At 48.8% G+C, this 288,358-nt stretch overlaps 1 protein-coding gene and 1 long non-coding RNA gene across 2 annotated transcripts; one reads left to right on the forward strand and one right to left on the reverse strand.

The window, feature by feature from the left end:
• The first annotated feature begins 3,716 nt into the window (after window positions 1-3,716).
• On the forward strand, window positions 3,717-5,613 carry LOC148775418 (uncharacterized). Its single transcript, XR_016039165.1, has 3 exons — window positions 3,717-3,755; window positions 4,035-4,062; window positions 5,509-5,613. It is a non-coding gene; the product is annotated as an uncharacterized LOC148775418 (long non-coding RNA).
• Window positions 5,614-8,842: 3,229 nt separating this feature from the next.
• Window positions 8,843-241,196, reverse strand: ADARB2 (adenosine deaminase RNA specific B2 (inactive)). Its single transcript, XM_055431566.2, has 10 exons — window positions 240,614-241,196; window positions 68,324-68,410; window positions 65,809-66,680; window positions 24,716-24,830; window positions 17,720-17,888; window positions 16,339-16,490; window positions 14,842-15,010; window positions 11,991-12,172; window positions 9,816-9,994; window positions 8,843-9,403 (listed from the first exon to the last, which is right to left on the reverse strand). The coding sequence occupies exons 1-10, from the start codon at window positions 240,711-240,713 to the stop codon at window positions 9,227-9,229; spliced, it is 2,202 nt and encodes a 733-aa protein (XP_055287541.2). The 5' UTR covers window positions 240,714-241,196; the 3' UTR covers window positions 8,843-9,226.
• Window positions 241,197-288,358: the final 47,162 nt, after the last annotated feature.

Consider the following 288,358-nt stretch of genomic DNA (forward strand, 5'->3'; position numbering starts at 1 on the left):
AAATCATTTTCTACAATGCATGTGTATTACTAATGTCTTCTAGCTCTGAATTTATTCTCAACAAATAATATAAAAATGTCCTGCTGGTGAACTTTTTCTGCTTTTTCAGTGATAAAATTATTTGTGTATGTTCTGTAACTAGTTCTCTCTACTGTAAATAGGAACCTGATTTTTTTTTTTTTAGACACAGTTTTATTGGGGTCTAATTGAACGTGTGAAATACACTGATCATATATGAAGTGTAAAATAGCTGTGGATGGGGCAGAGGTGCCGGAGCCAGGGTTTCAAAACTACTCTGGTTAACATGCTAAGGGCTTTAGTGGAAATGGTGGACAGCGTGCGAGAGCTGATGGGAGTGATGTGAAAACCATTGGAAAGAATCAAAACCCTGGGGCAGACATGAAGAATGCCTCTGAGGAGCCGTTCAGTAGACTGAACTGAGTGTCTAAATATGGGTCAATAGAAACGTCCCAAAAAGGAATCCAAGGAGGAAAAAACAAAAAAATCAGAATAGCTTATCCAGGGACAATTACAGAAAGGTGTGATGTCCACATTTGGGAACTGGAGGAGAGGACGGAGCAAGGAGATTTGAAATAATAATAGCTGAGAATTTCCCAAAAGTAATGAGATAAACATGACCACAAATCAGAGATGCTGGGGGATGCCAAGTGCAGAAATGCCAGAAAATCAACACTTGGGCACGTCACATTCAAACTGCAGAACAGCAAAAACAAAATCTGGAAAGCACGGAGAATATACCACAGCTCCAGGCAAGAGGGATGAGAGGAACATGGGACGTTTCATCAGAAACCACGCTGGCGAGAGGAGAGGAGTCAGACAGTATGTGTGCGTGTGTGTACAAAGCAGTCATCGTGCTCAGGGATTCTGTGGTCGAGTTCAGAAAGGGTGTGTCCGAGATGACTTTTTTCTCCTCCAAGATGTCTGGGAGGATTGCATGCTGGGAGCAGTGCAGTCACGGCTCTGGAGTCATCTGTAGGTGTCTTCACGTGCGTCTGGCCTCTGAGCTGGCTCTACGTGGAAGGCTGGCTCAGCTCAAGCTGCCTCTCGTGTGGACTGGGCTCATGGCATGAAGGCCTCAGGGAAATCCTTCCTCAGCAGGGGCCCGGATGTCAACAGTGAGCATCCCGTCTGTGGGGCAGAAGCGGGGGCTCATGGCATCCCTGCCTGCCTGGGCACTGTCTTGGGTGCTTGTGTGTTAGCTGCTCAGTGAGCCTCACGGCCACAGTTTACGGGTGGGTGGTCCCTTCAGGGTGTGTCTGCATGGACCGGAGAGGGACGCGGGGGTTCTGGCCGAGGCAGTCCAGTTCTGGGGTTGGTGCTGACGGTGCTGAAAAGCTGACCCTGGTGTCAGGTCTCTGCCCATCCTGCCCATGGGGCTCCCAGGCTGTGGCTGTGCTTCCAGCTGCCCTGTCCCAACACCCACCCACTGGGCACCTGCTCGGACCACGTCCACATGTGTCACCCCCAGGGGACAGGATGGTGGGTGTCTTCTCTGAGCTGTGGGGTGTCCAGGGGCAGAGGAGCCCCCTTCTGGGAGGGGGGGGTCCAGCAACAGGCAAAAAGGGCAGTGAATGTGTCGGGTCTAGTCCCTCTGCAGTGACCCTGACTTATCTCTGAATCTCTGCACACTTCCCAGTGGCTGCCTCTTGAAATAGTCCCTATGAGCATTTATAAATTAGGGCTTCTGATGTCTCTCCTGGAGGCAAGGCAGCTTGCATTTCTCTTTTCTCATCTCTGGACTCTAACTGCGGATGACCCTGCCCAGGGAGGTCTTGGCCTCTGTCTTCACGCCCCCACCAGGTGCCCTTGCTTCCCTCTGATGATTCCAGCACCCCCACCCCTGGCACCGGACTTGCCTGGTCACTTGGCCTGTGGCCTCCTTGCTTCATTGGAAAGCAGTGCTGTCCACTGCTAATTAGTCCGGCCTATGTTGTGGACACCGTTTAATTTCTTTTTAAATTGCTTTGTGTTCATTGCCACGAACTAGTCTATGAGCTCTTTGGGACTAGAGAGCACATGTATTTTATTATCTCTAAGGATGGAGGATGATGGGTTGTTCATAGCAAGTCTCAATAAACTTCAGTTTATTTATTGAAGAACCTGGAGAGTGGTCACTTTGACCCTTCCTGTTAGTGGATGGTTGGAGTCTTGTGATGGCGAGAAGGGTGGAAAAACCTCCAGACTTGAGTAGTAACTTGTCATTGACTATTTATTACCAAAAGCAAACACATTCTCCTTCACATACTTAATGAATCCTTGTCACAACCCTTTGCTGCAGGTATGATTCTGTTGTTAAAATACGAGGGGTTGGGGTCAAAGGCAGGAGCCACCTTGCTGAGAGCTGTGGGTGAATGCAGTGTTCCTGATGTCAAAGTGAAAGTCGCCCAGTTGTGTCCGACTCTGTGACTGCATGGACCATACTGTCCATGGAATTCTCCAGGTCAGAATCCTGGAGTGGGTACCCTTTCCCTCCTCCAGGGGATCTTCCCAACCCAGGGATCGAACCCAGGACTCCTCACATTGCAGGCGGATTCTTTCCCAGCTGAGCCACCAGGGAAGCCCCAAGTCACCGTGCAAACAGCCTCCACCCACTGAGGAAACCAACCAACCAGGTGCCGGATAGGCTGAGGTCAGTGCAAAGAGATTCACGGGCCCTCGGCGCCCAGTTTGGGTGGCAGCTGAGTCCCTGCTGGACGGGGTGGGTGGTCCACGGAGCGCTCCTCGTCCCCGTGAGCTCTTGGTGTGGAGAACAGGTTTTTCTTGAAAATTTGAAGCAGCCCTCATTGAGGGGGGCCTCAGTTCTGGTGTTTAGTGAAGCTCAGCAGCCTCTCTCCTTGCACCGGGCACCTGAGGCACAGCCTTGCAGAGCAGAGCGGGCTCTCAGGTGGGATGTCCGCAGGAGGGAGGCAGAGACTGGCCATCACAGTCACAGCCACAGCCAAGGGGGCGAGGCCGCTGCCTTCGGGTGTGAGCTGCAGTTCTGCGCTCCCAGCTGGGCCTCTCCTGTCTGTGGCCACACGCCTCCACAAGAGCTGCTTTCCTGAGGGCGTGAAGGCTGCCCGCCCGGATGATGGGCCCCTCGGCCTGGCTAGGCAGTGAGTGTCCCTGTCCCAGGCTCGCTCATCTGCGTGCCTCAGCCCGGGGAGGGGACGACGGATTTTAGTCCCCCCTCTTCCTCCTACATGAGCTCCCCGGGCTGGAGGTGAGGGTCAGAAGTCACTCTGGACACTGACCCTTCGCGGAACAGAGCTCGGGGCGGAGAGCCCCCCACTGGCCTCTTGCAGATGCCCTGGGTGCTGTCCCGGCTGAGGTTGTCACCGCCTGTGACGCTGCCCCGCCGGGTCGGGATGGAGAAGGAATCCCACGTGCAGGGAGGAAGGTTCCCTTCTCTCGTCATTAGACGCGGCCTGACTCACCCATGGGGGACCACAAGTGCAGTGGACACTTTTCCTTCTGGCTACCGGCTTTCTGAACCCGCTTCTCTATGCAGGGACCCCAACCCTGGCAGAAGCAGAGCCTGAGGCCCGGAGACTGGGTCTGGGGGGAGTGTAGCCAAGGGGGACTGACGTCCCTGATGGTGTGTCCGGCTTAGCCCCAGCCCAGGGCACTCAAGGCCAGAGGTCAGCCTTGGTCTGCCCCTGTGTCCTTGGCCTCCGGTGGGGCTAACCCAGCCTCATGCAGTCCCCGCTCCCTGCAGGTGGAAGCCCCTGGGGACCGGAAGCAGCCGCTGCTTGGTGAGAGGGGTTCTCCGAGTGTGCAAGGGAATTGTGGAGGCTCCTCCTCCCCTTGTGTCCAGGACTTGTCTCCCTGAGGGTTCACAGTGCTTGCTTGTCCTGAGCGACCCTCCCGCCCGGGTGCCCTGCTCCCCGTGGGGCAACTGGCCGGTCACGTGGTCACTGTCCTGTCCCTTGAACTTGGGTGAAGTTGGATCTGAGGAGGCCCCACATGGAGTCCAGGTGGCCCGTGTCCAGACCACAGGCTAATTCTCACCAGGCCACTTTCCTGGGAGGAAGGACCCTGAGCTGACCTGCTGGCCACCAGGTGCTGTGCTTCTCCCGCGGGCGGTGTGGCCCCCCTCTCCCGCCTCGCCGCTCCAGCTCCAGCTGGAGTGGTCCTGGGGGGGAGGGTGACTCCCGGTGGACTTTGTGAGGCCCGGGGGACAGCCTGAGTCACCTGCCTATGCGGACACTCTCGTGGCCCCACCTGTGAGCAGGATGGTCACATGCTGCCTGCACTCAGCCCATTCACCTTACTCAGCCCTGTCCCCTGAGTCCCTATCCCCCGAGTCCCTGTCCCCTGGAATCCCTGTCCCCGGAGCCCCTGTCCCCCGAGTCCCTGTGCCCCGGAATCCCTGTCCCCCGAGTCCCTGTCCCTGGAATCCCTGTCCCCCGGAGCCCCTGTCCCCTGGAGTCCCTGTCCCCGGAGCCCCTGTCCCCAGAATCCCTGTCACCCCGAGTCCCTGTCCCCTGAGTCCCTATCCCCCGAGTCCCTGTCCCCTGGAATCCCTGTCCCCGGAGCCCCTGTCCCCCGAGTCCCTGTGCCCCGGAATCCCTGTCCCCCGAGTCCCTGTCCCCCGAGTCCCTGTCCCTGGAATCCCTGTCCCCCGGAGCCCCTGTCCCCTGGAGTCCCTGTCCCCGGAGCCCCTGTCCCCAGAATCCCTGTCACCCCGAGTCCCTGTCCCCTGGAGTCCCTGTCCCCCGAGTCCCTGTCCCTGGTATCCCTGTCCCCGGTATCCCTGTCCCCCCGGAATCCCTGTCCCCTGAGTCCCTGTCCCCTTGGAGTCTCTGTCCCTGGAGTCCCTGTCCGGCGGAGTCCCTACCCCTGGCCTCTGGCCACCAGGGGGCATCTGTTGTCCTTTTCACCTTGGGCTCATTTCCCTCCAGACTGGGGGGCTCAGACCCTCTGCCTGAGGCCTGATCTCAGATGCACTCCTGTAAGAAGATGAAAGTTTGGAAACTGACCTTGCCGTTTCTTTGTGGGGGCAGACCTTCTGTGGACTCTGAGCCCCTAGAACTCTGCTTTATGAGAAAGGCGCAACACCCCAGGAAAGCACAATTGTGCTTAATGTTTTTATTCACTTAACAGAAACATTCACTTATCAGATTTCACTGAAGTGCAATTTACAGAACTCAGAGGCAAATTAACATATGTAAATTCATATTTTAAGGTTTTGGATTTTTTTTACAAATATTACAAATGTACATCGATCGTTACAATATTGCCATTCAGTCATGCTTTTCATGTACATACTTTCACATAAGAATTACTATTTATTAAGTTCATTTTGCTTAAAAAATGCTGAAAATTAACTGGGCACTGCTGGGAAAGTGTTTTTCCTTTTTTACTGATGCATGTACTGCGGAGTGGTAGAAACCTAGTGCCTGTGTGACACGAGGCCCTAGAGTCCAGGTTGTTTGTCTTTGGAGGGTATTTCTCCCCTGGCTTCCTTTCTCACATGAGTTGGGAACCAGGTGTTTCTTTCTCCAGGGCCGGTGCTGCCCGCACATCCCTTCAGCAGTGATACGATTTGGTCTGCATGTTCAGAGCTGTGGTGTCAGTGTCCCTTTTGGTGAACAGGCTCCAGGGGTCTGAAGAGACTGAACACGAAATCACGGGAACACGCCAGGGGCCGCCCAGTCCTGAGCAAAGACCTGAAACAGTCAACGACGTGGGGCTCAGGGCAGACACGCACCTGAGACCTGATGCTCAGTGGTACCAGGATTGGGGGGTCAGGCAAGAGAAAGGGGGGAGGTCGAGGCGGGAGAGAGCGTGAGAAAGAAGAGGCAGCCGGAGGCAGCAGCTGCCTCTGTCTCCCCCCACCCGCCACCTGTACCCTTCATTTGATCTGATTCAGTTTGTGGGGGGATCTTAGCAGGAGCTGGAACATCCCGCATTCCCAGAACCCATAGTGCTGCAGCTGGTGGTGAGTCAGGAGGGGGCAGGGGCCCCCAGGGGCCCTCCCAAGTCAGAGCTTCCTCCCCTCCGCCCACCCCCTGCAGGGATCCCATGCGGGGCCAGGGAGTATGTGGGATGATGGGGAGGTGCTCAGGCTCACCTGGCCGCTGAGGGGTGGTCCATAAACAGGCTTTCCTGACTTCCCTTTGGTCTCATCAGAAAGTGCTATTTGTTGTATTTTGGGGCCAATTAGACAATTTCATTGGAATGGCTTCTTAAAAAATGGGTATAGAAGTTTCTCTAAATTAAAAATGTCTAAGTTTCAAATGTCTTTTTAATTTCTTTAAACAAGATACTATAGACACATCTTGAAATTTTTAATCTAAAAATAGGATTTCATCAAAATACTCTAACTATTCTATTCTGGGCATTGATATACCTTGTATTTACTATTTATGGCTCTCCAGACATGATAAACATTATATTGAAAAAAAACAAAACAGAAAGAAAAAACGCATTTAACTTTACCGGTAAGAACAGAATACTGTGAAAAAGGAATCACGTGGGAAAATATGAGCTGCACCTGCTTGAAAAGCTCGTCAATGGTTCTGAGGAACAGTGGACGTTAAGACACCGTAGCCTCCAGACATGAACAGACTCAGAGAGGAGCGAAAGGCAGCAGCAGTCATAGACCTGCACATCCTTTGCTTGGTAAAAACAAAACACAAATCTCAAATCAAGCAACACGCTGTCACAGGTGTGACCCGCTGCCCCCTCCCGACTCTGCAGGTGGGTCCGCCAAGATGCTCTGCACATGGAGCCCTGTGGCTGGGGAGGGAGGTGGATGCCATGGGGTGGGTGGATTTAATACAGCAGGGCAGGTGTGAGTGCAGAGGCACAGATGGTGCTCCGGCAGGTTCTGCGGGCGGTGGACAGAGGGCCCTTTCGTTGACTCTGTCCTGCTTTCAGGGGAACTCAAGATTTCTTCTCACAGAGACCACAGGTGGGATCCAGGAGGTATCAGGCTCTGCCTGACTCAAATTCCCCAGGTTTTTCCAATTAAAATGTGCAGGTGGATCCGCCTAAGCAGGGCCAGGCTTCTGGGGCCTGGAATGGAGGGAGAGGCACCTCTGGGCTCCGGGATGACCTGAGCTGGGCCCTCCTACCACCCCAGACCCCTCCTCGAGCTTCCAGTCATCCCAGCTCCTGCCCCCGCTTGCGCTCCTGTGCCAGGAACCCCGGGGCCCTTCCTCTTTTCCTGCTCACTTGTGGCAAAGCACCAGGACCTGAGCCTGGTCCTGCTGCCCTTGGACCCTTGTCTTGCTGCAGGCGGGTCCTGCAGATTCCTTGTCCACCTCTCCTGCCTAGAGGCACCCTCCTGACACGACAGATTAGTTCCAGGCTGGTGCTCACGGGCACTGGGTGTCAGACGCCAGCCTCCTCCAGGAGCAGCTGTTTACATGTCAGTTGGAGTGGTTTGTGGAGAACCAGTGCCTCGACGATCGTGAACATGCAGTCCTGACCCAGGCCCTGGGGGAGGCTCGTGATGGGTGGGTGGGCGCCTTCTGAGCCCCTAAGCAGGTACTTTGGGTGGCGCCCCGGCCTCGTTTGTGAGTCGCCCCCTGCATCATCCCTGTCATCTGCTGCCTGTGCTGGGAGCTCCTTTGTATGAAGTGTGGATGGCGTCCCCGAGGATCAGCTCAGGGCACTGTGAGCTGGGGTTCTGCTCGAAGCCAGGGGCTGTGCCTCCAGCCTTGAGAGCAGGACTCCGACTCAGGCTCCAGAGTTAGAGTCACAACCGGCCCAAGGCCTCTGGCTGTCTGAGCTTCGTTCGGTGAGACATCGGAGGATCAGAGACTTACATCAACTGGCCTTGACCCTGACTGTGTAAGAATTAAGATTTTACTGTCTTTCTTCAGTTCTTATGAAAGATCACTACGAGTCATCTGTTTGCAAGAACGTTTTCATCTCTCTTGAAACTTTATCTTGGAAAAGTTGTCCACTGCCTTGCCAGTCTTCTCTTGTCAAAGAACTTGAGTGCTGAGTTTGGCTTTATATTAAATCCTAGGAGAAGCGTCTCCTTTCAGACTTGTGACAAATACCGGCAGCTCGCTTTGCTTCGCTTTTGCCCCATTGTGGTGGGATCTGTGAGTGCAATGCTGTGCCTGTATTTCTCAGGTTAAGTGAGGAGCCTGGGCTGCTACGGAGCTTTGCTGTTTCTATTTTGCACCATGAATGCCAGATCTTCTAACTGGAGGAACGAGGGGCCAGTTGACCAGCATGATGGAGCCAGACATGAATCCTCAGTGGTGAGAGGCATATGATGGGCTGAGGGTATCCTGGGTGTCTCCCCACTGCATGGAGTGGGCTCAGGTTCCTGCCCTCTCGATCCCGGGCACCCTGGGTGCGCGGGGTGGGGGACCGAGAAGTGGCAGAACCCTGCCTGCTGTGCTGCTGCAGCTGCTTGAGTGAAGGTTTTGTCATTCAGGACGGAGATCAGAGAGCCAAGATCGGGGACCAAGATCCAGTAGTTCCGTGTGCTCTGGGCTTGATTTCTAATAAAGCTCAGTCACAAGGGCAGGACTCTGTCTGGGACGAGATGACCCCAAGTGGCTCACACCTTGTCTGCACTGTTGAGTCGTCGTCCGCCAGGGACGTAGCCATGGGAGCGATGGTGTAGGGCCCTCGTCACCGGATGTCCGCAGGTGGGTTCCTCAGGCCCTGGTGCTTTGGGAACTGACCCTTTGCTCTGTGAGAATGGTTCACTCTCTGGTCCTGTTTTGGGGCTCCTTAATATCATGCACCTCGAGTCCTTTTGAAAGGAAGTGGAATAAAAACTGAAACCGATGAACGTGACAGCTCGTGATTTCTGGCTTCTTTGGGGAGGAGCCCATGGCTTTTCTCTTCGCTCGTGGCTTACCCTGAAGTCCCACATGCTGTGCTTGTGGGAGCCCCTTGGTCGGGAGGTGTGTGGCAGGGCGGGGGCACTGGGTGGGCTTGGCTGCTTCTCACCAGCTGCACCTCGGCACTTCTCAAGGCAGCACTTGGCACCTCCAGCCTGAATGGAAGCTCCCCTTGGACACACAGGGGAGGGAGACAGGGCCATCTGTGCTGGAAGCGGGGTGTGGTGGGCAACCTCGGTCCTGGCCTCCTGGGAGCGGCCATCAGAGAAGCACCACGCCCCTAACTCAAGGCAAGTTGCTCACCCGAGCTTGGGCACGCGTGTTTCTGGAACACCAGAGGAATGCGAACGCTTGGTGCGGGTCAGCACCGTGGGGGCGCCCGCCGCACGCATTGTGCGCCGCTGGCCTCACAGCGCTAGCAGGAACTGGTCTTGCTCGGGAGGCTTCCTCACCCATGTGCCCAGCCCGGCCTTCTGGAACGCTTTACACAGCTGCTGTTTGACGGCCTGGTAGGTGCGCGCCCCCAGCTTGGCCTCACAGTACATGGACGGCGTGTCCCCGTGCCGTGGGATCCGGGTGCTCAGCTGTGGAACAGAGCGAGAGGGGCCGTGAGCCCACCGGGAGCGGCCTTGCCAGCGGGGGCCATGGTGGGGGCTCCAGCTGCTCGCCGGCCGGTCCGCGGCCCTGATACTCATTGCCGTGTAACTGGGGGGACCTAACCTTGGAGCATCTGTCTCCTGTCTGAACTGGAACCACATGGACTCTGAAGTCCCCGTAGACTTTTCACAGGCTGGGCCGGTCACAGCTGTTCACCACTGAGCCCCTTTCCATCTGTTTCTGGGGCCACAGGGCCAGCCTGCTGCGGGTGTGGGACCTGCTTGGAGGGGCCACGTCCGGGATCCCCAGGGGACCAGTTGGCATGTCCACGGTCACCTGGACCCACCTGTGCCCCCCGCCATCCCCCGCCCTCAGACCCTGGGAGGGAGTGGCCCTCACCTTGCCGTAGAGCCGCACCCACCGCGCCGAGAGCCTGTGCTTGCAAAGCCGGGAGGAGCGGCCACAGCTTCGCCTCCCCGTGGTGGCATCGATGACCTCCACGTCCGCCGTGCCCACCACCCAGTTCACACTGAAGTGGGGCGCCTTCCCGGGCTGTCGCGCTTCCGCCTGACTCACTCCTGCCAAGAGAGACCAGGTGCTGGGTGTGAGTGCTGCCTGCCCAGCGGGGACTGGGGCTGAGGGAGGGGCGGACGGCTGCTGTCACTGGGCTCGGGCACACTCAGGGCGTTGAAGGCAAGGCTGTGCAATGAGGACAGAGCCCACGCATCCCCTCTCTGGATGTTTGTCCTATGGACTGGGGAACGGATGAGTCATGGGAAGGCCTCCTGAGAACACGTGTTCATGGGGTGGATGCCAAGGTCACGGACACAAGATGGAGTGAAAAGAAGTGAGGCCTGAGGGTGCAGGGCCGCCGGCATGGCGAGGTGACTAGGGCCCAGTGTGGACTGGAAACCGGCCCGTGTTTGCATTTCAGGACAGCAGAGCATTAAACCGGTTCCTTTTAAGCCCAAGGGCTGCTCCAGATTCTAAACCACGGAGGACAGTGGCCTCAAGGAGGGGCGTGACCCTGGGCCCTCGGCCATGTGCCCTCCATGCCCTTCCACTCTGTGTGCAGCCAACACAGCCAGTCTCCGGGTCCTGCCGGGGTCACACAGGAGTGCGCAGAGGATGCTCTGGGCCTCGTGTTCATGGTCCTGACGCTGCAGGGTGTTCAGCCCAGCCCCTCCCCACCCCTGTCCCCTTGGCCCTCCCAACACCCGGATCCAGTCGCGGGGCACCCCTCCTGTCCACACACTGCTCCTCCACAGCCTCCTGCTCCCGAGCGGACGGCTGGATGGCTGGACAGTGGACGGGATCACTTAGTTCCCAGGGCAGCAGTGCCTGGTGCTGGAAGTCACTGCACTGCAGACCCAGCCCCTGTGGGCGCCAACTCCCCAGGAGAGCCACCCCCAGGCTGTTGGTGGCCATCACCTGCCTGGGCTCAGGCCTGGGGACCCCTAGGCACAGCTTCAGGTCAGACTTGCAGGCACCGTTCATGGTGGGGAGGCGTGTGAGGGGATCCCATCCGCCATAGGTCAGCCCAAGGTCACAGCGAGGAAAGCTGGGCCGTGGTCCTAGATGGCCCCTGCGACCCCTGTCCCATGGCCTCCCTGCAGTTTGCCGAGGCCCCTCTCTGGCCCTGGGTACCCCTGGCATCTGAGGGGGTCCCTGATTCTGGCAGAGGGTTGCAGGTCTTAGGAATAGGGTCTCATGCGTAAGAAGCCTGGGTCTCTGAGCACCAGGCAGTCCCAGCCCCGATGTTCTCCTGCCCTGCCTGAGCTCTGGGGTCCAAGATGCTGTCCTTGGCTGGGGACCACTGTGGGTGCGGGGGTACCGGGGAGGGAGGTGCCTCCTCTGGGGAGCTGGCCTGGCCTGTGGGCGCCCTCACAGCTTAGCGCCTTTGTTTTCACTGCCACCCCGTGGGCACCACCAGTGCCTCTCAGCTCCTAAGTGAACAATTTCAGGGTCCCAGGCGCTCCTAGGCTGACTCTTACCACCGCCCTCCACCATCTCTGTCTCCTCTTTCTGAGGATCTCGTCCAAGCCCAAGCCCTGGACCAGCTGGTCCCTGTGGGTCTACATGCGTCCGCCTGGCCCCCCTGCAAGGGAGGAGCACAGGGAGCACAGAAACGCCTCTCTTCTACCTTCCCCGGGGCTGTCAGTCAAGACAGGCTCCTCGGGATGGAGGGTCACCCCCACTGAGCCCAGAGCTAGGCGGCTGCCAGGGCACGGCCATGTGACTTCTCGTCCTCAGGACCCCAGGCTGTGCCCCCTCCCAGGGTGGGGGTGCCAGGAACTCACTCCTGGATCAGGTCGGGGTGGCCCGCGGCCCTGGGTCCCCTTCCCCGTTGGACACGTGTGCTCATTGCCTGTACTTCTGTGGCCCCACAGACATGGCAGTAATACTGCGCATGTGGGGAGTCCGCCCTGGACCGTCACCAATGCCTTCATCTGACCATCTGGTCTTCCAAGTACCGGGCGCTGGGTCTTAAGCGGCTGTGGGCCTGACCCGGAAAGCCTGCCCTGGGGCCTGGAGCTGGATACAGGGGTGTGCATCTGAGGATGGCCTCCTTACCGCTGAGCAGGGGCCGGTTGTGCCGGTAGGAGGCAGGCAGCTGGCCGACATCCTGGGTCCGGTGGCTCATGACACGGGAGAGGTGGCCGGTGTGGCGCAGGCTGCCCACCACAATGCTGTGCAGGTACACAGGCTCGATGAAGTGGCAGAGTAGCGCGCCCTGCAGGCCCAGCACGTTCCACCTGGGGGGAGATGGAGGTCAGGCCCTGGATGCTCGGCCCGGGGGGCCCTGGCAGTGGGCAGGGCCTGCTCCGGTGACCCAGTGAGTTCGCTGGGCTCTGGGCTGCTTTGACTTCAGGGGCCCTGAGCAGAGCATGGGGCTCCGAAATGAAAGCTGCTCTGGGTGCGTGTTGGCTTCTGCCAGCAAAGGTGATAGGGCCTTTGTCAGACTTTCCCCCAAATTTGGGTGGAACAAGGTTCCTCATATGTGTTATTTAAGGCAGGATTCTGCGGTTTCCATTCTAAATAATGTGCTTAAAATCCAGCCTCCATCCGCCGCACAAGCATCACGCAGTTGATTTCTTACATCATTGTTCTTTTCATTAATTAACATTTCTCTATGGTTAGAGCGATTATTGTGGGGCCTCCACGCCGCACATTTCCTTTCATGATTAATAAGGAGTCATTATATTTCCCTTTCCCGAAGCAGTCAATTAACACGGAATTCTTTCCATTAATTACTGAACACTCAAACCAGCAGGCCTACCTGGAGAGCAGTCTGTTCTGGGAACCTGTGACACCAATTGCCTTAAAAAGTTCTCCTTAAATTTTATTCCAAAACACAAGCAATTTAGCTGGCTATATTAATTTGCCTCAGAAGCATCGAGGTGAATGAGAAACATCTTTTAATCTCATGCAAGAAAAGGCAGCCATCTGGCTGGCGAGGATGGAGGCGCATCCCCCCCTCCATAAGTGTGGGTCATTAAAGTAATGTGCTCACCCACATAAAACTCAAGTGGAATATAAAAGGTAATATTTACACACAAACAGTTTAGTCCCACAATTTAAACAGTCATTGGTTTTATGAAACGTTTACTTTAGCCTATCAGATTTGCATAACTTCACTTAAAAAAATGATTGTGGTCATTTCTGTGAGTCACATCCTATCTCCCTGAAAGGAGTGGAGGGCTGTCCTTGGGGTTTGGTGGGCGATTTTCCCAGAGAGAAGGTGTACAAAAGGTATGAAGGAGAGGACATTGTTGGAGGCATGAGAAGCCAGGAAGTGGACATCCCCATGGATAACAAAGCCCTTTCTCAAACGATAAGGTTGGCATTCCAGAGGCCGTCGGTGGAATGGCTTGGAACAAAACGGTGTCTGAATGGTTCTGGCTGTGGCATTGTCTAAAGACAAACAAATTCTGTATCTGGCTTCCTCCTAATCACCTTCACAGCAGAGATGATCAGCCTTCTCCTGGCCTGGCTGTAGGAGTTTAACTTGTCCAGCCAACACTGTCGATAAAGCCAAAGTCACCCTGAACACAAACTGGAGAGTTTTCAGTTTTCTGGAGGGAATGGGAGAATGCCTTTCCTCTAGTTCAAACAGTGATATCACCGCAGTGTTGACAGAGAAGAAAGTTCCAGATCTGGTTTCATTGTAGATAATCCTAAAGAAATATATTTGTGTCTGTCGGTCACTGAAACACCAACGATACCTGAGGGGACGATCCTGGGAAGAAGCTGGCCTCTTTAATGAGGGATGCACTCTCTGTGCCTGGAGCACCCATGGGACTGCCCAGGCGGCCCCAGTCCAGACTGCCCTGCTCACACTCAGAGGGAGGGACCCCCGCAGCCCCAGATCTCAGCGCAGAAGTCCCTGGATAGCAGCTGTAACTACTTGCAGTTCATTTTTATGGAGAAAGTTTTAATCTGTTCATTTAAAGACACATTGCAATTGATAATCAAGTTCAGGTGCTTAAAATTAGAAACCATATCTAGAGGAACATTAGTTCCAGAAGATTTAGACTTTTATAAGCCTCTGGACTCTGAGAGACAAGAGATAAAGACCCCTAAAACCCGTTCCCCATCCTTTCAAGAGGTGGCGTTTCGGCATTCGCTTGTGACGGAGGGTTTGGATCACTTCTCACAGCCAGGCCAGAAAGACCGGCCATGTCCATGGGAACTGTCGATGCCCCACACCATGCTGGCCTCGTAGCGAGTTTCACTCTCTGTCCCCTGATGTTTGAGGTCCTAGAGACGGTGAATCTTCAATGCTGCATCACATCAATTCTGTCCACTTCACTTTCTAGGGGTCAGTCAGAGGCCCAGTGCTCTGGGGGTAGAAGGAGGACTCCCTCATGCTGGAAACAGCTGCTTTTCCCTCTTGATGAGGGGTGAGAACATCACAGGGGAGGGTGCGTTTTCTTCTGACAGAGGAGGCATCTGATGCTATGGGCGCTTCTCTTTGCTGCAGAAATCAGTGCTTTGGTTTTATGCGGTTGGGCCAGGGTGGTCGGTCCCTCCAGGGCAGTAAGCAGCTCTGTTTCTCCTGCAGCCTGTTGGTCATTTCCCTAAGATTCCAGATCCCTGTTTACAGGGGCTCAGGTTTTATCTGTTGTGTAGCCCAGGAAGCCACAGGGGCACCGAGTGTACCTGGGCCACCTCTGTGTGCAGGGTCAGGGTCAGGGCCTGGGGTCCCCGCTGCCCAGCTCCTGAAGTCTGTGGGTGTCTGCCTCTCTGAGCCCTGTCTGCCCCTCTGACAGCTCTGCCTGACTCTCCAGGGAGGTGGGGGATGTGGGCAGAGTCCAGGACTGCAGGGTGTACGTCAGTACCAGACTAGGCCCCCTCCGGGACCACAGTCCTCGTCCCCTTCCCCACACCAGGGCGGCTCTCGCGTGAGGAGAGGGGCTGTTACCTGGCGATCTTGTCTGTGCAGGACATGGTGACCAGCTGCTCACCCAGCAGGACGCCATCCCAGGTCTGCACCGCGCCCGGGCCGCGCACAGGCACTGTTCCCTCCCCTGACTCGATCTTCGTGCGCAGGTGCCCCCGGAACTTCCTGGCCAGGTGCTTGCTGCTGCTCACTAGGAGATGAGAGCCGAGTAAGATTGAGTGGGGGGAAGGGGGCCTCACTAGGAGACAAGAGCCGCATAAGACAGGGGTGCGGGGGTACGGGGCAGCACCTCTGGGCGGGACGGGCTCATGTAGACGCGGAGGAGCTGGGACACAACTCTGCCCTGGTCCAGCTCGGCCAGAGTCACACCACAGTTTGGACACTGACCATCAGAGGCTCTGCAGCCATCTGGTCTCTGAACACTGAGCATAGGTGGGCCAGGGGAGGAGCCGCGTGTACAGCGTCGACGTCTGGGCTCCTTCTCACCTCTTGAGAGGTTCTTTTCACCTTTGTGGCCATTCAGAAACCACACTTAGTTCCCAGGCAGCGGGATGCAGACCCAGTCTAAATCCGAGTCCTGGCTGTATGGTCTCCCAGCTGTGTAGCCTTGGAAAAGCTACTTAAGACACTGTGATAGTTACTGCATCTAAAAATGGGGACAGTGGGGTTACCTGTCTCCTAGGTTGAGGGACTGAGATGGGACCTCGGAGCCCAGAGCTGCTCCCAAGGGTTCGATGGGGGGGCATCTCTACGCCCAGAAGTGACGCCAGCAGGTGGGGTACTGCCTTGTCACTGTTCCCCGTCTTTCCTCTCCAGAGCCCCCAAACCTACACACACCACAGTTACATGAAGCACTAGCTTGAACAAGACAGATTAACTTTACTACTTTGTCTTTTTAAAAAATTTTTGTACTTAGTCTGCGTTATATTGTATTATAGAAACGCTTAACTGCTTTGCATGCAAATTATATGTGAAATATCATAGTAATATCACCACTGATATACACACGATGACATGGATGGATAGTAGATGCCTTCTTTACAAGGTTTCTATGTAAGTTTTAGAATTAGTGAAAATGCATTACTCTTTTGCATACCTCACTGAAGGTACCGAACAATAGATGACATCTGAATTTACATGGGTACCTTCTCTTACAGATCTCAGATAATTCTTGGCATATGTTCTCATGGTTTCTAAGAACTGAAGTTCCTTTCCTATGTATTAATAGCACCCAGAGGCCATCTCTGGGGAAGAAAGTCACTGCACAACTCGGGTTGTGACTGATCGTGCTACCAACCAGGTCCTTGGCAATGTGAGGTCCAGTTTGGACTGGCCTCTAAGTCTTCTCTGGAAGGGAGAAACAAGCTGAGAGGCTGAGCCTGGGGGTGGCACAGCCAAGGGATGCCCGGCTCGCCTCTGGGTAGAGCCTGAATCTCTTCTTTGCTGTTTTACATGGCACTAGGACTCGGGTGACAGTGATGATGCTGGTGATGCTGGTGATGGAGCCCGCTTACTCACGCTCGGCCGCGCGCTCGTGGGGTGAGTGCAGGCGCGCGTCTCCGCAGGGCGAGGCGCTCAGGTACAGGTGAAACAGGACTCCGTCTCGCAGCCGGAAGCCGCCCTCCTTCAGCCGCTCAAAGATGGAGCGCTCGCTGTCTTCGCGCCGCTTGCTGTAGATGGGTGGGCGCTCAGCCCCGGCCCAGGGCTGGGCCCCCCAGGCTTGACTCACAGCTTCCCCTGCAACCTGCATGTGTCTCTCCCCGCGTGGAGCCCCCTGAGTCTGGCCCCCACGGTCCTCCCCGCCCTGCGTCCTCGGGGCCGTGACCCCGATTGCTTGTCTGTGCCAGGGGTCATGGGGTCCCGCGTTCCTGAGGGGACCACGTCTACACTGCACCGGGTTCTGAGTCCGATGGCGAATGGGGATAGAGGGGCGCGGTTGGAGGGGTGTGGCCCCCCAGGAACTCAGCACGTGGACCCCCCTGCACAGAGGAACCCCCATCAGCACGGAGGAGTCCCTCTTGAATGGAGGACTCCCCTGCCTCCACGCACTGAAGAGCTCCACTGCACGAAGGAGCCCCCCTTTGCACAGAGGAGCCCGGCTGCAGCCTGCCAGTGGCCTCACCCACCACCCCGTCCTGCTGGTCACCGCTCCTTTCCTCTGGGTCCAGCTGTTTCACACGTCCTGCCCCATTGCTGATGGATTCCTCACACAGGCGGAGCCTGGGAACCCCTGAGGTGTCCCACCAGCCTCTCTGCCTCCTGACTCTGCACCAGACCCCCAGACAGAGATCCCCAGAACCTCGGGGCAAACGTGTGGCCCTGGCTTTCTGCAGCAGTTGCTGGTCCCCTCCCCATAACCCCCCAGGGCAGGGGCCCGGTGTCCGTTCCCCCTGCCCCCAGCCAGGCCCAGGCTATGGTGACACACCCAGAGTCAGGGGTGTTTGGAAACATTTCTGACATGGGCACTCAGGACAGAAATCCTTCCCCATGTTAGGCGAGATTCTCCAGCTCTCTTCCCCACATTCAGCCCTGGCCAACCCGCCGCAGGCCTGGAACTGAGGAGAAGCTGCAGATCAGGTGCTCGGATAAAACTTCCCAGAGTGTGTGAAGGCCTTGCTCCCTGTGCATCTGCTCAACACCCCCGGGCCTGTCCCTGCTCTGTGTGACTGCTGGGACCCTGTGTTAGAGGGTGTGGGGAACAGCAGACCTGGCTGAGATGCCCGCTGTGCTCGGGGCCACCGAGAGTCTGCCCCTGCCTAGGGGGTCCCAGGGAGACGCCCCTGGGACGGCCCAGTGAAGAGCCGTGTGCTTTCGGGGCATGGCCGCTGGCAGGTGCAGGGCCAGCCAGGACAGAGGGGATGCCAGGGTGGAGGGACACAGGCGCAGGCCTCGTGCTCACCTCAGGTGCAGCTCCAGCTGTGCGTACAGGAAGTGGACCAGCGCCCGCCTGGCCAGGATCTCCGCGTGGCAGTCGTTGACCACCAGCCCCTGGTCGTTGATGTGCTCGCCGCTGATGCACTTCGTCCCCGAGGACAGGACGACCACCTGGGCTTGCCGGGCGTCCAGGCCTGGGGAACAGAGGAGGCGTCAGAGCCTGCGGCCGCCCCTCCCTGCGGGCACTGAGTCTGCTCTCCCCCTCTGTCCCCACCCCTCCCCCCAGCCTGAGCCTCAAGTTTATCTATAAATAGGCAGCCAACCGGCCAGTGGAAGGTGCTGGGGAGCCCAGGAACTCTGCCGCCACCCGGCCCGTGGCCGAGGATCACCCCTCAACTGGAAGACTCCTCTGGTCCTATCCAGGGCTATGCAAGCTGCTTCCTAGCCAAGCTTGCGGGTCCATGGGGAGCTCTGAGGGATATTGTTATGTAAGTAAGGAAAGCAGCTCCTGCTGCTGGGGGTCCAGAGCCCTAAACCCCAGGGAGTGGGGGTGGGGTCACAAAGCCCCGTGGAACAGAAGACAGGACTGTGAGACCACCTTGAGCCAACCCGATCTGCGGTGAAGCCGAGACCCTGATTTCCAGGTTAAATCCTGAGTCCAGGCTTTCCTGAGAGCCACACCTCCACTCAGAGGGTACCAAGGGCTCCTCCCGGAGTGACCCCCCTCCCCCAGTATGCATATCTGAAAATCAAAAGCTCTTCAAAGGTACAGCTTTACCCAGCTTCTCCTTGGCACCTTAATTAGTCCCAACCCCTCAGAACATCCTTGGACCTGCAGCCGCCTTGGTGGGTGTGGAAGGCAATCGGAGCTGATGAACTCCGTGGCTTTCCTGACACTTCTTCCTTTCTTCTATCCTTTTCTTTCTCTCCTCCCTCCCTCCAGCCACCTCTTTCACAGGTAGCTGTGCCCAGCATGGACAACTGATCGTCATCATTAGGGAGAACGTGGAAAGTTTTGTTGAATAAGGTAACATGACTTAAACACTCTAAAGCCACCCCCAGCACGTAGATAAACACTGGGTGTTAGTGTTTTCCTGTTATTCGTTCACTAACAAGCTTAGTGCTATGTTTCCACTAAATTCAGAGACTGGAAAAAAGACAGGGATAGTTTTATTGCCACCAGAGAAAATAGGGAGTTGGTTTTTTTCCCCATGAAATCTTTGGGGCAATTAAATGCTGGGCTACGACTTGATGACCATCGACATGTGGCATCTGAACGGCTTTGATGGGAGTGCCTGATTTCAGAAGAACACGGCCCAGGTTTAGTCATCTTCCCGTCTTCCTGTACTCCTGACACGTGCCGCCTTCCCAATGCAGGTGGACACAGGCATTTCTGGGATGTAGCAACAGTCAGGGCTGCTGCCCATCACCTGGTTGAGCTCTGACCTGGTAGGACCTGGTGAATTCTTCTAGACTAAACTCCTGTTCATCTGCGTGTGAAATGGGAGTGGGCTAGGTGGTCCTCATGTTCTTTCTTGCTCCATTTTAAGGGGAGACATTTACCATAAACAAGTCAGCACGCATGCTATGTGGGGCCAGGGGTAAATCTATCCTGCATTTTGTGGTTTAAACTAACAGTTTAAACCTTAGATTTAAAATCAATTGTCCGTCACACTCCTTGTTGTGAGGTGTCTACCCCCTGGAATCTCAATGTGTCCTGTGTCTCCACCGAGATGTTTCATCAACTGAACAGTTATTATGACCGACTCTTTGGAATCCAGTTCATCATTTACCATCTTTCACCACAGCACGGAGCTTCTGTCCAGTTCATTTGCTCCTACTCATCTCCCCTGTGTCCTCCTGGGTATAAATAAAATATCCCACTTTTAATTTTACTATCAAAGCAACTGTCCGTCATTCAGAGAAAAGAGGAAAAGAAAGCATTTGAGAATATGGGGACAAGGTCCTTGAATCCTGCCTCTGTGAGGCCTCTGTGAAGCCTCTGTGAAGGTGGACGTTCCCTTGTGCTCCTGGCGACAGAAAGAAGTCTCAACTGTATTTGATCTGTCAGGATCTATTGAGTGCCAATGGGAAAGCAATGTTTAAGTGCCAGTTTTTCTCGAGCCAGAGTGCAGCCCAACTCTCCACCTCCTTGCTCACCTGAGCAAAATGCACGCAACAAAGCACCTCTTATATCTCTTAACATCTCACGACTCTGAAAGGTTGGCTGACGTTCCAATGCTGAGCTCATCAGCACTTCCAATTTTCCCAGAGAAGACAGGCCTTGGCTGCTGCCCAGAGAGCCTGACATTCTGGGTGGGGCTGTCCTGGGCTGTGCTCTCCACTGCCCAACTTCAAGGAGGTGTGTTTTTTCAGGGTGGGTATAAATCCCAGGCATTCATGTATGTTTAAAGCTGCATGTTAACTTAAATGGAAAAGAGTGAAGCCAAAGTTTCTAAATTTTGCAGGCCAGGTTGGCAAAAGACAGGTTTAAATGTACACTTCTAAAAACATACACTAGGGAACCCCTTTTTTGGCTCTTTCATAACCTTAGACCTAAGAAGTTGCATGGACAGATCTTCAGCACTGTGTCTTGAGTTGTGTCTGGGGCCACGTGGACGAAGGACAGCATCTTAGCTCTGTGGCTGCATCTTAGCTCTGCACACCCCTCCCCCCATCAGATGCGAGGGTCACCTGGCCCCTAGGTCTTGGTGTCTGTACTTCTTCAAATCGATAATAAAGATTCCCACCGTTCCCACTTCTCGGGGTTGGAGCAATCAACTGAGTGGCGTATGCTATCAAAATTACAATTTTCACATCAGCTGAGACTCATGACAAACAGCTGCTCAGAAATTGCTTCTTCATGGGAGCGTGGGCGCCGTCAGAGCAGAGCTTGACCCGGGCTCCACTGAAACACGGTCCAGATTTGGGTCCAGAGGCTCTGATTCTCCTCCATTTCCAGCCCTGTGGGAAGGAGGGGTTCCAGGCGAAGCGTGGCTGGGGGCGGGGCTTGATTGCCAGGACCTACGAGTGGAGGGCATGGGAATGGACCTGCCTTCTATCACTGACCAAAGGGAAAGCATGATGCCAAGTCGGGCTGAGGGCAGGTGGAGCCTGTGTCCCACTTTAATTCAGGGGCTGCCCCCCTGGAGAGGACGTGTGGGGTCGAGGGACACCTGGCAGGAGGTCTATCTCCTCACTTTGGCCTCGGGTGGTTCCTTGTGGATGACCAACTCCTGCCCACTCCGCTCAAGGAGTCGCCTGTAGGGGGAAACAGGGCGGTTGGGGCGGGCAGCATTTCTGTTCAGGTGGGAAATCTGCGCGGTGCCTACGATGACTGGACAAATATTTTACTCACAAATGTGGATGTTCAGACACAAATCATAACCAGGATAAAAGGGAAAAACTGAAACTAAAAAAAGACGCCACCGATCACAGAGGTATCACTGTGATTAGGGACCAGAGACAGGCTCGGTAATGTGCTGGTGAGTCAGAGAAACCTGAAGAGACTGGCTGGCAGTGAAACATGAAGAGCATCCTCTGAAGAAACAGGGACCAGAGGACAAGACAGGAGACGAAGAGCATCCTCTGAAGAAACAGGAACCAGAGGACAAGACAGGAGACGAAGAGCATCCTCTGAAGAAACAGGAACCAGAGGACAAAACAGGAACCAGAGGACAAGACAGGAACCAGAGGACAAGACAATAGCTTGCAAAAATTAGAACACGGGGCAGCTGAAGAGCTGTCACATACACAGGGAATTTCCAGGAACACAGAGTAAAACATAGATTAACATCTGGTGGCTCAGATGTTTAAGAATCTGCCTGGAATATAGGAAACCCAGGTTCAATTCCCTGGGTCAGGAAAATCCCCTGGAGAAGGGAAGGGCAACCCAGTCCAGTTTTCTTGCCCGGAAAATTCTAGGAACACAGGGTAAAAGGTAGATTAATAGGAAGGTGAAAGACGGGGAGTTAGCTGAGAATGTTGAAAATTTGACAAAAATGTGAATGAAGGAAGGAATTTATCAAATAAATGATACAGGAAAAATTGCTGAACAAATGACTTAAATATGTCAGGGAAGGTGACTGGCTCACACCTACACAGCGTTATGAAGTTATGTAGCGTTCAAGTGAAAAAGACCCTGCCCTCCCGTGTCAGGGGTGGGGCAACCACTGCAAACAGATGTCAGTTAGGACATCCCTAGTCAGAGATACTGGATGAGAGAGCAGAGAAAAGCCCTGGAAAATACCCAGGGCAAGCAAGCGTGAGCTCAGATACCCCAGCTCACCCTCCCAGGAGCAAGAGACCCGGGTCAGGAAGCTCCTGGAGACGTGGAGATTCAGTTTCTGTCCTATGCATTTTAAAGATGTTTCTAGAGACAGAAGGAGGACGGCATGGACGCTGAGACAGTGGTCCAGGCGGGTGGTATGGGACCCCTGGTCCGGCGGGCAGAGACTCCAGCACCGGTGCACCCTTCAGGTGTGAGAGCTTGAAGGTCATGTGACCACCCCTCCCCCCCTCCACACACAAAGTGGTTTAAGGAGGTCTAGCTGCTTGGACCAACCTTCAGTGTCACATGGTCTGAGAGGTGGGGAGCCTTGAGGATAGATGTGACCCGACAGGGGGACAGGCTCTTTCCTCAGAGATGTACCCCCCTGCACTGAGAACTGTGAGCTTCCCGCAAGTCACCTGACTTTGCCATTCAATTTATAGCATCCTGATAGATGCTGCTTAGCGGTTTCAGTCTTAAACTCATGGCAGAGGCGAGGTAGAGGAGACAGCCAAGGCACAGACCACAGAAGAGAGTATGAACGTCATCGGTGATGACATAAAAATCCGTCCACATGCAGAGACATCACTGGGGGAAGACAGGGTTGACACTGCCAGCCCCAATTTACAAAATGGAAAGTGAAGACGCCCCATTCAATCTAACAGGGTGAAAAGCAAAGGGTTAAGTGTATATTATAGATACAGAAATGGAAAGTAAAATAGTATCCATTTTTAATAGTGTGAATCAATTGATAAGATTTAGAATGGAAAATCTTGAAACATAGAACCAGCACAGTATTTAGAGTCACAAGAGCAAAATTAAGAATGATTAAAATGTCTGCTTCCGAGTTTGCTTGGGGCCAAGGATGGAAACTTCCATTTGTGAGTTCTCTTCTCTTAGTGCTTTTCCCAGTGAATGCAGTGTTTTCAAAAAGGTAAAAACTGTGCTGTTTATAAGTATATATTTTTGCCACTGTATTTCTCAGAATGGCTACAAAACAGCATCAGTCTCACTCGTGAGCTAATTGATATGGGTGAACTGGCTTTCTGCTTAAAAATGGAGGGGATGACTTGTCAGGTTTTATTTCAAAATAAACTTAATTTATAACATTGTAATATATGTTATAAAAGCTAGAAAAAGACACATCACCGCCTTTTAGAGTTTCTTAGGCATTTGCTTGGATAACTGAATTAGAATTATGATTACATTGCCCATCACCTTTAAGTAAGTGAATATTTGAAAATATTTCAATTAGTTATTTTGCAAAATATTTCCTAATCTCTTTTTAATCAACATGTTTATTAAACGTTCTCTTTGTAACAGGAAAGTAAATTTCAGTAATTTATTCTCCCATGTTCATAAGTTACTAATCAGTGTAGGTTTACCATGTAAAATTTCACATTCATGGAATATTGCACGCATGTGTGCTCAGTCATTTCAGTCCTGTCCAACTCTTTGCAACCTTATGTAGCTTGCCAGACTCCTCTGTCCATGGGATTCTCCAGGTAGGAACACTGGAGTGGGTTGCCATACCCTCCTCCAGGGGAATCTTCCCAACCCAGGGCTTGAACCTGTGGCTCCTGTGTTTATGCACTGGCAGATGGATTCTTTACCACTGAGCCACTGGGGAAGCCCATGTTATATTGGGTTGGCCAAAAAATTTGTTTGCGGTTTTCCATAACATTTTATGGAAAGCCCCAAACGAACATTTTGGTCAACCAATGCATTTAGTTTCTTTACGTGGATTGCCTGCTGTGGCTGCGTGGATGGAGGGCTGCCTCCAGTGGCAGTGGCCTGGACTGGGGAGGGGGCTCTTAGCCCTTAGTTTGGGACATTTTTTATTCTATCAAGGCAGAGTGGCAGGGTTACCAAACGCTGGTGGCTCCCATGGGGCACGTGCCCCAAATTCAACAGTGTCACTGATGGAAGAGACTTGCCTTTGACTTAGAACATTACCCTTATAAAGTGATTCTTACATTCCAGAGCTCTTCATGTCCTTCGTCCTAGTCACCAGCTTACCCTGGGAGGAGGCATTTTCATTTCCATTTTCCCAATGTGGAAAGACTGAGTGAGTGTCCTTGTGCTACTGCCCGACCCCAGTGGCCTTGCGCTCAGTGGCCCTGGAGGAGCCTCTGGTGTCTAGAATGAGAGGGAAGCGGGCCAGTTGTCTGGCTTCTAACACCCAGGCTTTTGGACAGTAATCGTTCTCTGGTAGGTAATTACCAGCTCACCCCAAACTCTGCAGCTAGAAACAGTTGAATTCAAATAACCAGATGGCTAGTTACTATTAGTAGATTATTTAGTAATGAGATGTTTTCACCCAAATTGATGGTTTAAAACTAAGCATCACTTTCTTGAACCTGGCTGATAAGAGCAGCCTTGATGGGCTGTTTGTCACCTGTTCTGTCACCGTCTGTGAGCGGTTAGGGGTGGGGGCTGGAGAAGGCCTGCCTTCTGTCTCCTGCAATGGGCTTGTTCAGGGTGGTATGCGCCCTGAGAGGGGGACTGAAGAATCTCAGGGTAAGGAGTTCCCTGTGGGGCCTGACTCTGGCTGAGCTCCTGCAGACAGGAGGCTGCGGTCTCCCCGACCATGGGGTGTGGGGACATGTCTGACAAAAAGGGACTGCTGTGCCCTCTGGTCGCCCTTCTTCGGGGCTCTGAGGGGTGGACAGTCTGCTCTGTTCCATGTCTTCATGGGGAGGGGGGTCCTATTTCCAGGCTGGCCCCCCCTTCCCCGCAGGGAGGCGTTACCTCGGGTCATGACGATCCCGGCCAGCGCCTTGTGGCGGGCGTGCGCCGAGGCCAGGCCCGTGGCCAGCTCTCGGAACTTCTGCGTGACCAGCTGGGACACGGCGTCTGCGAACTCCTGGAAAACACAAGCAGCGGCCTTGTGACCATGGCCCCTCCTCCACTCTGCCCCTGGCCCGCCTCCCACTCTGTGACCCCCCGGGCCTCAAGGTGGCAAGCCAGCCACTGCGATTCTGGTCCAGCGTGGCCCCCGGGCATGAGCCTCCAAGTAGGACCCTGGGAGGGGGGACTGTCCCTGCCTCCCTCCTGCCACGCAGAGGCTTCCTCCAGTTGGGAGGGGGCTGGTGCTAACACCACTGACAACTGGTTCCCACTTTCTTCCCTGTGTCACAGAACCAATCACCCCAACACCCAGGAATCACCCCAACATCTGGGAACCGCCCTTTCTCTTCAGTGACTTTCCAGGTGCTTCCTGGATGGCGGGGTCCAGAGCCCTCCACCCCCGCTTCTGAGCGCCCCCTCCCACCCCGTCCCCATCCGGTCTCTGAACCACCCACCCTCCATCAAGACCTTCCTTTAAACATCTCCCCTACAAGCCTTTTTTCTTTATCCTTTTAAGGGGTCCTTGACATTTATGTTAAGCGTATTTCTCAATTAACATTTTATAAAGGTGAATGTAGAAAGAAAAAAGCAAAGATTTCTTTAACTTTTCTTACTCTGGGTGGAGGACAGTCTAATTAAGATGTACAGGGGTATTTAGCCGGTTAAAATTTATCTCTTTGGTATTTAACCAGTATTACTTCCTAGGGCAGCTTTGGGACATCTCGCTTCTTTGGTATTTAACCAGCATTACTTTCTAGGGTGGCTTTGAAAAGTCTCACTTATAGTTTTGCCAGGGGGAGTTTTATGGAATGTTTATATATTGAACTATGACCCTTAGTTTTTCTGGGTTTAAAAGTCAGAAGAAGAGAATTGTGAATAAGCATCTGCATTGGAAAAGTGCATGTCCTCTGTTAAGGCACTGAGCTGTCTCCTCAGACCTTCTGGGAAATGAACAGACTGGGCTTCATAAGGAACTCAGCCTTGAGCTTTCTGTGCTCAGGCCTCCTTCCCTCATGAACCCACTCCACCCCCACCCCCAGCCCCCCATCTCCCCAGCCCCCATCCCCTCATCCCCAGCACTGCAACTATTTTCAGTGATTGGCTTTAATTAAATCGCATACATGCTTGCAGCTGCATGTAGTTCTTCATAGTTGGATTTGTATGTGTAAATGTTGTTGTTGTTGATTATGTGGTGTGTTAGAAGCCAGGCAGAAACTTAGAATTCACGTTGGGAGATGCAGACTTACTATCTAATTTAACACTACGAATTTTTAATGTTTTAATCACTTGAGATTTAATACATACAGTCAACTCTGGTTACTGCAAACCCAACTAATCAGACTCTGAGATAATTTGATTTTTCTCCATTTGGTTTATGGTAGAAGCAGCTAATGGAGAAGGCAATGGCAAGCCACTCCAGTACTCTTGCCTGGAAAATCCCATGGATGGAGGAGCCTGGTAGGCTGCAGTCCGTGGGGTCGCTAAGGGTCAGACACGACTGAGCGACTTCACTTTCACTTTTCACTTTCACACATTGGAGAAGGAAATGGCAACCCACTCCAGTGTTCTTGCCTGGAGAATCCCAGGGACGGGGGTGCCTGGTGGGCTTCCGTCTATGGGGTCACACAGAGTTGGACACGACTGAAGTGACTTAGCAGCAGCAGCAGCAGCAGAAGCAGCTAAATGCTCAAAAGCAAGCTTGGTCTTGAATTATTTTTGTAAGTTCAGATTCCAGGGTGCCTCTGTGGGCTCCATGGAGCTCCTTCAGTCTCCTAAGGTGGAGGCAAGTACCCTAACCAACAGCAAACTTTGAGGGGGTCTTTCCAGCCCACAGGGTACACAGTGCAGCATCAATGCTTTCTGGTCTAGTGTGTCCCTGATGGGGAGGGGAAGGGTCCTACATAGATCCCCGAGTCTGGTCTAGTCCCTCCTTGGGGGAGAGGAGAGGTCCTACAGAGACCCCCGAGTCTGGTCTAGTCCATCCTGGGAGGAGGGGAGGGGTCCTACAGAGACCCCTGAGTCTGGTCTGGTTCAGCCCCTGGGCACAAGCCCATTGAGAGTGGTGTTGAAGCTCCTCCTGGCACCCTCAGGGTGGTGGTCTGCGCATCAGGACAGTGGACAGAGAAGAGTCTGGTGGGGTCTGGGTGGGGCAGTAGAGGCTGGATGTGGGGATGGGTGAGAAGACAGCTTTGCAATATCAAAAGCCCTGTGCAGAGAAGCTCTAAAGACACACTGCAAAAATTCTGAATAATGAGCTGAAGTATCATTTGCAACATAAATTTCTCGTTAAATATGAAAAAGAGGATGTCCGGCGGCTGGTAATTTAGCCTCCGAAGGTCCCTGGTAGCAGGAGAGGGTTGCTGTGTCTTCCCCAAGTGGGTCACGGACTCTCTTGGGGCTTACAGTGGGAGGAAATATTATGCCCAGTGGCCTGCTGCCTCCCCCTGCCCCCTTCTCTTCTGCAGGAGCAGACGGAATGACTGGGGTGGGGGCTGCAGAGTCTGCAGAGCTGCCCAGCCCCTTCAGGGCCTGACGAGCTCCGTCTGGGGTCCGCTGATGCTGTTCGTGCAGAACTTGGCACAGGCTGGACACTTGGAACAGAAGCGAACAGAGGAGAGCGGACTGGCTTCTGGTTAAACGACGGTGATCGTCAGGTGACTCCGCTTCCAGAGGTTAAGTGGGGAAGTTGGCTCGGCATTTAATGAGCTGCACGTTCCCAACGAAAACAGGAATGCGATGCTACTTGTGTGTATGTGGTCGGCATGCTGCCCGCCGGCCCCAATTACTGAGGCAAATTACCAGCATTATTCAAATAGGAAAAATAAACTTTAAATAGGAACACCAAAAGACTCAAACTCCACTTATTTCCAACACTAATATTTTGAAAGGCCTAAGTAAATAAAATGTGTTGCAGGAGCAGCCCTCAGGGTAAAATTGACATTCAGCCAAAGTGGGGAGGATATTAAAATCGATAGATTATGAGGGAGAGAGCCGTGGGTAAATATTTTCCTGCTGAAATCCCGCCTTCGGGTTTATGCTGCTGGAATATCAGAAAGGTTAGATTTGCATATGGGCAGGGCAGGATGGGGCACCCTTGCCCTCCTGTCCACCTTGTCCACAGCACACGAGGTGAGTGGGCACCCGGAGGCGGAGGCAGGCTGCCAGCGGTCGAGGGAGTGGAGCTGACTTGTGTCTGCTCTTGGCCGTCCATGCGGCTAGAACTGGGAAGGCCGGAGAAAAGCTGCGGGGATGGTCATCAGGCCGCCAGAGGGCAGGCACGGCTCAGAGGGGTCCCCATGAATACGAACAGGCGAGGATCTTCCCCAGCCTCCCTCTCAATATTCCTCTGGGTCCGAGGAAAAGCTGTGCTCCGGGCCTTGGTCGTGGCTCCTGTTTACTGACAATGGCAATATAGCCTCTTACATTTCAAAGTCAGGGACTGGTGAATATGTGTGCAGTGATTCAATTATTCTATATCTTGAATTACTTGAATTACTGAATGCCTATAACTAATCTGAAGGAAGGCATGAAAGATCGAAGGCCTTTGTCACCCTTCCCCGGCACCGTAGAAAAGCTCTGAACTTGGCACAGAGCTTGGACAGTGATGGTCGAGATGGCCATTCCAGTAACGGCTTCTCTGGTGTCCATGACTCCCCTGGGCCGTCCCTCCCTGCTCCCTGGATGACCCTGACCCCGAGGTGTGCCATCTACTGGGTGCGCTTTCAAAGAACCTGGACGATGGGTGAACATCGAGGGTCCAGGAAAGCTGTGTATTGACCTACACCCCTGGGCACGGATATGCACTGTGAATGCATCGGTTGTAAGGAGAAATCACACACACATCAAAGCTTCATGCAGCTGAGTTTAGTGAAAATTTGGCAATTGGGGGTGAGAAGATGCTCACCAGTTAGGCCATTTGCTGATCTTTTATCACCTTTACATTTGTTGTTATTTTTCAGTTTGGAAGACATTTGAACATCACATGAAGGTTTGGAGTCAGGCTGACTGCACTGCTGGCTGCCTGGCTGGTCTACACTCGTCCTTCTGACTCGTCCATCCTGCTGTCAGCCTCAGGCCAGGTGTTCTGGGGTCACCAGTGAACATCGTGCTCATCAGCCCGGTGCCCGGGTGGCCCCTTCCTGATCATCTTGGCAACAGCAGTGTCCACACCACCCTCCACACACATAGACATCCACACACCCACACACACACTCACACACCCCTCCCACACACCCACACATACACCCCCACACCCCCACATACATACACATCCCCCGACACACACAAACACCCCCCCCACACACCTCCCCACACCCACCCTCCACACACACCCACACCCCTCACACCCCCACCCCACACTCATCCCCATACCACACACACACCCACCCCACACACACCCCAACTCCACACACACACCCAACCCCCACATACGCACCCTCTACACACCCCCTCATATACCACCACCCTGCACACACCCACACCCCACACATCCCCACCCTCTACACACCCCCCTCACACCACACACACCCCCACACCACCCCATCCCCATACCACACACACCCACCCTCCATACACACCCACCCTCCACACACACCCACACCCCTCACACCCCGACCCCACACTAATCCCCATACCACACACACACCCACCCCACACACACCCCAACTCCACACACACACCCAACCCCCACATACGCACCCTCTACACACCCCCTCATATACCACCACCCTGCACACACCCACACCCCACACATCCCCACCCTCTACACACCCCCCTCACACCACACACACCCCCACACCACCCCATCCCCATACCACACACACCCACCCTCCATACACACCCACCCTCCACACACACCCACACCCCTCACACCCCCACCCCACACTAATCCCCATACCACACACACCCCAACTCCACACACATCCACCCTCCAGACACACACCTACTCCACACACACCCACACCACACATACCCCCACTCCACACTCATCCCCATACCACACACACCCCCACCCCAACACCCCCACTCTCCACACACCCCCTCACCCCACACACACTCACCCCAACATCCCCACCCTCCACAGCCCCCCCACCCCAAGACCCCCATCCCACACACACACCACTCCCCCACCCCCACAAACCCCAGTCAAAGTGTATGTTGCCTTTGGGGCCTCTGCAGCGCCCTTAAACCCCCACTCCAGGGCAGAGAAATTAATCAGAATTTATTGAGCAAGACACTAGTGGGTTTCAAGTCTGATTTCAAGCTTCTGAAATCCAGAGATGAGTCAGATGGGGTCCTCTGTCTGAAGGAGCCCCTGACTCAATATCCCCCCAGGGCTGGGGGCCAGCCTGGAGCTGAGTGCCCAGGGCAGCCTACCGCCTTCACCTACACAAAGTCCCAGAGGCGGCTGCTGTGGTCACCTGTCCACAGACCAACAAGCTGAGGAGAAGTAAGGAGACCCCACGTTTGTTATCTTGAATAATTGAGAGTTGAGGTTGTGTGCACAGATGCCAGCATATCCACCTATCGATCAGGTAAATTGTAGTTACTCACAATTATCTGAATGGTTAGATATAGACACATTCGTTTAAACATGTTAACAGCAGTTACTGCTTTAACAATTAACTTCAATACAATAGACATGTAGAAGGAAACTAAAACCACGTTGGAAAATGTGATATTTCTGCTCTTTTTGCACTGGTGCTTTCTCAGGGAGATATTTTGCATCTGGGTCTAATTAGAATCTTTAAATTCTCATTAGTGTGAGAACATGAAGACGTGCACAGATGAGGGCCTCTGTTTGCGGCTGATTCACGGCTGTTTGAGCGCGTCTGGATCGAAGACGCCACAAACAAGAAGAATCACTGCTGCGCGTCGAGAGGGAAGGGCTCTCTGTGGGGGGCGCAGCCCCTCAGAGGAAGCGGTGTTTACTTTCTTAGCTTTTGTTAAATTTGGGCGCAGTTGTTTAGCTATTGCCTGAATAGCAAGGGAGCCTCACACCTGTTCTGAAAAATTACCAGGACGTCAACGCCGTTCTCCGAATGCTGAGCTCTCAGACTCTTCGTCTCGGGACTTGGACCTTAATCTCATCTCTTTACCCTGAGAATCAGTTCCCAAAGGAGAAATAAAGTAGCTTAAAATTGCTAACTGGCTTTGAACAGCACACCTGTAGTGCTGACTGAAGCTGGGACTGGGCGATTCTTCAAGTTCATGGAGGCCTGAGACCAGGGATCCACCGCCACGTGCTTCCTGTATGAGCCACGTGGGAGAGGCCGCTGGACATCCATGCTGGGGAAGGTTGTTGTCCCCGCGCCTTGGATGCAGCACCGCAGGACACACACCCGGGCCCTTGATCTGGTGCTTCCCACTCCGGGAACCAGCGCCACCCCCGGGTCACCATGCATACCACCAGCTGGTGCCCGGCACCACAGCAAGTGAAGGGCTTTCCTGTTGAAGCCAGTCCTTCAAGTCTGGAAAGGGCGACCGTCCCTTTAACTCACAGACACCAAGGCAAGATGTGACTACCAGGAGCGTGAAGGACATGGAGCCATGACACCAAAACACGTTTCCAGTAAACAGCCCTGGGAAAACCGGAGATTTACAAATTTCCTGACAAAGGATTCAAAACACCTGTTTTAATAGAAGCTCACTGAGCTACGAGAGAACGCAGATAGACAGCTCAACAAAACCAGGAAAGCAATTCGTGCACAAAACGAGGAGCTTAATGGAGGCAGAAATCATTAAACAGAACCAAACAGAAATTCGGGAGCTGGAGAATACAATGACTGTGATGAAAAAACAGGGAGCTTCACCAGCAGACCTGGTTGAGCAGGAATTCCTCTCTCTAGAGAAATCTGTGAATTCAAAGACAAGTCACTTGGAACTATCCAGGGGAGAAGAAAGGAAAAAATGATGGACAGGAGAGGGATATATGGGACATGGTTAAAGGACCAGTGGACACATTACGGGACCCCAGAAGAGCAGAGGCAGAACAGGAGGCAGAAAGCTTAAAGAAACAGCGATAAAAAAGCCTCCTGAACCTGGAGAAGGAAACAGACACAGACTCAGGAAGCAAAGGATTTGAAGCTGTTTGAGCAGGACGAGGTCTATGCCAGGACATGCCGTGATTCCATGGCAGAAGTCGAAGACAGACAGAGGCTTCTGAACGCAGCAAGAGGCAAGGGACTCATCCTGCGTAAGGGATGCCCATGAGGTCCCCACTGGGTTTTTCAGCAGAAACCTTGCAGGCCACAGAGGTGCATTCAAAGCACCAAGGAAAGAAAAAGGCCACTCTTTGAAAATGAAGGTGAGAGGGTGTTACGCAGGCAGACAAAGCTGAGGGATCACATACTCTGGACCAGCCTCGCAATGCATGTACACACACACCATGGAGTCGTGTTCACCTTTATGAAAAAGGGGATCCTGCATCTGCGACAACGTAGATGGGCCTGGAGGACACAGAAACCCGGCGTACTTGTGGAGCGCTGGGTGATGCTGCAAATTCCTGAAAACAAATGGGCCATGGAGACGATGCCCCCGGGTGTGTCGGAAGCATGGCAGATCCTCTGGGGTGACAGCGGGTTCTTACTAGATTCACATCCGGCGGTGCTCGGCCAGAGGCACCTGCACTCTGAAAGGATTCGGCGTCGCCCCACTGAGCGCCTTTATCTCAGTGAAAGGGACTGTGTCTTCACGTCCTGCCCCCGCGGGTGGATGAAGGGCCCTCAGAGGCGGCGGAGGGACAAAGAGCCCTTGTTGCAGGCGCGGTCCACGTCCCCAGGCGTCCTCTGGGCAGAGTGGATACTTGGGACCTGCCCTGGGGACCACAGGCCCAGGGTCCCCAAAGCCTGGCAGCTGTCTCAAGGGTGGGGGGATTCTGCATGGCGGTTAGTGTCTGCCCCAGGCTGGCCTGGCCACCGAGCTGCTTGGCCACCAATTTGGTGTCCAGGCTCCACAGGGCATCCAGCTCTGCCTGGGACTGGCGGCCTTCCTGACTCCACGTGTGGACACTGAGCCCGGCCTTTGCCTCACTCATCAGGCATTGACTGGACCCTGGCACCCCAGGGTCGGAAGCTGCTCCACGTGGGGCCTCGGGCCTCACCCACACGTACCTTCCGCTGAAGACATGGGGTGCGGGGTGGATCCTTGCCTGGGATGGTAAGCTGACACGCGGAGGCCTGAGGGTCGCTCCCCTCACCAGTGCCCCCGCCACACTCAGCAAGAATCAGGACCCACAGCAGGAAGTCAGTCCCGTGTGGTTCCAGGCAGGTCAACGAATGCCCCACCCCTTTAGCCTTGCCTGGACGCAGCATCCCTGGGTCCTGCCCTCGGCCTCCTTGTCAAGGTCACTGTCCCCAGGATACTCTTCTGGGCTGGGCGTTGAGCTCAGAGCATGGGGTCCACGCTTACCCTGACCCTTAACCATGCTCCGCTTCCCCATCCACACCACACCACACCTGTCCGTCCGTCCTTCTGTCCTGAGAGTCCCAGACTGTCCCACTGGGAATCTCAACTAAACCAAGATAACCTAGAGCAGCAGGGCTTGCACTTGTGGGAACAGAGCAGACAAAACAGACGTCTGTCCAGAGAGAAACAGAAAACAATTTGTAAGTTACATTTCCAACAACCATCACTTTACTGCGAAGCCTACTTATCCCCTGGTTAGACAGAGTGATGGGCTCTGAGGCCAGGCTGGGTCCTTCCTTTCTCTGAGGACATCTGGGATCATGACACACAGACCGAGCTGGCAGTTTTCTCTTTTTCTTGATACAACGAAGCGGGTGTTTGCAGGGGCCCTGTTGCACCCGGGGCGGGGGAGGGGCCTGTGCCCCTCATGGGGTGGTGGCTGCATTGCAGGGTGAAACTCCATCCCTCTGCTGGACATTGTGCGTCTTGTGGAGGTGACTCCAGTCCTCCACCTGAGGTCTTGGCCCACTCCTGGCAAGTCTGCGACCCGGGGGCCCAGGTCAAGGACTGAGAGGTGGAGGTGTGTGTGTACCATGGCTGCAGCCCGTTCTCCATGTGCGGGTCCTTGTTAGGACCTTGTTAGGATGATGCTGGCATGAGAAACTTCCAGGATTTTCCTCAATAACTTGGGGGGAGAAAAAACCCACAAGCTTCGGGAGCAGGTATGTTGCTAAGAAACCAACATTTTTTGACTGAAAAGTTGAACCTTTTTAGAAGAGTCTGTGTCTCATCCACAGAGAGAGAGAGACAGAGAACAAGGAGAGATTTCTAAGCGGCCTGACTTTTCCTGGGATCGGTTTTCCTTCCTTCCTCTCTGTCTTTCTTCTTCTGCACATTTAAAGACCTGCTGATAGGTTTTGGAGAGCAATCTGCCTTTGTTGTGAGCGTCTCGGATTTTCCCTTTGCGTTCTAAGGGCACTCCCTGGGAAGGCTTGGAGATGCCACAGAGACTATTATGCCAGTGGAGGTCTGTCCAGTTTCTGATAAAACCAGAACTAATTTATTTTTTGTTTATCCTCCGCTGCCTTTGACAAAGCTTCCTCTGGAGATGCGTATCTTCATTCTCAGCTCCTTGGGTTTGTCATCTTTTCGCGCTTTGTTTTGCAACTGACAAGGGGAAAAAAGTCTGACACCAATCTTGGAAGATGGTAATGCATTCAAGACTTTGTTTTCCTCACGGATCTGATAAAAATCTTGCCTAAAACCATGTCCAACCTTTTCAGCAGGAAGTCCAGATGGCCTTGCAGCCTGGATAACAGACTGCAGTCGCTGACGCTTCGCGGATTGTTGGTGGGGCAATGTCTTTCTTGAAACATAAATGCAAACCAGAAGACAGCATCTGGGGTCCAGGTAGGGCTGGTTGGAGGGGCTGGTGGTCATCGGGGAAGGGAGAACAAAGGAGAGATGTGAGATCCCATGGAAGACGGGCTTCTGCGAAGAAGGCTCCCTCAGGTGGGACAGGTTGGGGAGGTGGCTGAAGTCAGCTGCACAAAGGCTGGGTGATTGACATGAGGGAGAACCGAACTTCCCTTCTGCTGCAGGTGAGCTGATAAGATTGGCCGGTGTGTCAGTGCTGTGTGCTGTGGGAAGTCTCATTTCTGAGGCCACTGGAGGCCACTGTGTGGACATGTATTGTCCGCTGAATGTAGGGCTGGAGGCCCAGGGAGAATGGAGTTGCCCTTTCCTTCTCAGGATGAGTGACAATCCCCCTGAACTTGGTGGCTGCAGCTGGCAGATCCTGGATGGATGACGTGTTTATGGTCCCCCTGAAAAGGACTTTGGCTCTGGAAACGTGTGTGTGGGCCTGACTTCCAATCGGCAGCTGCAGAAACGGACCCAGAGCAGGTGGCAGACTCCTCAGTGACCCCCTCGATGCTGCCAGGCCCAGGGAAGCTTTCCTATAGCCGTTGCCCCTTTACACTGAAGTCACACCACCCTGTCTGGTGGTGACACCATGGGATCAAGCTTCCCGGCTTTCTCTTCCTCTTCCATCTCCAGAGCTGTGTGGACGCTCGGACGCATCCAGCCAGCCTGCCTGTTCCCTCTGTGGGGAGTCTCCTCCACCACACGCCACAGTTAACCAGCTCCATCCCACCACTGCTGTGTGCGCCCCGGAGTGAAGTGGTGGGTCACCACCTCACCGCCTGCTCGCTTCTCCTGGGAGATTTACCAGCACCAGGGCAAGGATGCCCAGGGTGAGGACAGATTTAACAGCACCCAGGGCAGGTCCCAGGGCAGGTCCCAGCTGCACCAGCAGGACGCCTGTGGTGGGTGTGAGCTCACGTTCTCCTGCAGTGGGAACATCGCCAGTGTCTTTGTCGTGTGTGTTCATCTCCTGTCAGCTGTTCACGGAGAACGGTCCACTTCCAGTGTCCTGGGAAGGCCCAACATAAGGCCCTTCTGTTTTGGGTCATATTGAACATTCAGGATGGAACCTGGCACTGCCACACTCACTGGTGAATGACTGGGGGCCAAGGACCCGATGTGACCCAGGAAGGAGAAATGTCAGAAGAGTGAAAACCCGAGATGTTGCACAGTCTTGGAAAGCCCACGAGAGGGTTTGGAGCAGGAAGCTTGGCGGGGATGGCGTGCCATTTGGACACCAGTCAAGGGCGAGGAAATGCATTGGTTTGTACATTTTGGCCTCTTAAAGCAACTTAGGAAAAGCTAAGATAAGGCTCTATAATTTCATGAGAAAAAGTCTCGAGGTCACGATGCAGATAGAGAGGAAGGGGACACTGAGTAGGGTGGACACAGTGGTCTGGTCATCGGAATGCCGTGTACCTTTGCTTCTACACCTGCTAATGATGGGACTGCTTCTGTGCCTAGAATTCTGATTTATTCAGAGACCACAAAAGACATGAAGGGTCTCATTAAGAATTTTTGATCTTTAGAGTTACCTAACTAAACTGTGGAATGGTGATAAATGGTTTTCTCTTATTTCAAAATATTCTTCAGAGAAATAATGTCTACTGTCATCTAATATGGGAGAACTACAGCATCTTTAAAACGTGAGTATTTACATGTGGAAGCAACCCCAGTGTCCATTGACAGGAATGGATGAAGAGGCCGTTGTACATATACATGACGGAATATTACTCAGCCATAAAAAGAATGGAATCATGCCATTTGTAAAAACATGGATGGATTTGGAGGGAGAAGGGGAAGACAGAGGATGAGATGGCTGGATGGCATCACCAACTCGATGGACATGAGTTTGAGTGAACTCTGGGAGTTGGTGATGGACAGGGAGGCCTGGCGTGCTGTGATTCGTGGGGTTGCAAAGAGTCGGACACGACTGAGCGACTGAACTGAACTGATGCTCAGTGAAATAAGTCAGAGAAAGACGAATACTGTATATCACTTATATGTGGAATAATCCAAAAAATATAGCAAACTAGTGAATAAAGCAAAAAAAGGCAGACTCACAGACACAGGGAAAACACTAGTGATGACCATGGGGAGAGGGAAGCAGGGAAAACGTTTATGACGGGATTATATGAAATCCAATATGTGGAACTTCTATAAAATTGTAAAGCATTACAGAATTAAAAAAAGACCCTGGTCCTGGTATCCAAAGCGCACAGGACAGACAGCACTGGCGGCCGAGCCCATGTCCAGTGGAGACGGTGTGAGGGCTCTTGGGCACTTCCCCTGCAGGACGGGGCCTCTCCAAGTGCACAGACCACAGACCCCGAGTCGTGTCACATACACAAGGCCAAGGTGTGGGGCTCTTTATCTACTTGTGTTAAAATCAAACCCCAGAGCTATTCAACCTCTGAATGTCACAGACACGGATGACACCGAGCGGCCAAGCGATGCTGTCAGCTCCGGCCACTGACAGAGGGGGACAGCTCTCCACATGGGGCGAGTCACAGGTCAGCGGACCCGTGACAGAGGAAGCTTACATGTGTCATTAAGGCTGCAACTCTAGACAGTAGGATACCCATGTCTAACATGGACTCATCAGGACAGAGGCCTAACGCGGATGTGGATGGACCCAGCTTTCCTCACTGTCTCTCTGTCTCTCTTTTTCCTCAGGGTTCATTAGTTTGGCTTATTAAAGAGTAGGTGACTAATTAGAATCTACAGTGAATATCAGGCAGTGCTAAGGAATCATAGAATTCCTTGTAGTTTATTTCCTGTCGTTGAATTTTGTGCTGATGGCTCTGGTCTAATCCTGTCAGGTAATTCACTTTTTGGAAAAACAGACCTTAATTTTCAGAGCAGTTTTGGGTTCACAGCAAAATTGAGGGGAAGGTACAGAGATTTCTTGTGTACTTGCCACCCCCCGCTATGCACAGCCTCCCCTACCGTCAACATCCCCCCAAAATGGTGCATTTGTCATTTTCTTTTTTTGACTGACTTGTGTGGCTTGAGGGATCTCAGCTCCCCAAGCAAGGGTTGAACTCCCACTCGCTGCAGTGGAAGCTTGGAGTCTTAATGATTGGACCCTCAGGGAAGTCCCACAGTACCTGCCTTTAAGCCCTGCAAAGACCAGGGAAAGTGTGGACATGGCCCCCCCCGCCACAAGTCATGCAGTTGGGCTTCCCACACTGGTGGACATCGCAGGGGTCCCCACATCAGAGTGTGATGGACACCCTCACCTTTGGGATCCTGGCATCTCCCCTGCCAGGTTATCACATTTGTGATAACTCATGGACCTACACAGACACGTCATTGTCACCAGAGTACACAGTTTACATCAGACTTCTCTCTTGGTCTGTAACTTCAACAAATGTGTAACGAGAAGGGTCCTTCATTCCTGTGTTGTGCAGAGTAGTTTCACTGCCCTAAAATCCAGTTTGCTCCCCCACCTCACCCATCACCCGCTTCCTGGTAACCATGGCAACACTCATCTTTTACTGTCCCCATAGTTCTGCCTCTTCCAGGTGTCATAGCGCTGGAGTCATACAGTCTGCAGCCTCTCCCGTTCAGCTCATCTCACTTAGTGACATGCATTTAAGTTTTCTTCCTGCCTTCGCATGGCTGATGGCTCGTTTCTCTTTGCTCAGGGTGATGTTCCGTTGTCCAGATGTAGCAGTTTATTCATCTACCACCTACTGAAGGGTGTCTTGTTTGTTCCCCGGTTTCAACAGTTGTGAATAAACTGCTATAAACAGGTTTTTTTTTGTGTGTGTGGATATAAGTTTTCAACTCCTTTATGTAAATACCAAAGGAGTTGGGTCATATGGTAACAGTGTGTTTAGTTTGTAAGAAACCACCAAGCTGTTTTCCATGGTGACTGCTCACATCTTGCCCCCTACCAGCAAGTCCACGTCCTTGCCTGCATTGGTTTTGTCAGCGTCCCGGTTTTGGCCTTGCTAATAGGTGTGCAGTGCTATCTCACTGTCTTAATTTGCATTTCTAGGTAACTAATTTTTGAGCATACCATTTATTCTTGTGGGTCATCAGCAAGTTGGGGAATGCTTTAAGCTTGGGTCATGTCTTTTAACTTTCTCTTTGGGAAAACAGGATGGAGAGAAAGCATGGGAGGTCTAGTACTCTCCTAATTTAATTTTCTGAGTTGCAAAAGCTATGAAAATGGTTTTAAATAGATGTGGTTTATTACAAGTTGGTTTTGGCAAGGATCAAACACTCTCAGGCCCATGACTGAGAAGTCCTCTGGGAAAAACAACACAGGCAGTAATTCTTTTATAAAATTAGGCTCTCTCTCGGATTTCTACTACTCCCCACTCCCCCCAGCAGTAAACTCCACAGGGTTTTAGTGATTGTAGGGGTCTGACTGAGGGAGATGTTTGGGGAAGTCTCCCAGGCTGCCTGTAGGAAGTCCTGGGTGATAATAAACATGGTCTCTTTGCAGATGTTGAGCAATGAACTTAGGAAACAAAACAAAACAAAAAACAGTGCCATGGGGTTGATTTCAACTGGGCCCCCAACTGTTCAGTCTTATTTTTGCTCATGGAGCACCAGTGTCTGTCCCAGTCGCTTTCAGCTGGGTGTGTGTGGTGGTCCCTGAGCCCCCTCGGCACATGTAGTGAACCTGGGTCTGCTCCTGGTTCAGGGGATCTGCAGGCTGTGGCCGTTTGTGCTGGGGTTCAGAGGCACTTGTTGTTCAGTCGCTTAGTTGTGTCCAACTCTCTGCAACCCCATGGACTGCAGCACGCCAGGACTCCCTGTCCTCCACCGCCTCCCAGAGTTTGCTCAGATTCGTGTCCATTGAATCAGGGATGCCATCCAACCGTCTCATCCTCTGTCATCACCTTCTCCTCTTGCCTTCAATCTTTCCCAGCATCAGGGTCTTTTGCAATGAGTTGACTCTTCGTATCAGGTGGTCAAAGTATTGGATCTTCAGCTTCAGCATCAGTCCTTCTCATGAATTCAGTTCAGTTCAGTCCAGTCGCTCAGTCGTGTCCGACTCTTAGTGACCACATGAACCACAGCACGCCAGGCCTCCCTGTCCATCACCAACTCCCGGAGTTCACTCAAACTCATGTCCGTCGAGTCGGTGATGCCATTCAGCCATCTCATTCTCTGTCGTCCCAGTCTCCTCCTACCCCCAGTCGCTCCCAGCATCAGAGTCTTTTCCAGTGAGTCAACTTGTCGCATGAGGTGGCCAAAGTATTGGAGTTTCAGCTTTAGCATCAGTCCTTCCAATGAACACCCAGGATTGATCTCCTTTAGAATGGACTGGTTGGATCTCCTTGCAGTCCAAGGGACTCTCAAGAGTCTTCTCCAACACCACAGTTCAAAAGCATCAATTCTTCGGGGATCAGCTTTCTTCACAGTCCAACTCTCACATCCATACATGACCACGGGAAAAACCATAGCCTTGACTAGACGGACCTTGGTTGGCAAAGTAATGTCTCCGCTTTTTAATATGCTATCTAGGCTGGTCATAACTTTCCTTCCAAGGAGTAAGCGTCTTTTAATTTCATGGCTGCAATCAGCATCCACAGTGATTTTGGAGCCCCAAAAAATAAAGTCTGACACGGTTTCCACTGTTTCCCCATCTATTTCCCGAGAAGTGACGGGACCAGATGCCATGATCTTCGTTTTCTGAATGTTGGGCTTCAAGCCAAACTTTTCACTCTCTTCTTTCACTTTCATCAAGAGGCCTTTGAGTTCCTCTTCACTTTCTGCCATAAGGGTAGTGTCATCTGCATATCTGAGGTTATTGATATTTCTCCCAGCAATCTTGATTCCAGCTTGTGCTTCTTCCAACCCAGCGTTCCTCATGATGTACTCTGCATAGACGTTAAATAAGCAGGGTGACAATATACAACCTTGATGAGCTCCTTTTCCTATTTGGAACCAGTCTGTTGTTTCATGTCCAGTTCTAACTGTTGCTTCCTGACCTGCATACAGGTTTCTCAAGAGGCAGGTCAGGTGGTCTGGTATTCCCATCTCTTTCAGAATGTTCCACAGTTTATTGTGATCCACACAGTCAAAGGCCTTGGCATAATCAATGAAGCAGAAATAGATGTTTTTCTGGAACTCTCTTGCTTTCTCCATAATCCAGCGGATGTTGGCAATTTGATCTCTGGTTCCTCTGCCTTTTCTAAAACCTGCTTGAACATCTGGAAGTTCACGATTCACACATTGCTGAAGCCTAGCTTGGAGAACTTTGAGCATGACTTTACTAGCGTGTGAGATGAGTGCAATTGTGCGGTAGTTTGAGCATTCTTTGGCATTCCCTTTCTTTGGGAGTGGAATGAAGACTGACCTTTTCCAGTCCTGTGGCTATTGCTGAGTTTTCCAAATTTGCTGACATATTGAGTGCAGCACTTTCACAGCATCATCTTTCAGGATTTGAAATAGCTCAATTGGAATTCCATCACCTCCACTAGCTTTGTTCGTCGTGATGCTCTCTAAGGCCCACTTGACTTCACATTCCAAAATGTCTGGTTCCAGGTGAGTGATCACACCATCTTGATTATCTTCGTCATGAAGATCTTTTTTGTACAGTTCTTCTGTGTATTCTTGCCACCTCTTCTTAATATCTTCTGCTTCTGTTAGGTCCATACCATTTCTGTCCTTTATCGAGCCCATCTTTGCATGAAATGTTCCCTTGATATCTCTAATTTTCTTGAAAAGATCTCTTGTTTTTCCTATTCTGTTGTTTTCCTCTATTTCTTTGCATTGATCGCTGAGGAAGGCTTTCTTATCTCTCCTTGCTATTCTTTGGAACTCTGAATTCAGATGGTTATATCTTTCCTTTCCTCCTTTACTTTTCGCTTCTTTTCTTTTCACAGCTATTTGTAAGGCCTCTTCAGACAGCCATTTTGCTTTTTTACATTTCTTTTCCATGGGGATGGTCTTGGTCCCTGTCTCCTGTACAATGTCACGAACCTCCGTCCAGAGTTCATCAGGCACTCTATCTATCAGATCTAGACCCTTAAATCTATTTCTTACTTCCACTGTATAATCATAAGGGATTTGATTTAGGTCATATCTGAATGGTCTAGTGGTTTTCCCTACTTTCTTCAATTTAAGTCTGAATTTGGCAATAAGGAGTTCATGATCTGAGCCACAGTCAGCTCCTGGTCTTGTTTTCCTGCAGCGCAGATGCGAGAGACGCCGGCTCCGGCAGCGCAGGTGCAACTGACCATGTGCAGAAGCGTGGCCGAGAAGAACTACCCTATGCCCAAGGTTAGGGCGGTGGCCGAGAGGAGCTGTCCCACGTCCAAGAGGCGGTGGCTGCTTGAGCACAAGAGGGCCAAGAGGAGCTATTCCACATTATCATGAATATTCAGGACTAATTTCCTTTAGGAATGACTGGTTGGATCTCCTTGCTGTCCAAGGGACTCTCAAGAGTCTTCTCCAACACCACAGTTCAAAAGCATCAATTCTTTGGTTGCTCAGCCTTCTTTATGGTCCAACTCTCACATCCTTACATGACTACTGGAAAAACCATAGCTTTGAATATGTGGACCTTTGTCGGCAAAGTGAAGTCTCTGCTTTTTAATACACTGTTCAAGTTTGTCATAGCTTTCCTTCCAAGGAACAAGTGTCTTTTAATTTCATGGATTCAATCACCATCCACAGTGATTGTGGTGCCCAAGAAAATAAAATCTGTCACTGTTTCCACTTTCTCTCCAACTATTTGCCATGGCCTGATGGGACTGGAAGCCAAGATCTTAGTTTTTTGAATTGAGTTTTAATGTAGCTTTTTCACTCTTCTCTTTCACCCTCATCAGTGGCACAAAGCTGTAATTAGCAGTGATTCTTTTTTATTTTTTGATTTGTTTCTGGCTTAGATCTAAAATTTGAGAAGTTTTTTGAAATGTCCCAGGACTGTCGTCCCAGCAACAGAGACTTTGGTAAAATGACTCATGATGGTTTTTGCCCTGAGCACATGGATTCGCAGTTCAGGGTGTGGCAGGCGTGCTGAGCCATGTGGGCCGTGGCTTCCAGGTCCAGAGCCCCTTCTGAGGTCAGCCGAGGTGGTGGCTGCACAGTCAGGGATGCTCTGTCTGAGGCGAATCTGCCTCCCTCTCGCCTCCCGCCCTCCGCATTTCTCACATCTTATTTCAGGTCTGTTTCCTCCTACCTGCCTGCTCTCCACATCCTGGCTTTACTGTGGTCCTGCCTGCTCGCATCTGAGCCCTGTGTGTCTCTTCATTCACCTCCCTGGTACCCCTAGGCTTGAGTTCAGGACCCCCTGCCACCCTCCCCTGTAATTTCCCGCGGCTCCATCATGCTCTCATTTGATCAGCAGGTGTTAATGGGCCTGTTGTGGACCAAGTGCTGGGCCAAGTACTGGGAATAAGCAAAGAGGGTGAGGTTGGTGGTCAGACTGGGTGAGAGTCTGATGGCGATCTCCACGGCACCTGGTGATGGAAATGCTCCAGGTGACCGTGTTTACAATTCTTGAACTGAGCCTTAGGTAGGGTGTTGTCTGCATTGGAAGATAAGCTATAAGGTCCCATGAGCAAACGTCCCTGGGAGAGTGGCCGTCATGGCCACTGGTGTCGGTACAGCCCAGGGTGGGCCCTCTTCAGTCAGGGGTCAGCTGAAGCTCCCCCCGCCCCCTATGTGAGGAGGAGGAGGGGAACTTGGAGGCTATCCTGCCCTTTGCAGTCACATCAGGGACTTGTCAGCATTCCCCATTGCCCCCCACCAGCCTACCCTGCTCCCTGAGGCCCCTAAAACTTGACCTGCATCCTCTACCCCCGGGACCTTGTCCCCAGACCTGGGCCCTGCTCCCCAGACGGTGGAAGGTGGTTAAATGAAGTTCTTCTGGAACTGGTGGGCCGGATCTTAAGCCTTCCTGAGAAGTGAAGTGTAATTTAAGAAACTGGAAGAAACGATTGCTCTTGGTCCTAATCCCAGAGTCTGCACTCACTCTAGCGAGCAGCTAATCCCTGCGGCTCTGCGACCCGCGGGTCCTTAATTACCAGCGTCTCCGGCTCCTCTGCAGGTGCTGCCTGAGCAGCGTCTGTCGCTCAAATAGACTCATGTGAAAATAAAGCACTGAGATCAATAATTCAACTTGGAGGTGAAATGGAACAGAAAAACAACTCTCCCCTTTGCCTGCTCCCGGAATCCCAGGCGCTGCTTTTTCATGGATGCGCTGACCTCCACTTTCCATCCAGAGCTCTCAGACCTGGGTGGCAAGTGTGTGGCTTCGAGGTGACCCGGACGCAGGGGCGAGGGTGCCTCTCTCCAGATGTGGGCTCCACGCTGTCACGTCTGCATTTTGTGGAAACAAAGGTGATGCGGTGCATCTTCTGGGAGCCGAGGGCCAGCCCCTAGGGGTGCACTGGCCATCTCAGCTCCAGGCAGGGGCCACTGTAGGAGGGGCTGTGATAGGAGGGGCTGTGACTGTGTCCATGGCAGGGTCACGGCAGGAGGAGGCCATGGCAGGCGTGGGCTACACTGCTGCCTTTATCTTAACCGCTTCACACTTGTTTCCACCCTGATCAGATGTCTAAGGTTGGCTGACCCTTGATAAGTTGCACTGAAGGGCCCAGTGAAGGCCATGTGTTCCCCACAGCCTTTGTCACTGCTTTCTGGGAAGACAGAAGAAAGCCAAACAGATGACAGACAGGCACCGGCCTGGGTGCAGGGCCTCCTTCTGGCCCCAGTCCAGGGAGGTGTGGGCACAGAGGCCTTGGCACAGGGGCCTCAGAGTAGAGACCACAGGGAGACTCCACCGGGGTTTTTGGCCACACTCCTGTTCATGCAAAGCTTTCACAAATGTGCTTCCGTCTATTTGCTCTTGGAGTAAGATTTCCAAACATGCCTCTTCAGACAGCTGGCAGCACTGAGGACCCTCGTGCAACCTTGGCTGGTGACACCTTTGAGGTGGAGTTCTGGGAACTAACTGTCTGGAAAGTTCTGTGGGGCGGCTTCCAGTGTCAGCTCACAATGAGGAAAGAATGGATGGTGAGTGTGGGGAGCCCAGGGGAGCTCAGATGAGGAGGGCTGCCGACTCAGGGCCACTGCAGAGGGTCCAGGTCCCCGCTACACTCCCTACAGAGTCTCACAAGTGTCCACAGATGGGGGACGACTGTCCAAAGATAGGGGACGTGTGTCCACAGACGGGGGATGTGTGTCCACAGACAGGGGACGAGTGTCCACAGACGGGGGACGTGTGTCCACAGACGGGGGACGAGTGTCCACAGACGGGGGATGAGTGTCCACAGATGGGGGACGTGTGTCCACAGACGGGGGACGAGTGTCCACAGATGGGGGACGTGTGTCCACAGATGGGGGACGTGTGTCCACAGACGGGGGAAGAGTGTCCACAGTTGGGGGATGTGTGTCCACAGACAGGTTGCAGTCTGTCAGCAACACCAAGAAGCAGTGCTTCCTCTGACACCTGTCCCCTATTCCTGCAGCGTGGGTTCCCCTAAGAAGCCAGTGCCCACCCTGCCTGCAGCCTGCTCATTCCCACATTGGAGGCCACGGCTGCCCCCCAGGAAGCTGGGAGGAAGTCTTAAAAACTGGGGACAGCAGTTGACCAGAGGTGTCCACCCCAGCACCGTCCCTCCCGTCCTGACCCCCTTCCTCCTGGGACAATCACCCCAGGCCCTGTCCAGCTGCCCCTCACCGGCCCTGAGTGGCGAGGCCCCGGGAGGGGCTGCAGACCCCAAGGGCAGACGTGCTGGGTGCAGGCCGCTCCTCGCCTGACCTGAGCTTCCCTGGACGTGTGGATGACCCACCTCACAAGGATGAGAGAGGCCCGGCCACAAACAAGTCATACAGCAGCCATGGAAGTTCTCTCAGATCCCTGGAAGGTGCAGAGGCTCTCCAGGGAAGCAAACAGATCCAGTGGGTGCCATGCCTGGGCAGTCCCCCCGAGGGCCTCTCTGCTCTCTCGACTTTTGCTGTTAGTGTAGAACTTTCTAGAACACTCTTCTGACTCGTGATGAGAGGAAGATGGTGGTGGGGAGGCTGCAGGACATCAGCTCTTTAGACAGCCTCCCTCTCTTCCCCGACTGGACAAGTGCAGGTCAGCCGCCCCACCGCGTGGACATGCTTCAGAGCCCCTCACCTCCATCGCCTACTCCTTGGAGGGTCCCCTGTGTAGTCCTGTGGGTCATGTCCCCACAGGGTCTCTGCGCACATCTGCTGCTGTCAGGATGGCCTGAGTCCAAGGTCCCCTGGTTTACCTCAGCTTGCTGACCGCTGCCCCAGGCACGGTGCCCTGAATGCCAGTGCTGGTCTGGCCTGCGTTCCCTTGGTGCCCAGCACGCCAGATGTCGTGAGATATTGATATGGTTCCATCAGACTTCCTCCTGACATTTGATTTATAGCTCTAGGTGCTCTTTTTCACCTCTCAGCAGTCGATAAGGGATCAGAGGAAATGTCACATTCTCAGTGCTGAGCCCAGAGGGGCCTGTCTCAGCCGGCAGGGGCACCCAGGTGGCTCCCCACCTTTGGTGGGGTTCCCAGTGGCCGGGGGTCAGGCCTGAGCTCCTCCCCGGTGCCCCCAACATTTCAAATATTTATCACATTAAATATCAACCTCCAGAATATTGCCTTCGTTTAAGCTTTTCACGTCCCAATGATTTTTTATTATTTCCATCGACCAAAATAAATGAAGAAAATGTTTTAGACTACACTTGAAAGCATGTAAAAATCAATAACTGGATTTTAAAAGATTTAAAATGTCTTGAATACATTCATTTTTCAAACATTTCCTTCTGATCTTTAAATAGCTTTTCTTGGAGCATAACAATTTTTTGAAAAGTCAAATATGGAGCATTAAAGGTATAATTACCATTTTAATTATAACTCAATCATCCTATCTGCTCTGCATAGAAATTAAAGTTTTTATGGCAGAATTTTAGGCACTCACAAATGTTCAGGAGCAATTAATGTTACAAGTTTAATTTTTTTTTAAGCTGAGTGTGAACTCTGCAGTTCTTAATTTCATCTTTGCTCAGACTGAGAAGTGCAGACGCTCCCATTTGTTATTTCATTTCTAAAGTGACTCCATTTCCACTTACGAGTCTGTTCCTGCATCCCTCCCAGCTGCAGGACCGCGATAGCTAAAGGGCCCTGGAGCCTGGCCTCCCCTGGGGCCATGGGACCGCAGCTCACCTTATGCCAGGCCTGCCATGTGGAGCATTGTCAGACAACCCACCCTGTACTGTTTAAAGTCGGTGGTGCCGTTAGATTCTTTGTACTTGGGAAGCAAAGAACAAGACAAACCCTGAGGAACCTCACGGAGAGGGGCCCCCGAGAGCCTGGCCTGGACTTAAAGAAAGTGACTGGGGGGAAGCTTCTGAAGTCTCCATTGCTGCATTAATGAAAACATCGTTTAGCTATAACTCAGCTAGATTTTCAATGCATTTAGCCCCGGAAATGAAATGCTGAAGTGGCAGCTTTCGGGTGGTTTTGCTGTGAATGCGTGCGGTGCTGGCTCCGTGTCTGAAGCCCAGGCTGCAGGGCTGGGCATGTGTGTGGTGTGTGCACTGCCGTGCAGAGTGCAACCTCACCATTTTTCTCCTGGTTAAAGCCCCATCTAAGATCCGGTCCATTTCCTCGCAGGCTGCCGAGCTCAGGCTGGAAGGAAAATCATTTTTATGGGCATTGCTTCACGAAATAAAGTAATTCCGTTTTTAGCAAGTCTGAGATGGGTGCCTTCCGCCAGCATCTTGCGCTGGGTCCCTGCTTTGCTTGTCCCTGGAGTCAGTTTCTATGGTTTGCATTTTTCTTCCTTGTGCTTGCATCTTACTTTTCTGCTTTTATTAAGAAAAATGATGTTGGAAACAGGCAGACGAGATTTAAAAATGGCGACCACACCAGTCCTCTGCACCTGGGGTGAAACCTCACCCCTGACTGTGCCCACCCACCCTCTGACGCGGTCTTGACAGTCATGCTGGCACCAGCAGCCCAGAGCCAGCGGCATGGAGGAGCATCTGGGGGGTACACGATCTCCAGAGGGGATTCACGATATTACTGTTTCCAGGGAAGGAAGAGCCATAAAACCCTGAGTGAACATGACTTAGATCTATGGGCTCTGAGAGACCCTTTGTGTCAGTCAGCTCACTCTCCAGGAGATGCCCCTTTCTTGGGTGCCCTTTTCAGATCTGGCTTCTCTAGGAGTCCTCAGTGCCCTCTGGGTGGGTAACCTGAGTACCTGAGCATCGGGGCAGGGGGGCTCCCATGGACCTCCCGTGTGGTTTGGGGGCCCTGACAGCGGGGATGGGCAGAACTGGGGGCCAGAGGTGGAGCTGGCCAGTTCCTCCTGGCTCCAGCCCCCATGGGTGGGGAGCACCCCTCACTGCAGCACCCCTATACTCCCAGCCCTCATGGGATGTGGCTTCCTCAGCCTGGGCCACACCATAGTCTGGGGGTGTGTGGAGCGGTCACTCTGAAACCCTCCACAGCCCTAGAACCACGAGGACTTCCTGCTGACCCCCATCCATGGACACGTGAGTACCAGGAGGTGGCTGCACTCTGTCCGAACTGGTTTGAAATGTTTCCTGCTCACATGCCTAGGTTCTGCCCATCTGAGAGGTGCATTCGGTGAAGAATATACCATGACTCTGTTAGACAAAGGAACATACATATCACCTTCCAGTGTTCATTGCTGTGGGAGTTTTCTGGGTGCAGGAAGACCTGACACAAACCTGCCCCCAGAGAAGGTGGAGCTGCTGCCGCCAGGATGTGAAGCTGGAGGACGAGGCAGGACCAGGGGCCCGTCTGGGCTCATCCTCGCAGCTTGGAGGATGAGGTGGACAGAACCCAGAACCTGTCGCTGTCCTTGTCACCACTGTGAGGCTCTGCTGGGCTGGGACCTCCGGGGCTGTGGGTGGGACACCTTGTCACCCTCTGCCCCTCCTGGACTGGGCTCAGCAAACGCCTGCCCAGGCCTGCAGGGTATCAGCACCTGGGGTGCAGGGGGGCCTCTCCTGGCACTGGTTCCCCATCGGCAGGGCAGGGGGGGGGGTCCCTCACTCTGCACAGGTTGGCCCCTTTGTGGGAGACGTCTGTGAATTCTGAAGTGTTGCCACATGTCAGAACGAGTGACCAAGCGTAGGGGTCCTCTTGTCACCGTGAGCAGAGGAGGACCAACGGGTCCCGCCCTGACCACGGAGGTGTCTCCCCATCACCCTTGCCGAACCCAGCAGGCCCACAGACACTGCTGAGATGGAAAGTCGCCCAGAGTGGACATGGCCAGCTCCAGCAGCTGAGAAACGTGGCCTTGATTTCTGATGTTGGCCAGATGGTGCCTTCCTAAGTCCTGGCTGAAGAACAGGAGGAAAATCCTAGAAACTGCCAGCAGAGGGTCAGAGGTTGCCACACCCCAGAGAGAAACAGCAAGTACACCTTGGGAAACCAGCTCAAGAGCAAGCCCGGACCTATATGCCCGGGACAGACTTCATCACGTGTATAAAGGCGTGGGAGGGAAGAACGTCAGAGGCAGGGGGAAAAGTCCTCATGAAGGTTTCCAGGATGACGGTAAGCAAGCAGTATCCTGCCTTTGGCTAACACCTCAAAATATGTGGCTGGGATAAAGCATAAAAATAGCTGAGGTAAACCACAGTGAGTGTTTACCAGGCTCCCCAGGGTGGGTGGAAAAGATCTTTCCAAGCAGAGAAGCAGACAGTAAATCATATATCCGACAAATTGACTTCATCATTTCAGTTCAGTCGCTCAGTCATGTCCGACTCTTTGTGACCCTATGGACTGCAGCACGCCAGACTTCCCTGCCCATCACCAACTCCCAGAGTTAAACTCATGTCCATCGAATCAGTGATGCCATACAACCATATCATTCTCTGTCATACCCTTCTCTTCCCACCTTCAATCTTTCCCAGCATCAGGGTTTTCTCCAGTGAGTCAGTTATTTGTATCTGGTGGCCAAAGTATTGGAGTTTCAGCTTCAACATCAGTCCTTCCAGTGAATATTCAGGACTGATTTCCTTTAGGATGGACTGGTTGGATCTCCTTGCAGTCCAAGGGACTCTCAAGAGTCTTCTCCAACACTGCAGTTCAAAAGCACCAATTGTTCACTGCTTAGCTTTCTTTTTAGCCCAACTCTCACATCCATACATGACTACTGGAAAAACCATAGCTTTGACTATATGGACCTTTGTTGGCAAAGTAGCATCTCTGCTTTTTAATATGTTTTCTAGGTTGGTCATAACTCCTTCAAAAGAGCAAGTGTCTTTTAATTTCATGGCTGCAGTCACCATCTGCAGTGATTTTGGAGCCCATAAAAATAAAGTCTCTCACTTTTTCCACTGTTTCCCCATCTATTTGCCAAGAAGTGATGGGACTAGATACCATGATCTTAGTTTTCTGAATGTTGAGTTTTAAGCCAACTTTTTCACTCTCCTCTTTCACCTTCATCAAGAGGCTCTTTAGTTCTTCTTCACTTTCTGCCATAAGTGTGGTGTCATTCTGCATATCTGCTGCTGCTGCTGCTAAGTCTCTTCAGTCGTGTCTGACTCTGTGTGACCCCATAGATGGCAGCCCACCAGGCTCTGCTGTCCTGAGATTCTCCAGGCAAGAACACTGGAGTGGGTTGCCATTTCCTTCTCCAATGCATGAAACTGAAGAGTGAAGGTGAAGTTGCTCTGTCATGTCCAACTCTTCGCGACCCCATGATCTGCAGCCTACCAGGCTCCTCTGTCCATGGGATTTTCCAGGCAAGAGTACTGGAGTGGGTTGCCATTGCCTTCTCCTCTGCATATCTGAGGTTATTGATATTTCTTCCAGCAGTCTTGATTCCAGCTTGTGCTTCATCCAGCCCAGCATTTCTCATGATGTGCTCTGCATATTAGTTAAATAAGTAGAGTGACAATATACAGCCTTGACATACTCCTTTCCCAATTTGGAATCAGTCTGTTGTTCCATGACCAGTTCTAACTGTATAGAAATTAAAATTTTCTCTGCTTCAAAATCTTTCATCTTAATAATAAAAAAAAGGGACAAAATATGTATGCAGCCAATGACGATGGATTAGCACCATCTCCAACGAAATGATCATGAACCTAGTAGCTCCATTGATAAGAACTCACTGCAAAAGTGCCTCTTGCGTCTGATGGGCTGACAGCTGGTGTTTTCCCTTTTATGGGGCCTGGCGATTGTGCACCTGCTTCCCCTCTGTCCCGAGCCTGTCTTCAACTTGTGTCATTGGTTCCTGTTACACCTTGCCCCTTGGGGACTAGAGGATAAATACCACCAGTTGATGTGGTTCAATTCCTGGCTGATAGACAGAACCATCTTGTCTTATCCTTCACCAATGCAAATTATTTCCTTTGGATATATTCCCAAGGTGGAATCCCCACATGGATGTGCGTGAATGTCTCTGAGATTACTGACCATGGGCATCTCGTCCTTGGTGGGCACCAGGCCCATGTAGGCTCCCTGCCCACCCCCACTCCACAGAGAACAGAGCAGGTCTCTGTTAATAAGTAAATGTCAAAATGGGGCTCCCTGGAGAGCTGAATTTAAGAGAGAGAAGGTGTGATTTATCTGAGTAAATAGATCTGCCAGATGGAAGGGCCAGCACCTGCGTGTCCCCATGACATCACACAGGTGTCACTTTGATGTGAGCTGGCCTTTCCATGAGGCCAGTCTTGGAACCCTGGCCTGGGCTGACCTTAGTGAAGGCAGAATGCCCTCCCTCAAGTGGAGAAGAATGACCGGTCCAGGTTCAGCTGGTAGTTCTTATTTAAGAACTGTACCAACTCAGACACCATCAGGATTCTAGGTGCAGGTTAATGTGTCTTGGGGGCAGGTGGTGTGGCTGTAACTGAGTCTGAGAACTGTGGGGAGCTCCTCCCAGAGTCCCAAGAACCATGCAAAGTGGACACCACTTGTGCGGACGTGGGTGTAAGCCCTCGGGGTTGTAAGTTTGCTTTCATAGAGTGGGGTTGGGGACCCTGGGGGTCTGTGGGGTTCACGGTGGATGCCAGCAACCCCAATGAGAAAGGACTCGTCAGCCTCGGAGGATGGTTCCAGGCCGTGGTCTGTTAGGAAATCCGTGGACCCCCGGCTCTCTCTGTGCCCTTTCAGTAGCTGGGGCATCACGAGAGAGAGGCCTGCGCTCCACACGCATGGAACAAACCATGCCAGGCTCGGTCCCTCACCCCCACACCAGCCAGTGCTCTCCCTGTTTTGTTGTTGAACAGTTCAAACCATGTCATGGGTTTCAGCGTTGCAATTATCATGCTTTTTTGTAGATCTTCCCAGAGCAGGGCCCAACCCCCTGATGGTCTGTAAAATGGGGAGATATCCTGCCACCTCCCAGCAGTGTGTGTGTCAAACCCACCCCAGGAGCTCCACACTGAAACTCTGCCTTCACTTTGTTCATCAAGAGACAGTCCCAGGGCAGGGGCTGCAGAGGGCCGTCTTTGCTAATTCATGACCGATAGGTCTCAGCCGGTTCTCAGATTCTGCACAAAGTTCACACTCATAGGCGTGCAGCCGCTGGCAGCTTTGTAGAGAAAGGGTTTAGCAAAACACCACAATATTGCATTTCAGCATGACAGAGAGCCCTTGGCAGCCACCTCGTATTCTGAGCCTGCTGCCAGTTGAGATGTAAAAGCTGTCAGACTATTTCTAAATGGAAATCCAGGCGTTCACAACAATGAAAGTGGGAATAAAATAATAAGAAAAACTTCTGCTATTAAATCTGCTCCAGTGATCCTTAAAAGTGTAAATAATTAAATCTATTAAAATGTATCATGTGTTCAAAATATTTCAGACTGGAAACTGAACGCACTGACATTTCCAGTGTTGGAGCTACTGTCTACCTAGTGAGGGGGCTTGGCTCCAGGCAGCAGGATTGTCTGCAAAGGTCCGTATGCTGACCGCACTGCCCTCTGTCCATGTCTCAGCCACAGTCCTTCCAGCCATGGCTCCTGCCCCATAAGCTCCTGCCCGACTCCCTGCTCCGCACACTCGTGGGGATGCACAATTCCCGTGCACGGCACCCTGGCACTGCAGTGACTGCCCCAGAGCGCTGCCTTTTGACCCCTTTGAGACCCACACGTGGCAGCTTGAGGCAGAGAGCCTCCCAGCCACAAGCTGGCCCTGATGCTGGCTGTCCCAGGCCAGCCAAACACGGGGAGTGGGGCATGACCGGGTTCAGAAGACCCAGGACGGCGACCTGTGACTGGGGCCTTGGGACTCATCCTAGGGAGTGCTTTCCAGGACTGAAGGGGCAGCGTCGGTGTCCAGTGTCCCCCTCTAAGGGCACTTCCTTACATGGTATTTCCGGACAAGTAGGGGCTGACTGGATGGTCACTGAGCCTCGTTCTGGTTTTCTTGTGTCTGCAGCCAGGAGGGACACAGGCGGGTCCACTCGGCCACAAGCTTACCCGGTTTCCGGTCAGCTATGAGCTCCCCTGGTTTCTGGTCAGGTGTGGACAGACGTTGACAGACTGGAGCACGTGTGTGGGGATGGCCTCCCCAGGGCGGGCGGTCCACCAGCATGGCCTTGCAGATGTTGTGTTGGAACCCAGGGATGTCCAGACTTTCTGATTATAATGAGGACGCCTGAAGTTGTTTTGGACATTCATTCCCTATATGCATTTTAATTCATTTCCAGATGACATAAACCATTCTATTCACGGTTCCGTTCCGTTCAGTCGCTCAGTCGTGTCCGACTCTTTGCGACCTTGTGGACTGTAGCCTACCAGGCTTCTCCGTCCATGGGATTCTCCAGGCAAGAATACTGGAGTGGGTTACCATTTCCTTCTCCAGGGGATCTTCCCGACCCAGGGATCGAACCCGGGTCTCCTGCATTGGAGGCAGACGCTTTAACCTCTGAGCCACCAGGGAAGCCTGACAAGGAGCCTCTACCAAACCCACAGTTCGTGTCAGACCCACTTGCTTTCAGAGGCACATCTCATAACTCAGCAAGAAAGACCCAAGGGAAACAGTTCAAGGGTCTGGATAGGTATGTCTCCAGAGAAGATGCACCGGCACGCAGCACATTGAAAGGCACTCAGTATCCTCAATCATCAGAGCAATGCAAGTCCACACTCCTGTGAGACGCGATTTCCACCTACTGAGGTGGCTGAAACAAAGATGACACGCTTGTGGAGACATCAGAGCCTCATATGCTGCCAGTGGGATTGCAAGACAATGCAGTCAGTTTGAAAAGAGTTTGGGAGTTTCTCAAAATGTTAAATACATTTCGAAACAGCAGTTCCACAGTGAAGTATCTACCCAAGAGGAATGAAAAATGTGTCCACACAGACGTGTGCGCCAGAATGTGCACGGTAGCATTATTCATAGTAGCCAAAGTGGGACAACCCAAATGCTGAATGGACTAACACATGGCTAGAAGTGAAAGTTGCTCAGTCATGTCCGACTCTTTGCTACTCCATGGACTATGCAGCCTGTGGAATTCTCCAGGTCAGAATACTAGAGTGGGTAGCCATTCTCTTCTCCAGGGGATTTCCCAATCCAGAGATCAAACCCAGGTCTCCCGCACTGCAGGCGGATTCTTTACCAGCTGAGCCACAAGGGAAGCCCAAGAATACTGGAGTGGGTAGCTTATCCCTTCTCCAGAGAATATTCCTGACCCAGGAATCGAACCGGGGTCTCCTGCATTGCAGGTGGGTTCTTTACCAACTGAGCTATCAGGGAAGCCCACATAGATAAGTGTTATCTTACATAGATAAATAAAACTAGGTAAATCCATAAAAATGGAGTATCATTTGGTGCAAAAATAAATGAAATACATCATATGTGATGGACCTGAAAAACATTATGCTCCATGAAAGAAGCCGGACAATGTCACGTATTATATGATTCCATTTACATGAAACACCCAGAATAGGCGAATCCTAAGAGAGAGAAAGTGGGTGAGTGGTGGCCTGACCTGGGGGAGAGGAAGTACTGATGGGCTTTAAGGGTGAAATGTCCTAAGATTAGACACAATGGTGGCTGCAGAACTCTGGGAATATGCCACAAGCCACTGTAAAAGGAAGAATTTTATGCTACCTGATTTATAATCTCAATGAAATTGTTATAAACTACTGAGATTAAAATACAAAGTTTTGAAACATCTAGGTTCTCAACTGTCTACACCTTCCACAGTTTGGGACTTTAGCACACTGTGCTAATCAATATGGACCCACAGACTCATCCACTCAGAATTCCTTAGAAAGCTTCTAGGGGTTTTTCTGGAATCTCCTTTCCAGGAGACATGGTGGTTGCCATTTGGGCTGTTTGCTTCCAGAAAAACTGATCTCGTCAACATCAAGACGCTGTATAAGATGTGGATCCATTAGACTCAGAATGTCGTTTACCTATTTCTCCACTTAAACACGTGTAAACATGAAAATAAGGGACCCTGAGAATTAAAATCCCAAATCTGCAGAGGGAAGCCTGGAAATGCTTTTAACCATTGGCATTATTTTGGTGTCTAAAACATGTCAAATATTCCAACAGAGAATGGTGTATTTTTGATGGTTTGACATAGAATTCAAAGGACCCTAGGACAGTGCAGGTGCTTGCCCGTTGAATGCGGGGGATTCGTGCAATTGAGGACCACAGGCTTCCACCCACCGCACCCCAGCTTTATACGTCTTTGTGATTTTGGTTCTGTGATGTTACCTGTTCAATACAGAAACAACTAACTGGTTACTTTAGTGAATTTGGACAGGATGAATCAGTTTATTTGAGAAAGAATCCCATATTTTCAAACAATTTGTTTTGCTAACTTATGGACTAAAAGTCATTGATCTGATTCATAGTTACCATTTCCCTCTCCTAGATTCCAGGTTTTCCACCCTGTTCCCTGTCTCCTGCCTGTCCTTAGAAGAAGGTAAGAAACTGCCCGCATAGCCAACCCTCAGACACTTCTGCTGGTGGCAGCATGGGTCCCTCATCCTGGCCAGAAGCGAGCATCTCGGAGCTCAGGCCCACGCTCTGAGGGAAGTGCTGCATCTCTCACTCACCACCACCTCACCCAACGTGCCTGGCCCAGCCGAGCATGCTCAGTTTCTGTTCTCGCTCCATGGTTTTGGTGACTTTGGTGCTGTAATTGTTCCTTTTTACACGACACTCCACCAACCAGACTTTGCCTTGCATTGTCAGAGGGACTGTGCCCCCGTGTGCACCAGATGCCTGGATTTGCCCCCACTGAGCCCCGTGTCTTGGGGCCCTGACCTTCCCAGACTCCAAGGGCAGTGGGAGTGGGCAGGGGGCCCGCAGGCATGCAGGTGGCATCGCGGGTGCACGAGAGTCAGGCCTGGACACTGGGTTCTGGGTCCACGTCCTGGCCACCATGTCGACTCCACCGCTGTTCGCAGTGGACTAGCTCGGAGTCATGAGAGTGATTGTGGTATCAGGAGGTGACTGTCTTCACATCTCTTGCATTCTCTCATCCTGCCACCACTTAACACTTGTAAACAGGCAGAGCATTTGTGTTGAACAGAGAAAACTTCACAGGAAAACAAAGACAAAGCACAGAGGAAGGAGGCTGGGGCCGGGGTCACTGTGTGTTGGCGGGGAAGGCCCCCCTGAGACAAGGGGGCAGGGATGGCTGTCTGCCCTGGATGGTGGAGATGAGAGACAGCGGTCAGAGGCCAGCTGTCCCCACTGTCTGTCCCTCTGTGAGTCCACTGTCTGTCCCTTTGTGTGTCTACTGCCTGTTCCCCTGTCTGTCCTCCTGTCTGTCTCCACTGTCTGTCCCCTGTCTGTCCTCCTGTCTGTCTCCACTGTCTGTCCCCTGTCTGTCCTCCTGTCTGCCTCCACTCTCTGTCCCCCATCTGTCTCCCCTGTCTGTCCCGTGCCTGTCCCTTTGTCTGCACCGCTGCTCTATCACGTTTGAGCTGCAGTGACCAGCCATTGGAAGGGGCATAAAGGCAGCCGAACTGAACCCCAAATCCACCCCCTCCTGCCTCTGCTGCCCGCCTGGTGAAACAGGAAACTGGACCCAAGCAGCCCAGTGGTCCTTCTGTAAGTGCAGATAACCCTCGTAACAGATGTGCTTGTCACTCAGGTTCTGGGACAAGAGGTAACATGTAGACAGAATGTAGCAGGAGTTACCTCTGCACCGGCTTCATCTCTGAACGTTTTGTATCTTGTTCTCATTTACACCCTTCCCCAATGTTAATTCCAAAGTTTTAGCAGGACTAAGAATTATTTGGCGTACTTGTTAAAAATGCAGCCCAAGATATTCTGATTTGGTGATTTCAGAGTAAGGGCCAGGTTCTGCTCTTAAACATGGTGCCCAGGCAAACTTTACACAGAAGACATTGGGCCACAACTTGGAAAACACTCCAGGGCCAGAGCTTCCTCTTATACACTTCTGTGTGTTCCCAGCACCAGGCACATTGCCTGGGGCAGAGTGCTGCCCCTTAAATATGTGTAGGATGACTGATGGATGGATGGATGGAAACATGGAAACCAATGTCTTTGCCAGTGGGCTTGCTATTGGCAAGCCATCGGTGGGACTATGAACAAACCTTGGCAGTCGACTATTTATGCCTTTTCTAAACCTTAGGAAATATTTTGATATGTCTTAAATAAGAATAAATCAGTTCCTGCCTTAACAGGAAGAACTCTGTCACTTTTCTCGGATTTCAGAAGTCATTAAGGCAAAATTTGCAGCCCCCAGTTTTCTCACTGTTTTTGCAACTAGCTCTTTGCCCGGCTCATCCTATTTAGCACAAGCAACTCAGACATGTTTGCATCACAATAAACTGCCTGCCACGTGGGTCTTAACTTTTGGCTGCTGTGGTTAATATGACCATTCATAGCATGTTTCCACATATCTTCATTACAAATGAAAACATAGTTAACTCTTATTCAAAAAGAATTTGGTTGCGAAATCCAGTGATTTCTAGATGTGTCCCCCATTTTCAGAAGCTCCAACACGCAGTCATTCAAATTCATGGTATGCATAAATGCAGCACCAGTTCATTTCAGAACTACTCTCTGCGCTCCTGTAAGATACCCCGAGGAGGCTCCCAGACCATGGGACTCTGTGACACATTTAAAATGTCACTTCCTTTAGTAATCAGACATACCCCAACGGAGTGCTGCAGCATCTCCATTAAGGCGATTACCTCGTTATCGTGATGATTTTCCTGTCCATCTCTCATGCTCACTGTGACTTAATGCATTTTATCATGTTTATCTTTGTTTGTTCAGGTTTTCTGTACTTGGTGCCTATTTAATGCTCTGAGCAGTTGAAGAACATTAAGGACATTAAGCAGTTGAAGGATATTAAGCAGTGTCTCTCACTGGACCCCTTCAGATTTCTCAAACATCACGTGAACCCCCAAATGTTCATAAAGTCAGAGTCCTTCCTTTAGAAAGGCAGATAATTCTGTATTATGATGCATGGGCACCGCATGGCTGTGGGAGGAAAATGAAGGGCTTGAGGGTCCCTGGAATATTTCTTCTTGTTATAAAGTAAGAAAGACCTTTGCAACTCCGTTTAGGCTCAGCTGCTCATGAATTACGAGGTGTTCCTCTCGGAGAGACACTTGCTGCAGCCCACTCGCCCTCAGAAGACCACAGAAGTTCTCTGCAGAAAAAATTACCCTTTCTTAGTCCTCTGAGGGAAGCCCATGTCAGGCAGAGTTTTATTATTGTCCTTAGTCTGGGGAAGAATTACTTTCGGGAAGTTTCGGCTCATTACTTCTGGTCTTCATCAGCTGTTCTCGGGGGCCGTGGCCTTTACTGTACACGGCAGCCCCTCCCCACTCTGCTGGGCTCCCCCTGACCACAGAGACAGAGCAGGTGGCAAAACAGCAGAGCCAGACTCAAGAGAACCCAGAGCTGGGCCATTTTAGAATGAATTCCAAGAGATTTATCCCTTTTTATTTAAAGACCTATTTTGTGAGTTTTATATGTAACCAAAAGTTATATGTAACTTTTTTTGAATCAGGCCCAACTGCTCAGTTGAATCAGGCCCAACAGGCCATCCGAAGTGTTGTCTAGAATGATGTGGAATTTTTTCATTGTGTGAATTTCCCATTTTGGGTGGCTCCCCCCTGGGCCACAGCTTCTTTGACGAGAGCTGGCAATAGTCCAGGCCTCTGGGAGGCTCCCTCATGTTTCTCAGAGTGGATGGAGCGGTGGGGCCAACGGTTTTTAGGCTAGAAGGAGACAACTTTCCTTGCTCTCTTGTCCCAGCCATTTGGCCTGGGGAGTGGTAGGCAGAGGCTGTCTGTAAGGGCTTGGAGGCTGGGATCTGCCAGCTGTCCACCTGGACATTCACGTCAGTCTGGATTCATCTCCAGTCACCAGCAGGTTCTGTGGTTCCATAGTCTGAATTCAAAGCATCGTTTCCTCCTGAGACTCTTCAATTCTTGGTTAGATGGCTCATGACTTTGCTGTCTGTCGGAGTCTCTTTCCTGGCTGACCACTCCCTGCCCCGCCCCGCCCCCTTATAGCCTGTCTGCAGGGTCACATGCAGCCCACAGCAGCTTTTCCCTGAAGCCAATTCTCTGCCTGGAGAAAAGGGGATGAGATCCGGTCTGCAGCAGGGTTGATGCTGGCACAGCCACACCTCCGCTGAGCTGACTCAGGGAAGCAGGTAGGGGCCTTGTTGTTGGGCCCCCTTCCTCCAGGAGCTGTCAGAGCCTCTGTCCATCCCTGTCCTCGTTTGTGTAATTGCCCACACGACCCCTGGGCTGTATTCCTGCTTGCCTCCCGACTACTTTGATTATGAAAGACAAACACCACCAAACACGGCCCAAATACCAACCAGCCCCGGGTAGAGGGGGTTTGTGCCAAACTTTGACAATTGTCCAGTCAACACGTCCATTTAGAAGGAGGGTTTTCTACGGGCACAGGTGTCCTGGTCACTCAGAAGAGGGATGGAGTGTCCATTGACGACACGTCCCTGCTCTCCTGAATGCACACATGGAGTTGAGGTAGGGTCCCTAACCCTAGCACAGGGGTGGGGCGCCATCGGCTTCTGATGAGAATGGTGTTAATTTGCTTCTTGCTTGAGGACAGTCTCCTGAGACAACGGGGTGTTCACGGCCAAGCAGAAAGGGAGTGGGACCTCTGCGGAGCAGGGCTGCCCCACAGTCCATCACTGGGGGCAGGGAAGAGGCAAATGGTACTGGGCACCCGCCCTCCATCATATGCAGGCCCCCAGCTCCATGGGTGGAGGTGCCTTCCCCCCAGGGATGCTCCCCTTTGCCTCCTCTGGCTCTTTGCATGTGGGCTTCCTCCCAGTTGCCGTGTTTTTTCTGCTGTCGGTCCTCTTCACTGTGGCAATGTGTCCCTAAGGAAGAGGGGGCCCGGCCCTCTCCACAAAGCATGTTGTCTACACAGCCAAAGGCAGGCTCTGTGCTGACAAAGGTGACCTTCTTGTGAGGGAAGTCGACTTGCTCCCCTGCTCTGTCGTTCTTGGGGACCCTCACCTAGGAGCCCTTTCTGCTGCTGACCCTCTGCGTCACTCCTACTATGACAGGCCAAGCACTGCCCCATTGTTTAGGTGGATCTGTTTCCTTGACAAAACTGTAAAAGTGTTGGGAACTCAGGGAGGGCAGCCTGGAGCCTGATGGAGGGTCTCTGCCCTCCGCCTTCCGGTGATCCTCCTCCCAGCTTCACCAGCCAGACTTTGGCAGGAGAATTTCAGTTTCCTGCCCATCAGGCCCGCGTCTGCACAATGAGAGCATGAGTGGTCTGTGAGGCTCAGATGTGCTATTATATGTGAAGTGTGTGCAGCAACGTGTGACACGGTCAGTGTCTGATGCACATCAGCTCCTCACGTCACTGTGGGTCCTCCCGGCATTGCCAGTGTCAGTCATGGCTGTGGATTCCTGAGCAAGTGGGGAAGCTTGGTTTACAGCCGCTGCTTAATTGATCAACACTCATGTTAACCGTATTTGAAGACACCAAACACTGTATGGGGAACATACAGGTTTAAAGACACATTTATCTCTTTTAACTTCAATTGTATCAAACTTTTTGTATTAGAAATTCGGATGCTGAGGCTATTATATAAATGTAGATGGTACATTGCATCCAGCATGCTTAAGTGTACAAGTGTACATTGTATTGTACGGTTATATTGTATATATACTGTGTATAACTTATATAGGTTGTGTTGTACAAATTATATTTTGTAGATACTGTATGTACATTGTACAGATTGTATCATATAAATTAAATTGTGTACACATTGAGTATACAGTTGTACAAATTATATCACATAAATTATATTGTGTATACATTGTATCATATAAGTTATATTGTGTGTGCATCGTACAAATTGTATCATATAAATTATATTGGGTATACTTTGTACAGATTGTATCATATAAATTATATTGTGTACACATTGAGTGTACATTGTACAAAAATATATAAATTATATTTTGTATACATTGTACATATTGTAACATATAAGCTATATTGTGTATACATTGAGTGTACTTTGTACAAATTGTATCATATAAATTATATTGAATAGACATTGTGTATACATTGTATATATTGTATAATATAAGTTATATTGTGTAGAGGCTGTGTGTACATTGTATAGCTTGTATCATATAAGTTACATTGTGTACACATTGTATGTACACTGTGTCAATGCACAAGTGTATTGTTAGCATCTACCTTCAGCAGCCTCACTGCAGGGGTTTTTGGAGACAGGGGCCAGGGTACGTTTGTGACAGCAGTCAGCCTGTCACTCCTGTCCGGGCATCAGTGCTTCTACTGAGGAGATGAGGATGCAGGGAAGGCCAGCGCTGGCTGGACGGGCAGGAGGATAGAAGGCTGCTCTTTCCTCCACAAGGACCACAAGAGGGTGTCTGTGGCCACAGATCACAGATGGAGCCAAGGAGTTGAATGCAAGGAGGCTTCCTGGATGATCATGGCCTCGCCTCAGGGAGAATGGCCATGGCTAAGCACGAAACACTGAAAGGGAGGTGGATGGGCTGCTGGGACCATGGGCCTCTGCGGACCTGGCAGCAGACACGTGGCCAGGGCAGAGCTGGCTGGAGCGTTTGGGGGAGTGAGGCCACTGGAGCTCAGGAGGGGGGCCTCACGGGGTCCCACTGCTTTTTTGGGTGTCCTCAGGGGGAAACACCTTGGATGGTGTTGAGCCATCTCAAAGCTGAGCAGCTGTGATTTCCACCCTCTGTAATTCAGCCCCATTTGAAATCTGAGGACCCACTCCTGCTGATCTGTCGAGGTGACACTAGTGAATATTCTGCGGTTAGGGTGAAGGTCAGCAGGGGTGTGAAACCAGACAACCTGTGAGGTGGCCGGGCAGCAGGGGAGGGGCTCTGTTGTGTCCCCAAGTGTGGCTGTTGAGGTTGAGGTGCAGTCAGCCCTGGGTCTAATTCCACAGCCTAGGCGTGTGTGGGAGCTCAGATCCAAGTTTGCGGTAAAGGGCTGACCTCTGGAGGCATTTTTATTTCCATGATAATACATGGCCCTTGGCTTCCCCTCCCAGCAGAGAGCTGTGCCACCAGGGAGCAGAGAAGGTGCTCTGGGCACCTGACCAATGGGCAGGCCTGGCTGGGGCCATCCGCCCCCTGGGAGGACCTGCAAAGGGCTTGATCAGCATGCAGCCTTGGTAGCTGGTTTCAAAGGCACACCCTCCCACCCTCGTTGACTGAATCTTTCAGACACTGTTAGTACTACCGCAGCCTGACATGGAAATTTAAAGAAAGAAAGAAAAACAAACAAAAAAGGGGCATCACTGAGGGCGAAAGACTTCGGAGCAAGACAAGCCTGTGGTTTTCACATGAGGGGCCGTGTGTCGCCATCTCCCCTCCCCTTCCCGCCAGCATCACCGTAACTTTCAGTCACTTTCTTCTCCAACACGTGACTAATGCTCTTCTGTTTCCACAGAGCAGAAGCATTGAGAGACAAGGTTTTCTGGTGGAATTTAATGCTGTTGTGAATCCCAGTCTTCTCATGTCAGGGGTGAGGAATAAGACCACAGAGACACAGGTCTTGTGATTTTTACGTTTTTCTTTTTTAACAATGATGTTCCAGCTGACGAACATTTATATTCTGTCATGGTATTGTTATTGTGTCCACACTGCTTGTGAACCTTGAGGAAATCTGAGCTCCAGGCCTGCCCCCCACCTCCCCCTGGTCTCTGCGGGCACCTCATCAGTGGTGTTTGCACAGTGTCCTCTCACTAAGGCCTGAGCTGGGCAATAGAGAATTTAATAAAGTTGTGTTCTCGTCACTCTGGCAAAGAGGCCTGAAGTCAGATTCTGTGAAATTGAAGGGAGGGACAAGCCTGGTTCTAAGACACCCCTGTTGAGGAGGTGGTGGAAATCCAAAATGTCCAAGATTTTAATCTGCATTGAGAATGTTGTTCTTCAGACCTGCTTCAGACTCAAGGCCAAAACCAGCCTAAATGACTCTTTCCTGCTGGACAGGGGTGCTCAGCTTGGAGGGACAGATGCCTCACTTGTCCAAGGAGGGTGGTGTCAGGGTGCCGAGGGCAGGGGCCCCTGGGGGTGGATCCCTGGGGTCTGAGCTGAGGGGTCCCTGGGGGCGGATCCCTGGGGTCTGAGCTGAGGGGTCCCTGGGGGTGGATCCCTGGGGTCTGAGTTGAGGGGTCCCTGGGGGCGGATCCCTGGGGTCTGAGCTGAGGGGTCCCTGGGGGGGCTGAGTTGCTCAGAGTTGTCCTCAGGATGGGCAGAGCCTCTGACCTACTGAGCCAGCCCCGCTGAGATCTGCTCAGGGCTGAGGCTGAACAACCCAGGGCAGGTCCTGACCCGCCTGCGTGGCGTCAGCACTGCAGATGCCTGGTCCTGGGCTTCCTGCAGCCAGAAGTCCCACACCGCCGACTGACCGTATTGGCGGGCCTGGTGGGCGAACCATCGAACAAGACCCCAGGTGTCCTGTGCACCGAGCCTGCCCCCAGGGCAGAGAGCGCCAAATCCTGAGCTGGATACCCCAGGGCTAGAGGCTGGGTCTCTCCAGGGTGAACGCTGCCCCTCCCACACCTGCCCTGGACTCAGGCAGGGGCCTCACAGACCTGCCTGGGGGTGTGCACAGAAGGGCCAGGGGCATGGCTCCTGACACAGGTGCTGGCGGCGCGGTTACACGGGTGACAGGTCGTGACCCTGGTGACCAGGACTGGCGTGAGTGGAAAGGATGTATTGCAGACGGCACAGATGCCCGGGCAGAGGAGGCAGTGGAGCTGCGTCTACAGGGACCCCGAAGCCTCTGAATCTAGACCATGTCCAAGGTGGGCTCTGGACTTAATAAGGCCCCAGAGGTTGCCTGGTGCTGAAAGGGGAGTGGGCGACGCGCTCCAGGACGGCTCGGGGTGATGGATGGGCCGTAGCCTCCTGCTGCTCTGTACCCTCCGTCATCCGGGCGGGTGTTAGCCGACTGTCAGGGAAGAATTATTTAGTGGTGGCGGCTTTCACTGATGTGCTACATTCTCGGGTCAAACGACTATTACAAAGCAGCAGTGCCACCCAGTTCCCACGTCTCGAGAGCGCAGAGTTGACAACATGAAAGGAAAGGCATCACGGCAGGCTCATTGACATCCTTCAACCCTCACGCAGGTGTGTGTGTGTGGTGTGTGTGCACAGCAGAATTGGAGGAAGGGCTCTGCTCACTAAATAGTGTCGGGCAGAGGAGGGAGGCCTTCATGGGCGGCCCAGGTCACCCGGCCTGAGAGGGGCCGAAGGGCTTCTTTGGAAGGTGTTGTGGGGTCGGAGCTACAGGCGAGGTGGAGACACCTGGCTGAGGAAACGGGGAGAGACAGGTGGCGGCGTCAGGAAGGGACAGCAGGGCCACCACGCTCCCGGCCAGGACTCGTGTCAGCACCAAACCCTCATCTCTGTCCGCACTATGTGTCATCTGAGGCTGTGTGGGAGGCGAGACACTGGGAGACAATGGGCCAACCCTCCAATTTGCTTCTAGAATGTGCAGTAAACATTTGAAAATTAATGAAGGAATTGGGGGCAGAGGTAGCAGGGGAAACAGCTGCCCCTGGGGTTCCGCATTCAGTGGTTTCTGTCCCTCATGCAGCTGAGTTGTGGGGACCAGACTGATACCCACTGGGCCCATCCATGCTCTGTGCTTGCTAGAGTCAGAGAACTGCTCACTGGATGGATGAGAGGATGTACAGATGGACAAATGGGTAGAGGAATGGACGGACGGACGGACGCTGGCTCCTGGCTGTGATTTGACATGAGGGCTCCATCCTAGTGCATTTGTTTGGTTCAGCACCCCTCCAGCACCCTGAGTCCACCCCTAGTGGACCCATGACCTCCTGAGGCAAACAGTGGATTCTACGTGAGGTGCTGTGAGATGAGGACGCCCTGATCTGAGCAGAGATTTACAAGTGCCAAGCTCTGATTAGGGATCCCATGCAGACTGAGGGCCTTTAACTGCAAAACCTTCTTCCCCACTGATAAGGAAGTGGATGAGGTGGACTTCTTGTGTCACCTCAGAGGGGACAATGCTCATAGATGAGCAGAAGGAGGAGGAGGCAGGAGAACAGGTCCCAAAACAAGGATGGTGCGCAGGATGCCTCCCCTGTGCAGGGCTGAGCTCCATGAGGTGCTCGCGTGTTGTGGGTGACAAGCCCCCGAGGCAGTATGGGGCGGGTCCCCCCTGAGCTCCTCGCCCACTCAGCCCTCTGTTCCAGCAGAACTCCAGCCCCAGAGTCAGAGACGTAGCCCAGACCTGCGCCAAACATGCCAACTGCACAGAACATGCCAATCTGCACTGAACATGCTGATGGGCACCAAATAAACCAATGGGCACCGAACATGCCGATGGACACTGAACATGCCAGTGGGCACCGAACATGCCGACGGGCACTGAACACGCCAATGATGGGCATCGAGGGGCCGTCCTGCTGTGCCGCCCTCTTGGGGGCAGGGAGCCCTCCCCCTGCTGCCCTGTCCCTTGTGGCCAGCATCACTGTTGCCAAGACAGCTGGCTGCCCAGCTCTCCATCACCTTTGCCCAGTCCCCCGGCATTCCTTCCCTCCCCACATTTGCTTTCAGGCTCTCTGTCTCCAAATCTGAGCTCAGCTTCTGCACCAAGGCAGGAGGGGCAGCACCTGCTTGTCTCGGAGGCATAGGGGCCCCCCACACATGGGGATGGAGCAGAGGGACCGCCCGCTGCCCCTGCCCTGCTCTGCCCCCTGGCAGCCACCCGAGGTCTCTCACCTGGGGCAGGAGGTGACTTCTACTCCTGCTGGGGACGTGGCTGGGCAGCCGGATGTCGAAGAGGGCCTGCAGGGCGGCCTGGGCAGCCTGGCCCTTGGCCAGCTTCTTGCTGCGTCCCGAGCCCTCGAACGTCCTCCCGTCCACGCTGACTGCCATGACGAAGCTCTGGGCGCGCCGCTTCTCAGGCTCTGAGAGGCACACGTAGCGCAGGCCGGAGCGCAGCTCGTTCAACAGCACCACTGGGTTCCCGGTGCCCGGGGCCGTGGGACCCCCAAGACCCAGGTCCAGCGGGTGGCCCAGGAGCCGGCCCCGCCGGCAGGCGGTGGACAGGCACTCGGGGGCGGGGGGGCGGCGGCCCGGGAAGCTGTCGCTGGGAGCTGCAGGCTCAAACCGCTGGAACAGGGCCTCGGGGAAGTCAGCCTGGTCGGAGGTGAAGTCAGGGGCTATGCCGCTGGGGACTGGGGGTGCTTGGCCAGTGTTGGGGAGCTGCACAAAGGAGCGGAGGGCCAACTCGGCTGCCCGCATCTTGGCCTTCTTCTTGGTGGGCCCAGTGCCCTCGAAGGTGAGCCCGTTGACATCCACAGCCACGGCAAAGATGGGTGCATGCACGGGGCCGGTCTGTGACACCATGCGGAACTGCAGGCCTGGCCGCAGCTCGTGCAGCTGCACCAGCGCATTCTTGGGTGCTACAGACCATGAGAGCCGCCGCCACAGCAACCTCAGGGGACACAGGTGCCCGCCATTGCCCTCCTCCAGCGGCCGCTTTCTCTTCAGGCCGGGCGTGCCCCCTCGGGCCCTGTCCCCGGCTGGCGGTGGCCTGGCCTCCAGGTTGCTCACATTGCGGTTCTCCTTGACGTCGGCGCTGCTGGTACCTGGAGGGGAGACAGACCGTGTGACCCAGGGCTGTGGGACTGCGGGCCCCACTGCTGACGACCCCCTTCAGCACCTTGGCCAAGAGGCGGGAATAACCCGCAGTTTCGCAAACTGGAGGTAAAGACAGAGAGAGTAACTGCTCAACCCCGGGAGCCCACAGCAGAAAGCCCAGAAACTCTCTGGGAGCTCTCCACGTTCTTGCTGATCTCCCAGATGTGGCATGGGGGAAGCAGTGTGTGTGATCAAAGTGGCTGGTGTGGCAGCCGCCCTCTGAGCCTCTCAGGAGGTTTATCTTGGAGGAACCACCTGGCAGGCCCAGCTTGCCCTCCTCCTGGCCTGAGATCGCGTCCACACCCTCTGGTCATCATCCCAGGTCTGTCAGCCTCAAAGTTTACAGTGAGTCAGGCAGATGCAAGCGTGGAGGAAGACCCCACCCACGCTGATTGGGAATTAATAAAAGCTGGTAGAAGTGCAGTCTCCCCGGCTGTCCTGATACATGCTCTGGGGGTGATGCCATTCATGGTTTCTGCAGACGGGCAGATTAGGGGTTCAGCTCCCCCCATCACGGCCTCCCAGGTAGTCTTCATGAAGTCAGGGAAGCTGCAGGGCAGGGCAGTGGTCACTCTGTGGCTCTGGGTCAAACAGGTGAGAGGTCAAAGTCCCCCACGACCATGGTGAGTGTGTGTGACCTTGGGCAGCCCCTCCACCTGCCTCAACTCCATTTTCTTAAGATGGAAACTGGGCTTGGCAGCTCTTGCCTCAGGGGTTATTGTGAGGTTGAGCTGGGGGACATGTGTAAAGGACAAGACCCCTGACACAGAGCAGAGTCAGGTGCAGTTCTGAAAACAGCAGGAAAGGGGAGGCAGACACTTGTAGGCCTGTCCAGGGCAACTCCCCTGCCTATTTCAGGAGCTAGGTTTCCTGATGAATTTCCTGGAAATTCCAGGACCCCAGAAAAGAGGACTGGAGTGCTCCTGCCCCCAGAGAGCCTGGCCCTGTGCCAGTTCCAAGACCAGGCCTGGGGACCCCCACGATGAACCCCTAGACACACCCATTGCTCCTTGGTCACCCACCCAAGAGCCTCAGTGACCATCAGCACGCCTCCTGCTCCCACAAGCACATGCCTGACTCTGGCTGCAAAGGTGGTCACCTGTCAGATAACACTGAAATGCAAGACATGTTCTGGTTGTGTGGACCGTCTCACCCTCCACGCTTTCCTGCCTCAAGTGAGAGAGGTGCTCTGCCCGACACACGCACCCAAATCTCCCTCCCCTCACTGCCGTCCGCCCTGGTCTCCTCAGCGGGTACACTGTCCAGATCTGCGCCCCGCCTGTCCACCCGGTGACTCTCTAGTTTCACAAGCCAAATGCAGTTTCAACAGCAGGCACCCGTCCAGCTTTTTCCTTGTTAAATAACTGTACATACTGTTCAAAGAGGCTGTGTTCACTTTCCTTTCTGTTTTTGATTTGGAGGGAAAAGCAGAGAAAAGAGAGGAGGGGTGGTCCAAGAGAACTGATATGTTTTCTTGCAATGCCTGGAGTTCTCGGTCACATGGTCACTGCTGAGATTTCCTACGACTGTGGGCGGGATGGGATCCCAGTTGGGGGACTGGGACCCCGGCTCTGGGGAAGGAGCTGCTTACTGAGGTTGTCCTCATCCTCTGCGTGCGTGGCCCCAGGGTTCAGGTGTTTGAAGGGAGCGATGAAGGCTGACAACATGCTCACTTTGTCTGGAAAGAAAAGAACAGGAAATGCACTTTTGACACCATGTTTCAGAAAAACTCAGTGCTTTCACATGTTCTCATTACTGGGGATTTGGACATGGGAAGTTGAAAGTTCATTTTGGTTTTAGCCTCTTCATTTTGGTTTAGTCTTTTATTGAATTTCTGACAGCATTTTATCAAATTCCTCTCTCCATTCAGTATTAAACTTTATGATCTCACTCTTTCTTATTTTCTTATTTTTGGCGCCTCCATGTCCCTCCAAACCAGAAGGCTCCACCTGCACACCGAGGTTGGTTCACAGAGAGGAGCGAGGCAGACTGAGAGCTGTCTCAGCTAAACAGGTGTCCTGCAAACAGAGCCACGACCGCCGTCCACCCCAGAGGTGGAGACCTTGCTCTGTGGGCTGAAAGTGCGAGAAAAAAAGGACTTCTCAAAACTGTGACAAATACTCAATATGTGTTTGAGCAGAAGATGATGGGACAGGAGGAGGGAGCAGGGCTGAGGGTGAGGTCATTGAGTGGTGAGAGGAGCCCGGGAGCTCCCACTTGCAGCCCCAGGGGTGGTCCTGGCTGCAGACTTCCCTGCGGGCAACACAGAGAGCAACTTGAACCCAGGATGAGGTGGCACTTGGGCCCAACAGGCTCAGCTATTCCCTCTAAACAGAGACCAAGGGCTGAAATAAGAGAATAACCGAGGAAAGTACCAAAAGGAAGACTCCCTATTTCAGAACCCTGACCGCGACTGCAAGTGAGTCCAAAGGAGAACTCAGCCCTGATGCCCGCAGAGCCCCTCTGCTCAGACCCTCAGGGCTGCAGCGTTCCTGACTTTCCACGTGACCTTAGGAAACCAAGTGTTCTTAGGAAACCACGGATGGAAGCATGCCGCTGCTCATCTCGTGTGTCAGAGGTCACCGCAGGGTCACCCCTGCCCCTCCCACTGGCTGGGGAGTCCAGGGCCCTGTCAGGGACTTTCTGCATCCTCCGTGTCTGGTGCTGCCTTGTGTGTGCTCTGTGCTCAGATAAGAGCCCCGCTCCGGGCACAAATCCGCGATCTTCTGTGGAAACCTCAGCTGTGCCGCCGACTCCAGACCCAGGCCTGGAACGTGCTCTTTCTCTTTCTGTTCTGAGCCTGCTTTCTCTTTAGCTGGGCTTTCCAGAGACCAGGGGAGTTCACGCTGAAATTCATTCAGGAGCCTGTTAACAGCTGTTGTTTCCAGCAGGGACAGGCAACAATATAATGCTCACTCAGAGAACAATAAATAACTCAAATACGGGAGGTTGCTCCCTCTTCATTCCGCCGAACAAGAGGAATCAGCCAGGGAAGGCCCCACTCCCACCCTCGCGGCTGTGCCAATTTACTGTGTGGGAATGAAATCTCTTCTTGAGTTATAATTTCATTAAAGGAGCTCAGTAATATTCCAGAAAGAGTGTGAAGCTCAAATGATTTAGTCTGGAGCATTTTGAAATGAAATTACAATTTTCTAATAAACAGGGCTCCCAGCCAGACACCCACAAAACACGCCAAGCCGTTTCAGAGCTCACCTTAGACAAACTGTGAAATGCCTAGAGATAGTTTTCCATCTATCAGAGTCCCCCATTTCCAGGGTGGCCAGAATTGTCAAATAAAAATTCCAGACATCTAGTGAAGACTGAGTTTTGGATACATGAGAGATATTTTTCTGTGTACATCTCTATAATATTGTGTGGGACATACACACACTACAAAAATTATTATTTATCTGAAATGCAAATTTAAGGCAAAAGACTTGAAAAAACATTTCTACAAGGAAAATGCACAAATGGCCAATAAGCACATGAAAAGCTATTCAACATCATTAGGGAAACGAAAATCAGAACTAGGGTGAGACAGCTTCTCACACATGTTAGGTTGGCTGCTATTAAAAAAACCAAGAAAATAATACACGTGGGTGAGGATGTGTAGAAATCAGAACGCAGTGCACCGCTGGTGGGAGTGTAAAACAGTGCAGCCACTGGGAAGCCCATATTTCCACACATGTGTAGATCCAGAAGAACCAACAGGGGGATTCAAAGAGATAGAGCACACCCATGTTCAAAGCAGTGTGACGCACAACAGCCAAATGGGGAGGCAACCCAAGTGTCCACGGGTAGATGGACAGACAGACGGATGTGGTCTGTACACACAAGGGAACATTATTCATCCTTGAAAAGGAAGGGGATTCTGATGCAGGCTACAGCACGATGGACCTTGGGGACATGGTGCTAACCAAGGAAGCCAGCCACAAAAGGACAAATGCAGTGTGACCATGTCTGTGAGCCCCCTAGAGATGTATAAATCACTGAGAAAGGTGGGAGGATGGCCCCCAGGAGCTGGAGGAGGGAAACGGGGCTGGTAAGTGAGTGAAGACAGAGCCCAGCCTGAGGAAATGAGGAAGCTGGACGTGGAGGTGGTGGTGGCTGTATAACATAGAGACATACTTAACATTGCTGAGCTACACACTGGAGCACGGGTAAAACTGTACCTTTTGTATTTTGAATGCTTTACTACAATTTAAAAAATAAAAAGCAATAAGGTTTAACTGGACATCCTGTGGATTTTTTGGTAACCCTAGCCCTTCGTTGGTTGACCCATTCCTCTGGTGTGGTGGGTTTGGATTTTGGGCCAGCTGAAACCAGGCAGAAAAGCCAGGCAGAAAGCCTCAGAGATGCTGAGTCAGTTCACCAGGCTCTGGGTACCACCACCTGCTAGGACGCTTCAGGAGGGAGAAATAGTTACCCTGACAACACGTGTACTCTAGGTGGGAAACAGCGACTCCTAGGAAGGACACACAGATTCTTCTCTTTTTATCACAGTGCACAGCTTGTGGGATCTTAGTTCCCCAACCAGGGATCAAAGTGCTGTGAAAGTGCAGAGTCCTAACCACCAGACACTAGGGAATTCTCTCAGACTGAGTCTTTAGAAGGTCATTAGGGAAAAGGGTGAGGAACTGCATTTTCTATTTAGAAAAGTTCCAAGACAAATTATTTGCTGTTGGTGCCTTCTTCGTGGTTGTTTCCTGGACACAGGCCTGTGAAGGCATCTACTTCTGCAGGTTCCAGGCGAGCAGAGCCCCAGGGCTCAGCTGCCTCTGTCTCTGTGTTTCTCACAGTCGTTTGAAAATCTGGCTTCGTGCAGGTCACAGACTGATGGAAAATAGAGGCCCTGCTTTTGTTACTCTCAGTTCTGGATGGTTTGGGTCCGCTGAGAGCAGCTGGTTAACAGGGCTCCCAGCCTCTCGCTGGAAAGTCAGAGGAAGGAGGGGGCCTTTCTCTTGGGAAAGCAGCTGAACGGGCTGGGCATCCCTGCCTGCGGATGGGTCTGTGGCTCTCAGCTCAGGCCCGGCGTCCCTGTGAACCAGTCGGATATTGTTCTATGAGGACAGCATGCAGGCCAGCTTCCAGTCAGGAGTGATTTGGGGGGACGTTCAGGTCATTAGTATAATGGCATTTTCAATGAGCTACTTGGAATGAATGATCCAGGACATTTGTATTATAAACCTTATTACTCAGTGCAAACAATTGCAAAATAAATGGCTTTGGCTCAAGTAAAGTGATTTCATGTGTTTTTGGAGCATGTGTGGGGCAGAAGCCACTTCCTGGAAATGCACGAGATCGCATTGGTTGAGAATATTGATAATGAAAAAGAAACACAATTTGGTGATGACGTAAAGATAGAAAACGGAACAAAGTGTATGGTTCAGAAATGGAATCATACTTGTGTGATCAACTGACCTTCAACAAAGGTCTCAGAGTCTCACGTTGGGGTGAAAGAAAGTCTTTTTAAAAAGAAGTGCTGAAAAACTGTACACCATCCTGGAAAAAAGTGAATTCTGAGCTCTATCTTGTATCATAATGAAAATGGTCACAAGATCAATGAAATATATATTCCTTCAAGAATGCATTCATTCATTCATATATATTCGTTCAAGAAGAAACCTGAGCCAGAGCGTTTGCAGAAATTTTATTCGAGGCAGCTCTCATTGGGAAGCATCCCAAGGGCCTGGTAACATAAAGAGGTGAACATGGACTGTATAAAATTCATATTGTGGGTGCGATCAACAATAACAAGGATTGAGGATTAAGATACATTATGACACAGATGAATCTCTAGAACATCATGTTGTGCAAAAATCCAGGCATAAAAGACAAGGTTCCTTGCAATCCCAGAAGAGGCACAGCCCCCCTCGGCAACGGGTCATGCAGAGGTCACACACGGGTCACACTAGGGCCAGGGAGCCTGGCTGGGAGGGCAGGGTCTTTCCGGGAGGACGAAACCACACGTGTAGTCAGAGACGTGTGTTATGTGGGTGTACATTTGCCCCCGGACTGTGACACACACACTTTGTGCATTTCTCTGTGTGTAAATTATATCTCAATTATTTAAAAATAATAAGATAAAAAATGTGACTGGACAAGAAACTAAACGATGAGAAACGAGCATCAGAGCACGATTTACTCCAGGAAGGAGAAACCCGAGGTGACAGATATTAAAGTGAACTGTATGTGCAGTCAGGCCTCCTAGTCAGGGCCTGGGGTTTCCACTTTCTCTTTTGCTTACTTTGTAGATTTGTAAGCTCAGATTCATTTAAAGGGCTTTAAGAAGAATGTCAAAGACAAGGCCCTTTGGGGCCGTCCTTGGACACATGAACACAGAGGGAGAATGAACCCGTGTGAGTGGATGGTTGGGAGCGTCAGGCCCTGTCACATGCTCTGCAGCCTTGGAGCCTCAGCTTACCCATGAGGACCGAGGAGTCGTGCAAAGGTCCAAGGGTTTGGACCATGCTGTTGTGAACTCCGTGTTTGCTTTCACAGACTTGTTTATCAACAGTTTATGAAACAATTTTTACCAATTAAGATGAAAATTTAGGAAAAGCCCTTTGGGGCAGGAGTTCATGTCAGTTACTTGGAAAAATCTACCCATGTGAAATAACATGATTGCTGGAACAAACATGTTACCTTTTGTTTTTGCTAAAAACTATAATTGCTAAAATGCCTGTGGATTTGATCTTTTCCTCTGCCTCCTGAGAAGCACTAAATAGTTCACAGGTTATTTTTAAAAATGAGATCAGTTCCGCCCTTGGTCCTGCCCTATTTCAGCCATTTGGAGTGAGGTTTTGTGCTCTGTCCTTGGCGTCCGTGGGCCACCCGCGGCCACGTCCGCACAGCTCGGCGACAGCTGGAAGCATGGTCAGAACCTTCGGGCTACAAACCCAGCTCTTTCTGTGCTCCCTCCTTGTGTTTCCTCTTCCCTAGACGTGCTCTGACAGACGGCCCCCAGGCCTGACCCACTTTCCTTCCTGCCGTGGCTGCTCCCCCAGCACAGGTGTGTCGTGAACTGATGCTTCTATCCAAACAGAGACGAGGACAAGCCTGAGCAGGCGGGCTGCCTGGGAAGCCAGAGAACAATTAACCTCCGTGCAGGCAGTAGGGGGGAGGCAAGACACTCTCTCGCTGATTTTCAGGAATATGAATTTTAAGAGGCTGTGTTCAAGCTGCCATCTCTGAGTCGGGAGTTCAGGCAGAGAAAGACTCTGGGCCTGTAACACGAGAGGGTCTGCTTCTTACCAGCCAGATTCAGCTGGTAATACCCAGGGGATAAGATCATGAGTTTGTTCTTGAAACTGGCAGCCAGTTCTGTTCCTCATTCACTGTATCGGCTGAACAATGTCCTCCCCAAATTCATGTAAGTCCTGACCCCCAGGACTCAGAATGTGACCACACTGGGAGATGGGCCCATAAGAGGTGATGAAGGTACAGTGAGGCTGCGAGGTTGGGTCGTGATCCCATGTGACTGGGACGAGGAGATGAGGACAGACGCTCATGGAGGAATGACCGCGTGAGGACACAGGGAGAAGGCCGTGTCCGTGTGCCCAAGGCAGAGGCCTCGGGAGGACTGGCCTGCCCACACCTGACCTCCAGCCACCGGGGCACACTAATACATTCACTCAACAGATCTTTATCGAATGTAAATTAGTTGCTCCCAGAATCAATACTTTCACACACTGATGCCAAGAAGGAACAGTGTGAGGAGCCTGTCCTGTCCAGGTGGGGGGAACAGCATCTCACTGGAGGTGACCTGACCGCTAATGATAGCGCCTACTTTTAGGGTAGGCCCCAGAGCCAAGTGTTCTCATGCTGAAAGGTGAGTCTGGGCTGGATGAGAGGGGTGGAGGCCAGGTCGGCTGAGGGCCCCTGTGCAGAGGCTCTGGGCAGTTCTGGAACTTGGCATCTAGGTCTGGGTGGACCCACCCGCCCCCACTGTGGGCCTGGAACCTTGGTTCTGAACTGGGGGCCCAGGGGGCCCAAGGGCAGCAAACATAAAAGTTCTGGATGGTGAGTGACGGGAAGGAAAAGAGGAGAAAGAGGAGAGGGAGTAGGGGGAGAAGGGCAGGAGAGAAAGAGCTCATCCAAGACACTCTGAGGCCCAGACACGGGTCCCCAGTGTCACCCACACTCGCTTGTCCCCCGCATGTTCATCAGGTCCAACTACACTTGGATTATTTTGGAAAGTGGGGGAGGGGCGCCTGAAACCACACCAGCTCCCCCCAGATCTTGCTCTGCACTTCACATGAACATCAGGCTCAGAGGACTGACAAGTGACTTATGGGGACTCTTTTCAAGAAAGTGCATCTAAATAAAAAAAAGAAATCCTCACCTAAAGGTGTGTGTTCACACTGTACTCAGACCTGTGCAGAGTATAAGGTGTGTGTTCACACTGCCCTCAGGCCTGTGTGGAGTCTGGGTGTGTGTTCACACTGCCCTCAGGCCTGTGTGGAGTCTGAGGAGTGTGTTCACACCGCGCTCAGGCCTGTGTGGAGTCTGAGGAGTGTGTTCACACTGTGCTCAGGCCTGTGTGGAGACTGAGGAGTGTGTTCACACTGCCCTCAGGCCTGTGTGGAGTCTGAGGAGTGTGTTCACACTGCGCTCAGGCCTGTGTGGAGTCTGAGGAGTGTGTTCACACTGCCCTCAGGCCTGTGTGGAGTCTGAGGAGTGTGTTCACACTGCGCTCAGGCCTGTGTGGAGTCTGAGGAGTGTGTTTACACTGTGCTCAGGCCTGTGTGGAGACTGAGGAGTGTGTTCACACTGCGCTCAGGCCTGTGTGGAGTCTGAGGAGTGTGTTCACACTGCCCTCAGGCCTGTGTGGAGTATGAGGAGTGTGTTCACACTGCCCTCAGGCCTGTGTGGAGTCTGAGGAGTGTGTTCACACTGTGCTCAGGCCTGTGTGGAGCCTGAGTTGTGTGTTCACACTGCCCCCAGGCCTGTGTGGAGTTCACATTCTCCTCCTGATGCTCTGTTGTGACCGGCACACGGGCCGGTGTAGACATCACTCTGGTGATGGAGGAGGCAGAGGTCGTCCAGCAAGATTACCACGTCTGTTGTGTGTTATAGCCCAGTGCTGCCCAGGTTTGGAGGCAGGCCTGAACACAGGAATAGGAGACACGAGCAGAAAAGGGGGCTAGTGTTGGGACAGATGGGCTGTGGGCACACGCCTCTGGGCACTCTCAGGCAGGGTCTGGATGGGTCGGCCCTGGCACTGACAAGGCCTGGGGGCCTGGGCTGCCTGATGGGCGGCTCCTGGCTCCTTTGGAGCACAAGGCCATTTACAGAACGACACACTGCTTGTGAAATATTAGTTTCTTATTACTTCTAGTGAGCAGCAGACTGGGTGGAAAGCAGTGTGGTAGATGGATTTTCTATAAGATAGGCCACGTGTGTGTTCTCTATTAGATGCCGTGAAAATCAATCTGCAACCTGGTTCAGGCTGGTAAAATTAGATCTAAAACTATTTAATTCTGTTTCAAGAGTGTCTTCCCATCTGATGCCTGGCCTGCGGAGACACAGTGATAAAACACCCTGAGTTATTGGCGGCTGTGTGCTCGTCTGTCTGGGGTAGATGCGCCTGGTGTTACAACGGCCGGAGACCGGGACACAGTGTGAGTCCTCCATCCCTGTGAGGCTCATTTTAATGCTCTTATTTTGCATTTGCCTCGGTTTGGTAATAAGATGTGGCAAATGGATGATTTTAATTTGCCTGAGGACCTGTTTCTGTGTGTTTGGAGTCAAACCCCACAAAACAGACTAACTGTTTGGGGCAGGGTGTTGGGAGCTGGAGTGACACTCAAACACAGGGTTGGGGCGTGGATTTGAACAACTGCTTTTTCAGTTGGAAGCTTCTCTATTTGGGGGCTCTTATGGCAAGCCACTCCAGTACTCTTGCCTGGAAAATCCCATGGATGGAGGAGCCTGGTAGGCTGCAGTCCGTGGGGTTGCTAAGGGTAGGACATGACTGAGCAACTTCACTTTCACTTTTCACTTTCACACATTGGAGAAGGAAATGGCAACCCACTCCAGTGTTCTTGCCTGGAGAATCCCAGGGACGGTGGAGTCTGGTGGGCTGCCGTCTATGGGGTCACACAGAGTCAGACACGACTGAAGTGACTTAGCAGCAGCATAAGAACTGCAGAAATGAGGGTTTCCATGGTTGCCTCATCAGGCACTAGCCTTGCCGACGAACACCTCTCTTGGCTTCTGCTGGCAGGAGAGTCCGTTACTCTGTGCTGAGACCCAGGCCCTCCCGGGGCTCCGTGTGTCACCCATGGAGTGTCAGCAGCGCTGGCCTCAGGCCAGCACCCTCCTCCTTGGCTCCTTGACTCCTGGAGCTCCCGTCCCAGTGGTGCTGGTTGGAGATGAGCAAGGGGCAGTGTCACAGCCCCAGCTGCCTGTATGCCTGGAGTCTGGTTGCCCTTGGGGCTCAGAGAGAACTGGGCATCATGCCGCTTCTGGAGCTTGGAGGCCAAGGACGCCCCAGACGAGGTGCCTTCCTGCTGACCGGCTCCTGCTTCTCTGTACCATCCTGATAAGAAGCTCCTGTGTCGTATTTAATCAAAATGTAAGCGTATCGTTTCAACATGAGGACAAACAAGAGGCAAACTCTTTCGTTGAATGAAGCAAGTTCAAGGACACCCCTGGATCATGGCTGTGTGGACACTGTAGTTCATGGTCACCATGTCTGGGATCTGAGAGTTTGCGTGCCAGGCGCCTGACCAAGGAGATTCCTTGGGGCCAGCCAGCTCCTGGGGACACATCTCTGAGTGTGTGGGCCCTTTCTCTGTGACGTGCTCGGGAGTGATGATGGGCTGTGTGTCTGGTCCTCAGGCAGCAAGCTGACAGTCTGCCCTTGAGTCTTGAGATGACCAGTAATGCCACAAAGACAGAGCCACCCCCTGCCTCCCTGGGCTGTCACTGCACTAGTGGCATGCATCAGAGTGGCAAGGACAGAGCCAGGCCAGGGCACTGGGATGCACGACTTCACTCTGGTCGCCCGTGAGCCTGGTGAAACCTGTCATTGCAGGACTCAGTGATCTGCTCTCTAGCTGCCACAGTGTGGGCCTTGAGGGCAGCATCAAGAGCTGTGAGCCACCCAGGACCTGGCGTCTACCCCACTTGCCGAGACAGACTTGGCTGATTCAGGAAAATCCATGGACCTAAATGATGCTGACCAGACCCCCAGAGGCTAAGTGATGGACAGTGGTTCTGAAATCCCCAAATCTGAGCTGGAAAGAAATATATTAGGACCATTTCTCATCCCCAAGGAAGCAGTAGGTTAAGTCCTGGAGCAGATCCTTTCTACTGGTTCTTCTCATTAAAATTGTTCAAGAACTTGTAACTTGCTGAACCCTACCTCTCTTTTTGCCCACATTAAGCTAAAGCTCAGGTGGAAGCTTCCTACATACAAGTCCTGGCATTAAAGCTGAGTGGGGCTGCAGAGCCCCTGATCTGCCTCCTCCATCCCTGGGGAGCCCTCCTGCCTGCTCCCGGCAGGTCCTCAGAGACCCTGGGTACATCACCAGTTGACTGAGGACAGCCCCCCACCTCCTCCCTGGCCCAGGGTCTGTAACAGGCTTGATGCTGCTTATTTGGGCGTTACTGGTATCGACTATGTCTCAAGAAGAAGGAGTAAAACAACAATTTTCTGTATCACCTCAACTAACACTTGTGGCAGTCGTTAGCTGCTAGTATTGCCTCCTTCTCATCAATAAGAAAACTGAAGCATTGAAGGATTACATAATTTGCTCACACTCAGGCTCTGACTCACGGCTTCCGCAGAGCAACCATGTCTGCAGAGCCCTCAGCCCACAGACCTCGTGAACTGTGAGTTCTGGGGAAATACAAGGGCTGTTCCCAGGGCAGTGAAAGTGCCTGCATACAGTAAGTGTCACCTGTATGCTCAACAGAATCGATTCTGCAGCAACAGCTATTGTTTTTCTGCTTTGTCAGAAGCACAACATTGTAAATCAACTATGTATCAGTAAAAAAGTCATGGCCAAGGATAGGGACCCTGGGTGGAGAAAAGATGGGTTCAGTACCACCTGGCACTTGCCTTCAGAAAAGCAGAAGAGCAGAGTCTGTTGCTTCACTGCTGCTAGTGTCATTTCTCTATGTAAATTCTCTAAAACTTCTGTTTAGAACAACTTTTTCCTGTAACTGACTTAGAAACACGACAGAAGGAGAGACTCCAACAGGGCTGACGCCTTTGTTTCTACTTTGTCCTGGTTGAGTTACCAGGAATTTTGAGGAGGGCTCTTGTTTCTGAGGAATTGTCAAGGACTCCATGCAGGTGTTTTGGGGTGAAGGCAATAATTGAGATGCAGGTGCCCGGTCCAGCGCCCTTCTCTCAGTGAACCCAGTGCCTCCCGTGAGCTGGGATATTGGGGGTCCCCCCCTCATGGGGGTCAGGCCTAGGGCAGCCCTCAGGTCTTCAAGCAAAGTTGCAAAACATCCTCAAGAGCTGGGCTTGTTCGCTGCCACCTGGACCACGCAAGTGTGTTGAGAAGGGAGATGGGAAACATTTGCTGGAAGGAGAGTTTGCTGAACAAAGGAATGTAAAATATCTGTGTGCAAATCTAAGCCAACTTGGGTTTAGCTCTGTGGGTTTGGGACTCTGCTCCTGCTTCAAAATTGCTCTGTTTTCTTTAGAGCTATTATATCTTATAAATTCAAAACTGTCCAAAACAGCAGAACGAACTTCTTCTGAGCCCATGCAAAGACCCCAGAAGACCTGCTACCCAAGTGAGTATGGGCAGACCCGATGGTAGTGACCTGTACACTCATCCTGGAAGGGTCTGGAGGCTCTGGTGTGGGGCAGTGTTGGTATGCCCAGTTCCAGCTCTGGGCAGGTCCACTGGGCCCCAGGAGATGTGGGCTGACTCTTAGTCCCACTGTGGAGCCCTGCCCCGCCTCAACCCCTGGGAGCTGGTCACCCTCTGTGCCCCCATTTTCTCCCCTTGCTACAGAAGGAGCAGCTCCCCACAGGTTTTCATGAGCATCAGTATGGCAACCCCATCCAGGTGCAGGCCTTTTGGGGACACTGATCACCCCTTCCCCCCACCATGCCTGTCCCAGTTCTCCCCGCTTGGGACCTACCCCACAGACAGCGGGATCAGAGCTGACAGGAGGAGGGCAGCTGGACCCTGAGGCTAAGGACTCTGGGCCTGAATGGGAGGATGAGTGGATGGTAGGTGGGCAGAATTACAGATGGAAGGGCCCATACGTGGAGAGTATGGGGGTGAGAGATGGGCAGCCGCCTCACCTCGTCAGAGCTGGAGAGTACAGTTGGGAATATGGAGACACCAACTGGGATGAAAGCACTCTTTTTGTGTGTGAGGCTGCTATGTCACAAGATGATCGTTCGGCTCGGTTTTCCTTAACCATTTCATCAAGTTGGTTTTGTGTAAATAAGCTACTTCTATTGAGAGGATTAACTGTTTATTAAAATTAAAAATAGGGATTCAGTTTCTGGAAAGGACAAAACTAGACTAGGAAAAGTTATTTGCTTGATTCAGTTGATGTATGTCCTATACTCCTTTTGTAAGTGTAACGACATAGCCCCGGAAGAAATAGATTCTCCCTTAACACTGAATTTGGGGCAAATAATAAGGTTAAGGAGATGGGCATGTGGACACCTCTGGTTTTAAGAAAAACAAGCAGGAAGCAGGGGGTTGCATACACACAAAAACGCAAGGCGACACATTTGGCTATTGTGTCTGGGAAACTACTCTTGATTTTGTATATGATTTAAATGCATCGATAGAATCTGGTGATGGAGTTGGACCCTCACTATAATATACTTAACCAGTGAAGAGAAAATCAGTGTAGGAGGTCTATCTGGGCTCCCAGAGTGGGCTGGATTCTAGGGGAGCCAGGAGCCACCCCTCGAAGGGAATAGGGAGTCTGGAGGCTAGATCATAGTGTGCAAGGGTGCTGTGCACGCCACGGTTTTGTTAACTTCCATTACAGCCAGGAGCCACCCCTCTAAGGGAATAGGGAGTCTGGAGGCTAGATCATAGTGTGCAAGGGTGCTGTGCACGCCACGGTTTTGTTAACTTCCATTACAGCCCCTCCAAGCGGTTTTTGTCAGATAACTGGTGAGTTCCATGTCTAAGGCTACTGCTCAGATGACCTGCTGAAACAGGAGTCTCCTCTCTCATTGCTGGATCTACATGTCAAGCACACACTCGTTAGCTTTTGCACAACATTGCTGTTCTCGCTTTAAGACTCTTCAGATTAAAGATGCATCAAAGTGATTCAGTTCTCTAAGTTGTGGGCCAGAAATCAGTGTCTCTCTGGACATCATCCAAGAGTAAAATGTAGCACAATCACTTTTAAAAATTAATAATTCACAAAATCTATGGGCTAAGCCTGGTCTGGCTTGAGAAGATAAGTAAAATAACAATTGTAAAGTCAATTTTTTAATAATCTGTGGCATGGAATTTAAGCACAAGAGAAAACATTTAGCAATTAGGCAGGAGCGTTCGCTATATGATGAAATGTGCATAATAGTATTTAAAAGCCTTGCACCCTGCTCGCCAGCAGGAAACCCCTTCTGCAGCTCTAACCTGGTGCACACAGCTCATGCCATTTCTCTGTGTCATGAGTCCTGCCTGGAGATGTTCCTGTTTGAGCAGTTACTTTTATAAGTGTTTTTACATCGACAGCTCTGTGTAAGGCTGACGAGAAGCGGCAGAGACAGATGTTTGATGAGGTAGTGTCAGATCAGTGCAGTCACAGGAAATAACATAATTAGATCTGTCACTAGCTGGTAACCAGTGCGGGCGTATTTATCTAATTATCAAGACTGCACGTTGACATCCGAGGGGATTTCATCATAAGAGGTTTACATGATTTAGAGTTCAGGCTGATCTCCCGACTCTATCTACAAAACAGAAGCTGGCCTCTGGGTTACATCTTTTTACGATGAAGAATAAAACCCCCAATGGCTGATGGCAGGCCCTCATCATCCAGAAAGAGGATCAACTGAAAAGGCAGAGGACCTGGAGCAGCGGGAGGGGAGTGCAGTGTCCTCGGACTTGGGACCCTGGCTGCAGAGGGTGGAGGACCACGGCCAGGACTGTGACTCATGGCCAGGACTGTGACTCACGCCCAGGACAAACCAGAACACGGTCCCGAGGCACGGGTGCTGAGGCTTCCTCCCTTCCTCCCTGGGAGCCTGCATTGTCAATCTGCCCTGAGTGGGTCAGTGCAGAGGAGACCAAGAGGACAGTCTTGGCATCTGAGTCCCTGGGTCCTTGCTCTCCACTCTGCTGTGCTCTGTGCCCCCCTCCCTCTGTGCAGGGGAACCACTCAAGGCCCCACACCCTCCACCTCCAGTCAAAGCGCTAGCAAGGGTCAAGGCCAATGACAACAAACACACAGACAGAAGTTCAGTGTCGCTCATTATTAGAGAAACACAAGTCAAAACTCCAACGAGGTCCCCCCTCACACTGCTCAGAATGGCCTTCATCAACAGGTCTACCAACAATAAATGCTAGAGAGGGTGTGGAGAAAAGGCAACCCTCCTACACTGTTGGTGGGAATGTAAATTGGTGCCGACGCTATGGAAAAGAGTACAGAGCTTCCTCAGAAAACTAAAATGACAATTACTATCAGCAATAACTTTCTTGGGCATACATCTGGAGAAAACTCTAATTCAATAAGACATAGGCACCCCTGTGTTCACTGCAGCACTGTTTACAAAAGCCAAGATATGGAAGCAACCTAAATGCACATTGACAGATGGATAAATGGATAAAGAAGATATGGTATATATATATATATATAAAGTGAAATATTACTCAGCCATAAAAAAGAACGAAATAATGCCACTTGCAGCAATGTGGATGGACCTAGAGATTGCCATACTGAGGGAAGTAAATCAGACAAACAGAAATACCATATGACATATCTTATATGTGGAATCTAAAATATGACACAAACATATTTATGAAACAGAAACAGACTCAGACATAGAGAAGATTTGAGGTTACCCAGTCCCAAGGGGGACTGGGGAAGGGAGGCAAGGATGGAGAGTTTGGAATTTGCAGATGCAAATTATTAGATGTAGAGCGTATAAACTATAAGGTCTTATGCACAGGGAACCTCACTGAGTCTCCTATGACGAACCACAATGGAGAAGACTATGGAGAAGGTTACACATATGTGTAACTGAGCCACTTGCTGTACAGCAGAAGCTAACACAACATTGTAAATCAAGTATGCTTCATTAAAAAAAAAAGTCAAGGCCAATGATGGTGGCCAGGTCACGAGGGTGGAACACTGGATGGAGAAAGAATGGGTTCAGAAACTACCTGGGACCTGCCTTGATCTAATCCAGGCAAAAGGAACCCTTTGCACTCAGGTGGAGTCAGAGATTTTGCTGCAGACAGAGTGTCTGAGTCCTCTAAATTCACACGTGGAAACCTGACTCCCAGTGTGGTGGTGTCAGGAGGCGGGCCTCATCTCATGGGAGGTGATGAGGTCGTGAGGGTGGAACCCCTAGGATGGGGTCTGTGTCTTTGTAATGAGATCCCGAGAGCCCCTGTCCCTCCTCCATGTGAGGACCCAGCAAGAAGACGGAGTCCGTGAACCAGGAGGCGGGACTTGACCAGACACAGTGGTACTTTGATCTTGGACCCACAGCCTCCAGAGCTGTGGGGAAGGACTCCTGCTGGGGTCCTTTGTTATAGCAGCTTGAACAGACGGAACCAGCCTCACGGTCAAGAACAGCCTGTGCCCAAGGGTTCTGCAGTCCTTGCTTCCTCTGCGGATTTGCATGGGATGCTGGTTTCCAGGCCAGGGGTCCTGCTAGGACTTAGGGATCTGAGCTCCAGCTATGCTCAACATAACTAAAATAATGGCACTCAAGTGACCCCAGTTTTAACTTCAGGGTTGTTACCCGATGATGTCAAGCAAACCAATGGATTTTTCTGGGTAAGAGTTGGCTATTTCTAAAAGCTGTGGGAGGCTAGGGGTCTCAGGGGTTATGCGGGGTTGGAACAGTCTTCCCAAGGGTCCTTTGATTATAGAATCTTATTCATGTATTGAAAAAATATTCATTGACAACTTCAGGCCAGACGTGATTCTACACCCTGGGGGGTGCAGCAGTGAACTCACTCATCCCTGCAGGGGTCCTGTAACAAGTGAAGACATGTGGCCCCTTGGAGCAGGACAACGACACCCACCCTCCTGGTCTCTGTCGGTGATGAGCCCCACAGCTTGACCATCTGGAGCCATGGGTAGAACGAGGCTGTTTGCTTGTCCTGCAGAGCCCGGGGCATGGGCTGCCCAACTTCCACAGCAGTGATGGTGCCCGGACCAGCCCCTTCTCTGCCCAGCATCCTGGCCCCCCACCCCCGGCAGGTCTCCACCCTGGCTCCAGTTCGCCTCTCAAGCCACACCCCTGCCTCCTCCCCCAAACTAGAGGCTCTGGGACAGAGGGAGCCTCCCGGCCTCGGACTACTGCTCACAGCGCTCTTCGCCTCCCCACCTGAAGTTGCTGCTCCTTACTTTCCCCCACTCATCAGAGTCCCACTCAGTCCTCAAGGCTGAATTCTATTCCTGAGTCCTCTCTAGGACCTCCATGAGCTCCTAGAAGCCTCTCCGTCCTCCTCTCTCCTGAAACACTCATGGTCTCAAGCCTCACCAGCCTCATCAGAGGATGCTGTGCACCAGCCAGGCTTTCCCAGTGTTCCCCATCAACAACGGGATGCTCAGCTTTTCTGGAGGTGGGGCATCAATTCCTCTTTCACACACTTCTTCACATCCAGTGGGTTCTAGATACACAGTCGGTCCTCAAAGACTGATTGTCACTGAGAAATGCAGGAGAACATTAAAATGTTTTCATGGGACTTAGGAGTAAGCAGAGTCCAGGGTTATTGCCCAGCTACCCTCTAGTCTAGTGGATACCCTGTCCATGGACAAGAAGACATGCTGTGCATCCCAGGTGGGTCTATGTTGGAGCCGTGGTTCCAGACCTCACGGAGGCAGATTGCTCACTCTGCAGCCTCTTCCTGGTGTGTACGGACTTGTGATAAAGCTTCATATTCTTGTGGTGGTGGTGGGGTTGGGGGGAGTCACAAATGACTTTCATGTGCCCCTGGAGAGCTTGATCACTGGTTGGCTTAATTTCCCTGGATCATCTCCTAGGAAAGTTTCAGCCATAGCTGTGAGGCCAGCTTCCCAAATTGTCCATTCAGTGCACACGTAAACTCAGCACTGTGTGTCTCATAACAGCGCACCGGGAGACAGAAAAGAGAAAGAGAGAGAGGGAGGAGATAAATAAAGAATAGAAGGCACAGATGGGCCTGGACAGTTTCTCATTGCTTGTTCCATATGATAGAACTCAACACATCTGGTCGGCTACGAAAAGCATCTTTGCACTAATTTGTTTGTCAGTATCCATTGAGAGGACGATCTGTCATCCTGTCGTATTCCGGTTGCCCCGAGATGTCTGAAGACAAGGCTAGCCACAAATTGGAACAGTGGCCACCAGGGAGCGAGCGGTGGAAACCACCAGCTGTTCTAAGTAACATCAACTGTGATATTTTTGAAGCTGAAATTTCAGCCTCACTTCTCCAAAGGCATTTAGCAGCTGCAGGAAAAAAAAGCTCGTCACTGTAACAGGAGAATGAATCTATTTCTCATGTCCTGGTGTGTGTGCGTATGTACGTGTGTGTGTGTGTGAGTGCATGTGTGTGTATCACTGTAACAGGGGAATGAGTCTATTTCTCCTCATGTCCTGGTGTGTGTGTATGTACATGTGTGCATGTGTATGTGTGCACGTATGCACAAGTGCGTGCATGCTAACCTTCATTACTGGCTGGAAAAACAATAGAACGAGGTGGTAAGAATTCAAAGAGAGTGGGACCTCTGTCTTGCTCCTTGGTATCCAAGTCTTTCTGGTCCAAGGAAACACAGACCATGGCTGTATAATTTGTCTTGATTTGCAGGAACAGGAATTGAGATTTCATTGTGTTGCCTCGTTTGATTTCGTGATGGTGTCATCTGGCCACGGCATCCCGTCTCCTGTCCTCACCATACCTCATTCCCCACTGCTCTGCAGGACATATGATGCTAAATGGCATTCATTTGTTTAAATTTCTGTCTCTCTGAGTAAGTTTTAATCTTCCCAGAGACTATGCTTTGCCCTGGAACAAAACAGACGCTCAACGAACATTACTTGGGTTGAACTAATTTAAATTTCTGTCTTTTAACAAGGCAGAAAGTGTGCTGACACGTTGTACCTAATGGACTGCCAGTCAGCATCCCCAAGGTTGCTCTGCACTTTGCTGTCCTGTCCCCGTTCAACAGGCCTCCGTGGAGAACTGCGGTGCAGAAGGTGCTACATTCAGGCTCCTTGGAGTCTCATCAAGGACGATTGGGGTGTATGAGGCAGAGGTCCTTCCTTTGCTCCTCTCCTGAGGTCTCCTGGGCTGCCCCCCTGGGAGCTTGCTCTGCTCTGGACTGGATGACCCGTCCTTCTCTCCTTGTCCTTCTTCGTTTGTCAGCAGGTTGATGTACAACCTGACTGACATGATGCCCGTGGCATGTAGTACACGTGCTGGAACAGACTCACAAACTCTGACTCAGCCAGAATCAGAGCCTCCCACCTGTGCATCCGTCGCCAAGTAAGGTGTTCAGAGAGGAAGGAGAGGAGGGTTCAATGTGGGCTGTGTGGTGTGGTGAGCTCCGTGGGGCAGTGCGGGTGGACAGGCCGGATGAGCTCCAAGCTCCTCCCTCTGCTTGGGCCGGTCCTGTGAGCTGTGCCATGTTCGTCAGAGGCTGTGCTTATATTTTATATTTGGTAAGAAGTGACAAAGCCAAACTAATACAGAGAATGGGAGTCAAGGTCTGACTTGCAAAGAAGCCTGTGGTTTAGCAGATGGTGGTATTCAGGCTTCTGGGTCAGAAGCCACATGGCACACAGTTCACTATACCGATAGCCAGTCTCCGGGCACAGGAGACCTCAGTGAGGGCTTTATTGGCATGGGTATTTCATTGAAGTTTTTCCTCAGGATCCTGTAGATTTCTGGACTACATTACTTTGTTTCTTCTACATGCCCTCAGTGTAACACCTGATGCCTCTGGGGGATGCTTAGCTATTAACTGAATGAATGAATTAAAGCTTGGGAAGAGAGAAAGAACCATTAGATTGACTTATGTACATTATGACCTACTCAAATTGCTGGAGAATACAAAAACTGACGTTGCTTAATTAACTTGCATAAACATATTGAACACAGTCAGCCCCTTCAGCTTCTCAGAACAACAGTCAACAGAGGTAAGAACAAACTCCCTAATTCTCCAAATTTTTACGAAATATGGTTGGTCGTACTTTTTCACGAAGTCTTAGCTGATTACTCTGATCTTTAGGTTTGCCCTTTTGCTAAGGATGTTTTTTCCTTAGTGTATTTTGATCTAGGGTGCTGACTTACTTTTCCAAACAGAAAGTCCTAAATCACGAAGTCCCAAGTCTCTAATGGAGGTCGAGATTGTAGTCTGTCTCCTTTGTCTGACAGCAAACCTTGATGTCTGGCTCGTGGTGTAGGTTTAAGAAATATTTATTCAGAAGGGAAGGGAAAGATCCCAAGGATTGTTTTCTCTTTTGTCTTCCTCTGTTATTGATTATCATCCTTCCTGAGTCAGTTGTCCTGGGGCAGGAGGGGCTGGGCTGACTGCATGGACCCCCAAAGGTGAGGCAGATGTCAGGCTCACCTTGTACACCAGAGCCTAGCACAGCAGGGGACCCTCCATTCTTGAAGAACGAATAAACGGCTAAGCGAACATCCCATTTTAAAGGTGGTCCCAGGTATGGATAAAGATGGCTGATAGACACACGAAAAAAGCCCTTTGCTTTCTAACTCAGTCCAAGTTTAAGAACATAGTCTTTTATTTTCCATCTGGTCCCTAATGAATTCAAGTTGACATTTAAACCCTGAGGTAAGGGCTTCCCTGGTGACTCAGCGGTAAAGAATCCGCCTGCCAATGCAGGAGACACGGGTTTGATCACTGATCCAGGAAGATCCCACATGCTGCTGAGCAACTAAGCTCTTATGCCACAACTACTGAACCTGAGCCCAAGTGCTGCAACGACTGAAGCCCACATGCCCTTGAGCCCGGGCTCTGCAACAGCAGAAGCCGCCACAAGGAGAAGCTTGTGCCCCACACTGAGAGTGGCCCCAGCTGGTCACAACCGGAGTAAAGCCCTTGCAGCAATGAAGACGCAGCATAGCCAAAAGCAAATAAAATAAATAAGTAAAAAAAAAACAAACCCTGAGGTAAGCTTTGAGAAAGGCATTTATCATAATCCAAGAGGGAGGAAAATAAGAGAGAATATGGGAAGAAGTTGTGAGAGAGGAAGAGGGGCGTCAGAAAAGAGAACCAAGGTCACCACCATCCCTAACTGTTCCTGAGCTGAGTCAAATTCCAGAGTGTGAGTCAAATTAAGACAGATGCATCTCACGTGTCCCCCAGAATGTTTTGTGTAGCGGGTAACGCAGGGCGTTAAAACGACCTATTCTTATTGCTTAATGAGCCTGACTGGAGGCCATATGTGTGATGGATTTTTAAATGATTTGAGGGGAAGAGGGAAAGGCAGCAAACAGTGCATCCAGGGAGGTGGATTAAACACGCAGATCACCGGCCGCGTCCGGGTTGTTTCACATTCTTACAGCCGCCTTGTACAACTGCGCCTGTGTCACAGATGTGGAGCCCAAGTCTTGCCACTGAGTTCACAGGACAGACACCGGTGGGCGAGGCCCTGACTAGCTGTGCCCGGCGGCTGTCTCGACAGCTCCCCGGGACTGAGTCAGTGTCAGAGCAGCTGCCCCTCTCACTGATGAAGGGTGGGGGGAGGCAAGTTTCCAGGAGAAGAAGAGAGGATAGAAATACCATCCTACAGAGAAGTTCCTCGCCCACATCATTCATAATAGGAGATTCAGTAAGATGTGTAATCATGTTTGAAAAGAAAACCGTTTCACAGGAAGCCTTGTAGAAAAGCCACTTGAGATGGGACAAGCCTGTAACGACCACTGGCACCCCCTCAACCTGCGTCTTATTAACCAGACAAACATCAGTGGAGGAGAATGAGTGATCTGCAAACTCCAGGACATCTCCTGTAATGTACCTTCATTTTGTAAGAGAGACCACTTTCACATGGTTCTTACTTTGTGTGTGTGTGTGTACATGTGTGGGCATGTGTATGTGTGTATGGAATAAATAAACTTATTCCTGCATAGCAGCTCCTCAGAAAACACTCACTGTTACCAACTGTCTATGTATTTTCTAGAATTTTTAATATGAAGAATAATCATGAGGGAAACCTACAATTTCCTAACAGCTATCATTTTTAAATTTCCTTTGTAATTAGCCCGGATCACTTTTTGTTTTAAAGAAACTCGACTGATTTTTGGTGAACATGTTTATTCCTTGTGCTTAAAAGCTGGTAATATTGGTGGTTTAAAAGGCAATTATGCTTGGCTTTTCATTCAAAAGCTTCTTTGATATTACAAAATAATGATAGGTGACAGTGTTAGGATTGGACTTGGGTTAGTCTTCATGTAATGCTTTGTAGTGTTGTAAACACTTTCATAATAATAAAAAAAGCATTCACATCGTGAACACTAAATTTTTGTTTCCTAAAAATTTCCACCTTCCAAAGCTTTTAGGGAACAGGACACTAAAGCATGTTAATGCTCTCAGATGAGTCTGAGTTTCCCTTGGGGAGAAGCTACCTGAACTGCCATTTAAAGTTTTACATTTCTGCTCTAAATGAATGATTTCATTTAAGTAAAAGGTCTTATTTTCTATGATGAAAATTCATCTGCTTCATGTAACTCTGAAGCCTCTTGATTTATTACTGTCTATATTTTCTTCCAAGGAAAATATTCTTCCAGAGACATTATGCAAGAATCCTTATATTTCTTACTCTTTGGCATTTTCTATTAATCTCATCATATCTGTGTTCATGCTTTTTGGATACAAAATTAGAAATATATAGTAGTTACATATTTGGATAAATACAATTGTGGGAATTCATACCCTGCTCAGCTGAACAAGCCTGCCTAGAGTGGCCAGGAGCTGTGTTAAGGGCTCTTAGAGAGTTGAGAAGCATTTTCCAGGGAGAGAGGAAGGGGGTTGGAATTACTCTGTTTCAATCTTCTAGGAATAAATGCATAAAGTTAGTTAAAATAAATTTTTTGAAATTGTTTTTGTAAAGTAGTGTTAGTCACTCAGTCATGTCCGACTCTTTGCGACCCCATGGACTGTGGCCCGCCAGGCTCCTCTGTCTATGGGATTCTTCAGGCAAGAATACTGGAGTGCATTGCCAATCCCTTCTCCAGTTTTTGTAAATGATGTAAATAAAGAAACGCTTTACCACAAATTCGTGGGGATATAGACACCAGTATATGTATATGTGCGGGCTTTCCTGGTAGCTCAGCTGTTAAAAGAACACTCCTGCCAATGCAGGAGACTCAAGAGTTGTGGGTTCTATCCCTAGGTTGGGAGATCCCCTGGGGAAGGAAATGACAACCCACTCCAGTATTCTTGCCTGGAAAATTCCATGGAGAGAGGAGCCATGGGGTCACAAAGAGTCAGGCACGACTGAGCATGCATGTATATACGTATATCTAGTTGTGATTTACACATATTACATTGTGTTAGTTTATGTACATTTACAGCATATGCCTATGAGGTCATAGTTAACAGACACAGTTAATAGTGTGGACAGGGTACATCAGGAGCCGCTCTCCAGCAGGAACACGCAGAGACAGACACGTAGACGTGGTTTACCAGCAGGTGGAGTCAAGCAGCGTCTTGAGCAGTATCTATGTGTCCCGTGCTGACCCAAGAGGGGCTGCTCTGGGACTTCCCTGGGGGGCCAGGGGCTGAGACTCTGTGCTACCAACGTAGGGGGCCCAGGTTCAATCCCTGGATGGGGAACCTGGTCCCACATGCCACAACTAAGACCCAGTGCAGCCAAATAAATAAATAAACACATAAAAAAAGAAGGACACTGATCTAACAGACATGTGGAATAAACTTCTAGGCCCAGGTAGTGCCTGGAACCACACCAGCAAGTGGAACTTAAGTGAACTTTGTGTCCCTGTGAACATCCTAATCAACCAGAAATGCAGGGCAGGCGGCCTGGCCCCACCCACCGGGCAGCTCTGGGCCTTCTTGCCCATCCGGGGCTCGCTGAGGGCTCCAGTCAGTCAGATATTGTCAGTTTTCTCTTCCTTGTTCTTTTCTTTATCCTATAAAGATTCCTACCCACCCCTCCCCACACTGCACAGTTCTAAAGAAGAGACCATCCACCTCCTGAAGGAGGTTTGCATCACATGAATTATCTTCTTGGATTATTTTTAACAGACTTAAATGAAACGTCTCCTGTCTGTAAGAGACTTGAACTTTGAGGAACGATGACTCACTGGCGCAAAGGGAAAATCATTAGTAGCAAGAGACACATGAAGACAGAAACTTGGAGTTCATCCGAGTACAGGTGGAGACATGATTTTGATGGCCTGTGGGGAAGGAAGGGGCTTGGGAGAGTGACCTGTGTCCATCGGCAGGCAAGTACTTCAGACAGGAGCAGAGACTCGGAGGTGGAATGGACATGGGATGTGCAGGAAAATGGTGAAGATTAAAATGAGCCAGAGATAAGATGCACATTATACTCTGAGTAAATAAGAACTAGCTTGCATGCATGCTAAGTTGTGTCTGACTCTTTGCCACCTCACAGACTGTAGGCCACCAGGCTTGTCTATCCATGGGGATTCTCCAGGCAAGTATATTGGAGTGGGTTGCCACGCTCTCCTCCATGGGATCTTCCCAACCCAGGGATTGAACCCTCATATCTTACTACTCATGCACTGGCAGGTGGGTTCTTTACTGCAAGCACCACCTGGGAAGCCAAATAAGAACCCTATTTAGTTATTTTGAAGAAAATTTCTATCTTTACTTTTCATGTGAGATTCTTGAGCTAAGGTCTAGTGTCTTATGCACTCACATACCAACAGCCTGATGGCTCCAATCCACACAGGAGAGTGGGAATTTTCGGGGTTGCCCTGCCATTGCCCCCATCCCTAACACTGGGACCCTCTCCCCTCTTTCCGGGGAAGGCAGCTCAGTGTGGTCATGTCAACTCTGGATTTGGGGCACAGGAAGTATTCACCTTTTATCTTTTTTTTGGTGGATGGAGGCTCTTCAAGTCCTCACTGCACATTTATATCACTAGACTTCACAACCACTGATGAACCACATAAAACTAAATAAAAAAGACCGAATTCCAAACTAGACTTAAGAACATGTTTGCTGAATGCCCTTGGGTCAGTCATTCTGATTCTCATGGTTTTAACCATATTCACTCTATGTGTAATATTCTGTCTCATATCTCTAATATTCGATAACATTTTCTCCCATGCATGAGTCATTTCCCTTACTTTTTCTTCCCCTTTTCCCATTTTCGGTGCATAGAGTATGTATCTTTATAATATGTAGCTTCCTGGCTTCACAGATTGGAGCCCCTCAGTCTACAGACATCCCCAAACATAGCACAACTTCAGTGTCATCAAGATGAATGACAGTCATGGATTTTACTTTCAATTTTATTTTTTAGTTACCATAGCCTAATTTATTGCTTGTCTGTCCTAGAGGCTACTCTGCACTGATTTTCTAAAAAATGGCTAATGTCTAATGTAAATCAATCAAGGGTTGCCACACTCCAGTCCAAGGTAAATAAATGTGAACCAAATATTAATAGTGAAATACGGTTGTATTTTCCAGAGTCCCATGGAAGACTTAAGTGGGATCCCAGGAATGGGAGTCTGTTTTAAATAGAGAAATGGAGTCTTCAGCTGAACACAAGCTGTGAAGATTAGGTCAATAGTTTCTGTGCTTCAGCTGAGTCTGGGAAAGACCTGGCAATGAAAACTCATGTGCACACACTCCCATCAGTCATTGCCGTAGCTGAGGGAATGAAGAGCTTGCAAACTGCAGAAACATTTTGTGATTATACTTTCTTCGTAGGTTCAATGTCACCATTTTTCAGCCCCCTCGGTAGTATCAGCTTGACACTACCATATACATATTCCTGAGTACAACTGTCAGGTAGACCAGATGTCAGCTTTTGGACCTGGGGATGAGGTGCCTAGTTTCATTTGCTGTTGGGTAGTTAATAACTTCTGTTTTCTGAACTGTCCTTTATCATCCAGTCAGAGAAGGATAGCTTAGATTCTTAGGGGAAAACAATTGGAAAAAAAATGTTTCTAGAGAATATTTTTCCTTCAACAAGCTAAACTGTCTGAAAAAAATTATATTCCTGTCTATTGTTTTCATTGGGCTTCCCTGATGCCTCACCTGCTAAAGAATCTGCCTGCAATGTGGGAGACCTGGGTTCGATTCCTGAGTTGTGAAGATCCCCTGGAGAAGGGAACGGCTACCCACTCCAGTATTCTGGCCTGGAGAATTTCATGGACTGTATGGTTGTTTTCATTATTTTTTTCATATGTACTGCTTTTAACCTGTGCTTCCTAGCATCTGAAAGGAAGAAGTATTTGTGTGATTAATCTTTCAGAATAAACAGGTAACTCCTCTAAGAGAAGTTTTTGCAGAAAATTGTTTTCATACAGTTCTTAATTTTGGGGGACAATTTTAATAATAATGGTAATAATAGCTAACATTATTTTCCTAAGCTCTCAATATATATCATCTCAGTAAACTGTCACATTCAATCATTATTAGGTAGGTATTACTTTTCACATAGGCAAAATCAGACAGGAAGTAAAGCCAATCATTTTTATTTATTTCCATAAGATTTTATGTTGTACTTTTTCCTGTGGCAATTTGTTAATGTTGTGATAATCAAAAGTGGTTTTAACACTGGTTAGAGTGCTAAGTAATTTGTACAGAGGGGTTTCCTTTAATTTTATTTTATTTATTAATTTTTAAAAATTTATTTATTTTAATTGGAGACTAATTGACAATATTGTACTGGTTTTGCCATACATTGACATGAATCTGCCCCGGGTGTACATGTGTTCCGCATCTTGAACCCCCCTCCCACCTCCCTCCCCATATCATCCCTCTGGGTCATCCCAGTGCGCCAGCCCCAAAACTGACATTGACAACAGCATTTTCCTGTCTTTTATATAGATGAAGGAACTGAACTCGGAGAAATGAAGTAACTGCTAATTCTGTTATTCTGAATTCTCTTTTTATATTGTGGAAATGACAAGAAATTATTCATTTGATTTTATATTATAAGTCAATTCATAAGTGAATGTGTGGCTTTCAACACAGTGGCCCCATTAACACTGAAAAAAATGAAACAAAATTCAGATAAGAGGCAGGTTCAATTTTAAGCAACACACACTAAAAAAATGTCTTGAAATAGGATCTTTCCATAGTTTGTCATAACTGTTGAATACCCCATGGGGATAGTGTATTAAACAATTGAAATTTAAATCACATCACTGTACAACATCTGGATTATTCACATTTTCCAGGAAAGCTCTTCTCCACAGTGCCCTGGTCTGGCAGGTCCCCGGTTGCGGCCCAGAGGTGAATAGCAAAGAGTCGAGGGCTTCTCTCTGGGCTGGTAAGTTTGGTGATGTCTTCCTGTCACTTCATCCCCATTGTGTCTTGTCTGCGCCTCCACAAGTAAACATGTGCTGATTTCATGTTTTGATCTAAGTTTCAGATTTCCTTTTCTTTAGTGTATGTTAGTGTTTCCTTTTTTAGATGCTGAGCTCCTATCCAAAGCCTGATGGGGAGGGCCATGCAGTGCTTGAACTGAGCTGGGAAAAGGCAAACATTTATAGCAGCTCTGTCGGTTTAAACGATGACTATTATCCTAGGCTCGTGCCTCTGCTGGCCGACCGACAACGAGTATTTTCATAAAATGAAAGAACCAGTAGCTGCCCTCTTGAGAATGAGGCACTCAGTCCTTATTAAATTAACTGAAAAGATCAATGCAAACGCAGTCAAACGTTATATTGTATGTGAAAAAAACAGAAGACAGAAAAGTTCAGTATAATGCTTTGTCTCTCCTGTTTTTGTTCCTTACAAAACTTGGGAAGATAATAAAGAGAACTCTGATCTCATGTGAAATGGAAACGGACTGAGAGATGCTCAAGGGAAAATGTCCACATGAACTGAATGGACAACAGGAAAGTGGGCAAGTGCACTCAGCCAGTCTGGAGAACAAGGGGACCAGGCTCATGGGAGACAGCATGCAGACGAGGCAAAATATCACAGAGATGTGAAGACGCTGTACGTGGAACTGACCCCCGCAATGGGAAGGTCTGACAAGTAGCGTGTGGAAGAGAAAAATAAAAGCTTCCCAAGGTGAGGCCAAGTGCAAACTAATTAAAAATTTTCCTCCAAGTAGGCGGAGACCCGGGGGAAAGAATGCGCCCAAACAGAAGCCGACCTCTCTGCCTTCCTCCTGGGACCCACTTCCTCTTAACTATGCCCTCCTCCTACTCATGTGGGACAGCAGTGGACCCAGAGCCCTGGGCTCACGCATGCTCCAGGCTTCTGTGGCCATCTCATCCCTCGTCTTCTCTGTCCTCGATTTCCTTCCCGATCAGACAAGCAAACTGATTCTCATCTTAGTATCATTCTGTTTGTTAACCACATGGTGCCAGGTCTGTCATACAGAGCAACCACTTTGCTTGTCCTGACAAACCAAACAACAGCCGTGTTTAACCCTGTCCTTCGATCTTCAATTGGCTCTTTATTAGAGGGGCAGCCTGTGTGTGGGATCAGAGGCATGGAAAATTCCAACAACCTTCAAGTCACAGGGTCTGTTTCACAAATGTTGCAAATGGTAAGAAACTTTCTTATCATTTTCCAGATATGAGTATGAGTTGAGCTGATGTCCCAGCTTAGATTTAATTGAGATTCAAAGGGGAAAGAGTGAAAATGTCAATAAGTGAGAGTTATCTGAGAATACTAAGGAAGTCAATTGATTAAAAAAACTCAACACCAGTAGCTTATTTTTTTCTTGGAGAATATTAGAACAAAATGGAGAAGTGGGATCAGTTTTCCTAATTAGCGAGGGAGGGTAGAGCCCTGCCAGTGTAACTGGCATGTCTTCCACCCCTGTGATGCCCTGTCAGTTGACAGCTGTGTTCCTTTGGGGAATTCACTTGAGTTCGAGAACTCACTCTGAGTTCAAGTTTGTCCTTTTGCTTAAAAAACAAAAGTAATATCATCTGTCTTATGGTGTTCTTGTGAGGGTTTAATGTTATATGTGTGGGTTCATCCATTACAGTGCTGGGTCTGTGGCAGATTGGGGTAAATGCTGCTTTTGCAAGTGTTTGTGCAGTCTTTTTTTCTCTCCCTGACACTCCTTTCAAAGTGCTTGACTTTGACTCTGGGAGGGATGTTTGTCTCAGAATGTTTCAACCTATGCAGTTGTCAAACGTTCTATTTCATTCTTCTCCTTAATTTAATTACAGCACTTGGTTTCCCGAAGCTCATGACTTCATTAAGAAAATATTTTAAAATTGACTGTTTAATCACTTAATTGTAAAACATGAATAGAACTTCAGAGTTAATTAAAGCTGGTGGGTAAGAGTTTAATTGTGACTTTCTGTGCTGGTTTACTGTGTGTCTCAATAGATTGAACCTGGCTTCTCTGCGCTGGCAGGTCAGCAGGCACCTCTCTGGAGCATGAACAGAAGTCTAGAGGGGAGGAGGAGGGCCCCCAGACACGGGGGGAGGGCTCCCCGGGTGCCAGGGGAGGGGTCCTCACTCTGCTTATATGGGCATATGAGATGATTCTAGGGAAAACTTACATAATCTCTTTGGGTTTCAGTTTTCTCTTCTGCAAGATGGGCTTTTTACCCCTCTGTCCAGAAGGCATTGTGAGGATGAAATGACTTTCTTTCACGGTCCTTGGGAGTTAACAACCACCTGACCCTCAGGCTGGATGAAAAAAGATGTGGGTGCAGAGAATGCGCTGTGAGTTGAATGTGTGTGTCCCTCCAATGATTGTGTTGTGTCCTGACCCCAAGGAGATAGTAGGAGGGACGATTCTGGGAGGTGATGAGGCCATGAAGGTGGAGCCCTCAGGATGGGATTAGTGTCATTATAAAGGACACCCCAGAGAGCCCCTGCCTGCTTCCACCAGGTGAGGACACAGCAAGAAGATGCTGTCTGTGAACCAGGAAGCAGGTCCTCATCAGCCATTAAATCTCCCGTCACTTTGATCTTGGACATCCAGCTTCCAGTTGGGAGAGATGAATGTCCGGTGTTTATAAGCTGCCCAGTTTGCGGTGTTCTGTTCTATCAGCCTGGGTAGACTAAGACAATCACCTCAAACAAACACACTTACAAATACAAAATCGCAAATAGGTTCAAAATAAAAGGACAGAAAAAGCTGTGCTGTGAGAACACCAAGAAGTAGAAAGCTGGAGTCTCTGTATCAGACGAAGGAGATTTCAAACCAGAAAGTATTACTAGGGATAAAGAAAGTCACTTTCTGTGGATGAAAATGTCAATTCATTAAGAGGACAGAACCACGCTGAAAGTTTATGCAGCAAACAGAACTTTGAGCCAGTAGCACTGCCAGGAGAAACAGACAAATCTACTGAGACAGTGGAGTTTGCAACACCTGTTTCTCAGAAAGTCATGGGACAGCTGGAAACAACCTATGACCTGAGCATCCCTCTGAAAGCAGCCCACACGCATCCCCAAGTGCTAGACGTGAACCTGGCCATGTGGCCCAGCACCAGGAGTTTACAGGGACTCAGGAGACATGCAGAGAACAGCACAGGGCAGAGCATGTTCTCTCATGGTGACGTTTGGAGGGTGAATAGAGAAGTTCCTGGCAATCCAGGGAGAGGGGAGAGATTGAGAAGGCAGTCAGAGTGCTCTGGACGGGATGTGGGAGAGAAGACCCCTGGCCCTAACCAGACCTCCTGGTCCTGTTTCTTGCAGGCAGCAGGGGACCCACAACTGTCTCGAGGCTGGGACATGCCTGGAAAGCGGGTGCCCACGACCTGCACCACATCCACCCTGGATGTGGCGGGTGGAAGTTTCATTTTTCTATTTTTAGAAACCTCCCTGATGACTTCCACATGCAGCCACGTGGGACCTACTGCTCACCCTCCCAGCACATGGCTGCGCTGCCGGAGTTGCTGGGCCCTCACATCCAGGAGGAGCTGGCCACTGCCCTTCTCACCCAGGGCCATCACCCTACAGACAGACAGATTTATTACTCCTCTCCCACGCCCCCTTCCGATTGCTATCATTACCATCATGTCCATCCAACACAGATGCTGTTCGTGGCTGGGCGCAGTCACCCTGAGTTGAGCAGGACTTGCTCCTTCCCGTGAGACATTCCATGAACATTGCTGAGACTCAGGTTCCCCATGTGTGAGGCAGGAGTGACGACAGTCAGACCTGAGTGGTGCTGAGCTGACTGACACCTGGGTGAACACTCAGGACCAAGGACAGGGCTGCCACTTGCAACCTGTGTGGAGGTACTTTTGGCTGCTGATCCATCGATAGTGATGTCAGTATTAACAACAACAAGAGCTTTGCTGCAGAGCTCATCTCCTTCAGGACACAGAGCTAGGGAGAGCTTGGAGCAGAGCCAGTTCAAAACCCAGGATGCAACTTGGAAGGTGGTGTAGCTGGTCCCGGCTCACAGAGCTGGAAAAATGGGGGGAGGTGAAGTGGCTGAGAACAGCATGTAGAGTTTTATCGAAGTGTGGAGTGGACTCGCCATGGGGGCACATGTGTGCAAATGGCTCAGAGAACTTGTCAAAAGAGTGAAAAATGGAGTAAGAAGAGAAAGATTAAGTTGATAAAAGGAGCATTGTTCAGAGCACTGGGTGTAAGAGGAAGTGAGGTGCAAGTGTTATAAAGTGGACTGTGGGTAAAAGACGTACATTTGAACATGTGTGACCTGTAATTGCGTTTTTGAGACAAAGCTCATGACAGCCAGAAGAGAAGATAGGTGGAGGTGAAGATACTGTCGTAGACTTGGAAGGATCTGGACAAACCAAGGAAGGAAGGAACCCCTCTGTGGGGGGTGGGGGCTACTCCACCTGCAGCGTCCCTTGTGTCAACCACCATCCTCCCTGAGGTGCAGGGCCCCAGAGATGTCCAAATACACTCCTGGAGGCAAATTCCACCCAAGTATTTGGAAAGTATTAATACGTTTAAGTGAAGGTGAAGGTGAAAGTCACTCAGTCATATCCGACTCTTTGCAACCCCAAGGACTATAGCCCACCAGGCTCCTCTGTCCATGGGGATTCTCCAGGCAAGAATACTGGAGTAGGTTGCCATGCCCTCTTCCACGAGATCTTCCCAACCCAGGGATTGAACCCAGGTGTCCTGCCTTGCAGGCGGATTCTTTACCAGCTGAGCCACCAGGGAAGCCCCAATACATCTGAGTAGTTTAAGTATCCCAGGATTTGCAGCCACATCTTAACAGTAAACTTAACATGGAAACAACATGGAGTGGAATGAAAGGTCACAGGGACTTGAGGAGGCAGCGGGAGATCTCAAACAGACTGCATTTGCAGCGACGGGCTCTGGCTCTGTGCCCAGACAAGGAAGCTTCTGAGCTCATTTTTCTCTACTGATCAGAGTCCTTTCATGGATGGTCCCAACGGGCAGTGAGCCCCTGACTGCATAAGCCGTGGTGACCAGGAGCATCTCGGCTCCAGGGACCCCTGTCTGGTGAAAAGGAGTCACCTTCAAGCAGTGTCACCTTACCTGGTGGCACCAGACTTGGGGATATGTTTAGCGGGGGTGATACATCTTGAGATGGGGGACCAAAGCGGTCCGACCTGAGAGACAAGTGAGAACTGGGAGATACCTGGTTTTAACTTTTGTTTCAGGTCAGAAAGATGCACATATGTCTACATTATTGAGGAATCTAGAGCCCTGATGCATTTTTCAAACTTTAAACGTTTTATTTAGTATTGGGGTATAGCCGATTACCAATGTTGTAGTAGTTTCAGGTGAACAGAGAAGGGACCCAGCCACCAACATCCAGGCTGGCACATAACATTGAGCAGAATTCCATGTGCTATACAAAAGGTCCTTGTTGGTTGTCCATTTTGAATATAGCAGAGTGCGTCCACGACCTTTCCAAACTCCCTAACCATCCCTCCCCACTGGTAAACAAACTCATTTTCTAAGTTTGTGAGACTATTTTCTGTTTTGTAAATAAGTTAATTTCTGTCATTTCTTTTTAGATTCCACATACAAGGGATGTCATATGATATTTCTTTTTCTCTGTTGGACTTATTTCACTCATGATGACCTTTTCTAGGCCCATCCATGTTGCTGCCAATGGCATTATTTCATTCATCTTAATGGCCGAGTAATAGTACATATTACTGTATATATGCACCATATCCTTTTTATTCACTCTGGAGGCCTGATTTGTAGCATCAGTTGATGACAAAAGCTGTTTCTGGAGTGAGGAAGATGGCCAAGAGCTCAAGAAACTGAGAGCCATGCCACTCAGTTTGCCGAATGAGGGTTTGCTCCAGGTTTCCCTTTCAAGTCCGGAGCTGTGACCTGGCAGAAACACTGACCACACTGAGCTGGCTGCACTTCACGGGCTCCATGTGTCCCTGTGAGTCAGGCTTCCTCTCCAGGTGACCCCATGTGCCACTGGACATAGCATGAGCAACTATGAGCCCCTGCCCCGGGGAAGCCTCATGCTTCAGTTCAAAAAACAAAGAGCAGCAGAAAGAAATCATGAAAACCAAACAGGAAGGAAGGGTGCAGGTCTCCGCGTCCCACAAAGCAGGTGACTGTCTCCGTAGTAGGGCGAGCGACTCATCAAACAATATCTGAGGGTTTTGTTAAGTGGAAGATGGGGCCGTAATCCGGCTACCTCTTGGGGGTGATGCTGTGCTACTTCAGCTCCCCAATTCCTGACCGTCCAAAGCCCCCCTCAGTTCACCAAAGGCCCCAGCCTGGCCCTGGCTGTCCTCCCCCGGCCGGCACCCAGGACTATGACAACGTGTGACCGAGACATCACGTGACCTGCTGCCACACAGCCCAGTCTGTCCTGCAGCCCTCCCGTCGCTTGCCCAAGCTTGCCAGGAGCTCAGCCCTCTCTTCCTTTCATCTGCGTTTCTCATGCTGGGGTCCTGCGCTCCTTTAGACACTGACCCTATTCTTCCTCATCCGCATTGTTCAGCTCCCCCTTTATCACCAAGGTAAAATATTAGAAAATATTAGAAAAGTCATTCACACACAGTCTTACCCACTTTCTCCCCTTCTGTCTCAACCCTTCCTGTAACCTCTGTTTCTCTCACTTAACTCCTCCCAGGGCCCTTCACACCAGCAATTCTGCAGCGAAGGATTCTCAGAAGTCAGATTCCTGGTGAAAGAGAATTCCCCAAAGAGAAGCCTCATGGAGACACACACAGTCAGGTCCTGGTTAGCAGAAACGAAAGGTATTGTGTGGAAAGAGTGACCTAGTGCCGGGTACTTCCTGCGAAATAGTTCCCATGAAATTGAAATATGGTCAGAATCTCGGTTCCAATTTCATTTCTATTAGGTGCTCAGTGGCTAAATTAAGAACTTTCTGGATCCCTCATTTAGATAAACCCTTAACTATTAACCTCTAATAATGTCATCATTTCACTGAATAGAAAAGAAAACATCTGGGTGAGTTCAATGAGCCAAGGGTGTGGACAGGAGGCCTCTGCATTCTAATTGCATCTCGCCGTCCTTGATGGAGGGTGTGAGCCAGGAGGGAGGGCGCATGTTGGTGGTGACCACCCACCGTGAGAGTGGATGGAAACTCTGTGTTGGGCACGCAGGTGAGGGGAGCAGAGGGCCCCCTCTTCACCATGAGAGGGGCTCCTCATGCTGAGCTCCATCCTCAGCCCTGTGGCCACTTTTATTCTGCCCTTAAAGACTGGTGACGATTTGTTTCCTTATGTCTGCTGTCCCATGTCCCAGGCTTTCTCAGTCTTGGGGATGAGTGTCCCTAAGGTCTCCGCCCACCCTGTTCTCCCCTGCCTAGAAGTGGCCTTGCACTTTGCAGCCATGGCCAAAGGGTTGGTGCTGCAGATGGCTCTGTCCTGGTGGCCACACACTCTTTCAGGCTGGCGGGTTCCCTGCTGCCCTGGTGTGGGGCCTCATGTTTCTGACCCTGTCATTATTGGGCATTTCTGGTTCTTCCCTAGTTTGAATTTGATCTCTAAGGGGACTGAACAAGAACCCAGTGTCATACTTTTCCCCAAAAGTGAATTCTGTGGATCTGTGTGCAGGTGGATTTATTCTGGAGGTGCTCTCTGGAGCCCTGACCCTTGACCCCTGAAGCTGAGGTGAAGAAGGCCCTGGGCTCAGCCCTGGGGACAGCCCTGGGGACCCCTGGAGATGACCTACAACCTGCCCCCTAGTCCCAAGGACAGATAGGAAGTTGGGGGGTCCTCAACAGTAGTGTAGGAGTTGGGGTGTCTGGCTGTTGCCAGATAAATTCCCACTGAGTCAGATGCTCCCACAGAAGAAGTAATGGGGTGCTGAAAAAGAGGAGGGGCTGACAGTGTCTACTGTGTGTTCTTAAGACTCTGTCCTAGAAAAGCAAAAGCATAAAAAAAGCCTTGTTGTCAAAGTTTGGAAAGGGATGATGTTCTCAGCTGTGAGCACTCCTACATAAGCAGAAAGACTAACCTGCAGCTGCCTTTAACTAGTATTTTCTGGAAAGAATCCTGACAGACACTTGTATCAGGTAACACCTAGTAAGATCACACAAGACACCGTGAAATGCAGGAGGTGAACCTGACCCCCACTGTCTTTGTGTGAGGGATGGCTACACACAGGAAACCCAGCACGCCTGGAATGGTCACCCTCTGAGGATGGGAGAAAACAACCCAGGGTCCTACTGGCCTCCTCAGTGGGCCATCGGTGCTCACAGGTCACGTGAGGGTCACAGTCTCAGCCAAAATGGAGTGGCCTCCAAGCTCCACTCTCAGGCTGGGAGCCACGGCTGTGCCAGGAGTGGACGTGCCTGATATTGGGTGAGGGGACCTGCATGCCTAGGGACAGGACATGCCTGACATGGGGTGAGGGTCACATGTGCCCCGGAGGGTGGGTGGACATTGAGGAGTGGCCTGGCGGGACATGAGCTCACTGCAGGAGGACCAGAGCTCTTTGTGTTCCCAGGTGAGGTGGCTAGGAGAGCCGAACATCTGCTCACAGACCCACAGAGAAGAATGACTCTGGTCTACTTTTCAGAGAGAGGTCACAGATGATCTTGGTGTTTGTTAAAGGACAGAGGCATGAAAAGAGGATGAAATTAGAAGCCTGGGTTTGTAGACAGTGGGAAAGTGGAGGCCCAGGGCTGCCCCTGGCTATCAGATGCGGGTGTGAGGGGGTGGGGGCCTGGCCTGCAGGCAGAGAGGAGCGTTTAAGACAGAAGCTGCCTGTGTCAGACAACAGAGTTCGCTTTTGTGTGTGATGATGACTTTTCAGCTGCACAAATCTGGCGTCATGTTGACTGAGCAAGTCCAGGGAGATATAAGATGTGAAAGCACAGGTCCACTGTGACGCCAAGTACCAATCTATGTCCGTGGTCCCGCAGAAGACACGTCTGTGTCTGCATTTGAGTAACTGAGGGGCAAGTCGGGACTTCTCCCTTTCCTTAGCTGTCTGGCTCCTTTTCTTAGGCTAAATTGACAACATCCGTTGGATCATCGAAAAAGCAAGAGAGTTCCAGAAAAAAATCTACTTCTGCTTTATTGACTATGCCAAAACCTTTGACTGTGTGGATCACAACAAACTGCGGAAAATTCTTCAAGGGATGGGAATACCAGACCACCTGATCTGCCTCCTGAGAAATCTGTATGTAGGTCAAGAAGCAACAGTTAGAACTGGACATGGAACAACAGACTGGTTCCAAATCAGGGAAGAAGTACGTCAAGGCTGTATATTGTCACCCTGCTTATTTAACTTATATGCAGAGTACATCATAAGAAATCCTGGACTGGATGAAACACAAGCTAGAATCAAGATTGCTGGGAGAAATATCAATAACCTAAGATATGCAGATGACACTACTCTTATGGCAGAAAGTGAAGAAGAACTAAAGAGCCTCTTGAAGAAAATGAAAGAGGAGAGCGAAAACAGTTGGCTTAAAGCTCAACATTCGGAAAACTAAGATCATGGCATCTGATCCCATCACTTCATGGCAAATAGATGGGGAAACAGTGAGAGACTTTATTTTTTGGGGCTCCAAAATCAGTGCAGATGGTGACTGCAGCTATAAAATTAAAAGACCCTTGCTCCTTGTAAGAAAAGTTATGACTAGCCTAGACAGCTCATTAAAAAGCAGAGACACTACTTTGCCAACAAAGATTTGTCTAGTCAAAGCTATGGTTTTTCCAGTAGTCGTGTATCAATGTGAGAGTTGAACCAGAAAGAAGGCTGAGCACTGAAGAATTGATGCTTTTGGACTGTGGTGTTGGAAAAGACTCCCGAGAGTCCCTTGGACTGCAAGGAGATCAAACCAATCAATCAGAAAGGAAATCAGTACTGAATATTCACTGGAAGGACTGATGTTGAAGATGTTAGGCCACGTGATGTGAAGAACTGACTCATTTGAAAAGACCCTGATGCTGGGAAAGATTGAAGGTGGGAGGAGAAGGGGATGACAGAGGATGAGATGGTTGGATGACATCACTGACTCAATGGACATTAGTTTGAGTAAGCTCCAGAAGTTGGTGATGGACAAGGAAGCCTGGCGTGCTGCGGTCCATGGGGTCACAAAGAGTCAGACATGACTGAGCGACTGAATTGAACTGAAAGAATTTCTGAGAAACTGATGCTCTCGAATGCCAGCCCTGAGCATCTGAGTCAGTGGGCCTGAGAGCCTTCACTCCTGGGTGTCCAGCTGATGCTGGCCTTGCCGCTCAGGACCCCACTCTGAGAACCACTGTCTGTGCCATCTTACGCTCACCTCGGAGGAATTACGTCGCAAGACTGGGGACCGCCGAGCTCTGCGCCCCACAAAACACTAAGTGAGCAATGACAGGCCGACTGAAGCAGCTCTGCGGGAGCTGCAGTGACCAGGCCCCCTGGTAGCTGGGCAGAGGCTCAGGCCAGAAGGCGAGCCCACAGTGGGGGGAGTTCCATGGTGTTCTGCTCACTTGTGTCCCGTCCCTGCTATGCAGCATGCAGTGTGAGCAAGGAGCCACAGGCTCCTGTTTCAGACAGGAGAAGAGAGGAACTTGCTTGCAATGCTCTGTCTCATCCGGAAGCAGCTGGTCTCTCTCTCACCTGGGCCAGGACAACTGCCAGCCAGTAATTCTACATCCAAAAAAACTGTCCTTCGGAAATGAGGAAGAAATAAAGACATTTTCAGATAAACAAAAACAGAGAGTTCTTTACCGATAGACCTTCCCCGCAGTAAATGCTAACGACTTAGCGATGGAACAACGATGGACATATAATACAGAAAGACACGATCTGTGACATCAATAACAGTGTGGATGGAGGGCAAAGTGACATAACAGTAGAATTTCTGTATGTCATTGGAGCTAAGTTTTCCATTTAAAATAGACTCATGACTTTTACTGGATGTTTTACATAATTCCTGTAGTAACTACAAAGAAAGTATTTATATAATATACAGCAAGGGAAGCGAGGAGGGAACAGCAAGTTGTCTCTCTGAAAAATCACCTAAACACAAAGGAATGCAGTAAGGTAGGAAACGAGGAAGAAAACTGTGAGACATACAGAAAGCAAATAGCAAAATGACAGAAATAAATTCTTTCCTGTCATTCCTTACTTTCAGTGTAAGTGGATTAAACGCCCCAAAGACATAGAGTGGCAAAATGGATAAAAAGACTAGACAAAACAAAAGCAAAATAGGATCCAACCAAATGTCTGTAAGGGACTCACTTTAGATGTCAGGGCAAAAATGAGCTGAAGGTGAAAGGACTGACAATGAGATTCCACATCAACTGTAGCCAAAAGAGATCAGGGGTGGCTACACTTGTCTCAGAGCTCCTAAATATTGACAAACATCGACGGAACTGAAGGGCACAACAGGACCCCTGCAATAATAATGGGAGACACCAATGCTCCTTTTCCAATAATGGACAGAGCCCCCAGACAGAAGATCAATAAGCAGACAGAGGCTTTGAACAACACGGCAGACCACCTGAACCTAACAGGACACCCCACCTGACAGCAGCAAAGCACATATTTTTCTCAAGTACACTTCGGACATTCTCCCCAAATGACCACAAAACAAATATTATTAAATTTAAGAAGACTGAAATCATGAAAAACATCATTTTTTATCACAATAGAACAAAACCAGGAGTCAGTAGCAAATAAAAATTATAAAATCCACAGACATGCAGAAATTAAGCAATACTCTCCGGAACAACCAAGAGATGAAAGAAAAAAAATCACAAGAGAAATTAGAAATTATTTTGAGATAAATGGAAACAGAAACATGACATACCAAAATGCATGGGATGCTGAGAAAGCACTGGCATGAAGGAAATTTACAAGTGTAAGCATGTACTTTAAAAAAGAAAGCATCTCAATAATCTAACTTTTCACCTTAAGGGACAGAGAAAGGAGAGTAACATGAACTCAGAGCAAGGACTACTCTATGAAATACTTATACAATCATGTTCACAGAAGCCAAAAGTTGGAAGCAACCCATCACCCCAGTGCATGAATGGATATTCAAAATTCTGTGTATATGTACAGCGGAATCTATTTCCTTAAAAGGGGAATTTTGACACATGCTGCAACTTGGGTGATCCTTGAAAACATCTTTCTAAGTGAAATAAGCCAACAGGAAAGAATGCTGCACAATTACACGTACACATGCTTTTAGTACTTGGAACAGTCAAAGTCACAGAGACAAAGATGGACAGTCACAGGTGCTGAAGGGGAGTGTGTAAGTGGGACAGGGTCTCAGTTTGGGAAGATGAAGGGGTTCTGTGGACGGACGGTGGTGATGGATGCATGGCAGAGTAAGCGGTTAAGATGGGACATTATGTTACGTGTATTTTATCGCTATTAAAGAAAGAGATGAGACCAAGATTCATGAGCAATTTCTTCCTGTCTCCTAAAGCTCTGCAGGAATTCAGTCCGCCCCATATTTCCATATCAACCAGCAGCAGAGGAAGCTCTACGTGAGTTCAGTTACATCAAACTTTCCTGACAAAACTCAACTCAGCCCTGGAGTCAAGGCTTCAACTGCTTTTCTTCCTCTGTGCAAAAAAGAGTGACTCCACTGTCCCTTAACTATGTGATTTTTGCAGGTAGAGTTTATTTACAAGCAGACTATGTGCTGCTGCTGTGTGCATGCGTCAACAGATGTCTGTGAGGAGGGACCGCAGGTGAGAAGGAGGTGGTTTGTCAAGGACCAGATGCCTCCATGTTTTTGCCAGATGAAAGTCAAGCGCCACCTGGAAGAAGTTTCACTGTTTGGTATGTATTTAAAAATAGTCACTCTCTGAATTTAAAATGTTAATTTATAATGATTATGATGAGCAAAATAATTAGGAAATAGAGATTTACTGTCTCAGGGTGCTGGCTAATTCAGACTTTGATGATATTGAATGACCGTTGTGTCTGTGGACTAACCAGCTAAGTGGATGGACAAAAAACGAAAATCCAAAAAAAACTTTTAAAAAAGAAAACAGAGGCAATGATTGAACAATAATGCATAGATAAAACTATTGCTATTTTTTTTTAATGGAAAGTTAAGCTCAGGGAATCCTGGTGTGCTGCAGTCCACGGGGTCACAAGGAGTCAGGTATGACTTAGTAACTGAACAACAACAAAAGCTCTGGTCAGAATTAGCACTATGTTTGGGGTCTGCCTTTTTACTTCCTGAAAAAGTTTAACATTTGGATCCGATTTTTTCACAGCATCAGAAAAGCTGTTTTACTTGGGATTGTTAATGCTTTACAAATGAATATCCTTATTACTGTTTTTTAGGGAATCAGATATTTTATGATTGCTTATTTCTGAAATTTTTAATGGATACAAAACTATTTCCTGGTCATCTGGCTACAGAATTTACTAAAATCAAGTGATATTTGTGTAAGGAAACTATTCCCCCTTCTCAGCAACCACCACACAAACATGTTATATAAATGCAAACACAAACTCTTAAGCTAAAAGAATTCTTTGTTTTTGATACCTCTCAGTTAAAGGATTGTACCAGTTCATAAATTGACCAGCTCACCATAAACGGTTGCAAGTTTTCATTTGTAAAAGGATATTCAGAATAAACAATTTTGTTGTCAATGTGTGTGTACCTTTTCCTGGCAAAGTAACAACAGAGCTGAAGGAACTATGTAATTTCATGCACAACCAAACATTTCAAAGCAGTGAAACACGCCCTTTACCTAATTTCCCCAGGGACTATGTGGAAAGAAAGCTTGGAGGACTTCACAGGTCTCCTCGCCAGTGAGAACAGAACCCGCTTGTTCTCTGCCAGCCTTGCTGTCTCTCCAGGAAACACCTGACCCCAAACCCAACTGAACAGCTGACTCATCGATTCAGGTAGCGTCTGAATTAAGATTGGTCAAGATTGCTTCTGGACCATCACCCCAAGTTGCCCACCAGTGTCAGCTGTGTCTTGGGCTCTGCCTACCTTCTGCCTCTTCCCTGATTGCAAACCTGCTTGAACGTCGCCCATTCCAGGTCCAAACCCCAGACCCCAGCCTCCAGGCCTGGAGACGGTGATCATCTGCCATTTGAGCACTCATCCTAGATGAGCTCAAATGGCAGATGATCACCGTCTCGCACTCATCTGGAGAAGGCAATGGCAAGCCACTCCAGTACTCTTGCCTGGAAAATCCCATGGATGGAGGAGCCTGGTAGGCTGCAGTCCGTGGGGTCGCTAAGGGTCGGACAAGACTGAGTGACTTCACTTTCACACACTGGAGAAGGAAATGGCAACCCACTCCAGTGTTCTTGCCTGGAGAATCCCAGGGATGGGGGAACCTGGTGGGCTTCCGTCTATGGGGTCACACAGAGTCGCACACGACTGAAGTGACTTAGCAGCAGCAGCAGCAGGGCACTCATCACAGCCCACCAGAAGGCCGCCCCCGGCATCACCCCAACACTGACCGCCCTGCCAACAGCCAGGCTCCCAGGAGGGTTTCTGCCCGTCCAGCCCCCAGAGGGCCGCCTCTTTGCTCAGGTCTCCAGTCAATCACCAGGGCATCCTCACCTGCCCTCCAGAACAGTCTGGCGTCCTCCCCATTTGGCCTCATGCTGCAGCCTCAGGCCCCGTCCCCGTGCTCACGGGGCCTCCACTGGCCAAGGTGTTCTTGGCTCACATCTCCTGACTCCCTCCTTCACCGATAATCACGTCAATGCTAACCTGATGGGCATTCTCACTGAGAGAGCCTCGTGGAGGAAGCTGTGTGAAATAAGGGGCTGTCTATCAACGCATAGTCGCTCCTTAATATACAGTTTCTAAAATTTCATATCAGATCTGCTTAAAGTGGGATAGACCCTGACAAGCAGTGAACTGGATGTCAAAGAGGCGCTTTTATGTATAATATGCTGACAGGCTTTATGGCCACATTAACATGCTAGTTTGGACATTATATACTGTGTTGCTCTGATAATCTTTCCTAAGACGGAAAAGTGGTTATTTTGACTCAACTGAATTGGCTCCTTTAAGATCAGAGTCCATTTCGTGCCATGGATGAGGCTGCGAGGAGACAAGTTCAGAGGCAATCTTAAGTTTTAAACGCTGACGAGGAAGTGCTGCACCAGTGACGTCATGAAGACGGCCCGATAACCAGGTTATTTCTGCTCGCTACAGCCATGGTGCTTGTAGGCCAATTTCCACTTCAAATATCTCATCCCATTGTCTTCACAAATACACGTGTACCTGTCAGGCCAGCTGTCCTGATGTTTGGTTCAGAAAATATGGTCCCTGTAATTACAGTCTTTCCCAGGGTGAGGACAGGCGCATCCACTCATAATCCCTTTATCAGGGAGCTGAGGATTTATCTCCCGCCAAATGAAAATGGAGAAATTTCAAGGGCAATTTATCTAATTCTCTTCCTGCCTATAATTTTTTAAAAGAAGTTTTCCCTGATGAGGAAAAGTGTGTTTTTAAGAGGGATTCGGATCTCTCATGCATTCCCTGGCCTCTGATCGACTTTAAATAATTGTCCTAATTAAGCACCAAGGTGAGTTTCTAAATCATTTTTTTTTTCCCTTGAAGGAGCGTGGATGATTTTGAGGTTATTTTATAGTTACTTTGCCATCGGGATTCTATTTTCCAAATCAAAACTATTCAGGCTTTCTGCCAGCTTTCCAGACCCACATTTTCCTGCCAGTGGCCCTCTCCTCTGTCTGCACGTGCTTCTTCCCAAGTCCCTGTGACAGCCTCTGGGGGTTCTGGTGGCCCCTCTGTCAACATGCTCCTGTGTGTTTATTTGTGTGTGTGAGTGTGTGTGTTTGTGTGTATGTATGTGTTTGTTTTTGTGTGTGTGTGGTGTTTCATGCTGGCTAATTGTCCCCATAAAACCTCCTGTGAATGGGAGCTGTGGCCTGAGGGTTTCTGTTCCCCAGATTCACGTGCTGACCCTGAGCCCCAGGGAATGGCATCAGAGGTGGGGCCCCGGGAGGTCAGGAGGTTGTTGGGTGGAGCCCCCAGGATGGGACCACAGGGCTGCCACCCAGCCTCCAGGTGAGGACGAGGAATCTGCCAGACTCTGGTCTTGGACTCCACCCGCTGGACCGCAAGGAGCAGCGTGTGCTGTGGATGAGATGCCAGGCCTGAGTGTTTGTTATAGCCCCTGTGGACAAGGCCCGTGTCCCCTACAAACCGTCACAGCTTCCAGCCGAGCTGGATGGCCATGTAAACACGCCTCTGCCAACTGCTGGGGCCGCAGCATGACCAGAGACGGGTGGTGACAGCACAGACCTGCAGCTGGGAGGCAGGTGTGTGGGACAGAGGATGACCCTGCATGTGTGCGAGTGTAAACACAGCTACTCACGCACAGGAGGAGTGAGATGACTTGTAAACACCATTTACAATGAGTAGTGGAGGCCGCCCGCCCTGTAGATGCCCACGTGTCTAATGTGCAAGTGGTGACACGCCCATTCAACCCTGCTTCCTGCACCCCCTGCCTCCCACCCCCCCAGGGCATCCCCATCAGCTGTGGGAAACCACCTGGCACTGGGCAGGGCCTGGAGGGGGACCCTGGGGCTGGAGGAGAGATCTCGGCCTGGAGCAGAGACTCTGGGCCTGGAGCAGAGACCCTGGGCCTGGAGGAGAGATCTGGGCCTGGAGGAGAGACCCTGGGCCTGGAGGAGAGACCTAGGCCTGGGGGGGGGGCACTCTCTTCCTTCTCAGAGATCACTGTCCCCCTTCGGGACCATTGTCCCCCTCAGGCACATGAGTGACAGCCCCATAGGGTTGTGTGGTTTCTCCCTCTGAAGGCAGTTAATGGGCATACTCATGTCAGTAATGAGTCATTTTATGTCTGATTAATGAAAGGCCTTCACTCTCTCCTGGTGCAGATAATAAACAAATGTTCCACTCTATTTTTTACTATCGACAAAATGATTCTCTCTGAACCTGAATGCCTGCGAGGGATTTCGGCTCAGATCTACCTTAGAACACGGCTTAAAACCACTGGATTCATTCCGATTAACAACCCCATGCTTTCAAGGTGTCCCCCCCCTTTTTTAAAAAGTGTTTTTTGTTTACTTGTTAGTTTTTTTTTTGGCTGCGCTGGGCCTTCATTGCTGCACATGGACTTTCTGTAGTTACACTGCATGGGGGCCACTTTTCCTTACAGCTCAGGGGCTTCTCATTGCAGTAACTTCTCTTGTTGCTGAGTACAGGCCCTAGGGTGCATGGGCTTCAGCAGTTGTGGCTTGTAGGCTCAGTAGTTGTGGCTTGCGGGCTCAGTAGTTGCAGCACCCGTGCTTTGTTGCTCTGCGGCATGTGTAATCTTCCGGCACCAGGGATGGAACCTGACCTCTTATCCATTGTACCACCAGGGAACTCTGAGGTGCACTTTTAAGGGAACAAAAAGACAAGTCTCAAGTCTCTCCGTCTCCCATGGTCCCTCGTAAAGCAGGAGAGCATCTGGGTTCACGTCCACCATGTGAGAGTTACGCTAGTTTCTGTCTGCGTCTGTCTTTAGCAGTTTAAGTGCCTATCGGTTTAGCTCTTGGCACCAAATGGAGAGGCTCAGGACTTGGGAAGAGAGGCTGTGTGAAAAGGTGTCACTGGGTTTCAAGCTCCTGTCTGTGCTTCAGAGCCAGCATCTTTCAGAGAGAACAAAAAAAACACTCGGTTAGGTTTTCAAGAACTAATTAAGGCCTGTGCAGCTTTGTGAGAAACAACCTCATCCTTTTCAGGCCCTGAGAATTAGCCCGAGCTTGGATGGCACCTCGGGAGCGGTTCCAACTATCTTTGTGCTGGCCACAACAACGTCATTGCCGCGGAGCCTCCGCTGCTGGTGCCCGAGAGAGAAGAGGGTTAGTGGGGCCCTGACACCTTGCGTGGCCACTGTGCCCACTACGGGAGCCCGAGGAGCCAACATGTGCTGGCCGTCAACTGGTCAGCTCTGTTCCCGGGTCGGCAAGCATAACTCAGAATGGGCATCGCCAGTGGTCCTGATACAATCCTGGCGCTCTGCGCTCTGGGAAAATAAACACAAAAATTTGTGTTGGCAGACGGCACAGTCTCCCTCCAGTCCCTTTATTCCACCATGAGCTTTTTATCTAAAAGCACATTAAGCTCGCGGGTAGCTGGCTCTGCCACCGCACTGGGCTCTCTTCATGAGATGAGAGCCGTGCATCTGCGACGTGGAGGCCGGGTAATGTCATCCCTCCGCTGTCATTGTAAGTGCTCCCGTGCAGGGACTGCCCTCCTTCTGTAATCACAGTGGGATCCAAGTTGGGTTCTGATGGGCCACGTGCCAGGCCGGCACTGATAGCGGGCACTGCTCAGCCAGCATGCTCTTAGCCTGTCATCCGGGCAAGACTGTTAGGATCAATCCCGTTCTTTTTCCTGAGCTTTTCCCTCTAAAATAACATTATCACTTGAAAATGTAAGTATTTACGAAGCTGAAAAGTAGAAGAAAAATGGCACCAAGAAAATAAAGTCAGGCCCCATTGCTTGTTGAGTCCGTTGTGGGAACTGGTCTCAGATGAAGGCTGGAGCTGGACCGTCCGTGATCCTGTGGAATGAAGGCCAGTCTGCTTGGTGGGCCTCTTGCTCCAGGTCTGTCGGGGGAGCTGCCACCTTCCCTGGTGCTGTGGGCTGACCGGGTCTCTCCATCTGACGTCTACCCTTCCCATCTTGACGGATCCACTGCTAGATGATCTCACAGCAGCATCCAGATGCTTTGGGATAGAGAAGGCAGCCAGCTGAGGGGTTGGGGGAAGTGGAAATACCAGCCACGTCTGAGGGCCCATGAAGAGCTGTGTCCAAACCTTTCTTCCCTCCTTGGCTGTTGTTGGCACCATAAGAGGTGTTTCTATGAGAGCCTGGACTCTAGGGGGCTGTAACCTGAAAGCTTCCATGGCACATGTGTTGCTGCTCCTCAAGTCTAGAACGTGCTGTTACCTGTGCGAGGTTATTATGTCACAACCTTCCTTTTGTTGGCAAAATGCAAAGTTTTCAGATAATGTTTAGTGGTCACATCTTATGTCATCTTTAGTCCCTTGCCTAATTTGGAATTATTATTATTATTTAGTATTCTGATCTTAGAGTTTATCTTCTAAAAGTGAAAATAATTCTGAAAACCATTCAATTCAGTTCAGTTCAGTTCAGTCGCTCAGTTGTCTCTGACTCTTTGAGACCCCATGAATCATAGCATGCCAGGCTTCCCTGTCCATCACCAACTCCCGGAGTTCACTCAAACTCATGTCCACTGAGTTGGTGATGCCATCCAGCCATCTCATTCTCTGTCGTCCCCTTCTGCTCCCACCCCCAACCTTTCCCACCAGCAGAGTCTTTTCCAGTGAGTCAACTTGTCGCACGAGGTGGCCAAAGTATTGGAGTTTCAGCTTCAGCATCAGTCCTTCCAATGAACACCCAGGATTGATCTCCTTTAGAATGGACAGGTTGGATCTCCTTGAAGTCCGAGGGACTCTCAAGAGTCTTCTCCAATACCACAGTTCAAAAGCATCAATCTGCACTCAATATGCCAGCAAATTTGGAAAAGTCAGCAGTGGCCACAGGACTGGAAAAGATCAGTTTTCATTCCAATCCCAATGCCAAAGAATGCTCAAACTACCGCACAATTGCACTCGTCTCACATGCTAGTAAAGTCATGCTCAAAATTCTCCAAGCCAGGCTTCAACAATACCCGAACCGTGAACCTCCAGATGTTCAAGCTGGTTTTAGAAAAGGCAGAGGAACCAGAGATCAAATTGCCAACATCTGCTGGATCATCGAAAAAGCAAGAGAGTTCCAGAAAAACATCTACTTCTGCTTTATTGACTATGCCAAAGCCTTTGACTGTGTGGGTCACAGTAAACTGTGGAACATTCTGAAAGAGATGGGAATACCAGACCACCTGACCTGCCTCTTGAGAAACCTGTATGCAGGTCAGGAAGCAACAGTTAGAACTGGACATGGAACAAGAGACTGGTTCCAAATAGGAAAAGGAGTATGTCAAGGCTGTATATTGTCACCCTGCTTATTTAACTTCTATGCAGAGTACATCATGAGGAACGCTGGGCTGGAAGAAGCACAAGCTGGAATCAAGATTGTCGGGAGAAATATCAATAACCTCAGATATGCAGATGAAACCACCCTTATGGCAGAAAGTGAAAACCATTAGTTTCTCCAAATTTTACTTAATTGATAGTTACCAATTTTAATACCACACTTTCATGCTCTCATAGAAGTTAAATTTGCTGGCTTACTGAGAAGTCCCAAAGGGTGAAAACCTCTAGAATAGATTTGTGGAACAAGGAAGGGTGATCAAGAGAGGTAAAAATTAGCACAAGAATATGGATGTACCTTACTGAATTGATTGGTTTGATAGTAGTTTCTTAATTTATAATTTATTTGTTCCTGTATGTATCATATTTTAAAAACAGCTTTATTGGGTTATAATTGATTTATAGGAGTCTGGACGTACTTAATGCACACAATTTGATGAGTGTGGTGATAACGCATTTATACATGGAACTGTCACCACATCAGGATAGTAAACACCCTTCACCTTCACGCTTCCCTCTGCTGCTCCTATTCTTGGTGATAAGAACATTCAACATGAGACCTGCTGTCTTAAACTTTTAAGTGCACAGTCAGTACTGTAACTGCACACACTGTGTTGCACAGTAGAAATTAGAACTTACTCATCTTTCCTAACTTAAATTTTATACCTTTTGAAGAAAAATTATTCCCAGCCCTTAGAAACCACCATTTTACTCTCTGCTTTAAGCATCTGATGACCTCATATAATGGGATCATGCAGTACTTATCTTTCTGTAACTAGCTTGTTTCACTCAGCATAATGTCTTCAACGTTCATCTGAGCTGTTGCATATGGCAAGCTATCCTTCCTTTTAAAGATGGAATAAGATTCTATTGTATGTATATACACATTTTCTTTATCTGTTCACCCATCAGCAGACATTTAGATTGTTTCCATATTTTGGCTATTGTGAATAAGGCTACATCAAATCTTCAACTCTTCCAAAAAACTGATGAAGAAGGAACATTTCTCCAGATGAGGCGAACATCACCTTAATGCCAAAGTCAGACAAAGACACTGCAAGAAAATCCAATATCCCTGATGAATATAGATGTAAAAATTCTCAATAAAATACTAGCAAATTGAATAAGAAAGCATACTAAAAAGATTGTACACCATGATCAAGTGGGATTAATCTCTGGGATGTAAGGATGGTTCAATATATGTAAATCAATAACAGTGATACAGCACATTCACATTCACAGAATGAAGGATAAAAATATGATTATCTCAATAGATGTGAAAAAAGTATATAACAAAATAAAAAATCTGTTCATAATAAAAGTTAAACAAACTAAGAACAGAAGAGATTTAATTCAAGATAATAAAGGTCATGCATGATAGGAGCACAGCTAATGCCAAATTCAATGGTGAAGAGTTGAAAACTTTTCCTCTGACATCAGGAATAGGGCAAGGATGCCCACTCTTGCCACTTCTATTCAACATAGTGGGGAAGTCCTAGCCAGCCTAAGTAATAAATGAATTCAGTAAATTTGAAGAATACAAACTCAGTATACAGATATCTGTCATTTTTCTGTACACGAAGAATGAACTAACCAAGGAGGAAATTAAAAAACCAAGGCCATGTCTGTTCAAAAGAATAAAATACTTAAAAATAAACTTAACCAAGTATGTGAAAGAATGTACACTGAAAAGTGCCAATCACTGATGAGAGAAATTGAAGAAGACACAAATAAATGGGAGAACTTCCCATGTTTATGGATGGAAAGACAATATTGTTAAAGTAGCTAGACTAGCGAAAGTAATCTACATAGTCAATGCAATCTCTATCAAAATCCCAATGGCATTTTTTTTTACAGAAAATTGTTAAAAATCCTAAAATTCATAGTGAAGCACAAAAACCCTCAAATAGCCAAAGTAACTTTTCTTGAGAAAGAGAAACAAACATGGAAGTAACACTTTTTGATTTCAAAATATATCACAAAGCTGCACTAGTTGAAACAGTATGGTATGGCACTTGGAGATAAGAATGGATGGGACTTGAATGGGGAATGATGAGCAGTCTGGATGAAGCAAATGTGCTTCACATGGATGGATATGTGAGTGTGAGGAGTCTGGATGTCAGCAAGGCAGCCAGAGAGCTGTGGATATGTAGCGCTGGAAGGTCCCTTCAAGTTCACGTTTCAGACTTGCTGAAATAGTCCCTTTAGCAGGAAAGATACCCTAAGCCATCTCCCAAAACCAGTTTTGTTTTCATCAAAATAACTCAGATAACCACAACTCTTTCCAATGCAACCACATTCAAAGGGCATTAGGTGCTTATCTATTTTATGAAAGTGAGTGAGTGAAGTCACTCCGTCGTGTCCTACTCTTTGCGACCTATGGACTGTAGCCCACCAGGGTCCTCCGTCCATGGGATTCTCCAGGCAAGAATACTGGAATGGGTTGCCATTTCCTTCTCCAGGAGATCTTCCCAACCCAGGGATTGAATCCGGGTCTCCCGCATTGTAGGCAGGTGCTTTACCAATATCTGAAACGTAATACATATATCTTTCCAGCTCCAGTGATTGGAAATTATAAGCCAAAATATTATTGATGCTTATATGCATTGCTCTGCACTCCAGACACTGTGCAAGTGAAAATGTTAGTCACTCAGTCAAGTCCAACTCTTTGTGACCCTATAGACTGTAGCCCACCAGGCTCCTCTTCACATGGGATTCTCCAGGCAAGAATACTGGAGTGGGTAGCCATGCCCTTCTCCAGGGGATCTTCCCGACCCAGGGACAGAACCCAGCCCTCTTGCATTACAGGCAGATTCTTCACTGTCTGAGCCAGGAAAGCTCTGTAGGGGCTGTAGTGACAACAGGCACTGCAGGAGTAATAAATGATATGCAACAAAGGCCGCTGAAAGGTCGAAGCTAAATGAACAAAACTTTATATTTAGACTGAAAAGCAGCAACTGAAAATCATGACTAGCTCAAAATAACATTAAGGATGTATTCTTTTCACAAACCTGCAGGAATCCCACTTACATTTAAAGGAGCTTTGTAACAGCCAAGATTTACCATAAGCACATCATTTCACTCTTTATTAACTCTAGACACCAATTTTTAAAATAAAGTTTGTGTCCTAATGGCATGGCAGATTATGTGCAAGTGATCTTTAGATGTAAATATAGGCCAGCTCTATTGTGCAGATTGCTTCTAAGAACCAGAGAAAGGAGAACCCATAAGATACATTTCTCAGCGGCCTCGCACCTGCTGCCGAATGTCCCAAAGGAGGACTTTCCAGCATCCGAAGAATGTGAGCTCACTTCCACAAACACTTCACCCCACACTCAGAGCGCTCCAGAAAGGCTTTCTTACATTATTGTAATCTGCATCCCTGTAAAATATACCCTAGAGAATTCTATTTCTATATGTCTTCAATTAGCAGGAGAAACCTAATTGTTCTTGTTCTGGTTTTCATTTTGGGGGGAGGGGTCTCTTGTCAAGCTTTGCGTTGCTCGATCTCCTATTTATTGCAGTTTGCACTCCAGTTCTAACAACCACTACACTGCCCCTGCTTCCAGGTGTGTGTGTGCCTTCAGGAATTTTTGATTTATTTCCACATGTGAAAACACCAAATGAGGCAGGACCAAGGACAGTGCCCACACCTCCCTGTTAGCCATCATTCTTCCCTGAACAGTGGCCTCTGGATACCGCCATTTGAACAAAGCAGTCGTCTTTGCTTGTGGTCATTTAGGCGATTACAAATCAGGTTTATTTATGCTGTAATTCAGTACACAGTCATCATCTTGCCCTCGATGAAAGCAATTCAGTCTAAGAGCTCAGCAAACATATTGGGCATCTCCCATGTGACAGGTAAGGAGACCACTGAGATGAACGAGATACGGTGTCTACACCTGAGAAAGTGGATCCAACAGCACCGTGAGGGCAATGGTAGGGAGGATGCACGGGTGAGAGGGTGGGTGAGGCTGCCACGGCGGTGGCATCATTGTGTATTTGTGCTTCATCTCAGGACGTAAAGGCCCCTGGAGTGAGTCTTAGAAACGTCTTCCCAGGCAGACGAGGAGGTCGCTGCATGAATTTTCAGGCAACAGAGATCAATGTCTTTTGTCTAAAATACACAGTTTTTGTTTCTTCCCAAATCTAGGTGAGAAATCGTTTGTCTTGGAGACAGTTAAACACGCTGCTCTGAGGACAGAGAGGGCGCCATGCACCTCCAGCAGAAGAGTCGCAGGTGAAGGTGAGACGCCATCAACTGCGTCTTGAGGGAGCCTGACTTCTGCAGCAGAGAAGTGGCCTAGTGTGGGTGGGGTGCTAGGTCAGCACAGGAGAGACCAGCAATGTGGGCAGGGTCCCCCAGGGGCTGACCTCATGGAAGCGAGTGGGGGCCTGGGGCTGGGGGTGACAGAGCCTCGGGGGGGGGCAGTCACCCTAGGGAGCCAGGCTGCCTGCCCGTTGGGGTGTACCCACTAAGTAGGACCCTCCAAGAAGGCACCTCAGGCGCTGTGGGGCCCCAGACACAGAGCTCCTTGCCTGGCCTGGGCGGTTTGTGGGGTCTGGTCATGAAGGCCTCATAAACAGCTCCTGAGAGAAGGCCTGAGTGACTGACAGCCCAGAGGCCATGGCCCGATGGCGCCGTGAGTGGATCTGCTCCTGCTTCCATGGAAACGCACAAGCTTGGGAGACAAGGTGCGGGTTTTAATGACAGACTTCTTTTTATAACTTCCCTACCTTATCCTCTTCCATCTGACCGCCGTTCCCATGGCAACCAGATCAGAAAGGCCATCGGCAGTCGGAACTCCGATCTGCCCAGAGGATTTCAAGACTGTGAGCCTGGCTCCTCTGGGAGGCTCATCCCCATGTGTGTTGGCTCTGTGGAACCTGCTGCAAGGGTTCTGGACACTTGGCTCCTGCTGTGTGGATGGAACTGCAAAGGCTGCATCCAGGGGGGCAGATGGGGGACCAAGTTCTGGCCCCACATTGTGGACGACTCTTACAATTAGAACAGTATCGGGCTGCCTATGGGTGGAGGAGGAAGACTCTTTGGCAAGTCACAATAACTCTCCCAGAACACCCCCCAGCACACGGGTTGAGAGCCCACGGCACATTTTGTTGCCACCTGGAGAAACTCTTCCTCCCCGGACAGTGCTGTCTCTTTGTCCACCTGCTGCTGTCAGCCCCACAGAGGAGTCGGGTGTCCTGTCTGTTCACCTGCAGGCTCCAGGGCAGCCTCGTCTCCTCTTCTGACTGGCAGGGCTCACGATCCTTTACTGGGGTGCCTGTTACCCTGACCGTGTGATGATGTTCTGGAGAACAAGGAGAAGCTGCAGGTAAATACGTGGGGTCATCATCTCTGAAATGAACCCACGAAGGCCAGAATAAAGTATCAGCTCGCGCATCTCCTTTCAGATGAGAATATGACATTTCACTTTCAAGGAACTTTTTCTTTGCTGCTATTGTCCTTAGACTTAAAAGCAAACTACTTCTTTCTTTTTTTCTAAAAATATTCTTTTCTAGTTGATTTTTTTTCTAAGAATCTTATAGGATTTCAATTATAGATGCAAATGATGCTAAGAGCAAAATCTGAGAAAGACCATAAACTCCAAAGTGGCATTTTCAACACTCCTGCTCCTAACAACATATTTCCTTTGTCAGTTATCTTTCTGGGCGCTGTTGGTTGTAGGTCTTTGGGTTAACCACTCAGCTGCTTCTTTCTCATGTGGTCACAGGTCTTTGGGATCTAAGTATCCCCATCATTGAAACAACAGAATCCCAAAGATTTCATAATTTGAGGCATCCTCAGTGACACTTACAATCCCAAAGTAATTCTAAGAAAAGTATAGTCATTTTGTCTTAGCAATGCAAGTATTTGCAGGAAACACTACCCAGTGCTCTAGACAGCAAGTAATTTCAACAGCATTTTGCTTGAGAAGAAACAAAGGTCTGCCTAGAAAACTCAGAGACCTCTGTCCTTCCCACCCTGAGATGCTGCTTTTCTGATCTCTGAATGGTATGCTTTGCAAGGTAACAGATGGAAAGTCATTTTGACTGTTATGTGATAACCAACAAATCTTTAAAAAGTGACCTGCCTTCTTCCGTCTCCAACGTGGAGAAACTAATGACCAAACAGAACAAAGGAGAACACCGCACAGCACTCAGCGGCTGCGTCTGCCGGCGTCACTGTGACCTGCGGTGACTTGAGGACCCCGGTGCTGTTCCTGCCATCCAGGAGTTGGGTGTTCTTTCTCACCTTCTCATCTGCACGTGTGAGAAGGCAGCCGTGATGCGGTGTCATCTAAGAGGGCCGAGCGGAGCTTGTTCCAACAGGCCCGCCGCACTGAGTTTACGGTTGGACGCCACGGGAAGTGCTGGTCCTCCCGTCTCAGCCACAACGCGGAAGTAACGTGATGGGAACACGTCTTCCCTCCCTCCGGGTGCCCGTCAGCCTCCTCCTGATCAGAGGGGCTCTCAGCTCTGACGACACATCGCACATCATGGCTACTCCGGATCTGTCTCCCCGCTACTCTGCTTGCCTGTTTCCACACCCGGTATTTCTCGTTTAACAAATTGTTCTTGATGTGACGTATTCACAATAAGCCCATAAGCACAGCCGAAGCACAATTTCCTGCTCGCTTCAGTCAAAATACATTAATCCTCTGGATATTTCCCAGGGACAATGCTATCTCTCTTGTGCAGACTTTATTTCTCTCTTTCAGCTGCAAAGGAAACAAATCCTTGAAAATTGGTTTGAAAAGTGACACACAGAACTGTCGGGCTAGAGTTCCTGTTGTGTGGAGTTCTCCTTAAACACTAGTCTTTGCAAGATGCACTGTCTGTCAGACACTCACGTGCAAGTGAAATTAAGAAGAGTCACTCCATGGCTGAGCCAAGGGGGTTCCAGAGTTGCCTTAAGTCCTAACTTGGGGCGAGAGCCATGTCAGCCCTGCCCCCCTGTCCCTTGCTCTGTCCCAGTTGCAAATCCAAGGAGACCCAGCACCACCTCAAGGCACAGGACTCAAGCCTTGTGATTTTCAAATAAACCTAAGCAGCTAGGCGGTGAACACACCACGCTTAGCACGAAATGCTAAGGAAGTCTGCCTTTTATGTAGGCTGGTAGGAAGATGTGCACCTGCTCCTGCATTTTACGTATGTGTATGCATCGAGGTGGACCCATAGGTAGGTATGTATGGATGTGGGAATATGGATATATATAGGTACATATGCATGTGTGTGTGAAGGTAAATGTGTAGGTAGAAGTACATGTAGACATGTATGTAAATAGACACGTAGGTAGGTGTGTATGTATGCAGGTACACATGTATATGTGAAGGTAAGTATGCAGGTACATATGTGGAGAAACAGGTAAGCAAGTATGTAGCTAAGTGTGTACATATGTAGCTATGTGTGTAGGTGAGTATCTAGGAAGATATATGAGTATGTGTGTAGGTATGTAGGAGGCAGGTGTGCACACAGGTGGGGCAGGGGGAGGGTGTGGACACAGGTGGGCACAGGTGCAGGAGGTGGGTATGCACACAGTTAGGACAGGTGAGGGAGGCAGGTGTGCACACAGGTAGGACAGGTGCATGGGGTGGTTGTGCACACAGGTAGGACAGGTGAGGGAGGTGGGTGTGCACACAGCTAGGCACACAGTTAGGACAGGTGCATGGGATGAGTGTGCACAGGTAGGACAGGTACTGGAGGCAGGTGTGCACACAGGTAGGACAGGTGCATGGGGTGGGTGTGCACAGGTAGGACAGGTGAGGGAGGCGGGTGTGCACACAGGACAGGTGCAGGGCATGGGTGTGCACACAGTTAGGACAGGTGCATGGGGTGGGAGTGCACACAGATAGGACAGGTGCTGGAGGCAGGTGTGCACACAGGTGTGCAGAGGGTTGAGGGGTGGGTGTGCACACAGGTAGGTGCAGGAATCACTGACTCCCATGCACCAGCCTCTGGCTGAGGGGATAGGCCGCACCAGGCCCCCTGGCCTGTGAGGTGTACACTGACTTGCTGGCTGCAACAGGGCTCGTCTCGCAGGGAAGACCTGGCACCTGCTGGTGTGAGAACCCAGGGGGCTGTGGGCTCCTGTCCACCCACAGCCCTGGAGCCCACAGCCCTGCCTTCCATGTTCTGGGACCGCATGTGTGCCTGGACCCCCACCTGTTCACATCTGACTCCAGCGGGACATGGGCCCCGGGCACTCAGTTTTCTCCCAAAGAGAATCAAAACAAGTGCCTCTTCCTGCTCTGGCTGCATCCTCGGATTTCAGCAGCGACAGTCTGAGCAGCCTGCAGGGGATTACGACCCACATCAGCTCTAAGGTCTGTGTTCTGGCGCCTCTATGGCCTCATTTAAGGGAGAAACAGCATGATTCTTAGGGGTGTCACATCTGCTGTCGTTCACGTGACCAGAGGCAACGTGTGTGCATATGTGTGTGCATGTATGTCTGTGTGTGCTCACGTGTGTTCACTGAGCACCAGGATACGTGTGACAGAAGTTTTCTTGGTGGCAGCTCTGACCACAACTTTTCAGTCTTTTGGGACACAACAGATAGGATTCTGAAATACTGCAATATTGCCCCTAAATTCCAAAGCATTGTACTCCAAATAGGTCAGTCTAGATGGACGATTGAGTAAATCACCTGATGAACTAAGCAATGTAGACAAAAAGTCTGAGAACTTTAGGTCAAGGGACTAAGAACACAGTGTCTGCAGGGATCTGGGTCTCAGTTCAGACGAGCCATGACCATGCACAGACAATGGGGGCTGCTGCCCGCAGTGAGGCGCTGCCGTGTTCTTCCTGGTCTGTGTGCTAATCTCTTACCTCGAGGGCGACATGTGTGCACAGAATCATTATCTACCTCAGAGGAAGGTACCAGTGCAGAAGCGGTGATGGACAGTCCACACAGGGATGACGGACAAGGGTCAGCAAGGCCACCTGTCACCACAACAGTGTGGCCAGAACCACTAGGCGTTTCAAGAGAAACCAGAAATCCAGGTTTATGGCTGGTGTTCTCTGATGGAAGATGCTGAGAAAGTAGCTGTGACGTAGATCTATGGAATGTGTGTGTTGATTTGGGGCTGAAAGAGGAAGGAGAGAAAAGGGAGAACTTCCCTTTAGTTTTCAACTTAGACCTTGCTCACTGAGTCCAGCTCAGCAGCGGGACTGTTTGCAGCTCCTGTGAGGAAGCAGATGGGGGAGGAGGCTCGGGAAGCCTGGGTTTGGACCAGCTGCTCTGCCCCACCCCCTGCCCATCCCCCAGGCTCTATGGGTTCACCACGCAGATGTCCCAGGACCCTGCCATGACAGAACTTACTGCTGAGACACAGTCAGGCTTAAAATAAGAAACGTGTGTGTGTGTGTTTGTATATATATATATATATACACACATGTATATATACAGCAGGTGAGCTTTTGGAAAGCCACCTTAAGAATATAAAATGTTCAAGAAACATGTCTGTCATTCAGTTCATGTGTCAGGCCTGTGCCAACCAAGTATAGACACATCTCTGTATCTCTGCAGAGTTGAGAAGGGTCAGAGAAAGAGAGCAGGGACAGTGATTCCTCCCACGAGTGAAAGGATGGCCTTGGCATAGACAAGGACCCTTCCGGGAGTCCAGAGGAGGAAGGCAAAGATCACACAGAAGGAGTTAACTGAATTTAGAGTAGACTAGAATCCTTCCATCTTACTAATTTAAGTATTACTATATCATCATCAGCTTATTTTTTAAGAATGGCATAAATTATAAAAGGGAGTCCTATTTTATTTCTTGATTTGCTTCAGGAAAACATTTAATGTGAAGAATCCATTCTATTTTTGTATATATATATAAAATCTCCCTTAATTTAGGATTATTCCATAATTTATACATTATTATAGACTTTTGAGGTGAGTAGCTTCTTTTAAAAGATACAGACATTGTCTCAGATTTGGTGAAGAACGGATGTTCGAAAATTCTAAGTGGGTGCTGCCTTTTAAATCATATTCAGAAATGACTCCCAGCAAAATGAAATGGCAGTATTTGTTCACGCCACATGCTTGGGCCGCAGGAGCAGTGATCAGTGTCTGGGCTGCTGCCACGTAATGTGTCTTGGGTTCAGCACTTTGCCGCAGGCAGAAATCTTAATTAAGGCCTTTTCCAAAGAGCACCCGGGGGTGCATCACCAAATTGGAGTGAAAATAGATGAATGACCAAATGCCACCCGGGTAGGATCCCTCTGAAATCACGTTCCCCCCAGAGGTCACGTCATCACTGACATGGTTAGCCTGAGGACCCTTCAGTTAGCCGTGACCTCCAGGGAGGAGGATGCTAGCCCTTGGGGTGGGGGGCTGAGGATACTGTCTTGTGCACGCACACCTGTCTGCAGGCCCACGGCCCTAGCGGGGTGCTGACTGAGAGAAATATGGTCCCTGAGCATTCTCTCGTCCTAACTGGGTGCATTTATCCACTTTCTGCCAGGTGGGGGAGACCATAGTACTTCTGGGGTCTCGAGGATGGTGCCCGACAGGCCTGTATCTCAGAGCAGACTTTACATCCGGTCATAGGACAGTCACACCCCTCCAAGGGGCATGGGTCACAGATGGGTCGCTGTACTTCCACACACAGACCCCTGGCAGCAAGCCTCTGGGACAACTATGCGGCTCAGATCGGGAGTCTGCTCCTTTCCAGATTTCTCTGGGCTATGCGAGCTATTGTGACCAAATGTTCCCCAATCTGCTCGTTCCTTAGCCAAAGTCATTCCCTAATACTTTTGCTCCGAGACACCTGACTGGCATCTTGTTTACTCAGGGGCCCGAGGGACTCATCCGTCGTTGGGCGGGTGACTGTGTGACTCTGGAAGTTTCTGTCCATCAGGGCGCCAGCTCTGCAACATCACTTGGTGGCCTCTGTACATTAATCCACTGTTCACACCTCTCAGCATTTTCTGATGGGGCATTTTTCTGTGATTTTGGAGGAACAAATCCTTTCATGGCTCCAAAGTGTGTTTGCCCCGGAGCAGTAGATCCATAAATTTAGGGTTTTCTGTTTGTGTTAGTAGAAAGAAGACAGCATCAATCTCAGTTTTTTTAAACCATGAGGAAAACATGAAGATGGAGAATGTTTCTGAATAATAATTCTTGAGCAAAACCCACCTCATCTATTTCAGCCTGATCAGTCCTTAAATGAGATGAACTGCCTTCTCTTGTCCTGTCAATTTTGCAACTTCTTTTTAGGAATAATTTTACATCCTTAAAACAATGAGATATAACTGACATGTAACACTGCTTGAATTTAAGGTGTAGGAATGCTGATGTATTCTTGCAAAATGATTGCCTTTGTATTTGGAACTAACACATCTACTCTGTCACAATCAGACAAAAGAATGGGTGGAGGATAGACAAAAATGTCTGATAGACTTTTTTTTTTTAAGAAGAAGACATACAGATGGCCAACAGGTACATGAAAAGTTGCTCAGCATTACTAATCATCAGGGAGATGCAAATCAAGCCACAGTGAGATGTCACCTGATGCCTGTTAGGATGCCCTTCTCTAAAAAAAAAAAAATAGCAAAGAATAGAAAGTAACAATGTTGGCGAGGATGTGGAGAAAAGGGAACCCTGGTGTACTGTGGTGGGAGCATCCTGGTGCAGCCACTGTGGAGAACAGCAAGGAGTTTCCTCAGAGATTTAAAACAGAAGTTCTGTACCACCCAGGAGCACTACTGTGGGTGTTCAGCCAGAGGAAATGTGTCCTGTGGGTTTAATCAACTTTATGATCTGCGAGACACCCACCATTCTTATGCTGCCCCTTGAATCATTAAGTAACCACGGATAACGAGAAATAGAGGGCAGCCATCCTGGTGTGTCCTCCTGGAAACCCACCCTTTGGTTCCATCTTGTTCCCCCAGTTGTCATTCTGCTTGATGGTAACAGGGCAACAAGTAAAGAGTGCCAACTGAGAGGCGGTTTTGACAGAGAAAGAGACAAAATGAAGAGGTGCAGACTGAGCGGGCAGCACAATCCTGAGGATACCTGCTCAGACCTCCCTGGATGTGGGGCCCGTGGTCCACATGCATGTTTCCACATGAACACATGCCCTCCATGAGGTGGGAGCTGGTTTGAAACTGTCATTCAGGAAAAGAGAAGAGACCAGAAGAGTCTGGGACCTTCTCCCACCTGCGCTCCCGTCTGGGGAGCCATCGCCTCACTGAGCCCCGCTTTCTGAGTTGAAGTCTGGACCACATGCCCCTTGCTCAGGTAACGGGACTGTTGTAAAGATCACAGGACAAGAGAAAGCTATTTAATTTGTAAAATGCACCAAAATGGAGGCCACTGTGATTTCTCTGTACACTGTCAGGATGCCCCAACCCTCCATGCAGTGGCTCAGTTTACTCTGTGATACAAATGCATGGCTCCTTCTGTAGCTTCTTACTGAGTCTCTGCGTATTGATTTTGGGAGGTGAGCAGAGAGCAGCACAGAAAATGTCCTCTCTGAACTGGCCCTTACATTCAGCGGCTGGAGATGGAGAGAAACCTGACCGGGATGAGCAGGCCGTTGCGGGTGGCAAGGAGGCAGGGTTGGTGATGAGGATGATGCGGGAGGGTCCTTTACATAGTGCAGCTGATGTGGGCAGAGCCGTGCCCCCCACGGAAGCCACGTGGAGGTCCTACCTCCAGGGCCTCAGAACAACACCTTCTGTGGACAGAAGGTCCTTGTAGGTGAAGTCAGTGGGGGTGAGTGAGACCACAGTGGAGTAGGGGGACTGTGACCCAACCCAGCAACTGTCCTGTGAGAAGACGGGTCTCAGAGACCAGCCAGTCTGGGGGATGGGGGGCACCTTCCCCTGCAGCCCTGCCCACACCCTGGCCTGGGTCCTGCCTCCAGAGCTGGGAGGGGCTGATGTGACTCACTGCCAGGGGGGTCATCTGAGGCTAGACCAGGTTGGGGGTGAGGGGATATTGGGGGTACGTCTGTGAATCAGGAACAGCTGTCCCCTTCCTGTGGGCTCCACGGGTCCCACAGGGGAGCTGCAGGGCCAATGGGGGTGCAGGCAGCCGATGGGAACATGGGGGGTGCTTCAGAAGGGACCACATGGATGGGTGGTGCTCGGCTTGATGGCCCCGGCCTCGGGGAGGGCCATGAGCCTAGTTGTCAGGACGTGGTACTCAGACCTTAGGGGGACTCCCGGCCAGCTGGCTGTTCCCACATGTGGTGCGGCTGTGGGACACAGGCTGGGGCAGGCCACCCGCTTGTGACACAGCAAGACTGACACACCCATCATCAGAGCCTTGCCCTGGGCCACGGTGGCTGCACAATGTGCTTTTTGGTCAAGTAAGTAAGAAAATTGGCCCCAGACTGAAAAATTAAAACCGCATTTTTGGCAACACTGGGTCAATTGTAGCATTTTCTTTTTATTATTTGATAATGGGAGAGACAAAAAAATTACCTATTTTTGTCTAATTCCTGGTGATTTACGCCACCTTTGGTTTCTTTCTTTGAATATATGTTTTGCAGTACAATCACGTGTTCCAGTTTTAGACCCTGATAGATTCAGGTCAGGACAACGGACGCATTATTCTGGCGGGTGGTCGGCAGGGAGTGCTGGATGGGGGTGGGGGAGGGAATAAAGCCTGAATGTTCTGTGTCTCCTTGAGTCACAAAGAAAGTCACAAAGGAAGGAAGCATTGCTGCGTTCACACTCACAGCACTTTCTGCCTTGGTCCTCTCCATGGCCTGTGGGGACCTATGTCCTCATGGATTTTAGTTCATTTATTCATGCACCAAGTATCTACAAGGTGCTTGGTGCGGGAAAGACAGTGCTGTAACAGAGGTGTGGTCCTGCCCTTGGTCCCTGTTTCCCCCCACTTTAAATTCTTCTATAAACAGACTTGAAAAGCTCGAAAGAATGAGCACATCATTTTAGCCAGTAGCTGCGTCTCCTGGAAATCAGCTTTGGGTCTGAGGTTGACAAACTGTCTTTGACTGAAACAGTGCCCTGTCTGGATTCCCGCTTCTTGTTTACCTTTAAACACAGAAACACATTTGTGTGAGTGGTGAACTGAAATCCTGCACTTGCTGGAGATCTGCTCCACGATGAAAGCCACAGTAACAACACTGTCAGCTGTGAATGCTGGGGGAAAATAACCCTTTGTTCTAATTTTTAAAATCTGCGGACTAAAACAGCACTCATGGGGCCCATAGCCCAGGCAGTAGATTAAAAGCCTGTTAAATGCTATTTTCAGCTTGGCAGAACACCAACTGCGGGCTACCCTTCAGCTCCACTTCCTTTGAAATATGGCAACGTCACCGTAGCCAGGTGACCACACTGAAGTGTCATTTTAGAATGATTAAACAACTGTACACACAAATGGAACTAGGCTTACTCTCCAATTCCTAACCATAAAACGCAGGCTGAGTTAAGGGGTGGGATGGGGGCTTTGACCTTCCAGATGCCCACGTGGGCCCCAAACCACTCCAAATAAATTTATAATCTAGTAAAAAAGTATGCCTGGTGGGTCAGTGCTGCTCAAGACAAAGTCACTTCCTTTACTAACCCCACTCCCAACTATAAACCTCTCCTATATTGAAATTCTTTAGTTATCTCTGGTTAAAACCCCCAAACTTGTGCTGATTTAGTGATTTTCTAGGCTTTCTATTTTTTTATTATTATTTTAATTCTCAAGCAAACCACGGGTATAACTTGCATATTTCTGTGCAGGCAGGCTTGGACCACCCACTAATTTTAAACAGTTTGATTTTGACTAAAATAGTTTTTAGACCACAATTTGCATAATATGGTTGGTTTGAGAGTTGCATTTTAGCCTAAGTGGTAGAAATTGGCAATATGAATTAAGTCTTGCTACAAAACCAATCTTGCAAAAATAATTCCTTGGTTATAGCATGTGGCTTTAAGATAATTATCAGTAAAAGGCAATAGATCTATGCTGGAGGAAATTTCCAGGTTTTATGTCAAATATGTAAAGTTCACACCAGGAAAGTCACCTTTATGTTCATTTATAAATGCTTCCAGAGAATTTCTACCTTTCTAAGGTCCATCTAGTCAAGACTATGGTTTTTCCTGTGGTCATGTATGGATGTGAGAGTTGGACTGTGAAGAAAGCTGATTGCCGAAGAATTGATGCTTTTGAACTGTGGTCCTGGAGAAGACTCTTGAGAGTCCCTTGGACTGCAAGGAGATCCAACCAGTCCATTCTAAAGGAGATCAGTCCTGGGTGTTCACTAGAAGGACTGATGCTAAAGCTGAAGCTCCAATACTTTGGCCACCTCATGCAAAGAGTTGACTCACTGGAAAAGACTCTGATGCTGGGAAGGATTGGGGGCAGGAGGAGAAGGGGACGACAGAGAATGAGATGGCTGGATGGCATCACCGACTCTATGGACATGAGTTTGAGTGAACTCCGGGAGTTGGTGATGGACAGGGAGGCCTGGCATGCTGTGATTCATGGGGTCGCAAAGAGTCGGACACGACTGAGTGACTGAACTGAACTGAAGGACAAAAAGACAGCTTGTAGCTTCCAGATTCAATGAAAAGTGTCTCAGGGGCTATGATGCCAAGTAAAAATAAACCTGGTCCAGGGCCACCATGCACATGCACACTGGGACTGAGGAGGATGATTCCCGTCCAGTGCTACATCTGGGCACAACGTAGTCTTACAGAGGATTTGGGGCAGGATTCAGGCATTAAGGTGTGTGAACTTTAGACATATTCCATGTCACGGAGTCATAAATAGAGACTAGAATCCAACCTTCCTGTTTGGGTATAAAGTATAATCCTTTCTAGTCGTCACAGTTGTCATCATTATCAATGTCGTCAGCACCATCACCACCATCACCACCATCATTATCCATGTCACCATCACCACCACCATCATTATCCATGTCACCATCACCACCATCAGCATGTAACTGACCTTCCATCTTGTGGAGAGTGCTGCACACTGGGCTATGAGCAATGGGTGCATCATTGTGCATTTGCAAAAGAAAAGGATAAAAACAAATTTTGGGTGAGTAGTAGCAAAGAACAATTTAATTAGGGAAATAAAATAGAATCAAATAGGTACACTGCAATCATGCTAAATTCTGCCCATCTCTTAGAGGTGGGTGCAGTTAGATAGGAGCAGTTCCTTGCTGCCAAAGCAAAGAAGTGTGATCTCTGACAAGATTCACAATAATCACAAAATAAAAACAAACTGCTTGTTCTGGAAAAGCCTGGTCTTGCTGAGTCTAAAACCTGGAGATGGATTTCTAGCATGTCCTGTTGATCAGCTGAAACATTTATGCAACAGAAAGTTTTGAATGTGGTATACTTTGGTCACCTGTTGCCCAGAGCTGACTCATTGGAGAAGCCCCTGATGCTGGGAAAAATTAAGGGCAAGAGGAGAAGGGGACAATAGAGGACAAGATGGTTGGATGGCATTGCTGACTCAAGGGACATGAGTTTGACCCAACTCCGGGAGATGGTGATGGACAGGTAAGCCTGGCGTGTTGAAGTTCATGGGGTCTCAGAGAGTTGGACTCAACTGAGAGACTGAACTGAACTGTGGGGAGTCTCTGTTTTCCTGGAATAGCCCACAGAGGATGGTGTGTGTATGTCCTAATTTTTGTAGAATTTCATGTCCAGAGCTCCCTCCAGGTTCTCAAAGGCAATCTTCTAAATGTGTGTGTCAGACCATTTGCACCAGAGTCAATGCAGTGACCTGATAAACTTGGGGTCCTGGGCTCTGCTCCAGATGGAATCACCAAACAGGAACCAGGCATCTGCGTTTTAATAAATGGCCCGTGTGAACCCTCTCCACTACATCACTAGGACTTTTTCTTCAGGCACACGCACTCATCCCCACTCACTCACTGTTTCTCAAAACTACCCTTAATTAAAAGTGGAAACAAGTGATGAGCAGGTTATAAGGAGCCATTTCAGGAGGCCGGGAGCCAATGCTCATCTGTATCACCCCCTCACCCCACAGCCTGTTTGGATCCAAGGGTGAATGTAAACCAGCCGGGGGATTTATGGACTTCTCGTCCTTCAGACAATCCTCCATAAATATCGCTTCTCCCCACTGGGCATTTCAGGAGGATTAGAAAACGGAATTCAAGGTTTTCTTCACTGACAAGAACCCAGAGGCCAGTAGCTCTGTGTCTTGCTGAGGACAAAGCCATGTGATTTGTGAACCAGCTGGCTGAGGGCAGGGTTGAGATTTTATTCTCTTCTTTCTAGGAACTCCTCACCCTGAACAGTCATCACCCTCCCCAACACCAGAGCTGGCCGGTGATGGACCCTGTCTGTGCCCACTGGGGAACAGACGGGTGGGACAGGAAATGAACCCGCAGTCACCAGGCAGTTCCAGAGCTGAGCTGATGGCTGGCGACCTGTCGGTCGGCAGAGAGCAGGCGGACAGCACCTCCAGGAATCACGGAGAACTGACTCCGTCTCCACCATTTCCACCAGGTGCCAGCCATGACCAAGGTGAGCTGCCTGGGGTCCCATGGTTCTGCCCCACCTGCACCCATGGGCCCGGCCCTGCCCCCGCTGCTCCACCCACTGAGATGCTTTTGCATCTCACACTGTTGTTTCCTGCGTCTGCACTGAGAAAGACAACCATGTTCTGTAGTGTGGGAAGCACAAGTGTGCACATACACTGCACACACATGTACTGTACACACGCACACAAACTGCACACACACATGCTGCACACTATACACACACACATGCTGCACACTGCACATACACACACACACACACACACACACACATGAGTCTGAGGCGGCCTCACTGTAGCAAGCACTGCCCAGGGGCTGCGGGGACAGGCCTGGGGGCTGAAATCATCTGTTTCCCAAAATTGGGATCATGGTGTCTGACTATTGTATGAAAATAATCTTTATACATGCAAGTAGGAGATATTTTTCAATAAATGTTGCCAGGATGCCTGTGTTTCGGATGGGGCTGGGTAATAACATAACCATATGGCACCATCTCTCTTCTCCCGCCATTCTACTCATTTCCTGTTTTTTCTGCTGCAATCGAGCATCTTATCTTAATTATGTTTTAAATAACTCATGGAAAAACATTAGGAAATAGCAGTAAGGTTAAGCTTAAATCCACATTCTATAATAAAACTTACAAGAAGAAAGTGAAAGGACGCCCTGCCTCTACTACTAGGACTTCATTGTCTAAACCATGCTGCTCCTCCCAGCAACTCAGAACCTTCTATTTCTCTAGAACTCAGCTCAGGAGTCGCCTCTCCCCCGCCTGATGAGAAACAGCCCATCTGCTCTGAAACTTCCGACCTGACCTTAGTGCTGTCTGTCCATCCAGGCTTCACAGGTGGCGCCAGTGGTAAAGAACCCACCTGCAATGCAGGAGACATAAGAGACATGGGTTTGATCCCTGTGTCGGGAAGGTCCCCTGGAGGAGGGCGTGGCAACCCACTCCAGTACTCTTGCCTGGAGAATCCCCATGGACAGAGGAGCCTGGTGGGCTGCAGTCCACAGCGTCGCAGAGTCAGATGCGACTGAAGCGACTGAGTATGCATGCATGCAAACACGTGCAGTTTTGTTCGTTTTTTAGAGCTACATTTTTTCAACATCTGGAAAGGTCTTGAAGGTATTTTTACCATTTATTTTTGCTAACAGAAGATCACAGCTTTGTGTCGTGCCTGACATGAAAAACAATTGTACTGGACTCTGCAATTCTCAAAACCAGGAACCACGCTCTACAAAACACACCTGGGACGTTCCACAAGCACATCCACTGCGTGCAGGCTGTGCCCATCTCCGCACGGTCAGAAAGCCTGGGGACTGCAGTGAAGCTGAGAAGGACCATGGCCGTGAAGACAGGCAGGTGCAAGGACTGTGAAAGCAGCCGCTTTCTTTTCAGGCAGAACAAACGACTCTGACACCCCTTTCCTCTCAGGGAAGTTCACGGTTGGGTGGCTGAGTCGCAGGGAGGTTAAGCGAGCTCCCTGCAGCATCTTCTGCCACACACACCTTCCTGCTGAAAACTCGTTCTGCTTGAATTAGAGCCCAAGCACCTTCCAGCCCCGAGTCATTTGCTCCAACTGCGAACCCTAGGGGCCCACTGCTGGGGCCCCCGCCGCCTGGCACCCCACAGTGCTTGCTTGCCGTCCTTGCCATCTGTTTGTCAACAGACATCTTCTTTTATCAGCAGACCCTGGACTCTCTTGTCTGTCTCTTTGTGTGCATATGTGGTGCATCCAAAAAAAAAAGATGGTAAATGATTTTTAAATTTCATCCTTTTTCATGACTTTTGTTATTCTTGATATCAAGATCAGGACACACTCTGGTATTTATCTATTACCGGTTATTTGTTTTACCATTGGATAATACACACCAACCCTTGACCTGATTATCTATACTAATGTATCTTTGGGTAAAATAATATGCATCTAAACCATTAGGTGTGTTCACTGCTGTGAAGATCCTCTGAATATTTTTCACACGAAGATGAGTAATACTAGTCAGAAAAAATTTAATGACACGTTTATGAAAGTTTGAATTGGTTGCGTGGTTCATTTCCAGTTTGCCTCCAGTAACCCCTCTGACTGGAGAAGGAAATGGCAACCCACTCCGGTGTTCTTGCCTGGAGAATCCCAGGGACGGCGGAGCCTGGTCAGCTGCCGTCTATGGGGTCGCACAGAGTCGGACATGACTGAAGCGAATTAGCAGCAGCAGCAGCAGCAGCAACCCCTCTGAAATAGAGAAGGTCTGCCTGCAGGACTCATGGTTTCTGGGGGGAGAGACTAGAACACCTTGTGGAAAGTTCTGAATGACCGAGCCTCAGGTCTAGAGGTGCCGGAGGTTGCCCCTCCCAGTCCCTCTGAGCAGGGGGGTGAGCCCTAGTTCCGGTGTCTTCATGCCTGAGACCAAGCATCATTGCTAATGGACAGTGAGGAAGCCCTGGAGCATTTGTTGCTGATCCCTGGGCCCCCCAGAGCCTCAAACTCAGTAGGATGCTGCTGGGAAGCCCCTGGGCTGGAATGTTCTCACCCCCAACCCTCCATTAAAGCATTTTACTTGCCCTTCAAACAGTTATGAAGGGCCTTCCTGATGTCGGGGGCAGGGTGACATGGTGCCGAGTAACCCCAACCCTCCACCTGTGGGATGGTGAGGGCCCAGTGCTGGGTCTGGTACTGGACCCGGAGCTGGGCGGGAGGTGAGCAGATGGGCTCACCCTGGAGCTGGAGTGAGGGGGAGGCTGGGCCCTCTGGGAGACGTCCCCCCCCAACACACACACAGCCCAAGAGGGCTTCCTGTGGGCAGAGGCCTTGTTCCCTCCTGCCCCTGTCCCTCCCTCCTGATCATCACAATCGACACCTGCCCTGGGCACCTCGGCTCCTGATGCTAGTCTGACAGCCGCTTTTCCTGGAGTCTGTGTCCCCCAGCCTTGTTCATGCTGGATCAGGGTGACAGTTTTCAACAGGGATTAGCATCTGTGAGTGCAGCTTACACTGCAGCATCAGGTCGTGCAGGGAAGGGATGTGGGGACACTGCACCGTCTCCCCGCCCACCCCATGAGCTGGCTCAGAACTCAGGTGAGGAGATGGGCTGTCCCTGGACGGGTCTCTGCTGGGGTGAGTCCTCTGGGCCAGACAGGCGACCGGCAGAGCACCAGGGTGAGGGGTGGGGGAGGCGGATCATCAACAGGAATGTGGAGGCCAGTGGGGAGAGGGCTGGACCCAGTATCCCCCAGGGCCTGGAGGCTGGGCAGGCACAGATGGCCAGTCCCTCCAGCCCCTCAGGGCTTCCACATGGGCCCTGTGGTTGAGACTTTCCTCAGACCTCTGGCGTTTGATCCAGGCTCCATGATTCACTCAAGTGTGAGTCCAGGCGAGCTGGGGAGCCTCCAGACTTTAGCGTTTTAAAATGCACAGGGCTTCCTTGGTGGTACAGTGGATACAAACCTGCTCGCCGGTGCAGGGGACCCATTTTCCAACCCTGGTCCAGGAAGATCACACATGCCGTGGAGCGACTAAGCCGGAGTGGGGCAACTCCTGAAGTCCATGCGCCATGGCAAGAGAAGCCACCGCAACCAGAGCCTGCGCCCCGCAACTAGAGGGGAGCCCTTGCTTGTGGCAACTAGAGAAAGCATGCAGCAATGAAGACCCAGTGTAACCAAGGTGACCACACAGCAGAAAGAAGTACAAATGCCAAAGTCGAGTGCCCTCAGGGTCAAGGGAGGTCATCAGCACCTTCATGACCCAGCCCAGCCCAGCTAGGACGTTGCTTACTGTAGGTCCTTAGCAACATGATGGGAGAGCCTGGTCGGATCGAGGGTCTCTTGGGGAGGCTGCCCCCTGCCAACAAATGTCTCCCGAGGGCAGGGAGCAGCCGGTGGAGGCCGAGGCTGGTGGACCGTGGCCTGGCTCCACTGCTGGGAACACCTAGCCCAGCGTCCTCGCCTCCAACGCGAGGAGAGTGCTACTCAGCTCCCTGGTCTGCTGGTCTCTGTGCCCCTGCACAGGCTGAGGACATGACCAGGTCATGCTGGTCTTGTCTTTAGCGACCTCAGGGCCTGAAGGGCTCCTGGGAGTGCCCCCGTGAACCCAGGCTCAGGTGAGGGCTGACCCCCAGCTCGGCCTTCAGGGGAGGACACCCTGTGAGCTGTCCATGCAGACGGAAAGCAAGAGCCGCTATAAATGGGCCTCATTTCAGAGGAGCCAGGTACATAAAGACCCATGATCGTGCTCGTTTCCTGCTTTTATGGTGTGCCGTGGATTAGGTGATTAGTGTGTATTTTGGGCTAATGGCAATAGCGTGTTGAACTAAAATGCCATTCCTGGATAAAATGATCAATCTCGCTGACTTCACCCACAAACACATCACATTGGGGGGCTGCTGATATGCTTTTATGATTTCCTGTCAGAGAGGGTACCATCATCACACTTGATAAACTGTTCTTTGGGGGCTTCCTTTTAATTTTATTTTTTGTGCAATCATGGGAGCCCATAACCAATAAATTCAGCCTGATGCTTTCTCACTATTAACTAATCCCAAAGCAGCCCTCTGGGGTTTGCCCAGCACAAACCCTTCAAAGAATTTGTGCAGGATATTGGAAATGATATCCACCCTGGGACGGGGGTTTAAGGACTAAGCTGCTACTGTTTTCTTTGCCGTTAGAGTTACAACTCGGCTAAATGTCATTTAGTCAAAACACTGCATTCTGCAGGATTTGCAGATGGGACTGACTATTTGCCTTTAATAAATTCATTGACTCGCGGAAGCGGTGTTAGAGCATTTGTTTGAGGAAAGGATGTGCGAGTGGCAGTCTGCGGCCGCCCAGTTTCTCATTAGGTCCTTGCAGTCTCCAAAGCGTTCGAACCCAGATGGAGCTACTGGGTCTTTCTGGAAAACACTGTAACAGCTTCAGAATGGGAAGGGAATTCAAATGAGGCTCTGAGCCCCCACCAGGACACAGACCCACAGCAAAGCCTTCTCATTCCTTCCTTGAGTCGAGGCTGGGCTTTTAAATTGTGTTTTAACCCGAATGGCTTCTGAGCTCTGCCATCTCTACCCATACTCACAGAAGCTGTTTCTTTAGTTTCAGCCACAGAGGGCACTGGGTGGCAGATGATGATCTCGTTCTAACTGTGGGCTTAGTTTCTCCTTAGTGTTTCATGTTAACGAAGCTACCGGGAGACCTTGGGAGGCGCCGCCACAGGCCCTCAGGATGCCGTGATAATTGCTGCTCACCCTGGATCAGTACCTCCCCTGGGGCAACCACTTCTTCACTAGAATCTGACCTAAATCTGCACCTGAACATTAAAACCTGTTGCCACAAAATCAGTGACAATCACATATCATTACAGAAGGAACTCAGTCCAAGGGCTCTTTTCTTTTGCTTGCTTTGTTCTACTTGCTTGTGTTGCCCTGGGGTTGGGTGGGGCCTCATTGGGGAGCACATCAGATGCTGGTGACCAAGATCGTGATTGCTGAGTAGCTGACTTCAGCAGAAAGGTGATTATGGGAAAGACTTTCACTAATTCACCACCTGTTTACTGAGACTCTCCCCCATGGAGGCCTTGTTCTCATGCTCGGAAGGAACAAGGAATGAGACAGCTGGAATCTTTTTTCTCATGCAGCTCAAACTCCAGTTGGAGGAGGCAGGTTACATGTGTGCGCGTGTTTGTGTGCACATGCATGCAGCAAGTCCTTTTGAAGACACACAGAACCAGCAGGACAGGAGAGCTGGGGCTTGGGCAGGCCCCGGGGCCCGATGGGAATGTACAGAGAGCACAGGCAGTGCCCGCATGAGGCTCCAGACCAGGGGCCCATGTGGTTGTCGGGTCCTCAGCTCAGCTGCGTGGGGCCAGTGGTGCTGGGTCCATTTCACAGACAAGAAACCTTAAGTTTCTGAAGAATCAAGGTCGTGGGTATTAAGCAGAAGGCTCGGTGTTCAGACTCAAGACCTCAAAGTCAGACACCCAGGTTTGCCTCCACGTCCAGCTCGCTGCTCTCAGGCTGGACCTCCTGCCATAGACTGGAGACACGTTAGGTTGGAATGGCCCGCCGCCCTGGGGTGCTGGGGAGACATTGCTGGTCTGAGGAGTGTTTACTGTGGCTCCATCTCAGAGCTTCTTACACGGTGGACATTTGACAAGGACTTGCTGAGCAGAAGGGGAGCCGCCCCATGGATTCCTGTGAAATTCACCTGACAGTTTATTCGGGCATTTGCCAGTCCTAAGGGCCCTGCTTCATTCACCCTGAGCTGCAGGATACCCCTGGATAATGAGTCGGACAGGAGACCCTGGTGGTGGGGGCTAGCTGTGCCGTCATTTTGCAGGGGGTCCTGAAGCAGCTCCATGTGCAGGTCACCCCGATCAAGGGCATGGCAGATGGCCATTCTTCCCTCTGTCCTGGGACTCACTTCTTGCCTGTGTGAGTGTGGGACGTGAGTAATTCGGCTGCTCCAGGTTGGTGTGTAAATCATGGGAGAGTCTTCCACCGTAACATGTGGCCCCACCTGCCTGGGCGAGGGGAACGCCAGGATCATGGGGCCTGTCGTCTAGCAGGACCACCTGAGAGCAGCGAGTGGATTTGTTTGGTGGGGAGCAGCTGTGGAGTGGAACCGTGTTGTCTGTCGATGCTGAGAAGTCAGAGCTGATCAGACTCCTCTCTGCAGCGGGAGCTGTGACAGTCCCCCCGCAGTGAAAGCCCGCAGGTCCTGAGCGTGTTTCCATGTCTGCCCACCCTCCCCACTCCCCAGCCTGCCCTGTCTGTCCTGTGTGGCCCACCCCCTCACCCCAGCCCTGACCTGAGTGTCCTTCTGTTCCCCACACTCCCCTTCGCCACTGGGAAGCCAAGGCAGCCCCTCTGATGGGTACCTAACAGCACAGTTCATGGAGGCCCTCTCCTCATTTCCCCATCTCCCATTTCCAGAGGTGGCTGTAAGGTCACACCCGGACCTGGACACCTGCTTATTTACCTGTGCAGTAAATAAGCTTACTTACACCTACTTATTTACCTATGCTGTGGGTCTCTGCTTTGGAAAACCAAGGTTGGCGTGGGCTCCTATGATAATGTCGTCTGTTTCAAGCTGCAATAAGGATGTGGGAAGGAATGCCTGTTTGAGTGGGTTGCACACTGGCCTCGCCCGAGTGCCCTTCACTAGAGCCCCAGCGCACATGCCCCCCTGAACAAGGCAGAGATAAGGAGAGCCTGCCATGCTCCAGGGGACATTATGGGACGATGACCAGAGGACGGCCAGTGGCCTCCCCAGAGGCATTTGGACTTTCGAGGTCTCAGTAGACAGGTAATCTGCCAGGCAGTTTATTTAAGCCCATTTGTTAGTGAACCAGCCTGATGCTTGTGCAGAGTGAGGAGCAGTGAGACAGACATGCCCACGCTGGGCAGCGTGCCCTGCTTCCTTCTGAGTGAACGCCGCTGTGAGCAGCGGAGCTGGATCCTGCCCATGCTTGATCCAGCGATGTGTCTCGCCGGGCTCCCTGCCCCTGGAGGTGGGATTTCCATTAGGAAATTTCGTATTCCAGGCCTGAGCAGCTGCGCCAGTGAGACAGAGATAACGTCACTCACACGCTGCCCTGGATGGAGCTCTCGCTTCCCAGCGTCCTTTATCGGAAAACAGCGGTGTTTGCTTAAATGGTGAATTAGACAGGAAATGATTGTAAATTATTTCCTCCTTCAGATTGTTTAAGCAAATGAACACCAAGAAGCAAATTCTACTGTCCTTTATATTCTCACTAAAAGCAAAGTGAGCTGGGCAGATCCTGGAATGCTGTAACCTTCTCTGGGCAAAAGCAACTATGGATGCTGGCATTGTCAGAGAAAGTGCCCAGGTGCTGGGTGTCAGCTGCAGGTTTGGTAAATCAGCCTTCACTGTGGACCAGGAAAGGAGAGGGACACGCTGGCCCTTTTCACATGCTGGGATCTAAGTGTTTATGTTTATTTTTCCCTTTTCTCCATTTCCTGACTTAAACCTTCTACCTACATTCACCTACTGACCTTACTAACACCATAGGCTACCTGGGTCCCTGATGAGCAACCATCCTGAAATGCACACAGCCTTCCCAGCAGCTTGCCCAGGAGCTGTGGGTCCAGGGAGCCCCACCCACGGTGATAGAGAATAATGACAAGAACACTTTCGAGAATCACAAGATTGCTCCTAGCTCTGCTGCTAGCCAATCAGGACATCATTTAATGTCATCATGTCTTTGTTCCCTGATCTGAATCACCAGACTGTAAGCTCCACAGGGCATAGTTTCCCCCACAGCTGCAGCTTTGGCATGGAGGACGGAGCCTGTTACCTGCAGTAATGTTTCTGCAGAGTGGCTAGACTGAAAGCCCCTGAGTTCATGTTACCTGCATTCATTTCTGCTGGATATGGGTCATGCCCCACAGGAAGAAAGTTCAGGGAAGACAGCATCACATGTTTCCCAGGTGATGGGTTCTCAGGGATTCCCCATGTCCTACATGATGAGGGTATCAAGTAACATTTAAGTATTTACCACATATATGACACCAAGATGTAAACTTCTCAGATGGTTCCTTAAACTTATCTGCTCCTGAGAACTAGACAAGACCAGGATCTACACTGAAGTGCCCAGTTTGGCAGCATATGCTCCAGAAGGGTCCACTGAGGCCATCTTGGCCTCCATCCACCGTCTTTCCTCATTTTGACCTGTTGGTTCAAAATCCGTTGTGGCAGAGACCGGCACTCACCCGGGGGTGCTTGGTATTTCTGTCCAAAAGTGCTCAAGTGTGTCCTACAGATTGATGGCTATAAACTACACAGAAGTTGTGGAAACTGTGTGCATTGTAGAACCAGGGCATGTTTCCTATGTGAAGAGTGTTACCCTTTCCCACTGCTGTACACTCTCGATTTCCATGTCCCAGGTGGCCCCAGGATGCAATGGTTAGGAAGGTTCTGAAATCCAACAGCCTCGGGAGCGAATCCTGACTTAGCTGCTAATCACCTGAACCGTCTTGGGTATCTTTTTCTAATCTCTGTAATTCTCAGTTTTTCAGGCATAATCCTCAGTTAAAAGTGTCTGTCTCACATGGTTGTTGAGAAAAATCAAAGGGATTTGCAATAACCACACAGTTGCCTGGAGTGGTTACAAATGGCAATTACCATCGTATTGTTAGTGCTGTGATGCCCTTAGAGTGTGTCCTGTGTTTCTGGTGCATCTGGCTGGTGGCAGCGAAGTCCATGCAGATAGGCTGCCACTCAGTCTGGCAGGAATCTGAGAGACAAAGTCTCAGGTCCCCTCCTCCAGGACGAAAGATTTTACAGGCAGGGGGGCTGGACGTGGGGCACCTGTGACCCTGGATGTGGTGGGTCCCTTAGCGGGGGCCTTACTGAAGCTGGAGTCCTTCCTGTGTGCCAACAGGTGGAATGAATGGCATCTCACTCACCTGAGGTCCCACGGATTTTCACGCTCAAAGTCTCCTGTCTTCCCATGACTCATGGAAATCCCCCATTTTTGAACCTTGCTGCCCCTTTTTCTTCCTCGGTGTGTGTCTGCTTGCACAGCAGGTTCCTTACCTCCTGGTGAAGACCTAGAGCAATCGCCCCCTCCTTAGCAGTCATGTTTCTCTTCTTCTTTCATACTCTCACAGCACATTTTTGAATGGGGGCACCTGAACCCCGGCCTTCTGCTGCCCCGGGGACGTCCCAGGCCTGCTGCTCAGCGCAGTGACTGTGTCTGGGGCGGCGTGTGCCCGAGACACAGGTCTCCTTCTGGACCTCTGCCCCTCTCTGCCCCTCACTCGATACCTCGTTTGTGCTGCTTTCCCCACAGTGTGGACCACTCCGCGCTCTTACTAGAGGGGGAATTACAGGGTTATTGGTTGCAAAGCCCTTAAGCTCTCCTTTCAGGCATATTTCCACCTTGACCTTCCTGCACTGTGGGCCCTGCTGGCAATGGGCCAAGATGTGCCTCTAGCCCCTTAACAACAGGGACCCAGTTCAACACGTCTGTTGGCAAATTGATGGGCTAAGGCCTGAATCTGAGGTCAGCAGGGTTAATATTAATAGACTTAGGCTTTAGACATATGGGTCTTCACAGGGGATGGTATGGCGGTTCTATACAGCAGATCTATACAAGTGTGTTTGGCCAGGTGGCCAATAGTTAATAATAAGTGACTGTCCACTTAGATACAAAATTTAGAAGTTGAATAATATTGTATCATTTTAAACTAAAATAATAAATTTCAAGCATTAATATGTAAGCAAAAAGATGATGTAGTCTTAATGTCTGACATTAGATCTGAGGGTGGAATGCCAGTGTGTTCAGTAGGGCTGGGGCCACACAGCTGAGAGGGGTGAAGGAGGAGAAAGTCTCTGTACACGTGAACACCCCCTCCTCACCCGCTCTGCGCTGGGCTTCCGCAGGGCCTCCTCACAACACCTTCCTGTCTCTGCCAGCACAGGTCCGGCATTTCCATCATCATCAAGTCCAGCAGACCAGGGTGCTTAGGATTCTCTGCCTCCTTAATGCAGTAACTTTATTCTGGCCTGAAGTTCCCAGTTATTAGTGGTTCTTTCCCTCTCAACACAGCCAGCGATCCCAGTGGCCAGAGGAACATGTGCTTTGCTCTGGGTTCAGTCCCGTTCGTGCACCCTTTCCTGGTCTCATCACATAGTCAGCCTGGTGAAAGTGAAAGTCGCTTAGTCATGTCCAACTCTTTGCGACCCCATAGACTATACTGTCAGTGGAATTCTCCAGGCCAGAATACTGCAGTGGGTAGCCTCTCCCTTCTCCAGGGGATCTTCCCAACTCAGGGATTGAACCCAGGTCTCCTGCATTGAAGGCGGATTCTTTACCAGCTGAACTACCAGGGAAGTCCAAGAATACCGGAGTGGGTAGCATATCCCTTCTCCAGAGGATCTTCCTGACTCAGGAATTGAACTGGGATCTCCTGCACTGCAGGCGGATTCTTTACCAAATGAGCTATGAAGGAAGCCCCTATTTCCATGTCCAGTTTGCTCTCCTGTCAATCTCCTCTTCTGAAAACACCCATGCTGTGTATTATACACATGTATCGAGTGGTTTCTGTGTCATCCCAATCAGTTTGATTTATTTGTTTGCTCATCATCCATCCATTTATTCCTTAATTTCTATGAAGCTTTTCACTCCTTTGCTCCATGCTTATTATGTTCCAGACAATGTCTGGGGAATGTGGAGAGAGATAGTTGATAAATACATGAGGGATGATAGGTGAAATGACAGGTAGATACATGGTAGATGCACCATTACAGAATTCTGTGGGAGCGTCTAAGGTGCAACGCATTCTCTGAGACGATGGATGTATTCAGTGCAATCGAGCAAACACAAGGTCTAGGCTTTTGATTCCTACGCACTCAAGCCCACAGAGGTTTCACAGTCACAGAATCACTAAATTCAAGCTCCACTAAGATTATAGCCATTCATTCCTAAAGCTCCGCGGCAAAGATATAAAATAAAATCCAAGTGATCAGGGTTCTTTAATCACCTCTTTTCCCATCACAAGCACACATCCACTTCCTTGGTCTTTCCAGCATTCTTTTCAGACCCGGTGGCATCACAATTCTCAGTTTTCAGTTCCTTGAGACTGGATTACGGGTCAGCAAGAAAGCGGAGCGTCTGAGCCTGGAGCCTAAAAGCTTTGGAAAGGTGGATCTAATGAAAAATTTAATATTTCCCACTTCCTCTTTCTATTGCCTTTTTGTCTGGTTTTCATGGGAATCTATTTCTGCGAGTGTTTGCTGCAGCAAGATGCATCCCTGCTCTTAGCCTTAGGTGTGATTCATGGGGTCTCAAAGAGTCGGACACGACTGGGCGACTGAACTGAACTGAAGAGAGCAGCATAGATGGGTGATCGCCTGGACGGAGTGGTGGGGAGGGGTTGGGCAGGGTCATCATACGTGTGTGAGCTCACACGTGTGGGTGTCCACACATGATGTATGCACGTGCTCCGGGGTACTGGGAATCACGGGCTGTGCATGAGAGAGGCAATGGGAAGGTCTGTAACTCTACACTTAATATTTCCAGCCTCAGAAATTTCAGTCTGGCTGATATGAAGTATACAAAGAACAGACGAATCAAATCTATGTTTGAGCCTCAAGATTTAAATGTAATTTATGTCCACAAATACGTGGTGCCATCTCTTTTCACCCTTCTGTCTTCATAGCTAACTGCCAATTTAAGTAAGCACCCCTGCCTTAGTGATGGGCTTTAGTAATAAAATAATAATAACTTCACAATAAGGATGAGATTTGATAAATCCTGACTTTCACATCAGGGGACCACCTCAGGAAGCACTTTATGTGCTAATAGCTGTGAGAAGGCTGCACCCTGACTTGAATAATTTCTTTCTCGTGTGTACTTTTGGGGAAAGGGATTCCAGGATCTACTTGTAATGTGTGCATATCAGGATACAAACAGGTTCATCTTTATAGAACTCATTATCCTGAAAATTGAAATGGTCATAATTAAAGCTGCAGAATAAAATGATCAAATACTGCCATTGTCCTTTCCTTTCAGAAATCTCATAATTCCATCTGGCAGAGAAGACCTTCAATCTGGAAATGCTGATTTCACTTACTTTTTCTTTTTACTCTAAAACCTTCTCCCAGTTCTTCTTTGACTTTTCTGAAACACTTCAAATCTCTGTTTTGCATAGTTTACTGAAATGCTGCATCTCTAGAGAGGGCCTTTCAATTCAAAGTATTTCAAACAAAACCCACCACCACCACCACCAAACTGTTTCCAACAGCTTGAGGTGACTGTCCCCAGTTCAGCTGCGGGAGCTGAGTGCAGTGAGGGAGGGGCTTGGCTGCTGGCAGAGAGCCCGGGTGTGCCCAGGGGAAGGGCGGCCTGGGGGGTGGCCTGGGCTGCACAGGGAGAGGATGCCCTGAGCTGTGCAAGGACACAGAAGGGAGGCGAGGCCCTAAGAGTGAGCCTTGGGCGAGAAGTTCCCTGAGTGCTGGGATCTCTGTTTGTCGGCAATTATGTGAAATACAGAGAATGGGTCCCTGGCACAGAGCTGTCACTTCCCAAGCAGACCCCATCCAGGTTTTGGAACCTTCGCGTCTGGGGGTGATATCAGCCCCATGAACACAGAGGGAGGATCACTGGCCCATTGTTTAATCCAGGAAACTGGCCAATCATATTTCTGATTATATTTGTGTCTTTGATTGAAAATGAAAATCAGTGATGAATGAGCTTTGAATATCCCCAAACTATTTATTGAGCAGCTGTAGGCAAACTCCGTAAAGTCATCAATGTTATGTATGTAGCAATGTTGGTACTGTGTTAGCAGCACCTCGCTTCCTCCTTGTAAGAGGGGCATCACAGAACACTGGTCGACACCATAAGACGAAGCGTTTGCTTTCACAGGACCGGAGGTGGTGATTCCACTGAAGGTATCACAGATAAACAAAGATCCCAGAGTACAGGAAGCAGCAACCTAGTTTCTGGTTATTTAAAAGCTTCTTCATCATTGCTTTTCATTTTAAGTCAATCAGGCAAGTGAAATAATAATAATCAATAAAAACTAACCCTTTCCCACAGCTGGCGGGAAGGCTTCCATTCCTGTTGTGAAGATCACTCATAATAAAGCCCATCAATATATGTACAGGACGCTTACAGATTAAAGATGTAACATGTGATGCTATCCGATTTGCTGAAATGGAATGAGATATTAGAATAATTTCCCCTCCGTTTGATCACGTGTCTACTGGAGGAGCAGGACAGCCTGGCGGCTGAGACATTTGGAGCCGTATGGGCGAGGACATCAGATGGATGACAGAGCGGAGCTGGTGATCCTGCTGCCGCGGGGCAGAGGGTGGAGAGGAGGAGTGATGGGTCTTCGCTGTCGCTAACATTCAAAAATCTATCACTCTGGATGCACAAATTAAAATTACTCCCTAAGCAAGAATGCCATTGAACTGTACCTTATAAAACTCCTGGAGTAAGTGAAGAAGTGCCAGGCTGATATATCTGTGCAGTAAGAGACATATAATCACGCCACCATCAATAACAGCCCCACGCTTTATGGGCCCTGTTCTTCCTGAGGCAGCCGTGAATAACCGAGCCGCATGCACAGCCTCCTGCCAGGATCAGAGTGGGCGGCCTTCTACCTGCACCCACTCCTGCCTCCATCTGAGCAAGTCCACATCCGCTCATCCTTATGGCTCTTGGCCTGTGCAGACTTTTCAACCCACTTCAAATGATGCACCTCCATTTATGGTCCTTTCAGACCACCAGGACTCTATCTTCACAGTGCCTGGCCACGCTTCAGTCTTCTTTACATCCCATCCATGAACAATTACCTGTTGAGTCCTTTCTGCATATCAAGCACCGAGTTAAGACTTACACATATGCTAAATTATTTCACAGGTTGTGCAAAATAATCCTACAAGGTTCATATGCTACCCCTTTCCTGGGCTGGTAAATGGTGGCACAGACTCGGTAAGTTGTCTGGGCCTAGAGGAAGGCCTGGGGGCCTGGCTCTGCACCACTCCACCACCCCAGGGTTTCTGCCCCTGCCCCCATCAGTCACAATCAGGTTCTCTTGCCCTCTGGGTGAGGATGGTCTGTCTGTGGTCAAGGGATGCTCTCCCTCTGTAGTCAAAATAAATATATGCCTTTTTAGATTTCCTTTCCATGAAGATGGGATATGTGTATACATGTAACTGACTCAATTTGCTGTACAGTAGAAACTAACACACTGTGAAACAAGTATACTCCAGTAAAAAAGGTGGAATGAGGCCCTGACAGCTCGGGGGAAACAGTTCCGTTGATGCTCCAGAGGTCCGTGGAGTCGGGGTTGGGGCTAGGTCCCCGAATTAGAGGTTTTCTCAGTGGCCTTCCAGTGGGAAACAGATCTAGGCTATACTGCGGCTGGCTTACTGCAGCTCTCAGGGTCGGCACAGAGCTCCACACAGGCAGGGCATAGTTAGGGGCCCTCGGATGAAGGAATCAGCTGACAGGCTTTGTCTTTTCAGCAGATCAGAGGTCATTTAACAAATCTGACCTCACAGATCAAAGATAACAAGGGCCTGTGGGGCCCACGTGCTTCCTCCCAGGGACTCTCCTATGAAAGGTGTACCAGACCCTGTGTGAGACTCCTGACCACTTCCTGGGCCTCAGGCTGTTGACGGTTCCTAGATTCAGAGTCCATGTCCAGCCCCAAACAGACCACCAATCTCCGACCCCACCCTGATGGTGGCTCAGTGAGCAGTTTATTCACTAACGTGGTAACTTTACCAGCTGATCATCGTTCTAGCCAAGCAGTAACTGCACATTTTAAACCCAAGTTTTCTTCCTAAAAAAGGGATGAAAGAATTCCATGCCTGATTTCCCATATCATTCAAATTCCTGCCAGCACTCTGTCTTTTCCGCTGTTTTCAGAAACCATCACAAGCATCTCTGGCTGCAAACTGACATCAAATACATCTACGCCTGCAATTTGAATCAGAGCAAAACATCCCTGTGCACTGTCCCCGAAGAGTTAATTATTACTGTTTGCGCCGTCTGCTTTCTGCGGGCATTTTCTTGATCAGCAGTGTCTCTTACCCTGAAGACAAATCATCCTTCGAGTGTGATGTGGATGTTGTTTTCTCCTCCGAGATACTATGTCAATCTTGGATTCCCTGTACTGTCTTTTTTTTTTTTTTTTTTTTTTAAGAAACTAGCAAAACAAATATCAGAGAGCAGTTCTTCACCCTCATTGTCTTCACCCTCATTGTTCCATCTGAATCTCATCTGAAGGCAGGAGGACACCAACATGCCAGCTCACAGTCAGCCTGAGAAAAGAACTTTCTCTTGTTCTGCCTTTTGTTCCATTCAGGCCTTCAATTGATGGGGTGAGGCCCACCACTCTGGGAGGGCAATCTGCTTCCTCAGTCTTCCGATGCAAATGTGAATCTCACCAGGAAACACCCTCACAGACATTTCCAGAAGTTGTGCTTTACCTGTCTGGTCATCTGTGGTCCAGTGCAGGTGACATCACACATCTACAGGTCAGGCAGCAGGACACAGATGGGTCCAGCTCTCCTCGAGGCCTTGGGGGCCCTGGCAGCCTTGCTACCCCTCCAGTGTCTTTCTCACTTGGGCATTTAATTACAAAGCCCTCAATGCTGATGCTTGGTGGTTCAGCCAAGGGTGCCCTTGTGCAGGCTGTGGGGCAAGTCCTCTGGCCCTTCAACTTGGTCAGTGGCTGAACTCAGGGGAGTCCCTGGGCCCCTGAGCCCTCAGGCCATGGGCAGACACATGGGGCTGGACCACATTTTGGGTGCCCCAGAGGGAACTCCATGGATGTTCACAGCCCAGGCCTCCCGGGGATCTGGTTCTTTAGGTGGGGTAGGGGGGACCCCGGGTGAGGCAGTGAGGACCCCTGGGACAGCTCACTTCTATCTTTGGCGTCCTGGGCTCCTGTGGAGAACTTAGATGCCCCAGGAGATGCCCACAGAGTATCACGTGAACGCAGAGATGCTGCCCAAGGCTGCCCACGGCTCCTCCACGGCTCTTCCCACAAGCCCTTGGCTGGAAGCTGTCACTCACACCCATCTGCCTTCCCTCACTCCTCGGCACTTCTGAAACCATGTCCAGGCAGATGTGCCCTCTCTACTCTCAGGGGGGCCCGCACAGCTTGCCCCTCACCCAAAGGTCCCCCCTCACCCTGTCCTCATGCTCACGGCCCCTGACACAGCAGAAGTGAAGTGGCTGCAAGTTGTTGCCCGTCCCCACCCCGGGCTGGCATGCTCAGGGATTCCCAGGCACCTCTTTCCGCCCCGTCTGTCCAGGCTCTTGGGGTCCCGTGGCATCGCTGCCTGGAGGATGCAGGAGACAGAGAGGAGCCCTGCTGGCTTTTCCATCCCATCCTGTCCTGAGCAGGCACCGGGTGCCCAGGAGCCTCCCCCCCGGCCCTGCGAACCTCTCCTGCCTGCCTCGAGAGAGATGAGACCCCACAGCATCTGTGCACCAGAGCTCTTGGTAAACAGGACAGACGGAGCTGATGCTGCATGGTTTCCTCAGATTAAATGTATCTCGTCCTCAGATTTATACGGCACTTTATGGCTCCTGCAAATGACTGCCTCAGCCCTGCAAAGTAATTCCACCCTGTCATATTTGTCTTTGGAAATTGTAACAAATTACGGTGATTTATAACATCAGACTCGACTCTCCCGTTTCTCCCCAGACGGCTGTGCCTCTGGGGGCCAGGCCCCACCGTCCATTTGTTCCATGCGAGGTGACAGGGAGGCATGTTTCATCTCCCTCCTGACACCTGCTTCCCTTTGAGGGGAACCTGTCAGCATCGTTCACGCTGTTACCGCATCTTCCGGGTTCTGAGTTGCCTGGGCACTGCTCACCTGCACCTCCCGATGGGGTGTGACGTCCCCCCACGCAGGGTGGATGGTGTGTTCACAGTCTCCTTATCTCCTGCTCCGGCCCCACCAGCCCTGCTCTGTCCCACGGGAGGAGGCCAGTGCGGGGCCGTGGTCACAGGTCCAGGCCTCCTGCAGTGGACACACACCTCCCACCAAGGCCTCTAGTCTCCTGACCCCATTGGAAGCAAGTGTCCCTTCACCCTTGGTTTCCAGGATGATCTGGAATCCTGGCCTCTGAGAGTAGGAAGAAAACAGACTCTCAGGAGACCTGAGAGTACAAGGCCTGCGAGGGGCTGCTGGCTGAATGGTAGCCTCGAATTCAGATGATGGTGGTGTCAGGATGCTGCCACTTCTGGGAGGTGATGAGGTCATGAGGGTGGAGCCCCCCAGGATGGGATCAGGGTCCTTCTAAAGAGACTGCAGAGAGCCCCCCGCTCCTCTCGCAGGTGAGGACACAGAGAGAAGATGCGCCTGGGAGCAGAAGAGAGGCCCAGAAAGGACGGACAAATGCTCATCAAACGCTCCCTTGGGGGTCAGGGGAGAAGAGAACAGGTGAGGGCAGTGAGGACGTGCTGTGAGCTTTATCCTAGAAATGCAGGTGCCACCAAGAGGACCTGGGGATGCACTGCTGGCCAGGCCATGGACATGGGAACCGGGAGTGGGCCGAGGGAATCCTCCGGGCTCAGGGTGTCTGGCCAACAGAGCACCCCTCTGCCGGCTGATCAGACTCTGAGGGTCACACATACCTGTCTGGAGGGACAACCCCTCATGTGGCAGCAAGACCTGGGCCGGACAGGCCTCTGCCTTCTGAGCCAGTCCTTCCAGGGGCCACAGAAAAGGGGCGGCCCTCAAGGGGCACGCTCGCTGACAAGCAGCCTCATGCTGCCCTGCCCTGTCCAGCCTCCGCTTCTCAAGACATCAGGTCCAGCTGCCCCAAGGCCAGGGTGTGAGGTCTCCAGGATGACTCTCAGAGAACTGGCCATTTTTTTTCTAAAAATGATAGAAAGGCAAAACGGAGAGGGAAGGTGGACATGGTGAGGCCATGGACGGTGGGTCCTGCCATGACCCCACCCCTGACCTGGGAACTGGCTCCAGCCTCGCCTCACTAGGGGGTGTGAAGCCACTCAGCCCTGGCGACAATCCTGTGATTATTTACAGGGCTGGGATCAAATGTGTATTTTATATGACGAGTGGGAAGTATCAGAATGAGCCACATACAAAATGGTGACAAAAGAAATCATTTCAATAAAATTACATAATGTACAACAAATCATTGAAACAGCCACATTAAGCACGATTTGCAGGCAACATAGCATTATACAATTTTTGACACTCTGCAGAGAGGTATTAGGTCTGAAGTGACTAGGTTGAGAAAGCAATTTGCAGAATTTCTGTTCTTTTAGCTGGTTTGAAAGCAGTGATTTTTTTTTTTTTTTGTGGCTGACAAGTGAACAAAAAACAATAATTGAATAGCACCATTTCACCCGGAAGGCAGACTGATAATTAGAGGTGGAGCAGACAGTGGGATGTTATCTCAACAGTGGCAGCTCAGAGTCCTTTTCAGATGAGAACCGAATCCAGGTCCCTGTTCTCAACAACGAGAAGAGGAGTGTGTGTTCCCTTCCTCATCCCTGGTGGCCTCTGTTCTCCTGTCCTGAGGGCAGGTCCACAGGCCCTACTTGGGAGGAGATGTCCAAGGATGTCTCCGGGGACAGAGGATTTCTCTGGAGTCAACATAGGCAAAAATGTACTGTCAGTAAACCAGTATATGCCACTGGGACCTCCTGGAAACCTCTCTGAGACTCCTTGCAGAATGTTCCACTGGACAGGATTCTCCCTGCACATCATAGGAGGCAGGGCCCGACCCAGACATGGTTTAGACCTGGCACCCAGGCCTGCAGGTTTCCAAGGCTGGTGCTTGGTCCTGGGTAGTCGAGGCCATGGAGACGAGGCTGCATGGGGACTTCAGTCTTGCCCTGTCTGGTTGGTGGGGCAGGTGGGTGCACAGGAAGGAATACCCCCCAGCCGCATCACGTTCTTAGCCCCAGAAACATGAGTCAGGTACGGGACTCTGAAGAGCTGACGCTCAAGGTCCTCTGCCCTCCTTTCCCCGCCCCCACCAGCCATGCCAGGTCCTTCAAGACCTGGAAGAAGGACCCCAAGGATGGCATCCATGAGGTGGATGGATCCTGGGGCCTGGTGTGATTAGTGCGGTGGGAACACGGTTTAAAATAGCTCCTCCTCCCCGTGCTACTCGCAGACAAAAAGCCTGCTATTTAGTATTCCATTTTCGATAGCTCATTGTATCTAAAAAGAGATCAATTAAAGCTCTCACAAACCTCTCAGACTTAATGGGAGGACAATTTAGACATCACAGCACCGACAATGCTGTTCTAGTTGCATTTATTGTTTTGGAACTATTTGCATCTCCTGTAGAGCCTCTGTAGATGAGCGGATTCACACGGCAAAAGAAACGTTTGCATCTGAAGGAAGATAAATTGTCACTGACTTCATTCTTCAACGGATGAAGGGAGCCTTTGAAACAGGAAGCACCCCTGACAAATGATGCGGTGAAACACCCGTGCCTGCTGCTCTGGATGACGGGGGCTTGTGTTCATCTCGCCGTCCTGTGGGAAGAAGGCCGATAACTTCTGAGCCCGGAGGGTGTGCAGCCATGGCTTCTCTGCAGAGGGGGACTTGGGTCACAGAGATCAAGCTGGTCCCATCCAAGTGGACTTTGTCTCTATTTCAGGAACTTCTGTCTTGCAAAGAGGGGCTTCTTGGTGTTTCTGAGAACCCACAAATAGCTGCTGTTGAAAGCAAGACTTGAAAGCACACAGAGTTCATGCTGAGGGGCTGCTTTCTGTGTGGACAGTGGAGCAGGCCTGCGGGGGGTGGGGGCTGGATCAGGGCACATCCCACTGTCCCCGCTCAGCGCACCCCAGGGGCTCCATAAGAGCAGGATGTGCAGCTAAGATGTGGGCCATGCCGGCCACATCATGAGTGTGATACTGGACAGGGCAGAGCGTGCTGTCCTGTCTGAGGAAGCTGAGTGCCAGCACCCTGGACAGCGCACCCTGCAGCCCAGCAAGCGGATGGGCATTGTCCAAGGTGTCCCGGGCACCCTTGGCCTTGGTTGTGCCATCCCGTTCTCCATGAGCTCTATCTGCCAGCTGGGCTACACTGAGAGAACACGCCAAGGCACTGGATTTGTTTTCCTCTCTCTTGTCTCTGAGCAAGTCTCCACGCCCCCGTCTTGGTTGCTTTGTTCTCCTTGAATTTCCTGGAAATGCTGACCTCAAAGAACTGCAGAGGTGCCTTCCTCCCTTTTCCTTGGCCTGTGACAGAGAGCACCAATGGTTATCTAAGAAAGCTCCATTTTTCAAGGCCACTGTACTAATTTATCTGATTCTGAAATCTCAGCAGTACCACATATCTTTGAAAACCAAGAAAAATGCAGAAGACATTTTTGCTGCTAAAAACTGTGGAAGGGACGTCAGCTCTCTGGTTGGTTAAAGCTGAGTGACTCATGTGGGCGACACGCCCTGCTTCCCAGAGACCTGGAGGCACCAGTCCATCCAGTGGTTTTGGGGTTAAATGACTTGATTGTAGGAGGAGGTTGCAGAGCCCACAGAGGTGGTGGAGACTTTGGGGAGCATGTGGCAGTTACCCTGACTCCACAGAGGGGAAAGCCCAGACCCCAGGCTCCCTCCCCTGGAAAGAACGAGGCTAGAAGGCAGCAGAGCTAGGATCCCCACCACAGCCTTCCACCTGATCATGCGCTTGGGGCAGCCGTGTGGGCCATGACCAGATGAAGTGGTGCAGAATTCAGAGACTTCATCATATGGTGCTTTTAAAGCATGAAAATGGTAGAAGAGTGCTGTGCTGTGGCCTGAGTTATGCTCCTCAAATTCACATGTGAAGTCCTGACCCCAGGACCCCAGAGGTGACTGCGTTTGGAGATGGGCCTTTATAGAGGGGATAAGGGAATCATGATGTCATGTGGGGGCTCCTGATCCCATGTGATTGGGGTCCTTATAAGAAAGGAGGTGAGGACACAGACACACACAGAGGGATGACCACAGGAGGACACAGGAGAAGATGGTGTCCACGCCTGGGAGAGAGGGCTTGAGAGGAGCCAGACTGCCCGCCCTGGATTTCGGACATCCAGTCTCCAGGACTGGCGGTGATGGACACCTGCTACTTAAACCACCAGACTGTGCCCAGCACTGCCCTGGGTCAGTGGACGTGGTGTAAAAGCCCCACTGCAAAATGGAGAGTGGACAGTGGAGCAGACCCTAACCTCGGCCAGGGGGCCCGAGCAAACAGTGTCAAGCACCCTGAGGGAGGCCGAGTGTGGTGGGCTTCTGCCCCGGCCCTCGTGTGGTCCTTCATCACCAGAATGCTGGGGACCTCCTGATGTGGGTGTGCAGCCCCTTGCCCGTGTTCGCCCTCCCTGAGCAGTGGGACCCGTCAGTGTGACACAGCAGCACATCCAGGGTGCACTCTGAGAGCGGGAGGCAGACCTGCATGTCACCTGTGCACCCCATGTGACCTCCCGGGCTGGGAAGCAACGGGTGGAGGGAGCAGTGGGTGGTCTGCTCTGCACCGGGTCAGGGTCCTACAGGTAAGGGTCAGAGGACATCTTTCTTACACCGGCAGCTAAATTTCTAAGGAAGGAGGACAGATGTTCAGATTCACTAGGGTGCCAGCTTGGGTGGGGCCTCAGCCAGGCCTGGCCCAGGGAAATGGGGAGGGGGACCCGCAGGTCTCCACAGGTACTTCTTCTACATTTCCTGTCTGCTTTGGTTTTTGCTTCCTATGGAATCAAACCATTAACTAATTCACTGATGTGCACTCATTCAGCAAGTGCTTGTAAGACGTTTTGAGGCAGAAATTGTACACCAGCCTAACAGGCTGTGCCCATTGCATCTGGAATGTTCTGGGCTGAGATGGGGCAGCCGGCCGGAGCACTCCCACCACCACAAGGAGACAACCCAGCCCTGGCAAGCTTCTCTCACCGCCACCAGACACCAGGTGGCTGTTAATGTTGGGAAATTACTGTTTTAATCATTAATTACCAAATAAATGTCACTTTGCTGGTACAATATATGCAGTGATTTCTGTCATAAATTGACATCTGTAAGTCATAAATTGCTTAGTTTTAGCTGCTTTTAATTGCTGCATTTTCCCAAGCTACACGGCACATGCATTTTGGATTCGGTTCAAACTCTGCTGGCTCCGGCGCCTCTGAGAACTGGCCCTGGATCACGCCAACGCTGGATTCCGCGGGGTCAGTGGAGTGAGAGGGGCCTCTGGCCTGACCCAGGAGGGCGGGCTCGGCAAGCGGGAAGAGCATGCCTCATCAGAGAGGTGATTCCAGCCTTGAAGGAAGTGTGGTTCCCACCAGGAAAACGGAAATCAAAAGGAAGGACGCGCTAATGGGCCCGAGGCGTCCGCATTGCTCAGAAACATCTCATTCCTTCTGTTTGATTTCAAAGAAGCTATTCCTGGAGGAGTCACAGTCCTTTCTGCCTAGAGGCCTAAAAATACATGTGTTTGAGAGGAAGGTGTAGTGGGTCAGAGAGAAAGAAGGCATTGGAACCAGGCTGAAAAGCTCACAGCTTCTCCTTCCCTGCACTGATGATCACAGGCGTGAGCACCTGGTCCCCACGTGCATGCCCAGCTCATCTGCAGATGAGGTCCATGCTCCCTAAGGACAGGAGAACTCTGGAACTAGAGAAATGACAGCAGAGGTGGCCTGAAGCCCGTGACACCCCTGGGTGCCCAGGAGGGCCTGCCTCTGGCTGGCCTTCCCCTCTCTGTCTTGCAGGGCAGGCTGGTCTCTGGGTCCCCATCTGCTTGCTCTGTCCCAGCCCAGGCCTCTGTGATTCTGGCCACATCTGGTTTTCTCTCATCTTCTCAGCCCTTCCCTTGCCCACAGAACCAGCTCTCTGTGTGAATCCACGGAGGAGGCTTTGTTCTCTGATGGGGACCTGTTGGGAGACACCACGCCCATCTTCCCAGTCGGAACTGGAGCTGAAGAGAAGGACCCAGACATCTGCTGGCTCTGGGCACCCTGCACCCTGCACACCAGCCTCCCCGCTCTGACCTGCACACCTCCCCACCCCCACTCCCTGCAATCACCCCAGTCTCACTGGCTCCTGACCCTGCAGAACCCCAGGCCTGGCCTTCGCCCTGCTCCACTCCCCAGCCTCCCTGCCATGAGTTTACCCAGGGCCGCAGCCCAGCTGTCCAGGTCCAGAAGGATGACTGGAGGATGGACCACACAGCTCTAACGGAGCACGTCAGACCTGGTCTGCTGCCCAGTCATCCTTCTAAAGAAAAGTGGGGCAAACACTGTTTGGGCGATGCTAAAGCAACCACCTGTGTGTTTTGGTGAGCATTCAGGCTGGCCTGCCTGTCCTGGGAGAAAAGGAGGCTCTGGCCCTAGCTGTGAGAGCACCTGTTCTCATACGGGCTGCTGCGTTGGTTCTCAAGACCCCAGCGCCCGCATCTCCATCTCTGCCTAACTGTTCTCGAGGATAAGCCAGGAGTCCAGCCTCTTTGCACAGGTTGGTCCAAGAATGATGGAGTTGAAGACTCTCAATACTTTTGTGATGTTATTTCTCCTCTTGGTTGAGACTAGTCTGGAAAAAGCCCAGAAGGGCCCTGGGCATGTGTGCAGGGCCAAGGGACCTCTTGCTGTTTATGTGTAAGATCGGCTTCCTTCATGTGGAGCTCTCAGCCTTTGTCCCCGTGCCCAGGGGACCAGCGCCCTGGTTTCCTGGGGACTGGCACATCTACACGCCTGGTGCCTCTGCAGTGATCCTAATTTCTTTTCCCAGTTGCTGCCCTAAAGATTAGGTCCTGTGAAGTCCTGGTTGCTCCCCTTGGTCACTGCCCAATTCGAGAGAGTCAGATACCGGGGGATACAGGGGATGCAGGGGAGACGAGAAGAAAGCACACCCATCAGTAGTATCTGGTCGTCAGTGTCTCAGTGATGTTTACTCTAGACAGCATATGGCTGATTCAACTGGAGGAAACACAGCTCTGACTATTAGTTAAAACTAAAGCCACTTTGGAGATAATTTGCATCCTAAACAGAGAGTTGAAGTTGCACACTCTTTACTTTCACATGTTCTATATAGATTCACTCTGCATATGCTATATATAGCCATTTTAACGATAAATTCTTAATTTACACTACTGCTATCTGTTCTCATCTCAAATTGCTTCCAAAAAATTGCTTTCTTTTAAATTCTAAAATGTAGCTAAAGTGATTTTTATGAACATATAATGATGTGGCTATGATTGACTCAAAAGCAATTAGAAAACCAGACACAAAGATACAAAAATATAAAACACTCCTTTCAGAAAAGAAGACAAAACTCTGGGGGTGAGAGGAACAGAATTCAAGTCAGAATTCTCTTCAGTTTAGACTTCAGGGCAGACGTGGAGAACTGAAGAGCTTTACAAAGTGAAGGGCTACACGCTCTCATTAATTCCAGTGATGGTAGATGCTGGGCTTGAGTGCCCTTGACAATCACAGGAAGTCTACAGGTCCTCTTCTGAGAAAAATAAACCTGCTGACAATCTTGTGTGCTCGCAGGGAAGGTGGTAGTCTGACCTGAAACCACCCATTCTCCTGTGGAGACTCCTGACACGACCCACTGCATCTGGACTGTTTCTCCCAACGGGCCTTAAACCTTGGACACGTTTGCCTCTTAACACGCAAGATAAGACAGAGAGAGAGACAGAGAGACAGAGACAGAGAGACAGAGACAGAGAGACAGAGAGACAGAGAGACGGAGAGAGAGACAGAGAGACAGAGACAGAGACAGAGAGAGACAGAGACAGAGAGACAGAGACAGAGAGACAGAGACAGAGAGAGGGAGAGAGACAGGGAGACTGAGACAGAGAGACAGAGAGACAGAGACAGAGAGACAGAGACAGAGAGAGGGAGAGAGACAGGGAGACTGAGACAGAGAGACAGAGAGACAGAGAGAGACAGAGACAGAGAGAGAGAGACAGAGAGAGAGAGACAGAGAGACAGAGAGATGGAGAGACAGAGCGAGACAGATGATGCTGGAAAGATAGGGACAGAGCAGGCAGAGACAGACCGGGAGGCAGCAGACAGGGAGCTGGGACCCGAGCCCACTGGCTGCATCGCAGGGACCCCCGTCCCATCCGAGGGAGCCCGGCGTCCCCGCCGCACTCTGGCTGAGCCCGGGCCTCACAGCTCCTGGGGCGGGGGCGGCACCCAGCCTCTGTGCCCAGGATGAGCAGCCGAGGTCTCCTCGGGCTCCCACGTGGCCTATTCTTCAGTTTCTACTTTTACTCTTAACTCCATCTGGAGGAGCCCCAGGAAACTTGTGCTTCCCTCAGCACCTGCCTGCTTTTGGACCTTCGAAGTGTCCACTCACTGGGTCTTCCAGTCAGTCAAGGACTGAACTGTCTGTGAACCTACTTCTCTAGACAGAGAACTTGTTTTCTAAGAATATAATTTTTTTCTTTAAAACACAAAACCGAGGCGGGTTTAATAAGATACTTTGCTCAAATTAATCCCATTTCTTTATTCCAGTAAATCAGTATTGAATATTGTGAAAAAAACCTTTCTAAAAACAACTTCAAATGTGCCCCCCGTTAAGATATGTTAAACAGCAGAGACAAGTCCCCAGTTTCTTCCCCGGCATGTCTGTGTGTCTCTTCCTGCCTTTGGATGCCCGCCCACACCCTGGAGGCAGAGCACACGCACCCTTGGAGCACAGAGAGCCGCATGAGCTGTTACTGAACCAAGAGAGTCCTTTGGACAGGTGACTTTTGATCTGCTCTTATTTTTTTTAAAGCCTGCATGACAGTTTTTGTTTGCAGTTTCATGGAAATATGTACAGTGTGCTTGCTCACAAAACCATAGTTTGTCAGGTTTCCTTTCTCAGGTTTTCTCCCTCTGTGAGTTCAGGGAATGAACCAGAGCAACCACCCCTTCCATCCAGAGCAGAACAGCTGGATGTGAGCAGTGCTTCCACTGCGGACTCTGGTGGGGGTGGTGAGTATCCGCCAGGGGATCGAGCACGTTGACTGAGAAGCCGCGGAGCTGGGCTTGGGAATGGCTCCTCCCTGCCTTGCGCCACCGTCCTGGGGGCTCAGGGCCCCGCCGGTCCCCACCCCCACGTGTGGACATCCCTGCTCTGAGCCCCTGCCTCCTCCCTTGTGATGGTAGGGCCTTGACGTGGGTCCATAGTGTGTGGCAGCTGGGAGGTGGGGCCCCTGCTGCTCTTTCTGTCTGTACTTAAGGGGAGGAGACCTAACCGAGCAAAACCCGGGTCCTGACTGCAGTGAAGGCCACTTGGTCCTGGAACCCCAGGCAGGAGTCTGAGGGTAGTGGGAAGGAGTCAGAGCCTTGCACACTGAGCCCGCCCCCCTCCCTGGGCACAGGCTCTGCATGGCCTGTCCTGGGAGGGTCTGGCTGTCAGAGGCAGCTGGGTTGGGGGAGATGGTGTCCTTGAGGGTCAAATGTTAGTTAGAAATGAGCTGAGAAGGCCAGCAGCTCAATGCAGCTTTGTTCAAGCTTCAAATGCTGAGGTCCAAGTGCCTGGCACACCAGGCCCACCTGCCACTCGAGACAGGAAGGGAGCCATGGGAGGCTCACCTGGGCCCTGGAGGACCTCTGGGCTTACTGCCCAGGGAGGCAAAGAAACTGAACGCCCAACAAGGCCTGAGAAGTAACACGCAGCCATGTTGGTCAGAAGCTCAGAGACGTCCAGGGAGGCGGGTGTGGACCACGGGGTTCGAGGGAGGGACAGGGGTCTGGGGGAGGGGGAAGTCCTGGACTGGAGTGAGAGGAGGGCGGGTAGCTTGGGGTGGCTGCGTGTATGGACGGGCAGTTAGGTGTGGGCAGGGCTGGCCCCTCCTTTGGGTGCAGTTGGCCGTCTTCTCCTGGTGTCCCCATCTCCTCTTCTTATAAGGACCCCAGTCCTATGGGATCAGGGCCCACCTGTGACCTCATTTCATCTTCGTCACCTCCATCACCTTCTTAAGTCCCGTCTTTACCTGCCATCACCTTCTGGGATCCTGGGGGTGGGGTTTCCACGTGGGAATTTAGTGGTCACACGGGTCAGCTTGTCACAGGCTGTTCCATGACCTGCCATGGGGCAGCAGGGAGGGGGGCGGGTAAGAGGGATGTGAGGGTGTTTTCTAGGGTGTAGGACACCCGGGGAAGTATGGACAGACAGACATGCAGTCCTGAAATGAGAAACTTCAGGCGGTCCTATTCTAACAGGGCCCTCAGTTTCCCAACTTCCCTTCACAAGTTATTAAACTGAATTGGTTCTATGGGTGAATTAAGATTATTGATAGAGCAGGATGAATCAATAGCAGTAAAACCTTAATAAGTAGAGCTAATTAATTCACCCCTCATGAAGTAGCTTGCCTGGGTCTGGATTTTATGAGCAGAGCAATTCTGCTGTTTTTCTTTCCTAAAAAGAATTAAAACTCATACATTCCCCTGCTTGCTTAAGAAGCTGCTGTAAATTGGTGGCCAGGCTGCCTGGCTCATTAAAAGGCAGAGGTGTGAGTCTGTCGTTGCATGACCAGCCACTCCTCTGGGTGGGAGAAACGACGACTCTATTGTGCCAGTGCCTGGGTTGTGACCACGGGGAAACAGGGCCCTGAAGACACCAGAGCATGAGAAATGGGACAGAGCGCGTGAGGCCCCGCGGGTCCGCGAGCCCGCCTGTGGTGCCAGCGTCTTCCTGTAATCCTTCGCCTCCTCCACCTGCAGTGTCCCTGGCCAGGTGATGGGGCCCAAAGCTCCGCGGCCGTTCCTGTTGGGGGTCCAGGCCCTTCCGACACCTGGCCCCCGGGGGTGCTCCATGCAGTGGAGGAGCAGACACCTCCATCTGCTCCTGGAGGAGCCACCTGTGCCCCCACGGATGCGGGAGCACTGTCCTTCAGGGTCAGTGGTGCCGGAGGCGCCCTGCCCGCCTCCCTGGAAACACCCGTGCTGGGGTCCTAGGGAGACCAGGCTCCTCTGGGGGCCCTGGGGGGCCAGATGGTGCCGGGGTCAACCAGGGGTGGGATGTGTGTGCACAGAGTGGGGCACTGCGGGCTTACGGGCAATCCCAGGCGGGCCGGGGCATGCTGAGCATCCTTCACGGGCCTCACGTAGCCCTGCGACTTCGGAGGCCGTCTGGCTGAGGCCTGTCCTCACATCCAGTCTTGGGGATGTGGCACTTGGGGAACGATGTCCCAGGTCACACATGAGGCTCCCTGCTGCCCCCTGGTGCAGGGGGAGGTTCTTCCCCTGAGTCTGGGACATGGTGGCCATGGGGCTGGGGGCATCTCCACCACCCCTGAGATGGGGGAGGCGGTGAATGCCCAGCACTGTGCCCTCAAGGCCGGCAGGCGGGGGTTGCTCAGCTATCTAGCCACTGTTAAGCACTCAGGTCCCCTGACCACCTCCAGCTTGTAAGGGCGTCAGCCCAGGACCCCAAAGCTCTTACTTAGAGGTTCATGATGCTGCTCAGGAAACGACACTTTGAAGAGCACTTGGAGCAGAGGCCACAAGCAGGCCCGTCCCACCAGCACGGGGTCACCACCCTCGCATGGGGACCAGCAGACAGTCTAGGCCCAGGGTTCCACCCACTTCTCCTCACAGCTCCCAGGGTGAATCCCACCCACTACAAACTGCACCGAAACTCGTGCTTCCCCAGCGGGCTGCGGCTGAGGGGATTCCATGCAGCAGACCTCAGTGTTCTCAGATGACGGCTGGTCCAGTCTGGCCATGCACTTGTTCTTATAGCTGATTCATGTAATTTCTGGATTTTATTAAAGAAAGGTGAAAATGGGGGAATTACAGGACACACGTGACTTGAAGTTAATCATCATTTGTAAGAAGAAGCCTGTTGGTTCCATCAGAGAGTTTGCTGGTCAGCAGTGAAGGGCACGCTAGGTCGCCTGTGTGCTCAGTCACACGTGATACTGTCACAGGTGCGAAGGGGACACCCGGGGCTCTGCATCCAGATGTCTTCATGGAGAGAAAGTCTTCATGGAGCGCAAAACACGGTGCAGGTCACCTGAATGTCCAGTTCATCATCCAGGAAAGAGCGCCAGCAGGAGGAGGATGCCTTGAACCCCACTGGACCCTACCCTCATCACCTGGTGTCTCCATGCCGTGCCCTCAGCACCCGATCGCCAAGCTCCCCAAGCTGGCGCACTGGCTGGCCGTGTGGGTCCATGTAACCAGCTCTTCTCCCTGAGCATGGAGCCCTCCCCCGGAACCTCTCCCATCCCTAGTCGACCCTTGTGGGCCCTGCTCATAAAGCACTGACCATCTCCACTCTCAAAGGATTCAGTTTGGCAGTTGAGACTCACAATGAGTCATCTCTTACGGACGACGCAATCTGACTGCCTAGTCTCCAAACTAGCGGGTGTACCTGGGTCTAGATCGTGAGCTTTCACTGGTCTTCCCTTTTGGAATGAGGTACTATGTCATAAAGCTTCTTTTTTTTTTAAAAAGCCTTTATTTTTTAGAGCAGTTTTACAGACTCATCCAATATGCCTACATTCCCAGCTTATTCCCATTTATTCCAGAGGGATGGCAGCTACTTCGTCTGAGAGCAGGAGACCCTGCCTCACCTTGAGGCTGTGACCTTGGGCAGGTTAGGAACCTCAGGGCGAGTCTGTAAAAGGGAACAGCAGGACCGACAGAACACGGGGGTGGCTTCTGAGTATTTAATGGTACCACCTCGAGGGGTTATCCCTCTGAGTACTAAATGTGTGTGTATGTATATATGTGTATGCTGCTGCTAAGTCACTTCAGTTGTGTCCGACTCTGCCCATAGACGGCAGCCTCCTTCTCCAGGTAAGAACACTGGAGTGGGTTGCCATTTCCTTCTCCAATGCATGAAAGTGAAAAGTGAAAGTGAAATCGCTCAGTTGTGTCTGACCCTTAGCGACCCCATGGACTGCAGCCTTCCAGGCTCCTCTGTCCATGGATTTTCCAGGCAAGAGTACTGGAGTGGGGTGCCATTGCCTTCTCCAATATATGTGTGTATAATATAACATATATATATATATTTCTACATCTATAGAGATCTAGCCAGGAGCCCAGCCCAGGTGATGGATGGGAGGCTGGATGGCCACGGGAAGTGGAATTGGCCATGTGGTTTGAGGGCCACTGAGTCCTGGACGTAAGAAACTCAACCAGTTGGTGGGACAGTAGGGAACGGCAGAAAGAAGTGAGGTCTTTCATGTGTGAAGATCAACAGGGGTGGACACTTAGAAAATGTCTAAAACAGGGCCCTGGTCCTGACTTTACCTTCCCTGGTAACCACCTGGTCCCAAGGGATTAATCCACTCATTGTCTTCATCAGGTAGAATAGAAACTGCCCCCCCATCCCCGACCTTCATCTTTCAAGTGCAAACCGGAACCCATTTTGCCTGGAAAACCAGGATAACAGACTTCCTTTTGAACAAATACTGGATTCCTGGTTTCCCGTTGACTATTTAATGTCACTTAAACAACACCGTCATTATTATAGAAGAGAAAAAAAATGTGCCACACAAATTCCATTCCTATTCAAAATGTAGTTTGGGTTTGTAAGTGGTTTAAAGGAATACATAAAATGGCTCCTTTATTAACTTGTTAAAATGTGAAACGATAACCAGAAATGAAATACAATGTAATGAAATCAATATATAAGCTAGGTTTGCTTTTAATTATGACTTAAATTAACTAGCGTATCTCCATTATGGAAGAATTAATTGCCAAAACAGAAATAAAGTCTATAAAAGTATACTCAATTACACCAGGGAATTGCAAATTTTCTGTCTTCTGGCACTGAAAAGATTTTCTCTTAAATTCTGGTTAGGATGATCATAACTACACATATACTCATTTCTCCACCAAGGGTTCTCATCTCCTTTCTTGTTTACACATAATCTGGCTATAAAACTGGTTTTCCTATAGGTAAGGTTTTGACCTCAAAGAAATGAGTGCTTTCTGGTGCAGACTCCTAAGGGTGAATCGAGCTCCTCCGACCCTCAAGGGTCCCTCTGTCAAGAGAAGAGACTGCTGACACCTTCATCCAGAGAACAGAAAAGCTAGGTTTTATTTTAAATATATACCTTTCTTGCTTATTTTGAAAAACAAAAATATTTGAGAAGCACTGGTCCATGGGACTGGTGACCTTGCTGGGGCTGGTGACCTTACCTGGGGCCAGTGACCTTGCCGGGGTGACCTTTCAGGCCCCACCTCTGTTTGTGGCTGCATCCCCAGCAGGTGTGAAACCATGAGTCCATTAAAGCTTCCACAAAAAGAAGACCCTGGGGACCCCCCAGTTCTCTATGGGTCAGGCCGTGGACTCGCCTTTTTCCCTGAATCTTCAATACTGAATTCTGCCTTTCTGTGATGTGAAAGATCAGATTCTGCAGCCGGCAGTTCCAAATTAGAGCAGGTTTGGGGTTTTCTGAGGAGGGACCTCTGCCCAACTCCAAGGCTCAGACGAGTGGTTCTTTTGGGTCCTGACCCTAAACTCAGGCTCAGAATTGACCCTGACGGACCTGGGGCTCTGCTGTCTCTGTTCCTTGGGTAAGACCTGTCATGTCTCAGGATTTGGGGCTGACCGGGCATGGAAGTTCCCCAGCAGCCTCCAATCGGAGTCATTTTGAGAAGATGGTAACTTCCAACTCCAGAGTCCCAAGGACCCCTCTGATCCCATTTGGTATGGCAGGTTCCTGGGATACAGTACACTCTCCCTACAGAAATGCTTGGACCCTGGGCCTCGGTCCCCAGTGATGGCCCATTTAGGATGAACAGTTAGCCCTGTGGTGGGTCTAGACATGGATCCCAGCAACATGTAGGCACAGGCCCAGCAGGACCTGGCAGATGCAGGAAGGAACCATACAGCAGGGGGCAGCCAGATGGGTTGGGGGAACCCGTGAAGTGGTCACTGCTGAAGGAGGGTCGGGCCATCCCACACAAAATGTCACTGAGAGCCCACCTCATTGCAGATACAAGAGAGTCTCCCGTGGGCACTCAGGCTTCTAGAAAATGTCGCTGTGGACAGATGAACGCCTCCCAGGCCACTCCAGGCCAGTGGGAACCCAAGACGTTCATTTCAAGTCTGATGGCTGGGCATCCCAGGGACACTGGGACCCCATGGAGGTCCAGGGTTTGCTGGAGGCCACTTCTGGGGTGAAGGGTCATGGGTGGGAGCCCCATGTGCAGTGGGCACCCCTCTGGTCAGCATGGGTGGTCTCCTTCCCAGGGACCAGGGAGCCCTGGGGGTTTCGTGTGAGATATAAAACTACATCTAGAGGAGGGAGAATCCTAGTAGAGTCAGAATCAGAGGTGAATCCTCAGCCTACACTGAATTCACTCATCAGGTGACATCACACACGTCCTTGACCCTCACGGCCTCAGAACCTGAGCAGAAGTGGCTCGAAGCTTTCTTCTCCAGGGGTGTCCCACTTGATGCTCACGTGTCTGATGCACAAATTATTACTGTGGCTCCATAACCCACCCCACCCCGGGGTATCATTCTATCTACACTGTTCCTTTCCTTCACATCTGACAATCTCCCGAGCTCTAAATGCTGAAACACACTTGGAGCAGGGGTGGTGGGCGGGCCATCAGCCTACCTGGGTTTGAGGAACCCCGAGGGGGAATGAGACGGGTTCCAGACACGCCTGTGAGGACGTGGGCTCCAACTTCCACCCTCTGGCCAGGCGTCAGGGCCTCCCACCATGGCCCTGCGTCCCTCTTTCTCCCTCTTAAACACACGTTGCCCCCTCCAGCCAAGTCTCATTTCATCAGTGCTGCTCAGGGTGAGTCTACTGACCTGACTGATTTGACTTTACTCTTTGCATTTTTGGTGACCGGCATGGACCCAGAGATGTTCCCAGCTCTGGGCAGTGGGGCTACATTTGGGGTGGGGTCCTAACTGGAGCCCCTGGGCTCAGTCCCCACCCTCAGGTGGCTCTGCTCCATCTTCCCTTCAGTGTCTGGATGGCAGGTAGAGCTCCTCTCTGTTTTCTCTCTTCTGCACTAAGGGAACCTCCCATCTCTGCCTCTGTCCCCGCCTCCCTCCCCTCTCACCAGGAATACCACCCGTCATGTTTGATGAGACAGCAGGATTGCGTTCTTCTTGTTCGACATGATTCCACGGATTCCTCGACATGGAAAACTCCTTAGGGCAGAAATGTGGTTCAGCACAATTTCATCTATTATTCAACGATCTCTGTGTAGCTCTGGTGTCTTGTAAGTGATAAATTATTATAAAGAAAGAAAATCTGCTTGCCAGTTAGTCTGGGGAAATGCAAGATCAAATTCTTCCAGCCAGCATTATTCACCCATATTATGAGCCCAGGACTGGGGCTTCTAGCCCCTGGGAGGGGTTTCTGTTCACTGCCTATCGTGGCACAGGTGGCATTTACACCTTCTTGTCACCCCTGATTCTCCAGTCTTGGTGGGATCACTGTGCAGTGAATCTGAGGCTCAGGAGAAGATCCTTCATGTCAGTTACGCTCTCAACCTCCACCCCCAAGCCCCCAGCCTGATTCTGACGAAGGGAGCGGCCCTGACCCTCCGTCTCCACGAGACCCTGTCCTGGCCCCTCACACTCCCCTCAGCCATGCCTTCATTTCCCCTCCTGCTTCCTCATGGAGTCGTCACCATGGCACTTGATAGCCTTGAATTTTACATTAATCGTCCTTTGAGGAATTTGCAATTAGAAGTAAAACTAATAAGGATCATTAAGAAATTATAATTTCCAGAGCATGTTCTCCTGTACACTATTTCTGTGAAATACTCTGCCAGTTTTTTTTTTTAACAAAGGGAGAGAGTTCTATCTTAAAGAGTTTAGAGATGTCTTCTTTAAACTTATTATTTGTTTTCTTATTGCTGTGGGACTCCTCAGAAAAGTCAAATGTGAGTGAATTTACAAGAAAGCTTGTTGTTGATGTTTAGTCGCTAAGTCGTGTCTGACTCTTTGACAGGGACAGCAGCACGCTAGGCTCCTCGATCCTTCAATATCTCCTTGAGTTTGATACAATTCACGTCCATTGAGTTGGTGAAGCTATCTGACCTTTATCTCATCATCTGCTGCCTCCTTCTCCTCCTGCATTCTGTCTTTGCCAGTATCAGGGTCATTTTCAATGAGTTGGCTCTTCACATTAGGTGGCCCAAGTATTGGAGCTTCAGCTTCAGCATCAGTCCTTCCAATGAATATTCAGGGTTGATTTCCTTTAGGACTGATTGATTGGTTTGACCTCCTTATTATCCAAGGGACTCACAAGAGTCTTCTCCAGCACCATAATCCAAAAGCATCAATTCTTCAGTGTCAGCCTTCTCCACGGTCCAGCTCTCACATCTGTACATGATTACTGGTATACAGACCTTTGTTGGCAAAGTGACGTCTCTGCTTTTTAATATGCTGTCTAGGTTTGTCATAGCTTTCCTTCCAAAGAGCAAGCGACTTTTAATTTCAAGGCTGCAGTCACCATCCACAGTAATTTTGGAGCCCAAGAAAAGAAAATCTGTCACTGCTTCCACATTTCCCCCTTCTACTTTCCATGAAGTGATGGGACTGGATGCCTTGATTTTAGTTTTTTGAATGTTGAGTTTCAGGGCAGCCTTTTCACTCTCTTCTTTTACCTTCATCAAGAGGCTCTTTAGTTCCTCTTCACTTTCTGTCATTAGAGTGGTATTATCTGTATATCTGAGGCTATTGATATTTCTCCTAGCAATCTTGATTACAGCTTGAGCTTCATCCAGTCGGGCATTTTGCATGATGTTCTCTGCATAGAAGTTAAATAAGCAGGGTGATGATATGCAGCCTTGATGTACTCCTTTCCCAAATTTGAACCAGTCATTTGCTCCATGCCCAGTTCTAACTGTTGCTTCTTGACCTGCATGTATGTTTCTTGGGAGGCTTAGGTAAGGTGGTCTGGTATTCATCTCTCCAAGAATTTGCCACAGTTTGTTGTGATCCAGACAGTTAAAAGCTTTAGCATAGACAGTGGAGCAGAACTAGATTTTTAAAAAAATTCCTTTACTTTCTCTATGATCCAACGGATGTTGGCAATTTGATCTCAGGTTCCTCTGCCTCTTTGAAACCCAGCTTGTACATCTGGAAGTTCTCGGTCCCCTACTGCTGAAGCCTAGCTTGAAGGATTTTGAGCATAACCCACTAGCTTGTGAAATAAGTGCAATTGTATAGGTAGTTTAAACATTCTTTGGCATTGCCCTACTTTGCTGTTTGGTTTTTTCCCTCAATTTGTTTGACCTCCACCCTCTCCCTCTTTATTTTCTATTATAGTGCTTAATGGGTTGGTTTGGGAAAACTTTGTACAGTTGTTGCCTGATAGCGTCCTTGACTGTCTACCGGAGGTCCTGAACGTGGCCCCGTCTCATCAGGGCTCTGGGGGCCTTGGGACAAGTGGGGGATGCAGCACACCTGGGGCTGCATGGCCACCTGCTAACGACACAACCATTCTTTCTTCTCTGCCGACTCAAGAGCGCGTTTGTGTTTTGGTGCATGGGCTGCCAAGTGCCAGGTTCCATCTCATGCCCTGACTGGTTCCTCTGCTAGGGCCTTAGTGGTGGGGCCACTTCCATCCCCACTGAGTTTGGTGGGGAAGGGTTTGGGCTCGGATGCAGGCTCTGAGATGTTGCCTTTAATTATTTGTCAAAGGGCCCAGACTCCTCGAGTCCCAGTACAGGCTCAGGGAGTTGCCAGCACACGGGCTCTGACAGACACCAGGAAACTCCTTCAAAGTTAAGGAAACATTTGTTCATCTGGTGGTCGACAAAAGATGCAGTGAGGGTGGGAAATGCTCACAGAGCCTCTGCAACTGACACCAGGGAGTGATCCTGGAGCCCAAAGGCCCCACAGGAGAGACTCATGGAGCTAAAATGAGGGCGCCCCCCTCCTTGGCTTTTCCTGTGTCAAGGTTAAGGTGTGACCTGCCCGCTTCTGATGTGATTGTCTCCATAGCCATTGTCTCCATGGCAGCGCCTCCTGCTGGATTCATGAAAGGCTCACTGGGCCCTGCTGCTGCTACTGCTGCTAAGTCACTTCAGTCGTGTCTGACTCTGTGTGACCCCATAGACGGAAGCCCACCAGGCTCCCCCATCCCTTGGATTCTCCAGGCAAGAACACTGGAGTGGGTTGCCATGTCCTTCTCCAATGTGTGAAAGTGAAAAGTGAAAGTGAAGTCGCTCAGTCGTGTCCGACCCTTAGCGACCCCAGGGACTGCAGCCTACTAGGCTCCTCCATCCATGAGATTTTCTAGGCAATAGTACTAGAGTGGCTTGCCATTAGACCATGTTAAACAATTGTGACTACACTAGTGAGGAGCCCATGATGACACACCATGACAACAGGTCTTTCTTTTGAAGAGTTGGAAGTCTTTGTGAAGGTTCACAGCCACGAATGACAGTAATGAAATGAAAATAAAACCTTTCAAGCCAAGCCCTCTGGGTTTTCCTTTCTTTTTTGATATGTGTGTGTAACAAAATGATGCAGCTATTTAGGCAACTGTGAAAAGCTTTTTTTTTTTTTTTAAGAAAACATCATCTCTAAAGCCCTATCACCTGGGCCCAATTGCAAGCCCACAGGTAGACCCAGAGCCCATCTGGAAGTGAGGGGTTCATGGTGAGCTTCCTAATGTTGTGGGTTGTGAGGGCCTGTCTGTCTGTGCACGGTGCAAATTCTGCCCGGTCTGAGCAGCTGCAGAGGCTGCTGGGAGGGGTGCCTCAGAGGGGCAGTAGGGTGTCCCTGGGAGCTGGCTGCAGGGCAAGCCCTGGAGCCCAGGGGTCACTCTGTGGTCACACCCTCCCTAGGCGGTGGCCTGGGCAGGAGGTGGTTGCAGGGCCCCAGGCCAGAGGGAGCACCTGGAAGGAGGTTCATGGCCAGGGTGGGGGAGCCGTGCCGGGGAATGGCACACCAGGACGGGGTGCCACAGAACCTTGTGCTTCTCTGGGCCTGCCTTCCAGGCTGGTTGCCTTGAAGGAAGCAGTGTGTCCCAAGGACAGAGCCTGCCTGCTGGCCTCTGAGGAAGCGAAGGTGGAGTGTGGCCACCTGGGAGGTACTCATGGTCTCCGTGCTGGACACATTTCCTTCCTGAACTGTGCAGGCAACCAGCCTGACTGACAGGGTGATGGTAACAGAAGGACCAGAAATTGTGTGGATGAATTTAGGAAGTGTGCCTGATGAGCACACAGCACCCCTTGAGCATTCCAGGTCTTGATTTGGTTCTGGATATCCTCCATCACCTTTGACTTGCTTGACAAAGGTTCCAGGACTGAGGGGTACGTGGGAAACAGACCCCTGATGAGGCCACCAATGACATCACGCTGCATCATCAGGCCGAGTCATAGGTGAGTATCAGGTGGGTTATCTGTAGATGGGACGGTGACTGCAACCATGAAAATAAAAGACACTTGCTCCTTTGAAGGGAAGCTGTGACAAACCTAGACAGAGTATTAAAAAGTAGAGACACCACTCTGCTGACAAAGGTCTGTATAGTCAAAGGTCCGTACAGCTATGTTTTTTTCCAGTAGTCATGTATGAATGTGAGAGGTGGACCATAAAGAAGTTTGAGTGCTGAAGAAATGATGCTTTTGAACTGTAGTGCTGGAGAAGACTCTGGAGAGTCCCTTGGATTGCAAGGAAATCAAACCAGTCAGTCTTAAAGGAAATCAATCCAGAATATTCATTGGAAGGACTGACGCTGAAGCTGACCCTCCACTAATTTGGCCATCTGATGGGAATAGCTGACTCATTGAAAAAGACCCAGATGTTGGGAAAGATTGACGGCAGGAGGAGAAGGGGGTGGCAGAGGATGAGATGGTTGGATGGTGTTACTGATTCATTGGATATGAACTTGGGCAAACTCTGGGAGATGGTCAGAGACAGAGAAACCTGGTGTGCTGCAGTCCATGGGGTCTCAAAGTGTTGGACTGAACTTGGCAACTGAACAATAACAATGGTCATATGTTCTATGATGGCATCAACTTTTAGAATTGTGGTCAGTGGTTCTACCTTTTTCAAATTACATGATAAGAAAGTGCATCGAAAATTTCTGGACTTAGATGGCTCTTATGTAGAGCTCATCCCGGCCTCTGGCTGGCTCACTGCCCCTTGGGGTCCACGTCTCCACAATGGGCAAGGCTGTAGCAGAGCTTTAACAGCCTGCCACACTACATGGTATGTTTCCCTGAGTTCTAAACTCAGAGGCACCCAACCATTTCCAGTAATAAATTTGGTGAGAAAGTTTGTGTGCGTCAAGCTCTGAATAAAATTACACTTTCCTCTGAGTTTTATCATTTCTGCCATGCTGAAGAAGCGTGGCATTTTTTATCTGCTTATTCGGCCGTGCCCCCAATATCACAGCTAAAACTCAGAAGACTGAGATAAGGAAAAGGGCAAAATAGAATGGTCAGAGAATTCATAAGAAACATTTTCCATGCAATTATTTTTGTAATGGCAGAATAAACCCATTTATATAATGGAGTTACACTAATAAATAGTATATTGAGTTTTCCTATTGGAAAAGTAATGAAAGGATGCTGTGAATCTGATCTATAGGAAACCAGGTTCAAGAAGCTGTTTCCAGAGTCCCAAGGGAAAGTTGGCTCCTCCGATTCCTTCCTTTTCTTGGGAAACCCAGCCTGTCTCTGTGACCTCAGGGTCTCTGTGCCCTCATTCCCATCAGTAGTGAGTTATAGGACTCTTACAACGTCTGCAGACACTAATTTAATCAAGCTTTTTGGACTACGTGTGGCTCCTACCTTAATTACACCATTGCCTCTTATGTTAGGATGCTGAGGGGTGGAGGAGGTGGCCCAGAGGTCCCCTGCTGACCTTTCTTCAGGTGTAAACCTGACTCCCTCGAGGGAGGGAGCTGGGTTCAGTATAATCCCCAGAGTGGTCACTTCCCAGTGAGCCAGGTCCTGAGGAGCTTCAGAGCCCCTTGTTGGGCAAGAAAGAATTCTCTGCAGCTGGAATTAGCAGCAAGTCCTGCAGTGACTTGTAATTCAATTTTTATTTGTATAGGTTCTATTGGGGGCAAAGAATACATAGTTTATTTACTAAAGTCATAGTAACCTTTGATTATTACATGCATTTTCTTAAACAACCCAATCTAAGGTGCAGTGTGGGGACAGTGGTTAATAATACTGTATCGTATTCTTGAAATTTGCCAAAAAGTCAATCCTATGTGTTCTCATCAAAGGAGGAAAGTCAGGAAAGTGCCTGTGAGGGGGACGGGCTCATCGCTGAACATGGTAATCATGTCCCCTTGTGGACACTTGTCCAGCATCACGTCATACACCTTGAACATATACAACTTTCATTTGCCAACAATACTTCTGTAAAACTGGAAAATAAGGCTGAGGACTAGCTTCCAGCTGCCTCTGTGTGATTCAGGGACCCAGAGAGTCTGGAAGCTGAGGGGGGTCCTTGCCTCAAGGACTGGGTTTCCTGCTCTGGGAGAATTTTCAGAAACACTAAGGGTGATGCTTGAGGACTTCGAAACATAAGGCCCCAGAGCACAAATTTACTGACGAGTTAGGGACCGTCTAGAGGAATATGGCATGTTATTTGCCAATTTATCCTGTGTGTGGGCACCTTTTGGGGTACGGATGTCTCCTTGAGCTGAGACCAGGGACACCCCCAGTCTTGCTCGCCAAGCCCTCCAGGTGACAGGAGGCACTGGGGTGTGTCCGGGGGCTCTGGGATGCAGTTTGCAGCCCTGGGGAGGGGGCAGGGAGCTCTGGGATCTGTGAGAAAGGGGTTCGCAGACAGATGGCTGACTGTCGACTGGTGATGGAACCGGCCCTCCAAACCCCTGAGATGGAGAGATATTGGGGAGGGGCTTTGAAGCCCCAACAAAACCATCAGAGTGAGAGGGGTGCCAGGAGGGACCAGGGCTCTGCGGGTTGCCCGAGAAGAGGGACTCAGGTGGTGGGTCGGGACGGGATGGGGTGGGGGCTGCCTTGATGCCCAGGCAGCAGCCCCAAGGGGGCTGTCCGAGCAGGAGCCAGTGAGGAAAGCCAGGCCCCAGGGGGCTCCCAGATGCTGGCTGGATGCATCAGACCTGAGGCTCCAACCACCTCAGGGAGAGGATATGGGCTTTTGTACCTGCCGGTTTGTTTGTATCTGTGATACAAGTGGGGCAAGTAGACCAGGGCGGGTGACAAAGCATGAAGAATTCCCCCGTTAGGACCTGCTGGGCAGTGAGGGTTGTTGGCTTAAAAACACACTCCACACAAAACAAAATAACACAACACAAACAAAAACCTTGTATATGAGACCTATAACCATGAACTTGCATTTTTAATTCACATCCAATTAGAGGATCCATTACAGAAAGCTGTCTCTGAGCTTCGCAAGATGATAGTGGTTACCACTGGTGGGCCCCATTGGTGGGTACCATGGCCTCCGCCTTCACAATTCCGGTGCCATGAACACCACTCTCTGGCTTCCAGTGGGGTTGGCTGAGATTTAAGTGGAAAAGGTGCTTCTAACCGGTAAGCGACTTCTGGCTACTGAGATCCGCCTCTCACAACACCAGAGTAAGGACAGCCTCTTGTCACCTGATTAGCTCCTGAGGCACCAATCCCGGCCCACCTGGGTTCGGCCCAGTGGTCTCTAATCTCTGTGCTGTGGGGGCTCTAGAGAAGGACGGAGCGGTCTCTGCCACCAGGCCACTCATTGTCGCGCTCACAAGAGGGGTCTGTGCAAATGAGCAGTGACCCATGCAGGACGTAGTTTCAAACCAGAGCTGAGGTCCGCAGGCAGCCTGGGAGGTCTGTGGGCCACTGGGGATGGGGCGGGGGAGGGACGCTTTCTATTTGCCCCAAGGTTTACTCCACAGATTGATGCTAATCAGGTCCCCATCCCAGAGCTAATGAAGAGTCGGCCGCCTGGCTTGCGTTCAGCCCTCACTGTTTGTCCCAGAGCATTTAAATCTAATCACCAGCGGGAAATAAGGAATGAACAGAGCATAAAAGTGTCCCTCTGGTCTCTCCAGTGTGTTGGCAGTGAGGGAGGGGGAAGAGGAAGGGGGGGAGGGAGGGGGAGGAGGTGGAAGAGGCGGAGGAGGAGGGAGGTGGGGGAGGAGGGAGCTGGAAGACCACGGAAAGCCCTGGGCTGAGCCGCGTCCCCAGCTGCTTGTGCTGAGCCATGCAGCTGTGCAGAGGGTGCTGTCCCAGGTTACTACCACCCCAGATCACGTCTGGATGACAGTGTCCTCGCTTAGCTGCCCTGGAAGCTGTCTGGGGGCCTGTGGATGACAAGGGAGTCAGGAAAGAGGATGGAAACACCCTGTGGATCGTCTTGAGAGCCTTTGGGCTCGGGGAAGGTGCAGGCGGGGAGGCCACGTGACCCCAGCTCCCTCAGAGCCTGACCCTGCTCCCAGAAAAGCACGTCTCAGATTTGTTCAGGTCACAGGCAGGATGGAAATGAGCTCCTGGGCTGCAGCTTCGCACATCCTCATTTAATAGACTTTCTCCACTGATAAAAGACCACTAATGAGTTCATTTTCAAGCTATTAAATTGGCTATAATAGCGGGTTCTGCTGATGATTGCAGGAGACCTGCTGGTCGCACTGGGCTTTGTCTCGTGTTAACTGTGTGCTGCCCGGCCCTGCCATCCACGGGAGCAGTGGTGGGGGCCGCTAGCCCCCGCCTGTGCCCTCGCCTCCTGACTCAGAGGTGCCCACATGGCCTCCTCTCACACTCATGAAATCGCTTAATCAGTTCACTTGTTCCTGGAGGTCTTCAGTCTGGAGCAAGAGTATCAGCCTGCTGTGGTTCACAAAGGAGGGACGGGAATTCACACTTAACCCCCGGGTCCTCTACCCTCTGAACGGTGCTTTATCCGTGGGATTTTGCCTGCAGTTGTGAAAAAGGCCTGCAAAAGACACTTCTCTGGGATCTGCTCATCTACCCTGGATCCTCAAGCAAGGGGTGGGGCTGTGAGCCACCGGCTCGCTGGTGTGGATCCCGGGCGCTTTCTTTGTGCAGTTGAAACGAGTTTGTCCCTTGTGCGTCTGTGGTCATCACGATGTGAACAATTAGTGACTAGCCTCTGCAGGTGTCTGGCTCAAACTCACTTCTTCACTTAAAGGCCCAGTAATTAATAGCAGGCCTGTGTGCTGCCTCCCCTGCCCTTTTCATTAGGAGGGTCACAGGGCGCCTTCAGAGCACTGCGCAACGTGTCCATTTAGTATCATTTGTTTTTAGCTCTTTAAGCAAAGGTGCCCAGAGAACTTCAAGCCTGGGCAGCCACCAGCTAAACTGATTGTTGGTTATTATTATTATTACTGCCTGTTTTCCTTTTAGAGATTGTTTTATGAGAAGGGGACTGTAGGTCAGAGATGTTTCACTGCCTGGAGATAAACATGCAATAGTGAGTGACTGGGGCTCGCCTTGCAGGGCTGTGGCCACGGCCCCCCTGGAACGCAGCCACCTGGGAGGGGCGGTGGGGATAAGCACCTCACTCACACCCATTTCTTCACCCTCTCCCTGAGCAGCCCAATTGGAGGCCTGGGTGGAGCCAGGTGGTTCATGATGGAAACCCTAGAACGAGGCCCCTCTTCAATTTCGCACAGTTCTTTCTGCCAGCTGAGCTGGAGTTGGCATCTCAGTGAGCCTCAGATGACTTTGCCATTTATCCTCCTGCTCACACCTCTTACTTCTTCCATTGGAGGAGATACCTGTCTGTGAGGTCGTCTCTGGGGCAGGCTGCGGGTCTGGGGCCAGGGTATCGGTGAGAGAGGCCCTGGGATGGGAGGTGCTGCTCAGCCCTTCTGGACCCTTGGAGCCCCTCTCCGGTCTCACCCATCGCCTCCCTCAGCCCCTCCAGGCCCCCCGCGGCTCTGCCAAGCACACTGTCTGCACATGGTTCTCACACAGAACGCGTCCTATCTTTCTCAGTAACAAGTCCACCTGCCCCCTGCCCAATGTGGGGACCCAGACCTGCCTCAGACACACCTTCTCCACACCTGGGGGCATGCAGCTTTCCCTGGACGTTCTACATGGGTCTTTGCAAAGGAGAAAAGGAGGGTCATTTTTAGCGACTGGTGCTGCTCTTCTGGATAAAGGGCTGATGAGAATTTTAGGGTACATGAGGGGCCAGCAAGCTGGGACAGCTGATGTGTGTCAAGACAGGTACTCTCAGTTCTGTCCCCTGAGGCCACTGCACGGTCCAGCCACCACCAGCAGGGGGACCAGAGCCCTGGAGCCCCTCCACTGCCATCTGATCCACAGGGGCCTTGAGGCCAAGAACTCTTTCCCCTTGCGTGCTAGTGCTGGCAAGGTCCCTGGGTGCAGGAAGAGACCAACAATTTGTGGATACTGTCTTCAACCTTATAACACAGCTTCAAAGATGAGAACAAGACACTAGCTCTAAAGCCACACAGGAACCGCTACCGCCATCGAGGCCACAGACATGTCAGTCCCCTCCAGCGTTGCCTCGACCCCCTTTTTCACTACTATGGCTTGTGGTGAGGACACGTTACATACGATGCACGCCCCCATCAAACTCCCCTCCAGCGTTGCCTCGACCCCCTTTTTCACTACTATGGCTTGTGGTGAGGACACGTTACATACGATGCACGCCCCCATCAAACTCAGGGCATGATATACTGTATTAATGACTCTATTAATGTGCTGTCCATCAGATCCTCCAGTGCTTATCCCTTCTGCACCATGGAAACCTTGTGCCCTTTGACCTCCATCTCCCCAATCCCCCCCCCTGTCCTGGGCAACCACCATGATACTCTCTGTACCCTCAAGGTCCACTCCTGCTGTCGAGACCCCAGGACCTTCTTCTTCTCTGGGGGTGAGCTATACTCCACGGCATGGGCGCCGTTCACCCATCAACCCTCACGCAGGCTGTTTCCACAGCTTGGCTGTTGCTCATGCCACCCTGGCCACAGGGGTGACCACAGGCACCTCTTGAAGGTGCTGATTAAATTCCCTGATACACTGCACCCAGAAGTGTGGTCGTATGTATTAAACACACACAGCTTTTTAATGTGTCAGAAAATAAGTTGAACCCTTTGCTTGTAAGTTGTAAAGTTATAAAACCTACCAGAAAAATACCAAACACAGGAGGAGAGAGGAAAGGAAACCTTCCTCCATGGGCTCCTCTTTCCCTGAGTTCTTGTGGTGATTCCCACTCTGTCCACCGCTGCAAGGGGCTGGCATCTCCGTCTCACTCTCTGGACCATCAGCAGGCCCATGGCCCAAGGCTGCAGAAAGCTGTATGACTTGGTTCCTCTTTCAACTCACCTCAGGATGCACGACTGGAGACCCTAGCCAGTTGCAGGACATTTGGTCCCGGGGGGAAACCAACCCCCTTCCCTTTAGAAGTCTCCTGTCTGCACAACATTCTTTCTCCAATAGTGATTCTCTCCCCTCGCGCGTCACTAGTCAGGACCAACATCCGCTGAGCACACCACTCCTGGACAGTCGGCGATTCCCAGATGACTGCAAGGGGAGAACTCGGCTTCTGTTGGTGTCCTGTCCCCTCTGTCCTCGATGCCCGGTCCCTTCCCCTCTCCCTGGAAGCAAGGCTGTCCTTGTGTGACAGTCTTAAGACAGGAATATGACACGTACATTAGGCTGAAGGAAGGGAGAAAAAAATAATTTTGCCTTTGGCGTAATTTCAGCCCAGAAGGATAGGATTCATTCCAGACGACCTTAGCTCAAGGTGACTTGATATATTTTCCCAGCAATGAGGTTTTTTGTTATCTCTCACACCTACCCTTTCCCTTCTGTGCAAAATCCTGCAGTAGTAGACAAACAAACAAAAAACAAATTAAAAAACACTTTAAAATAAATAGAAAATAAATAATAACAACGACAAGCCCTGGAAATGCCTGGTCCTCCTATTGACACAGGGAGGACCATACTAGGGGTCTCACTGGCACACAGGCCAGGAGGGCTGCCTCTCAGCTCTCACCTGTTCTGAGCCACCCCTGCCTCCAACATCTCAAGAAGGGCCACGAGTCAAGGCACCACAGGGCTGAGGTTCCTCAAACCCAACCTACAGAAACTGCAAGGCCTTTTTAGGACTTAACCGGCCTGACCCTCCTCCAGGCCCCATAGGGCCTGTGCTCTGCCTGGGATTATTTGAAGCAGGGGCTGCAGGCCGGTTCCGGAGGCAGGCTCTGAGGGTCCCCTGCAGGGGGTAGAGAAAGCAGGAAAGGGGAGCAGCTGATGGCTCATACTGATCCAGGGAGGGGGCCGTGTCTTCTGTTTCTCTGCTGGGGGGCAGGGCAGCTCTACACGAAGCGGGAGAGACCTGTCTAGGTAGGGGCACATGTGGCATCCCCCAAATAACCGTGGAACAGTGGAAGGTGCTCCTGAAATTCTGTTGAAATGAATACTTTACAACAGTGGTAGCAGATGCTTAGTAGTGATCACTGACTATTAATATTATTCATCTTTACAGCTCCAAGGCAGCCACTACTACTGTCCTCATTTATAGATGAGAAAATCAGAGCCAAGAGATGCTGAACATCTTGTTCAAATCAGAAGCAACATTGCAGCCCTGACTGGGGTGAATTCAGAGACTCTTCTGTTAACCCTTAGTTATCCGCCTGACTCTCTACTTAAATGGAGGTGGGCGAGTTATGGCCCTGAGGCTGAATCCAGCTATTTTTCCTGTTTGTTTTCTTTCTGTTTTTTTTTCCTTTTTTTGTGTGTGTGTGTTTATGTATGTATGTATTTTATCACCTGTAAGCTAACAATGCACCCATTTTTAAGTGGGTGGACTTTGAATGGCTTTGTAAACACCTACATAATATCCTGATTTTGCTTCTTGACCTCCAAACCTATTTACTCCATAAAATTTACTCCTGGAACTCTATTTTATTTTATTTATATTTTTTGCTGAACTCTGTTTTAAACTGTTAGCATGTAGTGGCTGAACTGAAAGAAATTTTCTTCTAAGCTACAGGAATGTCTGAAGTTTGAATGAAAGCTGTTGACAAAGAGTTCACCTATTATGGCACATACTGATTAAATGACTTTGAGCAAATCGATAGCGTTTCAGAATTACAAAGGGTCTCATGCCAGCTCTTCAGTATATGTACGCCAGAGACAAGAAGAACTCTGCTTATTAGACTAACATCTCAAGAATAGGGATGAATGGAAGGAGACATATGCTGGGAAAGACATTTACAACTAACCAACACAGTTCTTGGAAACTTCTGGGGCAGAATATGCTCTAATCATGACTGAAATGTGTATCCTTACCCAAAATCACTCTGAAAAGTTTTTAAAGCAAAACTATGAATTTCAATGATTCTTCAGAAAGGTGTCTTTACATACTTTTTTTCTGTTCTTTTCACTGCAATTTTGATGTGGACATCCACAAAGGTGTTCTTCAAACCTGGGGATTACCCTTGATTTCAAAGGGAAATTTGAAAGTCAGCTGCAGGCACACTCTGATTTGTTCAAAATTTCAAGGAAGACAGCGCAGCCCCCAGAAACAAAAGTGACTTTTAAAGAAGGTGTTCATTTTAATTAATTTTGATTTGAGTAATCTATTAACAGCTGAGTGTGTCCAGGTTCCAGGGCTGTAATCTTCCTTGTCCATGAGTGAAGCTGGATTGGTCGTTATCGCCTGGTGTTGGCTTCAAAGGTGGAGCAGAGCCGGCGTGCCCCGACTAGCCAGTTTCTGCCGCTTTACGATTAGAGCGCCAGGGCCCGTGTCCTGAGCTCACAAGAGAGATAAGCTGCAGCTGGGCTGGGCACCGGAACAGCCAGCCAGCGGTTTCGCACGGCCCAGCAGAGCCCACGGACTCAAGCAGTTTATTTCTCCAGGCTTACAAATTTGATTACTATAGAGTACAAAGCTATTAAAAATATGACCTTTCTATTTTTCATGCTTTGGCGAAAAGCCAGATAATAACTTTGTTTGACTTGGTCGGTATGATAGAGTGCTTATTCAGATGGAAATAAAATGACTTTTCTTTACTGGAAATTATACCTTGAAGTCTAGATGTCCATCATCGGCATAACACACAGACAGACACGTTAATTCAGGCTTGAAAGCAGCCGAAGCTGTTAAAAAGGGAAGTACAGCGTTTCCATCTTCTCGAGGGGAAAATGAGTATTTTTGTACAGATGTCATCAACTTAAAATGGTAAAAGGCAAAACTATTGTTCTAGGACAAGTAAAGCAAAAAAATGTTGATTATACCATATTATCAGAATATCAAAATGAGGCTTCATGGCAACCTTGAAAGCAAATTAACATTTTATCATTAGACCACTGTCTTCTCCTAGACACTTTTAAAGCCAAGGAAAGCAAGTGCATTTAGTACATCAGTCATGGCTTTAAGTGGAACATTAGAAAATACCAAAAAAGCACTGGTTTTATTTTCCTAAATGATGGATCAACGTGTGAAAGTTAATAAACCCAGCGTTGCTATGTGCCTGCGTGTGTGCATGCTAAGTCGTTTCAGCTGTGTCCGACTCTTTTTGACACCATGGAGTATAGCCTGCCAGGTTCCTCTGTCCATGGGATTCTCCAGTCAAGAACACTGGAGTGGGTTACCGTGCCCTCCTCTAGGGGATCTTCCTGACCCAGGGACTGAACCTGTGTCTCTTTTGTCTCCTACATTAGCAGGCGGGTTCTTTACCACTGAACCATCTGGGAAGCCCAGTGTTGCTGTGAGGGTTTACAATGAGGGAAAATCCATTGGGCTTTTGTTGTCCAGTTCTCATCAGGTGGACAGAAGAGCAGGTTACTTCAATGTGTTTCAGCAGGAAGAAAATGTGTCTACCTCAGTACTTCTTGGAAGAGTTTTATCAATTACCCTTTTCCTCTCAGTCGGGCAACAAGCAGACCTCTGGGGTCCATGAGCTTGTTTCCTCCACTGGCAGCCTTGCAGTGGGGTGCCTTTAAGTCTACTGAGACGGGTTAGTGGCAAGCTGATGCCACAAGCAGGAAAACAGTACTCTTCTCCTGAGGCCTAGTATTTTATTTTAGTTTTTCGTTATTATGGGATGGTGCAAAGCTGGAATGGTGAAACGGCGCAGTGGAGCTCAGGACATGAGCTGATGGTTGGGGGCTCCCCTGCTCTTGGGGGCTGCCCTGGGTCCCATGGTGGACTCGATGGCATGGCCCCCTTCCTTCCCTGTGAGGCCTGTCCAGCATTGATGGCCACCCGGGAAACCGTTCCCCTGGAAGGAAATGCTGTGTGGGCTCAGCCTCAACCACATAAGCCTCATGACCTAGAAGCACTCACTTCCATGGCCCGGGAGCACTTATCTTGGAAGCAGAAAGGGGTGGAGGCTCTGTGGTCACTGGGGCAGGCAGGGGGAGGTGGGCGTGGTCCTCTCATTGAAAGGGTCTTTCCCGGAAACCACAACTCTGGGCATGGCCACTGGAGCTGTGAGTAACCAGAGGTGTTCCTCTGCCAGTGAAGGTGCCACAATTCCTTCAACAAGAGGTGAAGGGAACTGCATGGGCATGTCCACTTCCTCCATCCTTGAGCCTCGGGCAGAGAGGCCACTGACCCCAGTGCTCCCAGTCATGTGCAGGCCTCCTGAGGGGCACGTGGAGTTTTCCAGCACTCTATGTCCCATGATGTGGTGACTAGCCAGCAAGGGTCTGCGGGAGTGAAGACTTGGGCGGGCTGGGGCTGGCAGAACTGGCTTCAGAAGGTCAGTGGTGGAGGGGGGATCACAGTCTGTGCTCTGACATGAAGAGGGTGGCAGCCACGCGTGTGCTCATTAATTACATGTGTCCCCAGTGTCTTGCAGCCATGGGATAGGCACTGATGGCCACTAACTTTCGGTAGTGGAGCCACCCTCAGAGTAACCTCTGCTGGTGGGCCCTAGTACTGCTCCTGTATCGGGAACCTGAGCGTTTCTTTCAGGAAAAGAAAGCCACAAATGGGGGTCAGAAGGAATGAGCAGGGTGTGCTCCCTGCTTGCCTGTCCAGCTTTGCTCAGCCTCCTGGCAGCCTGACCTCAATGTGGTCTCACCTCTGGATGCAGCTGCCCGTAGGCAAGACTACTTCAGAGGCGGCGGAGGGCTGGGGCTCCCTTCCCTGTGGGGAGAACCAACCCCTGGTGCAGATCCTCTGAAGGGAGGGCTCCTGTCTGTGGCCCCTTCATGTTCCTCACAGCTCTGAGACTCCCCCTCCCCATCAAATGGCCATATTTACACCCACGAGGATGCCGTCTATGGCCTGCCCACACTGGGGCACCTAAGTTCTAGTTTTCCTTCTAGCACATGTCCTATAGGTCAGTCGTGTAATTTCTCTGTAAATTTGAAGAAAAGTGGGCTTATGTATTTTTTCTCATTTAAGCTCTTAAGATTGTAGCTTTACTTACAAAAATCCATCATCATTACTCTCACCCTTTTACTGCCATTCAAGAACTAAAAAAAAAAAATAATATTTGTTCAATGGACTCTAAAAGTAACAAACTAAAGAGAAATGGCTGAAAACCCATATACTTATAGAAAATGTTGATATAGTCAACCGAAAATTTTGTCACCATTTCTAGAAGAAATTTTTACACCAATGAGTCATTTTTTCCGGGTATCAGTGTCACTAAGCTTTAAGAGAGGTCACCTACCAGGGCTGAAGCAGTTAAAATCTGTGCCTTGGTGATGGACAGTAATTCCATGAATTAAAGAAATAGGATAAGGGCACTGTTTTAGTAGAGAAAACATTGCAGCAGGCTCAACAGCAATAAAAAATAAAATCCCTAAAAATCAATTGCAGGCAGGATTTTTAGCAATGGCCAGTTGAAGAGATAAACAAATCCTTTCCTCAGGAAGCTGTTATAACCCTGAACATGCTGTCCCTCCCTGCAGGGTGGCGATTTTACCAGGGCCAGGACAAGCTGTGAAGACCATAGCCTCTGGCTGCAGTCAGTGGCTAATTTCATTTGGAGCAATTGATGATGTGAAATAGTCAACAAAGGAAGTAGAGTAGCACACTCAGTCATTCAGAGAGGGATCTGAGAAATACAGGCAGGAGACAAATGGAAAAAAGACAGCAAAATGGCAAGTGTAAATCTGGCCATATCAATGATTACATTATATATAAATGGTCTAAACACTCAAATAAAAATGGCAGAGTTTATAAGATTAGACAAAAAGGATTTAACTATAAGCTGTGTACAAGACACACAAGATAGATTCAAATAAGTTAAAAGTAAAAAGAATGGAAAAAATACATACCATGCAAACAGTAACTCTAATCTCTTGAATCCATACATTTGCCATATGACATAGTAATTCCACACCCAGTGTTCTGGCCAGAGGAACAAAACAGTAGGGCCACATCCAGGCACCAAAAGGGAATATTCACTGCGTTATTTTTGCAGATGGGAGTTGGGGTTAGCACATGTGTTCATCAAGAGTGAGGGATAAACAAGGGGGGACCATCTATCTACCTCATGAAACACCAGGCAGACAACAAAATACATGCTACAATGGGGGTGAGTCTCAAAACTGCACTGAGGGAAAGAAGCTAGAAGCAAACCACTCCATACTGCCTTGCTCTATTTAAATGACATTTTCCAAAGAGGTAAATGCAGAGGCAGTCTAGTCTACTGCTGGAATGCCACTTCCTCCATTTCACTTCCACATGAATATAAACAGTGCATTTGGGGGAACATTTTGGTAATAGAACCAGATTTCACAAAACCCACTGAGCCTGTGTTTTTGCCACTAGCCAGAGCTCTGTTTTGGCCCAGATACCGCATTCCCCTCCGCCAGTCCCTGCCTTCTCCACGAGTGGAGCTGGGGCCTGGACACTGGCCTCCCCTGGGACTCTGAGTCTCCCTGGTTTTGCTCCTCCCTGAGAGTAGATAATGTGTGATTTTAGAGGAGTGTTTCCTGCTTGGTGCATGGACCCTGCGTCCCGGGAATGTGGAAGGTCCCCTTGAGAATAGACTCTTCAGCATGAGGATGATGCCTGGCCCTGCCCTCCCTAATGCTCACAGAGCCCAGTAGGTGAACGTGGCATTTAACTCTCACACAGCCCAGGGGTTGACACGGCTGTTCACCTTGTCCTATGCATGCTGCTAGTGATGGACAACAAGGTGAGACAATCTGCCCGGAAACCGGTAAGAACCTGGATGGCCTCTATTTTAAACCACTGAAGACTGAGATTCTCCCCAGAATTTCTAGTGGAACCAGAGGCACTGTTAGCTTTTTCTGCAGTGTGGCTTTTCAACAGGTGATTTCAGTCGTCAACCGTCCTGTCCTGCCACCTTGAAACACAGGCCCAGGGCAGTCTGGGAGCTGGTGTTTTTCCAGGCTCAGCTGACATTTCTCAGAGCAGCAAAGCACAGAAATGGTGAAGACTATAATCACAAACCCAGTGAATCTTCATGCGGTTATGACAATTCTCCACTTTGAAAAATAACATTGATTGATATGTTTTTTAGAGACTGACATATGTAACTCTTTATTAAAAAATTATTAAATAACTCCTTGAAATGAAAAGGCAGTCGTGTAATTAATAGTTATGCACTGCATGACAGCATAATTATTCATTACCAAAATGCAGGAGCAAAGTGACTTCTAATTTCATCCTCAGAGTCTTTGAAGGGAAAAAAGTACTTTAAAAGGAAGTAAGCTGGAAAGAGAGGAAGGACAGCTTTTGTAAGCACTTGAGATCCTACTTGACTTGAAAGAAAAAAAGCTGAAATGACAGATGATGTCATGCTATATTTATTTAAGGAGAGGCAAGATAATTAAAAACACAAGTATAATTCATTAAAAATAGATTTTTAAAGTATACACATAGAGGGGTTCCTAGCACATTCACCTTCATTGTTGTTTTACCTACAGATTATTTTATTGAGTAGTCTGGAAAAATGTGAATTTATCTGTTTGGAATTGGCAAAACGCTTCTATAAGTTATTCAGAATTAATGAGTCCTGAGACCTGGTCCCAAGAGACCAGGCGCTTACAGCCTGTTTTCTGTGACATGACAAGGAATTTGGGCTGACTCAAGTCTGGGTCCTGGGCTGAGTGTTAGGCTGAGGCCTTGCTCACCTCTTACCCTCATTCGAGGGAGAGTAGCCCTCTCCATGTAACCAGGGCCTAGGAAATAAATGTAAAACCAGACCGTATGGCCCCTTGCAGGCGAGTGAGGTATCTGGGGCTGAGGCCAGCACGGATGGGCTTATGGGGACCGTGGTCTGGACTGCTGACCATTGGTTGGGTTGGCAGGACTGGGGCAGCAGGGTCAGGCCTAAGTAAGGAAATGGGACTTGGGGCTGGGTTTGTGTTCTGACAAGTCTAAGTTTATGGTCTTTAGGAATCAGGAGTGGGTGAGGGTTTCGGAGCATTATCAAGTTGGCATTTAGCAAGACTATGCTGACGGTAAGACCCGGGATGGAGAAGCATCACAGGCAACAGACTCAATCTCAGGTGATGGCCTTCAGACACTGGGGCTCAGATGACCCAGGTCAAAGGTCTCGGCCCCTGTCTGTCCACCCTGTTTCCTCTCTGGACACCCACTGCCTAACTCATCACCCCGATAAGCTGGCTGACTGCTCCCTGCCCCCGTCCACGGGAGGTCAACTCCTCGGTCTTGTCTGCCTCTTTCCTGCTCTTTCTCTCGTGTGGATGCTGGTCTGGACTGGACTTTCAACCAGACTCTGCACCTGGCCTTCGTCTTCACGCTGTCTTGATCCTTCATTGCCTGACCTCCTCTGCTACCTGGGAGAAGAGACACATTTTTTTCCTCTGTTACTACGTGGAGCTGGCTCTGGGGACAAGAGTTGGCAGCCATTATCTACAGAGGACTGACTTCAACTCAGAACTCACAGTCACTGCCTGTCTTCCATGGTATTTTGAGGCCACACCTGGGCTCAATAAGGATGAGCAATGAAAACGATTTTGGGGCCATAGGTAAGGTGGGGGTAGTTGTAGTCACCCCAGATGTCTGTCTTTCCTATGACTGATCGAGAGTCATTCCCGAAGTAGCCTACATATTCTGAGGTTGGCCAGTTCTGTATTTTGTGTAACCAGATTCAAGTGTCTGCCCTAGTTTTCTGCCTGTGTTCTCACTCATCAAAACCCACCATAGGCCTCCCCCCATGCCCCACTCCTCTCTCCTCACCTGACTAGCCGGTCCTCCTTCCACTCCGGGCTCCAGTCCCGTGTCCCATCTGTGTGCATACTTTTTGGGCCTGGCTGCTTGGGTCTGCCCCGTGCCCTGCAGATGACCCTCAGTAAACTGCTAGCTCCTCAAGGACTCAGGTGAGCGCATACATTTTAACAGCTGACGTGCACAAGGAGGGGCTGACGAGCTTTAGATTGATTTATCGATTTGGAGGTTGCTTTTCTAGCCCCAGTCACTGCAGATTAGAGTCCTGGGAGATTGAATCACAGAACTCAAGCCCTGAAAGGACCCTGGAGACCAGGAGGCACAAGGTTCCGTTTGGAGAGCGGGGCCGGGCTGCATGTTCAGGGCTGCCTGCCTGAAGCGAAGGACAGAAGTGCCTGCCGGTTCTTTCTCTTGATTGCCTGTCTGTCCTAATTTTTTTTTTTTTTTTTGCTATCTCACTGCTTTCTTACATCTGTTGGAGGTTAAAGAGCAGAGCCCAGTGTAATATACCAGTCTGACTTGACACTTAAATCTCTGTCTTTGCACAGGTCTGACACCAAAGTATAAAACCACACGCTGTGGGAACTTCACGTGTGAGTCCTTCTGCTGCTGGATGGCCCTCTCAGGACTCCCTGGCAACACTGGGCAGACCCATCGTGTTCCTGAGTCGGCTGCTGGGTGGGGAAGATCCCCTGGAGGATGGCACGGCAACCCCCTCAAGGATTCTCGCCTGGAGAATCCCATGGACAAAGGAGCCTGGTGGACTACAATCCAGGGGGCCAAGAAGAGTTGGACATGTCGGAGCAACTTCCACTTTCACCTCACCTCCATCTGCAGGGCTCTGGCCTGGGAGGCCCTGTCGAGTATGTGCTCTGGGCAGTCCCGCTGTGACCAGGCCGGGCCTGCTGCATATCCACGGAAGACAGAGGCACTGGGGATTCCCCGGGACACTCCATCCACAGAGAGCTGGTGAGCCGCACCTAACGGGAAGTGAGTAAACACCTCCAGGAGACCGAGTTCTCAGAGCCTTCCTCCTGCTGCTCCTGAGCTGCTTGCAGTGGGATATGCACTTAGCACATACATCTTAAAGGACCAGCGGGGCCATGTCAGTGCTTTGTGACTGCCAACTATAAACCCGGGGTGTGATGGTGGTCCTGTGATTAATTGCGCTCTGTCGACATTAGGCTGTGCTACTATCGGCGGCTTGCTGCTCAGCACTTGCTAGGCAGTTAATTATTGTTGTGTGGCTCCAAGGAATGTTTCCAAAACATTTTAGAATTCTGTTATAGCTATGGCATGGGGAGGGGTTTAATAAGCCACTATCATACACAAGAAAGACAAACGTATTTTAAGACATGAAAATAACTTCATTATGGCTTTTCCTTCCCAAGCTATTGCTGACAAAAAAAAATGTATTCCTAACGTTCCATTGCCTGTCGGCAACAAGTCTCACCTTGAGCCCAGTTTTATTCTGCATGCAAGTAGGGCAGCATCCCCTAGGGGTTAAGCAGGTGCGTCAGAAGAAGGAGAAGGGATTAGAGTCCTGGGCATTTCAGCGTGATCTTTACACACTCCATCCAGCACTCATTAGTGGCCCCTTTTGCAGTTGGGGTAGATCAGAAAGTATTTATTGGTGCTGCTGCTGCTAAGTCGCTTCAGTCGTGTCCGATTCTGTGTGACCCCATAGATGGCAGCCCACCAGGCTCCCCCATCCCTGGGATTCTCCAGGCAAGAATACTGGAGTGGGTTGCCATTTCCTTCTCCAATGCATGAAAGTGAAAAGTGAAAGCGAAGTTGCTCAGTCGCATCTGACTCCCAGTGACGCCATGGACTATAGCCCACCAGGCTCCTCCGTCCATGGGATTTATTGGTGAGACTGTTTCTTTTTGTAAATGATGGAGAAAATGAGATTAGATGCGTGTGTTTTCTCTTAGTCCTCTCCCGCCAGGCCACAGACTCAGCACATGGAGACAACAGGGCCATTCCCCTGAAATTCTCTGGTCCCCATATGGAGTAGGCAGCTCACAGAAGTGACCTTGGAGGCCTGGTTGTTCTCAACACTGACCCTTTAAGCTTAGAGATGGGCTCACCAGTGACCACCTGGATCAACAGTGCACAAGTCCTACTCCCAAGCCACAGGCTCTCCCTCTGACTCATCCCCAACCCAGGAAGGCCCTTCTCTCCTCTCAAGTGTGCAGGTTATAATCACTCCAGTTCTAAGAAGTCAACCTGCCAAGTTGCGTCTCATACTAAGGGACATTCCTGCTCTCATCATTTTAACTGTGACATGAGAGTCACTTCCAGAGCTTCAGAAGCAACACAGTATCTATACAATTGTTCCGGTTGATACACTTTAAAGATGTACCACAAAATTAAAAGATGCTTGCTCCTTGGAAGAAAAGCTATGACAAACCTAGACAGCATATTAAAAAGCAGAGAGATCACTTTGCCAATGAAAGTCCGTATAGCCAAAGCTATGTTTTTCCCAGTAGTCATGTATGGATATGAGAGCTCGACCATAAAGAAGACTGAGTGCCAAAGAACTGATGCTTTCGAACTGTGGTGCTGGAGAAGACTGTTGAGAGTCCCTTGGACTGCAAGGAGATCCAACCTGTCCATCCTAAAGGAAATCAACCCTGAATATTCATTGGAAAGATTGGTGCTGAAGCTGAAGCTCCAGTACTTTTGGCCACCTGATGTGAAGAGCTGACTCATTAGAAAAGATACCGATGCTGGGAAAGATTGGGGGCAGGAGGAGAAGGGGGTGGCAGGATAAGATGTTTAGACTGACTCAATGGAGATGAGTTTGAGCAAACTCCAGGAGATAGTGAAGGACAGGGAAGCCTGGCATGTTGCAGTTCATGGGGTCACAAGAAGTCAGATATGACTTAGTGACTGAACAACAACAAAGGCATATGTATCTCTGTGTATAAAAACACTTTAATGAAATTTGTTTCATTACCAGAACAACCAATAGTGATAACTGAAAGTATTATAGATATGCAAATATTCATTAATAATCCAGCTTTAACTAGCTCTGAGAAGTTTCTCACAAAACCAATAGTTACTTTCCAAAACAAACACTTGTTCATATTTTTGGTCTATTTTCATTCTGCCACAGCTGGATGCAGTTAAGCCAACCAATCTGTATTTATAGGAGCCAATGCTCGTTTAAACCCTCGAAGGCGGGTATAAACTTAAACGTTTCCCTGAATTCACTACATGTGAACTAAATTAAGTGTATTTGTGAAACTGAGAAGATCATAAGGTACTCTGGGAATTTATAGCATTTTTACAGCTTTACGTCTATCACCCCTGGTCATTAAGGTTAAAATGTGTATAATTTTAATAGGTTATCTTGAGAAGGACCATCTCCATTCATTATTTAAGCCATTTCTCAGGGTGCAATGTTTGTACGTGAGTTCTCTCAGGAGGAGACTTTGGAGCCCTGTGTCTGGTCTGAACAGAGTGGTGCTGGCAGGCGCAGTGCCTGGGTGTGATAGCCTTTCCATGCACGTCTGGTGTGTGTCACGGGTGAATGTTCAGTGTGTGTCACGGGTGACTTGCAGCCTCTGAAGGGCCCTAATCTGGGATGGTGTGAGCACTTCCATCACAGCCATGCTCACCAGGCTCGCCTGCTGACAGCACCCACCCCAAGAGGTCCAAGCCAGCCGTGGCTCGGCCCATAGCTTGTCATCACCTCCAAACAGAAGCCTCCCTATGTGGCTGCCCTGAGCCACTCCATGCTCCCCCTCTGGGGAAATCGTTGCTGGAGATCAAGCACCTACCACCCGCGGGTCCTTGTCCTCTGGAGGCGGAGTCCGCTGGCCACACTCCTCCCCAGGTTTTACGACCGTCATTAAGCGACTCTCCAGGTTCCTCTGAGTCACGTGGGGGTGATCATGGCCCCTTACTCTTCCCTCCATCGTCCCTCAAACCTGGCTTCGGCTTCTGTCTGAGCCTTGCTGCTCTCATCCTGGCCATTCCTGGGGCTGTTATTAAGCTGTTACTTCACTTCCCAGAGGGGAGGCCCCTCACCTGGCATACAGATGACCAAGAGCATCGTGAAGAACCCGAGTCAGAGAAAGACAGTGGCTGCCTGGAGGTGCGGGCTCACGGATGCAATTCACGCCCTTCTCCTGGGGCTCTGAGGCAAGGACTTGGGGCACTTAGGCTTTCCTCACGGGCAACTGTACATGCGCTGTACACTAGGTAATGACCTTCCAGCACATATCATATGGGAAACAACTTGTCAGAAGCTGAGCCAGGGGACAAGTGACAGCAGGGCTGAGGGAAAAACCGAGAAGCAAGCTGGTGACAGTGGTCGCAGTGGTGAAAAGCATAGGAGAAAACACTGCTATTTAATGTGAGGGTGTTCTGCTCGCCTCCACAGAATCACAAGGAGAGGAGAGCAGCAAAGTGTCCAGGACAACTTGGAAGACCCAGTATTTGAACTTGTTCAGTTTCACTATATATATTAAATATACACACACACATATATATGATATTTTAAAATAATTTCCAGTCAACAATCTGGTTGCTTTTCTTTAACTTTTGGCACTTAGAAGAACAGATCATTTTTTTTCTGCTGCTGCTGCTAAGTCACTTCAGTCGTGTCCGACTCTGTGTGACCCCATAGACGGAAGCCCACCAGGCTCCCCCGTCCCTGGGATTCTCCAGGCAAGAACACTGGAGTGGGTTGCCATTTCCTTCTCCAATGTGTGAAAGTGAAAAGTGAAAGTGAAGTCGCTCAGTCGTGTCTGACCCTTAGCGACCCCACGGACTGCAGCCTCCCAGGCTCCTCCATCCATGGGATTTTCTAGGCAAGAGTACTGGAGTGGTTTGCCATTGCCTTCTCCGTTTTTTTTCTGAAAAGTGTCATTATGACATACTCTTTCATATGAGAGGCTAGTGCTTGCAACATTGTAGGCAACTGTGCCCGATAAGACCACACAAGAGACATCTGCATGTTTTTGTCTCCTGCCAAGGGTGCTAGCTTGTTTAAAAATATTGAGGTTGCTTGACGAGTGGCTCTGCTGGAGACACTATTAGACACGGGAGCCCTATTCCTGTGGAATCCTTCAGACTCTTAGCCCTGCTGGTCTCAGAGCAGGAAGGAGGAAGAGTGGCAGGTGCCATCTCCCACTGGGAGGCCTCGTGGGCATCACCCTCTTCTTGGCCATAGCCGTGATCACAGCGATTCCTAGAGGAAATGTGTCTAATGAAAGCCCACATATTCTTGAGAAGCAAATGTGCTCTCCTTGAGATAGGGAAGAGGTTCTCTTACATAATTATTCTCAACTTGGAGCTTAAAGTCTTCAAGTTCTTTTACATCAACTAATTCACTTGTTCTGGACACTGAAAAGCTAAACAGGATCCTCGCAGGATGTAGAGGAAACATTGTGATGAGATAGGCTCTGTCCTGACTTGTACGGGAGACTCATGACCTCGCCTGGCTGGGCTCCATGCAGAGCTGTTACGTTTTCCTGTGGGGCTGGGCCGTGACCCTCCAGCGAGGTGCCTCTGCACCGAGAGGAGACTCTACCATCAGAGCGAAGATGCTGCCACACACTCTATTTCTCCAGGGGTATTTGTGTCAGGGTGCCAGGTGGGAGAACAGGGATTAAAATGACAAATGCATTGGCCTGGCTGTGAAAGAATACAAATATTTTTGTGTGAAAGTCACTCAGTCATGTCCAACTCTTTGTTACACCATGGACTGTAGCCCACCAGACTCCTCTGTCCACGGGATTCTCCAGGCAAGAATAGTGGAGTGGGTTACCATTCCCTTCTCCAGGGGATCTTCCCAACCCAGGGATTGAACCCGTGTCTCCTGCCTTTCAGGCAGATTCTTTATCACCTGAGCCACCAGGGAAGCCTGGTGATCGTCCAACCAGCAGACAAAGCCTTTGAGGTTTGGGCAGGGAACAAGTATTTTTAATTTCTTTACTGGGGTAATGCTGGTTTATAACATCATACGTGTCTGGGTAAACATCATGTTTCTGTTCCTTTGCATGGAGGTTGTCTTTAACTGGAGAGAACTTTACAGCAATGAGAAGTTTCCTCTCCAGCTCCCCTTGGCCCCCAGTACCCTTCCTAAATTACCCTGTCAAGTTCAACACGTAATATAAATGAAGCAACTTTTAATCATTTCAGGAGAGACACACTAAGACAGATGTAGATATTACACTTCAATCTAAGGAAATAGCCTCAAAATGTCATTAGCTTTTGAATTAACAATGAGCCCTGATTGTTTGAGAAAAGGTGACATATTTCCCCATTTAGAGTTTGGGACAAGAAGTTAATTTAAATGCCAAAAGTACACATATTTGAGTAACATGATGTCAAATCTTTTAGCATTAATATAAAAGTGGCATTTATAAAAGCTATAATGAATGTAGCTAAAGGCACGTTTTCTTACAGTTTTACTCGATTGAGACCCTGTAAAGCTTCAGTCTATTGTTACACTTTCACTAGTGATTTTTTTCCAGGCCAATTATAGTAAAGGGTATGTATTGCAAGCTAACACTCACCAAGCATCGACTACAGGATAAGCATTGTTCCTGATGCTCCGTGTGCCTCATCTAGTTCTGACAATAGCCCCATGAGGCAGCTCATTTTGTTATCACCCTTTTCCAGGGGTAAAGTTAGGCTTTGGATGAAGTCTGTTTTCTGGGGGGACAGATCTGTAAACCCTGGCTCTCTGGGAAGGTACCTACTTCTCCCAGGAGCTCCTTCCCTCTCTGGACCCGTGTCCACCCGCCATAGCCGTCAGCCCTGCCTCCGGCCGCGAGGGAAGACAAGCTGCCCTGTCTGAGCATCTTCCACATGTTAGCACGGTCACAGGGCGGCTGAGGTCCCAAGGTCCCGCGCCCACCCGGCAGGGAGTAGTGCTCCTTGTTCTCACTACCTGCCCCACATCCACAGCAGGCCAGGCAGGAAGGGACAGTCTCGTTGAGCTTCTGTTTTGGGATACGGGGCTATTTACAAGGTCAAGGGGTATTTACAACTGGGGTACCAGCGACACAGAAGAGAGTCTGCTGGTGTCAGAAAGTTCTAGAAGAATGAGAGGAGCCACAGTCTTAGGAATGACCTGGTTTCCCTCCCCTCCACTGGTTGGCCATCTGGAAGCTGGGCTCAGAGCCTGTGCTGTGAATGTTGCTGGCTGGAGAGCCGCCCCCTCTGCCAGGTCCAGGGGGTCCCAGGGAGCCCTCACTGTGGTCCAGAGTACCTTTCCTCGGCTGTTTCTCCTCTCCCTGCCCCCCGGACCAACTGAGAGCAGCTTGAGAGGAAGTGTTTGCTCCACACTAATAACAGGAGGCTTTAGCCAGCACAGAAACCTATATGCAGGTCAGGAAGCAACAGTTAGAACCGGACATGGAACAACAGACTGGTTCCAAATAGGAAAAGGAGTATGTCAAGGCTGTATATTGTCACCCTGCTTATTTAACTCATATGCAGAGTACATCATGAGGAACGCTGGGCTGGAGGAAGCACAAGCTGGAATCAAGATTGCCAGGAGAAATATCAATAACCTCAGATATGCAGATGACACCACCCTTATGGCAGAAGGTGAAGAGGAACAGAAGAGCCTCTTGATGAAGTGAAAGAGGAGAGTGACAAGGTTGGCTTAAAGTTCAACATTCAAAAAACTAAGATCATGGCTTCTGGTCCCATCACTTCATGGGAAATAGATGGGGAAACAGTGGAAACAGTGTCAGACTTTATTTTTTGGGCTCTAAAATCACTGCGGATGCTGATTGCAGCCATGAAATTAAAAGATGCTTACTCCTTGGAAAGAAAGTTATGACCAGCCTAGATAGCATATTAAAAGCAGAGACATTACTTTGCCAACTAAGGTCCGTCTAGTCAAGGCTATGGTTTTTCCAGTAGTCATGTATGATATGAGAGTTGGACTATAAAGAAAGCTGAAGGCCGAAGAATTGATGCTTTTGAACTGTGGTGCTGGAGAAGACTCTTGAGAGTCCCTTGGACTGAACTTAGCCAGCACACCAGTCCCTTGGACTGCAAGGAGATCCAACCAGTCCATCCTAGAGGAGATCAGTCCTGGGTGTTCATTGGAAGGACTGATGTTGAAGCTAAAACTCCAATACTTTGGCCACCTGATGTGAAGAGTTGACTCATTGGAAAAGACCCTGATGCTGGGAGGGATTGGGGGCAGCAGGAGAAGGGGATGACAGAGGATGAAATGGCTGGATGGCATCACCGACTCGATGGACATGATTTTGGGTAAGCTCCGGGAGCTGGTGATGGATAGGGAGGCCTGGCGTGCTGCGAATCATGGGGTCGCAGAGTCAGATACGACTGAGCGACTGAACTGAACTGAACTTAGCCAGCACACCAACTCTATCCAGGTCCCACATCATGAACTGCTGGAGCCCAGGTACAGCTTCAGGTCCTCCACGTGCCCTTGGAAAGGGTCTTCAGGTCGACTCCAGCTCGGAGTGGAGTTCGGGACCCATTGGACACCAGGCCAGCAGTCAGAAGAGTGTTCTAACCCCACTGCTCACAAATGTTTGGATGCTACTGGCCGAGGGGGTACGGTAGCTATGCTTACACACCCCCATGATGGGGAACTCACTACTTACAAAATATGTCCCCAGTTTTCCCCAAAGAAATCTATTTTATCTGCAGGTAGCTTGTTGGAGACACTCAGCTTGACTGTCTCCCTAACTTACACTTAACGATCAGAGTCTAACTCCTCAGACTGATGGGGTTAAATCTAAGCTCATCCTAAACGTATAGCTCTTTAATGGAGACAAGCAGGGAGGGAGAGGTGGGATGTTATTTTTCCCTTTCAGTATAGTAATCACTGGTGATGTTTAAAAGAAAGTGGGTGAAAAGTGACAAATGAGCAAAAAATTCTACCTTTTAGTAAAGGTTAAAAGCAAGTGTCAAACCTCACAGTTGATCACTGCTACGGGGACTTCAAGTGGCCCATTAGCATTTTGACTTGAAGTGCGAAGAAAATGCGATTGATGGAGAAACAGCAAAAATCGGTTGAGGCTCTAAACTACATGAGTAAGCTGGTCAAGTCAAACGTTTTAGACAAAGGACCAGCCTAAGTGAAGTCTGGTTGTCTGGGAGACTCACAGAGCTGTGTGAGATATCCTGTGTATGTATGTTTTACACATGTGCACGCACACACACATTTAACATACTTTCAATACATATTTTTATGGTAGCTCTGAAACACAAGTCAACTATATAGGGAAATATTTTCTGATTTCCTTGTCTATGTGAGTTGAAAAATATATTTAGTGCAGAAATTCCTTTTTAAAAGGAAACTAATGGCTGATAATGAGTTTCAATAATATAAAGTAGGGAATAAAGTAGAAATATCCAGATGAAACAGCTTGGTAGACCCAGCACACACTGACAGGGTAAAAGCCGCCCTTTATTTCTCCCTGGCAAAAATAGCAAGATTCTAAAATTTATTCTTAGCTACAGGTAATGCATACTATGAACCCATTAAGAGTTAAGGCTTTTAGGGGAAAAAAAAAGATTGCTTCTAATTGCTTTTATCCTGAGGCTGAGGTGTTATTGTGGAAAGATTAGAGTTATTATAACTACATCCAAGAAAAGTTTCAGTAAACTGTAAATACATATTCAATGTACTGAATTGAAAAAAACACCTGCAGTTCTTGTGGAAGCCACACGTTACCAGCGAGAGCAATCGTGTTGTTTAATGCCTGATATAAAACAGCTCATAAAGTAATCTCCGGGCACTCTGATCTGAATCGGCACTGGGAAGGAATGAAATGTCTCCCAGAGGTTAAGAAGCCAGTGGGTTCCATGCAGAGCATCAGCAGGAGGTGGGTGTGCAACAATGTGGACCTGCCATTCTAGGAACTTCCTGGGAAGTGACGAGACCGTCCCACATCAGCTCTGAAAACCGCTCAGTGTTCTTTAAACCAGGGTGTTTTTTTTTTTTTTCCTTAAAGAAAAGGACAGGTCTGCATTTATTTCTGGAGTGTAGAAGCTGTAGGGTTTCACCCTGGAAGCATCTACAGTTAGCAGAGCGACCCGAGCTCCACTGCGCAGGCAGTTTCCTGTGTCACCTTATCTTTGCTCTGAGAACTGCCCAGAGACCCCAGGCCTGAATGCATCCTGCCACGGTCAGCTAAGGACCCTGCCACCAGGCCAGGGGGCTCAGAGTGGGGCCTTGGCTTACCTTGTGAGTTTATTTCCAAAACCACTAGTGACTTCTGCTTCACAGCAGGTAAGGAAGAGCACGAGTAAGGTTGGGGAGGGGGCCTAGGGCCTCTCGGAGACCCTCCTCCTTGTTGGCTAACTTGCCAGGTCTGCAGAAACCCGGCTTGGATCCCAGCCCAGTCAGGACTGAGGAGCCTGAAAACCTTCAAGAACCAGCTGCCACCGGCTCAGTCACGTGAGAGCAGGGTGTGCTCAGGAACCCACACGCCCGATCACTGCAAAGACAGTGGGGGGCAGGGTTCACCATGCCCCTCGCAGGGGCTGAGCAGCAAGGATCAAAGCCCTGAGTCAACCCCCCAGAGCTTGGCACCACATCCAAATGCAGGGGGGCTTCCCTGGGGCTTGGCACTGGGCCATCCCCCTGGGGGAACAGGCCCCACGTCACGAGCGCCCGTGCACTGCTCGGGGCAGCACTCCATCACTGTCCCCACTGCCCTTGCCACCCAGCTCCGCTGTCCCCGGGCAGTGCCCTCATGGAGGACATTATTCACTTGCTTGTGTGTTACATGCAAAATAAACTATTTTGAGCGTCCTCCATCTATCACCTGGCCTGGCTGTGGGCTCGGGGGGGAGCAGGGGGTGAGGATGGAGGAGGAAAGGTGCAGGCTTCTCCTTGGAAAGCAGGAGATGCACACACGGGCCAGGACAGATGGCTGGCGGCCCAGGTGCTGTCCCTGGGCTTGGTCCCATCCTGCCCGTGGCTCATAGGAGCGGAGCCCCTGCCTGGTGGCTCACACTTGCCAGTGGCCAGACACCTTTCAGACTCTTAGACACAGGGACACTTGCACTGGTGCTGAAGCCTCTCTCCGGGCTCTAAGCTTTCCCACTTTGTTTCCTTAATGTTTATACCTAGGACACAAGGCTTCACCCAGAAAGAGGATGCTCAGATGCTGGGCTCCACCCACATGGGCTCAGCATCTCCAGGCAGCCCCCTCCTCAGCTTCAGTATTCTGGAGGAGCTCCGGGGTCAGTGTAGACCATGGGGGTGAGTGAGGGTGAGGGTTCTGTGTGGGCCCTGAGCAGTGACATCACTCGAGTGTGCGTGGTCCACCTCTGTCTGCGCCCGTGGCTCAGGCAGGCCCAGCCACTGAGCCTTGGTTCTAGAAGCCCAGGGAAAGCCGTGGGGAAACGCCAAGTGCCCGAAAATGTGGAGAGAAAGTCCAGCAGGGAAACCGCACCCACATTCTGCCTGGGCCCCTGCAGCCTCCGCTGTCACGGCTAACGTTATTTATGGCAGCTCCACGTTCCTTTTGAGGCATAATTAAAAAAGATGAATAACTGGAGAGACCCTTACCAAGATAAATGAGTAGTTTGAGGCCTTTTCATTTGGATGCCTTTTCAGGAACATTAGAAAGAAGGGAAGTGCTTTGGAGCGCTCTGTGGAAACTGCCCAGCAAAGGACCATGAGGTCGCACGAGTCACTACCTGCTGCCCTCCATCTGTGGTTCCTTCTACCACTGGCCCCATGAGAAAATAAAAACCAAGATATTTCATTTTATCTTTTTAGGGGGTATCCAGATCTGGAAGTTCTAATTTATGAGCCTGAAATACCATTAAGCTGATGTAGGAAATTCTAAATGAGTATGTACATGCCTCTCTGTGAGGAATAATTTAGGGAAATCCAATGAGGCTGGGTTTAAAGACATACAGGCACGTTAGCAGAAAGCTTAGGACACCGAAAAAAATATTTTTTTTACAGTTTTAAAAAGCTTCTGCTTCTTTTTTTTGAAGTGTAATATTTCTGTGGCCTTTTGAGCATCTGAAGATTATGGTATGAGGTTTGTACCCTATCTGCTCTGCACGCTCTCCTTTGCTGCCTAAAATAATCCCTCTCCTCAGTCACAGCCCCTTCAAAGCAGGGTTTATCTCTAACCATTTTGCACAAAACCAGGCACACAGTGACCTTTGTCAACCAGAAGCTCCCCACTGCGTGGCGGACCACACAGAAGGCTCTCTTTCTAGCCTGTTTCTCAGCCACCCCAGGACTCTGCATACACGGAATCAATTCACACTTTGCCAGAGACACTCCAGGAACCAACAAACAGTTTCTTTGAAAAGTCCGTTTTCTAGGAAATATTTGTTCCACTGTTTCTCATGCTCCTTCCCTAGTTTTACAAAATAAACACACTGTGCTTACAGTCACTGCATCCCCAGAGTGCTGTTAACCTGGAGAACACGAGTGTGCCTGAGTGCTGTCCACGCAGATCTTGTCTGCAGACTCTGGCCCTCGCAGGAGCATCTGTCCACCCACCAGCCTCCAACACTGTTTGAGTTCCTTTCTTGTGTACATCACATTCAGAGATGAGTCTAGGGCCGTAACTGCCAGCAAGGTGATAACAGTGAAGCCGGCACCTCAGCGCAAAGAGATGCCGTCTCCTGAGTGCTGTCACGTGACTTCCGTGTAAGAAGCACCCTATGTACGCTGGCTGTGCTGTCATCACCATGGGCCATGAGGGCACCGCCATGACGCCATCTGCAGAGGGACTTGGGCCCGAAAGGCCTGGACAGGCTGTGAGGCATGAGCTGCTCGTCACCCCATCTCCAGGCTGGGTCAGGTCTCCATGCTTTGTGTTCCTGCAGCTTCTCACAAGGGTCCTATTTGGTGTGAGAGCTACCCTGAGAAAGGAGGTGCTCAGATGAAGCTCAGGGAGAGTCTGACACGGTGCCCAGACACACGCTACCAAGTCACACACCTGGATCTCAGACTGACACGAAGCCACTTGGACTCGAACGTTTCTTGGCTGGTATGCAACACATTTCAGAGAAAGCGGATTCTTATGCCTTGAAATATCCCCATTATGTATTTAGCTTGGAGAAGGAAATGGCAACCCACTCCAGTATTCTTGCCTAGAGAATCCTGTGGACAGAGGAGCCTGGTGGGCTGCTGTCCATAGGGTCGCATAGAGTCAGCCACGAATAAAGCGACTTAGCATGCATGCATGCATTGGAGAAGGAAATGGCAACCCACTCCAGTATTCTTGCCTGGAGAATCCCAGGGACGGAAGAGCCTGGTGGGCTGCTGTCTATGGGGTCGCACAGAGTCGGACACGACTGAAGTGACTTAGCAGCAGCAGCAGCAGCATAGTATAAATTGGTGCCTCTTTACAGATTTTTTGTGTCCAATATGATTCCATTTGCTCTGTCCAGCACTGAGTTGCACCATTTTTTTCCACAGAAAATGGCCTTTTCCAGACTCTCCTTGAATCTTCCCCAGCCCCTTTCCATATCTGAATCTTTCCTGATTGATCTAACCTACATTTCTCCCTTCAATGTCGCCAAAGTGTATCTGGTGGCTGATGTTGCCATGAATACTGTTGACTTTTCTTTTATAGTTGCAACTGCTTCTTCACCCAGGTATGGGTGTCTTGCATATGGAGAGCACAGGAGGAATTCTAAGCTGTTGATTGCACTGCAAGAAATAATCCTGTGATGAGGATCAGCCTGCAGACAGCACAGAGGGTCAGCTGACAAGGGTCACACGCCTGGGTGTGAGGAAGTCAGACGCCCTGGGCCGGTGGCTGGTCACTGGGTCCCAGCTTCAACTCCACCTCTGGCTCCCTGAGTCACTGATCTGCTGGGGTTCAGCTGTGTCTTCCTGGAAAGTGTGCCTGGATGCAGACAAGATCGTTAGATTCTGCTGAGGTTCCCGCATCTGTGATATACACATAATTATTCCCCAAATCACGTGGGATAACGTCTGAAACTGTGGATGCTGACGCCCCGAGGGGCGGGGTCACCCCACACTCAGGGCTGGCCTGGAGGCGCTTCTCTTCAGTCCTCAGTGTGTCCAGAGCCCACATGGACGGGGTTACTCATGAAACACTGTTCCTTTCTTCAGTTAGAGCACAGTCACAGGCTCTTGAACACCTTCACAGCATCGACTGCTGTAGTCCCATGTTGTGGGGGTCTTTGGGGCCCTCCAGGGTCCCCATCTCTCTCACAGTCTTTGAGGCACTGGCTCAGCTGACACCCCCCCAGCTGAGGTCACTTCAAGGATGTCGGGGGCCGCGCCACCTCCCTTCTGCTAAGGTGACCTGCTTGTGCTGCAGGCGTCTGGCTGGGCCTGCTTGGAGTGGGCTGCTTGACTTTGGGAAGCCCGCGTGGTCCCTAAATTGTCATCCGCGTGGATGACAAATTGCCTCTCTGCCGTATCACCTGCGCCACCCCCTCCCCCCACTCCAGACGGGCCTGACTGAACCCCGGGCTGTTGGCAAGTGTGATGGCTGAGGCTCCAGCAGGTGACCTGGGAGCGGCCTCTCCAGGCTTGCCCGGGTGTGGGCGCTGGGCCTGCATCACGAGGCTGCGGAGATGATGAACTGATGGCGGGACCCTCAGCCCCGATGATGCCCCAGGTCCTGTGCATGATGAGCTAATGTGCACACTGGGCTAACGGAGAGTGAACACTGAACCCCATGCACCCTGAGCCCTATGTGCACACTGAACCCCGTGCACACTGAGCCCTATGTGCACACTGAGCCCTATGTGCACACTGAGCTAACGGAGTGTGAACACTGAACCCCGTGCACACTGAGCCAAAGGAGTGTGAACACTGAACCCCGTGCACACTGAGCCCTATGTGCACACTGAGCCCTATGTGCACACTGAGCTAACGGAGTGTGAACACTGAACCCCGTGCACACTGAGCCCTATGTGCACACTGAGCTAACGGAGTGTGAACACTGAACCCCGTGCACACTGAGCCCTATGTGCACACTGAGCTAACGGAGTGTGAACACTGAACCCCATGCACACTGAGCCCTATGTGCACACTGAGCTAACGGAGTGTGAACACTGAACCCCATGCACACTGAGCCATATGTGCACACTGAGCCCTATGTGCACACTGAGCTAACGGAGTGTGAACACTGAACCCCATGCACACTGAGCCCTATGTGCACACTGAGCTAACGGAGTGTGAACACTGAACCCCATGCACACTGAGCCCTATGTGCACACTGAGCTAACGGAGTGTGAACACTGAACCCCATGCACACTGAGCCCTATGTGCACACTGAGCTAACGGAGTGTGAACACTGATCCCCATGCACACTGAGCCCTATGTGCACACTGAGCCCTATGTGCACACTGAGCTAACGGAGTGTGAACACTGAACCCCATGCACACTGAGCCCTATGTGCACACTGAGCCCTATGTGCACACTGAGCTAATGGAGTGTGAACACTGAACCCCGTGCACACTGAGCCCTATGTGCACACTGAGCTAATGGGCTCACGTGCAACTGCATTCCAGATGAGCTGCCCCTCATAACAGGGAGCAGAAGGTGGCCACTGGGGAGAAGCAGACCCCTCCCTTGGGGGTCCCCTCCGAACCCTTGGGTGAAAAAGCTCTGCTGGTGGTTCTCAGAGAACCTGGCCAGCAGACTGCCAGTCAGCCGGCTCCCCACTCTGGACTCCTGCCTCTACTGCCCCTCCTGCTGTTTCTCCTGGACTTGGGGTTCTCTCCACCCAATGTGGACCCATGGGGAAGGCCAAGTAGACCCAGCTCCAGACGCACCAGGGTCCCTGCACATCACTCCCCCACCCTGGAGCCACTGGCCCCGCCCGGTGTCTTAGCGCAAAGGCCACTCGGTCCTCTGGAAACTGAGGCCAGAGGACAGGGCCTTGCCCAGGACAGGCTGCGTCTTCAGCATATGGTCCCTTTGCCCTGCAGACCCACTTTCTCTAGCCACCCTGGGCTGGGCCAGTCCTGCTGATTCATCCTTTATCCCACATCTCTGCCTGCGACTCCGCCTTCTTGCTGGTCTTTGACCATCACCTGAAGGAAAGTTATGACCAACCTAGATAGTATATTAAAAAGCAGAGACATTACTTTGCCAACAAAGGTCCGTCTAGTCAAGGCTATGGTTTTTCCTGTGGTCATGTATGGATGTGAGCGTTGGACTGTGAAGAAAGCTGATTGCCGAAGAATTGATGCTTTTTAACTGTGGTGTTGGAGAAGACTTTTGAGAGTCCCTTGTACTGCGAGGAGATCCAACCAGTCCATTCTAAAGGAGATCAATCCTGGGTGTTCATTGGAAGGACTGATGCTGAAGCTGAAACTCCAATACTTTGGCCACCTCGTGCGACGAGCTGACTCACTGGAAAAGACTCTGATGCTGAGAAAGGTTGGGGGCGGGAGGAGAAGGGGACGACAGAGAATGAGATGGCTGGATGGCATCACCGACTCTGTGGACATGAGTTTGAGTGAACTCCGGGAGTTGGTGATGGACAGGGAGGCCTGGCGTGCTGTGATTCATGGGGTCGCGGAGAGTCGGACACGACTAAGCGACTGAACTGAACTGTGTTGGGTCGTGGTGCTGGCAGATCTGAGAGAGCGTGGCCCAGGAGTCAGACTCTGTATGGAGCTCCACCCAGGGTGGGGAGGGGGTCAGGAATTGGCTCTATCCCTGGGGGCAGTCAGGGCAAGGATGGGCGGGGGACGGGACGTGGGACACAGTGGACGGTCTCCCTCCACAGGCGTATCACTGCCCTCTGCTCCATCTGACCACCTCGTCCTGAGAGGGACCCCTAGAATGACTGGGGGGTGCTTTGCAAACCAACTCTCAGGGTGTGGCTGCGGGATCAGATGCCTGCAGAGTCCCTCCCCGAGGACAGGGTTGGGGGACAGTGGGCGAACCCCTTGAGGCTGGTTTGTGGGCTCACTGGCCCACCAGGAGCAGGCGCTTCATCGTGAGCGACCGACACCTCTGACACACTCAGTTGTAACTAATTCCCTGTCGATCAGCCATTTGGTCAGGGAACCACAGCAAGGATGCGCGGCATGTTTAACTATCGAAACCGAGGAGCATCAAAATCTCCCGTATTTTCGGATATTTTCGTCCTCTGAGTCAAATGTCGTCATTCTGACTGATCCTAGAGTGGACGTGGAAACCACACTAGAAAAAGTGAAATTACAGGAGTGTGTGAGCTGGAGGCGGTCTCTCTACTCAGTGGCTCCCTCCTGGCACTGCTGATCATGCAGGGTTCACACGGGTTTTGGCCAGCTCCCGGCCGGTGTGTCCGGTGGGCTGTAGGTAGCATCTCTGCCCATAAGGCGGGTGTCACACCACCTCTCAAGGGAGGCAAGAGACCTGGTTTTCCCGTTCACAGTACATGCGAGCGTATGAATTAGTGGGTTTCAATACTACTTGTTGTGAGGTGTGAATCTCATGTATCTACCTCCTCCCACAAAATAATTCTCAGATTTAATTTTTCAGATAACTGCAAAGAGCCCATGGAAGAGTACAGTCTGTAGAAAACATTGAGCAGTTTTATAAACATATCTCTGGGACATTTTACTCGGTGCCTGCCCTTCAGAGGAGAATACACGCAGTGATCCAGCCTTTTTAAGGCACATGCTCCCCTTTTTAAGGCACATTGGCACATGGGTGTCAATGACTATCCTGGAAAGTCATTTTAAAATAACTTCTTGTGGGTTAACAGCGTGTTCAGGACAATTTATGCTCATCTGAGGGTCCCGGGTGGTCTCAGAACCTGGGATTCACTCTCAGCTCATCTCCTGCCCCGGCTCCGTGGACCCAGAGAGGGACAGACAGAAACAGAGGCAGACAGAGAGGGACAGAGAAACAGAGCAAGCTCAGTTGGATGAAACTCTGCTCCCTGCGTTATAAATTCTTGGCTCTGTGAGTGGCCTTCACACCTGATACTGGGGCCCTAAGGTCTGGGCTGCGTGTGGGATGAATGTAGAATTTTCTGAAATTAAACGCCTTCAGGCAAATATGTTCACTGGTGTCAAATTAATTGTCATAATTATAGCTAGTGATTATTAAGCAATACACTTGTCTTACAGGGCAGAGCTCTCCTGTGGCCCAGGGACACTGTGGTTTCTCCCACGTGAAGCATCAGGTCAGGCAGAGAAAAGTACAGGCAACCTGCTCCAAGAAGATGCTGCCGGAAGGTGGACGCCCTTGTCCCTAAAGGGGTGCTTCCTGCCTGGTGTGTTCTGAGCACATGTGAAGGTGAAGCTGGGGTCTACCTGGGCAGTTCTCTGCCCGCGCGTGATTTCTACAGCCCCAGGCACCTGGCAGAGTATCAGCTAGAGGTTGGCTCCCAAGGTGCCTCCAGGTGGCACATCTCTTTAGATCTAGGCTTTCAAGGAAACATAAAAGCGGGGATGCTCTTAATCAGGGCCCTCCCTATGTCTCTTCTGTGGCCGGTTCTAATGGATGGTATGCTTGCTGCCAGCATGTGATGAGAGCCCTGGGAGGGCAGCAAGTGTAACTGGTGGAATTTGAGTATTTATATTCTTTTGTGCTTCAGTGTTCCTTCCTCTCTGTAAACCAGAACAGAAGCAGCACTTTGGATTCGTCTTACTGAGAATTCTCGTCATTCCTGCTCCTTGGCTCCTGGCCTCTCCTGTCTTATCCAAGACCACCGCGTCCAGGGCAGACAGCTCCCGCCCCTAAGGTCTGTTGAGGGCCCAACGATGGGTGATGTCCCCTCGGCTGGGAGCAGCTACCCGGTGACAGATCTCAGGAACCTTCTGAGGATGAAAGCACTATTTCCTGGACGGTGAGTGGAGCACTTGGGACTCCAGAGTCAGAGCTGGAGTCAGGAAAGCTCCCTTTGGTTGGACGGTACTGATGGGGAGAGAGGAGCTGGGGCCCCCCGGGGGCCTAGAGACGCGACCCCTCTCTCTCTCCCAGTCTTCCCTGTCTCTCTGCATCTCCACCTGGCCTCTCTCTGTCCATCTCCGGCTCCATCTCCCCGCCCCGCCCTTCTCCATCTTTCTGACTCCGTCTCCGTCTCTGTCTCTCTGTGTCTTCCTGTCTCCATCTCCGGCTCCATCTCCCCGCCGCTCCCCCTGCCATCTCCATCTTTCCGACTCCGTCTCTGTCTCTCCCACCTCCCTCTGTCCCCGACAGTCCAGCACAGCACATGGTGTGATGAGGGTCCTGGCACCAGTGCACCTGGGGAGCAGCCTGAGTGTGGGGGCCCCTGAGGCCCCATCTCCCTGTGGCCGACACGGGCTCTTCCGTGCTGGGCACCTGGCCTTCAGTACATTGCAGAGCACCCACCGCTCCATGTTTAGTGGATTCTTTGTATTATCTTGTGAAATCACACTGAATTCCCACGTTTCTGTCTGAAATGCCATGATGCCAGCCAAGTAGGGAGAAAAGGTTCTTCTGAGATTGATTTTTTTCCAGACACCATGGTTCTGTTCAATTGAATTCACTCGACTTGTGGTTAACATAAACACTACGGAGAGTAGGACATGTCAAATTAGCAGCTTTGCAAATCTCCTGTTAATTGTCAGCCTAATTAAAAAATTGCTAATTATAATGTTTATAACTTCAAATAACTGCTCAGCTATAAAGTATGGCCTGTCAGGTGTAAACAGGGGACTAGGGGGAAAAAATCAATCGACATCTGTTAATTTATCAGCGCAGCACACTGCATTGAAAAATGGATCGCCTATTGCACTGTAAATCTGCATTGCGATAGAAAAGACCGATTCACTCAACACCTGCTTAATAAAGGATAATGGCCATCGTTACTGCTGGCCCCAGGGCGTCTCTGCTTATCAAATTCCCATCCTGCCCAGAGCAGAAAGGCAAGTGCCAGCACTAACAGTGAGTCTGAAGGAGGAAGAGCCTTTGACAGGATGCCGGCCACATTGATCAGAGTGTGTGCGTGCTCAGTCGTGTCTGACTCTTTGTGACCTCATGGACTGTAGCCCACCAGGCTCCTCTGTCCATGGCATTCTCCAGGCAAGAATACCGGAGTGGGTTGCCATTCCCTTCTCCAGGGGATCTTCCCGACCCAGGGATCAAACCCATGTCTCCTGCTTGGCCGGGATATTCTTTACCACTAAACCACCTGGGAAGTCCTCCTCAGAAAGCACAGACCCTCTGCAATGCAACTAAAGAAAAACATTAAACATCTGGAGCCACGCAAAATTTCAGAAAAAAGCAAAACTTAACACACATAGACATGGCATTCAGACGGTGAAAGCAGGAGATCTCTTGTGTCCTGAAAGAGCCCTGATGCCCATCACTAGCTGTCTCTGGTCCGAACTGCCCTGGTATTGAGCGTCAACACCTGCCGGGTCCTATGGACCCCGTCCCACTTTGTCCTCCACAAACTCATCCGCTGACACCAGATCTGCAATTGCTGGGTCACCCAGGGAGTCCCCACTTGACCCGGGTGCCAGGGTCTGGAGGCCCTCCGAGGGTGTGGGCCTCCAGCTCTGACCCTCACCCTAGTCTGCTCCCATCAGCTTGCTCTCACCACCTCCCACTGCCCTCACAGACTCTGGGGCCCACGGCTTCGCTCATCCCTTGGCCAGGAGGCGGGAGGCATCTGATCATCTATAACAGCAAGGCAGAGAACTTTTTCCACTGAAGCCAAAAGACACATGGCTGCAGGGTCATGAGACATGTTTATCCCCCACCTCTGCCCAGAGCCAGGGAAGGAGCTCAGTCATGAAGCTTCTGGGACTGAATTAAAAAACCCAGGGAGCCTGGATGCCCGACCATGGAGCTGTGATATGACAAATGGCTTGTTTAAAGCTGCTAAGTGGTGGTACTTTGACCACAGCTGTAGAAACTAAAACAAGTCAATCTCTTGCTCAAGGAGCTGTCAGATCTGGGTGGCAGCTCCTCATGGCAATTTGAGCCTCGTGGTTACCTTCAGCCCCGTGAAAACCACTGTTCCAAGCTGGTCAGAGAAGAAGAAATTCTTCTGAAGATCCTGGCCCAGAAAGAGTCCATATCATTCTGCTTGCTTTCTGCCCAGTAGCAGTCACATGAAAACGGGGACTCCCAGGATTGGTGCTGGGTCCTGGCTGCATTGCCTGTCCAGCAGGGACCCTGCTTGGGTTGAGGCAATGCCTTTCTTGGTGGATGGACGGCTGCCTCTGCTCTTGCTTGGCACGGAGGTGTCCTGGCTGTCCACTCAGTGGGCGCTTTGTGTGGGTGACGACAGCATCCGAGAGACCTGGGTGATGACCTGAGAACTGCGGGTCCAGTCTGATGGAGCAGCTGGTGATGCACATGGAGTGGTCAGGATTTCTGTTGGGAGGTGTTGGGCAGAGCTGAGTCTAGGTCCATGCAGTGCACACATGAATGGTTGTGTGTTCAGTTTAACACTGGAGCAACTCAGTTAATACACTGCTACAGCGGGCAGTCAGGCGATTTTAAATCAGTGGACTACCTTTAGAGCAGCTGGCTGGGGTGTGAGGAGCGCTGAGCGGGATGTGAGGATAGCTCCGGGTGCCCTCTCCCTCCATACCCCCCAGTGTCTACATCTGGTCAGTGTGATGGCTCGTGAAGCAACACGGACACACTGTTAACACCTACATTCACATTTGGGTCACACACGGAGACGTGCTACTCATCTCCCGGGATTTGCATGTCTGCTGTGAGAGGACCATCTAGGGCATGTTCACTGCCCTGAAAATGCTCTGTGCTCTCTGAAGCCCCCCAGCCCCCAGCCCTGCCATGCTTTGCACTGTCTCCCTACTTCTGCTGGGAGGTCATGTAGGTGGAACCACTCAGTAGGCTGCTTTTTCAGGTTGCCTTCTTTCACTAGTAACATGCATTTAAGCCATCATTGACTGATGGCTTATTTCTTTTAATCACTGAAAAACATTCTGCTGTCTGGACTCACCAGTTTGTTTATCCATCACCTACTGAAGGATGTCTTGGCTGCTCCCAGGTTTTGGCGATGGTGAATAAAGCTGTTATATATATATCTGTGAGCAGGTCAGTTTCCCACCTCTTTGGGTAAATACCAACGAGTCTGACTGCTGGGCCATGTGGCAAGGGCATGTGAACTTTGTAAGAAACTGTCAAGCCTTCTTCCAGGGTGGCTGCACCTGGATCCCGTCCACCAGCTGTGAATGAGAGTCCTTCAAAGACCCGGCGTAAGCGCCCACACGTGGCCGACCTCAGGGCATCCCAGTGAGGGAGCTGTGTTTACTAATGAATTTCTATCAGTGAATGAAAGGGCTGCCGTCCCTTCAGCGCCCACTGTGTGCTGGGCATTCTGGTTGCCGTTAGCTCTGGTGGCTATCTCTGTGGCCCACGGGGCATGTGCCTTCTGTTCTCCGTCTTTTACTGATAAGAGACTGAATAGGGAGGCCTCGGAGCTTCTCAGAGCTCAAGACAGTGCCCGGCGGGAGCTGAGGCCCAGGTTCTGAGACACCCTGGAACCTGGGCACTCCCTGCCCGTGAGGTCTCTCCGTCCACATTGCCGTCTCTCATGTCGGAAATGCCTCCCTAGCACCGTCCAGGGCAGGGGGCCCGGCCAGGCTTCCGGGACTTAACTGCTTAGAATGAATGTGGGAAGAAAAAGACGAAAAATGAGAAAAATGGATCCAAGAGGGAAGGCACTGATGGGACAGCAGTCAGGGAGCCGTCGTCCATTGGGCCCCTCGGCGGGCTCGGGGCAAGAGTCCAGGGCCTTGCCTTGAAAAGCCCAAGAGGAGCCAGGACTTCTGGTCTTACTCTTACTAACAAGAGCGCCCTGTCTCCAGGAGGCCGTGGCTGGTGACCTTGGAGAGGAAGACCTCGGGCTGTTGTAACAACTGCTCCAGCGTCTCTAATCTTGGTTATTCCATGGCTCCCCTGTCGCTGCCCCAGATAAGTCCTTAAAACTCCACTCAAGGTCCCCAGCTGTTTTGAGCTACTTCACAGAGCACATGGCAGGGGTGGGGGCGCTGAAGGGTGTGAGGCTTGGGTGTGGGGTCTCCTGGGGGTCTGGGGCTGCTTCGGAGCCCTTGGCCTGTTTGCAGGAGCAGACCTCAGGAGTCCCTCGCACATGAGCCTCCTGCGACCGAGTGGGTGGTCAGCCCTCCCTGGAACATGGCTGGGTTGATGCTGCCCTGGCCCCCTGGACACCCCAGGCCATGTGCCTGTAGCGACAGAGGAAAGCATCATCAGCTATGGAACAGCACAGAGAAGCCAGACTCCTCGGTGTGGAGGAGATCCCAGGTCGGGGAGAGAAGAGGGCTGGGAGGGGCGGGGCAGGACAGAGGGGCTTCCGTGGGGACGGTCCCCAGAGAGGAAAGGAGGGAGACTATTGTGTGGGCTTTCCCAACAGGCAGACCACACACCCAAGCGCTGCTGTTCAGGGCTTCTCAGAGCCCGGGGCTTGCCGGGCCCAGACACAGAGTGGGGAGGGCGAGGGGGAGGACAGCCCAGGATAAAACGGACGTGGGCGTCACCCCTGTGGAGCACACAGGAGGACCAGGCTGGGAGGGGCGGCCCCAGGCAAGTGCGCCCCAGGTGGGTGCTAGGCTGATGGACGGGTGGGGTCCTGCTGAGCCTTCAGAGCGGAACAGCAGCGGCTTAGGTTCCCGGACGTGCAGGGGCCACACCTCACCCTCTGGAAACTCTCGGGGTCTCCTTGCCTGTCCCTACCTTCTTGGGCAGCAGTCTCATCAACACAGTTTCCTGACGCTCATTCCAAATCTGCTCTTCAGCTTATGGTTTGGCAAAGACACTTGGGCACTGGGAAAGCGTTGACTCCACAGGCAGACATGGTCTGTCAAGAAGCATCACCAAAATTTCTGACCAAGATCTCAAGCCCCGGAGATGGGGGGACAGTCAAGCTTTGCTGAGACCCATTTGCTCAAGGCTCACGTGGGTATTCTTGGCAAAGGTGTGAGCTTTCACACCTTTATAATTTCTGTACATTCTGAAAAGACCCCTACTGCGATCTACTAAAAACAGAGGGTTTTTTTTTTCCAGTTATCATTGTAAAATTAACATTTGTACTAGCAGTTGAATTCAGGAAATGATGTTACATTTATAGTAGGCACGTTTGTATGGGAAATTATCTACATAGATGGTTCCAAACAGAGTTTAATTTGAAACCAGAGATTTCATGCTCTTGTCTTTGGAAAGTCCAGGGCAATGAGTCAAACATTAAATTAAACGTCATATGATAATTGGTCAGGTGCTGTGAGCTCAGACCTAAGATCTGGCTTGCTCTCTCTTTTCTTTAGGTAATCAGGCTGGAGCATGTGTTTTATGAGAGTTATAAAACATACGAACATTTCATTTAGCTATTTTTTAAGGACTGTACAGACATTTAAATTTGGTATGTTTAAGCAGAGCTCATATATCATACAGGATAAGGAAAACCACATGCCACAGTACAAGTGGGGGGTCTCTGTGAATATCTCTGCTAATATAATATTTTCATTGTGTAGATAATGCTGGAGGTGGTCCAGGGAAAGTAAATCCTGCACTCACACACAGTGAGTGCTTAAAAGAAGCAATATAAGCAATTTCCCGACTCCACCGGAATCCAGGGATCCTTGTGTTCACAGCTGAATATTCAAAGGGCTGTTTACCATAATTGGAAGATACTTGACAGTTTAAGTAGCCCGCATTTAGCAGGCTTCAAAATAGGTCCTAAATTATTTGTTGCCAGCCCTTCAGATAAACAAGGGGCAGAACCGCTCAACTGTCCTGAAAAGCCACCAATTAGAAGCCCTGGGTTATCCTGAGTGACTCCTAACATGATAACAGAATTCAGAGCTTCCTTTGTAACTGCCTGAACTTCACAAGAGCATCTTTCCAGTTTCATAACCTTTCATGAAACAGTCCCCAAACCGTCCATGGAAAACCAGAAGCCACACTGTGGACAGGGCTTCCCTGTGGCCCTGGGCAGCATGGGGACTTGTGAGGGATGAGAGTGCTTTGTTCACACTTTATCCAGCTCTTCGGGGCCCCTTGGGGACCTGGCCTTGCCCTGCCAAGCCCGTCCAGTTTTACCAAGAATCCTGCTAGTTTGTAAAGAATTCAGTTTACAAAGAATCCCCCCAGCTGTGAGAGCCCCAACCTGGGTCCTTGATGCCCAGTGGTTTCCACCAGCTCCTGACCCACCATCTGGTCCCCCTAGGGCGAGTCCCTCTCCCTCCCCATTGGATACTCCTGAAAACAGTCGTTGCTGCCTGTTTAACTGGCCAGGTGTGATTTCCTTTCACACTTGCTATGCTGACTTTGAGAATTCAGTTGCATGGTGAGGACTTGGTTGATCCTGAATAAGGCATTAAGGACATCTGAATTTTCAAAATAAACTTGGTTAGTTTAGTGGAAAGCCACTAAACATATTTTTGGAGACAGTTTACCTGTATTTTATGTAGACATCGAAAAGCCTTGGATTCTTGGTGTCCAAGCTCAGTGCAGAGGAACCAAAGATCAAATTGCCAACATCTGTTGGATCATAGGAAAAGCAAGAGAATTCCTGAAAAACATCTACTTCTGCTTCATTGACTATGCTAAAGCCTCTGACTGTGCGGATCACAACACACTGTGGAAAATTCTTCAAGAGATGGGAATACCAGACCACCTTACTTGATTCTTGAGAAACCTGTTTGCAGGTCAAGAAGCAACAGTTAGAACCAGACATGGTACAATGGACTGGTTCTAAATTGGGAAAGGAGTACGTCAAGGCTGTATACCATCACCCTGCTTATATCCAGAGTACATCATGCGAAATGCTGGGCTGGATGAAGCACAAGCTGGAATCAGGATTGCTGGGAGAAATATCAATAACCTCAGATATGCAGATGACACCACCCTTATGGCAGAAGGTGAAGAGGAACAGAAGAGCCTCTTGATGAAGTGAAAGAGGAGAGTGAAAATGTTGGCTTAAAACTCAACATTCAGAAAACTAAGATCATGGCATCTAATTTCATCACTTCATGGAAAATAGAAGGGGAAACAATGGAAACAGTGATAGACTTTATTTTCCTGGGTTCAAAAATCACCGCAGATGGTGACTGAAGCCATGAAATTAAAAGACGCTTGCTTTTTGGAAGGAAAGCTATGACTAACCTAGACAGTATATTAAAAAGCAGAGACATTACTTTGACAACAAAGGTCCATCTAGTCAAAGCTATGTTTTTTTCCAGTAGTCATATATGGATGTGAGAGTTGGACCATAAAGAAGGCTGAATGACAAAGAATTGATGCTTTTGAACTGTGGTGTTGGAGAAGACAAGTGAGTGTCCCTTGGACAGCAGGGAATCAAACCAGTCAATCCTAAAGGAAATCAGTCCTGAATTTTCATTAGAAGGACTGATGCTGAAGCCGAAACTCCAATACTTTGGCTACCTGATGTGAAGAGCTGACTTATTAAGAAAAACCCTGATGCTGGGAAAGATTGAGGGCAGAGGAGAAGGGGACGACAGAGGACAAGATTGTTGGATGGCATCACTGACTTGATGGACATGAGTTTGAGAAAGCTCCAGGCGGAGATGATGAAGGACAGGGAAGCCTGGCATGCTGCAGTCCACGGGGTCACAAAGTGTCGGACATTACTGAGTGACTGAACAACAAAAAGCTCAGTGCATTCAGATTCGCCAGTTAGAGGCAGCAGAGTCTACAAGGCATATTGCATGCGTGTGCTAAGTCATTTCAGTCATGTCTGACTCTTTGTGACCCCATGGACTGTAGACCTGTAGACCAACGGTCTTCTCTGTCCATGGGATTCTCCAGGCAAGAGTACCAGAGTGGGCTGCCATTTCCTCCTCCAGGGGATCTTCCCGACCCAGGGACTGAACCCATTTCTCTTAAGTCTCCTGCTTTGGAAGGCAGGTACTTTACCACTACCACCACCAGGGAAGCCCAACAAGACACATTAATAGTAATTGACTATTGACAGTTGAAAAAAGCTACAAAAAGCCTAGGAAAAACCAGGATAAGAACGCAAGAGAATTGCACAGAACTTCAATCTGTGCCACACAATAAACAAAGACCATCAACTTCAAGATCTGGTTACCAGATCTCTTCTGAGAGTGGTTTGCATAAGGATGAGCCTTGGACTTTGAGGAAAAGCTGATCCATGCCTCTGATGCTGCTTCCTGTTGGCAAAGCCATCTTAATCACTGAGAATGTGTCCTCCACGCTGCTGTCTACAGGGTGAAACTGACACAGCGGGACAGCTCTGTTACATTCCAAACTTAGGACTGTTCCAAGGGAATGTCACAATTTTTTTTCTTAAGGGAAATATTTGTGAAACCAATTCATCAAAACAAAAATAAAGCATGAAATGACGACTATTTCTAAACAGCCTCTTTATGTTTTCACAGCAAAGAAGGGAACAGCAAGGTCCTTGACTGCACAGCTTGCTTCTGAGATGCTGATGTGGGGGTGAGATGAGCAGAAAGGGGAGAAGGTGGCGTCCGCACCACAGGGAAGGTGACCGGAAGCCCAGATCTGAGGGCCTAGGTGCCGGGGCCTCGCTGCCGCTTGCTGAGCTGGCTGTGCAGGGCCCTGTGCCCCGAGTCTGCATCCAGGGCTGCAATGGCAGGTAGTGTCCTGACCTCCCTGGGCCTCCTTCCCCCGCTTGTAAAGTAAAATCATCAGATGCCTGGGGGTGGGGTGCCGGGAGCCAGCGAGGGAATCCTACCCGTGGCAAAGGTCAACTGGGGAAGAGGACTGACGGGCAAAGGCTAATCAGGACTCAAGGAACCCCCTGGACTTACCTGAGCATCTACCCCAAAGAAAACCGGAGTCTGACTGCTTTACTATCTTACGCCTCTTACCAAGTCCTCTAATACTTACGGGGGCTTCCCCCCAACCACCTTTCTCTGAAAACATTAATTCAGAGCTGTAGTTTAAAAGTTCTCCTCGGCTTAATAGGAGTGTTCCAATCCAAGCCCCTCTGATAGCTTTCTAACTTGCATGACAAGTTTGTCCGGGCTCTTACAACTATGAGTGTGACTGTTTATAGCCTCCCAGCCATGCAAGGACAGAAAGCCTAATATTCTAAAATACAGGAATCTGTTGAAGAAGTTAAAATCATTAGAATAGTACTAAAAAAGATTTCATTGTTGAATCAATGCTTGCTGCAGTTTCCTCTATCTATTGTATCCTTGGAAATATATTAATCACATATAGAGAATGTAAGTAGTAGCCTTTGATTTAACCACATCAGATCTTAAGTTAATAAGTTCCTTTCTTGCAGCTCACTACACCGGTGCCTTATAGGAATGTAACTTTGTTATGTGTCTAGCACCTAACTTTAGGAAAGTCACCTTAAAAGAAAAGTCTTTTACTTGCTAACTAACCTATTGTCAGGAGAGAGGGCCATAAAACTGTTAGTAGGCCCCCTGGCCAGAAGATGATGTAAACCACCTAAAGCTTTTATCACGAGACACACAAAAATAAGCCCTGATCCTGATAAGAATCAAGACTGCTGACCCCACGTGATTTTGGCATGACTCTATACCTCCCTTTCTCTGTTTCTTATGCGCATAACTTAGGGTATAAAAGCAGCACTGGAAAATAAAGTTTTGGGCCTTGCTCACTGAAGCTTGGTCTCCCCGTGTCGTTCTTTCTCTTTTTCCGTCCTTTTCTCTATTCTTCTTTTTCTGGTTGAGATCCTTGGAGCGCTGGGCCCTCTGAGTTTACTTATCTGCCTGGGCTTCTAAGACCCACTCGAGGGGGTGCCCTGGTGGGTGCCTCCAGTGATTCGAGAGGGCGCCTGTGGCCTACGTAAACAGAGCAAACCCCATGCTGGGGTTTTATTGGTTTCCAGCGTAAACCAAGGAATCATCAGCCCCTGTCTCTCTCTTTCTCTCTCTCTCTCTGACGCCGACGCCGTTCATCCCGAGGATACCCTGGGCCATATCGAGGCTGGTCCCCAATAGTGGGGGGCAAGGCCCCACTGCACAGTGGGAACCAAAGGAAGACCTGTGAGCCACGGACCACTTCCACAGACTCCTCCTGTCTTCTTGTCGTCATGCCCATTTAGTAAGAGCAATAGCCCAGCAAGCCAAGTGACCTAAGAAACCATTCTTATTGGAAGCATGGCAAGGCTTTCACAACGAGGACCTATGCACAGGTCCGACTGCAGCCCTTTTGTAAAAGCAGTGTGTCTGCAGAACGAACTGTCGACAGTGGTGGATGTGTAAGTCACACCCCATGGATGGAGGCATTGTGCATTTGTACTAAAATATGTATGCACCTTCAGGATGTTACACCGAGTAAAAGAAATCAGTCAAAAAAACAAAACAAAAACAAACCAAATACTGTAAGACAGATGCCAGTTAGATGATGCTTAGAGTCATCAAGCCCAGAGACAGACAAGACAGTAGGATGGTGGGGCTAGGGGCCAGCAGGACATGCCAGGCAGGACACACCAGGTCTTGTTTCCCTCAGGTCAGGAACTCAGGTGGTGCATCTCAGATCTGCCTCAGGGCTTACCTGGGGACCTGGCTCTGGAGGACCCACTTCCAAACCCACCCTGTGTCCACTGCCGACCTGCCAGAGTGGGTGTGAGGTGGGAGGCTCAGTCGTTTTGTCACCTAATCTCCAAGCGGCCTCCACAGCTTCTGCCACATTCCGAGCACGAGAAGGGTGTCACTGGGCATATCCAGCCAACACACAGGTGTGCTGTGAGTGGGGGAGGGGTGTCAGAACACACGTCATCTGAGTGTGTTTTGGTGAAACATGTTTAAGGACTCATCCTTCAACTCTCAGCATGGTATGTGCCTGTTTTTCTCCATTCTTTGCTCTGGGGATCTGATGCAGAGAGAAAGGAAACATTCAAGCAGAGATGACCACCCAATCACCGCAGTGCAATCTGCACTTTTGTTCTGAGCACAGTATTTGGTGTGTGAGATACAATACACATTGTCTTGCAGTATGGACCCTCAGACAGGGTTGTAAGTGCCTGCCCCATGCCTGGTCTGCCCGTCCTGGCTGGGTGCATCACCGTGCACCACCCCTCCTTCAGCGAGCTCCTCCTCATTGTTCTGTGGGTGCTTCACTCCACAGAACCAGCCTGACTGGGAAGCGTGTGGAACCCTGGATGGAAATGCAAGACTGATGCTGGCGGTCGAGCCCAGGTGTGCCTCAGGTACCCGTCACAATTATTGTGCTCTGACTGTTTGTCTCCAGCTTTGACCCCATTACCCACCCAGAACAGTTCCAGCGAACTCTTCACTTAAGTTGCCTGGATGTGATTTCCATTCTTGCCAACAAAGAAGTGAGATTGGTATGGATGCCTCATCCAAGCCGGCCCCACACTGGGTGCTGAGAACACTGCTGTGAGAGGCACAGGATCTGAAGGAGCTCCGAGCCCAGTGGGGAAACCACACACAGAAGAGTGATTAGAACACACGATGGCAAAAGTACAAAGCCAGTGTCCTACTTAGAGGTGTGGCCTTGGAGAGTCGATGGAATATTTAAACCAAGAATCAGTAATTAGATGAAACCCCAAGAGAAGGCGACAAGATTGTCAGGCAAGAGATGGAGGGAAAAAGAATTTTCCAAAAGGCGCAACAGAATGAAAACTACCAGAGGGTCGGGATTTTTTTTTTTTTTTAATTCACTGATGCATCCACTAAGCCTGACCACATACTGGGCTTTTGAAAACTGTTGCTCTGATAAACACACCAGTGCACAAAGGCACCAAGAGCCCAAGGATGATGGAGGAAGGGTGACGGGGGTAGGGGGGACAGGACCTCCATGGGGAAGGATGTCTGGTCAGTCGTGTGGCCCATGAACCCTCCCACAAGGGTCTGAGTCGGATCAGCTGGCAGGGGAACCCACTGAGGAGTCTGAATCCACTGGGTGACAGGATTAAGTGTGTCCTTCAACAGGTTAAGCTTGTGGACAAGCTCTGGAGGGAAGATTGCTGAGGCGGGAATTCCACTGGGAAGTGAGGGTGATGGTGCGGAGGGAGTCATGATAACGACTGGTCCCCGTTTCTCATACTGTGAAGCCAGCGTTTTCTGTGCCGCCTCCTTCCAGTCTCCACCGAAAGCTCCTCCCATGACTGAAGAGCAGGCTCACAGCTCAACCAGCCACCAGGTGACAGGGCTGCGCCTGTGACCTGGGACCCACAGTCCTACCTGCTGTGGCCTCCCATGGTCACTGGGATGCTGAGAGGATGGGCTGGAGAGGTAACCTGGGGCTCTAGGGACAGGGCCCAGCAGCAAGTGGGCCGAGAGAATTCGGAGAAGGGGGGACCCAGCCCTCCCCACTCCCCTGGGGATTGACCAGCTGGTCACTCTGGGAGCTGGTCAGACACTGCAGCCTTCACCTGTCCAATTTTGGCTTATCTTTTCTCTCTTTTCACGTCTATTGAAATTACTGGCCCATTGCCTGAGTGAGAAGAGAACAGACGGAGAGGTGAACGCTCTGGGCTAACCAGGCCCTAAGTCCAGAGGTGCTCAGTCCAGGAGCACAGGCCTAGAGGCAAAGGGGTGGGTGGAAATCCTGTGAACTGTTTCATTCAGTGTGAAGATTCACACTTGAAATCTCATAGATTCATTAAAATTAAGAGATAAAATTAGATTGGGCTTTTCACTATTTAATTAAAGTTTCATTTTCCACACTTCTATAGCATGGAGAAGGCAATGGCACCCCACTCCAGTACTCTTGCCTGGAAAATCCCATGGACAGAGGAGCCTGGAAAGCTGTGGTCCATGGGGTCGCTGAGGGTTGGACATGACTGAGTGACTTCACTTTCACTTTTCACTTTCACACATTGGAGAGGGAAATGGCAACCCACTCCAGTGTTCTTGCCTGGAGAATCCCAGGGAAGGAGGAGCCTGGTGGGCTGCCGTCTATGGGGTCGCACAGAGTCGGACACGACTGAAGTGACTTAGCAGTAGCAGCAGCAGCATGACTTTGACATGATCACCATCTTGATGTAATAACGGTGAGTTCAAAGCTTTTTGGCCCCGGAGTTGCTCTGCTGTGAAGGGTGGGCCCATGTATGAGGCCGATTTTGAGACTGTAGAGGGTGGACGGGGTCTGGAATGTTGCTGGTGGGATGGACGAGGTGAAGTTTGTGGGCAGGGCTGGCTGCATGGACAGAGCTGGTCTGCATCAGTGCTGCGGGGCCCTGGGGGGTCAGCTGCTAGAGGGGAGAGGCAGGGGGTTGGGAGACAGTGATGACTTGGGGGAGGGTGAAGTCTCCAGGAAAGATGGGCCAGGAAAGGTCAACAAAGGGAGGGAGACAGTTTAGAGACATTTGTAATGAGTAAGATGATTAAAGTGAAATCTTCAGGCAGAGAACCATGCTTCCAAACTGAGGAGGGGGCAGTTTTACATATGTCACACCCTGGGGCCATCTGTGGAACAGAGTAGCTTGGGATGCCCCAGGGCTTCCCATGGCTCCAGTCCTGACTCCGCTCTGCATTGCTGACTCCGAGACACAAGTGGAGGCGTGAGAAAGACCTAAGCCACAAGGTCAACATTCGGGTTGACTTTCTTTCTGTTCAACATGTCTTCCCCAGATATCATTGGATCTGAAAGTTACACTTTACGGGAGCATCTTGGTGGTTTAATGCCTGATTCTGAAACATATATTTGCCATTTTTATCTTTTTTTCTGTTCTTTATCTGAGATTCTGGTTCCCACTAACAGTTAGCCAGCCATTAGCTTTTATTAGTGGAGCTAAAATGATGACACCCAATATGAGCAGCATAAAACGTTGACCCACTTTCATCGGGTGAAAAGACAGAAATTATGGGACCAGCCAGACCCCCTGCTTTGTCTTCCTTTGCTGGTTACTTACTTTGTGAAGACGCTGGTGTTTTCTTGGCCTTCTCATAGAGGGCAGGTGGCTGTTTATCTCCCGAATGGGCCAGGCCTCAGGTCCCGGGCAGACCTGTGGCATCTCTGATATCATCTTGCCACTTAGAAGCAGGGATATTCTGTGTGTCAGGAATGGGGGTAAGAAATGGGCATGGACAGGCCGCGGGACAGTGAAAGGTGGGACAGCAGCAAAAGGGGTTACTGACCCGACTGCAGAACCAGATCTTCCTGTGCCTTCCTTGCTCGCGGGCTTGTCTTCCTTCTGGAAGCCAAGAGCAGTCCGTGGCTGGCATCCACATAACTAGATGATAAAGTCTGCTGCAGTCCTTCTCAAACAGTGAGCCCAGAGGATGTTCCAACAGTAATGTTTTCAGTTCCTCTTGGGTCCTTCAAATAGCTTCATTTCAAGGAAAAACAGTCCTACAGTTTCAACAAACTGGGAATCTGTCTCCAGACGTCCAACTGTGCAGCCATGTAACTTCTGCTCTGAGACAGAATCTGGTCCCTCTGATCCTGTTCTTCCTGCACTGAGGTCACAGATCTCTTGCCACTAAACACACCAATGTCCTCACCAGAAGGACAATACTCTCCAGAGCATCCCCACTTCAAAGACAAACACCGTGTCTCCTCTGGAGACGGCAGCATGAAGATGTGTTGACATCTTCTGACATGCTCCTCTCTGCACACACCCAGTCCCAGGGTTTTTCTTAGTTTATGAACATACAAATTATTTGCATCAAAACAAAGTGTTCCCAAAGACAGCTTTGTCACAGGGTTCCTTTCTTAAAGCCGCCTTCTCCAGGAGTCCTGGATTCCTGCACAATTTCACAGGTCAATGTGCTTGACCCTGGCCAGCTGTGTGGATCTGATGAGTGTGGATGTGCACTAATGCTTTGGTAGCATCACCACAATCGGCTGAGAGACGTTCAAATCTCCCCAAGCGTCCTTGTGCCCTTCCCTTGTGTGTGTGTGTGTGCATGTGTGTGTGTGTGCAGTAGCGTCACCACAATCGGCTGAGAGACGTTCAAATCTCCCCAAGCGTCCTTGTGCCCTTCTGTTGTGTGTGTGCGTGTGTGTGTATGTGCACGCCCATGCTAAGAGCACAGCGTGAGCTCTACCCGCCTAGCAACACCACACTGCTATCATCAGGCACACTGCACGGCAGCTGTGTGAACTCACCCATCCTGCAGATCAAACCTTATTCCTGTTAAAGTTCCCCATTTCCAATTTTCCGGGCCCCTGCCACCATAATCATATCTCCATTTCTCAGAATCCGACTTTTCTAGATACTCAGATATGTAGAATCACACAACAGTTTTTGCTTCAGTGATGGCCTGCCTCACTTAACATAGTGTCCTCTAGGTTTCTCCATGGTATTGAAAGTGTCAGATTTCCCTTTCTTAAGACTGAATAATATTCTAACTCATTTCAAGATACTGGTCATTTCCACATCTGGGTCACCATGAGCAGAGTTGCAGTGGACATGAAAGTGAGATATCTCTTCCAGATCCTGATTTTGTTTCTTTTGGGTAAATTTCCAGAAACAGGATTACTTGCATACTGAATGATGAGAAATTGAAAGCTTTTCCTCGAATATCAGGAAGAAGAAAAGGACACCTACTGTCACCACTTCTACTCAACACAGTACTGGAAGTCCTAGCCAGGTAAACTGGGCAAGAAGAAGAATGAAAAGGAATCTAAATTAGAGAGGAAGAAGGGAAATGATATATATTAGCAGATGATATTGATATAATCCCATATTTATAAAACCTCAAACATGCCACAAAAATATCACTGGACATAATAAACAAGTTAAGTAAAGTTGTAGGATACAAAATCAACATACAAAAATCAGTTGTATTTCTGGAGACAAACACAGAACCAGCAGGAAAGGAAATTAAGAAAACAATCCCATTTACTATAACATCAAAATAATAAAATATTCAGAAATAAACTTAACCAAGGTAGTGAAAGACTCGTACACTGAAAACAAGAAAACACTGATGAAGGAAATGAAAAACAAATGGAAAGGCATCCCATGTTCATGGATTGAAAGATTTACCATTGTGAAAAGTGTCCAAACACAAAACAGTCTATAGAGTCAACGCTATCTCCATTAAAGGATCAATAGCACAATCCTAAATTCCTGTGGAACTATAACAGACCCCAAAGAACCACATCAATTTTGAGAAAAGTGAACAAAGCTGGAGGCATTAGATTTCCAAATTTCAAAATTGATCACAAACAGTAATTAAAACAATATGGCATAAAGACAGATATACAGACCAACAAGACAGAACAGAGTCCACAAAAAGAAACCTCATGCATATACAGTCAACTAGTCTTTGACAAGGGCACCAAGAAAATACAACAGGTAAAGTACTGTCTGCAACAAATGATGATGGGAACACCAGAAACCCCCAAGAGCCAAAATGAACTTGAATCTTTACTTACATCAAAACCACAGGTTACAAAAGTGAAAGCAAACAAGTGGGACTACATCAAACTAAGAAGCTTATGTACAGGAAAAGAAACCAGCAACCGAAGTGAAATCATAGCCTATAGGATGGGAGAAAATATTTACGAACCACATATCTGAGGGGGGGTTAATTTCCAAAACTCTTGGAAAGAACACGTGTGACTCAACAGTGAAAAAGAAACAACTGATTAAAAATAGGCAAATGACTTGAACAGACATTTCTCCAAAGAAGACATACAAATGGCCAACAAGTACACGAAAAGGTGCTCAACATCACTTGTTAACAACAAATGAAAACTGAGACGTTACCTCACACATGTTAGAATGGCCATTTAAAAAAAGCCAAAAACCAAGAAACTGCAAGTGTTGCTGAAGGTGTGGAGAAAAGGGAGCCCTGATACCCTGTTGGTGGGAATGTGAAATGGAACAGCCACTGTGGAAAACAATATGGAATTTCCTCCAAAAGCAGAGCTGCTAAAATGTTGCTTGGTGTTTCAAGAAGAAGGCATGAGCTTTGAGAGATGGTTTGAGTCCTGGGAAAACTTTAGGTTCAGGTTAAGTCCTCTTTTTGCCATATTCCGTATCATTTTAGGACCTGATTTTCCTTTCCTGAAAAGCAGAGGTAAGAATGTCTACGTTGCTGAGTTACTGAGAGGATTCAGTGAGGAGGCATCTGTGAAATGCTCTATGCGGGAAGTGAGGATCAAACATCAGCCTTCCTTCTTTCCGTCTTACTTTTGAGAGTCACCAGTACAAACAACTCATGAGCCTGTGAGCCACATGGAAGGCCGGCCAGCACAGTGGGCTAATCTGGGAATGGGTCGGGGTGTCCCGTGAAAATAACAGGGAGGAGCGTGTGGCAGTGGGTGGAGGAGAGAACTGAGGTCAGTGGGGAGGATGCGCCAAGGGGAGCACGTTAACCATGAGAACAAGCAGTCCCAGCCTCCGCTGATGGTTTCCACCCTCAGCCTCCTGACACCACTGATCTCTTAACGGAGCGGTTCCGGCTCCTGTGCTGAACCAGTGTCGTCCACAGCTGCCAACTGGAGACCTGCTTACCTTCCTACCTGAATCTCTGCCGAGAGACTCACTGATCAAACCACATAAGTTGATAGTGTAGACTTTCTACAAATGGCTTCAGTGAATTAATATCAGAAGACTGCTTTGACAAGTTGCAAAGTGTTCCTTGCCCAGGCTAAAGAAAGATACTGTTTAGCTGAAAAAAAATTCTAACTATGTCTCCTCTGTGTTCTGCCAAACATGTCTTCATAAAATTAGAAAGAATCCATCTGTTTCCCTGCCATGGATACTAAATCTCAGGGTTATTAGCTCTTATTTGGACTTGAGTTCCAATAGGCAAATTGAAGGTGTGTAAGATTTGTTAGCTGCTGGCTATGACATTGATGCAACTGTTTGCTTTTTCTTTCTCTGTATTGTATTTTATCTTTTCCATACCATCTCTATTTTGGACAGTCTTTGATCTTTGGGAAGTGATATTATGTTTCATTAGATGGAATGGCTCTTCATACCTGGCTGGTGACATGGGCTCCCCAGGGAGGAAAAATTCTGAAAGTGTCTTCAAAGACAGGAAGAGAGACTGGGGCACTTTCTAGGATGTGACATGCTCTTTGTTGTTTTCTGTCCAAATAGGTGTGATGGCACACCTCCCTCCGACAGGGGAGGGCTCAGGTGTGTACCTGCTCGTCTCCTTCCCTTTATCGTAAGCAGATGATTACCTTGGCAGCTCAGCTGTGTTATTGAGACATTTCAGCGTGAAATTTGTTTTTTTCTCACTGAACTTTAAGCAGAATTTCAAGTGCCAAGTCTCCGAAGCCGAGTGGGGCTATTAAGGGATAATTACTAATTATGCTAATTTGAGAAGTAGCTGCCTTCTCCTTCCCCGGTCATTCTGTGTGTGCCACCCTCCTGCGAGGACTCCCCTCCCAGGTGTCTCTGGGAGGACAGTACGTCCTGGGCCTCCACACCCTGCTCTGGAGGTTTATCGTCCATCAGAAGGGGAAAGAAGACGGGAGGGGTTCTAGGGCAGCCTGTGTCCTCGTCATCCGTGATTTATGCTGGTTATTAATTTGTCCCGTGCCAACAATATTTATCGTCCTTTGTACTCAGGCCAGAAGCGTACATTTAACTCCTAATACATCTGTATTTCTTCTCATCATCTTGGAGCCTTCATAATAAGTTCTGAGCACCTGTACCCACCACAGTGTTGGGAGGCACTGAATTAGGCACTGGGGGCCTCGTGGGTCTTGGATAATTATCACCCTTTGTCCTTAAAAGTTACTATTTAGACTAAATACAAATGATGAATCTGTGTTTGCTTTGACCACCTGGACACTGTGACTGGCACACAGAGGAGAGGCCGGGTCAATAAGAAGGGGATGCTATTTGGAAAATGTCACCTTCAGCGGTGCAGGAGAAGACTGCTCACCCCCTGACTTGCTCCAGCCCTGAGGAAGCAGGGAGACCTACCTCGCCTGTGAACTTGGGGGTGATGAGGTCGTCTGCCTCACTTCTGGGCCCAGACCCAGGGAGGACCCGAGCCCACTGACTGCCTCCTGCTCTTCAGTCCCTGCCATCTATTCTGGTGATCACACCTACTCCTCCCTCCAGCCTCATCTCTTCTGCCACAATGAGGATTTCAAGGCTTCAGCTTTGCTCCTGACACCGTTTCTCAGCCTGTTCCGATCACGTGGAGCAGGGTTCCCATCATGCTCCCGAGATGCCCAGGGCGGGGGGGGCGGTGACAACTGCATCAGGGCCCACTGTGCCCAGGTGTCCTGTGCACCGTTGGTCGTGCTGGATATTAATCCCCTCAAACCTTAGGAGCCTTGACCCATGGTCACCTGAGGCCTGGCTGGTCTGGGGCTCCCGGGGTCCCTGAAATAGGCTGTGGGTGTCTCAGCTCGGCCCTGGACACTGCCCCAACACTGGCGGCTCAAGTCTTGCAGTTGCGGCTGCCTCCAACCACCCTGCCTCCTGTGATTCCTGTGGGAGTGGCGTTATCACTGTCAGCGTGACATGCTGGGATGGACTGTGGTCCCACAGCAGGAAGGAGACACAGCCGACTCCTGGAGATGCGCCCAGAGAGGTGGGAGCGCCTGTCTGCACAGGTTTGTGTGGCTTGGCTCTTGGTTGAGGGCGTGCTGTCCCTGGGTGGACACATAGGGTGCTCTCTCACACTGAGCAGAGGAGAAAGGTGCCAACGAGAGGAAATATGAAGATGTTTAGAGCTGGTTCACCATTTGCGTCATCTGAAGTCACTTCTCAGTTAGTCGCTCCTGTCTTATACAACAGGTTCCAGTCATCAGGGGCTGTGACCGTTAACAACTCGGGCTCCTGAAATTGGGGAGTGCGATCCCATTGCCCTGAAGATAACCGAGAAAGCTCTTCCTTTGTGCTTTCTGCAGGTTTATACATGCAGAGTCCACAGGAACCATGTGTGGCTCACAGACCTTCTTTGGTGGCCCCCATTCATGTCAGATAAAGAAACATAAAGATAGCTGAGCACTGAAGAATTGATGCTTTTGAACTGTGGTGTTGGAGAAGACTTTTGAGAGTCCCGTGGACTGCAAGGAGATCCAACCAGTCAATCCTAAAGGAAATCAGTCCTGAATATTCGTTGAAAAGATTGATACTAAAGCTGAAACTCCAATACTTTGGCCACCTGATGTGAAGAGGTGACTCATTTGAAAACACCCTGATGCTGGGAAAGATTGAAGGCAGGAGGAGAAGGGGAAGACAGAGGATGAGATGGTTGGATGGCATCACCAACTTGATGGACATGAGTTTGAGTAAACTCCAAGAGTTGGTGATGGACAGGGAGGCCTGGCTTGCTGCAGTCCATGGGGGAGCAAAGAGTCGGACATGATTGAGTGACTGAACTGAACTGATTCATGTCAGACTGACCTTTAGCTCCCAGGAGTCTCAAACTGTCCAAGATTTCTGTTGCTCAAAATATACCCGTTAAAACATTTTAAAAATTCCAAATTACACCTGCCTAAGATTCATCATGAGGAACGCTGGGCTGGAAGAAGCACAAGCTGGAATCAAGATTGCCGGGAGAAATATCAATAACCTCAGATATGCAGATGACACTACCCTTATGGCAGAAAGTGAAGAGGAACTCAAAAGCCTCTTGATGAAAGTGAAAGAGGAGAGTGAAAAGGTTGGCTTGAAGCTCAACATTCAGAAAACAAAGATCATGGCATCTGGTCCCATCACTTCATGGGAAATAGATGGAAAAACAGTGGAAACAGTGTCAGACTTTGTTTTTTTGGGCTCCAAAATCACTGCAGATGCTGATTGCAGCCATGAAATTAAAAGACGTTTGCTCCTTGGAAGGAAAGTTATGACCAACCTTGATAGTATATTAAAAAGCAGAGACATTACTTTGCCAACCAAGGTCCGTCTAGTCAAGGCAATGGTTTTTCCCGTGGTCATGTATGGATGTGAGAGTTGGACTGTGAAGAAGGCTGACCGCCGAAGAATCGATGCTTTTGAACTGTGGTGTTGGAGAAGACTCTTGAGAGTCCCTTATACTGCAAGGAGATCCAACCAATCCATTCTAGAGGAGATCAATCCTGGATGTTCATTGGAGGGACTGATGCTAAAGCTGAAACTGCAATACTTTGGCCACCTCATGCGACGAGTTGACTCACTGGAAAAGACTCTGATGCTGGGAAAGGTTGGGGGCGGGAGGAGAAGGGGACGACGGAGAATGAGATGGCTGGATGGCATCACCGACTCTGTGGACATGAGTTTGAGTGAACTCCGGGAGTTGGTGATGGACAGGGAGGCCTGGCGTGCTGTGATTCATGGGGTCGCGGAGAGTCGGACACGATTGAGCGACTGAACTGAACTGAACTGAACTGAAGATTCATTAAGAAACGCACAGAAGAGCAGAGTTATCAGCTGTATTTACAGCGCACGTTTCAAACTCATGCCCAGGTTCCTCTGAGGTGGAGGCCAGAGTGACAGTGACTGCTTTCTTACATGTACCTGACTCTGTCCCAGCTCCTGACACACAATAGGTGCTCAAAACCGCGACTTTATGCAAAATGGCTGTTTTCCAAGCAGAAATAGAACCATTTGTCATCTTATAAAAATTAACATTTTTGGAAAGAATTCACACAGCTCTTAAACAAGCAAAGATTACAAAAATTTGAAGGACTCTGTTACACACAAAGGTAGGAAATCTCCAGGTGTATTACGCGATTCACTCCTTTCCTTCTGTTTTCTGGGAATGTTTTGCATGAAGAAGCAGGCACGGAAAGCCCTGATCGAAGCAGGCTGTGTTCTCCCCGCTGCAGAGCGGGGGTCTGCGAAGGTTCCCTTTCACCCCTTCCCGGGGACCTCACTCAGTCTTGCTGCTGCTGACGAAAACTGCCGTCACTTGGTCCACTGGGCAGAACTGTTTACCTGCTAACAGGCAGGCCCCCGAGTTGTGAGAACGCATTTCTCCATTTGTACTTTTTTTTTTTTTTCATTCATGTTTGTGTACGGTGTCAACCAGATGACATCAGATTTTGACAGTGGCCTTTGGGGGAAAATGTGTAGCTGGAAGGAGGCAGGTGGGCACCTGGGAGCGGGACATACCTGGAGAGGTCACAGGTCACATGGTGGTGAGAGAAGGTGAGTGGATACTGGCTGATGGTTTCACAGAAGTTATGAGTTGAATAGCACAGAGTCCCCGTGAGACTTCCAGGGTCCTGACCAGCACTGTATGTAACAGTCCCACACTCAGGAGTACACAGACACCACCTGGACGCACAAGTTCCCTCCTTAACTAACAGTTGGTGAGTGCTGGACAGCCACTGGAAGCACGTTTTGAGAGCAGCTAACACAGCAATACCCTCTCTACCCCCCCCACACATACACACACACCCACAAACACACCCCCCGACACACCATACGCCCACCCCACCCCCACACACACAGAGAGACACTGAGATTAGGGACAGCTGCTAGAAAGACAGCTGGGAGTTTGGAGACACTTTTGCAACTGGAGAACTTTACTCAGGGTAGCACACCAGCAGGGAAGTTCAGGGAGGCTGCGTAGATGGCCTGCCACGTGTAACCTGAGCCCAGGTGTGACCTCTGTGTCAGGCCTGCTCTGGGCTCAGGGGCCCTTCCGTCAGATGCAGGTTGTACTTTCATCCACCCTCGGCTCTTCCCTAACCCAGCCTGGGGTCTGGAGCTACTGTCAGCTCCACAGGACAATCGGGGGAGGGGTCTGAAGAGACCGGCTCAGGCCACTCTCTGCTCAAGGTCAGTGGCGTGAGGCAGCCTCCCATTCTCGCTGCTGAAGGTAAGGGATCCAGGTCATTCTCCTGTCATACACATCAATACAATGTCACTAAGAACATTCAGGTTTGTTCACAAAGGGATTTTACAAGTCCAGAAATCTACCTGTGTGTATTTACGTGGAATGGTTTTATAAGTAAGATGTTGAACAGATGGGAAGAGCAATTTCAGTCCATTTGTGGCTGTGGAGTTGCTTATATCCCCTTAATGCTAATGTCCTTTGTTACTTTGGGGGAACACGCTATTTACTTATAAGGGTATCCGTCATTTAACTGCTTTGTTTCAAAGTTGGCACTTCCAGGATCAGTTTTCACATACTGAGTTCAGATGTCCTGTTTGACTATTCTCTACCCAAATCTAATTTGTAATCCACTTTTCATCCATTTACTCAGTGAATTTGAAACAGAACCTGTATGTTTACTTGTGGCTTCAAGCTGATTTTGACTTGTACACCAGACAGATTCTGAGCTAGTTTAATCTAGGAAACTGGAACAATAAATATACTCTTTATGCATGGAAGTTTATGAAAAATATCGTGTACACCAACACAGACACACACAAGGTAGGTCAGGATGCTCTCTTTCTAAATCCAGATGCACAAGAAGGGTATTTATGTATGATGAGAAGGTTTTAGAACATTCAGATTTAGTTCCAGGGTTTCACTGAGTGAAGGATAGGCTTCATTTTCACTGCAAAATATCAATTTGAATATGACTATAAACTCTGTGCTCACTAAATATACTTTTTTGCGTATGTTGTGTATGCAGAGGTTGTGTATATACAGTTGTGTATACACAGTTGTGTATACATGAGTGTGTATACAGATACTGTACATGCAGATGTTGTATATGCAGGTGTGTACATAGGTGTTGTGTAAGCAGGTGTTGTGTATATAAGTATTGTGCAGGCAGGGGTTGTGTATGTACAGCACTCTACCTTTCTATTGTATTTGATTTTTAAAAATAGAATTTAAAATTTCTTCACCTCTAATATTAATTCATTATAGTTGTTGAATATTTTTACTTTGTACAACAATTAATATTTACTTTGGAGTGAATGTGTATTATTTAGATATCTGAACAATGAAGATGTTGAATGTCTGAGTTGGTTGAACGATCTCTAAAGGTTTCTTCAATCATCCAATTAGATAATTGGAGGCTACTTAAGCAAAGGCTACTTAAGCACAGTTGTATATAAGCATGTGTATACATAAATATATGTATTTACATACAGGCAAATACATCCCCACAAATACACATTCATAGTCACACACACACATTATGATGTTACGAGCTGCCTTCACGCTCAGCACCTCTGTGAAAACCAGAGCACAGAGCTCCCCCTGCCCCTGCCCCGAGACTTCCATCTTGCTCCACGTGGCAGCACTCACAGGCACTGGGGACGTTCTCTAGATGTTTGCTCAGGAATCCCCGAGAGACAGTGAGCCCCTGCCTCCTAGGGATCTGCGTGTTTGCCTCCACAGCAGGGCAGTGGGTCCTCAGCAAGAGTACTTGGCTGAATACCAAAGGTCCTGGGTCCAGGTCTGGTTCCTCATGGTCCAGCCATTGGAAAGAGACACTTGCCTCAGGGTCCCCCTTCCCTTATCCAGAAACAAAGAGGACCTTTACTTAACCTCCCAGGAAGGAAGGCATAGGACTGATTCTGTGGAGAAAGGGCCTCCGTGCTGGGGCAGGGGGAAAGGAACCTGCCTCAGAATATCCGAGTTCACACCACCTTTAGCTAGAAGCAGGGGTCTTTGCTGGGCGGGAAAGGACACAAGAGGCCAAGTGAAATAAAATCCACATCGGTTACATAATCAGATCAGTTGGGAACACTCATGACAAAATAATACAGAAAAAGTATTCCAGGCATTATCTCAACAAGCCTAAGGTCAGTTGGATTCTACGAGTACTTCTCATCCAATACAGACTTTATGGTTTATATGCTAGAGGTATCACGGTGACAAAGACGCAGCATGAATTTTCTGGCCCTTATTGAGGCGGAGAAGATGTTTCTTGGAAGAGGACGTTGATGAACCCATGGTGTGTTAGGCTTGGGAGATGTCTCTAAAGGTAAACAGAAGAGAACTTCTGTCTGTTTCTGGCTGAGTTGTGTCCCCACCACAGACACACACAGAGGGAGACCACATGGGGACAGAGGGTGAGGCCTTGGGGGCAACCAGCCCTGCTGATATCTGACTCCCGTCTCTGGCTTCTAGGACTGTGAGAGAATAAATTTCTGCTGTGGTGTTTGTTATACAGCCTTAGCCGACTAATATACTGTCTATCTAGAATTTTTTGTATAGTTAACTTGGTCTAATAAGTACCCAAAACCCTCTCTATTCTAAATTTTGTCCTAAAAGTTCATTTATAGGTCACCTAAATATGACAATATTTTGCTAATCTCTGAGTGAACGTGCGTGTGTATATATATATGCACATATATATGTATGTGAAATATACAAGAAATATATATATCTTACAATCTACAGTTCAAACATTGTTCCATTTTATAAGGAAATGGAGTAGCAGAGAGGAATTTCTGGAATCGAAAAGTGTAGGTGCTCAATAAATATTAGTGACTAATTTTAGTTCTTATTGTCTAAGGGCCACATGGGCAGTGGGTTTAATGGCCTCAGCATGGCTGGTTTACCTGTGATGAACCAAGACAATCTTGTTGAAAACTGAATACCAGAGTCTCAACTAAATGAATCTTTCACGGTTTGTCCTCCCTTGTGTTTTGCTAACCTTTTGAGTGAGGCTGACATCCTGTTAAATAGACACATCCAACCTTATGAACATTTAGTTCTATACTTTCCCTGGGATGTGGGTAAACTCAACATCCCCCCATTCCCAGATCAGGGGGTCCAGTGGCGTCACATACAGAGTGTTGTACACCAAGCAACTATTTATTTTATTACGAATACTTACAAACGGGATGTAGCATTCAATCCAGTATATGGTTTTAATTTTTAACAATGTGCATTTTTCATTGTCTTCCTGATGTTCAAGTTTGGCGACTTCCCTAAGCATCATTATAGATAAATACCAAGACCCACTGGGGCAGCCAGCATCACTGCAGCCACAAGAACAAACCAGGCAAGTTGTGCTCTGAAGAATTTGATCTCCTGGCGCTGCACCCTGGTCACCCATTTAATGCATGTGTGTGAGATGGAGACAGAGATAAATGGATGAATGGAGAGACAGATTGCCCCAAGGCCGTCTCAGGTAAGAGAGAAGAAAGACCAGGAAACGTGCCATCTACACAGATGCAAGGGACCAGTCCAGTGATTTGTCTTTCCCACAGGGTATCCTGTGTCCACAGCCCTGAGTGGACACGGTGGTGGGATGGTCTCCCATGACTGCTGGGATGAGCCCTGGGTCCTACTTTGTATCACCTCCAGGCAGAGAGATGCCAGCCATCCCGCAAGTAAGACACCTGCTTTACTCACGTGCTAGACTTCTGATCTGCATAGACGCACACAAGTTCTGCCCTTAGCCACGAGGACAGAGTGGACCTCTGGCAATGAGAAGCAGGGTGGAGAGTGAGCCTGGGGCAGTGCCTGGGCCTGTCTCAGGGGAGGTGTTGGGGGCTGGCTGCAGTAGGATGGACTCAGGGACAGATGTGCACTCCCGAGGTGGGTGGGGGGGACACCCCAGAGCCCAGGCTAAAGGCACAGGGTGGGGAGGCCGAGAACTCCTCAGAGTCAAGGGTGTGTGGGCACCAGTGTCGCTAAGATGCACCTTGGGCATTCTCTGGGTCTGAGAGTGGCCCCTCACCCTATCCACACAAACACTCTCGAGCGTGCAGACTGGTGGGGAGGGGTTGGGGGTTGGCTTGGCAAAGGGCAGCAGGGTGCTGCCTGGCTTCCTGAGGGAGTGGACTATCTCTTCAGCATGGACCACATGGCCATGTTGAGATGTGCTTTCTGACTCAGAACATTTCCCAGAATTTCTGGACTGCTTAATCCCTGATGTTTAGTGCAGTGCAGACACATAAAGAAGTCCCATGGACGTCTGTTGAATAAGCACACTCAACGTTCCACACCAATGACTCGAAAATAAGTCAGTAGGTGCTCTTTATAAGTAAATTCGGCAACAACCATTGGTTGATGGTGTACAGTTAGAGAGCCTGTGTGCTAATTTCTGGGAACACACCGAGTGTACCTGGCCCCCATCCTCCAAGGACCATCTTGCACACAGACCAACATCCACCAATCAAACCTGCAGACAATTAATGAAACAAGAAGGGGAGAAGCCATGTCCTTCCCGAGAGGTCATCACACCAGGTGACTTATGAAATCACCAGTAACCCCTCACTCAGTTCCTCTTGTGGTTTGTTCCCTGTTGTAAGCTGTAGCAGCTTATGCCATCTGCACCCAGTTTCCTTAGAAAAGTTTTCCTCTTACCATATTCTGATTATTGCTTTAAGAAACTTTATTTCAAAAATGAGATCAACTTTCTCAGTGGATATTAACTGAGCAGCTAATATGTTTTGACATTGCAGAGGGGATAAAAATGCTCAGACTTACAGGAGTTTGCGTTTTAGTCATTTAATTTTTATATATGTAGTTTCATCTGAAATGATAAAAGAAATTCAATTTTGTAAAATATATGGTAAAAATGGGCATTAAAATTCCCATAGGACCTAAAACTGTGTTAGGTCACAGAGTCTGTTTTCATTTCCTATGATTGTACATTTGTGTAACTAGTCCCCATATTCAGTATAAACTCAGAGAACAGGAGGACTCTGTCAACTTTTTTTTTGTTGTACCTTTGTAGTTCCTAGGTTTTTGCCCAGTCCAGAGCAGGTGCCCGAGGTGACCCAACTGCAAGTGAATAAAGGCACTCACACAGGTTGAATCTAGCCCTTGTCTGAGTACACACACAATGTCTAAGGCAAACTGAAAGAGAGCAGAGCTGGGTCTCGTATCCCACACTTTCAATCAAGAGCCCGCTCTGTTGTGGAAGACACAGAAAATAAAGCACAGGAAGGTGAGCTCTGACCAGAGCACAGGAAGAAAGAGACCTGGAAGTTACTCTGTTTCTCCCTCCCCTCTCCTCCTGTCAACAGCCCCACATACTGCCATGGTTTCTGTTTCTCATATTTTATGACATAAGAGGATAGATTAATTTTTATTAGATGCAATAACAAAAAGATTTATTTTACTTCTTTAAGAAATTTTAAAATAAAAGATGTTTTCCTCATGCTAAATGTCATGATCATAAACCAAGTTTATTTTTTCACTGTCTTTCAAGGAGTTCATCCTCTCAAGACTTTTTTCTACACTTGATTTTTAAAATGTTCATCTAAAAATGAGTATGAGTTAGACTTCTGCTATTCCAGAAAGCTGATGGGCAATCTTTTAATATTTCAATATTCATTATTTCAATAAATATTTACATATATCTTAAATCTTGAATCTGTTATCTGTATATATTGTTTGCATATATTAGCAGCCTACAGAAAGTATAATTTTGAATAACTTGAACTCTCTTCATTATCAACATACAAAAGCCCCAAATAAATTTAACACCCCTAAAAGGTGATAACAATATATATGAACTGCACATTTTTTAGATCTAAAATGAGTAACCTTCTTATTCTAACTGCTCAGGGAGAGAAGATCCCCCCAATTTCCACCAGCCCCGAGCGGATCTCTGTCTCCAGTTCTGGGAGGGACTGGTGCAAGGATATATGTGCTGCCCCCAAAGCCACCGTCAGGGGGACAGCATTTGTTCTCTGTTCAGTATCCTTTAAGGATACTGCATTCCCTGTCCTACTGTGTCAGAGCTTTATAAAAGCTACTATTTATCCTCAGGATATATCAATGATTTTGATTTCAAATTTACTTCTTCCTCAGAAAGGAAATTAGCAGCACAGACTCATCTGAATTAAAAAAAAAATTCTCCTTGAACTGTATGTTTTGAATGAAAAAGTCACTTTCTGTTAGAATTCTGTTAGAATTCTGTTAGAATCCGGAAGGTCCTTTACAAAGTTTCATCCACAGTATGAATATTTAGAGTTGAAACACAAACAGAGCATCTTTACGTCTGTGGTTAAAGCAGATCTTCCATGTTTTTACTCACCTAAGAGATAGGAGAAGGTATGATGCTTAATATTGTTTTGCACAACAACCAGATTAAAAAAAAATCTTTTAAAGTTGTACACGACAGGCGGTACCTGAGCTTATGCACCTTCCGTGGTCTGACAGGGACAGTGTTTCCTGTGAGGATACGGGCTCCGTAGCCGCCAGGCAAATGCAGAAGGAGCATCTGCTCTGGACAGGGACGAGCGGACACAGCCAGGCTTGCGGGGAGGAGGCCACGGTCTGCTTTGCTGACGTGTCTGTCATGTTCATTATACTGGACTTTTCCAAGAGCAATTAAACTTTTAGGAAATATTGCATTAATTTTAAAGAGAGGCCATCTGTGTACTTCCGATGGACTGAGGCTGATAAAGTCATTTTTAAATCAATTACTGGTGTTCTAGGAGCATGCTGTGAGCTACTTTATCACGATTCCCAAGTCCTGCTTCTGAGAAACGGAGCCGCCCCACTTTCTGTTTGATTTTAACACAGAGAGGATTTGACTTGGGCTCCAGTTTCAGAGAACTGGGTCCCCTCTGTCCTACTTCTACTTTCATGCCATATTTGAGAAATCACGTAAGACATTGCACAGTGATGAGGCAGGTCTTCTATCAGCGGAAGGAAACAAGAATTAGAGATTGCATCTCAAATAAATGGAGCAGTAAAGATTAATTAAACCTGTGAAAGTCTGCAAAGCACATCCTGGTTGAGGCATTTAAAGGAGCATTTTCTTTTGTGTGCGACCCCCTGGAAGCCCTGAGCTAGCATTTGGGTGGCAGAGTCACATCTGTAGAGCAGAGATTTCAGAAAGGAGGGTTTGCTAATGCATTCTGAGCAATGTTCGCTGTGTTTATCATCCGAATCATGATGTGGCCACAGAAAGAAGCCTCGACCTCTTTTGTGGGAGACCTCAGTGGGCGCCGGTATAAAGTGCTTGGTGGAAGGGATGGAACCAGATTGTAGCTGAAGGGAGCAGGTCATCACACTGGAGGGGCTGGCTGTCCTTGCCCACTTTCCGCCCACACCTCAGCTTTCCTCCTCAGTTGGGGAGCTGTGGACGGCAGCAGGTGTGGACATGAGCTGGAACATCCCAGCCTGAGCCCCTCGCCGGGTCTCTTCAGGCTGGGGCTGTTCTGCCTGCCTTCTCTGCACCGAGGCAGCCCCACGGTGCCTCCTCCAGGCCCATGATTTTAAGTGAACTCCGCTTTAAAAAAGCTTTGAAAATTGCATCTCTTAGGGATTCAAAAAGAATAGTCCTAAAATCCTAAAATCACCTGAACGTTTGTAGGTCTCTTCCGTCTTTAATGCTACTCTTTATTATTATAAATGTCCCATTTATTGGACACTATTTCTTAATCAAGCATAAAATGCACTCTTTAGTATGAATATAAAATTTATATTCCACGCTTGCTGTTTTTTGAGATTTAAAATTTTTTAAACATTAACTTGATAATTTTCATAATTTAAACAAGATAGTGAGCTTGTGTGTATCTATTTCATGACACAAAAGGGACACTGACTAGCCACTTTCTTACCGGAAACCAGATACTGGTTGCAGTCATTCTCCATCCAGGAAATAATAAAATGAAATTATTTTCATACTTAAATTATTTCATACTTAATACCTGTAACTATAATAAAAGATGACTAAATATCCACAGTGTTTGGAGAGAACTTAGGCACTCAGATTAACTCTTTATTTTCAAATATTTATCATTTATCAGTCTTCAGAAAAAAAAATCGGCTATCTTTGCAAGTAGCCAAGTTTATTTTGGGGAAAATTACTGATAGCTTAAAAAGCAAACATTTCTACTTCTGGGTTGCTGTTTCTTGGATGGGATTCCTGGGAAAATGAATTCGCTCACAAGTGTGTGGATGGACAGTCACGGCTCTCAGAGCCGCCTTTGCTGTGACTGTTGAAACAAGGTCAAGAAACAAGGCAACAGCCCCTGTCCCTGACTCCTTCTAAATAAAATAAATAAAGAAGTAAAATTTTAATCACCCAGGAGAGGTGTCTGGAACCGAGGTACAAACATACGCAAGAGGCTAGGTTTTAAATTTCTCAGCATGCCCTCCTCTTTCTGTTTCTTGATCCCACAGGCAGAGACCAAATTCACGAGTAGATCAAGAATCAAGCAGATGTTTCCCCTCTTTTTAAAAGTAATGTTCTTTTCTTTGATAGTGATATGCTCTTAAGGGAATTATGAAGCATTATTAGCGAGCAATAAACAATTCTCTTTGCATAATCCTGTACGTCACAGCATGTATTTCTGCATTTCAGTGCAGGAGAACCATTTAACTGAACAGACAGGGGTTAATTTGGCTTCACTGTTCACAGCGACTCGACAGCATGAGCGGGTCTGGCCGCGCTCAGGCAGTGTGTGGCTGTGTGGCTTTTCCTTGTGATGTACACGCTCAAGGAAACGCCAACACTCAGTAGTTTGAATATTTTGCGAAGGACCTTGTGCTTTCCATATTTCACTTGGGCATTCACCTTTCTTTCCTTTTTGTTCCAGTTTAGAAATAGCTAAAATAAGTACCTTTAAAATCTCACCTATTATGTGAAAATTTATCCTTTTAGAGATCTTGTTTACTAGTAATTAAGAGCTCCATTTACCGATGTAGCATTCAGAGATAATATTTTTAAATGATGAAGATCCGCGGTATTATTTTTGGTTTCATGAGTTGTTCAAAACTGTCCACAGTACAAAAACAGTGACTTTCATTTTCTAGCATTTTAGAAAAAGAAGCAGGCAGACATAAAAAATGCTCAGGTGTTTCAGCTGTCTTCACTATGTATAGGTATACACACACACACACACAACCACAAACATCTACGGTTTTTAAATTGAACACTGAATGCTTTCAGGGCAGAAGTTGTCTCTCCACGCCTCAAGAAAAGAAAGCTGCAGTTTCCTTATTCGGCATATCCTTATGTGATGCCCCTCTGGGGCAGCACTTCTCCAACAACCCAATCACCACTGTTTAGCGATGGATACATGAGCCTCATATTTTTATTCTAAATTCAAGTTCACTCATCATATCTAATGCCCTTGAAGCAATCTCAAATTACTGCTATTACACGGGTCACTAGAAACCAGAGGTACTAACACAAATTTTAAAAAGAGAAAAGTAGAAAAAGCTCTTACACAATTAGAGGGCGAACAGTTCCGTCAGTTTAATTTCATCACTAAATCCAGCCCTTGATCCGGAGCTGTGGGCCAGCGAGGCTAGTGCGTGCGGGGATGCTTGGCTGCGATGCAGAGGGCAGGCAGTCCCACCAGGTAGGATGAGCCCACCGGCCTCTGCCACCTTCATCTGTGGCCCATCTTTCTATTTCATCAGCTTTTCATGGAATGCCATTTCACAACAAGCCTGCATCTGCCATCCACATGCTCTCCTTATCCTGCTCCTTTGGTCAACTTTCGCCCGCATTTCCCCAAGTTCATGATCGGCTGCTCCTGCCTCCTCCTGATTCATCAGCTTACTTAATTCTGCAGAGCTACCCCTCAATTTTCTAGAACTCTGTGTAAGGGGTTTCCTTGGAACAATACGTGAAACTCAAGCATTAACTTAGCTTGCTGTCAAACGCCTCGGAAAAGACAGGTGGTGTGTTGATGCCGCGTTCAGCTGGATCTACTTACCAAGGATTGTTTCTACAGCATTTCAAATAGTTCCCCAAAGTTCCTCCTCTCTGTGATAGGGACTGATGCCCTTCACTTAAAATCCCGTCTTCCTATTTACCTCCTGGAACCAACTGAATTTGAATTGGTTCTCAATCCATTTCCTAATATATTTGTATTTAAAGAGCAATCTCTTTTTTTTAAATTTCCAGGGACTTCAATTGTTTTATACACTGTATGTATTCATGGGTCAAATGTTAAAAATATTTTATTTACAAAATGCATTTCATGACAATACACAGTTTCTTTTTGGGAAACTACTCTCATCAAAGAAAGCTCACCAAGAGATCAAAAGAGAATACGTATACTATTTTAATAATTAAAAATACACCTATGCAATTCATCAGGCATATTTCCCTGGAGGTGTCCATGGTTCAGGGAGCTGATACATGTAAGTGACTTATTTTATATGCTACCCTGTTCTGATGGTACCGCTTTTTGTGCTTCCTGCTTTAGCTGATACGAATTTAAGAAACCTTCCACCTTTGCCTTTACTGCTCAGGGTTAAAATATGCACCTTTTACAACCTTTTACAATATCCACACCTTCAGTTCTTTTGTAACATGCGCAGGTGTGACTCAAAGACCAGCACGGACAGGCTGCATGCAGACCTGCACACAGTTTCACCCGGGAATGCAAGGCCCAGCACGGCCTCCAGGATTCTCCGCGAGGAACTGGCTAAGAGGGTGCTCCATGTGGGAGGCAGCAGGCAAGTCTCCTAAACTACAAGTCTCCTAAACTACACGTGCAGCCAGGATTTCCTGGAAGTCTCTGCACGAAACACAAGCAGAAGCTGATGGGGCTCATGTGTGACAGGGGAAGGAACCGTCCTTAACCACAGTGGGGGTGCACATGTTACTGAGCAGGTGACCATCCTGAATCATAGTGTGCAAGTGAGATGGTAACACTGTCCTTCCCTCAGCTTTTCAAAAAACTGCCTTTCTTTTTTGCATAAAAAGTCAAAATTTGACATTTCTGTTTGTACAGAAAATGTAAAAGATCCATAAGCAATTTATAAGATAAAGTCCCAACTGAAAAATAACACAGAGAGAAAAATGCAAAAATGGGTGGCACTGGGTCCTAATGAAATAACAGGAGGATTGGGGGTGGGGAGGTTTGCTTAGTGTCTTTTTAAAAGTTTACCTGAGGGACAAATGCAGGTCATGCCTAGTTAATACCTGAAGTCATATTTTCTGTGTAAGTTTTTTTTTTTTTTTTACTTTTAATGATATAGACTGGTTTCTGTGTGGTATCATGACTAAAAAATATCTCCTACAGGAAAAAAAAAATTCATTTCCAAGTCTGTGGATCCTATGTAATAATAAATGGGAGTATTGTGTTAATTCCACACTTACACTATAGCTACAGAGCTTTTATTTCAGATCCTATAGATTATTCTGACAATAAAAAGCATAATAAAGAAATCTCAGGAAAGCCACATTTAGAGAATTTGTATAGAAGCCGGTAGCATTTTGGTTAACAGCTCTGGGAAACTAAAAGTTATGATGCAAACAAAATGATTCTTGTTTGTGAGAACAGGTGGAAATACACTTATCACTGGCAAAAAATGTACATTTACTTATTTATTCATTTACACAGGAAAAAAACTCTTTCTGTGTGCTCATAATCACTGGCTTTACTTAGTACTCAATAGAGCCTTATCAAAATTCCTTAACAGCCACCCATTCACACATGGGCTTTAAACTGTGACAGATACAGAGTTTTATTATTAGATAAGGTTAAAAGTTGAGGCTATTCTATTATATTTCTGCTGTTAAAACTCATGAATATTAGAACATAATTTAGTCACCATTGTTCTGATAGAATAGGGGAAAAAAGCATCTGTAATAATTAGGAATTATATACAGACTGATCTATTCCCAGGAAAATGCAAATAAAGAGCTCTGCAATTGTTGTTTTCTTTTCATTGACCACAAACACCTACACTGCTAACTTTTCCCTAAGAAGTGAACACTTAGAGGTTTGATTTGACTCATCCATGATGATAAGCTGTTGGCAGATGACATAGGAAACTTCACCCCACAGATAAATTTGCGAGTAACCGGAATTAGTACACACATCCTGGACACCTTTTCCTACTTCATTTTTGGCTATAAAAATTAAGAGACTTGGTATATTCAAAATAAAGTGTATAAATATTTCACATAAAATTGTATTTTGAATTGTTATAGTTTATAGCCAATGAAGTCCTCCTTCAGATTTCCTGCTTTCCTTTCTGAAAATGAATCCCTTCTAAGCTAACATGACTGCCTTTAAATTAAAGGTACAAAAAATGAATTTGGAGAAAGACATGAGTGTTCATAAGCTTCTATTTTCTTTCTATAGGTTTTGATTTGTTGTAAAATATTGTTCCATACTTTTCCATTTTAATATTTAAATATGCTAAATAAAAATACTGGAACACATGAACACTTGAAGCATAAAAAGCAATGTTTCTTTTTCATTACTTTAAAAATTTATATTCATTATTAAATTCTGTGACTTTTTTTTCAATATCATTGTCACTTTCTGTTAGCATTATTTTTGGAAGACATTGACCAGATCTGTTTCGGAGTGAAAATTTCAGGGAACAAAGTGAGTAGCCAGCATTCTTTGCAGCAGCTCAAGAGTTAAACCTGAATTACAGAATCACTCCCCACACCAAGCCTCTGAAGCCCTCCTAGAAGCTGTCACCTAGCTCCCTGCCACCCTGACATGCAATCATAATGAATGGCTGTGTGCTCTTGGCATTTATTCCTTCAAGCTGTCTGGTTAATTTCTACTACAGGAAGAAGTCAGGAAGGGCTCGGGACTGTTTGGAAGCAGTTAGGAGGATATGGGGCAGAAACTTATCTCAGGCCTCAGGAAGGATGAAGATTCTTGGGGAAGGAGGTACATGTTCAACCACAACTAACTCCGCATCCTCCAGCAGAGAAACCCGGAAACCAGACACACGATGGTTGTGTCTTTTCCCCTGTTTGTTAGGGCTCTGTGGTCACTTAAAAAAACACAACACATTTCAAGTAATAAGTGAACTTTCTCCTGCAGGCTCATGATAAGGGGCGGCTGACACGAGTTCCTCTCTGGGAAAGAGGCGGCCTCACCGAGGGCTCCGGCCACCCTCCAGGGACAGACACCAGCGGGACGGCGCCCAGGACCGTCCTCCTGGCCGAGCAGAGGCCGACTGTGCCCTGCCCGGAGGGGACCCTGGGCTGCCCACCTGACGACTAACTTCGGGTGTTCGTTCGTCTCCCAGCACCTGGGGAGCCAGGCTCAAACCTGACACCAGGCACTTCCTCTCCCTTCCTGGTTCGCAGCTTTCCTCATCTCTAACGAGCTGCGATGCTTCTCTTTTCATGCATTAATTTCTGCTTACTTCCCCCAGATGAACCCCGTTCTCGCTGCAGGTCTCCGTGTTTACAAAACAGCCGGCACCGCTCGGAATAGAAACTGTCACCCAGCGTGGGGAGGCGGTTGCCAGGGTCTTGCCCACTCCCGCCTCCAAGACAATTGGGATGGAGAAGCTGGCGCGAGGTCCCGTCCCTCGTTCTTAGGGGCGCTTAGGGCTTAGGCGAGCGTTTCCTTCGGCACCGGCGTCTGTGAGCGACGGTCAGCAGCCGTGCAGGAGGCCGGGGAGGGCACCGCCTTCCGCGGGGGCCCCCGCTCGGTTGACCACCCTCTCGGGCTGGCGAAAGCCCGGGCGTTCACGGAGGGACCTGAATTCTGGCGCGGGGCGCTCGGCGGGCTCCGGCCACGTCGCCCCAGCATCCCGAGGGAGGCCGCTAGAAGCGGGCAGGGCGCGCAGACAGAGGCGACGCGCGTCGCGGGGAGTGCGCGCGAGGCGGCGCGGAAGCCGGTCCTTACCTTTCCGCTTGGCCCGCCTCCTCCTCCTCCGTTTGGACTTGCATTTGAGTTGACCGCTCAGCCCTCCGGACGCTCTGCTGGTCCCCAGGACCGATGCCATGGCAGCGGCCGGCGAGTGGACCCGGGCAGGAGTCCTCTCTCCAACACTCTCAGCTTTCCGGCTCCGGCCGCGGCCGCCGGGGACGCTCCTGCGGATCGGGGGCCGGCTCACTTTTCGGGGCTGCGCGCTCGCACTCCTGGCGTCTCCTCTGGCGGCTCTCTGTCACTGTCTCCTCTGGCGGCTCTCTGTCACCTGCGTCCAGCCGGGCAGAGCCGGCGGTCTGAGCCCGCACCAAGCGCGCAGGCCGGGACCGCGGAGCGCCCGCCGCCCCAGCCGCCCCGAATCTGGGCTCCGCGCGCAGACTCTACTTTGGCACCTCTGCTAGTTGTTGGGCACCAGCCACTTTGAAGCCGATCACGCAGGGAGCCTGTCTATTTGCTGCTGCGAAGTCTAATTAGATCCAATCACGGCCGTCCGCCGGCTCTGACATCAGCGCCGCCAGCCCGTGCGCCCCTGTCAGCAAACTCAGCTCCGGTTTGGACGGCGGAGCTGCCCGGGGCGCAGGAAAGGGAAGGGGCCAGCCCGGGAGGAAGTGGGGGCGGGCCGAGCCGGCCTCCCTGCGAGAAGCCCGACGGGGCAGCGGACTGAGGAGTCCGCCCAGTCCTGCTCCCGCCCGGCCGCACGGACAGGGCACCCGGCCCCCGCGCTCTCAGGAGCAGGGACCCCGCCTCTCACCAGTTTCTAACTAGTTAATCCACCGCACACCCGGGTGTCAAGGGGGAAATCTCTCTCTAAGAAATACCGAGTCCTCGCTTCCTCGGCCAGGGGCTAAGATTTGCAGTTCCCCGGGAGACAGCCTCTTAGGGGAATTCATTTTTCAGAACCCGCATGTTTGTCTGTTTGGTTTTCTCCTTCACATCCCTTGACTGTTCCGTCTGCAAGGAAGAAATGCTGCATAAAGACGCGGGGGTTCGGTCGGAGCCTGATTTTTAAGGCAGGGATGTCAGTAGTTTGCTCTATTTAGGGAACAATGAAATGAAAGGCAGAGAGGGCTTTTATCTGATAGTTTTATCACCAAATGTTAACATTCGGATGAAAGAAAGTAGTATTTACCAGGAGGTAGATTGCAAATTGAACCAGGTTTGAACAATTTTTTTTTCAGGGTTATCCTGTTTTTTTCAAGACCATACTTATGGAACGTTAAAAATCTAACATAAGATTTAAGAAGGAAAATAATCCAGCCATCTTCATTGCATTTTGCATTTAAATCACATAGGCTGTTAATTATAACAGTAATGGTTTGGAAAAAAAAAATCCACTCTAAAAGTCATTAGCGTTAACAGGATGATGCAAAAATGGCACACAAATATTTCTATTTCCTACTTTACATACACCCTTTTCAAGCTCCTCATGGACTTAGAAATTTCCAGATAATTTTCTTTATATGAGAAAAAAGTACTCCCTCTAGGGAACATTGGAAGCAGTTGGGAAGTTTGGATGTGCTGCTATGCGGGGGGCTGGGGGTCTTGGCTCAGCTCTCACTGACTGAGGGGAGAGGAGGGCGTCTGCATCCAAGGCTGGCCCCGCTGCTCTGCCTCTGCTGAGTGGTGTAGACTAGCCTCAGTCTGCTCATCTGTGCAGTGGGGATCATCACCTTCACTCCTGCTTGAGAATCCGTACAACAGTGACTGGCGACACTGATCACTTTGTGATTATCTGGTAAATCAGTGGGTAGAATTTTTTGAGAGAATGAGCACACATTCTTCCAGTTAGCCTCAGAAAGGAGGGGCTTGTGTATTTCCCGCTTAGGCGTTTAAGTGTCTGGCTCATTTCAGGCTGATAAACGCAGTCCCACCAGGGTCCCTCTATGTGCTGGGTTCAACCATTTCCTGCTACCGACCTCATAGCCCACCTCTGCTGCTCTTTCTCATGAATCCTGGAGAAGTGCACCGCCCGCCCACGTACTCTCAATAGCATGAGAGATATTTGAGAGCATCAACTGTGTCTGGAAATGCAGCTGTAGGACTCCCCTTGTGGAAACGCAGAGTCAGTACCAACCCAAACTTTCCCTGCGTAGCCTTTTGCAAAAAACTAGTCCCTGAGTCCAGTCTCCCCAAGGGGAGATGCCTTGGGGAGAAATTCGAGCAGATGTGCCTTCCAGCCTGGTTGCATTTACCAAGCCCCTCCCCCCACCTCCTGTCATCAAAGATTCTTTCTGTGAGGCGCAGGTGCCCTGGCCCCCTGGTTGGAGAGTGAATGTGGTCACCCAGGACTGCAGCTTCCAGGCCTGGAGTGGGGCAGTCAAGGCCACACACTCAAAACCCAGGTTTCAGCACTTAGTTTAGATCCTGATTCGAAAGCTGGTCAAGATCAAAATCTTGGCTGATCTTTACCTTTCTGAAAGTTCTGGGGTAGAATTTATGCAGACATTATTCTGCATAGACAGGGGCTAGCCTCTGTTTTTGTTTACTTGCATAAGGTCATGCCTCGTTGGGAAGGCAGGACAAGCTCAGGCCTGGCAGCTCAGTGAATCTGTGTCTCCGGGGATGGAGGAGGCTTCTGAACCAGAGCTTGCCATCATACGCTCTGACACAGGACGCCTTAGACGAGGGTCCCTGCCTCCTGGCTGTTTCCAGTCACTTCAGCACAGCTTGGCGGCTGATGTTGCTGCACAGACGTGAAAACACAGAGGCTGGAAACACAGACACTGGAAACTCAGACGCTGGAATAGCTTCAGGCGCCCACACCTCCCCCAGTCCATCAGGAGGCTCCACTGGCTCATCTTTAGCCCGTCTGAGCCAGAACCAGGAGCTAGGAGTGGGGGTCCCGGCAGGTGGGGGGCTGCCTAGAAAGTCAGGTGCAGCCCCTGCATAGCCATCAAGTGGAAGCTGGACAAGGACAGAGGGGCTGGGCAGGCCTGGAGGGGAGCAGGTCTTCACACTGAGGAAGGCCTGGCCTCAGTACAGGCAGGACGGGGCCCCCCGGGTGTTCCATGCACCCCAGGATCTCCATCGTGGGTCTCCTCGGGATTGTAGGTGTGCAGTGCTTCTGCGTGGGGGGTCTGGTCTGCTCCTCCTGAGGCCCTCAGAGCCGCGAGGGACCTGGGCCAGGTCTGTGGTTCAAGCACCTGTGGGGTCCTGGAGCCGGCCTAGACCGGATGTGCCACTTGTCCCAGGCACATTACTGAGTTCACACCGACTCTGGTGTGATTCTCACAGATCCTCCTTTTACTCTCGAGGAAGCTGAGGCTCAGAGGACTTAGGAAACGTGCCGAAGTCATCGTGGTTAGAACGGGGCTCATGGGGGGATGGTTCCAATGTGGTTTTTACCATATTGCTCTGCTCGCTTTCATTCTGGATTTGGAGATTCGAGTAGCTTTTGTGAACTTCTGCAAGCCCTCTTGAGGGACCTTGTTGTCCTAGCGTCCCCTGAGGTCAGGGACCTTGTCGTCCTCGCGTCCTCTGAAATCAGGGAGGCTCAGGGTGCAGCGGAGGCAGAGCTGGCCGGCTAGAATGTTCCTGAAGAACAGGTCTGTTTCTGCAGGTGAAGAGCCTGAGGGCGGCACCTTCACAACGATAAGTCCTCCTGCCCCTCCACCCGCTTTAGGCTCCTGGACTCAGCACCTGTGGTTGAGACCAACGCATGGCTTCTCTCCTTACTTGATCACAGCATCTGCACTTCCAGTTAAAAGTACAGTTAGCTTGTTTCTCACAGGTTTCCCCAAGCAAGTAACTCCCACAGAAACGAACAGGACTTTTGTAGAATCCAAAGTTTAGTTCAGCTCCCCTCGCCTCCCCCTACAAGTTCCACCAGGCGGAAAAAAGCAGCACAGAGTATTCCCTGGACATATTTATGCCTGCTGACTCATGACCTCATCACAGACTGCACTAAATTATTACTTTTCACAAACAGAGAAATAGCACAAGAGGGCTTTTTCACTCTTTGATCTTCAGCCATTGTTCTTCAAGTTAAATAACTCACATCAAGGAAACTGGGCCTGAGACCTGGAAGTAGAGGAGATGTGGGGATGACCTGTGCTGTGACCCGTGCCCTTCTCCTTGTTTTTGTACAAGGGGTGGGAGCAGGGCGGCCAGCAGGGGATGGCGCGAGGGGTCCAGCCTGGAGGAGGGCTCTAAGTGCGAGGCTGCCATGGGCACGATGCTGCACCTACAGCCAGCTCTCCCTCTGTCCCCACTTTCTCTCCCAGGCACGCCTGCAGTTTGGGAGAATACCAAATGCATCCTTACCAATTTCAAAGCAGATCTGCAAAAGATCTGCTTTTTCCAAGTTCCGTGTTCTGTGATTGCTGATTATTTCTATGTGAGCTCTGGGGACAAATAATTTTGGCTGAGTTTTCTTTCTTGGTCAATATCACAAATTTTAATTTACCAAAGTCTGTCTTTCAGCTGAAACTTACTTGAGTTCTGTATTGATGTTTAAAGGAACATTACTCAGAAAATGCTGGTAAAGAGAAGGAAAGACCCTAAATTTGCTACCATCAGGCCAGATTCATGTTCTACTTCTCTGTGCGCTGTGCCCACTCCTGGGAAAGGCAATGAACCCTCCTGAGCCTCGTCTGTAAAATGAGGAGAAAGACACCGCAGAGCTTCTGGGAACACTGAATTAGGAACAAGCAAGCTGAGTGCTTTGTAAAGGGATCCTGTTGCCTTACTGTCGTCTCTCAACACACAGTGCCCTGATTTTAACCATAGACTTCCCAAGGTGAGGACAATAGTCAAGTCAATGTGGTCTCTGTGATGAAAGCACCCCTCCAGACTTCCCTGGTGGCTCAGTGGTGGAGAATCCGCCTGCCAGTGCAAGAGACAAGGGTTCAATTCTTGGTCTGGGGAGATCCCACATGCTGTGGAGCAACTAATAGTCCCACAACTATTGAGCCTGTGCTCTGGAGCCCAGGGGCTGAAACTACTGAGCCTACGAACCACAAACCGCGAGCTCTGTGACAAGAGAAGCCACTGCAAGGAGAAGCCTGAGCACTGCAATGAAGACCCAGACAAAAATAAATACATAAAAGTGAAAAGAGGAGTCCTGAGAAGATGGTCTGCCACTGCGTGGGTCCCACGGGCACCCCAGGCCCCGTCTAAGATGATCTTGACTCATTGAACCTGCCTCTGGGCTAATTGTAGCACTGATTCCATTCCTTCCTAGTGTGCAGGCTGCCAGCTGTGGGACAACGTCCACATCAGTGTTTTATGATCTCTGTGACCTTTGGAATAAAGTATGGTATCCTACCACTAAGCGTTTGTGCAGGATAAGAGAAATGGCGACCTGAAATAATCCTCTTCGACATTACAGATAGGTTCAATAACTGACATTAACACTTAAAATGCCCTTAGTTGCTAGTTTCAGAGATGTGAAACCTTAGTATTTTATTGAATCATGAAGAATTACTACTATTTAAAGCTTCCTTAATGCACACCCTATCCTAGATTTTCCTTTGTGTCTTAAACTGATACAGCTCAAAGAGTTAATTTTTTAATGTTCCAAATCTTGTCTTGGAACCAGTGATTTTCAAAACAAGCACTGTCATATCCCCAGAGAGCTGTGTGATGGCATGAAGAAAGGAAGAAAGCGAAGCACAGATGGAATTAATGGTTTGGGGTGTTAACCAATGTAATGAATTGAAAGGAAGGGATGGGAACTTGACAGGAATACATTTCTGGTATTTGGACTTGGGTGGGCTGATGCTGTGGCTTCATTTCAATTATCTGTGCCTGCGTTCTCAGTCACTCAGTCGTGTCCAACTCTTTGCGACCCCATGGACTGTAACCCACCAGGCTCCTCTGTCTATGAATGCTGGGTGAGTTGCCATTTCCTTCTCCAGGGGATCGTCCCAACCCAGGGACTGAACTTGTGTCTCCTGTGTTGCCAGGCAGATTCTTGACCACTAAGTCACCTGGGAAGCCTGTTTAAATTCTCTACCCAAGGTTTAAAGTCTAAACACTGTATTTCCTCCTTTGGTTTCCTGGATTCATCCCTCACCTGGGATCAAGGCTGTGTGTATATTGTGAAATCTCAATTTGCTCTTTCCCTTGCCTCTGCCCAGAAATAGAGCAGAGAAAGAAAGGGACACCGTAAACCCCCAGGGTCTTTTGATCACTTAAGTAATTGTTAAAACCTTGCCTTGTAATTCCCTGCTTTTGGTCAAGGTAGGAGAGAAAGAATTGGGAAAACACTAGAAGGAAGACCCAGTGGACTCCTTACTGAGTTCAGAAGCAGGATGGGCATAGGGGAGATGGATGGCTCTGAGTGGCTGTTTCCCAGGACAGTGGCACCTCTGCCCTGGCTCCAGGGAAGGTCATCAGGACCCTCAGCCAAGTTCCCTCCTCCCGACTGCCCGCCTGAGCCTACATATGACTGACGTCAGCAGGGGAAGGGGTCACCGTGAGCAAAAAGCACTCACTCTGATCCCATCACGGAGCAGAGGTGGTCCCCATGAAAGGGACTTAGGCATACTGGCAAGAGTGTAATCTGGTGGAGGAGATCTGAGCACAGAGCATGTGACAAAGCTGACGCCCTCTGACAGTCAGCTCTGCTGTCACCTGTCAATGCAAGATGTGTGTTTGCAGGTCACATGGCTACATTCCACAAATCACAGGGCTATTCTTTTATTAATCAAAACCTTGGGCCCAGTAGAACAGCCCTTGCTCTTAGGACTCTCATGTGCTGGAAAATCACTCCTCTGCACCCACTTCCACAGAGAACAGCAGCCCCCACCCCTCAGAAATGAGAAGTATGAAGAATAGGAGATGATGAGGACTTGCCTGCAAGTGCGCCTGCAGAGACCATCGGCCGAGAGCGTGGACGACTGACACCTTCCTGTGTCCCTCTTGGTTGAGGGTGAAAGAGAGAAAGCTTATCAAGACCATCTTCCCAGAAAATCGTTCTTTGCAGCCTAGCTCTGGAAGACTGGGGTCCTCATGCTGGCCTCAGCTGCCCAGCTGTCTTGGATGTCTTGGGGCTGCCCATCCAGGAGCTATTCCCACACTTTCTCCTTCATGTTCCCAGTGCCCAGCCAAGTTAGCAAAAAGCAGTATCGCCTCTGTAACCCCCCAGGGATGTTCCTGGAGGGGCAGTCTGTGCTGTGATCACTGTCCCCTGGAGCCCGACACTCTGGACAAAGGAAGCACTGTGGAGAAAATGAGAGGAACCAAGGTTTGTGAAAGTTGTTGGGATGGTGGAAAGTTGTGTGCAAGTGCAGACGTGTTGTTACTGACACGAGCCAGTGTTGTCTCACTGGTCCGTGGACCCCCAGGATCGCGCAGTGGTGGGCATGGTGTCCAGACCACCATCAGCACAGCTGGCCTGACTCCTCTCCTGTTGGGCCATGAGCTTCACTCTTGTCCCTGCAGGAGGCAAAGCCCACCAGCACCTACCTCTGCAGCTGTTCTAAGGTTGAGCCAACCCACCCTGTGAGCACGTGGCAGCCCAGAGCCTTTTACACTTGGGGATGGCGGTGGAAGTTCAGGGCACTCCTGGCCATGTGCTGGTGTCAGTGCTGGAGAGCCATCTTCACACCACGTGTGCAACCCTGGGAAGTGGCGCTACATTCTTCACCTTCCAGACTCTGCTCTTCAGCACACAGCACAGCAGGTGAGCTGAGAACTGGAGCAAGGAGTGGGTTTTGGGGGAGCGCGCTTACTTCATTACTTCCTTGTGTCTGCTCCTCTTATAGGGTCCTTCTCTCTACCACAACACATCCCTAAAAGATATTCTGCGGAAGGAATGGGAGAAGGAAAGTGAGAAGGATTGCAGCCTGTGAAGAAGACGGGGACAGGAAGGAGACAGTGCAGGTGCGTCCCAGGAGAAACACGTGAGTATGGCGGGCAAAGTCAAGCCAGCTCCCTCAAGATGGCGCACCTGAAGTGTTCAGTGGGTAGAGGCAGAACCTGGGCAGGGTCTGGTTTTCCAAGCCAAGCAGACCTAAGTTCATATCTTACTTGAGTCAGTCTGGCCGTGAGAATCTGGGCAAATCATATGAAGTCTATGAGCCTCAGTTTCCTCATCTGAAAAACAGGGCCATGAATTCTGCTTTTCCAGCTTTGTGGTAAGTAGTTTAAACAGTGTTACACGTGCTCACTGTGACTACTTTCGGGATCTTTGTAGATTACACAGAAGCAGGGCGCTGCTACTCAGAGCCACATTTCTTTTCTTGTAATGCTGATGATTCATGGCAAACAGGGCGTTCAACATAGCCTGCTTCCTAACTTTGGTGAAATTCTGTCATCCTGAGTGGTATCCAGTCCTAAGGAAACCTTGGCGTTTGCTTCCCAAGAGTGACACGGGGCTGTTTTGGGTCCTGGTGGTTTCTGTCCGACACTTGTGATGGTCCTTACCAGCCAGCCACCAGCCCATCAGACAGACGGGATTTTCTCAGGACCTTGGAGAGCGATCTCTGTAAATTGCAGTTTGAGTGCAATCAATAGATGTGACAAACAGCTGATGCTGGCCCTGGGGACATAATGAAGGTGTGACTGTGTAAACGCACAGATAACAATGCGGGGAGATTACAGTGCAGGACATACTGAATAAGTGGGGTGCAAAATGAGCTGCCGCGCTGGGGTCAGGCCTCCTGCCGCGTGTCTGTGCCCCTCTCCCTGGTAATTGTTAGTGGCAGCGGAACCCACAGAGCCACATGGGAGGGACTCAGCCCCATTTGTTCTGCATCTCAATGCAGTGCAGGCTGCTGATCCATCCTGTCAGTGACCACCTCCCAGTGGACAAGATACCAGCGAAAATATCAAACATCCTTGGCTGGAGTCAAGAGGCCCATCATTAAAGCAATAATGAGTCCCAGGCTCTCCTGTAAAGGACTGGATCGGAAAATCACTTTGGGCTATTATTAAAGTGTTTGCAATTTCGTCCATATCCAGGAAACAGTTTGTGATAAAGAAAGGGAAATATGCTAATATGGTATTTTTTTTAAAAAGGGAAAATTTAAGAGATGCAATTTGAAAAAATTAATCTTACATCTATAATCTATATGTACAATGGTATTTCAATAATTTTGAAATGTGAGTTTTTGACTTCTATGATTTGTGAATATATTTCTATTTCCCTAAAGCTATTTAAAAAAATTATAGTGAAATATCACTAGATGTGCCATAATTGCACTTTTCAAGGGACTAACAATTTCATGACTGAAATGATCATTTCTGTCTCTGAAAACTGTTGTATTGATAAATATATTGCTTTTTAGATTCTTTAAATCTTTAAATACAATGGAAAAATAAAATTATTTTATAAATGAGTCATGATAGTAATATGTGTATTAAATATTGAGAACACCAAAATAAATGGGTGTGGCTACTGAATGGGAGAAAATATTGGGAAATGATTAATCTCTAAGAGGTATAAACAGTTCATACAAGTCAGCATAAAAAAACAAACAACTCAATTTAAAAGTGGGCAGAAGACCTGAATAGACATTTTTGCAAAGAAGACATAGATGGCCAAGACTTATGAAAAGATGCTCCACATCTCTAATGATTAGAGAAACACAAATCAAAACCATGATGAGGTACCACCTCACACCAGGCAGAATGACCATCATCCAAAACAAGGACTATAACATGCTGGCGAGGATGCAGAGAATGGCTACCCATATTCACTGCTGTGGGAATGCAAACTGATGCAGTCATGATGGGAAACAGTGGGGAGGCCCCTCAAAAGACTGAAAAATAGAACAAGCACATGAGCCAGCAATCCCACTCCTGGGTATATATCTGAAGGAAATGAAAACACTAATTTGAAAAGACACACAGACTCCAGTGTTCATAGCAGCATTATTTACATTAGCCAAGATATTGAAGCAACCCCAGTGCCCATCAACAGATGGATGGATAACGAAGATGTGGTACATATAGGCAGTGGAATACTGCTCAGGCATAAAAAAGAATGAAATATTGCCATTTGCCACAACATGGATGGACTTGGAGGGTATTATGCTTAGTGAAATAAGTCAGAAGACAAATATTCTATGCTATCACTTACATGTGGAACCTAAAGAACAAACAAATATATGTAACAAAACAAACAGATGTGCAGATATAGAGGACACACTAGTGGGGAGGGCGAAGGGGGAGGGGAAGGACAGGGATGGAGGTTAAGATGTACAAACTACTATGTATAAAACAGATAAGCAACCAGGATATGTTCTATAGCACAAGGAATAGAGCTGTCATGCTGTAATAACTTGAAGTGGAGTATAACTATAAAAATATTGAATCATTATGTTATACACCTGAAGATAATATAATACTGTAAATCAGCTCGCTTTAAAAATGTTTTTAAATAAGTGGGAGAGGTCCATACACTCAAGTCAGTCACATTCTCATGATATGTAATTGCAACAGCAACTGGAGATCAAACACAAGCTTCTCACTTCAGAAAGTGGGCTCCCTTAGCTCCCGAAGAGGGGTAACCACCACTGCAGCCGTCTCAGCACGTGTGACTAGAGAGGGTGTAATCCCACTCATTCTCGTCCTATTTCAACGACCATGATATTCGATCTGTACATTCAGCTGTGTGTCTCTTGTGGTTAACAGGCTTGTGCACAGTGGTCATGACCGTCACGATATTTACGTCTCCTGTTGAGAAGCACCTATCTTTCCCTCCAACCACTCTGCAAGGATGTGATCTCCACAAGGTCCCGAGTAGGGAAGGTGGGGGGGTAGCCCCTGTGCTGGCCTGTTTACTCGGAAGGCATTTTCTGGTTCATCCACAAGAATAAATACAGGGAAAGTGTCCCTGGGGATGGGAGATGATGCTGGGGAAAGGGGAACAGGCTCATGGCCTGGTGTCAACACCATTCACCTTGGGCACAATTTTAAAGGAGAGTCAGAGCTAAACTTTAAAGTAAATTTTGCTCCTCTCTCTCTTCTCCAAATAACTTGATCTTCCTCATTGTAGCATTCCGTGGATTTTATAGAAAGTTAGAACCAAAGGAGACCTTAAATGACTGGCCTGAGCAAGGCATTTCAAAGTTCTTTTAGCCCAGGGTGCTGCTATTCAGACAGGAGTATGGAAGCCAGTGAGTGGGGTCCCTGAGAAGGGGCTGTCTGTGGAGGGTACACCCCCACTCTCGGAGAGCCCTCAGGGGGAAAGCCACTCCCAGTGTCTGTGAGGAGCCGTGTGAATGTCATTTCTCGGCTCCACCCCCTTCATCTCCCAGTTGGGGAACCAGAGGCCTTAACATCAACTAAATGAGCCCAGGGATCTCCTAGGGAGGCCATCTGAGAGAATGTACCCAACCGTCTTGTTTCTAAAATCTTCATCTATTTTTCTATCACAATTAAATTGAAACTTCCTTTATGAAACTTCACTTCATGCCCTTGTGACCTGGGTGCCACATTCCAGCAGACACGTGGCTGAATTTGTTAATCACATGGGACCTCAGCCCCTCTGCCCACCAGAGACAGAAAGGTGACAGGTGACCTTTGTTTTAAAATCCCTTTATCTTAGAGGTTTCAGTTTGAATTCCTGATCATCAAGGAAAAGAACATTGATTTTCTATTTGGATGATAAGATTTCCAGTTTCCTGCAGGACATGTGAAGAAAGTCACCACTTTCAAAAGAAGAAAGTTGAACCTACCAAAAATCAACAGCTCTTCTCAGATGAATCAGAGAAGTGAGGTCACAGGGAAAACCGGAGGGACAGACAAGCAGACCCAGAACACCATAATTCACAGGATCAGAAATCTACACATGAGGAGAGCCTCCCTGGGAGATCAGACCCATAGCTGACGAGCTGCTGGAGGCCCAGTGTGGTTGAGTCTGAGAGTTAAGAACTCCAGGGGCACCCAGTCACAGGGAGTCCCACGTTTCTTGAGAGTTTTACCTCCTGGAGCCCTACCAGGTTCTGATAGTGGGTGTTGGAGACAAGTCCCCAAAAGCTTCCAGCAGGAGGAGGGGAAAGGAGCCGTTGTGAAACGGGACAGAGCACTCTGTGCCTCTCAACAAGACCTGCCTCAGGGGAAGCCACTTAACCTGGACCTGCACTCTTGGTGTTATCAGAGCCTAAATGACCAGTGGGACAGGAAAACTGAACCCTAGTCCATGCCAGCCATCCTGTCCCACCTAAGAGGAGGCAGAAAAACAAACTGAGAAGCTCAGTGAGGGTCACAGCCGAGGGCACAGGCTCCCTAACAGACTGAGCCCTGACCCTTCGTCCTCAGACTCAGAACATGTCTACCTCCCCTGGTCCATCACCACCATGTTAACAGGGCTCCCACGTGACAATGGGGCACACGCCTGAAAGAGACCTCATCTAAGAAGAGGAGGAAACCCAAAGAAGAGGGGACAAAACCAGGGCCCCAGGAGGAACCTTAGCCTCTGACACCTGGAGTTACAGCAAACAGTGACCATGGCCTAACTCCTAGCTGCATAGACATAAATCCTCACACTAAAAGTCTGTTTACCTCATTTCCTTCTACTTGGTACCTCATGTGCAGCATTAAACGACAAAGTAATACCAGGCATGCACAAAAGACAACAAGACAGAACCACCCCCCCACCCAACCATGGGTTGAAGAGACAGAACAGCATCAGAACCAGACTCAGATTTGGCAGATGGAATTTTCAGATGGAGAATTTAAAATAACTGTGATTAACCTTCTAAAGGCTGTAATGAAGAACATGGATGACACTCAGGAACAGATGAGTCATATCAGCAGAGAGATGGAAACTCTAAGGAAGAACCAGAAGGAAAGGCTAGGAGAGCTGTAACTGCAACGAAAATCACCTCTGATGAGACTTCAGTAGATTGGGTGTGGCTGGGGAAAGAATGACTGAGCCTGAAGAAATGTTAAGAGAAACTTGCAAAACTAAAATACAGAGAGAGAAAAAGGAAGAATTACACAATAGAATATCCAAGAACTATTGGACAATTATAAAAGGTATACTAAGAATACTGGGAGGAGGAAATAAATAGAAGAAATAGTTGTAACAATATTGCCAAAAGTTTCCACAGTTAATGGCAGACACTACACCACAGATCCGGGAATCTCAGAGAATACCAATTAGGATAAACATAAAAATATCTGCAACCAGGCTCATATTTAAACTGCAGAAAATCAAAGACAAAGTTTCAAAAGAAGCTGAGAAAAAAAGCCTTATGTACAGAGGCACAAAGGCATGAATTACATTAGACTTCTCCTCAGAAACCATGTGAACAGGAGAATAAAGTGATAAAATGTAGAAAGAAAAAAAAAACCCACCAACCCAGAATTTGATAGGAGAAGCTGGGAGTGATTATATAGGAACTTTCAGTAAATTTTTTCTGTAAATATAGAACTGCTCTAAAATATAAATCAATTAATTACAATCACATAAAAAAGCTAAAAAATAAGTCCCTCTCACTCCAGATGATTCAATAAATGTATATTCAAGTACCATGACCATTCCTGTTTTGGAGATACTGAAAAGAAGGTAAAATATGTGAGTAAATCACATGGGATTAAAAATTAAGACATCTTTATAAAAAGGGACATTTTTCAACACATGCCAATGTTATATGACAAGGGACATACTTCTCTGAGCTCTCTTTAGAAAGAGAATCATTCTCCTTAAGATGAGGCCAATTATTTCATGATACTGGACACTGAGCCCTTTTGAAAATGAAAATAGTTTTAATGAGGAACATATTTAAATATATTCAGTTCAGTTCAGTTCAGTCGTTCAGTCGTGTCTGACTCTCTGTGACCCCATGAATCACAGCACGCCAGGCCTCCCTGTCCATCACCAACTCCCGGAGTACACCCAAACTCATGTCCATAGAGTCGGTGATGCCATCCAGCGATCTCATCCTCTGTCGTCCCCTTCTCCTCCCGCCCCCAACCTTTCCCAGCATCAGAGTTTTTTCCAGTGAGTCAACTCGTTGCATGAGGTGGCCAAAGTATTGGAGTTTCAGCTTCAGTCCCTCCAATGAACACCCAGGATTGATCTCCTTTAGAATGGACTGGTTGGATCTCCTTGCAGTACAAGGGACTCTCAAGAGTCTTCTCCAGCACCACACTTCAAAAGCATCAATTCTTCGGTGATCAGCTTTCTTCACAGTCCAACTCTCACATCCATACATGACCACGGGAAAAACCATAGCCTTGACTAGATGGACCTTGGTTGGCAAAGTAATGTCTCTGCTTTTTAATATACTATCTAGGTTGGTCCTAACTTTCCTTCCAAGGAAGTTGGAGCCCCCCAAAATAAAGTCTGACACTGTCTCCACTGTTTTTCCATCTATTTCCCATGAAGTGATGGGACCAGATGCCATGATCTTTGTTTTCTGAATGTTGAACTTTAAGCCAACCTTGTCACTCTCCTCTTTCATTTTCATCAAGAGGCTTTTGAGTTCCTCTTCACTTTCTGCCATCAGGGTGGTGTCATCTGCATATCTGAGGTTATTGATATTTCTCCCAGCAATCTTGATTCCAGCTTGTGCTTCTTCCAGCCCAGCATTCCTCATGATGTACTCTGCATATAAGTTAAATAAGCAGGGTGACAATATACAGCCTTGACGTACTCCTTTTCCTATTTGGAACCAGTCTGTTGTTCTATGTACATAGATGACACTAATTATCTTGTCTCCTGGTGGGTGACACTAGCCACCCAGAAATATCATCTTCTGTGGAACCCTATACTAGTGAAGTTTAATAGATGTTCTAACTGCAACAGCCTTCAGTTGGACACAATAATTTTCAGTTCTTAACAATTGGAAACCACAGAAAATGGCAAAAAAAGAAAAAAAATTGTACTAGAAGCTAAAAAAATTCAAAACATCTTTTAGAAAAGTGCCTGAGGCCACTACATTGTGAGATCTATGTTTACACAGTGACTCTTAACCTTGGTTACTTACTACAGTGTTAAATAAAAAGCAGATCTCAAAGTGTCCATGCAAGATGGGAATCAGATTTCTAAAGGCAGAGTCAAGTGTTAGCATCTTTAAGTCTCCACAGGTGAGTGAATGTCCAGTCACGTTTGAGGTCCCCACCCCGCACCATGTACAGTCACCATGGTGGTCAGTCTCATTCACTGATATGCATTTAGTAGATCATAAGGAACAGACACTCTCTTAATCACTGAATGGGCATCCCGCATTGCAGGAAGAGTCTTTGTCATCTGAGCCACCAGGGAAGCCCAATCACTGCATACTCTGTATAAACTTGACCTAACTGGTCTTTATGGTTAAGGCATATTCTGTAATGAAGGCAAGTGGTAATGTTTATAGAATGTATATCAAGTGGAAGGTGAGCTCTGAAAGCATCAGGCACTCAGATGAAAACCCTTTAGCACACACTTCTCTTTACCACTAGACATGAAGTATTTATGTGAGGGGAGCAGCTTACATTATTGATATGAAAGAGGGAAACACTGTGTCTTTACTTCAGTTGTCTACTGTGGGAGATCCTGAGGACAGATGGTGTCATTGGGTCACCCCTGGGACACACGGTTAAGAGAAATGCATGCTTTGAAATGTATTGGAGCCTTTTTCTTATGGGAAGTTTCAGGATGTGACAGCCACAGTCCCTCTCAACACGACATCCCAGAGGACCAGGAGAAGAGGTAGCTTTCTAAATATGGCAGTGAGGTAAAACAGTAAATACACATCTCTATAGCACCCAGGTGCTTCCAACCAATACTATTATATTTTGATCCTAACTACCTGGATGTGGCTACTAAGCACATTAGTCTAAATGCTTTCCCCAAACCTCATAATAGTAATTTTCACACCTTGTACCATGTGATAAGATATAGTTTATTTCTAAAGCTCAATTGAACACCCAAGCATTCAATTCCCCAATTATTTGTTTCACATTTATGTTATGTTTTTACTTTTACTTACTCTTTCAAGTTTTTTTTTTTGGTAAAAATCAGAAAAAAGGTATGAAAAAGAATTTTCATACATTAATTTGGATCTTTGAACTTAAGAAAATAGGGTCAGTATAATCTTCTCTGGGCCTCCTGAGTATTTACCTGAGGTACATAAGTTTATTTTCCTTCCTATTTTTGTTGTTTTTCTTGGCCTGTGATATCTCATTGCACAAGGATTTTGTGTCTGTCAGCCATCAAAGCTGTGATAAACAGTGATCCCATCAAAGCCGCACTTCATGTGTGTTAAAGTGAAGAGGCTCAAACACACTTTCCAGTTTTACCCCCATGGACAGTTCAGTTCAGTTCAGTTCAGTTCAGTCGCTCAGTCGTGTCCGACTCTCCGCGACCCCATGAATCACAGCACGCCAGGCCTCCCTGTCCATCACCAACTCCCGGAGTACACTCAAACTCATGTCCACAGAGTCGGTGATGCCATCCAGCCATCTCATTCTCCGTCGTCCCCTTCTCCTCCCGCCCCCAACCTTTCCCAGCATCAGAGTCTTTTCCAGTGAGTCAACTCGTCTCATGAGGTGGCCAAAGTATTGGAGTTTCAGCTTTAGCATCAGTCCCTCCAATGAACATCCAGGATTGATCTCCTTTAGAATGGACTGGTTGGATCTCCTTGCAGTATAAGGGACTCTCAAGAGTCTTCTCCAACATGGACAGTTAGGTACAGGCTTTTTTGGGATTCTTACATCATCAGTGTCTCAAGAAATGAACCACAAGTTGAGATAGCAGAAATCAAGGTCTTTTACAAAAGACCAATACTTTTTTGGTATGTTAAGTGGTTCTGCTGGTCAGCAAGCGGGTGTGCGGGACTAGTCACCTCAGCTACAGAGTTGCAGTGTAAAGATGGTTTTCTTTTCTGTGTCATGAACGCCTGGTGCACGTGGACACTCTGTAACATTTCATCAGTGGAGCTGGAGAAGAGACAGACCCTTGTGGACTGCAGGTGGTGGCTACGCGGCCAGCTGACCTCTGCCCAGGGCATTCTGCAGGCGAGGGGCAGGGACGATTATGGCGCCCCTGTGCCTCCTGAGTATGGAGTGTGACCATGGCCTGTTTGCTGCAGGAGTGCCGTCACTCCAGCCCTGCTTGCCTCTGCAGGGCCAGATGTGTTCGTCCTGTCACCGGGAGGCCTGGAACGTGAGGAGCAGGCTTCCACCAGCACAGATCCAGTCGGCGGCCGTGATGACCCTCAGAGGACCTGCTGTCTCTGTGTTCATGGGAGAGGAAGCTGCCTTTTATCTCTGAGACACAGGTTTGGTTGGAGCCCCGAGCAGGCAGTCAGGGAGCCAGGGCTCCTCCCGCCACCTCTCTGCTAGCCCAGCATAGCTCGGGGTTTAATCAACCCTCTCCTCCAGAGGCTGGCCTGGGCTTAAGGATGCTGCAGCCCTCGGGTTTGAGGCAGATGCCAGCGTTTCAGGGAAGAAGGGCACAACAGGATAAAACAAACACAGCCGAAAACAATAGGGAGAAACAAAGGAAGACACAGGAAGCAGAGAGGGCCCATTTGCAGTCCCCTGTTGTGTGTGTGTGATGGGCTAGCTGCCCCCCTGCACTTGGCAACAGTGAGTCCGCACGGCTGAGGCTTGCTTTCTCTTTTGTGCCTGTGGAGTGACATCCACAGAGCTTCCCACAACACACTCACCTCTCAGGGCACCTCCATTTTCATCACCACCTGAGTCTTTGTCCCAAATGCTATCTGTTTTCTGTTATTAGTTCTGAGAAGAAGGAATGAGTTTTCAAAGAGTCATGCTTCCAGGTCATCGTAAAATCTGTTCACCTGTTCTCTCCAACTCACACACAGACACACATGCACACTTGTGCATTCAAGCACATGCACACACAGACACATGTGCACATACATGCATGCAAGGACATGCATACACATGCACATACACATGCATACGTATGCAGACAGACACGCCAGCAACCCGAGCCCTCAGGACTCTGGGACCCAGAGCTGAGTGTCCCCGAGTAGCCACCTGGGGGCACTGCTGAGCAGCCCAGGTCCCGCCTCAGGAGAGGGGCCTCCTCCTGCTTCTCTGTGCCCATACAGCATCCAGGTTGTCCTGCTCTGCCTTAGAATTCTCTCATGAATAATGGGATTTTTTTTTTTTTAATGAAGCGAGGATATTTGAGGGGAATCTATTCCCAAGGATTTAATAAAGGGGAACAAGATCCTCGGATAAATCACCCCGTGAAGATGCCTTCTCTACAGAGGCTGCTGTAGACAGCAGTTTTGGTGGCTAAGTGCCCAGATGTTGAGATCTCAGAAAGGAGTGCCAAAGAATGAGAACTTAGAATTAAAAAAGAACTGGTTTTATTGCTAAGGGAATCATTAAAAAAAAAAAAGTCCACACAAATGAATAATGCAATACCACAGTGGTTAGAGGATAAATTTGAAGAGCATAATAATAACTGTTGAGCCTGGTTTAGTAAAAGGAAATTGAAAATTGACACGCTGAATCTAAAACCTAAAGTGTGAGAGAAGACTGTTTCTTGTTTTGTTCTCTGGTTTAATCCACTGAGTCAGTAGGAATGGGTGCAGCTCACCACATTGGCAGGTATGTCCAATCCTGGGCAATGACACTCCTGAAGGACACGTGACACACACACATCCAGTCTTACTTCAAATAAGAGAGAGATGGCTTGCTTGGACCAGAAATGTGGAGCAGGTTTCTGAGAGCTTCCCATGACCAGGAATGAGTTATCAGTTGTGCACATCCGCTTTAGTGATGGTGAGGAGGGCCCAGCCAAGGACCCCCAGCATCTGCTGCAGGCAAGGCCAGGGGACGGCCCTTGAGGCGTGTGTGCCTCATGATGGTGGGAGCTGCTCAGCCTGGTGTGGAAGAAGCTAGGTGCTGCGACCCCAAAACTGACTAGTAACTCACAGCAACCTTACAGTAAGTTTTGGGAGTGTCAGTATAAGCAAGAGGAGATTATGGCTTAAGAACAGACATGACAGGAGTGGTCTGAGAATTCTTCGTTTAGTAGGTGAGTTCTCATTAGTCCAGTAAACATTACTGAGCATGTAAGAACCCTGCTGTGGAAAACCAGCTTTCCCTGGCATTGCAGATTTACGGGTTTGAAGACCGGAGAGACCTTTCAGGCAGAAGGGAACCGGGATGGTCTGTCTCTTGCTCTTTCTTTTTTTCCCCAGGGATTCTGAGGAAATCATTCTGGCTTACCCAGAATTTTACAAACAGCAGGAGATCTGGCTAGATGAACTGAGAGGAGTCACTGAAAGGCTGTTGACAGGAGGATAAAGATTCCGAGTTTCATTTTTGCACAGAAGTCATGGGAAACATTTCAGTGGGAGAATGGTTGGCTGTCTGAGCACAGTCATGACTGCCTGCATCAACACTCTCCCTGTGAAGCTCCTTCTATCTTCAGGAATCCTTTCGTCCCCGCCTCCCATTTTCCTGGCTCTAATGTGTCTACGTGGGAGCGTCCCAGGACTGATGAGGTGTTGAAGAGCATTTGGCCCAAGCCAATAAGACACTATTTGTCATCATTTGTAGGTATGCTGCAGTAACAAACAGTCCCAAATCTAAAGGGTTCACAGTAATAATAAGGGTCCACTCTCAATGTGTCTTCTCCAGCAGGTCTTCCTTCTTCCCAGATCGAGGACACAGCTGTGCTCACGGTAGAGGGGAAAGAACCATGCCCCAGTGGCTCTCAGCGCCTGGTCTAGACCTGGTGTCCAGCAGTCCAGCCTCCTCCTGCTCCAGAGAACGTAATCAGCCAAGCCTGTGATCACTGAGGTAGAAGCAGGACCCGTTACAGGAAAGGGCAGCAGGATGGACATCGATCTACCTAGACAGAAGGACTGGTCCATGAATCAGAACCCATCCTCAGATTTTTCTCTGTCTCCTTCTCCTTCTGTGGTGTGGGTAGTGGGGGACTGTAGGGAGGGAGGAGCCTCTTTCTGTTGTGAGTCTGGGAAGACGTGGGGTCAGAGCCCATTGGCCAGCATCTTGTCTGGATGGTGCGTGGGGTCTGAGAACCTTGACCTTGACTGCCTTCCCAGAGAGACAAAGTGCCCTCCCATTTTCTGTAAGCCACTGCTGCCCTCATTCTCCGGTTTCTGGCTGGAGCCCCCTTTCCCTGCTTCATTCAAGGAAGCTGTGGACATAATCCACAAGGGGGCCTCTGGGTTTGCTGCTCAGCCCAATGGAAATCTGAAAATTCAGAGGAAAGTTAGCAGGAGTCTGTATTAATGATGGGAAGTGCTAGAATCCATGTTCCTTAAAGTGCTAAGTATGGTCTGAAACCTAAGCTTTGAAGAGAAAGTTGTGGTGTGTCTTCACATATGGTGATGTTGGTGATGAAAACAAAAGGCCAGTCAAGATAACCTGGTCTTGGCTGCATTGGTGACCAGTCATATCCAGAAAATACAGAAATTCTATGTATGCCAAAATGTTTTAAAGTTTGCAGATGTCAAAGATAACTGGTTGTTCTGCTATAGCCATACATTTTAATTCATTCTGATTTGATTTAGTGTGGAGAGTCCAATAATAAAGAAAGGAAGTTTTCATATGTTTAGAAGCTGTAGGATTTGCTTATCAATGTGCAGTCAACAGAGTGACATGTTGGAGCATTTTGCTGTTAGACATTGACCAACAAATTAGATGGTGAAATATGTACAAGTTGCATAGTGAGGCCTGTGCATTGCTAGTCAGATAATCTATAAGTGATATTGTATCTTATACACATTTTTTAAATGTTATGAAAAGTTAAAAGAAACGTCAAGAAACAGTGGTGTTTCAATTTGTGTGCTTTCTTAACTCAGGTGAAGGATGTAACTGGATGCCTCAGATGAATTATTTCAGAACCCCAAAACGCACCGCCGGATTCTTACCATGTCTGTGAATGGGTGCAAGCTGTCTAACAAGCTGCCTGGTTCTCTTTGCCCCTCTCTGTGCTTTCCCGGGAACTATCATTATCTTCCAATGATGATACACTACTATGAGCATTTCTTTATTGAGCTGAATACTAAAATTTTTGTATGGAATGTTTATGTTTATCCTCATTACTCTCAGTTTCCCTGTTTGTGAACCTGCCCACTGGGTAGAGTACAGCTTGTGTCCCTAAAGCAGCACCAGTGTGGCTTCTGTGCAGGTGACCCTCTGGCCTGTGCAGAGTGAAGAACGTTTGAGTCGCCTAGCTTGGACCTTCCCAGTGGAGGAGCCGGGGGCCAGTGCTCTGCTTTCTCGCTTCAGGTGGCAAGCATAGGTCCCTTTTGCATATTCATGCCTTTTGTTGGCGACTTTGCTGTTAAAGTGGCTCCAGCCTAGTGCTCTGTGCCTAAGCTCAAGAAGGCTGTGACCCGGGAAAAATACCCGTGTGCTAAACGGTGTTCAGATGTGAATGACAGTGCTGTGGGCAGTAAGGTCGATGTCAATGGATCCACAGTACACTGAACAGGCTATCTTTGAACAGAAGCACATAGAATCAAAGTTAGGTATTGATTGGTTGAGTAAAATGTGACCAGAAGCTTGTAGGAACCTAACCCTGTATTTCCTCTATAAGAGTGGTTCAATATTCACTAATTCAGGGTTCGTGACAAAATTGTAGAATATAACCGCCATGAATAATGAGAATGTGCTTAGTCGGTCCGACTCTCTAGGATCCCATAGACTTAGCCCACCAGGCTCCTGTGTCCATGGGCTCCTCCAGGCAAGAATACTGGAGTGGGTTGCCATTTTCCTCCTTCAGGGGATCTTTCTGACCCAGGGATTGAACCCACATCTCCTGTGTCTCTTGTATTAGCAGGTGGATGAATAAGGAGAAGAGGTACCCATTTCAATGTTTTCTGAGTGCTGGACACTGTCCTCTGAGGACAGGGCAGAGGCAGCCTTTCCTCCTTGTTTTTGATGAAGACAGCACCATTTGTTCAGTGAGGCAGCCCCGTGGGGACCTCACCTGGGGGGATAGGGAGCAACTCCGAATTGGTAGAGCAACAGTGCCTTTCCTAAGGTTCTGTTAATAGAACACATGACTGCTGGGGCAGGGGCGGGGGTCACCACCTCCTTTCAGGGAGCAGGGACTAAGGAAGAGAAGCAGCTTGGAGAAGATCCCACATTCACCCAGGCAGTGCTGGCTGCCTGCGGTTGGGATACAGAAATCCCTCATACCCTCCATTCCCCTGTCCCTCCACCCCATCCTTCCTCCATCCCTTCTCCCTTTTCCACCCCTCCTTCCCCCTCCACACCTTGTCCCTCCTCCACTCCTGTCCCTCCTCCACCCAACCTTCAGCACAGTGACTTTTCTGAGTACTGTTTTCTTATTTCACAGGGGAAAGAAAACACCTTCTTCCCCGAGCCTGCACTGAAGTCTTAATTCCTCTCTTCCAAGAAAACCAGGATTGACGCTCATCTAAAACAGACCTACAAAGACAGCCTCATGCCTGCCAGAGTTAAATGCCCAGGAAAACTCATTAATTAATTGCATTCTGTATCATTAACCTTAAGGTCAGAACAGGCCAACTCTGGTAAAAGCTGATGTCCACAAGATTGAAATGGGTAGGAAAGTGGTCCAGAGTACTCCAGAGAAGTTGCATTACAGCAGCATTACCCACCCCCACTCCAAAATAACCTGGGACTTTAAAAATGGCCAGAGGTCTGATTTCTTTAGAAACACCTTCATGTCTAAGTTCATATATGCATACGTACGTACACACATATATTTATATATACTTGTAAAAAGCTGCTTTCAGAAGTTCATTCAGTTTACTGCTATGGCAAGATTCTTTAGTTGCTGTTATTGATGTTGTTGTTTGTTCTTTTATTGGTCTGTGTTTAGTTAGAGAATAGTATAAGTTACAAATGTTTGTACAAGTCCAGTAAATCAATGCACTGCGACTAGAGAGCCCTGTGAGTGCTCTGGAGCCTGTGTGCCACAGTTAGAGAGGCCGTGTGCCACAACTAGAGAGTCTGTGTGCCCAATAAAAGATTCTATATGATGCAATGAAGATACTGTGTGTGGCAATTAAGACTTGATGCAGCCAAATAAATAGATAAATATTTTCTTAAAAAAATACTGGTGTCTGTAAGGCCAATGACCACTATGAATATATGGATTTAAAAGTATTATCAATTTCTTATAGTGTTAAAAATGTAGTTTTAAGACAGTTGTTACCAGTTAAATATTTGTGTGTGCCTATGTGTGTGTGTGAGAGGGAATTTTAATAGAAGGCAACAACATTATTTAATCTTCTTTTATATCAAGTGAGTTTCCAAAATATATTCAAAATTCTCACCTCTCCACTTTCTTTATGGCATATTTGGTTTTATGCTAAACTGCATTCCGAAGATTCTATTAATGAAGATGGTTTAATGCCCGTGCATTATTATAACGGACTCCTTTGTTCTACAGCTTCTCCCTGTGTCACAGACTAAGTCATTAATCAATGGGTGCTGAAAAATAATTGTCTAGTTCTAACAATCGTCTATTGTTGAAACATTTGGAATTTTAAGATAAAGATGTACAGGCTGTTCTGAAAAATGGTTTAAGATTACCCTTCATGGAATTGTGGACATATTGTTGGAAATGCCGAGCAGCTGACCTGGTTTTAATGTGCTTTTGAGTCCCGTTGTTCAATTGCCTATTCAAATTGTGCTGGGAAAGTTGACTTCATTAATGTCAGGAAATAATGATTTTGTGGGTTTTTTTTTTATTGAGCTCACACAATTATTAAATGCAGAAATATCATAGGATTCTTTAGCATTTTAAAATAGAAGTGCAGCATGTTAATAATCGTGATGGCGACTTTTCATCTATTTAGCATCATTTTTTGTACATGGCACTCCCATCCTAGATACCTGCTATAAATAAGAATCCTGTATCTCTAGGTGATGACTATTCAACAGGAAATATATGACTACACCATGCTGTTTCAGTAGCTCAAAATTAGATACCTTTCTCATTGAAAATGCTGTAATTTGAAATGTCAATAAATACATTGCATGCCATCTCATACTATAACAGATTACCACTTAAATCTGTCAAGATTGAAGTCCAACTCACAACCTGAAATAAATGTGAATTCTAAATTGAGGGAAAATGTGTGCCTGACTTTTAATGTAATTCACTTCTATGTAAATATCTGTATCATTGCATATTTATTTAGTTCTATGTCTAACTCTTCCCAGACAGGGCACTCTCAGAGCCAGTCTTTGCTCATATTTATTTTTGGTAGATCTCTACCCTATTACAGACCTAAGTTAATAATTATACATTGGCTTTTCTTTGATGAGCGCCCTAAACAAACATTACATCTTAACCGGAGGAGAAATGACTGAATTTCTCTCAGTTCGTCCACTCCAACGTGACCCATTGTAACTAACCTCTCTTCTCTTGTCCCTAACTGTACACTAAAATGAGGAGCATCTCCTCTCTCTGATATGTTTTCAGTGAATCTTCGCTGTTCAAGTGGGAGCAGACAGTTGGCATCAGCTGGTTCCTTTCATCCCTTTAAAGTCTAGGAGTGTGCGACCTATCTGGGCACCTGATTATCTGCGAGGTAAGACTTGTCCACTGCATAGCTCTCTTGGGCAAATCAGCATGTATGCAGTCTATTTAAGAGATATGTTATCCTGGACACACAGGGAAGGGGACAGGTGAATGCCCCACCTTGGTCCCACAGACAGAGGCCCAGAACCATCAGGAAGGGCCAACTCTGTCTGAGTCTAGAGCCCCAGGTTTCTCCATCAGAAGAGTCCTGTCCTTTTTTCAGTCAGACTGGCAGTCACTGACTGTTACATATTATATTAAATACATATTTATATTCATGCATGCATTATATGTATTTTATACAAATACGTAATATACCGGGAGTTGGTGATGGACAGGGAGGCCTGGCGTGCTGTGATTCATGGGGTTGCGGAGAGTTGGACACGACTGAGCAACTGAACTGAACTGAACTGAATATACATAATATGGTGTTCTTTCTTTGTGTAAATCGTTACATTAGATCTATTCTTTTATACTTATGTCATCAAATTAGACTGTATTTTACTGGGTTGGACTTCCTTCTATGTATGTATTCCGTGTATTGAGTGATTTCCTGTAAGTTTTACTATCTACAAATTTGCTACCTAGTAATCCATCTTCATTCAGCAAGAATGTGGGAAAAAATCAATAACTCTAATAAAATGATATGGATGGATTTAGATGAAATAGGATTTTGAGGTTATTTTACTTATTGTCCACATCGTGACACTTGACCGTCTTCTCTAAGCCTGTGAGTCTTTCTTTTAGCTTTGCCCCATTGTTTGCATTGTTACAGGACTGCCTCATATCCTAGACAATGGCTGGGACCAGGCTGTGTCCACCCCCTGCTCTGTCTCCAGGCACACCCATGGCTGTGAGGAGTCACCTCACTCTTTGAGAGCATGCAATCTGAGAGCTGGACGGGACACTGAAAAGAATGCATCCCAAGTCTTCGTTTTTAGATAAGGACCCTCAGCCCCTGAGAGCTGTTACTTCAGGCTCTTGGGGGCTAGATCTTGGGGCATGATCTGAAGTAGGGCCACTGCTCCTCTGAACTCTGCAGTGTCACCTGTGTCCTACTTGGTGTCCCCCAGATTGGCAGTCTTCTCACACCCACGCCCCAGAGGGGTCCTTCTCCTTTGGAGCCAAGCTCACAGCTCCAGGAGAGATGCCCATGTGAGGAAGACAGGGAAGCATCCACCTGGCCGGACAGCAGACATCTGCTGCAGTTAAAACACCTCATAACCAGAAAGTATCGAGTAACAATTGTGCACTGACTCAATTGCCCAAAGTAAAAGTGCCGGAAATCGACCTGCATCACGGGAAAGAGCAGGAAGTTACTTCAGAGACGTTTTGTAGCAAACAAGAGCTTGCTGAAAGCTGGCACACGAGGTTACCCATCACATTTCTTCTGGATAAAACTATACTGTCTCCAGACCTTGGTGTTTCCAAGTATCAAGTACAAGTCAAGTGGGAGCCAGTTTTTGATCACTATAAACAGGGGCTGTCCCAGCCAAATGGATTTTAATACTCTCCTGCTTAATGACTGAGAAGAAAGAAACTGGAGAGCATGTACTGTGCTTTTTATTTAAAATTATATCTTTATTCCAGTATGTTAATATAAAAATCATATTGATCCATGCAATATATCTATTAACATGAAAGATCTCAGAAAGTAGGTCTTGATGTTTGTCCAACCACCGTGACCCAAATTCTACAGAACTTAGAAGAACTGTCTCTGACAGCTGATAGACACTCATAAACACACACGATCAGCCCATAAACCATGGCACATTGGATCACTGCGTTTAGGAGAGACGGCACTAATTACAGTGACACTTGACTTATGGTCAGAGATGAAATGACCCTGTATGCTCACTTGTCAGGATGTGTGTCCCGGAGTCTTCAGTTCTGGGATGTCGAGGGAGGGCCCTGCTGTCACAGAATAAGTACTAAGGAGAAAAGGATGGGATTCGTGTCCCGGAAGGAGGGTTTTTCCCCTCTTACTTTATCGGGCAGGATCATTCATTAAATGAAAAACCCCCTTGGACTTATGTGATCCTTTAAAATAGAAACATAAAAACTTATAGTAGTAATAATGATACAAGTCTAATAATTTTTAGTCTATTTACTGCTGTTTAAGAATTTTATGTATTTTGTACTTCTTCCCTAGATGCATGCCATAAATAAAGGGATTGAAAATGATTATTGTCCAGCTGGGAATATGTGGACATATAACTCAGTTTTAGTGTCTAATATGGGACAGAGACCGTGTTAAGATCGGTTTATTTTTATGTCCCCTCTACTTGACTGGCATATCTAAAGCGACGGAAAAATCCATATCTTGTGAGATAAATGGCTTTGCTGAGAGACAGTCTGCTTTTCACAGAGAGTGTTTTTGCCTCTTACAGTGAAGATTTCAGTGGATACATCACCCATCTTACAACTGGATAAAGCTGAAAAAAATGTCTCTACTTACCCCAGAAGTTGTTTTGTTTCATGGGACTTTCACTCTTGACCCAGTCCCTGAAATCCATGATTCTTCCCCAGTTTGGGGGCCTCTTCATTCTACACTCACTTCACCAAGGTTTCCTTATGTTCCTCTCCACATTTTTTATACCACAATCTGTCTCCCTCCCCTTTCTCAGATATCAAGCGGGTGGTAACGCTGGACCAAGGCCAATAAAAGGCTCATGTTTAGAGAAAACGACAAAGAGTCAATCTCTGCATCCAGATTTGGAGAGCCTTCTCTGCGGCCGATACCTGAGCATGAAACCTGGCACTTCAGTGGAAGTAACCTTGACAAAGAATGGAGAGCGAGGTTCTGAGTACTTGTGAGCCAGTGAAGGGGCACCTCTGGGGACGTGCCGGGGTCACTCTGGGGAAGCGACACCAATAACCTAGAATCTATCCAGAGAAGAACCAGCATGATGCTCAATCAGCAGCTGCTACTGTTGGCCCGGCTGCACTCGGTCCACTGATTGTGATTGCAGGAACTTGTCTGATTCATCCTAAGGAAGCCCAAAGGACGGTTCTGAGAAGTGCCTTCAGCCCAGGGGCTGCAGCATTTGCTCCACGTGGCTCAGGAAACTGTACGAAGAGGAAGGTTTAAACATCCAAAAGGAGCCACTTTTGTATAAGTGCAAGACTCTCCTAACTGCGGGGATCAGCTATCCGGGAGGATATTTCTTGACAGGAGGTGAAGAAGGCAAGCAGATGTCTGCAGGAGCACCAACATGGCTCCTCAGTCTTCACCCGGGACTCTCTGGAAGCCTGGGGTTACCTGTGCCATTCTCCTCGCCAGCGGGGAGTCTCCGGTGGCGGGGGGCAGGCAGGGGGCCTGAGAATTACTGACCAGAGTCAGCACGTCACACTTGCCTGAATTCTGGGATTTCCTCAAGTCCTGCCTCTCCAGTCCTTTCAAAGCTTGCTTAAATCCAACTTTCCTTGAAATTCCAGGGATAGTTTTTGCTTTTCTCACAGAATGCTGCCCCACGTGCTGCTGAAAAAGGGTGATTCTTTGTCCATTTCTTAGGTTCACTTTATGAGAATATATCTTCTGGGTTCAGTGCAGGAGTGCGGGGGCACACGTTTGAGCAGCCTGGGAAACAGGTGCCTTTGTGTGGAGTCCCTATCCTCCACCCAGCCCAGGCCAAGCCATGTGTCCTTCCACAGGTGCGTCTCCTCTTGAAGCCGGACTCTCAAGTGTCCCTTCAGAGGCCTGCAGCCCCAGCTAAATGACCAGGTAGGGAAGGAGGACAGTGTTGGAGTCACAGCTCAGACTGCCCTCTCCTCCAGGCTGCTGGCAGCCCCTGAGAACACAGTTATGGCCTCCGGTTTTGTTCTTTCCTGTGAAATGTGCAAATTTTGCTATGCAATCTCTCTGCGGCTCCTCCCAGGTATAAAGTTCCCTGAAAACGTGCCTGGCCACCCAGCATCTACTGAGCCCATCTCTCTACTGAACAACTGTGGACAGAGAGTCAGACCTAACCCCGGCCAGTTCACAGAAATGAGCACAAATTTGACCTGATTTGTTTAGACTTAATCTCAAGGCTCTTTGGAGAGAACTGAGCTTGTCACACACCTTTTCTTCATATTTTCTGGGTCCAAAGATATCAGGAGAGGAGGGTTGTGGATGTTTAGTTAGCCCTATCTGAGAGAGGACACTCAAAAAGTCCTGAGCTTGTTTCCTGCTATCCTGCTGCAAAAGGATAAATAGGGCCAAATACCACCTGGGCCCAGGGAAGCAGTGGGGAGCAGGGTCCCACCCAGCCCCTGTAGGGTTCTCAGAGTTAGGCAGGGCAGACTTTCCCTCTCTGAACACTCATGGAGTTTTTGGTATCTTCACACAACTTGCTGCTTGATTGCTCCATGTGGTCTGTGGTCTTGAGTGAGATTTTCTTTTCCCTTCTTAGTTAGAAATATTTGGAAGTCACAAGCCATGCCACAGGTATATAGTGAAGTGTTAGTCGCTCAGTTGTGTCCAGCTATTTGCGACCCCATGGACTGCAGCCCACCAGATTGCTCTGTCCATGGGATTCTCCAGGCAAGAATACTGGGGAGGGTTGCCGTTTCCTTGTCCAGGGGATCTTCCTGACCCAGGGATCAAATCTAGGTCTCCTGAATTGCAGGCAGATTCTCTACTGTCTGAGCCACTGGGAAAGCCCCCTTCAGGAAACTTTCTTGATTTTCTCAGAGGAAATAATTTCTGCCACAGATATAGCCATATTCAGGTTTGACGCTTACCATGTGAATTGCCTGACCCATGTTAACTCCTTCCTTTCCCTGGCAACTGGCTAAAATTCAACAGGGTACTAATATGCTCCAGGGATACTAATTCTTAGCTTCTTAAAAAAAGTGATGTGTAAAGGGTTGAATCTGTGAATTTTAGACATTAAGCAGAAAAATGAAATATATTTATTTTAGAATAACCATATTTAGCCAATAAATGTTAGTTTGTAAATAATACAGTAGCCACCCATGTATAAACCTCTAAAATAGAGATTTTTCTATACTTTGTAAACTGGATGTACTTTCTTCAGTCAAAATCAAGTGAAAAAAATGAACAGAAAAACTCATAATGACCCCAGAGTGATTTTCATTTTGAATTAAATTCAAAAGCTTTTTCTTTAAAGATCCTAAGTGAAAAAGGAGGTGTTTTATACTTTAAAAGAGATGACAGCAAAATCAATCATATTTGTGGAGTTCTTTTTTCTTTCCCCTAAATTATGGCTGACCAGATAAAAATTTAAAATATGGTCAAATATCAGATAAGAATTTGAATAACACTGTGTCTACTATATTTAGACATAATTATAATTTTTCAGTATTTTATTAACAACAGAGTCATAGCATGATAGGATGACATATTAGCATATTTATAATTTTAGCCTCTGTGACCAGCCAGTAACTTGCAGGCTCCCTCATTTGAACAATCTTTTGTTTAAATGTAACCACCTTCCACTGCTAACAACACCATTGACCCCAATGTCAGGCAACATTATCTACTCAGTAATTTGCACCAATAGCCTCATTGTATTTCATTTAGCAGGACGCTTATCAGGGAAAAACAGGAAGAGCGAAATCCACAGTTCTTTGTAAAATAATGCAAGTAGTAATAATAAAAAGATGGGATATTAGGAAGCAGACTGGGAGAGCCTGTGGACAGGTGACCAAGAGACCGAATACTGAGCTGCTTGATGGTGGTGATAAAACCAGGAATGTCACTGGCTGTCCCCCCATGAGAGGCTTTGGGTGGGAAACGTAGGGGTCACAAATGAGTATTACCAACAGCAAATTCCACTTTTAGCCTTTGGGTTTGAAATAAAACAAATACAGATACTCAAAGCTCTTTTCAAGGATGGAGCTGGGAAGTGGGAGCTGGTCCCAAGGTCTCTGAAGCCCTGAAGGGGGCTCCTGAAAGGATGGACTTTTTCCTTCACTTGGTGAGCCTTTGCCTAACACCTCACTGTGCCTGGCTACAACCTCTCTGGCAATTGGCCAGTATGGGCCAGTAAGTGCCAGCTTTGTGCTCCTGTTTCTAGCCCACGTGCAGCAGAGAAAGTTGTCTGCTCCCTGAGCGGTGTGGCGGAAGGCCACCCCAGCAGGCGGACCTGTACCCTTCTCTGTGCCGTGAGAGCCCTGCCCGTCTTGCTCTCTTGCCAGCCCAGCCCTGGGTGGGCAGGCTTTGCTTGTTTCTCCAGGTGGGCATGATTGTCTGACTTGTTTGGGCCTGGATGGCCCTGCCTGGAACACGGCAAGCAGTGTAAAAGTTAGTTGTAGATGATTGTATTAAGATGCCTACGGATATTTCCAAATACTGCCAATCATAACTTCCTGTGTATTAGTCCATTCAAAAGACAGTGGATGCCAGCCACAAAAATATAAACAGATGTGAGAGAAAATAGAGAGTGAGAAACAAATGTTATTTGAAATCAACTACAAATGTCCCAAGTTGATCCTGACCCCAATTGTCTTTTTTTCAGCAATCCACTGTTAACTACACTTCAAATGAGAACTTGTAAAGGAAGACAGCGAGCAAACACTTAAAAGTTGCTAAGAAGCTCCATATGGCAAAATAATAGAAAATGGTCATTTGGGTGGGTCCAGGGCACTGGGAGCTGAGATTGATCTGAGGCAATAAGCAAGTAGGAGCCTGGTGGCCAAGGGTTGAAATCAGCTGGAGAGAAGCTCCCAGCATCATTGCTTTCCAAGACCTCTGAGCTCTTCACCTGGGAAGCCACCTCCGGGCCCACTTCCAGAACCTCATTAAAGTTTGCAGTGTCCCACGTGCTTGGTACCCTGACATCACTTGGTACCCCAATATCACTTGGTGCCATGACATCACATGGTTGGTACCCTGACACACTTGGTACCCCAACATCACTTGGTACCCTGACACACTTGGCACCCCAACATCACATGCTTGGTACCCTGACGTCACTTGGTAGCCCAACATCACGTGCTTGGTACTGTAACATCACTTGGTACCCCAACATCACTTGGTACTCCAACATCATGTGCTTGGTACCTGACATCACTTGATACCCTGACAACGCTGCCAAGAAGACAAGGAGGTCGGGTGTCAGGGGGGCCAAGGAGTCCCACAGGGAAGGGAGCTGGGGGATTTCAGGACTGGGGTCGGAGGCAGAGCTCCCCATTCACTTTGGGTGGAAGGCTTTACTCATTTCACTTAGAACTCAAAAGACAGGGTGATCTCAACAGACATTCAGCTAAATTTTAAAATAATAATTATAATAAAAAGGAGACTAGGTTGTGTATGGTGACCTTTTAAATACTACTGGGCTGTCTGTGTGGGTATTTAAGGTCACCATGCTTTTCGATGACTGGGTGTTATTTCTCTGATGTGTGCAAACCACTGAACTTGTGATTGACAGAACTTCCTTTGAAAGTTCCATATTAATCAGCACCCAAGTACACACAATGAAATAGTGCAATGAACCCTCCCCCCCCACCAAGACACTGTTACAGAAAAGAAGACTATGAATATAGACACACATTGAGGTATACGTAAAGGTGCACAAAGGTTTTTTTTAACTCATCATCTTTGATGCCTCTGATCATTTGTGACAATGTCATATTTACTAGACAAGAATTGACATTTTGCAGTTTTTTTGTAGGGAGACACTTTACTTTGGAATTTTTTTTTTTGCCATTAGCGATGACCAAAAGAAGGTTGGAAATGTAAGCTTTCACTGTTACTCCTAAATTTTTGGTCAGAAATTAAATGGTTGCATGTAGTTGTGGTTATCTATAAATTGTAGGGTGGTGGGGGTGGGAGGAGACGGGGACGACAGAGAATGAGATGGCTGGATGGCATCACCGACTCGATGGACATGAGTTTGAGTGAACTCTGGGAGTTGGTGATGGACAGGGAGGCCTGGTGTGCTGTGATTCATGGGGTTACAGAGTTGGACACAATTGAGCGACTGAACTGAACTGAATTTTAGAAAATGTCAGTGGAACTAACACCTGACTCTGTGTGGTGAGTGCACAGTTAAGACCCTACAGGAAGTAACAGGGTGAACGAACATGAACTCAGACCTAGTTCTACCAGTTAAGAAGTCAGAGGCTGCTGCTGCTGCTGCTGCTGCTGCGTCGCGTCAGTCGTGTCCGACTCTGTGTGACCCCATAGACGGCAGCCCACCAGGCTCCTCTGTCCCTGGGATTCTCCAGGCAAGAACACTGGAGTGGGTTGCCATTTCCTTCTCCAATGCATGAAAGTGAAAAGTGAAAGTGAAGTTGCTCAGTCGTGTCCGCCACTTTGCAACCCCATGGACTGTAACTTACCAGGCTCCTCCGTCCATGGGATTTCCCAGACAAGAGTACTGGAGTGGGGTGCCATTGCCTTCTCCGAGTCAGAGGCTGTAGGATGGTTATTTGTTTTTTGAACTTTCTTATGAGAAGGGAGAGTGATAATCACCTGTCAAGAGTTTTCTGAATCAAGCACTGTGGAGAGCCTAACTCATGCCGGGCTCACAGGGATGGTCACAAGTGGTAGCGAGGCTATTATCAAGGTAATTGTTGATATTATTATCATTGCACTGGGTAAGGGGGCAACTGGCTTACTTTGGCTTACTTGCTGGTCAAACATTAGGTACTTCAAACACTTCTTTAATATCCCTCGGTTAGAAAATCAAGCTAACTTCACTGAGAAGAGTATTCAGGCTGCAGAGGTGGGGGTCATTTATTTCAAGTGCTCAGACAGTGTTTTAGTTGGAAAGAGAAGTAACTACAGAATCACAGAATTTTTCTGCCGGGAAGGACTCTGAATCATTCCTGAGCCCTTTCACCCACCCTCCCAGCCCTGCTGCAGCCTCCATGCATGAGGATACCCAGGCCAAGGAAAAGCTTGTTTTTCAAAGTCAGGCAGCTAATGACAGCCCGCAGAAGAGCCAGAGCAGAAAACCGGTCTTCCTCCTGGGCTTCCTCCTTTCATACGGAGCTCAGACGTGGGCTTGTTAGTGATACAGCAAGTATTACAGCAGCCTTTTCTGGTGAGTCAAAAAAAAATATGATATAACAAAAGTTAATTACACACAACCAGCCAAGTAAAAAAAAAAATCTCACATTGTAATCCACCGTAGAATCTTTGTGGTTTCCATGGTAATGGGAGGTTGAGAGTTTTCAAATAGAGCAATCTTGCACAAGAAATGTATTTGGTGATTTTCCAGACATCTCATAAGTGGTTAATCAGGCCGGATCCATCCTGATGTAACTGGGAGCTGAATGTCAGAGGAAAATGTAGGCTCCATTTCAGTCCAATCACAAGGGCACCACCTCCGCCCTTCTTCTGAGCCCAAGCTCTGCCCCATGCGGCAAGATCCTGAGACAAAGAGGGGTGTCCTCCCCTAGTGGGCGGGATCCAGCAGAAGGGGTCCTCCTCAAACACCCTTTCACCCCTGCAAGAGTCCCGACAGTGCAGCAAAGGCAGGTCTGGGGCTGAGTCCGGTGGCTCCCAGTAAAACCACTGACTGAATCGCAAGCGAAAAACAAAACCAGAAACAAACAACTGGCAGGACCACTCTGACAGCAGAAGGGCACCCATGGTTTTCTGTTATGAGGCTGACAATTACTTTATTGCGCCAGCATAAGACTTCTGCTCACTGCTGAAACTCTGTACCTCCCTCCTTTCCATCCATCTTTCTTCCCTTCCTATTCCTTCCTTCCCTCTCCCTTCCTTCTTAAATAGTTTATTTCCTTCCATTATCTCTTGTAAGTGTCATTTGCTTAAATGCAGGAGACCCTGGTTGGAGCCCTGGGTTGTGAAGATCCCCTGGAGGAAGGAATGGCAACCCACTTCAGTATTCTTGCCTGGAAAATTCCATGGACAGAGGAGCCTGGTGGGCTAGAGTCCATAGGGTCGCAAAGAGTCAGACAGGACTGAGCAACTAACACTTTCACTTTCATAAAATTATTAGTTCTGTGTGTTGATTTTACAACATGTTACTTATAAATCATCTTTTGCTAGTGCATTTCTATCATCCTCTGGTTTTATCTGATGCATAATTATATCGTCTGCAAGTAAGAGTGACTTTAGCTTTCTCTCATATAAGTGTGTGATTGTACTGTTTCATATTTCCACACGATGCTAAAGAAAAGGTGATGTACAACATATTTGTATTTGGATTAAAAAATGTATAACAATGAGAAATTATCTGAGATTAACAATGGCAAAACTATAATCAAAATAAAATTTTTATCAAAATAAAATTATTGAAAGAAAGTTTCTTACATACATATGGATTCTATAGGTATTGTTAAGTGCTGTCATTTTCTATCATACTGGGTGCTTTTAACTTGAAAAAATGATATGTCTTGATTTTGCAAAATGCATTTTTGGGATTTTTAGAAATGACCATATGATTTCTCCTTAACTGTATTAATATGAGATCTGTAATACATTAAGTTAAAAGAGTTAATTCTAAGAGCTAAAAAGTTATAAGCTAAAAGTTAAAGATTTCCTACTATTAAAGCACTCCTGCATTCCTGAAACTTTGTTTTGAATTTCCTGTCTTACTCAAAGGTGTGTGTTCAATTCTCTCTATTTCCAGCCATGGTTTAACTTCATAGTTTAAAAAGCTCTAGGAAGGATTTTTTGCTTTAAATATTGATATCCATTCAAATTTTTAATATCTTTCATAATGATTGGAGATTGTTGATTTTGTTATTTTTCTTTGGGACATTGAAGTTCTGTCTGTAACCTAAGTCATTCCAAGTTTTGAAAATGTTCCAAATACACTGAAATGCTCTTCAGATACAATGCAGAACCACCTACGTGGGTTTAGAGTATGATTTACAGCAATATACAATCTGCCTTACTGATTTGTGGTTTCTGTTTTCTCTGTTCTTTTTGTATCCCTTACGTGTTTTATGTTGAGACAAATAAGAGTCTCTTATTATTATGTTTCTGACTCTAGTGTCCGCATTATAAACAATGCTGCTGCTTTATCTGGGTGTAGTTCGTAATGATTGCTAGCTCTGCACTGGTGGTTGTATCCCTCAGCATTATGAAGTGCTAATCCTCTTTGTTATTAAATGCTCCATCTGAGTTTCTCTTCCTTCTTGCCAGCTTTTGTCTCATATCAAGGTGTGACACCTGCTTTGTTTTCATTTGCATTCACCTGGCATATCTATATTCGTATTTTACCTTTAATCTCTCTGGAATAATCTTATTTTCCTTTGTAAGCATTGTATTATATTACCAACACCAGAAATGAAAGAGGAAATTTTAACTACAGGTTTAATAAACCTGTTAAGGGGAAAAGAGATGACACTCTGAACAAGTTAATGTCAACAGATAAGGCAACTTAGATAAAAGGGACACATTCACAGAAGAGTAAAATTAACCAAAACTGAGTGCAGATGAAACAGCAAATATAAATAGCCCTATGTCAGTTAAGCTAATTATCAAAAAATCCCCCCACAAAGAAAGCTTCAGGCCCAGGTGGGTTCACCGTGAATTCTCTTAGAGGGCAATGACACCATCTTACACGTTTCAAACAGAGCAGAAGGGAGCACGTCCCAATAAGACAGAAAAGGAAAATTTAAGAAGCATATTTCTCATGAACACTGACCTAAAAACCAAAATTACTCATGGGCATAGATGCGAATAACATTAATGATTTATTACCAATCTAAATCCAGCAATAGATAGAAAGATAACATACCATAACCTAATGGAGTTAACCCAGGAATACATTTAACTTTTTGAAATAAAATAATATGGTTTACTGTAATAGAGAATGAAGGGGGAAAGACATGCAATCATTTCAATAGATGCAAAATTTGATAAAATTTAACACCCACTACTGGCGTGCTGTGATTCATGGGGTTGACTGAGCGACTGAACTGAACTGAACTGAACACCCACTAATGTTGAAAATAAGAACCTCAGGAATTTACTTCACCTGGTAAAGGTCACCTATGAGCTAATCTCACATGTTATATGGAATATGTTATTTCTCCCTAAGATCAGGAACAAGGAAGATATTCACTCTTACCACTTTTATTAGTCATTATACCAGTGGCCCTAGATGATATTACAATAAATAATGAAAAAATACACAAAGGGCATGAGAATTTGAATGGAAGAATTAACTCTATTTTCAGAGAATTTTTTTAAGCAGAGAGAAAATCCTAAATAATCCACAACAAACCTGGTAAACAAATCATTGATTTCAGAGGATTTCAGGATACCAGGTCAGTATAAAAAAGCCAATTGTATTTTTACCTATGAGCACCAAAAATTGATAAATGAAACTAAAAAGAACATCTGATTTACAATGCTTTGTAAAAAGACAAAATACTTAGGAATACATTTAGCAAAAGATGTGTAAGATCTTTATACTGAAAAATCATAAAATATTAATGAGAGAAATTGAAGACCTAAATAAATGGTGGACTTATCATGTTCATGAGTTAGAAGAGTAGATTTTAAGATGTCAGTTCTCCACAAACTGATCTATAGGTTGATTAATGCCTTTCACATCAAAATCTCAGAAGTCTGCTTTGAAGAATGGATAAATTGATTGCAAAATCTATATGAAAGTGCAAAGGACAGAGACTATTCAAACACAGTCATGAAAAATAACAACAAACATGGGGTACTTCTTCTACCTGATGTCAGGACCCACCACAGGTTACTGTGACCAAGACAGTGTAGAATGAGATCACAAACTGGCAAATGGGTAAGAGCAGAGAACCCACAAACAGGCATGTAGTTCAACAGATGACTGATTTTCAACAAACTCACCAAACCGTGCAACAGGCAAAGTAAAATCTCCTCAATAAATGGTGTTGGAACTATACTATTTTCATGCACGCCAAAGTAGACTTTACCTCCTGGACATCAATATTATACACAGAAATCAATTTTGAATGCATTATGGATGCAAACATGAAAGTATAAATCTTTAGAAAATCACAGAAAATCTTCACAAGAGGGGCGAATTCCCTAGACAGATCTCCCAAACAATAAACGTAGAAGAGTTAAATAATAAACTAGCTGTCATCAAACCAATATATTAATGTAAAGTAATTTGCCTCCAATAAAAAAAAATAAAATGAAAAAAAAAGACTTTAAAAAAAAACAAAAGCTAAAACAAAGAATTGGTAAACTACAAACAGCTATTATTGACATACTTGTTTGTATATTAACTGCTGCTGCTGCTGCTGCTAAGTCACTTCAGTCGTGTCCGACTCTGTGTGACCCCATAGACGGAAGCCCACCAGGCTCCCTCTTCCCTGGGATTCTCCAGGCAAGAACACTGGAGTGGGTTGCCATTTCCTTCTCCAATGTGTGAAAGTGAAAAGTGAAAGTGAAGTCGCTCAGTCGTGTCCTACCCTTAGCGACCCCATGGACTGCAGCCCACCAGGCTCCTCCATCCATGGGATTTTCTAGGCAAGAGGACTGGAGTGGCTTGCCATTGCCTTCTCCGGTATATTAACTAGTAAAATTAAAATATAATAAGTAAAAATAAAAAAAAATTTAAATCTCTTCCAAAAGACATCATTAAGGAAAGGGAAAGGAGGGTCCGTAGTGGGAATGAGTGTTCACAGAACAGATATTTGAAAGGACAGCGGCACCCAGCACAGACAACAGTCTCCTACAACTCAGTAACAAATCTGCAAGCAGCCCGTAAACACAGGTAAAGCATGGCATGAGGCCCTTTCCACAGGAAGAGGAGCAGGTGAAACCCAGGAGAATGTGCGGCCGCTGCAGTGGAGAAGCCTGAAATACTGAGTGTTGGCGGGGATGAGAAGCACCCAGAACGCGTATATTTTCGGATGGAGTGTAAAAATGTTAAAGGTATTTTGAAATAACACATAGCAGTTTCTTATAAAAATAAATATGCAGCCACTCTAGTGTGCAGTAATTCTGCTCCTGGGGTATTTACAGAGAAGTGAAAATGCAAGTTCACGAAAAGACTTGTACAAGGATGTTCACGAGGCTCTGCTTGTAGTCAAAAAAACCTGGAGACAGCTCAGGTGACCATTAATACAAGGATACATGAACAAACTGTGATATGGCCCTACATATGTTGGATAATTAGCAACTAAAAAAACCCTGATACTTGAATAGCATTGATGAATCCCACAAGCAAATAAGCTGAGTGAATTATGCATTAATAAAAAAGATTATATATTGTAGGCAATACTTTCCATGTTGAAATAAAATAACTGAATGTTTACTTTGATGGTGGTCCTGGAGGTGGGGCCCGGTGGACGTGGGAGGAATGCTTCAGAAATGGGAATTACCAAATCAAGGCTATAAAATAACTAAATGTGAAGTATTTAAAGAGATAAATATCACCACAGAAAAGTGAGCAAGCATCCAGAGACAATTAAGGAGGTCTGAAAACACATGGAACAAATAGAAATGAAAATTACAAAGGCTGAATTTAAAAAGTCAATGAGCAAATTAAGAATAAGATCTGTTTCACATGAAGGGAGAATTCATGAATTACAAGACAAGTCTGAGAAATTACTCAGGATGTGTGACAGAGAGGAAATTGGAGAGAAATTAAGCGATATGAAGGCATTAGTGAGAGTATTTAACATGAAATACAGACAGTTGCCAGGGGAAGCAGTGAGCCCAAGGGGACACAAGTGTCACCAGAACTGCAGAGGGACACTGATCATACGTGCAGAGAGCACAAGTACCGCTTGGGAGAAGAAACAGAAGGACACAGACATCCCAGTATGTTATAATGATGCTCTGGGAAGAAGGAAAAATAAGGATCTTAAATACAGACAGAAAGGCACACTGTCTGCTAAGGAACTTCTCAACTGCAAAGGTGGAAATCAGAAGACAGGGAAAGTGCCATCAGAGTGCTGAGAGAAAATATAGTAACTTAGGTCTGTGTATGCAGAAAAGCATCTTCCAAGAAGAAGAATAAATGCAGATATCTTCTGATAAACAGATACTGAGAGGGCTTTTCTCCAGCAGATCTACTGTAAAGCTGCAAACAGGCTCCAGAAACAAGAAAATCACAACCAGAAGGAAGGTCTGCTGTAGGAAAACACACTTATTTTTAATAAATCTGAGCTAGCTACATCCAGGGAAATGACTTAAATTTCTATCTCAAGGTTTTAGGGAAAAAATTAATAAATATCATTTTTATAATAAGAAATAAATAACTAAAGTACAACCTGAGATTCTGGTTGGGTGCTCAGACACTTGTGCTCTGTTGAGTTTTCTAAAAATATGCTGTCATGGCTTTGACTTTAGAAGCCAGCTTTGACTGTAGAAAAAAAATAAAGTCTGCGTTTCTACTATTCATGAAGATGCTGAATATCACAGAAGAATTATAAAGTCTGGACAGAAATTTAAAATGTGTGTACTCAGTACCTAAGTGCAATACAAAATGAAAAGTTGAGATGTTTTGGGGACTTAATTTTTAAATTATTGATTCAAGGGTTATGTATGGGAATTTCTTAATAATTTGGCAAATTCATTCTAGTATTTTGTTGCTGCTGTTCAATTGCCAAGTTGTGTCCGACTTTTTGTGACCTCATGGACTGCAGCAGACCAGGCTTCCCTGTCCTTTACTATCTCCTGGAGTTTGTTCAAACTCATGTCCATTGAGTCAGTGATGCCATCCAACCTTCTCATCCTCTGTTGTCCCCTTCTCCTTCTGCCTTCAATCTTTCCCAGCATTAGGGTCTTTTCCAATGAGTCAGCTCTTCGTGTCAGGTGGCCAAAGTATAGGAGCTTCAGCTTCAGCATCTCTCCTTCCAATGAATATTCAGGGTGGATTTCCTTTAGAATTGGCTGGTTTGATCTTGCTGTCCAAGGCACTCTCAAGAGTCTTCTCCATCACCACAGTTCTAATATATCTATCATATAACATTAATCATCTAAAAACATTGAGTGGACAGTTTTGAAATTCTCAACCAGTAGAATGAATATTAAGCACACATGATCTTCAAAGAGACTGTAACTAACAGAGGAACTTCTAAAAATGTACACAGTATGATCTAGATTTTCATAAAATGACACACAGATCTTGATGAAACTTAAGATATATGAAGTCCATAGTCTAGGAGAGGAACATTCATGAGGAAGATTAGGGCACATCAGGGGAAATTTACCAGGCTCTCACAGAGCATCCATCCTTAGGATGTGTCATAACCCCCCTGGATGCATTTGTTTTTGTTGTTTTATTCACCAAGAATAGTGAAGGGGGTTGCGTTTCCTCCTCCAGTGAATCTTCCCCACTCAGGGATCGAACCCCAGTCTCCTGCAATGGCAGGTGGGTTCTTTACCACTGAGCCCCTGGGAAGCTGCACGTTTTAGCTATTCTAATACACATCTTCATAAATGATGCCGTTGCAAACACACCTGCAAACAGATCCCAGCATGAGTCTCTGATTAGGAAGGTGAAGCTGATTCCTATTGCAGAAATAATAAGTAAAAGAATCTGAACTAAAAAGCTCTGATGGACAATCCCAAAGCAACATACAGTGTTCTAACACCTATATTCCCATAAGTGGTGCATGACAAGTCTCTTTTCACTGTGCTTTGGACAAAATTAGCATTCTATTTAGATACATTTTATTCCTTTTAAAATGTAAAATATGGAATCTGGTATATTTTTGTATTTTGCTGCTTATTGGTGATGTTGCACACATTTTATATATTTATTGAGCTTTTTCTCTTTAGATATTTGCATTTATTCTTACTTTCTGTTCATAGTTTATTATTTATTTGTAAGAATCTTTATATGTTAAAGCTCTAAACTCTGCAATTCTTAAAGCAAATAATTTTCTGAGTTTGTTGAGTTTGTGTGTGTGTGAGTGTGTGAGAGAGAGATGGAGGGGTTTAATATTGCTTTCCTTTCTTTGATTTGTTTCCTAAGAGAGTTACACATTGGCCAATGTTTCACTGGGCTTCCCTGGTGACTCAGATGGTAAAGAATCTGCCTGCAATGTGGGAAACCTGGGTTTGATCTCTGGCTCAGGAAGATCCCCTGGAGGAGGGCATGGCAATCCACTTCACTATTCTTGCCTGGAGAATCCCCGTGGAAAGAGGAGCCTGGTGGGCTACAGTCCATGGGGTTGCACAGAGTCAGACACAACTGGGCAACTAAGCACACAGACACTCAATGTTTAACTGGCCCAATTTTAAATGTACTTATTCAGAACGGAGAATTTTATTATGTTTTCCCAGTGTTTAAGTTTGTTATTTAGTTGTTGATTATTTAATTAAGGGCCATAAATAGTTACATTAAAAATTGTTTTATAATGGTTTACCTGTATCTAATAATTTATTCAAAGATTCAATGTGAGTATTTCTCATCATGTTACAAAAAGGCAAAGATTGAATCAATCTTTTCCTCTTGTTTTTGGATGTGTGGAATGATTTACTGACAAAACAAGTTTATAAATTGCATCCACTGAAGATGTATTTAGGAAGGGAACATTATGCATGAAAGTCTGTTTATTTTAACAGAACTTTGCAAATCTGTGAAGATAAAAATCTCATGTTACCACTAGTTTGTTCTGTGTCTTCTTCCTAAGGAACTTATGTTCTCTCTGAGAAATTCAGGTAGCACTGTGGTGAAAATGAGTGTCAGTTGCTCAGTCATGTCTGACTCTTTTTGACCCCATGGACCGTAGCCTGACAACTCCTCTGTCCATGGCATTCTCCAGGCAGGAATACTGGAGTGGGTAGCCATTCCCTTCTCCAGGGAATCTTCCTGACCCAGAGAATGAACCCAGGTCTCATGAATTGTAGGCAGATTCTTTGCTGTTTGAGCCACCAGAGCAGAGAAGCTACGCCCTGAGAAATTCAGGCAGCACCATGGACAGGGCACGAAGTGACCAGGAGGTGATGTGAGGATCAACACAGCCTGTGGTCAAAAAAATCCAGGGACTTCGAAAATTAGAAGGTATCCAGAATCACAACTGAGCCGTCTTTAACTTCTTGGGTAATTATTATGTCAAAAGGGCAAAACAAAGACAAAAGGCACAACCATTTTGAGATTTCAGAGAAGTGTTGCTTTGAAGCTAATCTAAGGTCTGTGAGGAGAGGCTTAGAAGACCTATATAAACACTCTGAGGAGGAAGAGATCCTTAAGATGGTGAGACCCTAACACTTAGAACCTTTAGCAACACGTGTTGTGTAGAATCAGCACAGAATAACATAACATTGTTCACACCTGGTCATCCTGCCTCCTGAGGAGCAGATACTTGAGTGAACAAAGACACACAGAGATAATCATAACATGTCTCATCAGTCTGGTTGTTAGAGGAATTTCAAAAAGCTAGCCAGAGCCTAGAAAAGACAGCTTCTCTGCATTTGCGGAGCTGTGCATGTAACAGGGGAGTTGGCTTCTGAGCTAAAAGGAGACTGGCTGTGTGGCCAGTGGAGACGGGGATGGAACCAGGTGAACTGGGCCAGAGGGGTGGGTGTGAGCACAGGCTGTGTATGTATGTGTGAGTGTGTGTGCACGTGTATCTATGTATGTCTGCATTTGTGTGTCCATGCATGTGTGTATGTATGCACACAATGTGCATGTGTGAGTATGTACTCATGAGTGCTTATGTGCATGTGTGCATGTGTGCATATGCACATGAATGCATGCATATATATGACTGCATGCATATGTGTGCATGCGTGGTAATGAGGCGAGCTGTGAGGGAGTAAGACCCCAGGGGAAAAACAGAGCAACCATAAGATCCTGCAATCCCACTCCTGGGAATCTATCTGGAGAAAATTCTAATTTGAAAAGCTAGGTAGGTAGGTTTAGTTGCTCAGTTGTGACTGACTTTTTGTGACCCCATGAACTGTAGCCCACAACGCTCCTCTGTTCATGGGATTCTCCAAGCAAGAATACTGGAGTGGGATTGCCATTCACTTCTCCAGGGGATCTTCCTGACCTGGGGATGGAACCCAGGTCTCCTGCATTGCAGGCACACTCTTTGCCAGCTGACCCACCTTGAACAGATAGATGTTCACTGCAGCAACAGTGACTATTTAGAATAGTCAGGACATGAAAACAACCTAAATGTCCATTCACAGGTGAATGAATAAAGAAGATGTGGTACCTACATACTTTGGAATATTACTCAGTCATAAAAAAGAATGAAATAATGTCATCTGTAGTAACAAGGATAGACCTACAGATTATCGTATTAAGTGAAGTAAGTCAGGAAGAGAAATACTATCTGACATACCTTATATGTAGAATTTAAAATATGACACAAATGAACTTATTTATGAATTGCTTTGCTGTACACTTGAAACAAAGGAGAAAAGACCTGGGCTAGGGTGGGTCTGCCGAACCATAGAGAGCAGGGAGTCTTCAAAATTTACCAGGTCACATGAGCAGGAGTACAGTTTTGGAGAAAGGCAGAGAACTACTGTTCTTCAGGGAGAAATAAATGCACAGATGTCCTTCTGAACATGAAATGTAGAATGGGGTGAACTTGAAAATGTAGCTGACATTTGGAAATTATGGAAGAAATTCACTCACTGCACTTTCCCTCTTAAGTCTGAGAGTTAGTCCTCAGCAGGTAAAATAAAAACTACTGTATTTTGTGAAAACCCACAGAAACTCTACTGTGATTCTTTCATTTGATAAGCTTTAGCCATCTGTTTCAAGTTTTCCTTTTCTTAATATTTAATCTGTGCTTAAAAAATTAATTTATATCACAAAAAGTGACAAAGCTTCTCACTAATTCATGACTCACTTTAACAAGATAATAGTTGAATAGATGAACTTCTGGCCTTTTTTCATAGTGGTTAGAGTTCAGCAGACACATTTTTTCAATCTAATAATAATGAAAATTAAAATGACCCTCAGTGTTACTTTTTACCAGTATCTACATTTCTGTGATTTCACTGTATTCATAGAATGAATATTAGAAAAATCTTATGCTAAACTTTACGGATAATTCAATAGATATGTTAACCGTAGAAACATTTCAGATTAACAAGAGAAAAGAAACTGTTGTTTTCCTATGTTTATGATGCCATGTTCCTGATAACTGTCCCACCTCAGCTCTCAGCTCAGCAGGAGAGGGTGAGCCCTACTGCAGTAGGGAATCCTGTGCCCAGAATGTGGGGCAAGACCACAGCCTCTGCGTGGAGAACACACGCCATGTGGAGAGCACTGGCCCTGTAGGCACCCAGCCGCCAGCAGTGCTCAATGTCCAGCCCTCTGGCAGCAGGGACAGTGCTTAGCTCTGGGTGTGCACCATTTCCGGGTGAGGGGAGTCACACAAGGGGCAGCAGGACAACTGCTGCTGCTCGAGAGGGAGCAGTCATTGGCCTTACCAGGGCCGTGCCCACTGCAGACACGGGGTTCCTTCCCTGCTGGGGATATCCTAAGCTGCGGCAACAGCTGAGGCCAAAACGGCCTGACTAGCAGAGCCAGTAATTCACACAACTTTACCTCCAACCTAAAGACCTGCTTCAGGGAGCAGCGTGTGCATAAGGGACCAAGGACCCAGAAGGTGCTGCTCTCTGCTGGGACACCCCTCCTCACGGCCGCGCTGGACAGCGGCAGGACCACCTGCTAGCTATTGAGGTTGGCAAACTTGTTTCTTCAATTTTTTTTCAGTTTTTAGAACCTAGGAAATTCTAAGGGAAAACACACAAATGATAAATTTGAAAGGTCATACGGAAGCACATTTGGGGACAAGTGTCACAGAAGGACGGCCCTGAACGTGATGCTATAATGCAACAAGGGAAGCACCTCCCTTTTACTGGTGCTCAGCAAGATTTGCACACTACTTACAAGGGTGTGATATTCTCCCAATTGACTTAAAATATAATTTAACACATCTCCTGTGTTAAAATAGTGTGCTGGAAATGGGAAGGTAAGCATGTTCTTAAACTCACATTAGTTGAGAATTTTTTATATTGGGAAGTAAGTTCTGTGCACTGAAGGGATTAAGAATTGAGTGATATTTTAGCCCCCAAATGTTAACTACTCTTGCATTCCAGAAATCAATATGATTTGGTGATGAAATATTATTTATATATGCATATACACACGTATAATACTAAATTAACATAAAATATAAAATGTATTATACATATATATGCATTACTTTGTCAACATTTTAGTTTTTTCTAATGAGTGATTATCGACTTTTAATATTTCTTTATTTTTTAGTCTTCAGTAGGAACTAGTTTCAAAATTAGGTTGCCTCATAAAAGAAATGCACTGGAGATGTTCTTTCTGCTCTTCCTGGGAAGATTTTCTATAAGACCCAAATGACAATTTACTCAATATTTGGAAGAACGTTTCATGTAAATCTCACCACTCCTACCAGTTTGCACTGGTGGAAGGGACAACTTGAAGTTTTATACTAATTAAGACAAAGAAATCAAATTTCAATAAACCCACACACGAATAATTCACGGGATAAAGTTATTTCTCTGCCCTCATTCTTGGTAATGGGGCATGCAATTTAATGCTCCTTGTGCTATGATGGTCTATCCACTGAGGATTATGTCTTAACCTTGCTGGGTAAGTTACTTTAAAGATTCTTCATCAAAATGTACTCATTAGCCAGGAATTGCTTAGATATAATTCCTGTCACTTTTTTTTTTTACAACTTTGTTTGAGTATAATTGACATTCATTTAGCTACATATTTTAAAACACAGAATTTTGATGAGTTTTGACAAATGTATATAACCAAGAAACTATTAATGAAATCAAGATAATGCACAAATACACCACTCTCCAAAATTTCTTTTCTCCCCAACCCCGTATCCCCAGGTAACAATTTGCTCACTCATAATTTTGTTAAATATTTTCTTTTCTTTTTGTCAGGACAGACTCAACTGTTCATAACACAGACTTTATTTTGAGAATCAGTGACCCTGGGGAGGGCTTGTTCTGCAAGGTGTTGGGTCTTCCTGTTTCCCACATTTCTGTTTCACTCTTTTACCTTGCAATCTAAAAATGGGTGAACATGCACTGCCTAGCTGACTGCTTGTTCCAAACTGCAGAGCATGGTGATGCCATGCAGCATCTGTTCTCTCTGACAAGGCTCTCGGAGGTTGACTTACTAGACGTTGACGGTCTGGTTGGCAGATGTTAGCATAAAAACCAAAAAGTATAATACTTGGAGAATTAGATGGCTTTTTCAGTATGTCAGGAAAAGGCAATATGATGTTTCTAATATAAGTTGATTTGTCTTCTCAGAAGTAAAAACAGAGTAAGATAGCCTGATGTTTTTCTTTGAAGATTTTTCAAATAGAAGTTTCACATATTAAAGATGTGAATATAAACTCAGGGTGCAATGTGGCTTCCTCAGCCCTCTGATGATGAGTCATTAAAAAATCCAACTTTGATTATAATTAGATTGACTTTTTTCCATCAAAATCTCCTCATGTTCACATTTTATTAATACTTAGATATAATTAGGAGGTGAAGTAGTTCAGTCATGTCCGACTCTTTGCAACCCCGTGGACTGTAGCCTACCAGGCTCCTCCCTCCATGGGATTCTCCAGGCAAGAATACTGGAGTGGGTTGCCATTTCCTTCTCCAGGGGATCTTCCTGACCCAGGGATCAAACCCGGGTCTCCCACATTGCAGGCAGATGCTTTAACCTCTGAACCACCAGGGAAGTCCTGATATAACTAGGATCAAATATCAAATAGTGGATTATGGGTTGATCAGTCCTGTATCTTGGTAACTAGCTATTTCACTGTGTTGATTTTTTCAGAGACCTTTTTCAGGCCTGGCTTTTTCAAATATTCTGAACATTCTTTTGGAAGTGACTTGGTTGGTTATAAAACACCAAAACCAGCGTTATATCTTCAAAGGAATGTCTCATAGTCCCAAGTCATTCTCTGCTATTTGTGCTCATTTTTTAAATGAAAATATGTTATAGTTCTAAGCAGTCTGGTGAAGTAGCAATAGAACCCAGGCTGGTGTGCAGAACATCCTCCTTAGAAAAAGTTATAGGAATATAGAGTCAGACCTGAAGAAGGACACTGGGGCAGAGAGGATGAAAGGGAGAGACTGCAGGAACAAAGGGTGGGAGAGAAGCAATGCATGGGGGCCGCATACAGGCAAGGAGGAGACAAGCAGTGAGACCCTCTTACTGGGTTAAACTGAGTAGGAGCAGGACATCTTTTAATGAAGTTCTTTTATGAAAATCAATCCTTTCATTCAGGAAGAATGGAAGAAATATTCTGGAAACCATTCCTAATCTTGGCTTTTCCTAATTATGCAGTGACCTAGAATCCTACAGCATCAAAATTAACATACATAGAGTTTATATCTACTCTGAATGAAAAGACTTAGGTTAGTACAGCATTTGGAGTCAGAA

Source organism: Moschus berezovskii, chromosome 15 (genome assembly GCF_049115385.1).
Source record: "Moschus berezovskii isolate FMDL1 chromosome 15, NW_MosBer_1.0, whole genome shotgun sequence".
NCBI classification, from domain to species: Eukaryota; Metazoa; Chordata; class Mammalia; order Artiodactyla; family Moschidae; genus Moschus; species Moschus berezovskii.

Bases quoted from the DNA above. Each gene is read 5' to 3' on its own strand.
- ADARB2 (XM_055431566.2), bottom strand. From the start codon at position 240,713: ATGGCATCGGTCCTGGGGACCAGCAGAGCGTCCGGAGGGCTGAGCGGT. The intron at 66,681-68,323 runs GTAAGCAGCTCC...TCTCCCCTCCAG, and splicing joins AGAGGATGAGGACAACCTCA to GTACCAGCAGCGCCGACGTC. The intron at 9,404-9,815 runs GTGAGGGCCACT...TCTGTTCCACAG, and splicing joins GGGTGCGGCTCTACGGCAAG to CTGAGCACCCGGATCCCACG.